The sequence below is a fragment of the Caretta caretta genome, chromosome 23, assembly GCF_965140235.1.
Source record: "Caretta caretta isolate rCarCar2 chromosome 23, rCarCar1.hap1, whole genome shotgun sequence".
Taxonomy (NCBI): Eukaryota; Metazoa; Chordata; order Testudines; family Cheloniidae; genus Caretta; species Caretta caretta.
This window is the reverse complement of record NC_134228.1, coordinates 4,637,512-4,843,980: the sequence shown is the minus strand read 5'-3', so window position 1 is coordinate 4,843,980 and position 206,469 is coordinate 4,637,512. Positions and strand designations below refer to the sequence as shown.

Here is a 206,469-nt window from a genome sequence, read left to right as displayed (position 1 = left end):
TACACCCCAGCACCTCGGAGGAAGTACTCCAATCACCTTGTTTATACGTACTGTCTGGTTCCCAGCCCTGTCTTCACCAGAGTGTCTGTCTGTCTCACACACACACACACACACCCCATTCCTATGCTGGAAACGGCCTTTGCCAGGATGTCACTTTGGCAGGACGTTCGAGAACTGCCAACCAGTCTCCACACCACGGGTTACCCCCACACCCTTGGCCAGTTTTCTCCCAAATGTGGCAGCATATTGCGTCGAACAAATGGGTCCTAGATATCCTGTCCACTGGTTACGTTTCTCTCTGCTTCTACCCTGAAAGCCCACTTCCCATCCCTCTTCACGGACCCCTCTCACAAGAGGAGGTGGATTCTCTGATCCAGCTTGGGACGATAGATCCAGTGCCACCTCAGTGCAGGCCTTCTATTCCAGATCTTTCCTTGTCCTCACCCAAAAAAAGAGGTGGGGGCTGGAGACCCATCCTGGACCTCAGACAACTGAATATCTTCATACACCAGTCATGATGACAACTTGGCCTCCACAAGTTCCTCCCTGGGGCCCAGAGAGCAACTGGTTTGCTTCTCTAAATCTGAAGGTTGCCTGTTTTCATACAGTCATTCGTCTAGTGCATGGGAATTCCTGCATTTTGCCATGGGCCTAGAGTACGTTCCATATGGACCGTTCCCCTTCAGCCCCTCAGCAGCCCCAAGAGTTTTCACGTGGTACCAGGGTACCCACGTTGCCATGGCAGCCCGGTTCGTCTTACCTCCACGACTGGCTCTCGAGAGATGATTGTATCAGGAGGTTCAAACAGTGGGGCCTCGACTTCTTTCACTCATCAGGATTGCAGGTAGATCTAGAAAAGTCCACTTTATAACCCCTCCGCAGGCTGTAGACTTTATCGGCACAAATCTGAACTGGGTTTCAGCAAAAGCACGATTATCGTAGGACAGATTCCTGGTGGCGAGAAACCTCATCGCCCACCTGAGCTCTCAGACAATGGTCCGACCATTCCTGGTCCTTCTAGGTCATATGGCCTCTTGGATTATCATGGTACCCTTTGTGAGACTCCACCTCCAGTGCCTCCAGGCACGGTTGTAGATGCTGTACTGAATTATTGGGGTTACTTTGTCCCCAAACCCCTAGGGTGCCAGTAGTGTACCAAGTGTACCATGTCATGGAGGAAAGCACCGTGTAGGTGGTTTTGCAGCCTAGCCTTGTAGTCACTAGCCCTGGCGGGTCCCAGTAATTACTCAGACACATGAACATAAGAACAGCCATACTAGGTCAGACCAAAGGGTTCGTTTGTATGTATATTTGGGATTGTTTTCCGTGGCTAAGGGAAACGTTTTTACGAGGGCTGGCAGGAAAGGGGGAAGGTTGTTGATACCCTCGATACAGAGGCTTAAACAGTTCCAGTTCCAAGTGAACAACAGCATTTCCTGTTTGGGTCCCGGAGACAGTACAATCAAGACCTAGTGCCTGAGCTGTTCCTGCCAGTCCTGACTCTCCCCCAGCCAAGAAGCATTTGCGGGTCTCCAAGCCAGGCTCAGTTAGTGTTTCCCCTGGGCATTGGCTCCCTGCCCAGCCCATGCTGACCTGCACCCAGCTGGCATGTCTGGCAGTCACAGCCTGTTCCACATGCAGCCCCGTGCACAGTTCCTGCAGCTTTCTCCAGCTCCCTGCTGCGATGGGGCTCCCAAACAAAGCCTGAGTTCAGGAGCGGACCTTTCCTCCACCCCCCACAGAGATGTCTCCCTTCCGGGCAGGGGAAACACACTTGGATGATCACACGGCTCAGGGCTCCAGACTGTACATCTGTCTCTTATGAAGTTTTGCAGGAGGTTTCTACCCTTCATCCGTACTGCACGTGTCTAAGTTATGTCCAACAACGGGGACCAGAGTATACAATACAAACAGACTAGGAAGAGCAGCATTTGTCCCAGTCAACGTGGAAGCGATCAAGCTTTGGAATTAGTGTATCTGACATCAGATCACCTTCTTGGGAATGCACTTACGGGGAGTAACAAACACCTGAGCGGACAGCCCCACAGCTCAGTGGTGGAGCACGTTTTCCAACCGTGGGCTTCCCATCCTGGGACCTCCTTGCAACCCAAGCAAACAAGAAGTATCCAGCCAACTGCTCCCAACCTGAGGGGCTCAATTCCAGAAGTGACACCTTTCAGGTACAACGGTCAGTGTCACTAATGTACACCTGCCCTCCCATTCCCCTGTTACCTCATGTCCTCAGGGAGTCAAGCGGGACAAGGCGACAGTAATCCTGGCAGCGCCTTGGTGCCTGACACAATTCTGCGTCATCACCATCCTCCTGCAGCTGCCTCTCACCTGTGCACATGCACTTAGAAGTGTTCCCAAACTACCTGTTTCAGAACAGGGTTAGGGCCAACCCTCCCAACCTGGTGTCCCTCTGCCAGCGTGACTTGCTTTTTTGGATGGACAATGAACGTAGGGTTTGTCTACACAGCAACTAGACAACCGTGGCTGGCCCGGGCTGTTTCGTTGCTCTGTAGACTTCTGGGCTTGGACTGGAGCCCAGGCTCTAGGACCCTGTGAGGTGGGAAGATCCCAGAGCGTGGCCTGTGCCTGGAAGTTTACACAATGAAGCTATGAAACAGCGGGGCAATCTGAGCCCCACGAGCCTGAGTCGGCTGGCATGGGCCAGCCAGGGGTTTTTCTTTGCTGTGTCGACATACCCTCTGTCCCCAGAACTGCCCGGCTTGCCCGAGCATGAGCGTTCGTAGATTCCAAAGCCAGAAGGGACCACTGTGACCATCTAGTCTGGCCTCCTGACCTCCAGGTCAGAGGACTGCCCCCAAAATAATTCCTAGCACAGATCTGTTAGAAAAACATCCCATCTTGATTTTAAAATTGTCAGAATCCTCCACAACCCTTAGTCATTTGTCCCAATGACTCTTGCTGTTATAATTTGCACCTTATTTCCCGTCTGAATTTGTCTAGCTTCAGCTTCCAGACATTGGATAGACCTTTCTCTGCTAGATTAAAGAGCCACTGATTAAATATTTGGTCCCCATAGAGGTGCTTGCTAACTGTAATCAAGGGACCCCTTAACCTTTAAGCTGAATACATTGAGGTTTTGGGGTCTATCGCTATGAGGCAGGTTTTCTAATCCTTTAACCATTCTCGTGGCTCTTCTCTGACCTCTCTCCAATTTATCCACGTCCTTCTCGAATTGTGGGCACCAGAACTGGACACAGGATTCCAGCAGCGGTCGCACCAGTGCCAAACACAGAGGGGAAAATAACATCTCTCCTTTACTCAAGATTCCCCTGTTCATACATCCCAGGATCGCATGAGCCCTTTCGGCCCGGGCATCGCATCGGGAGCTCCTGTTCCGCTGATTATCCACCACGACGCCCAAATCTTTTTCAGACTCCCTGCTTCCCAGGAGACAGTCCCCCATCATGTAAGTATGGCCTGCATTCTTTGTTCCTAGATGCATCCATTTACATTCAGCTGTACTAAATAGCATATTGTTTGCTTGCGCCCAGTTTACCAAGTGACCCAGATTGCTCTGGATCAGTGACCTGTCCTCTTCATTATTTACCACTCCTCCAACCGTTGTGTCGTTTGCAAACTTTATCAGTGATGATTTTGTGTTTTCTTCCAGGTCATTGCTAACAATGTTAAATAGCGTAGGGCCAAGAACCAATCCCTGCGAGACCCCACTGGAAACAGATCCCCTCAATGTGTACAATTACAGTTCAGGCTCAGTCTAGACTGAACACATCCCTGGAGGACATGCTGTAGAGAGCAACACTGGGTAAGATGCCCTGATGAGTATCCTCTCTTAACAACTTCTCCAAGTCTCTCCTTGGCTAGAGGGATGGGGAAAGCCATGGCTGCACGCAGTTCCAGATGTGTCCACTAGGTGATGCCCGCAGGTTGGAACAACTTGTCTTTGTAGCCAGTCCGTGTATCAGTTTATTTCTCCAGGTACAGTCCACCTGGATTCTATCCCAGAGCTGCATGCTAGGAGATAGGAGTGCTTGAGAATGAGGCATCTGGATTCCATAGTCTATCAGGGTGAAGAGATCTGACAGCGGGGAGGGCTGTTTAGCAGTAAAGGCAGTGTGGGAGTCCAAATCTTCAAAATTCCAAGTGAAAATAAGGTGCAAATTTTTAACAGGGACAGGAATTAAGCATTGGAATAACTGACCTAGGGCCATGGTGGATTTACTTGGAGTGTTCAAACTGGATGATTTAATTGGGGTTGGTCCTCCCAAGGTCTCTTCCAACCCTAATCTTCTATGATTCTATGAGCCTGGGTGTCTCCTGCTAATAGGTCCGATCTAGTACAGGTTATAGGGCTGGATGCAGAGATCACTGGACAGGATTTTCCTGCTTCTGCTATAACAGGAGGCCAGATGGGATGGTCATAACTGTCCCTCTGGCCTTAGACTCAATGACCCTATCTCTCCTAAGGGGAGGATCAAGGTGTTGCTCTAAATCCAGGACATTTCTTGGAATTAAATACATACAGCATATGGGGGGACCATGGTAAATTTAAAATATCGTGCAGGAGCAGACACTACTGCTGGAAGAAGATTAAATACATTGATCGACCACCCTGGGTAGCGTATTACTTGTATTTCAGGAGCAGATAGAGACAGCAACCAAGAGCAGGGCACCTAGTGAGAGACAGGCCCTGCCTTTAAGAGCCAGTCTAAGTGTTCTCAAGATTGGACCACCTAGCCAGGCCTGACTACCTGGATAGCACAGGCCATGGGGATCCATCCAGTTCCTCCTGTATTCAGTCCAGTGACTTGTGTTAGACTAAAATAGCTTTCCCAGAAAGGCAGCTGGTCTGGATCTAAGACATCAGGTGGTGGAGAATCCATCACTCCCCCGGGCAGTTCCTTCCAGTGCTTAATCACCTGCACTGTTAAACATTTGTGCCTTATTTCCTATTTAGATTTGTCTGGCTTCAAGTTCCAGCTATTGGTTCTTGTCCTGCCTTTTTCTCTGCTAGATTAAAGAGTTCTTTAGTACCCAGTGTTTTTCTCCCCACAAAGGTATTAATCTCGGAGATGGGGAATATAATTATCCCCACTTAATGGATGTGGGAAACTGAGGCACAGCTAGCTAAGTAATTTGCACACAGTCTCACATATGGTGTCTGTGTCCGGGGCAGGAATTGAACCCAGGTATGCTGAGTCCCAGTCCAGTGTGGTCCCCACAAGGCCATGCTTCCTCTTGGGGAAACTACCCCTTGATCTTAAAGGAGCCAGTACAAAAAATTGGGAGTTTACATTTTTAATGGCAGCTTCCAGATGTTTATTATGAGCTTTAATAATTCACTGTTTCCTTTTAGTATTTGTGGCTGTAGCTTTAACTAGGATTTGGTGCCTGCATGTTTTGTTTTACAGGGGAGGCAGATTTTAAGGTTAGTTAATGTTTTTAATCTGTTTTAAAATCAATATTGCTAGTAAATTTTTACCCACAGGGCTGGGAGGCTTATGGGCTGCTTTCTCTGTACAAAAACATTGTAGAAGTGGTTCTAAAGGGTCTTTTATTCCTGTCTTTATAAAGAGTGTGGGTTTAATGCTTAGAAGTTTTGTCACCTGTTTTTTAAACAGGGAGGGTATATAGAACAATCTATGGGGGCCTGAATTGTCCAGCTGAGGATGATAACAATGTATAGGCCCTAGAGAAAGTTTGAATTCTTTCTGAGAGTGGCATTTGTGTTTAAACTCTCCTTGGAGGTGGGAGATTAAGGGCTAGAAGCCACAGCTGAGATCGTTGTATGGTGCACTGGGCAACCACAGAGTGAGAAGCCTTCCCTGCCCCAACTGCTCACAGCCTAACAGAGGAAGGGAAACTGAGGCAGAGAAAAGGGACGTGACTTGCCCAAGCTCCCTCAGCAAATCAATGGCAGTCCTGGGAATGGAGCCCAGGTCTTCTGCATCCCAGTGGAGTTCCTAGCCACCAAACCACAGTACCCCTTTCTGTCTCAGGATTCTCTATCCCCTGTGAAATGACGCTCGTCCAGTGTATTGGGGATAGAGTGCTATCGCCAGTGGACATGAAGAGGCAGTGTGGTCTAGTGGTTAGACCCCTGGATTGGCACTCAGGAGGTCTTGGTTCTGGTCCCAGCCTGCCAGGTGACCTTGGGCCAGCCCCGTTCCCACTCTGTGCCTCAACTTTCTCCTCCATCCTTTGTCCATCTGATCTATTCAGGCCAGGGACTTTCTGTCTGCAGACCCTGCCACAATGGGGACCTGATCTCAGTTTTGTAGAGCCCTCTCCGCACTACCATAAATACATTGAATAGCTTGGCTGGGAAGGTGCCCGAAATCGAATGATGTTCCCACACAGCCTCCACCAGGGGGCAGAACAGCCCTTCCTGTCCTCTGTATTGTAAAGCAGGGTGATGGTGAACACCGTGACCAGGAAAGCTAATAACCCTGCACTGGGGTTCACAGGAGTATGCTGAAACAAATCAGCAGCACCATCCACCGTGATCCAAAGGTACCACCCCTTCTTCGCCCACCCTGGCAGCCGCCTGTAGGATCTCAAAGCACTGTAAGAAACTCCCTCGCCATGGCAGGATATTACCCAAGGCCCACAGAGGGGTAGTGACTGGCTCCAGTGCTGCACAGCCGAGCTGGACCAGCACCCCTCCACTCCAGGCTCAGCCCACTGGGTGCAATAACCCCCAGGGGGGCCATGGTGGGATGGGGCAGCGGCCGATGGGAGAGTTTGGCTGGGAAGAGAGGGAACCTTGTAACTAGCAGACCTAGGGTGCACTGCTTTACTGGGTGGCTGCACATCCTGGGGCCCAATGGGGAGATCGGGGGGGCTGGAGATGATGAAGGGGAGTGGGGGGGGGAGGCTGGGTGCGTGGGGGGGGAGTTGCATTCTGCTCTCAATCGGCATCTCTCTGGCCATGCCCGGTGTTGAGATCCTGGACCCATGCTGGGGGGTTTAACAGCCCCTTTGGATACAGGGGGCAAGAGCGTTCAGAAGTGACGGGGATTTTTGGGGCACGCAATCTCAGACTCCAAAAGGGGCCTGTGCAGAGCCCCCACTTCTTTAAGTGGTCTCCATTTGGGCCTCTTCCCCAGTGTTTTGGTGCAGACCCAGCCCAAAAAAGACCCTTATAAATTGTGCCAGGTCGCCGAGGGGGGCACTTCAAGCTCTGTCTTGCCTTCTTCCAGATTATGCAAGACACCCCCTCCCTCCCCGTTTCTCAGGCCACTTTAAGCACCTTCCTTTTGAAGATCTTGGCCACGCTTCTCCTTAGCATCTCCTGTGGCAGGTGCTGTCTCCCCCACCATGCTTTCCTTGGGCTCTTCCTTATCTATCCCTGTATCCCGGTAGCTGCAGACAGATGATGGGTGCATCCTTAAGATGACACCTGACTTGGAAGCCCTAGTTACTCACACTCCTGTCACAATCTCCTGGCACTCCCCCCCCTCCCCACCACCTCCCCCAAAACAGGCCCATTAACTGCGGTGTCCCCACCCAGATAGCTGCATTCTGCCTCCCCAGCCTGGCTGCAGTTTCACAGGGTTACGGGACGGCCACCTCTTGCGCAGAGTGCTGGTCTCAAAGCCTAAAGGCCAAGACTTGCAATCAGCTGGTTCTGGGATTGGGGAGACCTGAGTTCTGTTTCGGGCTCTGCCACTAACCCTGGACAAATTCTTTCCCTTTTCTGTGCCTCAGTTTCCCCTTCCCCCTTTGTCTGTCTAGATTGCAAACTCTTTAGCAAAAGGATTGTCTGTCACTGTGTGTGGGCAGCGCCCAGCATGATGGGGCCTGATCTTGGTCACTGTGTGTCTGGGCAGCACCTGGCACGACAGGGCCCTGATCTCTGTCACTGTGTTGTCTGTGCAGCGCCCAGCCTGACGGGGCCCCGATCTCAGTAACTGTGTGTCTGGGCAGTGCCCAGCATGATGGCGCCCTGATCTCAAATGGGGCCTCCCAGTGGCTACTGTAATATACATGCTGCCCATGGAGAATGTTGGCTGTGAGGTTGGGAGTGGGGAGTTGTGGACCACGGCAGTGAGACGGTTAAAGAGTGGCAAGTGACTTTGTGTCAGTATTGGGTCCTGGCGGCGCAGGGGTTAATGCCAGGTGGATGGTTATGGGATGGGCATGGGGCGGTAGGGCGCTGGTGACGTGGAGGTTAATGGTGGGGGGGTGGATGGGCACGGGGCGGCAGGGCCCTGGTGGCGTGGGGGTTAATGGTGGGTGGATGGATGGATGGGCACGGGGCAGCAGGGCCCTGGCGGCGCGGGGGTTAATGGTGGGTGGATGGATGGGCACGGGGCGGCAGGGCCCTGGTTGCGCGGGGGTTAATGGTGGGTGGGTGGATGGATGGTCACGGGGCGGCAGGGCCCTGGCGGCGTGGGGGTTAATGGTGGGTGGGTGGATGGTCACGGGGCGGCAGGGCCCTGGCGGCATAAGGGTTAATGGTGGATGAATGGGCACGGGGTGGCAGGGCCCTGGCGGCATAGGGCTTAATGGTGGGTGGGTGGATGGATGGGCACGGGGCGGCAGGGCCCTGGCGGTGTGGGGGTTAATGGTGGGTGGGTGGATGGATGGATGGGCACGGGGCGGCAGGGCCCTGGCGGTGTGGGGGTTAATGGTGGGTGGGTGGATGGATGGGCATGGGGCGGCAGGGCCCTGGCGGTGTGGGGGTTAACGGTGGGTGGATGGGCACGGGGTGGCAGGGCCCTAGCGGCATAGGGGTTAATGGTGGGTGGATGGGCACGGGGTGGCAGGGCCCTGGCGGCATAGGGGTTAATGGTGGGTGGGTGGATGGGCACGGGGTGGCAGGGCCCTGGCGGCATAGGGGTTAATGGTGGGTGGGTGGGTGGATGGATGGGCACGGGGTGGCAGGGCCCTGGTGGTGTGGGAGTTAATGGTGGGTGGGTGGATGGATGGGCACGGGGCGGCAGGGCCCTGGCCGTGTGGGGGTTAATGGTGGGTGGGTGGATGGATGGGCACGGGGTGGCAGGGCCCTGGCCGTGTGGGGGTTAATGGTGGGTGGGTGGATGGATGGGCACGGGGCGGCAGGGCCCTGGCGGTGTGGGGGTTAATGGTGGGTGGGTGGATGGATGGGCACGGGGCGGCAGGGCCCTGGCGGCGTGGGGGTTAACGGTGGGTGGATGGGGACGGGGCGGCAGGGCCCTGGCGGCATGGGGGTTAATGGTGGGTGGATGGGCACGGGGCGGCAGGGCCCTGGCGGCATGGGGGTTAATGGTGGGTGGATGGGCAAGGGGCGGCAGGGCCCTGGCGGCATGGGGGTTAATGGTGGGTGGATGGGCACGGGGCGGCAGGGCCCTGGCGGCATGGGGGTTAATGGTGGGTGGATGGGCACGGGGCGGCAGGGCCCTGGCGGCATGGGGGTTAATGGTGGGTGGATGGGCACGGGGCGGCAGGGCCCTGGCGGCATAGGGGTTAATGGTGGGTGGATGGGCACGGGGCGGCAGGGCCCTGGCGGCATAGGGGTTAATGGTGGGTGGATGGGCACGGGGCGGCAGGGCCCTGGCGGCGCGGGGGTTAACGGTGGGTGGGTGGGTGGATGGGTACGGGGTGGCAGGGCCCTGGCGGCGCGGGGGTTAATGGTGGGTGGGTGGGTGGATGGGTACGGGGTGGCAGGGCCCTGGCGGCGCGGGGGTTAATGGTGGGTGGATGGGCACGGGGCGGCAGGGCCCTGGCGGCATGGGGGTTAATGGTGGGTGGATGGGCAAGGGGCGGCAGGGCCCTGGCGGCATGGGGGTTAATGGTGGGTGGATGGGCACGGGGCGGCAGGGCCCTGGCGGCATGGGGGTTAATGGTGGGTGGATGGGCACGGGGCGGCAGGGCCCTGGCGGCATAGGGGTTAATGGTGGGTGGATGGGCACGGGGCGGCAGGGCCCTGGCGGCATAGGGGTTAATGGTGGGTGGATGGGCACGGGGCGGCAGGGCCCTGGCGGCGCGGGGGTTAACGGTGGGTGGGTGGGTGGATGGGTACGGGGTGGCAGGGCCCTGGCGGCGCGGGGGTTAATGGTGGGTGGGTGGGTGGATGGGTACGGGGTGGCAGGGCCCTGGCGGCGCGGGGGTTAATGGTGGGTGGGTGGGTGGATGGGCATGGGGCGGCAGGGCCCTGGTGGCGCGGGGGTTAACGGTGGGTGGATGGGCACGTGGCGGCAGGGCCCTGGCGGCGCGGGGGTTAATGGTGGGTGGGTGGGTGGATGGGCACGTGGCGGCAGGGCCCTGGCGGCGCGGGGGTTAATGGTGGGTGGGTGGGTGGATGGGCACGGGGCGGCAGGGCCCTGGCGGCGCGGGGGTTAATGGTGGGTGGGTGGGTGGATGGGTACGGGGTGGCAGGGCCCTGGCGGCGTAGTGGTTAATGGTGGGTGGGTGGGTGGATGGGTACGGGGTGGCAGGGCCCTGGCGGCGCGGGGGTTAATGGTGGGTGGGTGGGTGGATGGGCACGGGGCGGCAGGGCCCTGGTGGCGCGGGGGTTAACGGTGGGTGGATGGGCACGTGGCGGCAGGGCTCTGGCGGCGCGGGGGTTAATGGTGGGTGGGTGGGTGGATGGGCACGGGGCGGCAGGGCCCTGGTGGCCTGGGGGTTAATGGTGGGTGGATCGGTGCAGGGGTTAACGGGGTCAGGCATGTGTCAGCAGCTGGCAGCTGGCTTGTCAGGCATGTCGCAGCCCGCGGGGAGCCCCGGACAAGGACTGGAGGCTGCGTGACTGACAGCCACCGCCCCGCGGAGTCACCGGGCTGCCTGCCTGAGTCAGAGGTCAAGGTTAGGCCTGGTCCCTGCAGGTGGCGTGGGCAGGGGAGCTCCCCCACACCCTGCCCCCTCCAGATGCTCCATTTCCATGTGAGCCCCACGCCCCTGCTGACACCGGGGTGGGGGTGGGGGTGGCAACACCCCAGGACTTTCCTCCCACCACTGCCAGGCTCTGCAGCCTGTCCCAGTTTCGGCCTGTGGCTCTCCCCGTGTCACTGCAAGAGCTGGGCTGGATTCAGTGGGGGCAGGCGGTTGGTATCGGAGAGTTCTCATAGATCCAGCCCTATGCCGGTGGCGGAGCAGGAAAGAGGGAAATGGTGCAGTGGTGGGGCTATTAGCCACTTCTGTCCCTGCTTGCCCCCCCTCTAGCCTTGTATGTGCTGAAATGCAGCCACCTCTGGGGAGGAGGAGAGGGGGCAGGCAGGACATAAAGCAGGGGGAGGGGAAACCGTTAGGGAAAGCACCATGTGGATGGTTAAGGGGCACACAGGGGGGGTGCTGGGGAGCCCTGACCTTTTGTCCCAGCAAAACAAGGGTTAAATGCCATGCCCGTAAGCGCCCAGGTGTGTTGCTGGGGGATAGGACCTACAAATAGGCCCCTGTATGGCAGGTGGGACGCGCACATGCCTTCCTCCCCCACCAAACCCCTGCAGCCGCTGTGATGCCCCCTGTGGCTCTGGGGTCTGAACTCGGAGCCACTGGGCCCTGGATCAGCCAGCCCCTAGCACCTAATAAGCTGTGTACCTGATCAGTGCTATGCAGACCTGTAGCCTCTGCCCCCATTGGGCAGGTGGGGAAACTGAGGCACAAAGTGAGTCAAGGTCCCTGAGTGAGTCACGGGCAGAGCTGGGACAGGGCTCCCAGGCTTGTCTTAGCTGCTGTGGTCTCGGTGGGCCAACTGCATGACCTCGCTAACGCTGCCCCCGAGCCTCCTGCTCGCCTGTTGGCGGCTCCTGCCCACGTCCCCGTGTACGTCTGCGCGGCGCCGTGTGTCAATCACTGTGTGCGGTGACACGCCGGGCCCACCTTGGTCATTACAGCTGACAGATGTCCATTATGTGCTAATCTCTCTGCATTAATAATGTGTTTGCTGTCAATCAGGCGCGCGGGAAAGATGTGTTTGCCGTCAATTTTTATTTGCATCTGTCAGGCCCAATTACTGCCGCACAGACAAAGGCAACGCTGCGTGTTTGCTGTCTCTCTTTTTTCTTTCTTTCTTTCGGTCATTCCTTCTTGTCTTTCTCCCTCCTAATTTCTGAGCAAGGGAGGCAGATTATGCCAAGGGCGGAGGGGTGGGTGCGCTGGCCAGCTGGGCTCAGATCTGACCCAGCATCCCAGAACCGGCTCCTGTCCTGATCCCCGCCCTGGGCTGAGACTTAGAGCAGGAGCTGCCCACCGGGCAGCTGCCTCCAGATTACAGGCCAGTGTGGCGTGGGCGGGGTGTGCTCGGGGTCAGAATCTGGGCCTGGTGGTTTTCCAGTGCCGGCTAAGCAGCGGGAAGGTTGCAGTGAGCTGGAGGTGGGTGGGAGAGTGGGATCTATTTACCCACAGCGGCTCTGTTGTTGGAGAGGAAGAATGGCCCAGTGGTTAGGGGTGCTAACCTGGTCCTCAGGAGACATGGGCTCTTCCACCAACTCGCTCTGTGACCTTGGGTGAGTTACTGCCTCTCTCTGTGACTCAGTGCCCCATCTGTAAAATGGGGGCGTTCTGATGTGAGGATAAAGGCATCAAAGTGGCTTGGATGTGGTGGGAATATGGGGCATGCAGTACCATAGATCCAGTACCATAGATAGATTCTTCTTCCAAAACAGGCAGCCTCTGCGTCGAGCAGTTTGGTATTATAAATAAATAGTCGGGGAGGAGTGAATAGCTAACGAGGGCCCATGAGTGCTTTATGGGGCATCACAAGGGTGACGAGTGGCTCTGTATTCTAGCCCCAGAGGTGGGGCTGTGGGGCCCACCCATAGAAGGGAGACGACTGAGCATATCTTTTCCCCCTCCCTTGTAGGTTAGGGTGGGTGAAGTAGGCTTGGTACATGAGGATGGAAGGAAAAGGCGCTCCAGGATCTTGCAGGGCAACAGCAATAGTAGGCTATTCTCCTGTGAGCCAGCCACTGGAGGGAGACAGAGGCATGGTGTGCTTGTATTGGGCGCACATTGACCCCCATGCTGGTGGGCTTTGCCCAGGTCCCTGGGGGGAATCCTTCCCCAGGCATGCCTTGGCATTCAGGTCTCTGTCCTACATATGCTGATGGCTCCGTCAGGCTCCCGGCTGGGCTGATGCTGGCAGACGTTTAGTGGGGGGAGCCAGAGGTGGGAAAAGGCCCAGCAGGTCCATGGCTTGGAGTGAGATCATACCAGTCTGCCACTGGACACGACCCCGTTAGCTTAAGCAGTAGGGGCTTGGGTCATGGGAGGGAGGTTGCGTGTTGGATCCCTGATGCTGCAATGTATCCATAACCTCAGTGAGCCGAACTTGTTCTAAGATATGTCCCTTGGGTGCCAAGTTATCTGCACATGGGAGGACACCTTGATGCTCACACAGCCTAATTCTGCTGGTTCCCCCTCGTCTGTAACCTTAACATGAGCAGGTGGCTCCCCCTCCAGAACTTGTCTGCTCCTAGGATTCCTCCCTTCGGGTTGCTCAGCTCACACCCTAGGTCTTTCCTCACCTAGTGAGCCCCTCCCTCATAGCTGAGCACAGCCCACTTCACCATTTCTTGGCAGGATAGGCCCGCTAGCAGACTTGTGTCATTAATTCCTCCTTGACACCTGCTTTGGCACTTTTGCTGCCCACCAAATACATCCTAAAGGTGGGAAATTGCTCCTGCTCCCCCGGCCCCCAGGATTCTCCAATTGGCTCAGTGCTTCCTGACAGTGAGAGAAGTGAATGGACCTGTCTGATGCGCGCGCGGGGGGGAAGGGGAAGAGGATTTCTCCAGTGAAACTAATTGGTCACTGGGAAGCTGCTTACAATTAGTTACAAGACCGAGCCTGGGCTATTAGGGGCCACAGAGGAAATTACCATGCTAATTAATTTTCAATCTGCAACTGCTCAGCTAAGCAATCCACATCCAGATGCTTTATACTGCTGCAAAGGCTCTTTCAGTTTGAGCTTCTCCCTGGACTGATTGGGCTTTGCCCATCCACACACCCCCACGCACACGCCTTCTAGGGACCTGTCTTCTCCTGAGGAGAGGGGTTGGGAGTATTATGGGTTGGGTTAAACCTTGCTGAAGACAGTAGGTGTAACCACTGCCTTTCATTTGGGATAAATGTTAGAAACAATTAAGCTCCTTTGTGGAAACAGTAGCAGCTTCCACCCAAAAAAAAGGCACTTGTGGATGGAAGGGGTGTTGCTTGCTATTGTTTTGTGGAGGGTGTGTGTGTGTGAGTGAAAGAAGCAGAGAGAGAAGGAAGCACCAGACCCCGCTATGGAAGCACTGATAATGTGGCCCTGAGAAAAAACTGAGTTGGAGAGTTTCTGGGCTGAGCGCTGGCTAGAATGAGGCTTGGAACTGCGAGCCAAGAAATTGGCTCTTGCCGTTTGATTCCTGCTGTGTTCAGGGAAACAAGACTTTGTAAATAGGCAGGATTGCATCAAAGATAGCTGGCTCCACCCTCAATTTCTCCTTCTGATGGAAACAGGGCCTGAATATTGGCACACTGCTCAGATCCAAATGGGGTAACACGAGAGAAGCGAGTGATTTCCCAGATCTATGCCTCAATGCAAGGGGGTGCCAGAATGAGCCTGGCTCATGGCAGCACTTTGGGTGAGGGGGACACAGCAAATCAGTCTCCTGTCCTGGAGCAGAAAGGGGAGAGTTTCTGGGTCTAAGTGTGCTGGGTCTAGGTGTGCCTTGGATCAGCGCCAGGAATGTCCCCGGAGTGACTGCACTTCTTGGACTGCCTGACTTAAGGTGGCTTTTTAAAGGGGGCTGATTATCAGGTTTTTTTGGGGGGGGAGGGAGGGCTGCCAAACTTTCTCCAGCCACCCATTGATGCCAGTTCCAGCCTTGTAGTACTGGTGTGAATGCATTCCACCACCAAGGTAACTGAACGGGTGCAACGTCGGCCTGCTGCTACCCCACAGTGCACCAGTTACCGGCATGTCTGGTTATCAGCTAGTGGCGGAGAACTAATGGAAGTGATTGGGCTCTGTGAAATGGATCAGGCCATCCTCTGTCGGCTCTTTATAAGGGAGGTGGTGTAACCTAGTGGTTAGAGCACTGGAGTGAGACTTGGGAGACTGGGGTTCCAGTCTCTGCTGGGTGACTTTGGGTAGCCCCTCTGTGTGATTTCCCATTTGGACAATGGGAAAATGACTCTGACCTCCTTTGTAAAGCGCTTTGAGCTCTACAGCTGAGTAAGATCTCTGCATTAGCTGTGCAATTGCTGGTGAGACCTTTTTCCGTTGGAAAAGAGCGTTCAGTCAACCCACACTTTTCAAGGAAACTTTTTATATTTTTTCCTGGAATTTTTAGTTTAGAGAAATATTTGACGATTGTTTTCTTTTAAATGCTTCCTTTTGGAAAATTGCAGGAGGGAAAAAAAAAAAGTAAAACTTATTTGCTTCAGAATATTGGGGTTTTCTCCCCACTTCTTGCACTTTGTTGCTGTTTTTTACAACTGGCAAAAGTTGGGGGAACAGTAAAAATGGGGGAAGAGATCGTATTTTTTTTTTACTGCTTAAAACAGATCCATATCTCTTACCTTTCCCTGCCCCCCCAAAGGCCAAAAAAGGAGGTGGAGGGAAATACGACAAAATCTTTTTAAAAATGAAATGTTTTGATTTAAAAAAAAAACCCTGAAATGACACTTGGATGGTGAAATAAAATGTTTCCATTTTGTTTCCAAATGTTGATTAGAAACTAAACGAAACTATTTGTTTTGTTCAGAAAATTCCCAGGGAGAATATCTAAATTTATCATTGAAAAATGTCTGGAGGATTATTTTGTCACTAGAAATTTACGCTGGAGGGTAAGTGGGAATCTCATGTTCCAAACACTCTAGTTGTTGTTTTCCATAGGGGACACTCGCCTCCCATTTATTTCTATTAGGTGTATTATAGTAGTGCGTAGGAGCCCCCGTCACGGACCAGGACCCTGTGGTGCCAGGCGCTGTACGTTTTGGTTGCTATTAGGCATATTACAGTAGCACCTAGGCGCCTGGTCATGGACCAGGACCCCATGGCACTAGGTGCTGTACAAACACAGAACAAAAGGATGCTCCCTGCAATAAGGAGCTGACAATTGAAGTATGTCAGGCCACGCCCCGTTCGGAGAAGACCGTCCAGTCGCCTGGCTGGCCTGGGCTGCCGAGTCGCCTGGCTGGTGTGCTCTGATGTGGCGGTGTAACGGTGTTAAATGGAGACTGATACAAGGCAGTGAGGGCTGCTCTGCGTACCCCTCCCGACCCTCCTCCTGCCCAGCTTTCCCTGTGCCAAGCCTCAGAGAGCAGAGGATGAGCCAAACCCAATTTTTCCTATGACCGAAGAGAGAAGCATGATCCCAGCCTCTGGCAATCAGCCCTGCCTCTGATATCCCCTTCTCCTGAGTGCCCTGGAACTAGTCACACAGGGCCACACCCAGTGCTAGGGAGAACCTCCCGCACCTCTCTTTGGGGCACCCCCAGTCTCTCCTCCTTCGCTCCTGCCCGCTTTCAGGGATACGGTGGATGAGGACATATGCGTGGTGACGCAGGAGTGTGGCACTCCTCAGGGATTCCCATTTACAGCGGGCAACCCATGCTTGCTAGCCCCAAGCATTCAAAAAACTTGAGCAAAGCTAGTCAGAACTCGGAATTTCTGGTGCCCCAACATCTCGACACTACCTTTCACCCCTAACTGAATGGAAAGTCAACTTCCCGTAAGAGGAAATTCCTGGAAAACTCTCGTGTGGGAAACTACAGCTGGTTGGGAATGTTTCAACAAAAGCTTTTTTTTTTTTTTTTTATACCCCTCCCTTCTCTCCCCACAATGCTGATGCATCATGCTGATCAGTTGTATAGTCAATTGCTTGACCACACTTTGGTCTGTAATGAAATTGAAATGAAATTGGTCAGGAGACCGACCGACCAACTGTTGTCAGTCAGGTTTATTGCTAGAAGCCAATAACGAAGTACAGGGAAAAGGTTCTAGGTGATACCAGTCTCCAAGAAGTTAGAACATAAGAGCGGCCAGACTGGGTCAGACCAAAGGTCCGTCTAGCTCAGTGTCCTGTCTTCTGACAGCGACCAATGCCAGGTGCCCCAGAGGGAATGAACAGACCAGGGAATCATCAAGTGATCCATCCCGTCGCCCATTCCCAGCTTCTGGCAAACAGAGGCCAGGGACACTTATAAAGTTTGCGGACGATACCAAGCTGGGAGGGGTTGCGAGCGCTTTGGAGGGCTGGATTAGAATTCAAAATGATCAACTGGAGAAATGGTCTGAAATAAAGAGGCTGAAATTCAGTAAGGACAAATGCAAAGTACGCCATGCAGGAAGGATCTGGGAGTTAGAGTGGTTGTGCGTTGTGTGAAGAAATACTTCCTTTTATTTGTTTTAAACCTGCTGCCTATTAATTTCATGTGGAGACCCTTAGTTCTTGTGTTACTAGAAGGAGTAAAATGCACTTCCTTATTTACTTTCTCCACACCAGTCACGATTCTATAGACCTCTGTCATATCCCCCCTTAGTCGTCTCTTTTCCAAGCTGAAAAGTCGCCAGCCTTATTAATCTCTCCTCATACGGAAGCCGTTCCATCCCCCTAATCATTTTTCTTGCCCTTTTCTGAACCTTTTCCAATTCCAATATATCTCCTTGGAGATGGGGCAACCACCTCTGCACGCAGTATTCAAGATGTGGGCGTACCATGGATTTATATAGAGGCAACATGATATTTTCTGTCTTCTTATCTCTCCCTTTCTTTGATTCCCAACATTCTCTTCCCTTTTTTGATGGCCGCTGCACATTGAGTGGATGTTTTCAGGGAACTATCCACAAGATCTTTCTGGAGTGCCTGGTAACAGCTAATTTAGACCCCATCGTTTTATGTGTGCAGTTGGGATTCTATTATCATTTTATATGTATTGTTGTCTCGTGCAGCGTTCTTATGTTCACCTTATGCAGAAGGTGTGCTCCAAATTTACACCTCTAGAAGCTATCTTCTTATACCCTGCCTGTGTAGAAATAAAAGGTACAGTGTACATCATCTGAAACTAGATTTTTCCAATCTGCTTTTTACCTTGATTTTCTGGTACCATGCTGTGCCCCTTCTCTCTTCGTTCTGAACACATGCGTTCCAGGAACCCAGAAGTGTGAAGGCATCTCCTAGGTTTCAGAGTAGCAGCCGTGTTAGTCTGTATCTGCAAAAAGAAAAGGAGGACTTGTGGCACCTTCGAGACTAACAAATTTATTTGAGCATAAGCTTTCGTGAGCTACAGCTCACTTCATCGGATGCATTCAGTGGAAAATTCAGTGGGGAGATTTATATACATAGAGAACATGAAACAATGGGTGTTACCATACACACTGTAACGAGAGTGATCACTTAAGGTGAGCTATTACCAGCAGGAGAGTGGTCGGGGTGGGGGGGGAGGGAACCTTTTGTAGTGATAATCAAGGTGGGCCATTTCCAGCAGTTGACAAGAATGTCTCCTGTTTGTGACAGGGTAGAACACTTATATCTTGTCCTTTTCCTGTTGGACATTCCAGTACTAGCCTGTGAGAGTAACTCCCTGCCTTCTATTGTTCTGGTAAAACACTCCGATGTCCTGATCCTGATGGTTTTCCTATCTATTTAAGCCCAACGCTTGCTTCGGTAAAATGCAAGGTGTTCTGGGATACTTAGCATAAGTGAACAGGATTATAGTAAAGATATAGGTCAGTTTAGGCTCTATGACTGCTATAATGGTTGGGCTTAATGCTATTTGTGCATAATGCACACTAATATACAGATGGTGAGGATAATAGATATTATTAATATGATTATATATACATATGATAGTCAGCATTTGTGCCCACAAGGGCTGGGGGGGAGATACCGGTGAAAGGAGGACACTTGGGCCTAAGAATAGTAAACTATGCTTTATTGAAGAAAGGAAGGAAGAACTTACGCTCCAATCTGCGTGGGGAGCCCCTAGGACGCACGGCGGGGCTGCAAGGGACTCTGGCCGTTTGGGACAGCTGACCAGGCAGGATTCTGCCGGGGGGTGAGTCCTCTGCAGTGCTATATTCTCCGCACTTATCTCGGGGTTACATGGGGTCAACAGCTGGCTACATTCTTATATGTACGATTTATGCTTATTACATAAACTGACTCGTTTACAGGCAAAAATATGCTGAGCTAGGCTACAATGTCTTTTGGCAGGGTCTGTTGGACAAAGTTCGTTGAAACTGCCTGCATCCGCCGCTTACCTCCAGTTACGTACTCAGTCCACCACTTAGCTCCTCGACAATCTTCCACAACCTTGCCCCTACACTCCACCCCTTGGCGGACTGAGGTGTATTAGTTACTGCCACCAGCGAACTTCGAGCGTGCGCACTGGTTTGGGGATTGCCAGTCGGGCCAGGAGGGCGGAGGAGCAATTCACGCAGCATTGAAGAATGACAAACACACATACAAAGCCCAGTAGTCCAATCAATAGCAGGAGCCCGATGCGTCTCCCCCAAGCGCTGAGATCCGGAAGCCAGGAGGTTAGCCACCGCCAAGGGTCATCCCATACAGAAGCCTCAGAGCCCACATCAAGTGGTCCATCATATTATGAACATCAGTCTCGATGCTCTTATCCTGATTTGAGTAAAATCAACAACTTTCATTAATCAAGGCACAAATGCCGCCTTGAGCGGCTAATAAGTAGTCCAACGCCATACGATTCTGTAATACAACTTGCGACAAAGAAGCTACTTCTAATTGCAGGGCTTGGATTGCATCCGTGGTGGTATTCTCTATAATCTCTAATGTGACTGAAATATTTACAATAGCCTGCTCCAGTTCGGCCACCCCAGCCAGGGGAGGAAAGCGCGGACAAACTGAGGGAAGCCCGTGGGTCTCTGCACAATGGGATTTGGGCTCCGTCGTGGACATGCCACCAATATGTAATTATGCACTGCATGAGCAGGCATGGTTTGCATTCCATACGTATGGGGGGGAGCCGTCCCAATGTGCACCGTCCGCACCATTGGTTGGGTAGGGTTTTATATGCCCAACGGCCACATAGCCAGTACAGCCCTGGCAATCCTGCCGTGGGGAGCCATGTGCTATCTGAGGCATTGCGACACCAACTATCAGAGCTTTGGTCACACTGAGTCCAGTAATGTGCACGCGGGGTTTGCCCGCGCCTAACTGTGCTGAGGGGCTCAATTGTAGGAATACAGAAAACCACGGGTATGTAGTCCCCACTCACCCCACCACCGATGGCAGAGGGTGGTGCCGTTGGTATAAGTCAAATCGGTTTCAGAGGAACCGGAGCAATTGTCACTCGAGACCCACGCCTCTCCGGCCATTCACTCACCGTGCATTTCCGGTGGGCCAGCAGTAAGGTTAAACTGCCCGGTGTCTGGCAGGTATTCTCTATCACTGCGCACGAGGAAAGGGGAAGTTTTCCGGCGGGATGAGCGGCATCCATCGCCGAAGGCCACTGAACACACCAATACGCATCCCCCAGTATCACTACCGGTGTCCCTTGGCGCCGGGAAGGGGGCGTTTCATTATACTTAGTGAGAAAAGTGGTGTCGGTAAGGGTCCAGGGTTCATTCCACGGCACTGCGGCCCATGGAACGCCGGCGCTTGCCAATTGGGGGGCACGTGTGCAGTACCAACAGTCCGACTTGTTACCTGCTGGTGCCACCGATTGCATCCACTGGACGGCCAAGTTGTGGTGCCATGTGGCTTGGGCACCTATTGCAGCTAAAATCAGTTCGAGGATTATTCCATAGAGAACATGCCATAGCTCCATCACCAGTGTCAGCCTTCGGGTGGCGCGACCAGGACGCTCCACGGACCCGCCCAAACTGCAGTGCAGCGGTTATGGTTGCCTGGAAGAAAGACGCTTAGAGCGCACATAAATTGGGGCGTCTTCCCCTTTTAGCAGTACGAGGTGAGTGTGCCCGGGACCCTCAGCTAGCATTTCCCCTTCGAGCGGGTTATGTTTGGTGGGGTCGTGGACCCAAACTGCACGTCCAGTCGAGCCGAACCCTCTCGCTCGAGTGGTGGATGCAAGTGCATCCACCTCCTGGACATCAGACAACCCAATGCGCTCGCAAATCAACTGCGCAATATGTTCGCCTTGGGGGAGGGTTACTGCCTGCGGGCCATTGTGAACCAACAGCAACCTTAACCTCCCCGGTATAGTCAGCGTCGATTACTCCCGCTGCAACATCTATGCCCTTAAGGCCAGACTGCTGCATGGGGCCATGCGCCCATAATAGCCTTGTGGGAGCCCTATGGCTAAGCCAGTACTTACAAGATTCCGGCTATTGGGCTGTAGAGTGAGGCCCTCTTGAGGGACCTGCAGATTGAGACCAGCGCTTCCCGGGGTGGCCCAAATGGAGAGGCCGCTCGATGACCTCCCCCTTGAATCTAGCATACGGGGTGGAGCCGTACAGAGGGCGGTCATTAAACGCAGCCATGGCCTGGCGGAGATTACGGCTCCACCCGGCCAGGGACTCAGTGGGAGATAGTTTGCGTAACTGGTCTTTAGCAAGCCGTTCATGCGTTCGATGAGCCCGGCGCCCTGCTGGTGGTATGCGATGTGGAACACCCACGCAATCCCCCGTCCCCTAGCCCATTCTCTTACTTCCATTCCCGTAAAATTGTTCCCTGGTCACTGTGCACGGCGAGGGGGGATCCATAGTAGTGGGTGAGTTCTTCCAACCCCTTTATAGTCTGCTCCCGTGTGATGCTTGCGTACGGCTATGCAAAGAGCAGACCTGAATATGTGTCTACTGCAGTTAGCGCGTATTTATGTCGCTGACTTTTGGGCAGCGGGCCGATGTAGTCCACCTGCCATACTTCCCCAGGTTTCTGACCTCGCTTCAGGTACCCCTTTTCTGCTTTTAAGTGCTGGGGGAAGAGCCTGGTGCACTGTGGGCGGTGCTGATGGGCATCCCGCTGCGCTCCGATCATGGTCTGCAAGCCACGATTGGTGGCCCATTGCATTGCTTTTTCCCCTCCTAGATGACCACTCTTTTGATGTATCCATTCGGCCAGGCCGGGGGCAGCTACTACATATACTGTGACTATGTCATCTACCTCTCTCTTAAACCAGGCCTCCTCTGATTCCCCGTCAGGTGGGCGTCTACATGACGAACAGCAACGGGCCTCTGTCTGGCTACAGGCATCCCAAATGGCAGGCCACATGTCGTAACCCCAAAGGGGTTTGTCATGCACCTTCCAGCCAGCCGCATGCTGGACGGCCATCCGCTGCATCATGCCCAGCTATCCGTATACAGATAAAGGGGCCCTGGATTCTCTGAGATGGTCATGAAGGCTGCCCGTAGCTCAGCCCACTGGCAGGACAGGCCAGGACCGGTTTCGAACAGTATTTCCTCAAGGCAGGGATTATATGCGGCCCCTCGCCACCACCGTTCTGCCCCCCGTACGAGGCCGATCCATCAGTAAACCACGCGACCTCTCATTGTTCGGTTAAGGAAGCATAGGGAGGGGCCTCCATACAGGGGGGTTGAGGCACTTCGACCGGGGGGGCATAAGTGCGCTGGCCCCCGGAGGGCAGTTCCTCGAAGGTGACAGCACTCAAAAGGCGCCCGTGCGCGTCGGTAATGCTTGCCTGGGTCATTTGCATACGCAGCTGCAGGTAGTGTGTCCGCTTCCATAGGGTCTGAGTCTGGGCTACCCCAGTCCGTGTGAGCGGGCTTTCGTCCCGGACCCAACCCATAATCGGAAGCGGGGTACACACCTTTACAGGCTCCGCCTGTTATGGGCTCGGTTTGCTGCAGGTTCCACACTACTGCAAGCAGCTGCTGTTCAAGGGGTGTGTAACGCTCAGCCTCGCCTCACAGGGATCGCGACCGATACCCTACGGGCTGCTTTCGAGACAAAGCTTGCTGCCACAGCCCCCACGAGGTCACGTGGTCAACCACCGGTACCTCGAGTTCGAAGGGGGTGCCTCGTCTGTCTGGGCTCAGCACTGCACGCTGGCTGAGCGCCTCTTTAGCCTGCTGCTTGGCCCCCCAACTAAATGTGGCTTTCTTCCGGACTACTGCTTGTATGGGCTGCAAGATGTACCCTAGATGGGGAATAAATGTGTGCCAATACCCAAGGAGGCCCAGGAAAGTTTGGGCTTGGCTTACGCTAGTGGGCTCTGGGAAGTGGGTAATTGTTTCGATGGCTTTTTGTGGGATCTTGCGTTGAGGCCCCGACCAAAGTATTCCCAAGAAGATCACCTCCTGGCTGGGCCCCTGGATTTTACCAGGGTTGACAGCCCATCCGCTGGCTGCCAGAGCCTGCAACACATTGTTCTTGGCCTCGGAGAGTGCCGCCTCCTGGGGCCCGCTCAGCAGGACATCATCAAGATAGTGCCAAGTCCACCACGACATGCCACTGCCCTACCAGCGTTGCGAGGCGCTCCATGGAGACCATGTCGGGAACTGCCGCTGTCAGGATTGGGGTGACCCTATTCAGGTTGTGGTCGTCTGTCATGCGCCAGGTTCCGTCCTTTTTATGGACTGGCTAGATAGGGCTGTTGAATGCGCTCATGGTGGGGCGAATGACGTCCACCTGGAGCAGACCTTTAACGGTAGCGGTTATTTCCTCATGCCCACCAGGTATCCGATACTGTTTGGTGTTGACCACCGTGGTGGGGGTTGGAAGCACCACGGGGTCCCACCGCGGATGCCCCCGCAGCATGGTTACAACCGCTCGGACGTACAGCGGGTGCCCAAAGGAAAAGGATCCCCATTGGGTATCTATGGTCTGCCCTCGGAGGAGGTCTATACCCAATATATATTCATGAAGGGGGGCAATTAAAACGGTGACTCGTATGGGGGGGGCCTTCCCGATGGCCGGCCGTAACTGCATCGGTGCGGCCTGAACATCCACCCCTGCGAGGCCGCTCACCGTTACCGGCCTGCCCCAACGGGGCGGGGTGCTATGCAATATAGTCACATCTGCTCCTGTGACCACAAGGGCCATTACTCGTTGTCGCCCCCCATTAGGCCAGTAGATCTCTACTGGGACATAAGAGCGGTGGTCCCCCACTACATAGCACCTTACCTCCAGGGTTGGGGGCGAGGGGGACCCACCCCGTCAATACTGGGCGGGCAGCTTCCATTCGACATAGTCTGCCGGTGGGGTAGACGGTTGGGGCCACTGGGGGGTGCCATCTACCTTGTTTTCGGGGCTCCTACCCTCTCCTTGGTACGCTGTTCCGGCTTAAGCTGTAACCAGTGTTTTAACAGCTCAGCATTGGTTTTCCCATCCACTTCCCCCAGGGGAATCCCTGCTCTCAGTAGGTCTTTAAACATAATATTGCGGCTAACCCTCTCCTTTTGCTTCACATTCACCTGCCGCCGCTTTGTGGTTTTCGTCATACTGTCAATTTCCGTTAATTGCATCATGAGCTGCCTCACATCTCCCACCGACCCTACGGCCCCCCAACCATCGGCGGGATCATCACCTTGAGGTGTGTGTGTGGGGGGGAGGTTCTGCAGAAGCTGGGTGCGGATGGTACGGGTCAGCTCCACGACATCAGGCCCTTCGAAATGCTCAGCAAAGATGCCGGTGAGCATGCCCAGCTGTCGGAGCTGGCTAACCCCCTCTGGGATGGAGGCCCACTGTTCCAACCCATCATCCATGTCTGTGGGCGAACTGCAGATGGTTTTGACAGCCATGGTCAACCATGCTATGAGGGAGGGATACGGATAATTCGCCTCCGAGTTGGCCCCTATCTTGAGATTCCTACGAAGGAGGGGGTCTGTGGTGTGCGAGCCTATCCTGCCTCGCTCAGTGCGGGTAAGGGTAATCACATCCGCTCCATTGTCCCACAACCGTAGCAGCCAGGCCAGCAGCGACTCCTTGGGACGCTGCTTGAAATGCTGCACAAAATCCTGTATCTCGGAGGATTTATATTCCTGGATAAAATCCCTTCCTACCATTTGATCGTTCTCCCTGTGCGGTCCCTCGTACCATGTCTCAACAATGGGCCGCAGTTGTGGGTACAGTCCCGCCTTCCCGCCGTCCCCCTCCCCGGGGACTCGTCCTCGCTCGTCTCCCAAATGTCTGGATCCCAGTCGCTTTTGCTTACCAGTGCGCGTACGGCAAGGGGACGCACGTCTTGCTATCTTCCCTTTCGCCGCTGGTGGTTCGCAATGCGAGTCGCCCTAACCGCGCAGCGGTGCTGTAACCAATCGGCCCGTTCAGCTGTACTAGTGATGACTTCTTGGGTTAGTGAGTGGGCCTCGTTTGCTTGCTGCAAATCAGCCTCTAATCTTCCTATCCTCTGGTGCTGAACCAGCAGTGCCTTCTTCACCACACGGAGCGCGGTCAGGAAGACCCATCCCAGGTCCCCCGCCGCTTTTCGCTCCGCGGGTCCTACTTTGTCCAGCGGCAGCTCGGATATCAGTTCCTCCAGCCGAACTGGGGTAAACCCCGGCTCCTGCTCTAGCTCCAGCCATGCGGCGGGGGCAACCAACCCCGCCAGCTTGCGAGTCACCGGTGTCCACCGTCCCGTGGAGGGCCACCCGGGGGGGGCGGCTCTCTCCCTCCCCCTTATTCTTCCTTCCCCAAAGAGGCATCCCTCCGCTAGTATCCTGTTCGTGACGCCAATTGTACCCGCAAGGGCTGGGGGGGAGATACCAGCGAGAGGAGGACACTCAGGCCTAAGAATAGTAAACTATGCTTTACTGAAGGAAGGAAGAACTTGTGCTGCAATCTGCATGGGGAGCCCCTAGGACGCGCGGAGGGGCTGCAGGGGACTCTGGCCGTTTGGGACAGCTGACCAGGCAGGACTTCGCCGGGGGGGAGTCCTCTGCGGTGCTATATTCTCCGCGCTTATCTCGGGGTTACATGGGGTCAACAGCTGGCTACATTCTTAAATGTACAATTTATGCTTATTACATAAATTGACTCGTTTACAGGCAAAAATATGCTGAGCTAGGCTACAATGTCTTTTGGCAGGGTCTGTCGGACAAAGTTCATTGAAACTGCCTGCATCCGCCGCTTACCTCCAGTTACGTACTCAGTCCACCACTTAGCTCCTCGCCAATCTTCCGCAGCCTTGCCCCTACAGCATTTATTGGTCAACAGTTAAAATACAAACTATTTGAGGGAAAGGGTCTGTTCTGACCAATTTTCCACCTTGAAAATGTTTGAAAAAAGTTTTGTCACTTTCAACATTTTCGGCTCAAAATGGATTTTTGTTTTGAAATCAAACTACAAAGGGTTACAAAAGAAAAGGTTGAAATCGAAACAGAACTTGTTGAAATGATCCAAACGTTTTATTTTGAGAGACCTGAACTGACATCTTGTTCAGTTTGTCAGTTCACGGAAACAGTGGAAGTGCTGTATTTTGCCTTGTTTAGATTATGTAATATAGAAGTTGAAGTGATAACCAAGCGTTTGATAATTTTTCATCAGATTTTGGTGAAATCAATACATTCCCACAAAACATTTTGGTTTCATTGAATCAGCATTTTGGATGGAAAACTGTTCTCCTGGAACACCTTGGCCCAGCTCTAAGTATAAATCAGGTCCCAAAAACTCATGAGTGGCTTAAAACTTGTGAAATCTTAAAAGAAAATCCATGATGGGGTCTCTTTATTCCCCTTCTGATGTCGAAGCCATTAGGGGTCATGTTTTCCAATGTTCCTCTGTAACTTGCTATTTAAAAAAAGAGAGAGATCTGAGATTTTCAGCTAATCACATGACTCCAGGAGCTCAGGTCTTCAAAAAAAAAAAGTCAAGTATCATGAGAGCATTCAGTCCTTTTGGTGCGTCTCCAGCAAGAGCAACAATTATTCTAGATGCTCTGACCTAAGACCCATCCCTGGGGAAAAGTAAAAGCCTATGTCCCACCTCTCAGGAAAGTTCTTGAATCACTGAGCTCTGAGAGATTCTGATCTGAGTGTAGGGCTCCCTTAGTCTCTCCTGTTGAAGCTATCCAACTGTGGATATCTAATGAAAGAGTGATGGGAGCAGGGGGACTGGACCCTAGGTCTCTGACCCACCAGAGCTACAGCGTCATTCATTCATTCTCTTCTCTTTGCCTCTGGCCGAAATGTATTCACCCACAGTGGAGCAGTCATTGCGCCAGAGAGAGAGAAGAATCATAGAAAGGTAGGAATGGAAGGGACCTTAATAGGTCATCTAGTCCAGTCCCATACACTGAGGCAGGACTAAGTATTATCTAAACCATCCCTGACAGGTGTTTGTTTCACCTGTTCTTAAAACTTCCAGTGATGGAGATTCCACAACCTCCCTAGGTAATTTGTTCCAGTGCTTACCTACCCTTACACATGATGCTCACCCCCTAAGAATGGGACTGCATGTGATCAAAGAAACTGCGGAATCACCTGATCAACATCCTCTACGGCAAACAGGGAAAGATAAAGAATGAGCTCTCAAAAATGGATACTCTCATAAAAAACCAACCTTCCACACAAACTTCCTCGTGGCTGGACTTTACTAAAACTAGACAAGCCATTTACAACACACACTTTGCTTCTCTACAAAAGAAAAAGGACACTAAACTTTCTAAACTACTACATGCCACAAGGGGCCACAGCAATGGTTCCCTCAACCCACCCAGCAATATTGTTAACCTATCCAACTATACTCTCATCCCAGCAGAAGCAGCTGTCCTATCTCGGGGCCTCTCCTTCTGCCCCTCTACTCCCACGAACATGATACATTTCTGTGGTGACCTAGAATCCTATTTTTGACGTCTCCGACTCAAGGAATATTTCCAACATACCTCTGAACAACATACTAATCCACAGAGACCTCCCTACCAACACTACAAAAAGAAGGATTCTAGGTGGACTCCTCCTGAAGGTCGAAATAGCAGACTGGATTTCTACATAGAGTGCTTCCGCCGACATGCACGGGCTGAAATTGTGGAAAAGCAGCATCACTTGCCCCATAACCTCAGCCGTGCGGAACACAATGCCATCCACAGCCTCAGAAACAACTCTGACATCATAATCAAAAAGGCTGACAAAGAAGGTGCTGTTGTCATCATGAATAGGTCGGAATATGAACAAGAGACTGCTCGGCAGCTCTCCAACACCACTTTCTACAAGCGATTACCCTCTGATCCCACTGAGAGTTACCAAAAGAAACTATAGCAGTTGCTCAAGAAACTCCCTGAAAAAGCATAAGGTCAAATCCGCACAGACACACCCCTGGAACCCCGACCTGGGATATTCTATCTACTATCCAAGATCCATAAACCTGGAAATCCTGGGTGCCCCATCATCTCAGGCATTGCCACCCTGACAGCAGGATTGTCTGGCTATGTAGACTCCCTCCTCAGGCCCTACGCTACCAGCACTCCCAGCTACCTTCGAGACACCACTGACTTCCTGAGGAAACGACAATTCATCGGTGATCTTCCTGGTAACACCATCCTGGCCACTATGGATGTAGAAGCCCTCTACACCAACATTCCACACAAAGATGGACTACAAGCCATCAGGAACAGTATCCCCGATAATGTCACGGCTAACCTGGTGGCTGAACTTTGTGACTTTGTCCTTACCCATAACTATTTCACATTTGGGGACAATGTATACCTTCAGATCAGCGGCACTGCTATGGGTACCTGCATGGCCCCACAGTATCCAACATTTTTATGGCTGATTTAGAACAATGCTTCCTCACCTCTCGTCCCCTAACGCCCCTACTCTACTTGCGCTATATTGATGACATCTTCATCAACTGGACCCATGGAAAAGAAGCACTTGAGGAATTCCACCATGATTTCAACAATTTCCATCCCACCATCAACCTCAGCCTGGTCCAGTCCACACAAGAGATCCACTTCCTGGACACTACAGTGCTAATAAACGATGGTCACATAAACACCACCCTATACCGGAAACCTACTGACCACTATTCCTACCTACATGCCTCCAGCTTTCACCCTGACCACACCACACGATCCATCGTCTACAGCCAAGCTCTGCGATACAACCGCATTTGCTCCAACCCCTCAGACAGAGACAAACACCTACAAGATCTCTGTCAAGCATTCTTACAACTACAATACCCACCTGCGGAAGTGAAGAAACAGATTGATAGAGCCAGAAGAGTTCCCAGAAGTCACCTACTACAGGACAGGCCTAACAAAGAAAATAACAGAACGCCACTAGCCGTCACCTTCAGCCCCCAACTAAAACCTCTCCAACGCATTATTAAGGATCTACAACCTATCCTGAAGGATGACCTAACACTCTCACAAATCTTGGGAGACAGGCCAGTCCTTGCCTACAGACAGCCCCCCAACCTGAAGCAAATACTCACCAGCAACCACATACCACACAACAGAACCACTAACCCAGGAACCTATCCTTGCAACAAAGCCCGTTGCCAACTGTGCCCACATATTTATTCAGGGGACACCATCACAGGGCCTAATAACATCAGCCACACTATCAGAGGCTCGTTCACCTGCACATCCACCAATGTGATATATGCCATCATGTGCCAGCAATGCCCCTCTGCCATGTACATTGGTCAAACTGGACAGTCTCTACGTAAAAGAATAAATGGACACAAATCAGATGTCAAGAATTATAACATTCATAAACCAGTCGGAGAACACTTCAATCTCTCTGATCACGTGCTTACAGACATGAAAGTTGTGATATTACAACAAAAAAACTTCAAATCCAGACTCCAGCGAGAAACTGTTGAATTGGAATTCTTTTGCAAATTTGATACAATTAACTTAGGCTTGAATGGAGACTGGGAGTGGCTAGGTCATTATGCAAGGTAACCTATTTCCCCTTGTTTTTTCCTACCCCCCCCACCCCAGACGTTCTTGTTAAACCCTGGATTTGTGCTGGAAATGGCCCACCTTGATTATCATACACATTGTAAGGAGAGTGATCACTTTAGATAAGCTATTACCAGCAGGAGAGTGGGGTGGGAGGAGGTATTTTTTCATGCTTTGTGTGTATATAAAAAGATCTTCTACACTTTCCACAGTATGCATCGGATGAAGTGAGCTGTAGCTCACGAAAGCTCATGCTCAGATAAATGGGTTAGTCTCTAAGGTGCCACAAGTCCTCCTGTTCTTTTTGCGAGTAGCTGTGACACTCATCAGTGAACAAAATAAACATGGGAAACAAATTTCAACTTTCTACCATCATTCACCTGCCCAATCTGCACAATCCAGAGGCTCATACTTATTAATTTCACCCCTCAAAGTGAGAGAGTTCCTTGGAAAAGGGGGTCTGAAGACAATGTCAAACACTAGGAAATGTTAGTTCCAGACAACAGTGTGCCCTTGTTGCCAAGAAGGCCAATGGCATTTTGGGATGTATAAGTAGGGGCATTGCCAGCAGATCGAGGGACGTGATCGTTTCCCTCTATTCAGCATTGGTGAGGCCTCATCTGGAGATGTGGATAAATTGGAAAACGTCCAGCGGAGGGCAACACAAATGATTAGGGGACTGGAACACATGACTTATGAGGAGAGGCTGAGGGAACTGTGATTGTTTAGTCTGCGGAAGAGAAGAATGAGGGGGGATTTGATAGCTGCTTTCAACTATCTGAAAGGGGGTTCCAAAGAGGATGGCTCTAGACTGTTCTCAATGGTAGCAGATGACAGAACAAGGAGTAATGGTCTCAAGTTGCAGTGGGGGAGGTTTAGGTTGGATATTAGGAAAAACTTTTTCACTAGGAGGGTGGTGAAACACTGGAATGCGTTACCTAGGGAGGTGGTGGAATCTCCTTCCTTAGAGGTTTTTAGGGTCAGGCTTGACAAAGCCCTGGCTGGGATGATTTAGTTGGGGATTGGTCCTGCTTCGAGCAGGGGGTTGGACTAGATACCTCCTGAGGTCCCTTCCAACCCTGATCTTCTATGACAGTCATAACAAATCTCAAGTGATATTTCCCTCCACACACCATTTCAGAAAAATCACGCAGTGCACAAACTACAAATAAATTGGTTAGTCTCTAAGGTGCCACAAGTACTCCTTTTCTTTTTGAGCATTTAAAAGTGATGCTTCTAACCTGAAGGACAGAATATTTTCAGACCTTTCACTTGTTAAAATGGAAATCCTGCCATGCTATCATGAATTGGTGTGTTAAGGGGTCGCAAGTGATACAACTTGGGGTCATTTGGTCAAGGGATCCTCTGATATAGCCCTCCACCCCAATAAAGAGCTAATTTTAATAATCAAAGGGTGCTAAAATACACATACATATGGAGATTGTCTTGAAACTTGATGTGTCATGAGAGGGGCTGAGCTAGAAATTAGTGGTGCAAATTGGGGATCATTTAATTAAATGGTTCCCAATATATACCCCACCCCACATATATGAGCTTCTTTTAATTTTTAAAGTGCTCTAAAATCCCATGTGCATCTTGAGATTACTTTGAATGTTGGTAAAACAGAACAGGGGTTGGAGGGAAGCTTGAGGGGGCAATTACGGGGTCCTGTGATCAAGGAATTCCCAGTGTGAGCTATTCTTAATTTTCGACATGCTCCAAAATTCAGGTGCATATTGAGGTTATTGTTAAAACTGGTATGTTGCAACAGGGGCAGGGGTAGACTTGGGGACAAATTTGGTGTCATTTAGTCAAGGGGTTTCTCAGATACAGCCTGCTCATAAATTGGGAGCTGATTTTCATAGATTCCAAGGCCAGAAGGGACCATTGTGATAGTCTGACCCCCTGTATAACACAAGCCATCAAACTGGAGCAGATCTTTTAGAAAAACATTCCATCTTGATTTAAAAATGGTCAGGGATGGAGAACCCACCATGACCCTGTGTAATTTTAATATTCATGTTGCTCTTGAAAACCTCAGACTTTATCTAAGAGCTTGTTTACATGGGAAGATTAATCAGACTAGCTATTCTGGAATAATATAACTGGAAAACCAGGTAAACAGTGAGGTGGCAAAATTTGCAGATACAAAACTACTCAAGATTAAGTCAAAAGTAGACTGCAAAGAGTTACAAAGGGACCTCACAAAACTGGGTGACTGGGCAGCAGAATGGGAGATGAAATTCAGTGTTGAGAAATGCAAAGTAATGCACATTGGACTCCCAGGATGGGCAGGGATGCAAACCCATGTAATGAAGTGTCCCTCGCCTCTGTTTGCCGGAAGCTGGGAATGGGCGACAGGGGGTGGATCGCTTGATGATGACCTGTTCTGTTTATTCCCTCTGGGGCACCTGGCACTGGCCACTGTCGGAAGACAGGACGCTGGGCTGGATGGACCATTGCCCTCACCCAGTCTGGCTGTTCTTATGTTCTTAACTATTTTTCAAGAGCTATTTCAGGACAGCTGCAGCCCTTCCACTTCAAACCCCTCTTGATTTAAAAACAGTGATGCAGAATCCACCACGACCCCTGGTGAATAGTTCCAGCGCTTAATTACGCTCCTTGTTAAAAATTTCTGCCTTATTTCCTGTCTGATGGGTCAAATTCGCACCTCTGCAAGCATGCCTTGCTGCTGTGCAGAGCCCCTGCCCTCGTACCTGAGCTCCAGCTGGAAGATGCGCTCCTTCGCCCATCTCCAGGGCTCCTCCAGCCAGATTCTGCTGCAGATGGAGAGGGAAGAGAGGTGGTTGTGGCTATCCAGTGCTTTGCTGGGAGACTGGGCTATGTTGGGGTGGGGGTGTAATTTGTGGGGCGTGCGGCTAGTGGTGGTGCAAGTGGGCCGCCTTGCTGCAGGGTTGGGAGTGGAAGGGAGGGAGCGTTGGACCGGAGGCTTCTGGCTGCAGCAGGGTGTGGGTGTCTTGTGTTTTGGAGCGTGTGTGTGGAGGGGAGGGGGTTGTTAGTGTTGCAGTGGAGGTGGGGAGAGCAGAGTGGGGTGCTGCTAAGGTGGGGGTGCCCCAGGGGAGCATCCTTGCTGGGGGTGATGTTCTGGGAGGGGTCTTTGAGGGGTGCTGCTCTGGATCCTTGGGGTGCATCCTTGCTGGGGGTGATGTTCTGGGAGGGGTCTTTGAAGGGTGCTGCTCTGGATCCTTGGGGTGCATCCTTGCTGGGGTGATGTTCTGGGAGGGGTCTTTGAAGGGTGCTGCTCTGGATCCTTGGGGTGCATCCTTGCTGGGGGTGATGTTCTGGGAGGGGTCTTTGAGGGGTGCTGCTCTGGATCCTTGGGGTGCATCCTTGCTGGGGGTGACGGAGGGCGCTGCTGGGGTGTGTTGCTATGGGAGGGGGCCCAGTGTGAGCTGGGGGTGGTGCTGTGAGGAATTCCCTGGGGTGTATCCCTGCTGAGGGTGATGGGGTGATCCCAGCGTGGTCTGAGAGTGGTTCTTTGGGGAAGGTCCCTGCTCTGCATCTTTGCTGGGGGTGGGGGTTGCTGTGCTGGGACAGGGGTGTCTTTGGTGAGAGGTGATGCTGGGGTGCCCGTGTGTGTCCTGGCTGGGGATGATGGGGGTGCTGCTCAGGGCGGGGGGATCCCAGTGTGAGTCCTTGCTGGGGGTGGCGATTGGGGTTGGGAGGGGGATCCTTGGTGTACATCCTTGAGAGGGGGGTGCTGCTCTGGGGAGAGGTCCCAGTGTGAGTCCTTGCTGGGGAGGATGATGGGTGGGGGTGCTGCTCCCCGGGAGGAGGTCCCTGTTGTGTGTCCTTCCTGGGGGGTGGCAGTTCGGGGCTGGGGGTGCAGCTCAGGGATCGTTGAGGGGTGCTGTTCTGGGCAGGGAACCCTTGGTGTACGTCCTTGCTGAGGCAGAGGGGTGCTGCTTGGGGTGGGTGGGGGTGTATCCTAGTGTGAGTCCTTACTGGGGGTGGCTTTTGGGGTTGGGGGCTTTTGCTGGCTGGTGTGGGGGGGTGCTGCTCTGGGAGGGGAATCTTTGCTGTGGGGGAGCTTGCTGGGGGTGGCGATCAGGGCTGGGGGGAGCGTGGCTCCGGGGTCTTTGAGGGGTGCTGCTCTGGGCGGGGGACCCTGGGTGTGGACTCTTGCTGGGAAGGGGGAGTCCCATCGTGGCTGGGGGTGTTTTGGGGGGTGCTGCTGCGGGATTGAGGGATCCTGCCTCTGCATCGGTGCTGGGGGGGGGTTCCCAGTGTGAACCCTCGTTGGGGGTGCTGCTCAGGGTGGGTTTTTTTGGGGGGGGCGCCGTTCGGGGGGGGGGCACCCCTCTCTCCAGTCCCAGCCACTCAGCCCGCCCGGCGCTGGCAGCATCAGTATGCAGTGGGGTGTGCCGGCGGCTCCAGCGGAATCCCCGCCCCCGGCCCCCCGCCCCGCCGCTCACAATGTCCGCTAATCACCATCGGAAAGGCGGGGCGGCCGGGCTGGGGAGAGCGGGGTGCGCGGAGCCCGCCGGAGAGGAGCCGGGACCCGCCGGGCGCCCTCCGTGCAGCCGGGGCAGCCCCAGGGAGCGCGGCGCCGGGGGCGGGCGGCCGTGGCGGGGCGGGGGGGGGGGTCTATGGAGGCGCCTGCCGGCTGCTGCCCCCAGCGCCCCGAGGCCACGGCGGATGGTCACCCCCCCGCGGGAAGGAAAGGAGCCGCCCGCAGCAGCAGCTACAGCGGCTCGGGCACCTGCCCCTTTGCCCTGGGATCCTGCCATGCCAGCCGGGTAACTCCCCGCCTTCTGCCCCTCGGGGGGGGGGCGCTGAGTGAGTGGGGGGCTGGAGAGAAGGGGTGCAGGGGGGTGAGTATGTGGGGCAGGTTGCAAGGGGTTGGGGGGCTGGAGAGAAGGGGTGCAGGGGGCTGAGTATGTGGGGCAGGTTGCAAGGGGTTGGGGGGCTGGAGAGAAGGGGTGCAGGGGGTGAGTATGTGGGGCAGGTTGCATGGGGTTGGGGGGCTGGAGAGAAGGGGTGCAGGGGGCTGAGTATGTGGGGCAGGTTGCATGGGGTTGGGGGGCTGGAGAGAAGGGGTGCAGGGGGCTGAGTGTGGGGCAGGTTGCATGGGGTTGGGGGGCTGGAGAGAAGGGGTGCAGGGGGTGAGTATGTGGGGCAGGTTGCATGGGGTTGGGGGGCTGGAGAGAAGGGGTGCAGGGGGCTGAGTATGTGGGGCAGGTTGCATGGGGTTGGGGGGCTGGAGAGAAGGGGTGCAGGGGGTGAGTATGTGGGGCAGGTTGCATGGGGTTGGGGGGCTGGAGAGAAGGGGTGCAGGGGGCTGAGTATGTGGGGCAAGTTGCATGGGGTTGGGGGGCTGGATAGAAGGAGTGCACGGGCTCTGTGTGGTGGGCATGGGGCTGAGGGTGCCCGGGACTCAGGGTCTGGAGAGAAGGGATGCAGGACGCTGTTGGGGGCAGGGGCTTGGCTGGGGGTTGCATGGCTGGAATGTTGTTATCTGGGGGTATGGGAATGAGTGGGGTCTGGATAGAAGGGGGTGCAGGGAGCTGAATGGGGGCCAGGGGTGCATAGCTGGGGTTGTGGGGTGTCGCATGGGTGATGGGGTATTGGGTGTATGAGAGTTGAGGGGGTCTGCATAGAGGGCTGGGGGCTGAGTGTGTGGGGCAGTGGGTGTGTGGATGAGGGGGTCTAGGGAGTGCATGAGTGGGGGGATCTGGGGGCTGAATATGTAGGCGGAGGGTGCTATGGGGTTCATATCTGCTGGGGGAGCCAGGTAGGGATGCACCTATGTTGGGGTGCATGGGGGCCATGGAGGGAGTATATGTGTAGGTGCAGGGGGGTCTATCAAGGGCTGGTGAGGGGCTGCTCCTCCCTGGTTCTAGAGAACATGGGATTGACAGCAACGGGGTGGGGGGATGCCCTAACCTGTGGGTCCCCTAACTTTAGCTGCGGGGGAGGGGGCTCTGGGTCAGGATATTTGCATGAAATGGACTTGGCCTCGCCCTAGCCTATCTAAACCTCCCTTTGCTCCCATCCGTGCACCCACGTCTGTCTCCATCCCATGCAGCCTCATACCATAAAACCCTCCACCCCAGCTGCCCTGGGAGGGAGGGGGCAACAGAGCACCAGTCCCTGCAAAGAAATCTGCTCAGGCACATCCTGTGGGGTGTAAAAAGTACCCCCCCAGTAAAAAGTGCTGGGTTGGCATCTTCTCCTCCCCACCTGGCAATGGATGTGGGGGGGCAGGGGGAGCAGGACTGTTTTGGGCTTTGCATGTGAATCCCCCATTCTCCCTCTGTGCTAGGCTGGATCCACTGTGGGAGCAAAGATCCAGGGCAAGGGGTCTAGTGAGTGAGCATTGTGCTTGGGGTGTGTGTGTGTGGGGTGGGGCTCAGAGACAGCGAGGGTCTGAGCCCAGAGCCCCACCCCTGCTCTGAGCTCCGGGCCCCTTTACCTCACCGGGAGTGCAGAGCCGGCCAGAAAGCAGCTAAGCTCAGCCATTATAGCCACAAACCTCATCCCCCACTGCATCCATCCCATTCCCCGGACTCGCACCCTCCTTCCCTAGCCCATCTGGGGCGGATGGTGGAGAGAGACTGAGCCAGAACTCCTGGGTTCTCTGCCGCTGATCCCTCCCAGTCTGTCTAAGGAGTGGGACTGTCGGGCTGTGGAGGGAGGGCGGCCCCCCATGGCTGGGAGCGAGTGAGGCTGTGATGTAGTCCCATTGGAGTGCAGGGGGTGAGAAGAGATGTAGGGTGAATGGGGGGTGAGGGGAGCTGTCCTAGGTGGATCCCAGAACTCATGCCCTGGGGGGCAGTTCAGGATCATCTCCCCTGTTTCCAGGGCTTTGCTAGAGTTTGACACTCTGGGGTTGGCGGAGCATCAGCGCTTGCTCCCGGAATCTGGAGTCTCCCCAGCCTCAGAGGGACCTGTGGTGGGTTAACCGTGGGGTGCCTTCGTCTGCTTTCCGGACAGCACGTGGGTTGCTGGGTTTCTCAGCTTTGGCTCTTCCTGCTTCTGGAAAGGAAGGGTCGAGATCTGACTGTTCTGTGCTGGAAGGGACTGTTCTGATCTGACCTCCTGCATCGCGCAGGCCAGGGAATCTCGCCCGGCGATCCCTGCCTCCAGCCCAGATCCTGGGGGGTAGCTCGAGCAGAGCATTTAGAAAGAGACGTCCCATCTCAGTGTAGACTCGGAGCAGCAGAGAATCCACCCTGTCTCGAGGGGGGCTGTTCCTTGCGTTAATCACCCTTCCCTGTTACAAACGTGCACCTTGGTTCCTGTCTGAATTTGTCCAGCTGCCGCTCCCAGCCGTGGTAAAAGGACAGAGAGCTGTGGACCCCTCCCTTATTACCCAAAAGAGGTGAGAGGCCCAGGAGGACAGCTAGAGCTGAGAGGAATAGAGAAGGAGGCTTTGGGAAAGGAGTGGGGTCTAGTGGTTAGAATAGTGGGGTCTGGGAATCAGGACTCTTGGGTTCTGTTTCCAGCTCTGGGAGGGGTGTGGGGGCTTACAGCAGTGGGGGGCTGGGAGTCAGGACTCCTGGGTTCTGTTCTAGATTCTGTCACTGGAATCGCTGTGGCACCTTGGGCCAGTCAGTTGGTCTGTTCCTACTGTTTCCTGAGTTGTGAAGCATGGTTACCTAGCCCCGTAGGGTGGCTGTGCGGCTTTGCTGCTGTGTGTCAAGAGCTTGGAGATTCTCAGTGGGGGAGTTGCTATGGATGTGACCTGCACGTTTGTGGCAATGACTCAGCTAGCATGCGTATATAACACAGCTTGGCCATGGGTCATAGCCCCCATACTGCTGAAAGCTTGGGGAGATTCTCCTTGAGCTCAAGTGTCAATGGGGGTGGTTGGGGGAGTGGATCTGAGGGTATAAGATAATGCAGCAATGTGGGAGCCGGCCGGGGTCTATTCAGTTTCATGCAACAGCCCTAGAAAGATCAGCTGTGAGTCTGTGGGCAACATCTTTGCTCCCGGTGATGCTGCAGGAGGCAGAGTGGGGCTGGAAATGGAGGATGGAGCACAGGGATGTGTGTACGTAGTTTTGCTGCTGGCTGCTAGAAAAATCCCCAGGGCCTGGGAGGAAGGATTCCAAGGGGACCCAGGAGCCCTGCTGTCTGTGGAAGGCAGATCCAGCCAAGTTGGTGTACCAGATTGGAGTGGTCTGGTGTAGATCCCCAAGGAGACATCTCAGCCTGACCGTCCTGGGGAATCTTTATTAAAGGTCTTTGAGTTTCGCTTTAATAGTTGGGACCTAATTGCATCAGAGGGGCCCCTTCTCTGCTGCCCAGTTTGTGTCAAGGGAGTACATTTTTTGATCCCGCACGTGGGCCTCTGCCACCCTCCCTTACTCCCTCCCGGTCCCAAGTTCTCCCATGAGGTCTCATCTATGGGGCTGCGAACTCCCAGGGTGGAACGCGGCTCGTGGCGATGGCTCCGTGGTCTCAGATTTTGCACCTAGTTTTTCCTAATGCTCATCCATAGCCCTGCGCCTTCTGCAAACCCTCCAGCCACCAAACAACAAGCTGACGGGCAAATATCAACCCCTGCTCCCCGCCGGGGGAAAAAACCCCGAGTCCGAGAGTTTAAAAGATGGAACTGATCGCCCCAAGCCCCCCTCCAGCGTCCGCCTGTGGCCTGTGTTGCTAGTGGCAGGCTGGCATTGGTATGCACAAAGCAGCCTTCCTATTGATGAGCTCAATTTGATATGCGTGAGAGGTGTGGGCTTGGATTGGTATGTGCGAGAGGGTGCGAGTGCGGTGGGGCGTGCGTTCGGATCGGTATGCATGTGTGCGTGTGGCGGGGACGTGGGCCAGAGCAGGTCTGTGGCTGCGGGCGGGTGGAGGCTGGTGTTATGCTGGGGGAAAGCAAAGCACCTCTCCCAAACCTTGCTGTCTTCTGCATCCAAGCACCCAGGCCTGGAGGGAGGCGTGCTTCGTGCTGGAGAGAGATCCGCAGGCTGGTGGCAAGGGCACCAGGAGACGAGCCCCAAACGCAGAGGCAGATGTGGCGGCCGGGTCTGACTCGCACCAGGGTGGCAGAGGGGCGTATGCAGGCCTGGCAGGCGCGATTGGCAGCAGCAGATGCTGTCTGGGAATGAATCTGCTGTGGACACGTGAGGCCAGATTTTTCCAAGGTGCAGTTTGGACATTTTATCTTTACATGAGTTTGTGGCAGTGGAAGCAAATCGGTCAATTTTCCATTCTGCAACCGGTGCTCAGATGCCCAGAAGCTGTTTGTTATGTTTGTGTTACCTGCAAGATAAAAAACAAACGAACAAATTTGTGTTTAATTTAAATGAGGAACAATCTCAAAGCCATTTAAATGTTCTAGTTCACCCACTTTTTAATCCCAACACTTCAGCATATTTTTAAAAGTCCTTCCTGACCTAAGCTTCCACTTATTGTGATTGGGGGTCTATAGATACCACCCTAATATTAATTAGTTAATCAGATGGGTGGTCCCTAGGCATTGTTTCAAACAGATTGAAGAGAGTCTTGGTAACCCAGAACTAGCTTTGGTTTAACTTCGTAGCAGATGATGATAAAAAAAAAAGGGAAAAATATTGTCTCTCTTCCCTGCTGTTTGGGGAAAGTACTCCTGAAAATAATTTGTGCAAAAGATCTATTGCTTTACCAAATGGAAACATCCTGTGGTATTTCTGATGGGCAAATAGAGATTTTGAGTTCCCCTGACTTGGAAAAGAACTCTTCTTAACCTCTGCAGGTTTGTACTGAATGCTGTGGATTTTAATTATAACTCCCGCTCGGGAGCCTGCAGTAATTGAGCTAAATTCATGTCATAGTTTATGCTAATATTTTTGCAATTAGGGGCTTTTAGAAAGATCTCTCTCCAACGCTTCTAGCTTCTTGTCTTGTTGTTATCAGAGTCTTTTTTGTTGTTTTTTTAAAAAAAAATTTTCTCCTTGCAACAAACTTGGGGCTGAGGGAGACACGTTGGATGGGAAAGGTTTGTGTGTGAAGATAACAGGCTGTTTCATTCATGCATCTGAGGAGTGATTTTTTTATTGAAGTGCCCACACCGTGGTGATAGAGAATAACCTCTGCCAGGTGCTGTTCAAGCTTCACTCTGCATCCTAGGGCATCTGATGGTTTGCACAGTCCCTATCTGTCCATCGCTCTGCCCCGTGCTTATGCAAAGTGCGTACAAAATGCCCTCGCTTTGCACTGGTGTAAATGCACGAAGGCGTAGGCTGATGGGAGAATCGGAGCCCTCTGTATCAAGGCAAAGTAGTAATGAAAAAATAAACAACCTGGGGAAAGGTGCTGCATTGGGGGCTCGAAGTGTAGATTCTCTTTCCTGATTCTCAGAGCAGGTACAGGCTGGGAAAACCTCACATACCCCTCTTCCCTTGACTCTGCCCCATAAAGGAAGCTCCATCTCCTCTTTGGTCTCTCCGCTGAGCCTGCCTGTAAAGGTGATGACGGGGAGTTGGTGGCTTATAAGACGTGGGCATTTCACAGGGGGCGGCACCTTTCAGAGTGACTTCTGGCCCTCAGCTTTCAGGATCCACGGCTGCAAAACTCTTAGCCAAATATCCTGTTTCTGAGCAGTCCCGTTTCATGGTGTCTGTTTTTTTAACTCTGGGGGCCTGTAGCAAAAAGTGGCCAAGGGTTCACACAGCTCCTTTGAGTATTAGCAGCACCGGCACCATGGATTTCCGATTGCAGCTTGCAGCAGGGTCCTTCTGGCGATCATCGGCAGTGCTTTCCAGGTAACAGGAAGTGAACCTCTTGTAATTGGCAGCTCATCTATAAGTCCCAGTTCTGCCCAGATGCAGGATGTCTCCTGTAGATTCATAGAGTTTAAGGCCAGAAGACCATCTACTGTGACTTCCTAGGGGTTTTTTGCCTTCTTCTGCTGCGTGGGGTACGGATCACTTGCTGGAGGATTCTCTGCACCTTGAAGTCTTTAACCCACGATTTGAGGACTTCAGTAGCTCAGACATAAGTTAGGGGTTTGTTACAGGAGTTGGTGGGTGAGATTCCATGGCTTGTGTTGTGCAGGAGGTCAGACTAGACTATCATAATGGTCCCTTCTGACCTTAAAGTCTATGATTCTAAATACCCCAGGCCAGAGAAGTCATAGCTACAAAGGACTGGAAGAGACCTCCTGGGTCATCAAGTACAGTCACGGGCAACCCCATCGTATAATCCTGTTCATGAATTTATCAAGCCCTGTCTTCAAACTAGTTAGGTTCTTTCTCCCCCGCCCCCCGTCCAGTTACCCATGTTTTGAGCCCAGTCACTTGTGTCAGACTAATGTTTCTCTTCCAGAAACACACCCTGTCTTCATCTGAAGCCAGCAAAAGATGGAAAATCCACCTCTTCTCTTGGGAGTTGGTTCCACCTGCCCTCCTTGTTAAATGCATGAGCCTTATTTCTAACCTGAATTTGTCTGGCTTCAGCTTCCAGGCACTAGTTCTTGTTCTGCCTTCCTCCGCTAGATTGTAGAGCCCTTTAGTACCTGGGATTGTCTCCCCATGAAGGTGCTGATACGCTATAATCAAGCCACCTCTCAATCTTCCCTTTGATAAATTAAAGAGATTGAGTTCTGTCAGACTCTTGCGATCAGACCTTTTCTCCATCCCTCGGATCGGTCACCAGAGCTAACTGCAGTATCCAGTATCGGTCTCATCCAGCCTGTACGCAGAGGGAAAATCACGTCCCCGCTTCTACTCACTATTTCCCTGTTTAAACATCCAAAGATCGCATTGGCCCTTTTCGCCCCAGCATCGCACTGGGGGCTCTTGTTGAGTTGTGTCCACCACTCTGACCTCTCAATCCCTTCCAGAACGGGCGTTGAAGGTGCTCGGTCCCTGGCAGAACTGGGTTCTCAGTTCTTAAAGGTACAGCCCCAACACCTGGTCAGTTACGCTGCCAAGGAAGTTTGTACGACAACGGTATCTTTCTTGCTGATGAATCTGATATTTTGCTGCTGCTCTCTCCCTCTTAAAATCCCAGCTCCTGAAATCACGCCATTATGTGAGAATCTCTTCTTTCATTTAGAAAAAGAAGCACGTTTCTAGCCCTTAGGGCATCAGAGAAGATTTTGAAAACATAATTCCTAAAGGCTCAAAACCCAGAAGGAAAATAAAAAGAACCCTGTATTTATTCAAAAAAGAACTGGATAATTTCATGGAGTGATAGATCCACCAGGGGCTATTAGCCAGGATAGGCAGGGATGGTGTCCCTGGCCTCTGTTTGCCAGAAGCTGGGAATGACAACAGGGGATGGATCACTTGATGATTCCCTGTCCTGTTCATTCCCTCTGGGGCACCTAGCACGGGCCGCTGTCGGGAGACAGGACACTGGGCTAGATGGACCTTTGGTCTGACCCAGTCTGGCCGTTTTTATGTTCTTATTTCTTTATTTATTTTAAATCTCAGGATTGTTTAAGCTGGTTTCAGCATTTTATCTGGGCAGGCTCATGCCCTTTAACCGTTTGGGTCAAAGCTAATTGAGGCTAGGTGGGAAACGGTTTTCCCGTCTCCTGAGAATTTTCTAGATTTCAAAAGAAAAATAAAAAAATAAAAATAAAAAATTAATCCTCAATTGGGACAAAAAGTCAAAATCTCAAAAATTTCCACAACACAAACCAAAAAAAATTTCAGTTTGGGTTACTGAAATATTTTGTTCCAATTTTTGCCTTTTTTGTGTGTGTCTCTCTCTCTCCTTTGTCTTTGAGTCCCATCCATCAGTTTAACAGTGACAATGGGGCCGAATAAAGTCTTTCAATCACTTTCTGTCTTGTACATAAGAACGATCAGGCTGGGTCAGACCAAAGGTCCATGTAGCCCAGTAACCTGTCTTCTGACCATGGCCAATGCCAGGTGCTTCAGAGGGAATGACCAGAACAAGTGATCCATCCCCCGTCGGCCCATTCCCAGCTTCTGGCAAACAGAGGCTCGGACACTAGCCCTGCCCACCCTGGCTAATAGCCATTGATGGACCTATCCTCCATGAATGTATCTAGTTCTTTCTTGAATGCTGTTATAGTCTTGGCCTTCACAACATCCTCTGGCAAGGAGTTCCACAGGTTGACCGTTGTGTGAAAAAATACTTCCTTTTGTTTGTTTTAAACCTTCTGCCTATTAATTTCATTTGGTGACCCATAGTTCTTGTGTCATGAGAAGGAGTAAATAACACTTCCTTATTTACTTTCTTCACACCAGTCATGATTTTATAGACCTCTATCATATCACCCCTTAGTCATCTCTTTTCCAAGCTGAAAAGTCGCCAGCCTTATTAATCTCTCCTCATAGTACCAGCTTTACAGCTTTGTTTATCTTTAAACCTCTTTGTTTTGTGTCATTCTTCACCATCTCTATCCAATGCTGTGACGAAGTGGGAATGTTCTTAATGTTTTCTCTGAATACTGTGTGGGCGCCTCAATTTCCCCTGTGCATTTCTTAAGTATCTAGGTGATTGGATAAGGGTGTGTGATTGTTGCAGAGCCCTAGAGGGCAGGGGTGTGCAGAACAGAATGGCCAACACCCTGTCTCCTGGCAACTGATGGCCTGGGCCCCTCCCCTGCAAGGTGCCAACTGAAGGTGTTAGAGAACAAAGAGATCAGGTGGCCTCCTTACCTGGAAAGAGCCAAAGGCCAGAGGAGGGGCTGGAGGGAGTTTTCAGTTTGGAGCTCGCTGGGGAGATGCGGGGAGGCCCAGAACCTCCAAGATGGACCTGACTGAGGGGTCCTGTTTTCTGTACCTACAAGTTCTGTTTTAGACCATGTTCCTGTCGTCTAATAAACCTTCTGTTTTATTGGCTGGCTGAGAGTCATGGTGAATCTCAGGAAGTGCGGGGTGCAGGGCCCTGACTCCCTCTCACTCCATGATGATGCATCCTTGGTCTTCCTCTATTTCTGGTTCCTTACACTCTGATTAGTATCACCATGTGTGGTATCCCATCTGTGTCCACTCCTGACGCGTATCCAGACCATCACAACCGTCCTTCTTGAATGTTCTGGAACAGTGTCAATGAAGTTACATTTCAAAATGAAAACCTGAAACTTTTTGTTCAGAAAATGTCAAAATGTCATGCTTGGACAATTTTGGAACTTTTTTCAACTTTTTTTCAAGATGGGAAATTCATCAAAACTGACCCTTTCCCGCATTTTCGGTTTGCAGCACTTAAATCTACATTTTTCAGGGGGGAAAGGGTTCATCAAAATTCCAGCATCATCAGCTGCTAATGAAAGGGTGAGCTGGGGTGTGTATGTATGTATGTATGTATGTATGAGACAAACTCTTAAGAAAGAAGAGTCCCGAGTTTCAGTCTCCAACCAGTCTGTAACTTCCGCACTTGCTAACGCTGAACTGTGTAAAAATGCAAATTTGGGTAGGATTGAGCATAGTAGCCATCACATCAAATTGCTTCAGTGTCAAGCAGAAAGTTCTTTATACTTTTGCCCATTGTAACATCCCATGGCAATGAGTTCCACAGGTTAATTGTGCAGTGTGTGAAAAAAATATGTCCTCTTATTTGTATGAAACCTGCTGCCTATTAATTTCCTTGGGTGCCCCCGGTTTTTTGTATTCTGGGAAAGGGTAAATAACACTTCTATAGTCATTTTTTCCACACCATTTATGATTTTATAGACCTCTATCATATCCCCCCCCTTAGTTGTCTCTTTCGTGCCTTGAACAGATGTTTTCAGAGAACTAGCCACAATGACTCCAAGATCTCTCTTGAGTGGTAACAGCTGATTTAGACCCCATCATTACATATGTATAGTTGGGATTATTTTTTCCCAAAGTGCATTACTTTGCACTTATCAATGTTGAATTTCATCTGCCATTTTGTTACCCTGTCACCCAGTTATGTGAGATCCATTTTTAACTCTTTGCAGTCAGCTTTGGATTTAACTATCTTGAATAATTTTGTGTCCTCTGCAAACTTTGCCACCTCACTGTTCACCCCCTTTTCCAGATCATTAATGAATATGTTAAACAGTACGAGGCCCAGAACAGATTCTGGGGGGGACCCCACTGTTAACTCTCCATTGTGAAAACTGACCATTTATTGCTACCCTTTGTTTTGTGTCTTTTAACTGGTTACTGATTCATGAGAGGACCTTCCCTTCTTATCCCATGACTGCTTACTTTGCTTAAGAGCATTTGGTGAGGGGCCTTGTCAAAGGCTTTCTGAAAGTACAAGTACATTATGTGGACTGGATTACCCTTGTCCACATGTTTGTTGACCCCCCTCAAAGAATTCTAGTACATTGGTGAGACATGATTTCCCTTTACAAAAGCCGTGTTGATTCTTCCCCAACAAATCGTGTTTGTCTATGTGTCTGAGAATTCTGTTCTTTAGTATAGCTTCTACCAGTTTGCCCAGTACTGAAGTTAGGATCACCTCTGGTGCCTTTTTTTAAAAAAATCAGCATTACATTAGCTCTCCACCAGTCATCTGATTTCAGTGATAGGTTACGTACTACAGATAGGAGTTCTGCAGTTTCGTAGTTGAGTTTCTTCAGAACTCTTGGGTGAATCCCATCTGGTCCTGGTGACTTATTGCTGTTTAATTTGTGAATTTGTTTTAAAACCTCTTCGACTGACATATCAGTATGTGATGGTATCCCATACAGTCGGTCCCTAGACCTCTGACTGCCATAAGCCGGGACAGGATGGATCACTTGATAATTCCCCTGTTCTGTTCATTCCCACTGAAGCATCTGTCACTGGCCACTGTTGGAAGACAGGATCCTGGACTGTTGGGCTGACCCAGTATGGCCATTCTTTATGTTCTTATTTGTCATCCAAAAAGAATAGCTCTGATATGGGTCTCTCCCCCACATGCTCTGCAGTGAAGACAGATGCAAAGAATTCATTTAGCTTCTCTGCAATGGCCTTGTCTTCTCTGAGTGCTCCTTTAGCACCTCCGTTGTCCAGTGGCCCCTCTTGATTGTTGGGCAGGCTTCCTGCTTCTGATGTACTTTAAAAAAAAAAAAAATTCAGACAGTTTTTGTGTCTTTAGCAAGTTTCTTCTCAAATTCTTTCTTGGCCTGCTTTATTATCCTTTAACACTTACCCTGCTGGAGTTTGTGTTCCTTCCTATTATCCTTGGTAGGATTTGAATTCCAGATTTTAAAGGATGCTTTTGCCTCTAACAGCCTTGATTACTCAGCTGGTTTGCATGGTGGTATTCTTCTGGTCCTCTTATTGTCCAGACGGGGCCGTTAAGGTGGGACCACCTTTCTGCATGGACAAAGCCTGACTGGAAGGAAGTCTTTTGGGCAGGGACTGCCTTTGTGTTCTGTGTTTGTACAGCCCCTGGCATGATGGTTTGGTCCATCACACGGGTGCCTAGGTGCTACCATAATACACCTAACGGTGTTAAAATGTACACAGTGGGGTCCTGCTCCAAGGCAAGGGCTCTCAGGTGTTACCATAATACACCTAACAGCAATTAGTATGCATGGCACAATGGAGTTCTGCTCCATGACTGGGGGCACCAAAGGGCTACCGTAATACACCTAATAGCAATTAGTGTGTATAGTGCATGGTGCAATAGGATCCTGATCTCTGATTAAGGCTCCTAGATGCTGTGATTATACAAATAATTATTATTAATAATAGGGGCTGCTCTGGGTATAAATTGGGACCAACTTTATCGCCCTGAGTCCTGTCTGGAACCTGAGTGCACTGAGATGGCCAGAAATCTCGCTCTGTTTCTCTAGTCCTAACTCTCAGTCCCCACTTGCTGTAACAGACACTGCATCGTAGCCAAGTGGCTCGGCAGCAGTTCTGTGGAAAAGGACCTAGGGGTGACGGTGGACGAGAAGCTGGATATGAGTCAGCAGTGTGCCCTTGTTGCCAAGAAGGCCAATGGCATTTTGGGCTGTATAAGTAGGGGCATTGCCAGCAGATCGAGGGACGTGATCGTTCCCCTCTATTCGACATTGGTAAGGCCTCATCTGGAGTACTGTGTCCAGTTTTGGGCCCCACACTACAAGAAGGATGTGGAAAAATTGGAAAGAGTCCAGCGGAGGGCAACAGAAATGATTAGGGGTCTGGACCACATGACTTATGAGGAGAGGCTGAGGGAACTGGGATTGTTTAGTCTGCGGAAGAGAAGAATGAGGGGGGATTTGATAGCTGCTTTCAACTACCTGAAAGGGGGTTCCAAAGATGGATCTAGACAGTTCTCAGTGGTGGCAGATGACAGAACGAGGAGCAATGGTTTCAAGTTGCAGAGGGGGAGGTTTAGGTTGGATATTAGGAAAAACTTTTTCACTAGGAGGGTGGTGAAGCACTGGAATGGGTTCCCTAGGGAGGTGGTGGAATCTCCTTCCTTAGAGGTTTTTAAGGTCAGGCTTGACAAAGCCCTGGCTGGGAAGATTTAGTCGGGGATCGGTCCTGCTTTGAGCAGGGGGTTGGACAAGATACCTCCTGAGGTCCCTTCCAACCCTGATATTCTATGATTCTCTGAACGTCCCCCAAGGGCGCTGGAGCTTATCTCAGCTCTGTCTGTTTCCTGCTGTCAGCTTGGATGTGTTCCGTGGTGTTGGTGTGGCTGGCTGGGACTCTGAAGGCTGAATCGGGGGTTGGGGTTCCAGCCGCACCTTGACCTTTGCCAAAAGGGCCCGCCTCGCTGCTAGAGATATTGCTGTCTCGGGGGGGTCGGTACGGACTGGAGCTGGTCGCACAGCATTCTGCTACTGGGAAGTGCTGATTCGACTGGAACCTTTTGACAGAATGTGTCGATTGTTGTCAAAAAAAATTTTTGCAGGGAATTATCAAAACAAAACCTACCGTCTCTTTTGTTCAGTGTTTGTACAGTGCCTGGCACAACGGGCTCTTGGTCCAGGACTGGGGCTTCTAGGTACAGTTGTAATACACCTAGTAACAATAAAATAATAATTACTCCACTTTGGAAGTGCGCTATTCTGGTCAATTTGCCTGTGTAGACAATCCCTTAGTCTGTCTGGATATGTGTACGCGGGAGCTGGAGGTGTAGACGTACCCGAGCTAGCTTTGATCGAGTTAGCGCGCTAAGTATAGCCGTGAGCCCCAAGTACAATCCTTTCTGAAACCCAGGGTAGATGCTCAGGGCAGCTAGTCTCCCCTGCCAGCCACGCCACCGCAGCGACCGTGCTATTTTTAGCACACTAGCTCAATCAGAGCTGGCACGGGTATGTCTGCTTGACCTGGGAATTACACTGCTGACGTACTGCTCGCTTCCCCATCTGCACTTCCCTGTCTCACAGAGGGGCTGCGAGGGCACCTCCGTGAAAGATGGCGAGGCACTCGGGTATCACAGTAAAGATGCGGGGGCGTCGTTAGGAGCCATACTATGGAGAGGAGGAACGAGCAATTTGTGATGACGAGGATCTTGCATGTACGATACACCAGTGCAAAGTGGGTGGGAGAAACGCCACCTCCCCAGTTTGCACGGGTGCCCGTGGCGGCACAAGGTTCAGGGGGATGGAGAACTGGGCTGATACTATTCAGGAGTGTGTGGAACCTGCGTTCTGGATCAGCCTGGGAGGTGAAGGGCCAGTGACAGCATCTGGATCCTGACCCAATGTTCCTGCCAGTTTGGGGGTGTGCTGATCGGGAGTTCCTGCCTGTGGTGGAAGGAAACCAGCTCAGACCCACTCAGGCTCTGAAATGTTCCTTTTTTAAAGTGTAATTTTGTAATTTCTCATAAATGATCAAAATCCAGATGGGCCCTGCGTGTGCCTAGAGTGTAAAATGTGAAATTAACATACCAAGTTAATTTCATGCACCCCCCCCCCCCATCTCAGGTTATCTAAAGAAGGAACATGAGCTCAGGGTTAGAGAGAGAGGGACTCTGTGGTGTGTGCATGTGGGCAGGGAGGGGGGGTGCGGGGGAGGAGGGAAGAGCTGGGAGTCAGGACTCCTGGGTTCTGTCCCTGATTCTGGGAGGGGAGTGGGGACTAGTAGATTAAATCAATGGGCTTGCAAGTCAGGAGGACTGCTGCCGGGTTGTTTTGAGCACTGCACTGATTCGCTATCAAGAGGGCGATTCATGTCCCACAGCGCCTCAGTTTCCCTGCCTGTAAAACAAGCGCAGTAATCCTGGACCCATCTTTATGAAGTGCTTTGAGATCCCAGGATACACCCGAAACAGTTGGACACTTGCGGGTGCGTGTGGCATTCAAGCCGCCAGGACCAGCAGCCTGGCAGGAGGGGTCGGGTGCGACCTGGATTCTTGGTGAGCATCAGGGGCTGGGAGGGTGGCCCGAAGCCAAGAGCAGGGGGAGCTGAGAAGCGGGAGGGGGGTGAATGTCTCTTCATGGGAGCCCCTGGCCAAGCTGGGATGTGCCCGGGCGGGGGAGGGCAGTGAGTCAACTCAGACCTTTCCATCTGGGGCATCTGGTTTAAGGGGAGGAGACAAAGAAAAGGCCCTGAGCTGCTTATGGCAGTCCTTGCCCCCTTCTGCCAGCCCTGCGGGGATGGGGCAGCTTCCTCTCAGCTGCTGCCCTAGAGGGGGTGGCTGGGAGGAGGCAGGGGGAGCTGCTGCCGCAGCATTTGCATCTGTGCGGGGATGGTGGGGCCGGCCTGGAGCGATACCGCGGGGCTGCCCTGGCTCTGCGTTGGACGGCCCTGTCCCCCGCTCCAGGGCTCACGCAGCGGGTTGGATGTAGAAAATGGTGAGGTGCCCACAGGGAATTCGCACCTCGGCAAGGTGGCTGGGAGGGGCAGAAAAAGAGGGGAGACAGCTCACTACAGCCCTCTGTATCCTGAGTGCCCCCTTCCTAGCTCTGGGAGGGGAGTGGGGTCTGGTGGTTAGAGCAGGGGGGACTGGGAGTCAGTCTATCCTGGGTTCTATCCCCAGCTCTGGGAGGAGAGTGGGGTCTAGTGGTTAGAGTTGGGGGGGGGCAGGACTGCTGGATTCTGCCACTGGCTCACCGTTCAACCTCGAACCCCGGGGCACTCCCAGCAGCAGCGGATAGTGCTTGCGGCCACGCAGCCTTGTTCTGACTCTGTGGATTGTGTGCATGGGGGAGGTGGGCTGTTCAGGCTCTCGTCCCCCTCTTGATCCCTCCCATCCGGCTCATGTGCCTCTCCCCAGCAGGAGCTGTGGTGTTTGCTGGTGTCCATGCTAGTCACTGTGCATTTGATGTATTACGGTAGCGCTGAGGAGCCCGAGTCACGGACCAGGCCCCCATTTTGCCAGGTGCTGCACATTTGTATTGCTATTAGGTGTATTACAGTAGTGCCTAGGTGGTCCCATTGTGCAAGGGGCTGTATCTTTTTATTGCCATTAGATGTATTAGGGTAGTGCCTAGGCGCTCCCATTGTGCAAGGGGCTGTATCTTTTTATTGCTATTAGGTGTATTAGGGTAGCGCCTAGGCAGTCCCCTTGTGCAAGGGGCTGTATGTTTTTATTGCTATTAGATGTATTAGGGTAGCGCCTAGGCGGTCCCCTTGTGCAAGGGGCTGTATGTTTTTATTGCTATTAGGTGTATTAGGGTAGCGCCTAGGCAGAGAGGCCATACAGACACAGAACAGAAAGACGGTCCCGGCCCGAATCCGATCCCTCAGCTCAGGGTTCATTCCCTTGCTGGACCCCCCCTTGGTCTCGCCACTGGCAGCCTTTGGGTTGAGGCTGCAGCAGCTGAGCTCATGTCTCCCTGGGCATCATGGTGCCTTTTTAACCCTTTACCCTCCCTGCTGGCCAGTGGCTCTGAAAGCCCTTTGCAGACACAGAATCGGGCTGAGCTAGAGCAGGGACCCCTTGTGCGAACTGATGTCAGCGGTTCTCTTCGCCGGTGGGGAGGCCTATGCCCCAGCTCCTGAGGTGCAGTTGAGGCCATTAATTATGCACCCACCCACTCTGAGAGGAGGTGAGCGTTTTTCTCATGGGGGAGAAACTGAGGCACAGAGAGGGCAAGGGTCCTGTCCAGGGCTGGGGTTAGAAACCAGGAGCCCGCATGTGCAGCTCTGGGCTTTAACCACCAGCCCACGTTCCCGCAAAGGGTGGGGAGGCAGAAAGTCAGCTCCATGATTGTCGAAAGGCTTGGCTACAAGCGGGCAGGTTGGCCCAGTGGTTAGGACTCGAGTCTAGGCGTTGGGAGACTTGCATTCCATTCTCTGCTCTGCCACTGACTTCCTGTGTGACCTTGAGCAAGTCATTTAGGCTTTCCGTGCCTCAGTTTCCCCATCTTTAAAATGGGGATAACAGCCCTGCCATGCCCTGCAGGGCTGTTATGAGGATAAATCCGTTAAAGATTATGAGGTGCTCAGATACTGTAGTGATGGGCACCATAGAAGTTTCTAGGATATATGGGTAATTTACCAGACACTACAGCTATACTGGTATGACTCCCTGGCACGCCCAGTGCCAGGGCGTGTGTATACATCTATACAGGATCTGAGTCTCAGTTATACCAAGTAAGTGGCAGCTGATCAGGTTTTTGTTTTTTAAATTAAGCCTTAATGACACCCTTAATGAGTCAGATTCCGTTCGTTTTTTCTGTCCCTGGTACCCTTCCTCTTCTGTCCGTTTGCTCAGGCTGCTTGTCAGCTCTCTGGGAGCAAGGCCTGTAACTTCCCCCACACCCAGGTTATTCCCGGGGGGTGTCTGGCCTTAGCCCCTCTGTATCCCTTATTGTTGTTATGGTGGAGGCCCCAGTGAAAACTGGGAGCCCCTCAGGCCAGATGCAGAGTGAAAAACAGCCCCTGCCCCGAAGGGCTCACTGTTTACATTGCCAAAAGGTGGGAGGGGAAACTGAGGCAGGGAGCAGGGCTGTGATACTCAACGCCACATAGGGCTAGAACCCAGGTCTCCGGAGTCCCAGCGGAGTGCTCTACCCACTGGGCCATGTTACCTCTCCCCTAGGTATTAAATTGCCCTTTTTCGCTGGGCCCCCCTTTCTGATCCCATACAGAGAGAGCAGCAGGTGGCTGTTGCTACCCAGACCCCTGACCTTTCCTGGGGCTGCCATGGCAACATCACCCTGTAATGCCCCCCTTGCCCCCAGGTTACTCCTGGGTGGGGGCCCGAGGAGGAGGGCAGTGGTGACAAGCACCCACGTTGGGAGTTCCCGTCCGCGGCCCCAGGCCGAGGGATCCCTGGTGTCTGTTGGAAGACTATGACAGCCAAACATAATCCATCCCGCAAATTCTTAGCGCGGGTAGGGGACGGATTCAGAAGGTCGAGAAAACAACTCGGGGGTCATCCATTTTGGATCTGGTCTTGACCAACCGGGATGAATTCGTTGGGAAGGCAAAGGTGGTCGGGAACTTGGGAGGAAGTGCTCAGGATCTGATCGAATTCAAGCTCCTACGGCAGGGGTGGCCAACCTGAGCCTGAGAAGGAGCCAGAATTTACCCATGTACATTGCCAAAGAGCCACAGTAATATGTCAGTAGCCCCCATCAGCTTCCCCCTCCCTCCCCGCACCTCCTGATCAGCTGTTTCGTGGCGTCCAGGAGGCTCTGGGGGGGAGGAGCGAGGGCACGGCAGGCTCAGGGGAGGGGGCGGAAAGGGGTGGAGTGTGGGCAGGGCCTGTGGCAGAGCCGGGGGTTGAGCAGTGAGCACCCCCTGGCACACTGGAAATTTGGCGACAGTAGCTCCAGCCCCGGAGTCGGGGCCTGTACGAGGAGCTGCATCTTATCGTCTGAAGAGCCGCATGGGGGCCGGAGCCACAGGTTGGCCACCCCTGGCCTACAGGAAGGAGGACACGAGAACTGCAAAACAAGGACCCTGGACTTGAGAAAGGTGGATTGCAACTGACTCCGAGAAAAAGCAGGCGAGGTCCCATGGACAGACCAGTTGGGAAGAAAAGGAGTCGAAGGGGGCTGGGAGCTCCTCAAAGGTGTAATGCCAGGTGCTCAACATCAAGCTATTCTGACGCAGAGGAAAGATTTAAAAAAAGCCCCAGGAGGCCAATGTGGCTGCACAAGGCACGTTTTAGCGATCTAAAAACCCAATGGGATACGTTCAGGGAATGGAAGGAGGGGCCCGGCACCGAGGAAGCATACTGGGAATAGTGCGAGCGTGTCGGGGCAAAATCAGGAAAGCCCAGGCAAGGAATGAGTTATGGCTGGCAAGGAAGGTTAGAGATGACAGGATGGGGTTCTTCAAATAAGTCAGATGAAAAAGAAAGATCACGGACAGTGTGGGCTCGCTGGAGAAGGTGAGCTGGGAACGGAAGATGGTAGGAACGCAGAGCTGCTCAATGCCTACCTCGCCTCAGTCTGTAACATGTGACCGGACGACTAGCAAAATTACCGCAGACAATGAAGGGGACGGGAGGCAGGTCGGGATAAGTAAAGAACAGATCTTCTGACCAATCTGAATGAAGTCAAATCAGCAGGGCCGGATGCTCTTCACCCAGGCTACTGCAGGAATTAGCTGAAGAAATCTCGGAGCCACTGGCGATAATACTTACAAACACCTGGGTGACAGGTCCCGGAAGACTGGAGAAGGGCCAGCGTGGAGCCCATCTTTTCAAAGGGGGAGCCGGGGAGCTGTAGACCAGTCAGCCTGGCTTTGATACCTGGAAGCTACTGGAGCCAGGTATAAACCATTCCACTGGCGAATGCCGGGAGGCTGAAGGGGTGATCACTAGCAGCCAGCATGGGTTTGCCAAGAACAAATCCTGCCAAACCAGCGTGATTCCCTTCTTTGACAGCGTAACTGGTCTGGTGGATGGGGGAATGCAGTGGACATCCTACACCTGGACTTCAGCAAGGCTTTTGACACAGTCCCACGTGACATTCTGATAACTAAGCTGGAGAGATGCGGCTCGGCAGAACTACCATTAAGTGGATACGTAACTGGTTAAACAGCTGCAAACAAAGAGTAACTATTAATGGAACGATGTCGGATTGGAGAGAGGTCTCGAGTGGGGCTCCCCAGGGATCTGTTCTGGGTTCGGTGTTGTTTAACATCTTTATTAATGGCCTGGATGTAGGAAGAGAGAGGAGACTGATCATATTTGCAGGTGACACAAAGCTGGCGGGGGGGTGGGGTTGCCAACGCTTTGGAGGACAGAGCGAAGATTCAGAGGGATCTTGATAAATTGGAGAACTGGGCTTGAAATTTAACACAGACAAATGGAAGGTGCTTCAGTTAGGGAAGAAAAACCAGATGCACAAATGCGGAATGGGGGGTAACCGGCTTGGCAGCAGCACGGCTGAGAAGGAGCTGGGTGTGGTGGATCCCAGCCCCAACGTGAGTCAGCAATGCGATGCTGTGGCCAAAAAAGCAAAAGCAATTTTGGGTTGCATTAATACCTCCTGCAAGTCCTGGGAGGTGACAGTACCGCTCTGCTCGGCGCCGGCTGGGCCTCACCTGGAGACCTGTGTCCGTTGTATAGGAAAGACGTAGAGAAACTGGAAAGGGTCCAGAGGCGAGCGACAAAGATGATCAGAGGGTGGAACACAAGCCGTATGAGCAAAGGCTGAAGGAGCTGGGTTTGGTTAGCTGGGAAAAGAGGAGAGGAAAGGGGGACACGGTAGTGGTCTTCAGATACTTGGAAAGCTGCCGTAAGAAAACTGGAGAAAAGTCATTCTCCCCTGCCACAGAGGGCAGGACAAGGGGCAGTGGGTTCAAACGACAGCCCAGCAGATGTAGATTAAATCTCAGGAAAAACTCCCTCGCTGTACGAGCAGTAGGACAATGGAACGGAGGCCTCGGGGGGTCGTGGAAACTCCTTCACTGGCGGTTTTCGAAAGGAGGCTGGAGCCGTCTGTCTTGGGTGGTTTAGACCCAGCAAATCCTGCACCTTGGCAGGGGGTTAGACTAGATGTCCCTTGTGGTCCCTTCTGACCCTGTGGTTGTGAGATTCTATCCTGTTGAGCGCAATTAAAAAAGCGGAGTGGGCAGCATGCATGGGGCAACGCCACCAGCAGGGGGCATGCTGCCGGGCACTCCCATGGGAGCAAAGAACTGGAGAACATAACACCCCCCCCACATACACACATACACATACTGTTCCCCCCTACTGCAGTAGAGGAAGAACTAGGGAAGAGCTGAGTGATGGTCTAGGATCGCGCACTGGAGTGAGAATTTGGACACCTGGGTTCTCATCCCAGCTCGGCCGCTGATCTTGTCCCTTTCCCCCTCTGTGCCCTTTGTGTATTTAGACTTTGTGTATGTGAGCCCTTCGGGGCAGGGTCTGTGTCTGGGCGGCGCCCGGCCAGACGGGGGCCCCGATCTCGGTCACTGCGTGTCTGGGTGGCGCCCGGCGCGACGGGGGCCCCAATCTCGGTCACTGCGTGTCTGGGCGGCGCCCGGCCTGACGGGGCTCTGATTTCAGGTGTTACTGTAATATTAGTAATCTAAGATTATTAACCTCTCTGGCAGCTGTTCCCTGCACGATGCAGACAAATAAGTGAATGTGCTGGTCTGTACCAGCATTGAGGGGTCCCCAGAGTCAAAGATGGGGGTGTTGCTCTGAGAAGGCGAGAGGTCCAGCGAGCCTGGTGGTTTCTCCCATTTATCCTAAGGAGAGATTGTGCCTGTCTCCATCGCTTATCCTTGATATCCCTGCAATCTTAGCTTATCCCCTACGCCCTCCCAGCAAGTGATCCACCGTTATCTAGGCCATGTGCCCGTGGGCAGCTCCTGCTCTGGGGACCCAGCCGCTGCTTGAGCGAAGACCATGTCTGCATAGCAGACATCTGTCAGCATGATGACCTGGGATCTGTGACCCACAGTAATGCCGGTGTCCCTAGCGTAGATGCAGCTGTCCTGGCAAAGTAGGAGCACTCTGCAGTGCTAATGTAGCTATAGCTGGGTTACATGTCTCTGGTGTGTGTTACTAAGTGAGAGACAGTCCCTGCCCCATAAACTTCACAATCTAACCAGACAAGGGGTGGCTTATTCTCCCGATACAGGCCTGGGAAACTGAGGCACAGAAAGGGACTTCCCCAGGGTCACTCTGCAGAGCTGGGACTAGAACCCTGGTCCCCCATGTCCCAGGTCTATGCTCTATCCGCTAGGCCATCCTGTCTCCCACAGAGATAACCCTAGTCTCTCCTCTTCTTCATCATCCCCTAGCCCTTGGCAACAGCAGATGGGTCTTCAGCAACAGGAGCTTCCTCTGTCTGTACGTTGGCTCCCTGGTGGGGGGAAGAAAACTGACCCTCTCTCGCCTCTTGTTCTTGTAGGAGGCCTGGCCCTTCTCCAGAGGCAGCTGCTCAGAGACTGCCTGAAGTCAGCCGATCTGGAGCACAGCGCCCCGAGTAAAGATGGCAGCCCCGTTCGGCAATGAGGTGAAGTGCGTTAGCGTAGAGTGGGACTTCTTGCAAGGACTGTTGGTTAAGAATCAGCCAGTGCCCTGGTAAGATGCTGAAGAGGATGGATTCTTTGCACATATATAGCTCCTTCCACCTGCGTGTCTGGAAACACTGTACAGGCATGGTTAATAAAGCCAGACAACCCTTCCCCTCCCCCCCCCCCCCGGAGATGTTGGTGTCCTTGAGGGAAACTGAGGCCCAATGAGACGTAACTGGCCCAATGTCACTCAGCAAGTTAGTGCAGAGCCTGGGACAAGAACCCAGAAGTCCTGGCTCCCAGTCCACCCCGCTCCCATTAGATTCCACTCCCCTCCCAGAGCTGGGACTAGAACCCAGGAGTTCTGGCTCTCAGTCCTGCCTACTCTAACCACTAGATCCCACTCCCTTCCCAGAGCTGGGGCTAGAACCCAGGAGTCCCTGCTTTCACCATGAAACACCACTTCCCCCGAACTGGGAATAGAACCCAGGAGTCCTGGCTCCCAGCCCCCACCCCCTGGAGTAACCACTAGATCCCACTCTCCTCCCAGATCTGGAAATAGAACCCAGGAGTCCTGGCCCTCAGTCCCGCCTACTCTAACCACTAGACCCCACTCTCCTTCCAGAGCTGGAAATAGACCCCAGGGGTCCTGACCTCAAACCCTTCTTGCTCAACTCACTAAACGCTTTCCCCCCGAGTTGGCAATGGAACCCTGGAGTCCTGCCTTCTAGCCCCCTGCTGTACCCCTCCTGCCGAACCCTTTGCTCTTCCAGCCACTCCCGATGGTGAGGATTTCCCCAGGCCCGCTTGCTGACAGTCTCTCATCCTGGGGTAACAGGGACCAACCTCCAAACGTCTGGCACCGAACCGAACTGTTGCTCTGCCGGTTTTAAGGGTCTTCTCCCCCACCCCCCAAATCTCTGAAGGGGGAAACCCTGGGGCTGAAACATCCCACACAAATGCCGACCCCTCCATTTGGCCACCGGCAGGGCTCCCAGCTGAAGGCTGAACTGGCCAGCAGCCAAGTGCGTAGAGAGTTTTCCAGGGTGTCCGTGGGGAGCCATCACTGAGGGTTGTGTCCTCATGGGGAGAGGACCCAGAGCTTTCCGTGGTTATTAGCCGTTCCGTGAGTCTAGACTTGACGTTAGACAAACAAGTCCCGGCAGCTCCCGGGGCGACTCACGGCCATAATTGCCTCATGGGACACACTGGAAATGTGCCAGCAAGTTCCCCACCCGCTCCTGGGATCCCTCGTCTGATGCCACCAGCTCCACAGCGGGAGCCCCTTCCATTTAGGGATCCCCCCCCCCCCCCCCCCGCCAGGCCTGCCAGCTACAGCAGTAGTTGTGTCTAGAGCAGAGGGAACATTTTTCAACAGACTTTTCCTGGAGAAACGTAGCTCTCTGTGCTCCGAAACGATCCATTAATTCGGGGCGCACTCGGCAAATAGCTTCAGCGGAGGAAAAAAGGCGATTTTATTGCAAAAAAAATCTTTTGTTTTGACCAAAAAGTTTTAATTGTTTTGAAATTAATTTAACACCTCCCCCTCCCCCCAATTTTTTTGTTTTGGATTAACCTGAAATGTTTTGATTGATTTGGAATGAATTTTTAAATAAGTTTTTGATTCAACACAAATTTTAAAAAAAAAAAAATTTGTTTCAGTGGAATCAAACCAGATTTTTAAAAATTTTATTCAATTTTTCGGTTCGGTGCCTGAACTGCAAAACCCATAATTTGCTCAGCTCTGCAGTGGGCTGTGTGGTGGCAGAGATACCCCTATGGTGACGGTCAGCTAGCTTGTGCTCACGCTACGGGGCTTAAAACAGCAGTGTAGACATTCCCACTCGGCTTGAGTCCAGATTCTGAGACCCACCCCGTTTTCTGGGTTTCAGAGCCCAGGCTCTGGCTCATGCAGGAACATCTACACTGCTGTTTGAAGCCCTGAAGCTTGAACCTGAGTCAGTTGTGGGCTTGGAGGCTCAGTGCCATGGGGTTGGTTTTTTTGCAGTATAGATGCACCCTTGGTGCTTCAGAGAATACGTTCCCTCTTTGGCTGTGGATGGAAGGGGGGCCTAATGAGGAGGGCTCCAGATGACCAAAGTTCAATTCGCTGCCCCTTGGGAGGGTTGCTTAGGCTGCTCCAGCCTCAGTTTCCCCATCTGTAAAAGGGGGATGTCTTTAAAGGGAGGTTGGGAAATCCATGAATCTGGAGGAGTTCAGTGCTGGAGGTACCAGATGCACTATTTTAAAAATTGGGATTTAAAGAAAAAAAAGCGAGGGATATTTTTTTTTATTTGTTAGGCCGGGGGTCTGGAGTCCATAGAGCAGACGCAGTCTGGGAAGCAGCAGGACCAGCCCACTCTCAGACCCCCTTGCCATGATGTCCTGTCCAGAGCCAGATGTAAAGGTGGATTTCTGCTCCAGTGCCTGGGTGCTAGCAAATGAGAACGAGGGGACTGAGCCTTCGGGGTGCTGGGTCTCTGTTCTCCCCTCCAGTGTCAGACCCTCTGAGCATCCCATGGGCCAATAAATTCCTCATGTATCCCTTCTGCATTCCTCAGAGGCCCTGCCGATTTAGCTCCTCTACCCCTCCGCACACATCCTGGAAGGCACAGCCCCTTTCCCATGTTCTGGCTACTGAGCACCAAGCAGTCTGGGCCCTTCCGAAAAATCGGGGGGAAAAAATTCATTGTGTCTGCACCCACAATGGAAAATGTTCCGAAGCAGCATTGCATTGTGGGGGCAGGCTGGGTGGCTGCACGTGAGGTGGGCCGGGGCTTGGGAGGCGGGGGCCCTGTCTGGTGGCTGCGGGGGGACCAGTGTTGCCTGGTTGAGTTGGGAAGATGGTGGGTGGGGAGCAGCCCCCCACCCACAAACCCTCGTGCTCTCTAACCCCGCTGTGTGTGCTCCCCCTCCCCGCAGTCTGCAGGCCCTGCGGAAGGAGAAGTCCCGCAATGCCGCCCGCTCCCGGCGCGGCAAGGAGAACTTCGAGTTCTACGAGCTGGCCAAGATGCTGCCCCTGCCCGGCGCCATCACCAGCCAGCTGGACAAAGCCTCCATCGTCCGCCTCACCATCAGTTACCTCAAGATGCGCGACTTCGCCAGCCACGGTGAGCCCCCGTGGGGGCTGCGGGCCGAAGGGAGCCCCCCGCCCGGCCCTGCCGGCAAAGGTAAGAGCCAAAAGCCGGGGGGGAAGCAGAAGGAATCAGGGCTCCCCTCATTGCATCCACCTGCAAGAACCCCCCCTTAGTGGTCAATGCTGGAAAAAAAAAAAAAACCCATGGGTCATGAAGCAAAGAGGGATTATACTCCATTTACTGTCTCGTCTATCTAGGGAGGTATTTACACTGACCCCACCCATCACCATGGTATCTGACGCCCACACAACCCCCCGTGGGGCAAGGCAGGGCTGTTGACCTAGCATGACCAACCCTAAAGGTGTGAAAATCACAGCTCGGACCTCAAAACATCATGAGATTAGCCAGCTCCGAGCCCATGAGATTATTAATATTATCTTTCAAAATAATAATGGGGGGTTTCTTGTCTGTCTTTTGTTTAACACCCCCTGCCCATCCCCTGGTGCACTGGTGACCATTACTGGTGCCAGGGCTCACTCTTTTATTAAGCTGATTCTCAGGCCCTGCTGCAGAAGTTCTCCCCCGCACATCTGCCCCTCAATCAGTTGGGCCTCTCCCCGCCCCATCGGCTCTGCCCCATATTTGTAATCAGGGAAGTGAGGTGATTAAGGATCTGGGCCTACGTCGACTCATCCGAGGCCGTACAAGAAGGAGGAATTGAATCCAGGGCTTGGCTAGCGCCCCAGCTGTGGCCATTCTTCCCCTCGGCTTTCTGCCCCAGAGAGCTTATAAACTAAATAGACAAGACCGGCCACGGCCAGGAGGGGAAACCAGAGGCCCAGGTTTGCCCATAGTCAGACAGCAAGTCCACTGTCGAGCCAGCAATAGAATCCAGATCTCAGTCTGGTGCCCTAGTCGCTGGCTCTGAAATATTACCCTTGAAGAGTCCCTTCATTAGCTGCTAGCAGTAGTAGACTCTTATCCTGCGTGTGGACCAGCCACAGCAAATTTGGCCAGCTCCTGGGGGTTCCTGATGTGTGCCCAGTGAGGGCATTGTGACTCCTCCATCCCCCCCCTACTCTCCCAGCTCTCCCTGCCCTTGTCCTTTCGAAGGGGCATCGGCTGCTCCATTCCGACACATGTGTGCACTCCCTCACACCCAGAGCGCACAGAAAATAGCATTGATTAGCCACGCAATAAATCACCATTTAAATAATGCAGCTTCCAAGTGTGTAATTAAGCAAATTAACTGCCTTGGAAGAATACAGGCTTCCAGCGATTTCTGATTACTGTCATTACCCGCGGGGTAGTTATCAGGCAAATAACATGTGTTCCCTGAAATAGGGATAAACATCTGCCTATTGTTCCAGGGGAGCTGGGGAGACCAGCCCCGTGCTGTCCGTCCCCCCCGCACCACCACCCCCGGGACATTCACGCGTAGACGGATTCCGACACACAGCCGGCTTAGTTTGCGTCTCCTTTGGCGCGCGGAGCCAAAATCTGTTGGCAGAGGAATTATGATAATGACGAGCTTGGCAAGAGGATGCCTGAGAACTCGATCTGCTTTTGATATCATTGCAGCTGGATCTTAGGCAGGGGGGGAAAGGAGGTGCCGTGATGGGGAGCGGGGCCTAGGGGTTGTGAGTGGGGAGATCAGGATTCCTGGCTTCTGTTTCTGGGAGTTTAGGGGCTAGAGCCAGGGGATGGGGAGGACTAGGATGCCTGGGTTCTTTTGCTGTATTTGGGAGGGAAGTATGATGGAGGAGTGTAGCAGGGTGGTCACCCGCTCCTGCCCTGAAGGGCTTGAAATCAGCCCTGGGGTGGGGCTGTGGCTGGGAGCAAGCAGTTCCTGGGCTGATTGGGGGAAGCAGGCTCAGCGGGGGCCACGCCCCAATCAGGGCCCAGCTGGCCCTTATCAGAGAGCCGTGGGCCAGGAACACAGAGTCTCCTCTAGCCGTGGAGGGAGATGGGCCTGGCTGCTGGGGAGCGTACCAGGGTACCTGAGGTGGCGCTGGGCTGGGGGAAGGCCAAGGGAGCTGGGGAGCTCTGGCCTGGAAACCCCCCAGGCTGCAGGCCTAGTGGAAAGCCAAAAAGGGTCTTAGGGTTGCAGGGGGCAGCCCACGGGTAGGCAGAGGCAGCAGGTCCAAACCCCCCTTGCCGGTGATGATTGGCTTATACGCTGCAGTCCGCCCCAGTGTGCGGGGGCTCAGTGGTGACTGGCAGTAGCCAAAGACTGAGGCGAGGTGGGGATGGTGGGTGGGGGTTCCCCGGGGAGGGGAGACCCAGAGACTTGGGGGGTACTTGCCAGGGGGCAGCACCCTGGGTAAAAGGGGCACCGGTGTCTGGGAGGGACGCAGGGGCCAGCGGCAAGCAGGACACCGGCCTGTAGAGGGCGCTCCGGAGGCTGGAAAAGCTAATTCCCTGAGAGATCAGCAGGAGGCGCCGCAGGGGTGAGTCCCGCCCCGTGACAAGGGGTTAGAGTGTGGGGAGGAGGAGTCAGGACTCCTGGGTTCTGTTTCTGGGAGGGCAGTATGGTTTAGGGGTTAGAGCCAGGGGGTAGGGAGGAGTATGAGTCAGGATCGCTGGGAGAGGGGGTGTGAGCAAGGGTTTAGAGAAGGGTGGGGGCCTGGGAACCAGGACTCCTGGGTTCTAGTCTCAATTCTGACACTGCATGACCTTGGACAAGGTTACACTAGCTCTAAAGTGAGGATCCTAACCTGTCTCTTGGCTTCCACCTGCAAAGCACGCCAGGTGCCAAGCGATAACTGCAAAGCTTTTCCTGCAGGCTATTATTTAGGGGGTAAGCCTATATTTGAGCCCTTTCTTGCCTCAAAAGTGCCCTGCGTGTTATGACTGGACCCCCACCTTTGCAGTAGGAAATACCCTCGCATATTCAAATATCCTGGTGAACGTTACTTTGAAAACAACAAACAAAATAATCCCAATTTCCTGACACCGTGTGAGCTGGGGAGCAGATCGGAGCGCTGTCGTTATTCCTGATAGATAATCCTGAGGCACGGGGTCACACAATGAGTCGGGGTTAGAACCCAGGAGTCCTGACTCTGAGCAGCGCTTGTTCCATTAGAATACAGGTGACCTAGGGGTCGAGTCATGCTGATACACCGTTCTGGTACCCAAACTTCCTTTTGTTGGACTGGCACACTGGTGTGGCTCTGTACAGTTATAATCCTTATACAGCACCTTTCATCCGTGGATTTCAAAGCCTTCTTTGAAGGCAGTGTTTTGGCTCTAATGTTTGGGGAAACTGAGGCACACAGGATGCGACCACAGCCAGCTGGGAATCTTTCAGCTAAAACACATTTTTGTTGGAAAATACTGGTTGGTCAAAAGGGAACATTTCCTCAGGAAATTTTAGACAGACTTTTCTACTTGAAAAATGTTTGGGGCCGGGGGGGGGGATTTCCAAATCGTCCGTGTTTTGTTTTGACATATTTTCGGAATGATTTTCTGATTTTTCTGCTTTTCTAGTTCATAACTACTTTTTGTTTAGACAGTTCAGCAAAATCAGAATAATTTTTATTTTTTTAATGCCTGAAATCAAAAGGAAACATTTCAATTGACCCCAACTCAAATATTTTTTTTTATTTTATTTTTCGGTTCGTGAAAATTTTTGAGGTTTCGACTTTTCTTCCTGATGTGGGACGGGAAAACCTTTTGATATCTCACCACCAGCTCTAGGAGAGATTTTAGCCTGGCAGAGATGGGAATAGGACCCCATCCTGACTCTCAGGCCAGCAACCCGCCCACTAGGCAACACTGCCTTAAAATGCTCCTTTACTGCTCTCAGTCCATCTCTGAGCCTGAGCAGAGAGGGCAGGCAGTTGCTGCTGCTTCCCACATTCCACCGGCTGGGGTAGGGGAGTTATTCCTGATCCCTTTTGGGGTTGCCGTAACAGCATCACCTGGGTTCTTGACACTTATATCCTCAAAGGTTAGGAGGAAAACTCAGCTGCCCTTAGTGGGACTAGGGGAGACGGCTGATAGAAATCATGGTTCTAGGTCATCAAAGGTGTTTAGCTACTGAAGGGAGTCAGGCAAGTAAATACCATGCAGGATCTGGGCCCTTGTCACCCCTCCCGGATGTAGCGATATCTCTGTGTTTGAGTGAGATCCACAAGGGTTATAACATAACTCCGCATCTCTCCTGCTTCCCACACCTGCCTGGGCTCAATTTCCTTCCTCCTACAGGCACCGAATCATCTCACAGGACCCTGGATTTGGCAATTGCTCTGGTCCTAAAGTAATGCATCCCCCTCCCCATTCTCAAATAAAGCTGTTGACCCGAACCATTTCTAGTGCTAATTAGCATCTTTGACCCGGGGCCAATTTCCTAATCAATTGCATTAGTGAAATTAGCAGCATTTATGCTGACAGCAAAAGTCTTCCAGGCTTAACCAGGGAAAATATTAAGGTCACATTGATTAATAATCAGCAGTTTATTAAACATCTGCAGAGAGCCCAATTGCTCAAATTGCTCTTAATTTGACAGCAAAGGCAGTCTGATTTCCCTGAGTCATCCAGCCACCCAAAGCTGAGCTGAATTCTGGAAAGAAAAATCCAGCAAGATGCTGCCAGTTTTGGGGATGGATCTCTGAGGTTTGAAAAGGGGCCTGCTGGCTCCAAGACCAACTTCTGTTGTTTTGGTGGGTGCTGGGAGTCAGGGCTCTGGGGCTCTGCTCTGACATCTGGGAGGGGAGTAGGGTCTAGTGGGTTTAGAGCAGTGGGGGCCTTGGTGTTGGGATTGCAGGGTTCTGGTCTCAGATCTGGGAGAGGGTGGAGAGGTGTCCTTTGCTTTAACCACTAGATGAGGAGTCAGATTTCACGGGCCAAGATTTTCAGACCTGGCTAGAGATTTTGAGAAGATGCTTTTAAAAGTGTGTGTGTGGGGGGGGGGGGCTGATTTTCAGAAAATGCTAATCACTCGCCCTCTGAAAATCAGCTCCTTCTAGGTACACAGCTTGAGACCCCTTAAAAGCAAGGCCCCCAAAATGATTAGTCACTTTGGAAAGCATTGGCCTGTGGGTAAAACATGACTGGCTCTTGTCTGTGCATGCACCGATGCCCTCTGCTGCATGGGATCAGAACTGCTCACCTGTGTGTCATAGACCCCCTATACTCCTAACAGCTAATGGTAATTCTCCTTTAGTTGAAGTGGCAGGGTCTGGGCTTCTGAAGCAGTGAGGTCTGAGTGCTAGTCCAGCCTTGACATTCTGAGTGGTCACGGTGTACTTAGCATGATGACTTGCATGTACTTGTAAAACACCAATGGTCTGCTGAAATGCAGCGATGCGGAGAGGTCTGTGTTGTACTGTTTAGCAGAAGAGTGTGAATAATTTATTTATTGAAAGTGGCTGAGGGAGGTGGTAGGAAAACAGCCCCCATCACCTCACCACAGCATCTGAGCACCTCTCATTCTTCAACCTCACAGCGCCTCTGGGAGGCAGGGCAGAGCTATTATCCCAATGTACAGATGGGGAAACTGAGGCACGGAGCGGCAAAGTGACTTATCCAAGGTCACACGAGCAATCTGTGGTGGAGCAGGAGATTGAATGCATTTTATTTGTGCTGAGTTAGGAACATGTGAACTACCGGGCTGGATCAGAGCTGCAGCCCATCTAGCCTGGTTTCTCGTCTCGGACAGTGATCTGTGCCAGATGCTTCAGAGGAAGGGGTATGAACCCCAGAATTGCAGATTTTGGATAAAGCTGCCCCCACGTTTCTAGATCCAAGGCCGGAAGGGACTGCTGTGATCATCTGGTCTGACCCCTGCATAACCCAGGCCAGAGAACTTCCACACAATAATTCCTAAAGCTGATCCTTTAGAAACACATCCCACCTTGAATTAAAAATTGCTAGTGATGGAGAATCCTGGGTAAATGTTTCCAGTGATTAATTACTCTTACTGTTAAAAATTTACTCCTTCCCAAAGATCGTGGTGGATTCTCCATCCCTGGCGGTTTTAAAATCAAGATGGGATATGTTTATAGAAGAACGTGTTTAGTTCAACCAAGAATTAATTTCTGGGACGGATGACAGTAGCTAGAGCAATGAGGCACTGGGAGTCAGGACTGCTGAGTCCTATGCAATCTCTGGGGGAGATTAGAGTTGGGTGGCATGGTTCTATCCCTGGCTCTGGGAGGGGAGTGTAGTCTAATGGTTAGAGCAGACTGGGACTGGGAACCAGGTTCCAGAAGGGCAGGGAGAGATCAAATCTAAGCATCCCCCTGTTTGTGGTCTGACTTGGAGCCCACCATCAGCTGTGCTAAATTTCCTCCAGCCTTGTAGCGGAACGAATGAGCGTTGGGCTGCGAAGGGTTAATGCAGGCATATGGAATTTGTCGAGGAGTGATGGCGAGTCGGGGGGAGGCCACAGTGACCGAATTCTTCACTTTATGATGTTATGGTGCATGAGAAGGAAGCCGGGGGGACAGTGGAGTGGCGTATGGGCTACACATCTGTGAATCTTCTTTTCAATCAGAGCAATGGGATAATTGGCCAGGCAGGGTTTGCACGGTGGGATTCCTGTGCAGCCAAGGAGCAGAGAGCTGGGTGCGGATTCACCAGTGCGTCCCCTGGCGGGTGGGGAGCAGCTGGATTGGCTTTCAGGCTGGGATTCTCCCAAAGCAGCCCTTCTTCTAGACGGAGGTCTCGCTGCTCCCTGCTGGAAGGCATTTGCCGCTGGGGTAGAGCGTGGAAGGCAAGGAGCTGTTTTTAACAGCTGGGCACGTGGCAATTTAGGACAAGGAGGACTGTCTGGGAGAGAAACAGGGAGGCAGAACTGCCCTTTGGGCATGATCCTGGGGCTCTTGCAAATGGACTCTGGGCCTTGGTTTTATACCTGATCCCAAAGACAGCATCTTTGGCTACCCAGACCCATGCTGCAGCATTGGAGTCAGTGCTGGCTGCCAGGGGAGAGCGCTCCCTCCTGAGCCCCCATCTGGCAGTACAGTGTCCCCTAGGGCTGCACTGGGACATTGGGGTCAGCTCTGACTGCAACGGGGGAGCACCCCCTGCTGCGCCCACTCCCTCCAGCACAGTGCCCCCTAGGGCTGCAACGGAGAATTGAGTCTGCTGCGAGGGGAGAGCGCCCCCTGCTGAGCCCTCACCCCTCTGCTGATAGCACAGCGCCCCTAGCTCCATACTGGGGATCTGGGGTCAGCGCTGGCTTGGAAAAGAAAGTGGATTCTATTGGATCACTTGCCCTGCTCCCTGTGTTTTAACTTGGATGTCTCCCCACTAAGAACTTGCCAACTTCATAGCGTGACGGGTGTATGCGAGATAAGATGGTTGGCGGAGGGTGGGCACTGGCGTGAGTTGGCTACAGCAGCTCACAAGAGCTGGTGTCACGCTACAGAAAGTCGATCCGCACCCCATGGTGGGGGGAAAGATAGCTGGATCTTCAACCCGGGGAAGGGGGGTTGCGTGCAGGAGACCTACAAAGGGCTCACGGGCTTGGTGACTGGAAGGGCCTGTGCATTCAGTGACCTCAACGCTTTGAGCAGAGCTGGGCAAATAACGACAGAAGAGAGTTTGGAATCAAAGCCCCGAGTTTGGCTTGCCATGAATCTTGGGGGTTCAGCCAGAACCCCCTCCCCCCCGCCCCACACACACACTCCCAGAGCTTAGAGCAGAGAAGTGGTCACAGCTGGTGAGCCTGGACAGCAATCTAAACTTGCCCCCAAGAGTTTCATTTGGGTGGACCAGTCCTTGAGGAAGGGAAGGGAGCGTGAAGACAGTCGGACGATGCCTTGGCAAAGCAGGAGAGGATGCTAAGGCATGAAGGTTCAATTCATCTCTCCAGAGCCTGATTCAAAGGCCCCTTTCAGCACTCTGGCTGTGTTACTGGGACCTTAAAGCGACCATAAATGACACTCACCCCACAGTGTAAACGATAATCAGCCCTGTAGAGGCTAAGGCAGAAGGGACCATTCTGATCACGTAGTCTGACCTGCGTAACCCAGTGATCCCTGCATCCAGCCCAGACCTTCTGCTCTCGCTGGAAAGACGCGGAGTGATGGACCAGCCACACCAACCCTGGGGCATTTGTTCCAATGATTACTCCCCTGCCCCATTAAAAATGTTCACCCCTGTTTCCAGTCTGCATTTGGCCAGCTTCAACCCCCATTCATGAGTTCTTCTTCTGCCTTTGTCTGCTCAATTAAGAGCCCTCCGTTGTCAGAAATCTCCGGGCGTAGGTGCTTGTGACCCGCAGTCAAGTTGCCTTCTCTTGAATAAACTAACCAGGCCAAGTTTCCTGAGGCAGATTTTGTGGTCCTCTTGCCTATGGAGCCGGGAGGCGTGATCCTCGTGCTCTGAATGCACGGCTGGCTGAGTGGATCGAAGCATTCAATGGATAAAAATATCTCGTATTGTTCAGCAGACACCAGCTCTTCTTCAGCCAACAGCTGCACCCTGAATAGGGGGCTGGCTGGCTCAGGAGATTGGCGGCGACATGGGGAGGGGCCCAGCTAGTTTGCCACAGGGTCAGTCTGTTTTGGTGGCCTGAGTGAAGTGAATTTGAGGGGGTTCTCAGCAGGACAGTGAAGTCTGCCACCGTGGTTGGCATCAGCTGGCCCCCTTGTCCGGTAGAGTCAGCAGTGAAATTGTTAAGGACCAGGGCGTGGGCAGTCACACCTAGTGGATGGAGCCGGAGTCAGGCCTCATGGTGCCGGCAGGAGTCAGAGCCAGGGTTGCAGCTGGGAGTCAGGAACCAGGGGTCAGAGGCCTGGGTCAGAGCCAAAGTCAGGGATCAGAGCCGTGGGTCAGAACCGGGTTACCTGGAGTGAGCCATGATGGGCAAGGCTCAGTGAGGCGTGGGCGAATGCTTTGAGCAGCCTGCTGGTGCTGCTGATCTCAAGAGCGGGTCGGCTAGTCTCCTCAGCCAGTTGGGCTGCTGGGCCAGCCAGGCGGCTGAAATGGGCCCAGCCACGCTCATGAGACGACCAGGTAAGCAGGCCAGCTGCGGGTCCTTAGTCTGGACAGAAACCCGGGATTAAAAGGGTCACAGAGCCGGGCCTGCATTCTCGCCCCTGCGGCCCAGCGTGCCATCTCCAAATCCCAATGAAATCAAAAGATGCTGGAACGCTGCCGCCCATATGCTGGATCCGCTCTATGAATACGTCAATTTTAAGGCTATTGAAGGGATCATTAGATTGTCTCGTCTGACCTCCGGCATAACACAAGCCACAGAGTTTCACCCAGTGAACTTTGCAGTGAGCCCAGTAGCTTGGGTCGGACTAAAGCATATTCCAGAAAGGCAGCTGGTCTGGATCTGGAGCCATCAAGAGACAGAGAACCCCCCCACTTCCCTTGGGTGCTAGTTCCTATGGATAACCATCCTCACTGTTAAAATTAGGGGTCTTTTTTCTAGTTTGAATTTGCCTGGCTTTAGCTTCCATTGGTTCTTGCTCTGCCTTTCTCTGCTAGATTGTAGATCCCATGAGTACCTGGGATTCGTTCCCTGTGAAGCTACCGAGACACTATAATCAAGTTGCCTTTGGATCCTCTTGTTGTTTTGAGCTCTGTCCCTCCCTGGCATTTTTCCACAGCCTTTTAAAAACGTGGACACCAGAACTGGATTCCAGCATTGGTCTTACCCATGCCACAGACAGAGGGACTGTTGGATCTGGCGGCTTTTTACAAGCCCCGAACTCTGCTTTGAAGGAGAAGCGACCTGCTTCATCGGCAGCCCAAGACAGGGTCCAATCTGTGATACCCCAGGTGGGGAGTTCAGGCTTGTGAGACCTGGGGTTTATTTCCAGCTCTGCCACTGAGATGCTGACCTTTGGCAAGTCACTTCACTGCCCCAGGCTTCAGTTTCCCTGTCTATAAAATGGGGATAATGTTGCTGGCCTCCTTTGTAAAGTGCTTTGAGATCTGCTAGTGAAAAGAGCACTATAAGAGCTTGGGGTTATCCTCTGTGTTTAGGGGGCTCAGGTACTGTACTGATCCGTAGGACAGACCCTGCATAGAAGGGCTTTCAGTGGAAACAGACAGACAGGAGCAGGGGTAGGGAATGGGATTCAGCGTACAAGGAAAGTGATCAGGGTTTGCATTTGCCATATCTTCATACCAACATGTACACACACCTCCCCAGCAATCCCTTGGTTAATTTGAAGGTAGAAGTGGCATTATTATTATGTATTTGTATTATGGTTGCATTTAGGAGCCCCGCTCATGAACCCCACTGTGTCAGGTGCTATACATTTTTGTTGCTATTAGGTATATTATGGTAGCACCTAGGAGCCCAGTCATGGACCAAGCCCCCATTATGCTAGATGCTGTGCATTTTTATTGCTATTAGGTGTATTATGGCAGCACTTAGGAACCCCAGTTATGGCCCAGGACCCATTCTGCTGGAAGGCACTGGATATTTTTTATTGCTATTAGATGTATTACGGTAGCACCTAGACATTGCAGTCATCATGGCCCAGGGCCCCATTGTGCTAGGTGCTGTACATTTTATTTCTATTAGGTGTATTATAGTAGCACCTATGTGCTGCATCATGGAGCAGGACCCCCCCGTGCTGGGCTTTGGACAGACACATAATTTGTAACGAAAAGCCTAGTCCCAAGCCACCCTGAGGCTCTTGAAGCAGAAGCTGTGATTTTTAGGGAATCACCAACTCCTGCAGCTGGGGGCTGAAAAACAAAAAAACAACCCCCCCCCCCACCAAATACCATGGTTCAAATCAGGCGAGTTGCGGAGTTGATGACCTGTCCTGGTGTATGATTAATTTTCTATGTACGAGGTTTGGTCCGTCTGTCTGTTTCACTGGACCACCAGCCCGTTCAGAGACCATCAGAACTCACGGTGTGATGGTAAAGCTGCAGGCTCTGAGTATCTGGGGCTGGCGTCCCGTGCCCAAGATTCAGAAATTTCCACTTCCCACTTCAAAGTGGGGTCAAAGGCGGGGAGAGGTGTGTTGGTGGCTTGGTGCCCCCGGAGGGGTCCAGAGAGCTTGTTGGAACACGGGCAGCGAGAACTGAGCCCTGCCTCTTTCATGCCGAGTAGAATATCCTGCTCAATTATTCAGCAGTGCTGGCTTGAAAAGGAAGGAGTCTTTTTGTGAAGGTGGCGGGGGGAGGGAGGAAGTGAGGTGCCTTTTAAAGAGAAGTCTCAGCTCAGGAGAGAGCGTGTTGGGCATGCACATATGCTTGGGCTTTTCTAGTTTCCTAGAGATTGGGGCTGGGGTGAAACCAACAAAGCAAACCAACTTTAAAGCCCAAACCCCAAATTCTATGTCAGGGGAGGGCAAGCTCAAAAAGGGAAGCTGAGAGCCTCCCCTTAGGGAAAATCTGTCTCAGTCTTGGTATCTTTTTATTTTCAAAAGCTATGCTCTTCTAGCTCCACCACCAGATATGGGCTGGATGCAGGACCACCTGTGGAGGAGGGAGGCTCTCTGGCATGGGTTATGTAGGTCAGACTTTGGGTTTGTCTAGATGAAGAGTTGGTGCCCGGCAAGCTGGGGCGTGACTCTACAGCTAACTAGTCTGCTGCACGCTCCGTCTGGGTGGACCCCGCTACGGCACACTAAAATTTCTGTAGTGTGCAATGCCGTACTCCTGTGTCAAAGCAGAATAGATCAAAGCACACCAGACGACTTTTTGGGCGCAGCGGAGTCACATCCAAGTTTGGCACGCGCTAACTCCTCGTCTTGACAAGCCCTAAGGGCTGGTTGCATTCTTTTAGTGAAAACCCCAGATTTGGGGCACCGAAACGTTTTGTCAATGCGTGTTGGTTTCGCTGAATGTGGCGTGTTGAAAAGTATTCCGAAACAGGGCAAATGTTTTGGGTTTTCGGTTCAAAATGACTTTTTGTTTGGAAATTTCCTTCCAATTTTCTTTTTTTTAAACTGAGTGTTTTGTTTCGGGTTGAAGAGAATGTTTCTTTCAGTCAGAAATGATTTTTTTTGGAATGGCCAAGGAACTGAAAAATTCACGATGAGCCCAGCACTGTCTGGCTGGGTGACCAGCCTGGGGCCTTCTTCTAAGCATCCCTTCTGGCGAGGGGAATCTCCTTGTGATCTGTGTTATGGTAGTACCCAGAGGGCACTGCTCCCTGCCCCTGGCTATGTGGACGGAGTAAGGTTTAGTATCATTTTGGTAGTGACCGAAACATAGCTCTTTGCCTTCCCTTGGTTGAGTTGCTCCACTGATTTGGTTTTACAGCCCAGTCTTTCCTGCCTGTGACCTCTGCTTCCCCTCCTCACTGCAGTAGCATTTAGAGGGGGAAACCGAGGCATGGAACGGTGGTGCTGTGATTTCACTGTTTTGTGTTTTGCCCAAGGTCACACTAAGTTAGCAGAAGAGTTGGGGATAGAACCCATGATGTCTTGAGTCCCAGCCACCCCTGTGCTAACCACTAGACACTGCTCCTCTCCCAGAGCTGGGATAGAACCCAGGAGTCCTGACCCCAGTTTGCACTGCTTATATTATTAGGCATCACTCCCTTCCAAGATCCAGGAGCCTGACTCTGAGCCCCCCATCTCCAACCACTAGACACCACTCCCTTCTTAGAACTGGGAATAGAACCCAGGAGTCCTAGCTGGCAAATCCCCTGCTCTAACCACCCCTCCGCTCCCAGAGCTGGTTAGAGAACCCAGAAGTCCGAACACCCCTTCGCCTGCTCTAACTGGGGTCTGAGACTGGGGCAGTGACTGGTCAGACGAGGACAGGACCAGCCCCAGCTCAGACCTGGCAGCGGCTCCCTTCTGGCTCTCTTCCCCTGCCACAGCACAGAACTTCACCAAGGAATTAATTCTAATCTCAGCGATTAAACCCCTCGTTAGCCAGAGGGCCAGACATTCAGATCCTTGCACAGCCAAGGGCAGAGATCGCTGTTGGAACTCGGCCTCGTTAGCTTGATCTCCCCACCCCACCCTGTCCCCTCGTTGGTCCAGTTTCTCTGGGCGCTGTAAATCCAGCTGACAGAATTAACCCTAGGGCTGCTGGCTGTGATGCACAAGGCGGGTTCGGAGCTGGGGTGACACTAGCCCTTTCCTTGGCCACTGTAGAGCAGGGACCAAAGCCAGACTGGGCCATGGAGACTGAGCGCCTTCCCTTGGCAGGGGGAGGTGTCGGGGGAAGGTGGCCCTGCCTTAACTTCCCATGGGGCAGCCCAGAGTGCAGGGGGCTGCTGTGGGGGGCGGGGACGGTGTCCAGCCCACACTGCCAGAGGAACGGTCACGGATTTACAGGCTCTGTGCTATACCCCACCTTCAAACAGCCACTGGGGGGAAACCCTAAGGACCCACACAAGGGCAGGCCACGTGCTCTCGGTGACTCTGAGCCTTCGGGCTCCAATGCGCCCTTTTCTCACAGGGACCCGACTCCATCTTAGTTCAGCCTCCTATGGTGACTTCACCATCCCAGGACCCCCCTCAGAATTCCCAGCTAGGGGGAGCTGCCTGCTTTCCAGCCCCATGACATAAAAGGGGCCAGAGCCCAGGGCTGAATCCGGGCCCAGGATCGGAGGATGTACGTTCCAAGCCCTTACCTTCCAGCGGGGTAGGGCGGGGAGCCAGCAGTGCTGTCGGGTGAGTCCCCACGGCAGGGAAGGGGAAGCTGGGTATATTTATCCCCTCAAAGACCTGAATCCAGCGGGCAGACTGGATTGCAAGTGCAGGGGGGCATGCTCCCCAAACCTCCCCACTCTCCCCCTCTCCCCGCAATGGCTTGTGCTGAAGGCTGCTCCCCTCTGACGCCCAGGGCCTGATTCTCCTGCTTCACCAGCGCCAAGCGGTCGTGCAAGGCGACTGCACCGATCCGCTCCTCCCTTTGTGTTTCGGCAGTGTGAGGTCCTGACCCCAGGCCTCATGCATTTCACGCTAACTTTGCACGCCGGTGCAAGGGATCGCACTAGGGGCTTGGGCGGCAGTGAAGGATCATGCCCTAATGGTGGCTAGAAATCGAGGCCATGGCTAAATCAGTGGGGTGGCAACTGGGCTAAAGCAGTGACACCCTCCTGCTCGGGAGGAGAGAGGGCTGCAGGGTCTGGCATAGGCGCTGCCCAAAATTAAAGGGCTGGCACTTGGCAACACGGGGCCCTGGGGCTGGAACCTGGCGGGTGAACGTCAGCCAGGATGTTCTGATGCAAACAGCTGCTGGCTGAACTCCTCCTACCTGGGGTCCGCTACCTCCAGAAACCACCAGCCCGGAGGCCATGGGCTGGGTGAGCCATGGAATGGGAATGCCCCCATCAGACCTGGAAGCGTGGGGGGGGAGCTCGCCCTCTTGCTATGCTGGTTGTGCCCAGTCTTCCGGGCCACCCACCGCTCCCTCCTGCTGGCGTCTCTACTCTGGTGCTCAATAGGAGGGGTACTTGCCAGCGCTCCGTGATCCAGTGACAGACAAGCCCCCCAGGTCCTGGCAGGCACCGGGCTGTTTGGGGCAACCCACGGGCCGTGTTTCTGTGTCAGGGCAGGAACTGGCCTCTCGCTCACCTGCCGTCCCGCCCTCCACCTTGGAACTGGCAATGACACACCTGTGGGAAAATCGCCCGGGGCAGGTTAGAGGGGAGTGTTGGTTGGTGACTAGAGGCCTGGGAGTCAGGACTCCTGGGTTCTCCTCCCAGCTGTGGGAGGGGAGTATGACTGAGTGGTGAGAGCAGTGTGGGCTGGGAAGGGACAGGAAAGGAAGTGGGTGAAGAGAATGAGGCAGCGGGGGTTTGGGAAGGAAGGATGGGCTAGTATTTAAGGTGCTGGGCCGGCACTGGGGTTCAGTTCTTGTCTCTGCTACAGACTCCCTCTGTGACCTTTGGGCTCGTCACGTCACCAAGATTTTCTCAGGTGCCCAGTGCCTACCATCAGGGCCAGACTATCAACAGGGCTCTGCACCCAGTATGCCAAGTGCTTCCAAACATCTGTCCCGTGAGCGCTCTCTGCCTCAGTTTCCCCCTTGGTATGACAGGGCTTATGCCCCTACCGTTGCTTCCGGGGGGCTGTGATGAAGGGCTCGTTAATGACTGGGCAGTGTGCAGATATTAGAGGGGCAGGGAGCATATACAGGCACCTGGATAGAGAAAGAGGGGCTACCCTGCCAAGCGAGAGGCAGTGTGGGCTAGTGGTGAGGGGCCTGGCCTAGCCTAAAAGCCACCAGACCTGGGTTCTCTTCCCAGCTGTGCCAACTGGGCAAGTCACTTCCCCTCGTTGTGCCTCAGTTGTCTGCCCCTTTGTCTTTTGTGCCTTTTAGACTATAATGTACACTCTTTGGGGCAGAGACTGTCTGTCTATGAAGTTTGGGCCTCTAGGTGCTACTGTAATACACATAATAAGGGAGGACCTGCTGGCTGATGTGATCACATGGAGGCATTCCTGCCAGGCTGATGTCTTGCAGCATCTCCTGGGGCTGGGGCAGGTTATTTCTCCATTCAGGAGACGCTTAGTTCCTTAATGCTGTCAGAGTCTCCAAGGCCAAAGGGACCACTGTAATAATCTGTCTGACTGGCAAAGCAGGGAGCTCTCTCCTGGCAGGAGGCTGCCACAGAAGGGCTTGTTATTATGAGGCAGCTTCTAAAGATGCGTTGCAAACATTCTCTCATTCTCGCAGCCCCTGTTGCCCCAGGGGAAACTGAGGCACAAAGCCGTGACTTGGCAAAGGTCACAGAGCAAGTCAGGGACAGAGCTGCACACAGAACTTGGGAATCCAGACTCCCAGCCACCCACTGGACCACACTCTCTCTGAGAGCCGGAGGACTGAACCCAGGAATCCTGTCTCCCATCTCCATCCCAGGGATAGAACCCAGGAGTCCTGACTCCCAGTCCCCTCTCCTGTCCTAAGATCCCTTTTGCTCCCAGAACCACAGAATAAGCCCTAAGGAGTTCTGACTGCACCCCCCGGCTCTAACCTCTCGACCCCACTTCCCTCCCAGAGCCATAGGACAAAACCCAGCATGAACTCCCAGCTCCATCCTAGCACCAGGAATAGAACCCAGGAGTCCTGACTCCCAGTCTCCTTGCTCTAACCACCATCCTCCCAGAGCCACAGCATAGAACCCAGGAGTCCGGATACCCTGAGATCAGTGACCCAGAGGCCCTGCTCTAACCACTACCTAGCACTCTCCTCTGCAACTTAAAGTTTCTGCTGAACGGAAATGGATGCTACAAACGTAGTATAAGACCTTGGCTCCCCTTTCCTCCCTCTGAACCTGTCCTAACAGACCAAGGAGCCGTTGAATCTGAGACGAACAGCAGGGGTTGTTATTAGGTGCTTTGTTACTTTAAGAGTTGGCAACTTTCAAAGTATTAGAAAAAGAAGAAGGTATTTTTCATATATATATGTCTCCCCCTCCTTCCCCCCCTCCCAGCCTAGCAGCTTTCTAATTCCTACATTAAATGCTTTTAATTATAGGAGCATTCGGTCTGACCTGCGGGGTTATTTCAAGAGAGGCGAAATGAAGGAATTAAAGAAAATGACAGAGAAAATTGCGGCAATTAGTGGAGTTTGCATTGTTCGGCGTGTCTGTCAAGGGAGCTCTGTGTTTGTTAGTTACAAGTAAATTCATACAGATAACAGAGGGAGCGATTATAAATGCCATCTTAGCTGCTGCATGGTGCCGCAGCTATTTTATTATTATTATATATTTTTTTGTTTAATTCTTTGTAAAATAATATTTCTCTTCCAAAGTAGGGTCCTGGGAAGAAAAGACTTACTCTCTCTGCCCCCACCCTCTTCTCTCCTCCAGCCCTGCAGGGCATCTGTTAAGTGCTGGTCCTAGAGGTTAATTCCATGTCTGCTTCGAAACGGGAGCATTTTGCATGCGTGTAAATGACTGCGCAGTTAATAAAGGAGATCAGCTGCTTCCTGAGATGGTCTGGGCTAGTGGTTAGCGCTCTGGGTTCCTGGGTCCATCCCCATGTCTGCCACTGTCTTAGGGTGGGCGTTTCGGTAGGAGAAAGTTGTGCTGCTTAAACGGTTACGGGTTTAGTCCTCCTTAGGACTGAACCCTTTGGGGTGGCTGTATCAGAGTGGCTATTTCTGTTCGGGTGGAGAATAGCTAGAGCAGGATAAGGCCATGTCTACACTACACTGCAATGTAGCTGGGTTGGCCAGGGGGTCTGATGAGAAGAGATTTCTGAGCATCATAGCTGGGCTGGCAGAAGCCCCTAGTATGCTGACAAAGCTGAGCTTTTACTGGTATAGAGCAGGGGGGCTGGGAGTCTGGACTCCTGGGTTCTATTCCCAGCTCTGGGAGGGGAGTGGTGTTTAGTGGATAGAGCGGCAGGAGGGGCTGGAAGTCGGAACTCTTGGGTTCTTGTCATGGCTCTGGGAGGGGAGTGGGGTCTAGTACAGCTTGTCTAACTCTAGGAGGATGGAATAAGTTTTACCAGTAAAAGCTCAGTGTTGCTGGTGTAAACTGCATTCACACTAGGAGTCCTTTGCGGCTATAGTTTGACTGGGATGCTACACCAGTACAGCCTCCCAACAGGAGTTTTGGGGCAAGCAATTTAATTAGTTTTAAGGGAGCTGGACAAATTTCTGAGTGGGACGGTATGGTGGGGCTCTTGTGATTGTAGGGGGCAGGGCTCACTTCTACTTTATCTCTTATGTTCCTAAAGCGCATGCTTCAGGGCTCCAGCTGGCCACATGCAGGGGTCAGGAAGGGTTTTCCCCCCTTGCAATGCATTCTGGGAAACTTTCTTTTTATTGCCTTCCACTGAAGCGCTGGAGATGGGATACTGGACGGGGTGGGCCAGGGCTCTGTGGTGGCACCAAGCGTTCTCTCTCTCTTGAGTGCTTGGCTGGCTGGTTCTTGCTCATTTGCTCCGGGTTGAACTGATCACCATGTGTGGGGTCGGGAAGGAATCCACCCGCCAGGTCAGATAGGCAGGGACCCTGAGGGGTTTTGCGCCTTCCTCTGCAGTATGGGGTGCAGGTCTCTTCCCCCGATTACCTGGGTAGATCTCAGTTAACCATTTCCATGCCATGGCAGGGGGCCCTCGGTCCCTCCTGTTCTCTGCCTGTAACATGCAACAGTCTCGTCTCCTGTGGGCTGTGGTGGATTTTCGGTTGTTGGGGTTAGCATGTGGCTGCTGGGAGGGGTTGGCGGCCTGCGATGTACCGGTGGTCACACACACTAGGAGAGCTCTTGGTCTCTTCTGGCCTTGAACTCTATGAACAGAAGCCAGGTTTTCTGAATCCCAGTTTAGTGCACTGCAAATTTTATGGAACCCTCCACACGCCTCGCCCCTTTAGGGCTAACAAGGTGTGGGGAGAAGAGCCTTTCAGCCTGCCTCCAGCCATGCCCATTTGGGCCTTGAGATCCATGGGGCTGATTTTCCTGGGCCCCGGTCCTTTTCAAACTCACTGTCAGTCCCTTGCTGACTGCCCATGGCCGGTGTCTGCGCATGGTGAGACTTGGCTCTGGACAAGTGTCAGTTGCAAACTCCTGCGGCTAGATATTAGGCACCTTATTTCGACTGTCAGCTCCTTGGGGAAGGGCCTGGCTTTTTGTTCTGTGTCTGTACAGCGCCTAGCGCATTAGGGGCCTGGTACAGGACTGGGGCTCCTCGGTGCTACCGTAATACTTCTAATAGCAATAAAAATGTACAACACCTGGCCCAATTGGGTCCTCCTCCATAACTGGGGATGCTACTATAATACATCTAATAGCAATGAAAATGTACAGCACCTGGCGCAATGGGGTACTGGTCAGTAACAGGTTCCCAGGCAATACTGTAATACTCCTAATATCATAAAAATGTACAGCTGCTAGCACAATAAGGTCCTGGTCATTGACAGGTTCCTAGGTTCCACCGTAACACACCTAATAACAATAGAAATGTACAGCCCTGAGCACATAGGGTCCTGGTCCATGAGGGCCAGCATAATGGAGTCCTGGAGCTCCTAGGTGGTACCATAATACAACTAATAGCAAAAAATATTTACCGTAGCTGGCACAATGAGGTCCAGGCCTAGGGTGACCAGATGTCCTGATTTTATAGGGACAGTCCCGATTTTGGGGGCTTTTTCTTATATAGGCACGTATTGCCCCCCGTCCCGATGTTTTACCCTTGCTGTCTGGTCACCCTGTCCAAGCCCATGATGGGCTCCTAGGCACTACCGCAATACATATAATAAACCGTCACACTATTTAATCTGCTGGTTTTGCAATGGCATAGGGAGGCAGTGAGGAGGAGCAGATAGAGCGCTGATGTGGGAGAGTTAGGTACTATTCCCAGCTCTGTCAGGGGCTGCTGGGTGACCTTGGGCGAGTTATTTCCTCGCTCTGTGTCTCACATTTCCCTGCTGTAAAATGAGGAGAACAATACAGACGACAGCTGGGTGACGTTTTTCAGGTGAAAGGTTCATGGCCCAAAAATGCCGATTCAGCGACAACAAAATGTTCTGTGACTTTGTTCTGATTTCGATAAATTGTTGATTTAGGAAAAACAAAAAACTCCAAAAGACTCAAACTGGTTCATTTCACTGTGATTTTTTCCCCCCCCAGTTTGCAAAAATTTCATATTTCAAAGTTTCCTTTGATTTGATTTGATTTTTTTTAACTAAAAAATAGTCAAATCAAAACAAGACAGTTTGATTTTGTCAGAACCAAATCTCTGATTTGACCCCAAAGAGGAGGGGTATTTTTTCAACTTTTCCATTTGCCAGACGTGTCTAGAAGTTTTGGTTTTGGTCCAACCCAAAACCATTTTTTTAGACTTTTCGGAATTGCCAATCAATCAAAAAAATCTGTTATTCACCCAGCTCTGATATTGACCACCTTTGTAAAGTGCTTTCAGATCAAGCATCCACGTAGGAGAGGAAAGTGTTACTATTAAGTGATCATTTTGCATTTGTCTGGCACCTGTGGAGGATCTCAAAGCAATTTACAAACCGGAACTACCTTCCTGATCCCTGTAGGAAGTAGGGGAATTATTATTACAGATGGGGAAACTGAGGCACAAGGCAGGGGAGTGACTTGCTTCAGCGTCTCACAGCTGTTCCCTTGTGTTTTATAAAGCAGCACTGTTGTTCTGTGCTTAATTCTTTGAGGAGAGGAAAGATCCTCGTATTAGCGAGAGTTTTACGGTAACAGAGGACAATGGGGAAATGAAAGTGTATGGGAAAGGGGTTTGGGGGTGAGGGTGGAGGTGATGCTTCCAGGTTTGGACAAAGGGGGCAGACAATGAGGCAGAAGGATACATGAAAGTTGGAGCAGCAGAGGAGAAGGTTCTTACACCCACACCACATGGCTTATGGGACAGAGCCGGGGAGGGCAGGGAATAGAGCAGGTTGAAAAAAGAAAGCCAATTCCCCTTGAAATGTCAAAACTCTTTTCTTTTCAGACAGTTCAGAACAGACTCAATTTTGATTAGTTTTTAAAAATTTAGTGATTTCCGCCCCCTATAAATGCACAGATTTTTAAGACCAGAAAAGGACCACTGTGACCATTATCTAGTCTGACCTCCTGAATAACCCGGGCCAGAGACTCCTGCCCAGCTACTCCTGAGTTTGATTTCAGCCAATTTAGAAAGAGAAAGAAGGAGAGAGAGTGTGCGTGCCCCAGAGAGAAAGAGAGTGGAGGGGTGAGGGGAGATGGAGGAAAGGAAAAAAGAAAAGAAAGAAAATATATAAACAGGAAAGTGAACACACATCCAATTTTACTCTCAATGTTTTGGTTCCAGTTTCATTGAAAAAAATTGGGTTTTTTTTCCATGAAAAGGTCCAGTCCATCAGCGGGGCATAACGGGGTCAAGAGACATGTTTGTCCCATGTGGGGAGACAGCTGAGAAACGTGGTGAAGCAGGGAGCTGATCAGAAAATGGAATTTGCCTCCTGTGGGGAAATCTGACACTGGGAAACTCATTTTCGTCCTGAATTGGAACGAAGCGTTGAAATTTTGAGAATGGCACGTGGATTGAAAATTCCCAAAGAATTCATTCTTGGAAGCCTGCGAACGTTTCCTTTTCACAACCTCGAAGCGTTATTTTATAAATGTAAGGATAAGCTCTATTAAATATCATGTATCAATATAACAAAATGAAGATTTCCACGGGCCATAGAAGTCGAAACCAAATGAATCAAAGCAAGAAAGTTGAACTGATTTATTTTAACGTTTTTTTCCCAGCAAAAATTTCATCAAAATCGACCCTTTTCAGATTCAACAAAACTGCGTTTTCTGATGGAAAACAGTTCTGGCAAAAAAAAATTTCGGCCAGCTCTTGGGGCAAACCCATGGGGAACCACTGCCTTCAACCTGGAGGCGGCCACCTTCCCTGCACCCGCAGCCGCCTCGCTCTGTGTTGCCTTGAACAGTTCTGTTCCTGCCCCCGCCCCCTTCCAGCTCCTCCGTGGACCCCAGGAGCCAGGGATCTTTGCCTTCAGCTGCTGTGAGCCAGGGCTCTGTGTAGCAATGAGAAAAGCCTGAAAGAAAGGTTAAGCTCAGGTCCTGTGAACCTTTCAGGCTTTTGGGGGAGCTGTGAATGCAGAGCTGATAAGTATTCCACTGCCATCCGCCTGGAATGTTCAAAGGACAATGGCAAATTCTCTCCCTCTCCCCAGTCAGTGAGGTCTCTCTGGCTTGTGTGATGTGCAAATCCTCCTTCACCAAACCGTGTGTGTGTGTGTGTGTGTGTGTGTGTGTGTGTGTGGTTTAAGATGCAGGATGAGACCCTGGCTCTATAAGATCCCCCCGCCCCCCAAACCTCTAGGAAACAGACACTGCCTTATACATTTCACTGGACTTCAGGGAAACTTGTTCTCTGATCCCTGGTAGATACAATCCCTCCCTTCTTGCCCACCCCTTTATAAATCAGAATAACTCCATTGGAGTCAAGGGAGCTGATTCCCTCGCCCTGATCCAGGTGTAAATCAGGAGTAACCGTGTTGGGGCTGACCCCGTAACACGGGTGAGAGTTGTTAGGCAACGACTTTGCTGCAGAGTTAACTCGAGTTATCTACAGAGTTGAGCCTAGCTCAGGTGAGAGCAGCCACCTGGCCAAAAAAACACAGCACAGAGGGGTCGTGTTAGCAGCTGGTGCGCTGAGCTAAGTGGAGATGTCACTTCTGACCCCCCCGCCCTCCCCCGGCAGGGCAGCCAGCTTTAAAAACAGCACTGCCCGTGAGTGACCAGTGTCTTGTGTGTGGATGGCACTTGAGTTATAACTCGCATTAACTCTGCCTGGGGGAGATTGACGTTCACGGCGTGGACAATGCTTATTTCAGGCTATGTGCTCAGAGCCGTTACCCCGGCTGGGGAAGAACCCTCCCGCCCCCTTCGTTCATCTCATTTCTCCTTGCTTGAAGGGCTACAGCTTCCACGCTCCCAAGTGTTTTGGGCCTCCAGGTGGGCGGCGGAGGCGGAACATAAGTAACTCACCGTGACCCTGCCTTGGTTTCAGCAAGTTGCCTGGCCCCGAAGTGAGAACAGCTGAGACTCTGGGGGGCCCAGGAGACCCTGATTCTCCCCCCTGTCTCCAGCTGCAGCAGGGATGTCAGGCCGGAGGGTGGCTCAGGGGCTGTACTGCTGTCTACTTCCTCCCTGTCCTCATCCCAGCTCCTCGCCCTCCTCAGCTCATTGATCAGTCCCGCACCAGAGATTCCTGCTGTGCCCCCCCCCAATCCCCATCACAGTCTAGTCTCAGTCTGCATCCCCCCACCCCATCCTGCTCTACGCCCCCATGGCAGATCAGATCTAATGCAGCACTATCAGCCACTGGGGTATCGCTCAAAGCCAAGGATGGTTTGGAAAATTCCCACCGGGTGGCAGGTGGGGTCTAGTGGTTAGAGCATGGGGGGGCTGAGAATCAGGACTCCTGGGTTTTATCCCCAGCTCTGGGAGGGAAGTGGTGTCGGGTGGTTAGAGCAAGGGGCCTGGGAGGCAGGACTCCTGGGTTCTATCCCTGGCTCTGGGAGGGGAGCGGGACCTAATGGTTGGAAGGGTGCTGGGAGTCAGCTCCTCGGGTTTATTCCCAGCACTGGGAGGGAGGCATGGGGCTTAATGGTTAAAGCAGGGAATTGGGAGCCAGAGCTCCTGGGTTCTGTTCCAGCTTCTTCCCTTGACTCACTCGGTGCCTTAAGCAACTTCTGTACCATGGTTTCCTCCATCCTTCACATGGGGGTTTACCTGCCAGCCCCCCGGCATGCATGTGTCTGAGGCCTAAATCAGTCACGTTTACAAAATGCTTTGAGCTCCTCTGATTGCAGCTGCTAAAGACAGGCAAAGTTTTGTCACTGACTCACGAAGTCCCTGCGCTCCTGGGGAGTAAGGGACGTATTCTCTACCATCCCCATTTTACTGGGAAACTGAGGCACAGGGTGGGGTGGGGAGAGTGACTCAGCCAAGAGGAGGGAGCTGGAGGCTACTGGTTCCATCAGGCATGGAACTGGTGTGGTCCAGTCCCTCACGATCACACCCATAATGCCAGAGTACCCCCTGCAGCCTGCACCCACGGGCTAGGAGGAGAAGGCACCATACAGCAGGGGGCTGGCTCTGACCGCTTGCATTCCTCTCTGCAGGTCCCGGCAGGAGGAACATGGCAGCTCTGCTGACCAAGCTCTTTGAACAGCATCTGGGAGGACACATTTTGCAGGTGAGTCCTGGCTTCCCTGGTTAAAGGGGATGCAGAGCCCAACCTGGGGAGAGAGATGAATTGAGCATTGCCTGGCTAATAGGGAATGCGGCGGGGGGGGGATGGGACAATGGTGTGTGTCTATCAGAAAGGGGGGCAAACCCCATGGCGGTTGGGGTGGTGCATAGTTGGGGTGGGGGGTCTAGGAGCTCGGGAAAACTCCCTGTCTCGCCAGAAGGGGTTAAAGCATCGGGGGGAGAACAGGGCCCCTCTTCTGTTAAAAGCAGAGTGAGCATCCCATCCCATTCTCTCCCCTCCCAGTTCCCTCTCCTCCTTGGCTGGCGAGAGACCCGATCCCCGTATGGGCCGTGGGGGGCAGAGAATAGCCACAGCTCAGTGTGCTCCAGCCATGCCCCCGATCCGCCCCGTGGGCTCTGGGGGGGCAGAGAACAGCCACAGCACAGTGCACCCTGGTCACACCCCCGATCCGCCCCCATGGGCACTGGATGTAACACAGAACCTGGTCCAGTTGCTCCCAATTTCCCCAGGCTATGGGCCTGAACCGATGCCCACTGAAGCCAATGGGAGGCTTTCCATTCACTAGTTTGGGCCAGCCTGGCCTCTCTGTCTCCCCTGCCCACCCCAGGCCTAGGGAAGTGTGGCTTGTTTTGGCAGTAGGCTCTACAGATCACCCAGAGGAGGCAGGGGGGAGGTGGCGGGTTCACGGTCTCTGCTCCCGGTGCTGCCCTGCGGCTGCCCAGCCCCTTCCCTTGCAGCTCGGAGCCCTGACATTTCAGGGCAAGCGTGGCTGAGCTCGATGGATCAGGCTAATTATCGCTGGAGAGCTCTCATGACAGCGGCCTCCTGGCTGCTGCCTAATTGTCGGAAGTGGCATAAGGTAATATTTTAACCAGCCCTCTCCCCTTCCCCTCCGCCACCCACCCAGGTCAGTGACGGACACAGGGCAGAGGGGTGCCTGGAGCCCTGGCAAAGCAATTTTCCTGGGGTGGCTCTGTTGGGTCCTGATTCCCCGTCGCTTTGCTCCCCGGGGGGGCCCCATTCTGGGTGGCCTGCTTTGTGTCGTGAATCATAGAATATCGGGTTTGAAAGGGACCTTAGGCAGCCATCTAGTCCAACCCCCTGCTCAAAGCAGGACCAATCCCTAAATGACCCCCTCAAGGATTGAACTCACAACCCTGGGTTTAGCAGGCCAATGCTCAAACCACTGAGCTATCCCTCCCCCCGGCATTCCCATCGGGTGGCCTTCAGCTCTCTCCGTGCACCAGTGTGGAATCAAGCCCAGCCTGCGCTGTGGCCCCCTCCAAATCCAAAGGGAAGGGCCCATGCCTTTAACGTGTCAGCCCCCATCGCCCCTTGCCCGGTGTCGGCTTTGAACTCCCAAGGTGTGCAGGATCAGGCTGGCCCAGTACTTGGGTTGGTGACAAGTCAGACAACCCCAAGGTACTGCGAACGGGGAGATGGTGCTTTTCCGTCAGAGGCAGGGCTGACACTAATGGGGCCATAGGGGGTGCTGTACTGCAGGGAGTGGGTTGGGGGGGGGCTCTGTAGGAGTCTTGCTCTCCCATTCTCAGTTTGCACCGCCCCACTAGGGGGCGCTGTGCTGCAGGGAGTGGGGTAGGAGGCGCTCTTCCCCTCTGAGTTAGCGATGACGCCAGGCGGTGCGAGGGGGTGCTGTGCTGCTGAAGATGCCCAGGAGATGCAAAACTGAAGGCCTGGCTGCTTGTAGTGTTGTCAGAGATCCCCGTGGCACTTTCCATGGGATTTGGGATATTGATCCCGTCCCGGGTAATGGCACTTTTCCTCCTTAAATACTCCCGCAGTTTCAAACAGAAGCAGGATACTTTCTCCCCTAAAACTGCTGCATCATTTTACTGGGCAGCTGTCCAACAATAGCTATGTTCCACCCCAGAAACGGCTGCCTTTCAGTGCTGGGTGAGCAATCCCTGTATAAACAGCCCCTGAGCCCCACCCCAGAGGTGGCTGCATTTCAGCACTGCATGAGCAATCCCTGTATAAACAGCCCCTGAATCCCATCCCCGAGGCAGCTGCATCTTGGCACTGGGTGAGCAATCCCTCTTGTGGTGCTCCACCCCAGAGGTGGCTGCATCTCAGTGCTGGGTGAGCAATCACTGTATAAACAGCTGCGTGCCATACGCCAGAGGTGGCTGCATTTTGACACTGGGTGAGCAATCCCTCTTGCGGTGCCCCACCCCAGAGGTGGCTGCATCTCAGCGCTGGGTGAGCAATCCCTGGCTGTCTGCACCTTTCGTCCCATCGGCAGGATCCCATTCTAAGTGTCTGTTGCATGACATGGCCATGGGGGCTAGAGAGTGGGAGCAGTTTTAATTTGGTTTTATGTGTTCAAATGAGAGCTGTGCCCGAATCAAACTGGGCGGGATCTACAAACCAACCTAAATGGTCCTGTACAAATCACCCAAGCCAAGGAGTTTGGGAGAGTTCACAGTCGGATACAAATATTAGAGATGCCGTCACAGCCATCCATGGGCCTAGCAGTTCGGGCATTTTGCTGCCAGCTTTGGGCACTGGGGATTCTCCCCCTGCCCAGGCCAGCAGGAATTATATTGCCCCTGGGGCGAAGGTGAGCTTCTTGAGTACTTACATTAGGCAGCAAATTGCTCTGAACGTCTGGAGGAGCTGGGAGGTCACCACTAACACATACAAGTGCATAAAGAGGAGATGCCACTTAGTCTGGAGAACAGGACACCAGACTGCGAGCCCGCAGACCTGCGTGCTGATCCTGGTCCATGGCTATGCTCTTTCCTGTCCCTGTGTGTACAGCAAGATCTTGTGGGTCTGTGCAGCCCGCAGCACGTTGCTGCCACCCTCGCCCGCTGTTTTAGTTGCAGTGACGCCAGGTGAGTCCCCAGACAGGGCGCTGTCCTGCTGGGGCAAGGGATTCCCAAGCCCCCAAAGATGGAAAAGGCAGGAACGGTGAAGTAGAATTTCTGAGGCAGCCACCATCAAACTTTCCCTGGGTGCAGGCAGGAGGCATCACGCAGCAAACCTGCCTCGGACCCCAGAATAACGCGGAATGTTGCCGTTACGTAGCACGAGCAGTGACTCTGAAAAAGGGTTTTTCTGAGGGGCGGGGGCAGCTGAACATGAGCTCCCAATGCAGCGCTGGGGCCAAAAGGGCTCATGCAGAAGCAGGGAAATCTCAAGCAGGAGCAGAGAGGTGCTTTTCCCTCCGTATTTGGCACTGGTGCGACCGCTGCTGGGATCCTGTGTCCAGCTCTGGGGCCCACAATTCAAGAAGGGCACTGATAGATTGGAGAGGGTGCAGAGAAGAGCCATGAGAATGATTAAAGGATTAGAAAAGATCCCTTATAGTGAGAGACTCAAGGAGCTCGATCTACTTCGCTTAACAAAGAGAAGGTTAAGGGGGGACTTGATCCCAGTCTATCAGTACCTACGTGGGGAACAAATATTGAATAATGGGCTCATCAGCCTAGCAGAGGCAGGTCTAACATCAGTGGCTGGACGCTGAAGCTAGACAAATTCAGACTGGAAATAAGGCGTGCATTTTTAACAGTGAGAGTCATTAACCACTGGAACAACCTACACAGGGTTGTGGTGGACTCTCCATCGCTGACGATTCGTAAATCAGGATGGGATGTTTTTCTAACAGAGCTGCTCTGGAATGATTTCGGGGCAGTTGTCTGGACCGGGCTATACAGGCAGCTAGTCTAGACGATCACAGTGGTCCCATCTGCCCTTGGAATCAATGAGCTCACAGTCCAAATAAACAAAGAGAGGATCATTACCTCCAGTTTACTGAGAGGGAAACTGAGGCCCAGAGTGATTAAGCGATGTACCCAAGGTCAGCCAGAGCCAGGGTAGAAACCCAGTGTCTCTTGAGTCCTAATCTCTTAAGCACAAGATCTTCTGAGAACCTTACTCTCGAGATCTGCCATCCCTGAAATATCCAAGCACCCTGATCGCTCACCCCTCAAAGCACCGTCCCACATCCAGCACTACGTCTCCTCGCAGACCTTGCCCTGTTGCACATGATCTGAAGGGAAAAAAAACCTGCCTAGTTAAGGTTAAGCTTGGAAGGATTTGACTTTTATCAGTAAATGTCGGGAACCGTTCATTTCACAGCACGCGTGCATGCAGGCAAACAAACCAAAGCAAGGAAACGTCATTTCCATCAATGACAACTGGAATGTACAGATAGGCGGCGTAAGGAAAATACTACTTGAGAACTCATGAGAGCTGGAGTTAAGGGTATTAACTTTGTCTATTTTGACACGTGACGTGGACAGTTTGTGTTTTAACCGTTCTAAAGCTTTAACTTTTGAATCTCAGCCTCTACTGTCATTCAGTAATTATTGTCTGACCCCCCCCACCCCCGTTGTCTGTCGCACAATTTCCTGGGACTGTGAAAGTTTAAAAGGATAAAAATCTTGAAAGAGAGGCTTCAAACCCGTAATTTTGCACAACCGTGAGCCTTTAAATCGATAAATATCCAAAAACATGCTTCAAAATAAACATCGATATGACCCATCAAAATTACAGAAAAAGAAAAATCCAATTCTGCCAAGCCTAGTTACGGGGCTGATGCTGTTTTTCAAATTTCTGAAGAGCCACAACTAAGTATTGCCTGTTACGGAGAAGGAAGCAACTATGCACATAAGTAGGGCCCTGCCAAATTCATGGCCATGAAAAACGCATGTCAGACTGTGAAATTTGGTCTCCTCCCGTGAAATCTGATCTTTACCCTATACTCTACAGATTTCACGGGGGAGACCAGTGTTTCTCAAATTGGGGGTCCTGACCCAGGGAGTTGCAGGGGCGGTCACAAGCTTATTTTAGGGGGGTCACGGAATGGCCACCCTTACTTCTGCGCTGCCGTCAGAGCTGGGCAACTGGAGCGGGGTGGCTGCTGGCCGGGAGCCCAGTTCTGAAGGCAGCGCCCCGCAAACAGCAGCGCAGAAGTAAGGGTGGCCATACCGTGACCCCCCTAAAATAACCTTGTGACCCCCCCCAACTCCCTTTTGGGTCAGGACCCCTACAATTACAACATCGTGAAATTTCAGATTTAAAGAGCTGAAATCATGAAATTTACTATTTTTTTCCTATGACTGTGAAATTGACCCCGATGGATGGTGGATTTGGTCGGGCCCTACATATAAGAGACTGGGGCCCTGGGATGCTGTGGGACGCCTTAGATTCTGATCTTGTAGGCAGGCTCATTTGCATTTTGTGGCTGCAGAATTGTGTGCTGCAGTCTAAGCTTCCATTTAATTAAAAATAAATAAATCCATCTCTCTAGATAATGAAGAAAACTCCATGGTCCTGAGCTTACCACAGTTGGGTGAAAAATTTCACCCGAAACTTTTTTCCAGCAAAAAATGCAGTCTAGGTGACCCCAGCACCAAAATTTTGCGCATTTGGGTTGTTTTGTTTTGGCTGCAAAACTTAAAAAAAAAAAAAAAACATAAAAAGAAATCAGAAAAAATGGAAATGCTTCGTTTCAACATGTAAAAAAAACCAAAATGGTTTGATTTTTTTTGCTTTGAAATGACTTTTTATTCAAAATTGCCTTCCAAGCCGCCTGAAAATGTTTAAGAGTGGTCAAAGTCGATAGATACGATAGGTAGAGAGGGAAGGAAAAGAAAACAGAGACCTGGCATTTCAGGGACCCAGGCCGGGGTGGGAGGGAATTAAAATGGAGCTAATCCTGAAAAGACCACGACAGGCAGCATGGAAATCTGGGCCGAACTGCAGATCAGGCAGGGTATCCCTTCCTGGCCCCAGCTATGTGCAGTCTGCCTTGGGTATTGTTCTCTCTGGCAAAGGATTATAAGCTGAAACTGGAGATGCCCTGAGCTCCTTGCCTACCTGCTTTCTAAAGCAGCTGGTCCTTCTCCACAAACAGGGGCAGGAAAGTTTTACAGCCAGTTACTTTTATTCAAAAGTTTCATTTGACCCCAAAACCATTCCCCTCCTCCCACCCCCCTGACTTTTCTAGTTGCTGAAGGTTTTTGAAAATTTAGTTTTCAGTCCCACCCAGAATGATTCCCCCCCCCCCCAAACTCCCAGTTTTCAGACTTGCCCGTGAACCAAAATATCCATTCTTTGCCAAGCTCCAGGATGGGCCATACGGCTGGCATGCCACAGCCAGCTGCTCGAGACATCCCCAAGTGAATCTGATCCTTTAAGGAATCTGATCTTGCACATCCCAATTCTTAGTATCCAAAGGCCATTGTGGGGCATTTCACGGGGGGCAGAGGGGGGCACTAAAATGGGGCTGATCCTGAAAATGGTGCAAAAGGCAGCAATGAAATTTGGGGCCGAGCTTTGAAATTGGAGAGGGCGTCCCTTCCTGGCCACGGGTTTGATCAGCTTGCTCCAGATCCCATCTTCCTGGTGAAAGAGGAAATCCCTCCATCGATGTGGATCATTCCCATCCCTAGTCCGTATCCTGCTGTGTGTCACTGCTGTGCAGCAGTTAAACAGCGGCTGGGTTCCACCCCAGAGGTGGCTGCATTTCGGCACTGTCTGATCGATCCCTGTATACACTGCAGCTGTGCCTCACCCTAGAGGTAGCTGCATTGCAGTGCTGGCCTGACAAAACCCTAGCAGCCCACCCTGTTAGCTGCCAATCCGATGCAGGCGAAATGAAAGGCACCGCCGGCATTTATCCACAGCCTGCAGAGGCTCCTAGTCTTTGCTACCTGAGCCGCTCCTCTCCAGCAATTACTGCCTGTCACCCAGGCGATGCCATTGAGCCTCTGGATTTGATCTCCAGCTGTCACGAGGAGAGCGGTTGTGGCTCGACAGACTCTGACCCCGGGGCTGACTCTGAGAAGGACGCTGCCATCTCTGCTCTGCAGGTGCCTTATTGATTTGGACAGGCCCTCGCAGGTTCTTAGCATGCAGATTTCCCAGGAAGAAATGAGCGTGATCGTCCGATCTCTGAAGGAAACCCACCCGCACTCCCGCTGGGATTTATCCCCCCAGTCCCGCTTCCTTCCCATTTAAAGCCAGCGCCTGGGGACTGAGCCACGTTGACACGAGCGTGTTTGCACGGAAGGGCCGATCCTCCCTCACCCTGCACGTCGCGCAGCCCCCGTGAACCTCACCCCCATTCTGAGCTGGTAACATTTAGCCCGGGCGCAAATGACTGCGTGAGGCGTAGCTCAGTGGAGAATCAGGCCTCGACTGATCATGCATCGGGGCACGGGTGGCTTTGTCTTGCCTAGGACAAGCAGCTGAGTTTAGATTGGGCTGCTGTGCTCTGTGCTTTCTCAGCCTGATCTAAGTGCAGCCAGGTTTCCTCGCCAAGACGAAGCCTTAAAGGCTCAATCCGTGCACAACCCTCTGGCCGCATCTGTGCTCATCTAACCCACCGGCTCCAATTCCATCTCTCTTCCATCCCTAGTCAGTATCCCGCTGCCATCTGCAGAGGGCCTGAGTCTGTTGCAGACCCCAGTGAGGTGTTCCTGATTTTAGCTCAAGTTGTAGCAACTTCTGCTTTAGTTCAGGGACCCAGGGGGGTCCCTGGTTCGATTGCCGGGGTGTCGGCTGCCCCATTCGGACCCACCGAGCGAGCTAAAGAGAACATGAACTGCAGAGGAGAGTCAATACACCATGGGTCTGCATCTTTCAAAAGCCCCCCCCCCCCCCCCCCCAAACCACCCTTGAGAACGACGGAGAATTTCTCCCCTGAGCTCCGGAGCAATCGGATGGGGTGGGGGATGGGAACCTTTCCTGCCGGAGGATGCTCTGCCCTGGGTCCCAGGCCTGCAGTTTGCTCGCATTCCCGCTCAGGCCAACGGACACTCAAAGCCCATTTGGACTGAGAATTTAAGAGCAAAATGAAGAACACCCCCACCACCTATCAGGTTAATTCGGACTCAGGCGGGTTCCTTAGCTCCCCACCAACGGCTTCCAAGGAGGGCCCCAGGCAGCAGAAAGGAAGGGATAAAAAAGAGCAAGGACGCTCCATTCCTGGTGTAAGATCCATCAAGTCAGGGGCGCCCCAAGGGCCGCTCTGACCCTGCTGTCGCAAGGGTTAGACTCGTTCCTGCTAACGGAAATGGTGGAAAAGAGATTAACAATAAGACAGCCCTAGCTGTTCTCACGTGTGGATCGCAAAGCATTTTAGGAAAGGCCATCAGTATTCTGATCTCCATTTTATGATGGGGAAACTGGGGCACAGAGAGGGGAAGTGACTTTCCAGCAGGCTAGCGGCTGAGCTGGGACTAGATCCTAGATCACCCGAGCCTCAGCCTGTCACGTTTTGGGGGCCAACCCAGACCAGCGAGAAGTTTGTGTCACTACCCGTCCAGTCGCCCCGAGTGCCTTGGGACGTTCAGCTGCTCTAGCTCCCAGCTTGACTGCAACCATGGGCTGAGGGTTGGGCAGCCCTGGCTCCCGCAGCCTGCTTGTCACCCCCCAGCCACAGCCTGGGCTCCACCAGCCTTGGTGACCTCCCCAGTCCTGACTTCCCAACCCCAAACCCAGCACGGGGTTGATTCAAAATAAAAGGTTGATTTTAGAATAAATCAGATAATAAATTAGAATAAACAGCCAAGTTTCTGTAATGGAAAAGAGAGAGGTTTTAAGTGAGTTCAGGTGTAAGGGATACCGTCGGAAACGGGCACAAAAGCAAATAAAAGTGACTTGAAAGGGCTTTGTTGGTAGATGCAACAAATCCTGCGTCTTGGCAGGGGGTTAGACTAGCTCAGTGGTTCTCAACGAGGGGCCCACGTACTACTGGGGTCTTCCAGGGGGTACATCAACTCCGAGAGATTTGCCTTGTTTTACAAACAGGCTACATAAAAAGCACCAGCAAAGTCAGTACAAGCTAAAATTCCAAAGAGACGCTGACTCGTTTACACCACTCCGTAGACTATCCACTGAAATGTAAGGACAATATTAATATTCCAATCGATTTATTTCATAATTAGATGGAAAAAATGAGAAAGTCGGCCATTTGTCAGTAACAGTGGGGCTGGGACACTTTTGCCTTTTGAGGTCTGATTTTGTCAGCAAGTCGTTTTTAAGGGAGGTGAAGCTTGGGGATACGCAAGACAAATCAGACTCCTGAAAGGGGGGCAGTAGGCTGGAAAGGTTGAGAGCCACTGGACTAGATGACCCTTATAGTCCCTTCTAACCCTATGGGTCTGGGGTGGTTCAAGGTAAGATTCTTACCACACCTCCTACAGCAAGGTGACTCCTCTGCTCCCAACCCCCTGCCTAGGGTCTCCACCAAGTCCTACCTAGGGGTTCTTTGCCCCTCTCTTTTATAGTCCGGAGACTTCTCCCAGACCAGGGTCCCAGCCGTGGGGAAAAGTGCCATGGCTCTCATGGGGAAGGTTCCAGGCTCTTTTTTCCCCCGCTGATGCTTTCTGCAATGCAAAGCGATCTGTCCCTGCAGCCTCCGATATGCCCATGCATGGCCCCTGAGCTGTGATGGCATCTGGATGGAGGTGTGGGCCTTTCCTCGTTCCCCACTCCCCAGGCTTGTCCGGGCCAAACATATTTTAGCCGAATATTTCCTTCACATTTGTATAGGGCTTTGGGTGTTTCCCATACGTACCCCGTGCAGGAATATTAATGGTAAGTGTGTCCCTGGTTTTCCAGGGATACCTTACACAACCCCTGTAGATACAGATCATGACATACGTGAGCAGGGGTACTCTGAATTTGGTCGGCCCAGCTGACCTCACTGCCTGATTCCAGTGCGCCCACTGGCATTGGGAAGCAGTTAGGGTTACGCTTCAGGGTGTGGGGAAAGTTTATCCCACATCTGTCCCTGGCAGGCTTCTTACACCTTCCTCTGCAGCATCTGGTTCCGGGTGCTGTCCAAGACAGGATACCGGGCTTGATGGGTCTCGACTCTGATCCAAACCGGGCGAGTCCCGTGTTTCTGGCATAGAGATGGAGCCGGTTCCTTCCCCGTGGAACCCTCCAGCCTGTGAATCTCCCCCTCGAAAATCATCCTGTTTGAAGTAGAAATAATCACAGCACCTTTCGGCAGCCACAGGGGTGTTTGGCAGATGACGCATAGGATGGACATAGGGTCATGGATCCAGTCCTCCCTCGTCAGATCATCTTTGGTTGTTTGGCCCCCGCTGCTCCTGTTGGGAGGCTGTTCCAGACTCTCCTTTCTCTGACGTTTAGAAACTTTCTCCTAATCTCCAGCCGCAACTGATTCCTGGTCATTTCTTCTTGGGCCAACGTTGTCCGTTAGCTTCACTAGCTCATCTCCCTCCCTGGGGTTTCCATCCGCCCCCAGCGTGTGTCTAGCGAGTGCTCAGCTGTTCTCGCAGCCAGCGTCTAGCCCTGCTCCCCTGGTCTCCTCCCTTGAGATCAGTTCTCTAGCATGCTGCTCATGGCCCTAGCGGGGCTCCGGCCCATGCCTGTGGCAGTTCCTCTTTTGGGACCATCTTTCCTGCCATATTGCTCAGCTTCAGTTCCTCTCTGGGTTGGCAAAGGAAGGGACGGCTCAAGGGGAAGCTGTCTCCTGCAGCCCTTCACCGGGGCAAAGGTATGAAGTTATTTTTCCTCAGCACATCAGTGGCAAAGCTGAGAATAGAACCCAGGAGCTCTGACTCCCACCCAACCACCCTGCCAACCATTAGGCCCTAGTCCCCTCCCAGAGCTGAGAATAGAATCCCAGAATCCTGACCCCCCCCCCCCACCACTCCCCTCCCTGAGCTGGGAATAGAACCCCGGCGTCCTGACCCATCCCTGTCCCAGAGCTGGGAATAGATCCCCAGAGTCCTGCACACCTCCCCCTCCCAGAGGTGGGAATAGAACCCAGGAGTCCTGACCCCCCCTGCTCCCCTCCCCAAGCTGGGAATAGAACCAGGAGTCCTGACTCCTGCTCACCCCCGAAGCCCCACTCCTCTCCCAGAGCTGGGAATAGAACCCAGGAGTCCTGACTCCCAGCCTCCCCCCAATAGCCACATGGAGCAGACAGAGCAAAAGCCGCTTCTGTTGCTCAGCTCAGCCCCTGGTGTCCGCGTCCCCCCCGAATCAGGGAGGTCCGCCAGGGGCTCGGGACAGGTGTTAAGCACCCAGCGCCGAGGTGAGCAGCCGCGTTATTGAGTTACCGGCTTGTGAGCCGGTGCCGCGCCAAGGGGCAGGGTTGTAATGTGATTGCGCGGCTCGGCCAGGCCCCCGCAAACTGCATTTGCTCCCCAGCAGCCCCCGCCACGTCCCGGGCACCTGCTGCCTTCCTGGTACCCAGCGCTCACCCTGGGACTAATGCAGCTTCATTCCAAGTAATTGCATTAAGGGCTGGGGGGGGGCGAGGGGGCTGTAAGGAAAGGGGTGGGTTTAGCTTGGCAGCTGCTTTGCAGGGAATCAGGTGGACTTGTCTGAGGCTGGGGGGGGACCCCAGATCTCAGGGTGACCTGCAGTGGAATAGCCTGGTGCTGCCTGGTTCATCTGTTGTTATAATTCCTCCCTCTGCCCCCACCCCCACCCCCTTTAATTTAACCCCGTGGTTCCCAATCTGCTCCTAAGGGTTGTCCCGTCCAGTGTTACAACGGGGAAATCGTACCGGGATCCTCCCCACCAGGATATTCAGGAGCCCCTTGTGTCTCCCCATTCAGAAAGCGAGGGGATGGGTGTGACCCCTGGAAACCTGCTTGTGACCTCCACCCGACCCACACTGTGGGGTGCACGACCCCAGGTGGGGAGTCTCTGATTTAAGCCATTAACTTTCAAAGGGCATTCAGTAAGAATTCATTATAATGCCCTATACAGTAGTTATATAGGAGCTATACTTCCTCCATGAAATAGATCCCAGCTCATGGAGGAGGGAAGTGGGGTCTAGTGGTTAGAGCAGGAGGGGCCAGGAGTCAGGACGCTTGGGTTCTATCCCCAGAGCTGGGCGGAAATATAATTTATAACTCTTATATAGTGTTTTTTAATCAGTGGATCTCAAAGCTTTACAAAGCAGGGCAGTAGCCCCATTTACAGTTGGGGAAACTGAGGCACAGAGCTGGGAAAAGACAAGCCCTCCCACTGGGCCAGTGGCAGCACCAGGAATAGTATCCAGCTCCCCCCATCTCAGCCCAGTGCTGTAGCCATCAGCCCATAGCGCTCCCAGGGTATTTGTAACGGGGGAGCATGCCACTGTGAGGAATAAAGAGATCCCTGCCCAGATGTTTAGGATGAGCAATGTGGGGTCAAACTGGGAGGGGAGTGAGTCATTCTCACAAGCCACACCCACAAAGCAAGCCCTGCCCACTCAAGACAACAAATGCAGGTGCCATTTACAGTAGATTGTCCTGGTGAGGGAGGAGGAGGAGTTAAATGTGAAAGTTACTATCCCCTCCCAGCACTGAAAAGGTTTTAAACACAATGGAATAGAATCCACAATCTGTTCTGGGATGGCCCAGAGAGGGTTCTGTGCCCAGCTCTGGGAGGGGCATGGGTTAGAGCAGCGGCACGGGCAGTCAGGACGCCTGGGTTCCCTTCCTAGCTCTGCAATAGCGCATCTGGCTTTGAGCAGCAATTAAAGAGTTAACATTGAGACGTGATGTGCCATTGCTAGGTTTCAGAGTTAACATGCCAGGGAGTTACAGGAGGTCAGTTTGCCTTTCTCTCAGAGCCCGTTGGCGGCAGACGTGGCACCCTCGGTTCATGATGCTCAAGGTTTTCTCTGCGTAAGACCTAGAGACTTAACAAGTCTTTTAAATGGAAGCTGAGATTCCACAGCCCCCCAAAACAGCCTCGCTTCTGTGAGGTGGCCCAATTAGACCAACCAACCAAACTGAGAACCCTGCTGCTGCCCAGAGATCACGCGTAGCCGGGGCCAAGTGCAACCTCCAGTTGGCAAAGTTCTAGAAAATCTGGAGCCGGAGGCAGACTCTGCGAATCTCTCCCCCCACCCCACCCCCCTTGAACAAAGCCTGAGGTGCCCCAAATCCACTCCAGCTCAGACCCATCTCTCTCTGCAGCGCAGGGTCTCCACCCCAGAGCTGGCTCGAGAGAGACGGGCTCTGCTGGACTGGGAAAGGGGGCACTGGGTAGGTTCTTCTCCTTTCCCTTCCATACTCCTTCCCTGCCTGCCAATATCCCCTCTTCCAACCCTCCTCGCCCTCTACCTGAGGGCTGCCCATGGGGAAGCACGCTCACAGGCTAACAAAGTAAGGAACAGCCTGGCCCCCACCACTCTGTTTCCCCCCCACCACCACCACCTGTGGAAGAGACAGGGCACCAACCTCGGCAGGCACGGATCTCTCTCCCCAAGGCCACCAGGGAATCCCAGTTGCAGCGGCTCCTTGGGCTGACTCCCAGAACATCCGACATATGCGGCCGTGTCGACTGGTCACTACTGCCTTCCTCTCCCGAGGAGTCCTGACTCCCAGCCCCACTTCCTCCCCTGCTCTAATCACTAGACTGACCTCCCCTCCCAGAGCTGGCCATAGACCCCAGAAGTCACAGAAAGCATTAGAAATGTAGGACTGGAAGGGACCTCAATAGTCCAGTCCCCTACACTGAGGCAGGACTAAGTATTGTCTAGACCATCCCTGACAGGGGTTTGTCTCACCTGTTCTTAAAAGCCTCCAATGGTGGAGATTCCACAATACCTTTGGGTGATTTGTTCCCGAGCTTAACTAGCTTGACAGTTAGGAAGTTTTTCCTAATGTCCAACCTAAATCTCCCTGGCCGCAATTTAAGCCCATCGCTTCTTGTCCTGTCCTCAGAGGTTAAGAACAATTTTTCTCCCTCCTCCTTGTAACAACCTTTTATGTACTTGAAAACTGTTATCGTGTCCCCTCTCAGTTTTCTCTTCTCCAACAAACTCAATTTTTTCAATCTTCCCTCATAGCTCATGTTTTCTAGGCCTTTAGTCATTTTTGTTGCTCTCTCTGGACTTTCTCCGATTGGTCCACATCTTTCCCAAAGTGTGGCGCCCACAACTGGACACAAGACACCAGCGGAGGCCTTATCAGCGTGGAGTAGAGCGGAAGAATCACTTCTCGTGTCTTGCTTACAACACGCCTGCTAATACAGCCCAGAATGAGATTCTTTTTTCTTTGCAACAGCGTTACACCGTTGACTCATATTTTGTTTGTGATCCACTCTAACTCCCAGATCCTTCCTATGTGGCGTACTTTGCATTTGTTCTTATTGAAATTCAGCCTCTTTATTTCAGTCCATTTCTCCAGTTGATCGTTTTGAATTCTAATCCAGCCCGCCAAAACGCTCGCAACCCCTCCCAGCTTGGCATCATCCGCAAACTTTATAAGTGTCCCTGGCCTCTGTTTGCCAGAAGCTGGGAATGGGCGACAGGGGATGGATCACTTGATGATTCCCTGATCTGTTCATTCCCTCTGGGGCATCTGGCATTGGTTGCTGTCGGAAGACAGGAGACTGGGCTAGATGGGCCATTGTTCTGACCCAGTACGGCTGTTCTTATGTTCTTAAGTGTACTTTCTATGCTGTTATCCAAATCACTGATGAAGATATTAACTAGAACCAGACCCAGGACAGATCCTTACGGGACCCCACTCGACTTGCCCTTCCAGCTTGATTGTGAACCATTTATAATTACTCTTAGTTTTCCAACCAGTTGTGTGTCCACCTTATAGTAGGAGACTGATTTCCAGCCCCCCTGTGCTAACCCGTTCCCCTCCCGGAGCCAGGCACAGAACTCTCTCTGGGCCATCCCAGAACAGGCTGGATTCTAGTCCATCATGTTGAAAACTTTGTCGGTGTCAGGAGGGGCTGGTAGTTTTCATGTTTAACTCCTTCCCCTCCCTCACCTGTAATAAACTTGACATAAGAATAATCTGTTGGGGGGGGTTGTTCCCCCCCCCACACACACACATCAATTCCCCATCACATGAAAGCCACCCCAATCCCCCCAAAAAGGGTGTCAAGTGTTTAATTACTGTTGACCTGCGAGTGGCTCATCGCAACCACTTGATAAAAAAGCAATTTTGTCTGGCAGTGGTAATTAACGCGGCTGAATGTTAACGTGACTGTCAGTGGCATTCATCTCCCATTATTATCATGTCTCTCCATAACAGGGTGGGTGGGGGGATTGTACTAGCATAAATGTATTCAGGCGGCATTCAGAACAATTGTTCCCGTTCCTTGGATCTACACGCACGCACTGCCTATATCAGAGACCGTAGCTCGCCTTGCGTCCCCGCCACCCTCTGGTTGGTCTGCGGGGCCCTCCGAGCGGTGCTGAGTCTGGCTCCTCCGAAGGCTTTGCAGCTCTGGCTCTGGAAGAGCTTTGCAAAGAGGCAGGGCCAGTGTCCTTATCCCTGCTTGCAAGGTGGTGGAGTGACTCACCTCAAGATCCCATGCAAGGGCAGTGGCAGGGTTTGGAATTGACCCCAAGCGTCCTGGCTCCCAGCCTATCCTGCTCTAAAGGCTCACGACAGCATCCTTCTCAACAGCTGGGACCAGGACCCAGGAGTCCTAACTCCTAGCCCACCCTGCTGTAATCACAAGACCCCATTCCACTCCCTGAGCCTGAAATAGAACCCAGGAGTCCTGACTCCCAGCCCACCCCTCCACCCTCTCAGCCATTAGACCCCACTCCCCTCCCAACAGCTCGGAATAAAACCCAGGAGTCCTAACTCCTATCCTGCCCTTCTCTAACCCACCAGCCCCCAACTCCCTTCCCAGAGCTGGCAAGAGAACCCAGGAGTCCTGGCTCCCAATCCTGTGCTCAGTTCACTAGACCAGGAAATCAAGGCCAGCTGCAGCTTGGGGTTGCGGGTGGGAGGTAAAGAAATCTGCCACCCAGAAATCACCCAAGTTTGAAGCCAACTGTACAACTGCACGAAATACAGCCAGGCAAGCCTGTCTGGGCTGTCCAGTGCCCCCTGGTGGCCCGGCTGGGAATCATGCACTCACAATGTGCTCATCAGAGTATTGTGCACTCTAGCTATGTGGGTCTTCTTAATCTACGGGGTGCCCACCCCTTCCCTCCGGGGGAAGGGGGGGGGAATTCCTCAGCGTGATGGCTGTTCCTCCTCAGGCATCCAGCACTGAAAGGGTTAACAATGTTGGGGGGAACGTCATTGGGCAGCAGGGTTAACACTCCATTCAGCTGACTGGGGGCAGTGCTGCACTGTGCAATCCAGCCATGGCATAAGCAGGTGTAATGCCATTGAGTTACACCAGGGTGGAGTTTGGCCCTTAGAGTCATCTTGACTCCTTTTGCAGACGCAATTCAGGAGTGCTGCAGGGTATCATGTTCAGCGGGGTAAATCCTGGCTCAGGCCATCACAAATGGGCCCAGTAGTCAGTCTAATAAACCCAGGTCGGGGAGGGTGGTTTAAGGACCCCAAGCCCCTTAACAGACTGGATAACCTCACCCTACACTGAAATGCAGCTGTCTCTGGGGTGGGGTACGGCAGCTGTTTATAAAGGGTACTATCATCTGGTGCCGAAATGCCAGGCTTTGCTTTCCTGAGTGTGACTCCCTGCAGTGCACCTTAACTTAGCTGCCTCTGGGGTAGAATGTGGCAAATGTTTATACAGGGCCCCCTCACCTGATATTGAGCTAGGGCTGCCTCTGACGTGGGGCAGTGGGGGCTATTGGTACAAAGATGTCTCATCCAGTGCTGAGATGCAACCACCTCTGGGGTGCATCATGGCAGACATTTATACAGGGATCACTCACACAGTGTTGAGATGGGGCCACCTCTGGGGTGGAGCGTAGCAGCTGTTTAAACAGGAATCCCTTGCCCAGAAGCAGCCGCTTGTGGGGAGGGGCGCAGGGGCTGTGGCTGCATGCCAGTCTAGGGCAGGCCATGAAGAGCAATCCTGCACCCACTGAGAGGGGAATTTAAAGTGGTGAGCTACAATCAACCGGGCTGGAATTTGGCCAGGGCACTGACAATAACCTTCCTGTCTCTTGCATAAATTGCAGTGGGATATAAATTTGCATCTCATCTGAAAGCCAGCCCATTATTCCTCTTTCCCCTGAGCAGCTGGGCGTGGAAGGGGGGAGGGGCATGCCACCAGGTCACGGCTCAGCATCTTAGACACCTTCGGGGCTGAGGCTGAAGACCCCGGGGGCCTGCCCGCACAGTTGACCCTCACTCCTGAAACCAGCCAGTGGGCTCAGCACCTGGGATGCTGGCAGGCAGCTGCTGGGGGAGGTTCGTCTCGTGGACCCCTCCCTACTCACACATCCGGCCAGACGTGGCCTTATTTAAATAGCTGCTTCTGAAGGCTCAGGGGGGCTGGCTAAGGGGCTGTGCAGCCTTGGACCGGGTGGTTAAAGCTAAGCCAAGGCAATGGGAACCCAAAGCTGTGGCCACTAATGGATTGTGTGAAATGAGCAACAGCTGGCCAGGTCAGAAGGGAGGCCGGAGCTCGGCTCAGCTGTGCTGATTGTAGTGAGGCATATGGGGTAGCAAGCAGGGTGTGTTCGGGTCCTGCCCTGCAGCCAGCCAGTGGGCTCATAGCTGCTGTCAGCCTCTGGGGCTGGCAGTGCAGGACATTTCATCGCCCCTGCACAATGGTCTGATGATGGTCTGTGGTAGGTAGGCCGAGATCCCCTTTTGGGCCCGGGCCCCGGTGGGCGCTTGGAGATGGGACAGGGCACCTGGGTCCTCCCATAGCACTGTGAAAGGATCAAACCATTGGGATGATTATTGATTAGGTGTATTACAGTAGCATGTAGGTGCTCCAGTCACAGACCAGCCCCTCCCCCCCCACACCCCCACCCTATGGTGCTAGACATTGTACACTTTTCTTCCTATTAGGTGTATTACGGTAGCATCTAGGCCACCCAGTCAGAGTCCAGGACCCCATTGTGCCAAGCGCTGTACATTTGTATTGCTATTAGGTGTATTACGGTAGCACCTAGGCACCCCAGTCAGAGTCCAGGACCCCATTGTGCCAAGTGCTGTACATTTGTATTGCTATTAGGTGTATTACGGTAGCACCTAGGCACCCCAGTCAGAGTCCAGGACCCCATTGTGCCAAGCGCTGTACATTTGTATTGCTATTAGGTGTATTACGGTAGCACCTAGGAGCCCCAATTATGGGCCAGGATCCCATTGTGCCGGGCGCTGTACAAATACGGAACAAAAAGTCGGTTCTAAGTGTAAGACGGGTGACACCAGGTGGACACAGACAGACAGGAGATCGCCGTTAGATTTCCCAAGCTGCAGCTTTCAGCGGCGGCTTTGGTCCCAGCTTGGCTTTCCCACCCACTGTCCCCGCTTCCCCCCCCTCCGGAATTGAGTTGTCGTCTTTGCAAAGCCAGGCAGGCGATGGCCAGCTCTGGCAATCGAGTCACTTCGCTGGGGCACAGAGCGTGTAGAAGAAAGCCTATTGCGATGGCGAGCTAATCCCATCGGCACTGATAGCTTGGTCCTGCCGGTGCCCGGCCCGAGTGAGCTGCATAGTAAATGTGTTCTCTCTCTGTCTCTCTCTTCTCTTCTCAGTCTCTGGACGGGTTTGTGTTTGCACTAAACCAAGAGGGGAAGTTTCTTTACATCTCCGAGACGGTGTCTATTTACCTCGGGCTCTCGCAGGTAGGAGCGATGCGAGCTGTGTACTAACATGAATAATGGATACGCGCTGGAAATAAATTCCAATCAGGTGGCCAGACCGTGCGTCGGCTTAAAATGCATGAGCAACGTGACCCGGTGGGCTGCAGTGAGAATCACAAGGTGACGATCTGCCGGGCCCGGTGCATCAGTGGCTGGAAAGGTGCCTCCCGTTTCACCGCTGAGCAACAGTGTTACGCCCAGCAACCCGACTCCCGTTGAGGCCAATGGCAGATCTCTCGTTGACTTCAGTGAGAGCAAGATCCAGATTGTGACTGTCTAATGGAAACAGACAGGATCGAGGTGGTCTAGTGGTTAGAGCACAGGGCTGGGAGTCAGGACTCCTGGGTTCTATTCCTGGGGCTAGTGGTTAGAGCACAGGGCTGGGAGTCAGGACTCCTGGGTTCTATTCCTGCAGCTGGGGTTAGAGCACAGGATTAGTGGCCAGGACTCCTGGGTTCTATTCCTGGGGCTGATAGCCCGGACTTCTGGGTTCTATTCCTGGGGCTGAGAAGGGAGTGGAGTCTAGTGGTGGGGCAGGTGGTAGTGGAGACAGAACTCTTCTGCTGACTTTCTCGGTGACTGTGGACTGCTCTATGCCTCAGTTTCCCCATCTGTGAAATGGGGATAATGATACCAACCTCCTTTGAAACATAGTTGAGATCTGCAGCTGGAAAGTGCTGAGTAGTCAGACTAGCGTAAGGTCTGAATTGTCTTGTATTGGGGGCTGGATGTGCTAATGGGCTCCCACTGGTCAGAGCCAGGGGAGGCCTAGATGTAGAGGGGTTTGCTCCAGGGCAATCAGACGTCTCCTGTTCCCCCACCCTGCAGAGGGATCCTTGGGGCACGTCACCAGTCTGAGTATCTGATGGGAACTACAGCAGGTCGGAAAATTGATTTTCTGCACTGGGAGAAATGTTGAGATTTCTGTTTATTTTTTTCCCATCCCTCATCGGGAGGAAAAGCCAAAATTTCAAAATTTTTCGTGAAATGAAATTCCTCCTCCCCACCCAACTTTCACATTGGGCCAATCAAAGCATTTCATTTTGATTTATATATATAAAAGCAATTTTTGAAATGACAAGTCAGTTTCTATAGGAAAAATCAAAACTTTTTATGGGCGTTTTTTTATATGATTTTGCAAAATATTTCTGTTTTGTCAAAACAGCCCCCCCATGGGGCAGATCGGGGGCGTGGCTGGAGTGCATTGCCCTGTGGCTCTTCTCTGCCCCCCCAGGTCCCATAGGGGGTGGATCAGGGGTGTGGCTGGAGTGCACTGCGCTTTGACTATTCTCTGTCCCCCAGGGTCCATGGGGAGCAGAACATGAGTTAGAGCAGCCCTGAAGCTGCTCTAGGTGACACTGGGAGCCAGGCACAGAATATGGGGAGCACAAAGGGGGCTTAAAGCCACCTCCCCCTACCCTTGTCCCCAAGTGCAGAGGTGGAATAACTCAGCATCAGGCCCAAAGCCTTTTGGGCAGGGATGGGCACAACCTACACTGTTTAGACCCGGCACATGTTCAGGTCCAGATGTCCCAGCTCCATGGTGGTTCAGCCCCATCTCTGCATTCAGGGGTAAGGATCTTCCCCAAGCTCTGACCCTGGCCTAGCAGCCAGAAGCAGAACCCCCTTCTATCCCTGGCCAAACCTGATAATACTCACCCCGCCCTGGCACCTTGATCTGCCCCCTCTATGAAGCCAGTGGAGACAGACCACACGATGCAAATCAGCTCTTGGAGGGCTTAGGGCTCATCCAGGACACCCCCCCCCGACCCACCCGGGCCCTCCGCCACGCAGATGCCATTTTAGCACCAAGTCTCTTTGCACAAAAGAGGCAGGAGTTCCCCCCACCACGTCCCCAGCAAAGCCAGGACACGCATGGTAACAGCCTTGCCGCGGATCCTTAGCAAACACCGGGGCTTTGTCTTAGCTGAGTTTCACTTGCACCTCCCCTTCTCCTCGTCTGTCGCTGCGTCTCTTGGCCCTCGCCGCATGAATAGTGAATAGCAGTAATTATCTCGGCAACAAATGAGGGCTCTCTTACACGTGTTGCCTTATGACTGGTGATTGCGTTAAAGGCTGGAGTGACTACGGCTGGTGTGCGTCGGGGGGTGGGGGGGAGCACCCGGGCAGAGGGACACTGAACTGAGCCACCTTTGTCTAAATGCCCTGGTGAATTCTCAGTGATGGACTTCAGGTACACACACACACACACACACACACACAGAGCAGGGCTCAGCCCTTCCAGCAAAGGGCAGAAGAGCCACACACACAGAGAGCAGGGCCCACCCCCTCCAGCAGGGACACACACACATATGCGCGTCGAAAATGCTTCAGATCGGTCGGTTACTTTGATCTCTCAGGTTGCCCGGCAGGGGAAGGGGCAGGGATCAGATCTGGGTTCAGTTCCCTGCGCTGCCCCAGATGAGCTGCGTGAATTCAGGCTGCTCGGTCAGCGTCAAGGGGCCTTAATGTGGTGGAATTCCACGTGGTGCGGGGGGGGCTGCACCAGTTGGTGGAAGGACCCTGCGCCCAGCCCCCTGGTGTAGGGCGTGGATTGGGGGCATGGCCAGAGTGCACTGAACTGTACCTATTTTCTGCCCCCCAGGGCCCATGGGGGGTGGATCAGGAGCATGACTGGGGTGGACTGTGCTGTGACTATTCTCTGTCGACCCTGAGCCATCAGGGCAGCTCAGCAAATGAGCCAAGACTCCTGGGTTCTCATCCCAGCTCTAGGAGGGGAAGTGGGGATCTAATGGTTTGAATGGGGAAGTGGGGGAACTGAGAGTCAAAACTCCTGGATTCTATCCCCAGTGCTGACACCTCGGACACCCCTTCTGCGTGCCTCAGTTTCCTCTCCTATAAAATGGGATAACTGGGCAGGTTGGCTGTGTGGTTAAATACCCGTGATGCGCTTTGAGACCTTAACGGTGACGTCTGACCATTAACCCCAACTGGAGCCGAGTATCTGGAAAGCCGACCCCCACCCCCAGTCCCCCAACCCACGCGCAGCCCAAACACCTCAGCCCTGGTCCCACGCTGTCTCACCCTCCCTTCCATAATGCAGCACGGTGTTCTGTACCTCCATTTTTCTTTCCCTTTCCGTTCTAATCGCTGTAGGGGAAACGTGGAGTTGAAAGGCACAGCCTGGGCTCAGAGCCCTGTGCTGAGCAAAGGAAAGGATCAATCCATCGATCGGGCGGGCTGCAGGCTCCCACCGCTGCCCCCTGGCACCTCCCCACCAGCTCTCTGCCTTTCCCATTGTTCTCTTGTTGTCAAGATGAAGAACAGAGAAACTTCAAAGATGTTCTTCAGCTCTTTTCTTGTGCTTTGGAACAATAGCTCCTGTCAGACAGAGCCCGTCAGACCGGTGTCCGGCCCGACTTCCTGCATTCTGCTGGTCTCCGGAGAGTACATCCCTCCCGGCCTTAGTATGCGGGGAGCGCTCAGTCCCCAGCCCGGATGCAGCAAACCTAACTTGGTTCAGTGTCAGGGGGAGGAAGGGATTGCAGCTGTTGAAACAGCCCCTGATGGAGAAACTGAGGCACAGGGTGGGGCGATCACCCAAGGTCGTCCAGTGAACAAGAGATGAGGATAGGACCCAGGCACCTTGCCTTGAGTTCTCTCTCGTCCCTCACCATTACAGGTGCTGTGAGTCCTGGCTGCCAGTCCCTCCTGTTCTACCAACTAGACAACTGTCCTCGCTGTGACTTGGAAATAAAACCAGGAAGCCTTACGCCCAGCCCCCTTTGCTCTCCCCACTAGACACTCCCCCCCAACCCTCTGGAGTTGGGCACAGAACCCAGCTCTCTCTGCTCTAACCACGAGACTCCACTCCTGCCCCAGAGTTGGGCACAGAACCCGGGCGGTCCTGACTCTCAGCCACCCCCCGCCCCACTCTAACCACCTCTAACCACTAGATTTCACTTCCATCCCGGAGCAGGCAAGAGAAGCCAGCTTCATCACTGGGTTCTGCTGGTGGCTCATTGCAGGAAAAGGACGGTGGGGGCCATGGCGAGCTGACCGGTTGCATGGTGCAAGCTCTGCCTCGTTAGTAGCTACTAAAATTGCATTTGCTGCTCTCCCAGGATCGCTTCACCACAGGAGGGGCCACGCGCAAGGGGACCGGGGGCTGTTCCCATCCGTGCTGGGGTCCAGTGCATGGGGCATGGGAGAAACGAACCCCAAAGATCCCCAAGTATGTTCCCCCTCTGCTCCCTCTCCCGCACCTGGGCCCCTACTCAGCCACCGATGATCCAGGAGCTTTGCCCTGTCCATGACAGTGGGCCTCCTCCGGGTCTCCCTTGGAACGCTCCCTCTCCATGGGGGTGGGGGAAACAGGGGAGACCCACTTACCCATTGTAGCTCCTGGCCAGGGTACAGGAGACAGCATCTTGCAGCAGTGCCCTGTGCAGGGATAGCGCCTCCTCTCCCGGGTGAGGAGCTCCGGCCACGTCCCTGGCAGCTCCCGCTGGAGGTGAGTTTAGCACAGCTGGGCACCTGTGTGCGGGGGAAAGCCCCTGTGGAGCAACCACCACCTGGACACTGGGCTCTTCGTCTCGTCTTGGCTGTCATGCAGTTATTGCTGTTGCAGTTGCCACGTGGCTGCATGTCAGTGCTGGGTGAGCGATGCCTGTATAAACAGCTGCCACGCCCCACCCCAGAGGTGGCTGCATGTCAGTGCTGGGTGAGCGATGCCTGTATAAACAGCTGCCACACCCCACCCCAGAGGTGGCTGCATGTCAGTGCTGGGTGAGCGATGCCTGTATAAACAGCTGCCACGCCCCACCCCAGAGGTGGCTGCATGTCAGTGCTGGGTGAGCAATGCCTATATAAACAGCTGCCACACCCCACCCCAGAGGTGGCTGCATGTCAGTGCTGGGTGAGCGATGCCTGTATAACAGCTGCCATACTCCACCCCCGTGGTGGGTGATTTGATTCCCATCCCAGTCTGTCAGATGTTTTGGGATCTTTGAATACAGTATGCATTAGAAATAGACGAGATGACAAGGGAATTATGCATGATGCTCTGTACCTGGCCTAATGGTTAGAGCAGGCATGAGGGAGACTGGGAGTCAGGACTCCTGGGTTCTATTCCCATTGCAAGAAGGGGAGTGTTGTCCACTGGTTAGGGCAGCAGGACTCCTGGGCTCTCCTGTCTCTAAGAGGGAGTGTGGTGCAAAGCCTTGTTTAGGGGACTGACAGTGAGGACACATAATTAGTTGTAGTAAGATAGTGCCCAGAGGCCCCTGACTGAGCTCAGGGCTCCGTTGTGATGGTGCTGCACAGACCCCAGCTGAGATCAGGACCCCATTGTGCCGGGTGCTGCATAGACACAGCGTGAGACAGTCCCTGCCCTGAAGAGGTCACAGCCCAAAGGGTAGGAGGAGAAACTGAGGCATGGAGCAGGGAAGGGACTTTCCCCAGGTCATACAACAGGACTCTTGCATTCTGCCCCTGGTTCTGGGAAGGAAGTGGGGTCTGGTGGTTAAAGTAGGGGGCAGGGAGTCAGGACTCCAGGGATTTTCCATGCCTGATTCTGCCACTGACTCACTGCATAGCCTTAGGTGCCTTCCCCGCTCAGTGAAAGAGGGTTAAGTACTTTGAGAGTCTCTGGCCCATGCATGGAGGGCACCAAGGAACCTGGCTGGGGCATAGTTTAAGCTCCTTAGGGCCTCCGTGCCTGAGTCAGATCGCAGGCGCTTTTAATGCATCCCCAGCGAGCACTGCAGACCCGGAGCCAACCCCAGGCAAGGAGAAGGCAGCCTTTGATACCACAGTCAGTGCTGATGGAGAGGACCTTGCCGCAGGCTTTCGGGGCCGGGGAGGGGGGTGCCTTATGGCTCTGAGGCAAGGAATTGGATTGGGGCTGCTGGGACTTCATCCCAGTGCTGTATTATCCAGCCTCATTCATGGAGGGGAATCTCTCATCCCTCCCCCCGACACACACACTGTCCAGCTCCCCTTCTTCTCCCCCCCCCCCATCTCCCTCCTGGAAAGATCTCTTTGTCTTCAGCCCTTTTTCTTTCTTTCTTTCTTTCTTTCTTTCTTTCTTTCTTTCTTTCTTTCTTTCCCCTCCACGCTCTCCCCGGGCCCCCAGCTGGAAAGATAAACCCCTCCTCATCTGCCCTGTGCCCAATCCCCTTTAGCTGGCAGAAGCCTCTGGGTTTGCAGTAGTCAGGCCTTGTGCTGCCAGCTGGGGAGACAGCGTGGGCTAGTGGCTAACACACAGGCCTGGGAGCCCTTGGCTGAGTCCCTGCGCCTCACCTCCCCTGAGTGTGAAAACGAGAGCAGGCTGCTGCCCCTAGGCGTGCCGCTCTCTAGGCTCTTCTGTGGCTCCCATTTCGGTGGCTTCTGGGCGCCTCCGATGAGGAACCGTGACCACGGCAATCTCTCTCCTGCCCTTCCCTGCAGGCACGAAGGCGGCATGAGACTGAATTCCTCAAGTGCTTTGAGATCTTGGTGGCAAAACGGCAAAGGGGCCAGCTGCAGCCATGGTCACTGGCTCAGGATGCCTAGCCTTTGCCCTTCATAGATGTTAATTAATCCTTGTGACCCTCCCCCCCCCGGGCAAGTTATTATCCTTCCCTATTTCAGGGTAAACTGAGGCACGCAGCGACAACGCGACATGCACCGGCTTCCCTTCTCCAAATCTGTGGCAGAACCCAGGAATCCCAGCTCACTGTGACCTCCTGTAGCCACTAGAGCACACTCCCCTCCCAGAGCTGGGGACGGAACCCAGGTGTCCGGCGTCCCTGCTGTAACCACTAGACCCACTCTCCTCCCAGCGTGGAGAATATTATGAGATTTTAGAAGCCATGGTTGTGGACTAAGATGAGATTGTGCTAGGTGCAATATGTGTTTTTTTGCTATTAGATATATTACGGTAGTGGCTAGGCACCCCACTCATGGACTAAGACCCCCATTGTGCTGGGCACCATATGTTTTTATTGCTATTAGGTGTATTATGGTCGTGCCCAGCAGCCCCAGTCATAGACTAAGACCCCCCCCCCCATTGTGCTAGGCGTTGTACATTTTAGTGGGATTAGGTGTACTGCGGTAGCACTTGGGAGCCCCAGTGACAGGCTAAGACCCCATTGCGCTAGGTGCGGTACGAACACAAAGGCAGCCCCTAGACGAGCCCATGAGTCCTGTTTCCCCCCCGCCCCGTTCTATCCTACTAGGCCATGATGCCTGTGGGCTCGCCCCCCTCCCCATGTGTAGCACACCGTTCCCGAGGGTGGTGGTGGTCTCCTACGCAGCGTTGCTCCTTAGCCCATCTCCAGCCGCCGCCTTGGCCGCCCAGGCTTGCTCCTTTCCGCTTTTGATGAGGCTCAGCCCTTCGGAAAGCCCCTGAACCCTGGAGGCGAAGAAAATAGCCTGGCATGATTATTTATTGATCCTCCCTCTTCATTATGTGGTGGGAAACGTTAACCCGAAGCGCTGACCTTAAGTATTCCAACGGGACGCCGCTGCCCTCGGGCAGGCTGGCACGGTGATGAGGACGCTGCCCCTTCCTTTGCAGGCGGCTCGGAGGTCACGCCGGCTGACCTCGCTCTGGCTGGGGCAGTGGGCGCGTGTCTGGGGGCGGCGGGGAGGGGGGCTTTTAGAACAGGCTCTCCGTCCAGAGGTTTATTGCATTAGCCGAGGCTCAGCCCTGTGTGATTGGTGAGAGCGAGGGCTGGTTGACAGGAGAGGGGGCAGGCAGCTGTGTCTCTCTGGGACCACTGAGGCATTCCTGCTTGGTATTCTCGCCTCACAAGGGGGCACCTGGTCCATGCCCTGCTGGGCTTGTGCCCTCGCCAACACCCCCGTGGGTGTTGAGCAATCCACGCCTAGGTAACACAGGATCTCCTGAAGCATCGGGTCCCATCCCTGCCATCGCAGGCCAGCCCATCTGATCAGCCCAGGCAGAAATGTATCACGCTCCATCAGCTACCTAGCAGACGTGCCAAATCCGCGGGAAAAACGCCGAAATCGGGCTTGTTTTTGGCTTAATTGGCTTGTGAGTTGCTAGTTGGCTAGTTTTTGGCTTGTAGCTTGTGGCTTCTTCTTTTTTTGGATCGGCTACCAGCAAGCAGGGGCAAGGAGGGGAGCGAGTCAGGGGGTGCACAGCGGGCCCACCACAGTCCCAGGCTGCACGCTGCGGGGGGGGGGGGACTAGTCACATAGAGTGTTGGGGTGTTTAGGGAGTGGCTTGTTTTGAAATAGGATGAGCTTGATTTTTGGCTTATTGTGGAAGTCGGGGGTGCTTATTCACCATGTGAAAGGTGGCAACTGTGCTAACTAGTTAGGTTATTTGCCCCCTCTCGGGGGGGTGGAGGGGGGGGCTGTCTCCCAGTCAGCTAGCTGGGGCTTTTAATTACATCCCTGGCAAGCCTTCCAGCGCTCAGCCCAGGGGAGGAGAAGCCTGCCTGTGATACAACAGCATGTTCCGATCGAGGGGACCTTGCCGGGGTTCACCCTCCTCCCTCGCCCCTGTGGCTGGATCCCATTATTAGTTATTCAGACAGTGGTAGTGCCTAGGAGCCGCGGTCATGACCAGACCACCATTGTGCTAGGGGCTGTACAGACACAGAACAAAGAGACAATCTGATCTCTCTCCTCTCTGATGGCTGTCTGGAAGGGCAGCACCAGGGCCTGGCTTAGAAAGGTGGGGAGGGGAGGCGCCAGGTGACAGCCAAGGGCTGGTTGGGTCTGTCAGCTGGCTTGGTGTTAGGCGCATCGGGCATGAGTCCTGCAAGGGGGTGGTCCCAGGTGCTGGGATCCCGGAGGGGAATGGCCCCAGCTAGCTTCTCTCTCTCCCCAAACAGGGGAGCCCAGCTCTGACACCCCCCACCCGTCTCTGTTGCCTTTTAGGTGGAGCTGACGGGCAGCAGCGTCTTTGACTACATCCATCCTGGAGATCACCCTGAGGTCGCCGAGCAACTGGGGCTCAAGCTGCCTTTCGATGCTGTCGGCTCCCCGCCGGAGAGCCAGAAACCTCCAGGCCTCACTGGGGCCAGCTCTTCCTCCTCCTGCTCCTCCTCCCTGAACGAGGCCTCTGAGCCAGGTAAAGCAGCTTCTCTTGCTTGGCCGGAAACAGCTTGTGGACCCATCCCCTACCCCCAACCCTCTGCCTCTGCCCCAGAGCTGCGACAAGAACCTGGCAGTCCCAAATGCCTAGTCCCCCCTGCTCTAACCACTACACCACACTCCCATCCCACCAGGAATAGAACCCAGGAGTCCTGATTCTCAGTCCACCCTGCTCTAACCACTAGACCCCGCTCCTGTCCCAGAGCATGGGGTGGAACCCGGGAGTCCTGACACCCTGCTCTCTCTGCTCTAACCACTGGAATCCCCAGCCTCTCTCCCTTTGCCTCCCCCCTCTTCCTTTCTCCTTTCCCCAGTCCCTCTCTCCCCTTTCCTCTCTCTTCCTCCTTTCTTTTCCTCTTCTCTCTCTCTCTCTTCCCAACCCCTTTCCCCTCCTTTTGTCCCCCCCACACTCCACTCCCTGAGCCTTGGATTTCCCAGCCCTTTGTCACCTTCATGTGTGAGCTGCTTCCCCGGGGAGGGTAGGAGACCAGACTCTGTTTTGGCTGCTTATTCCCTCAGTCTCACCTGGCCCCCGCCAGCCGCCTTCACCCAGGCGTTGTCAGTGTCCGTCCCCCCAGTCCCTTCCCTGCACACCCACAACCACCAGGGTCTTGCGGGGGAGCCGGCATCCAGGAGACTGGTGGGTGGCGAGAAATGAAAGGCAATCTTCAGTCGCCTTCCATCTCATTTGATATCCGTCTGCTTGGCTTTTATCTGGGGAACCTTTAAAAGATTTATACGAAGCAGGAGCGTAAAAGAGAATGAGATATAAAGCTCAGCCTGGAGCGCGCTCTGCCTCCCTAGATGGAAAGCAGACAGCGGCCCGTCCTCTGCATTGCTGGGGGAGTGCAGATTGGTGCAGGTGTTGGGGGGGAGAGACGTGTGTTCCTGCGGGGGAGGGAGTTCTGCTGGGCATGGGTGCCATTCTTAAGGGGGGTGGGGAATTGCAAGCCACAGAGCTGAGGGGCACACGGTCTTAGCAAAACTGCTGCTCCAAAATTGCAATAGATTGGCAGGTGTTTGCATACAGGGGTCCTGGCGGGGAATGGCGGAATTGGGTTTCGAAGGGATCTGTTCCCACAGGGTTGGGCATGTGGGGGTTTGGGGGCTTGGTGGATTATTTCGAGATCAGGGAGATGATCCGATAGGGCCAGTTAAACCAAAGAGTCCCCAGCATAAGAGCCAGGAGGTGACCAAGGCTGGGGGCTGGGCGAGAGATGTAGCAGCGGAGTGGTTTACGCTGGGGCCTCTCCCCTTGTGGGGTGGATGACAGTCATCGGGATGGGGGCCAGGGGCAAGTGCCACACCGAAGTGGGGCACAAGGGAGCGCGGGATAAGCGGGTTGCAGGAGTGACGCCTGAGAGGCTGTACAAGATGACCCAGCCCCTGCCCCAGCAGGAAAACAGGTTCCTCCCTGATCCTCGCAGGAAGCCACCTGCTTTTTGATTCAGGCCTCATGCCTCCAGGGCCAGCCTCCCTCAGTTATTTGAGGGCCAGCCTCGCTCTGACAAAGGCCACGCCCCTCATGGTAATTCGCCGGAGCCCCAGGTGGATGGCCATGCCCCCCTCGCACTGTGTGGGGGGCTGGGTGTCTGAACCATGACACTGATCGCCCTGTGTCTGTCTCAGATCCTGCCAGCTCCCACGCGCCCCCCAAGCATGACGCCCTGGAACGATCCTTCTTCGTCCGTATGAAATCCACCTTGACCAAGAGAGGGCTGCACGTGAAGACTTCTGGCTACAAGGTAAAGGGGCCTGAGGGAGTGATCTGCTGCATGTAGTGGCCTTAAATGCCAAAACCCTTGTGTTGGGGGGGCACACACCTCGTCCTCAGTGTCTTCCTACTGAGGCTGATGGTGTGGGGGTGATCAGATCTGAGCTCCTTGCTCCCAAAGACCTGATTGATCAATTGCAATGCAAATGCCCAAAGCCTCCCTCCTTCCCTACTAGCTGATCACCTCTACTGAGCCTGGGTCATTTTCTCATGTTCAGACCTCCCTGCAGGCCCTGCCCCTGATGCTTCCTCCCAGCTGAGGCTGTGCTCTGCTGCCCAGGGTCCAAGCTGTGAATGGTTGGTGCCAGCCTTTCCTTCTCTCCCCTTCCCTCCCTGTGGCTGGCAGCTCTGCAATGGAGCAAAAGTTCAAAGGAATCCAGGAGTCCATGGCCGCTGGATCGGCGCGAGCAGGAGGCACCTTGTGTCAGGAATCAAGACCTGCAGCAGAGCCGGTCCTGAGGGCAGCTGGTCTGGAGTAGGTTGCCTGATTGGCTGACTCCTGCTCTAACCACTAGGCATGACTGCCCATATCCCGCTCTCTGACCCCTAGCTCCCTTTGACTCATTCCCAGCATGGCCTTGGCGTTAGGGGCCCAGACTCTCGGGCAGTGGTACAGCACGGGGATGCTGTCTCAGTGGATAAATGTTCCCCGCCCGTACACAACTCTCTCTCTTTCTCTCCGACCCCCCGCTCCCCACCACCACACACAGGTGATTCATGTCACTGGCCGTCTCCGCCCCCGCCTGCCGTCCTTCTCCCACGCCCATTCGGTCCTCAGCCGAGTCCTGGGGCTGGTGGCCCTGGCCCACACGTTGCCGCCTTCCACGCTCAGTGAGGTGCGCATCGAATGCCACATGTTTGTGTTCCGGGTCAACATGGACCTGCAGATCGTGTACTGTGAGAGCAGGTGGGTTCAGGGGCAGGGGGCTGGGTCTGGAGTGACTCGGTTGGTGCCAGATTCTGCGCACAGCCACCCGGGGGTAAATCTAGAGTCATTGCAGTGGGTGTCACAGATAAAGTTGGCCTGTGCCTTTTATTTTGGCCTCAGGTTAATACCTGATACAGCCTTGTATTCTGGGATTCTCTCTCGCCCCGCTACAAGGGATCTGTTCCGTTTCAGGCCCGAACTGGTGTGAAGCCACCATCGCCCCATTGGCGTTGATGGGGCCAGATCCCCAGCTGGCGTGGATCTTACAGTCAATAGGGCCAGACCCCCAGCTAGTGTCAACTGGAATCAGTGGAGCTGCGCCAATTTACCCACACTCGGGATCTGGCCCCTACCATCCAATAGCATCCTGGTGCATGCCAGGTCGCCACCCCTTCCTAGCCAGTCTCTATGCCGGGACGGGGGACAGTGGCGTTCAGCTGGTCCACCCTTTCCCATCTCGCTCTGCTTCTCCCTGCCTTTATAACTCCCTGCCTCTCCTCCGCCCACAGGATCAGCGATTATATGGACCTGTGCCCCTCGGAGCTGGTAGGGAAAAGCTGTTACCAGTTTATCCATGGTGAGGATGTGGAAGGAATCCGGCAGAGCCACCTGGACTGTAAGCATCCTAGTTACGGTCCCCTGCTCTGGTTTGCCCCAGCTCATCCTCTCTTTGGGGTGAAGGGTCCATGCCATGTCGGTGGGGATAGGCATATAAAGGGACGTTTCAGAACCCAGCGGGCAGGGCTCTCTGCTGGATTTCCTAGCTTGTAAAATTCATCAGCTGGAGGCAGGAAGTGCTGTGGGAATGAGGCAGTGGGCACCCAGGAGACCAGCTTCGTGTTCCAGATGTGCCACAGATCCCCTAGCATGCGTCACTTAAAAAAAAAATCTCAGTGCCTCAGTTTCCCCCATCTGTACAATGAGGTTACTCATCCTTCCTTGGTCTGTTTCGACTGTCAGCTTTTCTGGGTGGGGACTGTCTCTCCCTGGGTGTGTGGGTCCAGCCCCTAGCACACCATGGTGCCCTGCTCTCAGTTAGTGCTACCGTGACACACAGCAAGTTGTGCCGGCGTGCGGGATGCCGCCGGGTTCCTAGTGCAAAGGAAAGTTGTGTCCCCATCCTCTCCTGGGATACTTGCTGAATTGTCTCTGCCAATGGATTCTCCTCCCCCGTCACTGCCTCTGCAGGAGATGCCCCTGCCCTCTCCCTCTTTGTCATTTGCATATTTTTGTTCCGCTTGGGTAAAGCTGCCTGCCCCGATCTGGGTCTAAGCTGCTTCTCTCCAGTGTCGGGAGCAGCTCCAAAGACCAAGTTGTCTCTGTGGCTGCTTGTTGAAGTCTGGCTATGTCAGGTTTGCTTTGAGAAGGGTTCTGTTCCTGCCTCCCTGTTTGTCCCTCCTGCGTGGGGTGCTCTCCCTGGCGACGGGGCCAGCCGTGCTGCATGCACTCTGTCCATAGCTGGATTTCCTCCAGGCGGGCATGTGGCACTGTCTGTCCAGCAAGAGGTGCCATCAGACCTGTCCTTTCCCCAGCAGACCTGATGTGCTGAATCCCCGGAAAGTCTTGCTGAGCCTCAAGGGTCTTCGTAAACTGCAAACTGTCCCAATGGCTAAGTACTCATTTAAAACTTGACACCGTATTTCCAGTCTGAATGTGTCTAGCTTCAATTTCCAGCCATTGGATCATGTTAGACCTTCCTCTGCCAGACTGAAGAGCCCCCAGGTAGATACTGATAGGCTGGAATCAAGTCACCCCTTCACCTTCTCTTTGTTAAGTTAAATAGCTTGAGCTCCTTGAGTCTTATCACTATACGGCAGGTTTTCGGATCTTTTAATCATTTTCGTGGCTCTTCTTTGACCCCTCTCCAATTTATCAGCCTCCTTCTTGAACTGTGGGCCCCAGAACTGGACACAGGATTCCAGAAGCAGACGCACCGGTGCCAAACACAGACATAAGATAACCTCTCTGCTCCTATCTGAGATGCCCCTTTTTTATACATCCCAGGTTCGCATTAGATCTTTTGGCCCCAGTGTCGCACTGCGACTGCATGTTCAGCCGATTATCCAAATGTTTTTCGGAGCCACTGCTTCCAAAGGCTAGACTCCCCTATCCTGTAAGGACGGCCAACAGTCTTTGTTCCCAGGTGTATCCATTGACATTTAGCCATGTTAAAACACATGGTGTTTGCTGGTGCCCCGTTTACCAAGTGATCCAGATCGCTCTGTATCAGCGACTTGGCCTCTTCGTTATTTACCACTCCACCAATTTTTGTGTCATTTCAGTGGTGATTTTCATGTTTTCTTCCAGGTCAGTGATAAAAATGTGAAATAGTGTAGGGCCAAGAACTGATCCCTGTGGGACCTCACTGGAAAGACATCTGTTGGATGTGGGTTTCCTGTTTACAGTGACATTTTGAGATCTATCAATTAGCCAGATTTAATCCATGTAACGTGTGCCATGTTAAACTAGGGGTTGATAGTTCCTTACCCAGTGCTGATCTGGCTTTGGAGAAGTCCAAGCAGGCACCCAGGAATGGGCTGTGGATCAGCAAGGGGGTGCAAGAGACCTAGGGGAATATTGCAACCCCTTGTCTCCAGGGATGGATTTGGTCCGTGTGGTGTGTCTGAACGATGCACTAGCAGGCAATGGTTATGCCCCTGGGCAGGTGGGCTGATAGCAATGCTACTAAGCTAAGGAGTGTTGGGTTTGCTCAGTTCTTGGATGGGTGCCCTCTCAGGATCACTCAGGACGCCACAGGGAATAGTGCTCATGGCAAGTTAGGGAGCATGCTGCTCTCACTTGATGCTGACCTCAATGCCCCAGTGCGGTGCTGTAGGAAAGTGTTGTAGGAAGCGGCTGATAACTTTAAGGAGCGCTGACCCCGTTGCCCCAGTGCGGTGCTAGGGGGCGCTGTGCTGCTGGGGCTGCCATGAGTGACACAGCAGGGGGCACTCTCTCCTCTGAGTCAGTGCTGACCCCAACATGGTACTAGGGGGGCTCTCCCTTTGCAGTCAGGGCTGGCCTTGCTGGTGGCGTTGCCACCTTTCAAATTGGATCCTGACCCCTTGTGATCATTAAAGATTCTCCGAACATCCCTGTCAGAATCCGAGCATTTAACCCCTGCTTGTCCAGGCGAGATCCCAACCCTGGAGATTAAATCCCTGCTCCCTAAACCACTCCCCTCCTGCTCCAGTTTCAACTGGACGCAGGATTCTTTCTACACTTCCTGGCCTAAACTGCAGGGCAGATGTTCAAACAGCTGCTGCATCCCACCTTAGAGAGGGAGCAGCTGGACTCGGGCCTTTATATGCAGCATGAAAGCTGCTTTGGATGAAAGGTGCAATCCGTTATTAATCATAACTAGCCCTTAACCTGTCAAACCTTTGAGCCGGGCCCCGGCGTGTATTATGGAGTCAGATAGCTTCAAAAGCCAGAAGGGACCACTGTGAGCATAGAAATGTCGGGCTGGAAGGGACCTCAAGAGGTCATCACGTCCAGCCCCCTGCACTGAGGCAGGATCAAGTAAACTTAGACCAGCCCTGACAGTCTGGTCTTAAAAACCTCCAACGACGGGGAGTCCACAACCTCCCTTGGACGCCTGTTCCAGAGCTTAACTCCCCCGAGAGTTCAAACGTTGGTCCTGATATCTCACCTAAATCTCCCTCGCTGCAGATTAAGCCCATTATGTCTTGTCCTATCTCCAGTGCACATGGAGAGCAAGTGATCATCATCCTCTTTATAACAGCCCTTAACATATTTGGTCGTCTACTCTGACCTCCTGTCTAACACGGGCCATAGGAATGCCCTGAATTAATTCCGGTTTGAACTAGCGCAGATCTCTTATATAAAAAACGTCCAATCTTCACTGAACACTTGCCAGTGATGGGGAATCCACCGTGGCCCTTGGTCAATTGCACCAATGGTTAATTACTCTCACTGTTAAAAACTGACACCTTATTTCCAGTCTGAATTTGTCTAGCTTCCACTTCCAGCCATTGGATTGTGTTAGTCATTCCTCTGCTAGACTGAAGAGCCCATGATCACATATTTTTCCCCGTATGGTTACTGATAGGCTGGGATCAAGTAACCCTTTGACCTTCTCTTTGTTAACCTACACAGATTGAGCTCTTGGAGAATCTCACTATCAGGCAGGTTTTCCAATCTTTTTTATCATTCTCGTGACTCTTCTCTGACCCCTCTCCAGTTGATCAACCTCCAGCTTGAACTGGGGACATCAGCACTGGAGAGAGATGAAAGGGGCCACAGAGACATCCGAGATGATGACAAGCTGGATAAACCATTAAGAAGCCCTGGCTGTGATAAGTGGGACTATACCTTTCCTGGGATCGTGGGGAGGGTAAAAGCCCCTTTCTTGGCTCGCTGTGCTCATGATAGAGGGGAAGGGGTGGGGCCTGGCAGCCTTCAGCTGACAAACTTCTTTTTCAATTAGTGTTGAAAAAAGGCCAGGTCGTGACCCGATATTACCGCTGGCTGCAGAAGAATGGGGGCTTTGTGTGGATTCAGTCGTGTGCCACCATCTCGGTCAATATCAAGAACCCCAGCGAGAGGAATATGGTCTGGGTCAATTACATCCTCAGGTGAGAGCACATGGTTGTGTTGTAACAAATCAGCAAGCCACCGAAGAGGGGCGTTGCTGGATAAGACGCTCCTGCTCCAAAAGCTCGGGCAGCTGCTGCCTGCTGAGCTCCGGGGCAATCCCCATTCACTGCTGACTTCGTAGGGTCTAGGACACCCAGGTGAGCTGTTCTGAGTTCATCCAGGAGAGGGCAATGCTGTGTGCGCAGGCTGTCGGAGGATCCCAAAGCACTGTATGATGAACTAATGTTTGGATTATGGGAGCAGCCAATCAGGATCAGTGCGGGGCTGTGTTCCCTGTAAACTGCGCTGGGCAGGAGAGATTAAATGCCGCACAGCCGGGTGCCCCTCCTTCCACGTGCTGCTCTGTCCTGCAGCTGCTCCCGGGACCATCCTGCTGGCTGTGCGGGGGGGTGCTGATGTCAGGGTGTCCCCCTCCACCCAGCCCCTGTACCCCATCTCCGGAGAGCAGGGCGGAGGGGACACAGCTGGACTCAGAACTCGGAGCTACTGTGGAGAAGGGTGAGTGGCTGAGTGCCTTTCTTAGAGACAGTGCACTGTTTCTGAGATTTCTCCAGCAGCAGCTCACACAGTATCTGTCTGTCTGTTACACACACACGCACTCTCTCTCTCTCTCTCTCCCCCTCCCCCTGCCCATGTACCCCCATCTCCGCAGAGCGGAGGAGGGGAGACACCAGGGCTCAGGACAGAGCAGGAGAGCTTTCAATGAGTGTCTTAAAGAGACAGCGCAGGGCATCTCAGAAACTTTCCCAGCAGCCAGCACACATGCTGTCTCTGTGTCTCTCTCACACACACACACACACACACAGAGTCTCTGTGACACACACACACACTGTCTGTGTCACACACTGTCTCACACATATTGTGTCTGTGTCACACACACACTGTCTCTGTGTCACAATCTGTGTCTCACACACACTGTCATGCACGCACACGCAAACATAGTCTCCGTGTCACACACACACACACACTGTGTCACACACACACTGTCTCTGTGTCACACTCACCTCCCAACCCATACTTGTATTATTGTTGTTGTTGGTACTTCTTGGTACTTCCTGCAATGCACATATATTCTCTGTAATTTTATTCTTTCAAAGTGTGTTATTTTAGTGTTTTGACTGATCTATGCCTGTCATCATTTGTATTTCTCTTACACTTACATTTAATTCTTTGAGTAGTGAGTTCTAAAATGCCTAACCTGTCCTGGCTGGAGTAATTATCCCTATTTAACTTTTTAAAAATATATATTGTCGCTAGGTTTTTTTTGTTTCTCCTGGTGGTGCACATCCACACATACCTCAGTGCACGTAACATTTATTCCCCACATGGATGGAAAAAATTAGAGGGAACATTGCTGGGTGCTCTGTAAACACATAGGAGGAGATGGTCCCTATAGGCAGTAAATGACCTATCCTCCCAATCCCCATGGAAGTGGGGGCAGTATTTACTAGCCTCATTGTAAACTGAGGCACAGAGTCTTGTGGTGACTTGCCCACAGTCATACTGTGGCAGAGTTGGGAATAGAACCCAGGAGTTCTGCCCCACAGGCCCCCCTCGCTGCTCTAACCACACTCCCCTCACCCTTGCTCTAATCTCTAGACTATGCTCCCGCCTCAAGCTGGGAACGGAACCCAGGAGTCCTGCCTCCTAGTCTAGTGCTTTGCCCATCAGATCCAGCCAGGCTGGCTGATCGCTTTGTAAGTGTTTTAGTGATTAATACTCTTCATCGCAGCAGTTCCTGGTAGACAAGGATCCAGCTCCAGCCTGTTTTAGCTTGCACAGACTATTAAATGTTGAGAGAAGCAGCAAACCTGATTGAAAACCTCCTTTGCCCCCCATCCCATTCCAGCAGGGCTGTAATTTGTTGAGAAAATATTTCTCTATAGCTGCAGAGTGTGGAAGACACCCTGGGAAATGTGATCTGAGACCAGCAGGTAGCTGCCATTTCCATCTCTATTGTCCACCTCCCTGCTAGGGCTGCAGGGGGAAATCTGCATCGCCCACAGTCCTGCTCTGATAGACGCACACAGAGCTGTGCGTCTCTGCTGGGCCCCATGCTCATGTATTCCAGGCAACGGTTTGCCCAGGTATAGGAACAGAAGCCCTCAAAGGTGTTTCGGAGTCTAACTCGCATTGAAATCAAAGGAGTCGGGTGCCTAAATACAGTCATCTATAGTAGCACTTAGAATCCCTGGTTGAGGTCACACGGGGAAATGGAGGCACAGGGAGAGGAAATGACATGCGCCATGCCACAACAGAGAAGGACATGGAACCTTGGAGGCCTGATTCCCAGACCCCTCTGCTCTAACCACTAGATATCACTCCCCTCCCTGACCTGGGACTAGAACCCAAGAGTCCTGACTCCCAACTCCCTTCTGTTCTAACCACTAGACACCACTCCTCTCCCTGAGTTGGGAACAGAACCCAGGAGTCCTGGCGCCCAGCCTCCCTGCTCTAACCACTAGATACCACTCCCCTCCCTGCATTGGGACTAGAATCCAGGAGTCCTGACTCCCAGCCCCCTCTGCTCTAAACACTAGACCCCATTCCCCACCCAGAGCCCCTAACCTGTGCTGAGAGCTTCACAAACCACAGTAAAAGATAGTGGGGGGAGGGGGGGGAAACAGAGGCAAGCCCCAGATCCTCAAAGGCATTTAGGGGACCTAATTTCCACTGATTTCTGTGGGAGGATCCAGGATACGAAGTGACTTGTCCAGGCTCACCCTGCAGACCTAGGACTAGAACCTAGGTCTCCTGACACAGTATGTCTACAGAGCAGCTGGAAGAAGGCCAATGGCATTTTGGGCTGTATAAGTAGGAGCATTGCCAGCAGATCGAGGGACGTGATCGTTCCCCTCTATTCAGCATTGGTGAGGCCTCATCTGCAGTACTGTGTCCAGTTTGGGCCCCCACACTACAAGAAGGATGTGGAAAAATTGGAACGAGTCCAGCGGAGGGCAACAGAAATGATATGGGGACTGGAACACATGACTTATGAGGAGAGGCTGAGGGAACTGGGATTATTTAGTCTGCGGAAGAGAAGAATGAGGGGGGATTTGATAGCTGCTTTCAACTACCTACAGGGGGTACAGTGGATACAGGGGGTTCCAAAGAGGATGGATCTAGACAGTTCTCAGTAGTGGCAGACGACAGAACGAGGAGTAATGGTCTAAAGTTGCAGTGGGGGAGGTTGGATATTAGGAAAAACTTTTTTCACTAGGAGGGTGGTGAAGCACTGGAATGGGTTCCCTAGGGAGGTGGTGGAATCTCCTTCCTTAGAGGTTTTTAAGGTCAGGCTTGACAAAGCCCTGGCTGCGATGACTTAGTTGGGGACTAGGTCCTGCTTTGAGCAGAGGGTTGGACTAGATGACCTCCTGAGGTCCCTTCCAACCCTGGTATTCTATGATTCTGTGATTCCCCACATGGGTGGGCAGACACGAGCCAGCTCAGTCCAAACAGCAGCAGAGCCAGAGTGGCTCAGGCAGTGGGGTGGGCCAGCCACCCTCGTACAAGCCTGCTCGACTGCCCAAACTGCTCCAACCACGCTGCTATTTTTAGTGTGCGACCTTGATCAGCACTCCCCGCTGGCGTGTGGATACAGCCATAGTCTAGTGCCCTGGCTGCTGTGACACCTGGGCCTTTGCACCAGGCCCAAGCAATGGATCTGGCCGTAAATATCCCTTCATCGGGGGCCGCCCCTCAGCTTAGCTTGGCGTGCCATTTCGCTGCACAAGGCGGCTGTCCCTTCAGCGCCGAGAGGCACCCGGATGTGGCCCCTGACCTTGACGCTAGACCACTTCAGGCGCAAAAGAAGATGTACATTTTTAACAGCGAAAGCAATTAACCCGCGGAACAACTCACCCCGGGTCGGGGTGGATTCTCCATCACGGACCATTTTTAAATCAAGACGGGATGTTTTTTAAAAAGCACTGCCCTAGGAATGATTTGGGGGCTGTTCTCTGGCCTGGGTTATGCAACAGGGGTCAGACTAGATCAGTGGTTCTCAAACTTTTGTACTGGTGACCCCTTTCACATAGCAAGCCTCTGAGTGCGACCCCCCCCCCCCTTATCAATTAAACACTAGTTTATATATTTAACACCATTCTAAATGCTGGAGGCAAAGCGGGGTTTGGGGTGGAGGCTGATCGCTCGCAACCCCCCATGTAATAACCTCATGACCCCCTGAGGGGGGGGGTCCCGACCCCCAGTTTGAGAACCCCTGGACTAGATGATCACAATGGTCCCTTCTGGCTTTGGAGAATTTTGATCACTGGCCTCCGTAGCGTCAGAAAACGGCTCTGAGCAAACATCGCAGGATGGGTGTCGCACTGCAAAAAATCGCCACTAGTCTGGAGTGTCTCCCCCACCTGCACCATTAAAGCGACTCCAGCATGACACACTTTCTCTGGCGAGGAGAGGGTTTTTTTTTTTTATATCTAAAATAAATTAATATATGAATGACTACAACAGATGGTTATTAATGGCTGGTTTTTTCCCCCCGCTAAAGCAAAAGGAGCTATTATTATGCTAATCCTGTAAGTAATTACAGATACCAGTGTATGATTTGTCAGGGTGATTAGTATTTTAGTTAATTAGTGCTGTAATTACAGAGACTAATTAACTTTCTCTCAGCCTTGCCGGAATGGAAACTTATTTACTTTCTTTTCTCTGGGAAGCAGCACGTGATGAATGATGAGGGGCGGCAAGGGGGACCCTCCCCATCCCAACCCAGACCGAGCCCACTGTCAGCAGGTCGCTCTCAGGGGCGCTGCCCTGTCGCTAGCCTCTGCCAGCCTCCCCAGTCATGCGCCCTGGCTGGGCTAGATTGGAAGGGAGACCAGCTAGTGGTTACTCTCTATATTGTTATATGGGATGGGACTGTGATTTACAGAGAGGGTCTGGGGGACTCAGGAGTCCTGGGTTCTATGGCTAACCCTGGGAGGACAGTGCAACCCAGTGATTAGTTCTCTATAGCAGGAAGTGGCTAGAGAAGGGGACCAGGACTCCTGGGTTCGCCTCTCAGCTTAGAGCGAGGGGAAGCCTAATGCTTAGAATAGTGTATGTCCTGTTTCACCTTCTGTAAGATGATGGGGGGTTGTCATGGCTACCTTGTAGGGCTTCTGGCGTAATTATTGTTAATAAAGTGCTTTGGGATCCTTGGAGTCAAGCTGATAGAAACATGGAGGAGGGTGGGCCAATTTCACTCCTGGTGTAGCACAATCTACCTCAAGGGAGTTACACTGCTGCACCGTGACGCTGTGGGTGTTACACCAGGGGAGAACTTGGCCCTGTGCTTTTCCCCTTCCTCCCACTCCGAGCTCTGGCAGAGCCGTTTGCAGGGGACGGCTCATTTGAATCGGAGCCAACTCTGCCCGTCCATAAACAATGAAACCCCAAAGCTGGCTGTTTTCTAAAAGAGAGAGCTTGCGATTTCCAATCTGTCCTTGTTTGTTCTTGGACAATAAGGCGATAGCCCTAGTGGAGTTGTTTTGCAGAGACCAGCCTGCAGGTGGCTGGCTGTGTCAGCTTGAAATCAAGTTTTCCTTCTTCGGTTCTTTTGTTAGGGCTCAGTTGGTTTAATTTCATGGCCTCCCAGCAGGCTTAGCAGTCTACCAAGGATCAGCACACACTGCTCTGTCTCCTTTGGGAGGCCCTTTCTAGGATGGCTTGGGGGATATCCAATATAGATAACAACAGTTATCAACAATTGGATTCCCATCCAATATAGAGTGGGGGAGGTTTAGATTGGATATTAGGAAAAACTTTTTCACTGAAACACTGGAATGCGTTACCTAGGGAGGTGGTAGAATCTCCTTCCTTAGAGGTTTTTAAGGTCAGGCTTGACAAAGCCCTGGCTGGGATGATTTAACTGGGAATTGGTCCTGCTTCGAGCGGGGGGTTGGACTAGATGACCTTCTGGGGTCCCTTCCAACCCTGATATTCTATGATTCTATGATAGGAGTACTAGACTGGGCCACAGGAGACCTAGGTTAAATTCTCAGCTCCCTCACAAACTGCCTGTGACCCTGGCAAGTTACTTAGACACCTAAGTCCACCTTTTAGATGCCGCTGACATTTTCAAAGGTGGCGCCTAAGCCCATGGGCACCTAAATCTCCTAGGTGCCTACGGGCTTGTCTGTACAGAGACACTCAGAGCTGGTCTACACTAGACGGTTAGATCGACTCAGCTACATCACTCAGGAATGTGAAAAATTCACACCCCGAGAGACACAGTTAAGTTGACCCAAACCCACTTCTTCTTCTTCCAGCTACCGCCTCTTGGCAAGGAGGATTTACTACAGGTGTACCGCTGTGTAGTTTCTAGTGTAGACCTAGTTTCAGGAAAGTTTAGTCTGAATTCACTTTTAAAATGGATTAGTTGAACTGAACTAAACCCCTCCGTGGGTGCTCTTATCCAGAATTAAAATGGACTTAATTCGATTTAGCTGAATTCACTTCCGAAGTGCAATAGAACCCAGGAGTCCTGACTCCCAGCCCCTCTCTGCTCTAAACACTAGACCACACTCTGCTCCCAGAGCTGGGGATAGAACCCAGGTGTCCTGAATCCCAATCATCCCACTGTGCTCTAACCACTGCCCTTCCAGACCTTGAATTCAAACCCAGGAGTCTTGGCTCTTAGTTCCCTGCTCTAATCACTAGCCCATACTGCCTCCCACGGCACCTAAGCTTGTGCTACAGAAATCCCATCCATGGAGGGAACAACCTGATCTGTTGTTTCTCTGATTTACTTTTGCCAAACCCTTTTAGCAAACCCGAGTGTAAGAACATGGCCCTGGACATCTTCCAGCTGCCTGGGATTCCAGCCCGACAGACCGATGCCTCCGACGTGTCCGACTTGGAACCCGACTTCAAAGGTAAAGCTCACTGCTGCGCTCTGATGGGTATTTTAGCTTTGGCTTTGCCAATATACCCACCATGAAGGAATTAACTCAGGGGAGTTCTCTGGCCTGTGTCACACAGGGAGGTCACACTAGATGATCAGTGGTCCCTTCAGGCCTTACAATCTATGAATGCCCCAGACTGGCAGTCCCAGCCCCATCTCTCTAGGTGAGCCGGGGGGGGGGGGGGGGAGGCTCTTTTTTCTAAGCCATTTCTAGCCCCATTGCGGCTCTGGGAGGTACAGTCATGCAGGGGGTGGGGAGCTATTCAAAAAGGAATGCTCTCCCTTCTTCTAAGTCATGACCCCAGAGGGCATTTCACTGTGGTTGTGGGAGATTTGGGCTTGCAGATAAGGGGCAAAAAGTAAGCCCTGACTTCATGATCATTAAGGATCATTTTCATCAGCAACCTGAGGGCATCTCCTCAGCTGGCATAAATCAGCCAAGCTCTGACTGCGCAGAGCTCCAGTGATTCACACACGTTAACCCCCTGTGTCCTGGCCAAATTCCAGTTTGGGCAAGAACTATCAGCTTCCCCTAATCCTTCTGCAATTTCAAATACACGGAGGGTTCATGTTCACTTCCTTGCCTGTTCTATGGCTTTTAACAGGCCGCTGCACCCCACCCCAGAGGTAGCTGCATTTCAGGGAGGGTTGAAATACATCATCTCTCCTACCCATTACAGGGGCAAGTATCATGGGGCTTTTTGACTGAATGCTTGTAAGGTGCTTTAAGATCCTCCGGGGAAGGATGCCACAGCAGGGCAAAGCATCGTTAATTTCACTCCAGACACAGCCTCATCTTAATTAACCTCTCTTGGCATATGATAAATTATATCATAGGGTCATGCTCTGAGATAGCATAGTGTGGCAGTCCTTTGCTAGAGGGTCAGATCGTGTGTGTGCCGGGGAGGCGGATTTCCAGGGACGGTAGAAACTTTGGATCTACAGGTAAATTCCTGCCCCTCACAAACACTCAGTACTTGTGTTCGTCTCTTGCCCGGCTCCCTTTGACAACCTCCCAGGTAGCAGCATGCACAACAGAGGAGCATACTTCACCCCTCTCAACTGCTTTTCATTTGAGGATCTCAAAGCACTTTACAGGCATTAATTAATGCAACCTCCTGGGACATAAGGATCTATTGTCCCCACAGGAGAGACCAGAACCCAGGAGACCTGGCTCCCACTATCCCTTTCTAACTACCTCTTCTCAGCCCCCACTTCTAGCTTTCAAATCTGACAGCGCCATGGTAGGCTCTCTGGAGTCCCAAAGGATCACAGGGCTAAAGCTGCGGGAAACATCAGGTTTGCCCTAGTCATAATGAATTCCACGCACCCTCCTCCTCATGGTGCACTGGAAGCCAGGTCAGTGTATCAGACCCCTACACCTGTGCCAATGTATGGTCTGCCAGGGTCCTACTCGGTCATCACCACTCTCCCAGCAACCAGCAAGGACCCCCTTCCGGCTGGCCTACTTGAAAGATACCCAACTCTTGCCTTTCACGCTCACCAGTTGCTAAAATCCTCCAGTATTATTCTTAGGTGTATTACGGTAGCGCCTAGGAGCCTGAACCCCATTGTGCTAGTTGATTGCGATTAGGTGTATTATGGTAGCCCCAGTCACATGCCAGGGCCCCACCGTGGTAGGTGCTGTACAAAGACAGCCCCAAAGAGCTGACGGTCCCACTATAAGACAGGAGACATCAGATGGGGACAGATGAATGGGGGAGCCTGGGGAACCAGTTGAGACCGTGTTAGTCAGCACCTACCGTTGCTTCCTTAAAAGCTGACCATAGACACACCCCACCCTAAACATCTCTCCAATCCAGCCCAGCCTCTCTCCCTCCCCATGTGTTACTGTAGTTACGTGAGTACGGAACCCTGTGCATCTTACTTCAGACAGCAACCTGCAAAGCCTGGTTACGTATGCGAAATCCAGAGCAGGCAGAGCTACAATGACCGAGTAGAGGGTTGGCCCACGGCCTAGTGGCAGGGTGTGACTACACCAGAAGATAGTATTAAATTGGTCGAAAGTTTCCCATCAAAACAGTTTTCAGATGAAAAATTGGGTTTTTGTGGAAACCAGATTTTTCGCGCTGAGTGCCTGTGTCCTGTGGAAAACGTACATTTTGCATGGGAAAAACAAACTAGTTCATCCAAAACCGGAAGTATTTTGATTTGGATATGCTACCACAGAGCCTCATAGGAGTTGTAGTGTGGTTGTCTTGTGTCCCCATTCTCCTGTATGGGCTGGGATCCCTGGCCAGACCACATCTCCCATGATGCCCCACAGCTAAGGACTCCCATGGTGCACGATCTCCCTTCTGCAAGAGGCAAGACCCAGAGGCATCGTGGGAAATGTCATCCCACAGAGAGCCTGGCCAATAGAGCGTAGAAGCAGGAGGCACTCAAAGTACAATTTCCATGATGCACAGTGGCAGCATTTCCAAATAGATTTTTTTGTCCAGATGAAATTTTTTTGGTATTCAAATCTGATGGGAAAAAAAATGAAATGTGCTGTAGAAAACTTAGACAAAATAATGTACTGTGTTGTTTTTAGGCTTGGCAGAATTCAAGTTTTATAATTTCAACCCCTATTAATGTTTATTTTAAGCATTTTTAAAATTTATCAATTTAAATTTTCAACATTGCGAGAAACTACGGGGTGTCAGACAACTATTTATTGACAGGACCCATTGAAATTCAAAACATTAAAGCGTTATGTCTGTTAAACCCCATGTCAAAATATGCTAAGGAGCCTTAAATCAAACTGTAATAAGTTCCCTGGTAGCATTTTTCTTACTTTGCCTATCTGTACATTTCTATTATTATCAATGGAAATATTATTTCATCGGTTTGCATGTGAAAATGGTGAAATAAGCATTTACCGACAAAAAACAAATCCTTCCAAATCTAGTTGTTTTTAATTTTAAAAAAATCCATGGAAAATATCCATTTTCTGACCAGCTCTACATGTAGAGAAGAAACCAGCACTGGCCCTTGGTGACGAATGAAATAGATGGGACCCAAACAGCATTTCCCCATCTCCAATGTATTGCCCTATAGAGAGGATCCAAGTTTGGGCCCTTAACCAGCCCAGAGCATGAAGGAATCCTATTGCACTGAAGCTATAGACAACCCTGGAGACAGGCAGGTTGGGCTAGTGATTAGCACACAGCCCTGTGCATTGTGTCGCCCGGGTTCTATTCCTGGTTCTGGTACAGTGTGACCTCGGGCGCTGCTCAGCATCTTGGTTTCTCCGTCGGTATAGCAGAGGTGGTCAGCACTGTGGCGCTGAACCGGAGTTGTAATATTCAGATGGAAGAAAAGCACAAACTTATTAAGGGAGCTAATCTTTGTCCTCTCCTCTTTGGCCATAAGGCTGAGAATCAGATCCGACCTGGCAGGAGGGGGACAGTCTAAGAGGAAACATGCCGTGTTGACTTTGCATCGCTGGTTTGTGCATGCCATGAGGTTGTGATCATTAGCTGCTCTGCAGGTAGGAAGCAGCTATAAAATGGGATGTAACCTCCCATTAGGTGTCTCGCTGGAAAAATATTTTGTTAGATAAAATAAACCCATCGCCTGCTGGCAGAAAGCAGCTAGGTGGAGTTTAACAACCTCCGTCCAGATCCCTTGCTGAGTAGGCTGCTCCTGAATCACCCTCTCTTCTTCCCTTCCAGAGAGCGACCATGGGCCGGAACACAAGCAGGGGAACCAGTTTCTGCCCAAAGCGGCTGGGGCCTTGGCCAAAGGTTACTCCCGGAGCACCCCGGACGATGGGGCCCGTTGCTCCATGGCGGAGAACGACGCCAGCAGCCCGGAAATGAGCTACAAGGATGAGGACGTGTCGGAAGGCGCTGGGGCGAGCGACGCCGAGAGCAGGCGCAGGGGGCCCCAGAGCAAACGGATCAAGCTGGAGTTCCAGCCGGAGAGCCCCCCCCGGGAGGCCTCGCTCGTCAGCACTGAGGAGTCGGACAGCGGCAGCGAGGAGGAACCTGATCTCCCGCCCCAGCCGGTGGCGCTGGAGAGGAGGGTGAACGGGTACAATATGGTGGCAGGGAGGAACGCGGGGCCGAGCCAGCCTTGCACATCGGAGTTCGCCTCCGTCATCCAGACCCAGAGGAGCTACCCACCGAAAACCAGCGCAGCGCTTAGCATTAAGACAGAGCAGAGCCAGGCTCCCAAGTACGACAAGGCCGCCCTGTGGACCTACCCCTCTGCCCGGGATGCCCTCCACGAGGGACCCCCCTACACTGTGAGCAAAGCACTTAGCCTGGAGAAGCCCATTCTGAGGCAAGCCACTTCCCACTTGTACGTCTCCATCCCGGACTCAGTCCTCACCCCTCCCGAGATGGACAGCAGCGGAGGCCTGGCCAAGGCCCCCTTCAGCACATCTCCCCGGGCTATGCTGCCGGCCCCCTCAGCTGAAACGCTCTCCCCCCCGCTCTCGGGCTCACCGTGCGAGGAAAGGGCCACGTCGACGCCCTTCGCCCCCCTGGTCTATCCTGGCGAGATGGAGGCGCTCCAGCGGTTCCACGCGGGGAACGTGGTCCTCCCGCTGGTGCACCAGCTTGGCGGGCACCACGGCATCGCCAGCACCACCGGCTCCCAGAGCCTCTACACCACCAGCACTATCCGATACGCCCCAGCTGACGTGACCCTGGCTGTGCCAGGCAATGTGCTGCCTGCCTCCCATGCAATCAACCTCATGGACATTGGCAGCGTGGAGTCCAAGGCCTCCATGGAACTCATGTACCACCACATCCAGCGGCTCAACATGGTGGCGCCGTTCGGGAACTCAGCCAGTGCCACCGGTTTGGCGCAGATTTCGGGCGCCGCGGGGGGCGTTTTCACAGCTGCCGAATCCTTGTTCTCTACGCTGCCCTTCTCCATGGCCAGCGGCGGCATCCACAGCCTGTCAGCCACAGAGCGCAAAGAGGACTAAGCCAAGCAGCTGCCCTGAAGGCGTCTCGTTAGATACGCCACCCCGAACTGACTCTGCACTGAGCTCTGCGCTGAAGTCCGTGCTCCTTTGAAACTCATCTCGGGGGCTCGCGACCACAGGAGCTGCTGGATGTTTCAGCAGGGAAAAATCTTTATTCTGGAATCAATCCTCATGTCTCATTCCCCCGCCCCACAACTAAATCACAGCACAAATCAGTATTCTGCTCCCTGATTCATAGCTTTATCCTTCTGGGCTAGATGCTCCTGTTACGCTGGTGTAAATCCAAAGCAGGTCCATGAGTTACTCCAGATTTACACCAGAAAACAGAATCTGCACTTTTTAAAAATCAGCTACCCTTTGTGGAAGAGCCAGAATCACAGCAAGCATCAGCTCACCCCTCCCCCCCTTCCTGATTTATATCTTTAAAAGCAGGATGAGCTTCCTTCCCCTCTTTGCCTTTTCTCCCATTATTGCATAATGGTGCATGGGAAGAAAGGACGCTTTGCACTCATGACGTGACCCGATTTCCATCAAAAAATGGAGCAAGGCTGATTTACAGCAGTAGAGGATCTGGCCCCTCGTACTTTTCCAGCTTCAAAATGCTGTATAAACGTTAATCAATCCTTACTGCCAGACACTTATTATGGAGCTGAATATCATCCCCATTGTTGAAACTGGGGGCCAGATTCTGTTCCTCTTCTGTTACACGGGGGTAAAATCTGGAGTGATTCCATGGTAACCAAGAGCAGAACAGGGTTTGGGGAAGCCAAGACACCGAGAGAGCAATGTAAATTGGAGCAAATGGATGCAGCTTCCGTAGAAATCTGTGGGGTAAATGCAGCAGGGAGGGCATGAGTAGCAAAGTGAGTTGCTTATTCTGATCAGTGGGGAAGGCAAAATGAGGTGACTTACACCCTCTCCATAGCTGCTTCAATGTGTAAGACAATGCGCCCATCCCTCATCACCTCCTCTTTATCTTACCAGCTCCAGGTGGCTGCTTCTCTTACCCCTCCCAGCCCTGTTGGCCTCTTCAGCTTGTAAGTTTCAGTCGTGTCCCAGCCGCATATAACTGCAGGTCAGACTAATTGGCCACTTATGCCTGTTTTCTGACCCACCGAGCAGTTTGGCCCAGCGCTCTGTAAGGGCTAACTATGCTTAAGTGCTTTTCCTTGCAGATTAACAACAAAATAAAGAGAGTGCTTTGATCTTTCAGAGTGGGCGACAGGGGATGGATCAGTTGGTGATTGCCTCTTCTGTTCCTTCCCTCTGGGACACCTGGCACTGGCTGCTGTCGGAAGACAGGACACTGGGCTAGATGGACCTTTGGTCTGACCCAGTATGGCCGTTCTTATGTTCTTCAGCCAGGCCTTCTGCTACCCTGCTCTGTGCCAGCAGCAAACTTCCTTTTATTCCTCCCTAGAAGGAGGGGGAATTGGTTAAAAAAAAAAAAAAAAAAGAGGCTTCTCCCCCAACTCCACTGAGTGTTTTTCTCCTGTTCAAGGAAGGATGAATGGAAGCTGGATGCAAAAAAAAGGGTTTCCAGGTTGCTCTAGCGGCTTGGCTGGAGAGTTCCTGTTCTTCTCATTACCATCATTTTCATGGCAGGGCCTTTTTCCTAAGAGGGAGTGAGCCCTCTCCCCAGCTTCCAGTGGCTTCAAACACTAGCTATGCTCAGCTGAAATCCAGCCCACACAGCCACAAATTGCATTTGCTTTTAAGCTACAGCAAGAGCATTTGCACTCACCTCCCTGTCAAATGTTGCTTAAGATACTCGATAAACGCTTAAATGGTCATTCGACCAGAGTGTGTAAGAACGATGGTCATCTGTGGTTAGGGCTTCCATCCACAGTTCAGTCCCCCTGATTCCTCTATTTCTTTATCCAAAGGGGAACAACTTCAACAGGAGAATCTGAGAGCCTGACATCAGAATATCCCATTGGTTAGGGCACACCTGAAAGGTGGGAGACCCCCGTTCAAATCCTCTCTCATCATCTGGGAGAGAGGGGAATTGAACCCTGGTCTCCCACACCTCCGGTGAGTGCTCCAACCACCGAGTTAAAAGTTATAAAGTGGGCAGCATCTCCTTCTTCTCTGGCCAGATTTGAATAGGACCCAAGTATATAGGTGTGCTCGGAGCATGGCCACCGCCTCAAGACTCGCAAGCAAACGCCTATCTTCCTCAGGTGTGTAGATCATGCTAGGGCCTAGGCATGAGATAGACACCCAGATGCCTTGAATGAGGCATTGTGCATATGCCCAGAGGCAGAAACTTGGGTACCCAGGGAAGATTTAGGCACCAGGTTTAGGCAACTAACCAGTTATGCCGAGCAGGGGTGGGGGGGTTGTGGATTGGGATGGTGCCCGAATCAGAGATTTAGGTGCCTAAATGCCTTTATAGATCTGGGCTGTCATTCAGCAAAGTCATTGGAAGCGACGCTGATTTACTGTAGTCCCTTATTCCTTGATGTGTAATGACACCCCTGCCATGGTAAGCCCCCCACTAGGGATGAGAAGTTCCATTTCTGTGGTCTGTTCAATCCATGGCTTTTGCGCTGAGATTGCCAAGAGAGGGAACTGCTGTGGGGCCAACTAGGAACTAAATTAAGATCAACTAATTTCCCAGATCACCGCACACCAGCGAGCAGTGTTCACGGTCACGCTGGGCTGGATTTGAACCAGTGACTAGTTTGAAAGGCTGGCATTGTACGACAGAGCCTCTTCCAAGCAATCCAACCGCTCCCCCTGCAAACACAGCCCTTCAACTGAATGATCCAACAAAAATAAGCCCTCAGGGGGGTGCCAGAGCCACCTCTGAACCCCTTCCTTCCCGCAAGCTAGGAGAACAAAAGGAGGCAAAGAGAACTCCATTGGCTGCACTTAAAAAGGTAAACCGATGTCATGACTTTTAGCACTTATTTAAAAAAAAAAAAAAAGAGATTTGTATAATTCTGTTAAACAAAACCCAACCCCAACCAGTAGTGCTTATATGCCATGTTCTTTTTCTGTAACTTTTGCTAAAGGATCTCTGTGTGTTTTTTTAATTTTTCCATTCCCATTCGTCCGATGAAGGTAGCTTCCATCGTTGACTGGGTGTTGTCATTGTGGCTGCTTTCTGCGGTCCAGGATTTCAATGAAAATAAAATTAAAAAAAAAAAAAAGGAATCAACTTGTTTCTCCCCTTTTGGTTTCATGAGAAGAAACCATGAAATGAATGAAATGCCATGGAACAGCAGCAGAACATGTCAGGTGAGCAGTATGAAGAGCTCCCAGCAAGACACAGGGCTTCGGGCAGGGATGGAAACCCACTGTGAACAGCCAAGGATTTGATTGTCAAAGGTGCTGGCAGCCACAACTGTTGCCAGTCTTAATGGGAGTTGTGGGTGCATGGCACCTCTGAAAATCAGGCCATTTGCTTGCAAACATGCCTTAAATTGGGGAGTAGGTTTCAGTTTGGTACCAGGGAATTCATACACACATCTATCCCTGCCTCTCTAGCAGAGGCCCAGAAGCTGTCAGTCAACAGCACATGATCTGTGAAGAAGCACCCAGTGTATTTTCAATGATGACTGGATCTGATGGCTATTTGCTAGCAGATTTAAAGAAGTGAAGTGATTTTCACGACAGCAAAACTCACTCTGTCAGACTTTTCAAAGCTGTGCTTAAGAATACCTGGAAAGGTTTCAGACTGACAGGAATTGGGCAGATGGATGGTCCCTACTTTAATCCCTCTCACAGGAAATGCAGCTGGACAATGCATTAAAACAAGACATTCAGAGCCATAGCCCTGGACTCAGCAGCTCTTCTGAGGTAAGTTACATGAGGGGGCTTTTATTTTTGGGTCCAGAGAAGAGAGCAGGAGACCCTTCCACTGCTCTTTGCATTTTCTGTTCCGTTCTTGCTCCATCTCTTACTGCTTACACCCTCCTTTGTCATTAGCTTTCATGCATACATGGCATTTAAAAGAAATAAAATTATTTGTCAGTAATGTTTCACATTCAATCATATGCTTAGAAGCTTCAATATTTGACTGCAGTTTTCTTCTTTAGATCTGGGTAAATATTCTCCCTTTCAGATGAGGAAACTGACTTGGCCACAGACCCAGCCAGTGTCAGAGCAGGGGATAAAACCCAGGAACACCAAAGCAAACCCATCCCTTACACTTAGCACTAGGCCACACTCCTTCCCAGAGCTGAAAACATAACCGAGGATTCTTGACTTAATCCCTTGCTCCAGGCACTAGACCATGCTTCATGAATAACCATCCGACATTGCTTCATCTTGCTCAAGTACATCAGTAAAAAGAAAAGGAGTACTCGTGGCACCTTAGAGACTAACAAATTAGAGACTAACCAATTTGTTAGTCTCTAAGGTGCCACAAGTACTCCTTTTCTTTTTGCGAATACAGACTAACACGGCTGTTACTCTGAAAAAAGTACATCAGTGTTTCACTCAAACTCAAAGGGAAAAGAAGAGATTTTACGTGATAAGTTAATGTAAACTTCTACAAACTTTACTGGGCCAGCTGCTGCATCCATCATGGAAAGCAGCTATCAGAAGGTTATCAGAAAGATTCTCGTAGAAATTGCTTCAAAATAATGAGGACTGGCAGCGTTTGCAAAGCCCAGGGTAGTTATAGGGCTCATCTAGTCTCTTGGGCATTGTACCTCTTGGGTATTTCAAAAGGTGCTCGCCAAATGAGCCAAGCAGCAGATACCATAGGGAAATAGGACAGAGTTTATAAACTGGAGAAAAAAGTTTTCACAACAGCTATTAGTGAAATGTGCCAAACTGACAGTCCTATATGTTTTATTCACAACACATACAACATGACTGCATGGTGCTTTAACAGACAAGTCCCTGCCCCAAAAAATTTACAGTATAATTTAAATAGGTGGACAACTAATAAGGAAAAAAGGCAGATGCCTCAGAAAGGGAAGAGAGCTAATCGTCATTAGAAAGGCCAGGCAAAAGCAGCAGGTCAGATGGAGATATCAGCAAGACACTGAAACCCTCAGGAGAGATGCTACAGCAGTGCAAAGCAGATTAAGTACACCACAGAGGCTGCAGCAGGGGAAAATGGTCCAGGTATGTTTTGCATTAGTTAAGAAAACTGCGATTAACACATTCCATCTGCTCAACTCCTCACCTTCCAGAAGCCCGTAATGCCAAATGCTCTGAAGGTCATTTACATCAATTACTAATGCATGGAGCGGAGTCATTTCCAGTGCACAACCCCTGGGGACGTTGCCTCTGCGAACTATGCATTGCCCAGAGAGCTTTAAATCAATGGGGTTGCCACCTCTGGTTTGAAAAATAGCCAACGTGTCTTTATCACCCGGCTTTCATGAGCATCATTTCCTGGAGGCCGAGAGACGGGACCAAATTCTGCTCTATCAAATAGTGTAAAGCTGGAATAATTCCATAAGATCCTCTTAGTATTTACTCCCCACACAGGAGGTGCTAGGATACCAACTGCAAGACTTCCTAATTCACAGACTAATATTGTCCTCTGGTATTCCTACAAAGTAAGAGGATTTTGTTGGAGGGATGTCAGAACACTACAAAAAGCCTCACACCTAATTATTTGCACATCCTTTGCATTTTTTGGCTGGGGGTTTTAGAGCACTTTGTAAAAGCTGCTATCCCTAGTGCTGTGTTGGAAAAATGCTTGCAAAAGCTGCTATCCCTAGTGTTGTGTTGGAAAAATGCTTGCATCGCAGTTCCCGGAGATTCTGACCCTAAAGCCAACATAACCAGCCCCCTTGGAGAGCCTCCCAGCAGAGACACATCCAACAGGGCATAACTGGCACAGAGGTTCCTACACCACACCCCACCCCGTTGGTGCAGAAGGCATGACCAGGATTTCCCAATCTGATGTTTTGCTAGCACATCAGCACTTGGGAGTTGCGGACAGCCAGCATAACTCTGAATGCTGGTATAAGTTACATCTGACACAAAGGCAGCCCATGGGGCAAGGAAGTACAAAGTGTATTCTCCACTGTCAAGGATCCAGGCCCTTGATTTTGTTTCCTGCCTTGCAGGATGGATCAAGCCTCCAGGTCACAACATCCTGATGTTTCAAATGAACAACATGGCAAACGATTATTCAGACCAGTGAAAACAAACTATTAGAAGAAATGAAAGTAACAATGTCTGGGGGAGGGGAACAGATGCAACCAATTAGAAACCCGATTGTGGCTGCATCCTATTTCCCTCCCTTTACTCACACTGATAGGTGGCCTTACTTCTAGCTATCCACAGAGTCATTTCCACCCACATGTACCCATTGTTGTGTGGAGGGCTGCAAACAGGGCCTTCTCCAGGGCCCTGCCAAACTTTCAAACACCATGAGTCACCATGACAACTTGCCAGACGTCAAAAGGGCAGCATCTAAACTGTACTAAGTAAACCGTTTTACAGATCAAAAATAAACACTTTGCCGATCCTTAACTCCTCCCACTGGAGGATCTCAAATATGCTCTACAAACCTTATACCCAAGAAGTAGGCAATTATATTCCATTTTAGAGATAACTAAACTGAGGCAAAGAGCAGTAAGTGATCTGAGCAAAGCAGTAGCAAGGGTAGGAGCGGAACTGTACACTCCTAACTCCCAGTCTTATGCTTCCCAGGTAGGTGCTTGTGGAGTGCAACAGAAAAAAAACAAAACAAAACAAAAAAAACCCCTACAACTGTTCATCTCTGGAGGCAACAGCAGAGAAAGGGCAACACATGAGGGCCTGATCCTGAAGCCTTTATGGAAACAAAACTCCTGGAAATGAATGGAAATTTAACCAGCATAACAACGTAACCAGGCCCTTTCTGCAAGTGGATATGGGGAGAGTGAGAAAGCAGAGTAATCCCAGAGTGTACATTTCATTCAGACACAGGAAGAGAGCAGTTTTGTTTTGATGTTTTTAATACAAACATTAACTGATCTGGATGTAAAATGGGCTCAAGAGGCACAGTGAGTAACCTCAATGTGATATGCTAACTTCACAATGTAAGCTGGGGCAGCAGGATCGAGCTGCTCAAGAGGTGCAATGAATAACCTCAGTGTGATATGCTAACTTTACAACATAAGACGGGGCAGCAGGATCGAGCTCCATGGGATACTGTTGCGATTCAATATTTCTAGGAAACATCAGCTGAATTTGGCTTAAAATTTCCAGCTTCTGCATACCTGGCAGAACAGGCATGGGATGTCTGTGGGAGACGGGAGCACAGGATCTCAGTGGACAGCCAGCTCTTTAAAAGCATCAGAGATCCATTTTGACAGCAACGCAAGCTCCCAGCTGGGAAGCCGTCCCACCAATTCTTTTACTACCACAGCAGGGTCTCCTGCAGCCATATTTCCGTTCGATGATCCAATTTTTCTAATGCTAATTCCCACTGCCAATCTGGAAAATGTTAAATAAATATAAAGCAGCCAACGCAGCGTCTTATTTAAAATAAAGCTGCCCTTCCTTCGTGCCCTTGGAAACAGTGAGCAGGACAGCCTGTGGGCGCTGTATCTATTGCATTAAAACTCGGTCCACTGAGCGTGCTGGAGAACATTCTAAATGACCATCATGAAAGCAGCAAAATTCCCCAGGACCTTGGTCTTCACTCATCTGACTTCCCATCATCCTTTTTTGTGTTCTGGCATTCATCACTACTGTCCTCCTGTATGATCTCAACCTCAAGGCGACCAATGTAGAGGGAGATGGCACACAGCCAGAACAGCGCCACCGTTGTGACCACTGTGCCGTTCAGCAGGGCCGTGGAGAAAGCAAGCATCATGGTGCGGCGGAGGAGGAAGAGGCTGACAAGGTAGGAGGCGCTGCCATAAGAGACGCAAATCCCGCCGAGAATGAAGAAACCTAGAGTAGAAACAGAGAATGAAATCCATCTATGCATCTGGAGCAGAGCTTGGTAAACCAGCCATCTATGGGAAATATCTGAGCAGCTCACAGTCTTTAATGTATTTATTCTCCTAACACCCCTGGAAAGTAGGGAAGTGCTAAGATCCCCACCTGTACGATGGGGTAAGGAAAACAGAGAATAAGTGACTTGGCCAAGGTCATATAGGAAGTCTGTGGCAGAACAGGGAATTTAACTCAGGTCTCCCAAGTCCTAGCCTAGTGCCCTAACTTCTAGGCCAGTCTCCCTCTTTATAACGGAATCAGGGCCATGCTAGTTACGACAGGCATTGTGCCTGACCGTTGCTGGAAACCGTTGGTTTCCCTGACTAGCGTAGACATAGATTGACTGTGTTATAAAATTGTTCCAGACTCCCTAGGGGGTTGTCTTAATAAATCCGCATCCACACAAGTCAAGCAAGATGTGCTAGAACACTGCAGGCAACAATTCTGCCAGGGCAGGTGATGCCAAAAAGTCTTCCCTATGATTTCTCCACTTTGAGTTAGGGTTTAAGGAAAACAACTTTGTACACGTTGTTCTTAAGAGTTGTTTCTTGGGAGGTAGGAAGGATGGTTAAAGCACATGACTGGGCCCCAGGATTCATGGATTTTCTTCCCAACTCTGCCACAGAGTTCCTCTGTGTTAGCCCCAGGCTGCAATTGAGTTGCAAACACTGCAAGAAATCAAAATCCCAAATGGCTTTCATTGTAATCAAACAGACCAAGACAATTTTTAAAAACAGAACAAGAGATAAAAGTTGGCCTGAACTTCCTGTCTTAAAGGTCAAGAACTCTTCAGCTGGACACAGCTCAACCATAAACCCACAACTCGTCATAACATGTGCGTCAACTTACAAAGACAATTCTTCTCTCTTCAGGTTTTGAAGATCCACTGCACCACACTGTGGTGAGCTTTAAAATAACCATACTCAACCAAAATTCTTTATGACTGTCATGTATTTCTCTTGCATTTCCTCTCCCTCCCCTGTAGTCTGTGTGCAGAAGAAAGCAGCGAGAGTCCTCCTCCTAGCTGATTCATCTATGTCCCAGTCAGCTATTTAAGTCATCACATTACTTTCTTCATAGGGAATTAGGAGGCTAAATACTAGCATGTGGCATCAATGAACAAATGAAGCAAGATGAGATTAGAGGACCAGCACAAATACTTTGAAGTTGTATAGCACCTTTAAAAAGGATCTCAAGTGCTTTATGAAAACACACATTAGGTCTCTCAATCCTCAGGGGAGGAGACTTTATTATTCCCATTTTGAAGATGGGCAAGCAGCCAAAGAGAGGGGAAGTGACCTACCCAAGATCTCATTCAGCAAGTCTACAGCAGAACCAAGAAGGGATCTCAAGAGGCCTGACAGAGATAACACCTGCCATACAGAGTAGGTAGTTCTGAGCTTGTACCATGCTTTGGGATCCTCGAATCACAGTGCTAGGTAAGGTCACCATGTCACTGACAAAGGGCTTTGAGTCAAAAGGTCATCACTAGTTTTTGTTGTAATCCTAATGTGTATGTTTTACAAAGACAACAGCCCCACCCTTCTAGCACACATGGCTATCAACACTGCATCTTGTCACGCAGTCACATGCCTCTGACAAATCTGTGGTAGAAGTCCCATAAAAACTAGTGACTTTAATTTCTCCAAATGGTAGGCCTTGTGTGCAATATAACTGCCTCACAAGAGAAACACCATTTCTGTAAATGGGTAGATTGATGACCTCTGATATAAAGATCAAATCTGGTATTTTTTCCTCCAATGAGTGCACCAGACTTCAAGATTCTAGCCCAACAAGAACAATGAAGTTACTTTCACACAGTCACCCTATTACAGACATCTGTATTACACATTCATCTTCCCCCACCCCCCATATTTTACATCACCCTCTAAAGCTCATCTGGGGGCAGCTACATCTCCTTTTCTAAGGTCTAAGGTCCAGCACATTTATACACATTACAGTTCACTTCTTTCTAGGAAATAAAGGTCAGTTTGCTGCCATTTTAGCATATCTGCTAGTGCCTTCCTCATTTCATAACAGCTTTCCTGGAGCACAGAGTTAAACACACACAGAAATTCAATAACCCAAGAGTTCAATCTCAGTAACTCACAGCAGTTGCAGCCTGTATGTATGATCCATACCTACCACATCTTTTCAATGGCTCTCTCAAAATGCATTACAATGGGTGTATTCTCACCATTGTACAGACTCAGAAATTAAGTGATATCGGGGTTAAGTAAATTGTTCAAAGTCATTCCTCAGGGATTCATGGGCTAAGCTGGACATTGGATCCATGCATGACTCTGAGGCCATGTCTATACTACCCGCTGGATCGGAGGGTAATGATCGATCTATCGCATCTAGTGTAGACGTGATAGATCGATCCCTGATCGCTCTGCCATCAACTCTGGAACTTCACCATGGCGAGAGGCGGAAGCAGAGTCAACGGGGGAGCGGCGGCCGTCGATCCCACGCCGCAAGGACGCAAAGTAAGTGATTCTAAGTTGATTTAAGATATGTCAACTTCAGCTACACTATTCTCGTAGCTGAAGTTGCGTATCTTAGATCGATGCCCCCCTTCCGCCCCCCCCCAGCGTAGACCTGTATGCATTCTATCATCACTATTCAGAGGCCTTTTACAGACCATTACTACAGTGCTGGAGCCATCATGATCTAGAATGTAAATTGCACTAAGGCAATTTCAAGATGCCTATTAACTTCTTTGTATAGACTATTATAATCATATAAGCCATTATAGTCTATTGGCTAAAGATCTATACAGACAATACATTTGTAGGAGCTTTATAAAAAATGATTAATAGATTCTAAGGCCAGAAGGGACCACTGGTCGTCTAACCTCCTGCACACCACAGGTCATAAACCTTCCCTGATCTTACAGGTATAGAAAACAGCTGCTATAGCCATGTGGTTCAAAGTGTCTTATGAAATCTACTAATTCTGTACACACTGGACTGGATTGCTTCACCCATAATTGACATGTGGCCACCTCTGGGCTTAGCAATTGTTTGATGGGGCATAAGTGAACTGACCTTAGTTACAAAAATCAACATTTCAGTGGTGGGTTAACTCACCTGGTGACAATAATACTTTTCATTGGTGCAGCGTCCAGTTCAAATCTCCCCTTTGCTCATCTATAGCGTGTGTTACTTACCATAAGCTGCCTCTCGTCCCATGTCGCTCTGGACATAAGAAATTACTCCAACGCCGGTCGCCAGCAAGCCATTGCGAAACCAGGACAGGAAACCTGAGTAGAGAACAGGAGAAAGGGAGTGTTTCCTCCTCTTCAGCCATTTGTTATTTTGTTTTTACTGCTACCTGTTGTGGTAGAGAGGATATGAGGCACCATTATGTCTGGGAAGCAGATTCTTTAAAAGATTAACTCTCACAGCCTTGGGATTTTGTCTATAGCATGTTCATCCCTTTTATATTGGAACATGGGAACACAAGCAACTGCAGGACTCCACAGCATCCAAGCTCCACATGATCCTGTAGTGTCTCAAACCTCTGTCACACCCGTAGGAAACTCCAGAGAGAGATCTTTCAAAGACAATCTACCAGACCTAGGTGAGAAGGGCAACCGTGATTACTGCTCATCTTTAACACAGGTTAAAATCTTCCTTGGGTCTCTAGTTCTGGCTTCATCCCATCAAAACCCACTTTCCCTTTTCAGTCTATCACCCTATCAAGTTAACAGGTAGCTGCATCATCTTGGGTTGCAATGTTTAAGCAGGGTTTAGTATGGACAGCACTCAGGTGTGAAGTTTCCAAGCCCATGCGCTGTGGGACGCACCAATGATTCAGTGAGGGGGTGGCTCTTCCTTTCAAATCAGTACTGATCAAAATGCCACAGCATGATTAAGGGGAAACTGTACACTAGAATAATGGTGACAGAATGATGAGTGCCCTCCTCTTTGTCTCATTACTGAGGTAGATGGCTCAACATGGTGCGATGGGATGTGCTATTTTTTAGATAAAACATAGAACCAGCGTCCTGGCTACCTGTACCAATCAGGCTACCTGCAACTCTGTGCTTTCCCATCCTCACCACCCCACACGTTACACCATCCCCAACTGAACCCCAATACACCACACCAAGCCTTAAGCCTCAATGTTCCCTGTGTCACCCACCCCACTTCACTTCGTGTCTCAGGTGGCAGCAGCCCGGCCCCCACAATGCCTCAGGGCACATCATACCCAACAATGGACCAGCTACCACCCCATGCCATCCCCTCCACCACCCTGCCCTCACAGTACACGGACCCTCCCGTGCCCCCATCTCCACATGCTGTGCTGCCCCAAAGCCCCTTATGCCCAGTCCCCATTATCTCCCACCCTGGCCCCACTCCCCTACAGCCCCCCACAACCTCCCTAAAGGCTCCCTCCCTTCCTCCCCCACACACTCCACTTCCAACCCAACAGCCCCACCACCACAGACCTCCTCCTGCGACCAGAGCACACCTCCCCTATAGCACCCCCACCATGGGCCCCCACCCCCAACCATAGCCACTCCTCCCCTCCAGCTCCCCTCCTCACAGCCCCCGCACCATGGGTCCCTTCCCCCTCCCCCCCACCCTGCCCCCCTTCCTCCACAGGCCCCTTCCCGCTCCCCACCATAGGTCCCTTCCACACAGCTCCCCTTCCTCCTCCTCATCCTGGGCCCGCTTCCCCCTCCCCACCACGGGCCCCTCTCCCCACAGCCCCCCTTCCTCCCCACCCTGCCCCCCCCACCACGGACCCCTTCCCGCTCCCCACCATTCCACACAGCTCCCCTCCCCCCACCATGAGGCACCCTCCCCTTCCTCCCCACCCTGCCCCCCCCCACCATGGGCCCCTCCCCACAGCCCCCCTTCCTCCCCACCCTGCCCCCCCCACCATGGGCCCCTCCCCACAGCCCCCCTTCCTCCCCACCCTGCCCCCCCGCCATGGGCCCCTCCCCACAGCCCCCCTTCCTCCCCACCCTGCCCCCCCGCCATGGGCCCCTCCCCACAGCTCCCCTTCCTCCCCACCCTGCCCCCCCCACCATGGGCCCCTCCCCACAGCCCCCCTTCCTCCCCACCCTGCCCCCCCCACCATGGGCCCCTCCCCACAGCTCCCCTTCCTCCCCACCCTGCCCCCCCCCACCATGGGCCCCTCCCCACAGCCCCCCTTCCTCCCCACCCTGCCCCCCCCACCATGGGCCCCTCCCCACAGCCCCCCTTCCTCCCCACCCTGCCCCCCCCACCATGGGCCCCTCCCCACAGCCCCCCTTCCTCCCCACCCTGCCCCCCCCACCATGGGCCCCTTCCTCCCCACCCTGCCCCCCCCACAGCCCCCCTTCCTCCCCACCCTGCCCCCCCCCACCCTGCGCCCCTCCCCACAGCCCCCCTTCCTCCCCACCCTGGGCCCCTCCCCACAGCCCCCCTTCCTCCCCACCCTGGGCCCCGCCCCCTCCCTACAGGCCCCTCAGCCGCTCCCGGCCGGGCCTCCCCGCACGGACCCGTCTCATGCGCCTTCCTGAGCAGCCAGGCGTCCGCCTTGTCCAGCTCCGAGACGGGGGGCGGCGGAGGTGGGGGGGTGGCAGAGGCCCGGCTCGAGCGGCACCGGAGGGGCCTGCGCCCGGCCGCGCCCCGCAGGAAGCGCCCGGCCGCCCGCATCCACCAGCCCATGGCGGAGTCTACCCGGTACCCGCCGCCCAACCAAGGCCGCCGAGGCCCGACGGGAAGGGGGTGCCGACGGGGATAGGCTGTCCGGGGTGTCACTCACAGAAGCACCGCCCCTCAGGGGGCGGGAGCCCAGGGGATAGGTCAGCGAGCCTGCCACTCGTAATAACCGCGCCCTCTTCCGACGGGAGCCCAATAGGATAGGTTGCCCAGCCCGTCCGTCGTGGGATTCGCAGCCCCACCCTCAGGAGGGAGGAATCGACGACTCCGGCTTTCCTGGGGGAGAATTGCATGCTGGGATTTGTAGTCTCCGCACCTGGCAGCGCCGCGGGTGGCGCGTTGCATGCCGGGAATGGGAGGTAGCTGTGTTGGGCCCCGAAGGTTCCGCGGCAGTTGGAAGGAGCTGGGGTGGAATGTTGGGCCCCGAAGGTTCCGCGGCAGTTGGCGGGAACCAGGGATAGCGCACAGTTGGGAGGCGAGGCGTTTCCAGGAGGATCTCAGTCTTAAGAAGTGATTCCCAGGATGAAAAAGCATGAAAACATTTCAGGGGCCAAAAGATCAGTTCACCCCCCCCCCTGTCTACTTAACACAAATAAACAAGATTACCCTGAGAACGTACCTGTAATTGATTTCTCATCCTAAGGGAAACAACCCCGCAAGGTTCTGAATATTGTGTAACTGACCAGGCCAAAAGAGACAACCTTGCCTTAATGCATGTGAAAGGCCCCATTTCCGCTATCCTTCACCAAGCACAGAATCTCTGCCTTGAGGCTGTAAGATAACTGGAGTATGTTTACTAAACTAAGCAACAACAACAAAAAAAGAGAGCCAGAGAGAGAGAGACTAAAAGGACCAAACACAAATATTCAACAGCAGCCATACAATTTCTTTCTACAGCATCCAGCACAGGACATGTCGCAGCATTTTAAAAACAAGAGCAGTCCGTGTTTGTTTAGTTTATATTACCCCCTGCAACCCCGGGGGCCATACGAACAGATGGGCAGTAAGTTCTAAATTTGTGGTGTATAGAGAGTAACCAGAGGTCCCAGATTGTCTCAGACACCGCAAGATGTAACATGGACAAAGTCCTACCGTTTTGCACTTCAAGGATATAGGGTGTTAAAAATTCAATCCAATATAAATTTATTTTGTCCTTCTCTAGTGCCTTTCATCAGAGATACTCAAGGCGTTTTGCAAACATTTACTTAAGCCTCGCACCCCATGATGAAGTAAATAAGGGCCTTAATTAATAAAATTTCAAAATTAATACAGAATTGGATGAGGAGCCAGTGTAGGGCACTTAAAAGGGAAGTAATTTGACTAGTTACCTGCATAAATTCAGGCTGCATTCTGGAAAAATGCAAAGTGAGAGGTATAAAGTGTTTTCAACACCCATTAAAGTAAATGAGAGTTGAGGCTGTTCAGTACCGGCCTACAGATTTTCAGTACCTGTCATGAACACCCACAAAAAACTCTTGTAGTCAAGATTTGTAAAACCCCACAGCCTTTGTCAATGTTTGTGTGTCATTCTTGTTTTAGTGAAGGTCTTAGTTTGTCTCTAACTAAAGAGATCAGCATGAGATACTAGATTTGCAAAAAAACCATTTCTACATTGTGTCTCCAGCACTAAATCACGTTCAAAACAGTAAAATGATATAGTATGTTATAGGCAATTAGTGAAATGGTACTAACTATATGAACCATTTATGCTTTGCCAGTATTTTAATAAGGGATTTCTACAAACAAGGGAGGTCCTCCTTATCCTGTGCTAAACTTAGTATCCCTGTGGTGCACATGATTTGGGGAGATAGTGAGGGTCTGGGAAACCTATTCATCTGTTTTCACTTCTAATGTTTTCTCAGAACTATAATCAAGGCAGCAGTATTTGGCAACGAAACTTGCCTCAAATTACACTTTTCTGGAAATGTTGAGTTTAGTGAGAGAATAGCACAGCATTTAATGCAGTGGTCCCCAAACTGTGGGGTGAGACCCCCTAGTGGGCTGCAGCAAGGCCCAGGCCAGCCCCCACAGGCCATGGGGAGGGAGTGCCACTCAGCCATGCTCTGCCCCCAACTCTGCTCCTGGCCCCGACCGCGACTGCAGCCCCACTCCAGTCTGTAGCTCCAGCTGCAGCTTTGGCCCAAACACGTCACAGCTGGAAACTAAGATTTGAGATAAACTATAACCTATGAGATGGTGAAGTCTGAGTCAGCCAGTCAAAGTGCACATAAACTTAAAAAGAACCTCTCAAATCCAGTCCAGTCAGGAATGTCTTCTCCGTTTTGGAAAACAAGGTCTTTTTAGCACATGTTCATTTTGCTATAGGTTTAGTTTCAAACATCTGCCATTTGGGTAGACCCAGAGAGGTCCAATCTATACTGTAGCTCTACACCCACTATGCCAGCATGTTTTAAGTTTTTTTTTTTAAACCCAGTTTATAGCTAAGCTTTGGTTTCAGTTCTGCATTTTGGTACCCTTTAGCTTTAACAGGAATTGTGTCCATTTAACTGAGGGAAGAATTAATGTCCATGCTATTAGGATCTCTGAGAGAGCAGCTCTGGGCAGAGATGAATGGGGAAAAACCAGTTTCCAGGCGAACTCCGAGGAATAGGACAGTTGAAGTTGGCCCAGTGTGCCAGATTCATGCCTGTGATTTTTCGGAGTTCCTCCTTTTTGCTGAATATTAGAGCCTTTCCATTCAGATTGTACTTCTCTATGTTCTCTTTATATATTTCAATATTTCCAGTACTATTATTTCCTTTAAGCACCTTCTTTATCTGTAAAAAGAAAAAAAACCACATTGCTTTACCCAGTGAAAAACTAACAACTAAGTTCTTCGGAGTCATGCCCACCAACAATTAACCAAAAGTTAAGATTAACCATTAAGCACTTAGCATCCGATGAAGTGAGCTGTAGCTCACGAAAGCTCATGCTCAAATAAATTGGTTAGTCTCTAAGGCGCCACAAGTACTCCTTTTCTCATTAAGCACTTGTTAGGATTAAGAAATAACAGAAAAAATCTAATGATTTCCTTATCCTTTGTTTGACTTCGTTTCTTATTTATTCCCCTTCTCTCCTCGATGACATGGTAACTATTACTGTTTACACATACAGTATATAAATGTATGCCCAATAAATTAGAAGTCTTGCCCAGGCATTAGGCCTGTAAAGCTTTATTGTATCTTGAATTACGTGAACTATACTTATCTGCCAAGATCCTCTAACAAACGGTAAATTGCAAATTTGTATACATTTTCACATTACAAGCATCAATTCAGATGAAGTATTAAAAGCTTATGACTTCCCATTTTTAATTTTTTTAAATATTAATTTAAATTTAAATAATTTTTAAATTATAAAATGTTTTGAAATTATCCAGGTCCTGGAGAGGCATCCAGAACCTTTGGATATAACTGAAATTTTGGATAATTAAATTTCAGCTCATAATCAAATCTATACAAATTTTAGATGTGGAAATTGATTTTTACTAATCATGGTTCAAATAAATGTGGTATTATAAATGCATTAAATAATTTTCTAGGCCTTCTTTCCAATATTATTTGAATTATTTCATGGTGAAAAGTCCCTTTCCTCACACAGGATCAGATCTTTGTGCTGAGCAGAAGAGATCAACCCACGGCTCTACAGTTGTAGCACCTACACTCCGATCTCCAGGTTTTTTATGCATTTTTCACATAACTTGGACCATTTTATATTTATTATATGGACAAAAGAAGAAAAGAGGATAATTATAAATATTGCCTAGCTTTGCATACACCTTTTTCACCACAGAGTTCATGGGGAATTGTTTGGTTGAGTTTATCTGATATCATGCCATTTATGTTCTGTATGAGTTCCAGATGCCTTTTCAGGGAACTATCCAAGTTGATAGTGAGCATGAGCTTTCGTGAGCTACAGCTCACTTCATCAGATGTGTACCGTGGAAACTGCAGCAGACTTTATATACACACAGAGAATATGAAACAATACCTCCTCCCACCCCACTGTCCTGCTGGTAATAGCTTATCTAAAGTGATCAACAGGTGGGCCATTTCCAGCACAAATCCAGGTTTTCTCACCCTCCACCCCCCCACACAAATTCACTCTCCTGCTGGTGCTAGCCCATCCAAAGTGACAACTCTTTACATAATCAAGTCGGGCTATTTCCTGCATAGATCCAGGTTTTCTCACATCCCCCCCACCCCCATACACACACAAACTCACTCTCCTGCTGGTAATAGCTCATCTAAACTGACCACTCTCCAAGTTTAAATCCAAGTTAAACCAGAACGTCTGGGGGGGGGGGGTAGGAAAAAACAAGAGGAAACAGGCTATCTTGCATAATGACTTAGACACTCCCAGTCTCTATTTAAGCCTAAATTAATAGTATCCAATTTGCAAATGAATTCCAATTCAGCAGTTTCTCGCTGGAGTCTGGATTTGAAGTTTTTTTGTTTTAAGATAGCGACCTTCATGTCTGTGATTGCGTGACCAGAGAGATTGAAGTGTTCTCCGACTGGTTTATGAATGTTAGAATTCTTGACATCTGATTTGTGTCCATTTATTCTTTTACGTAGAGACTGTCCAGTTTGACCAATGTACATGGCAGAGGGGCATTGCTGGCACATGATGGCATATATCACATTGGTGGATGTGCAGGTGAACGAGCCTCTGATAGTGTGGCTGATGTTATTAGGCCCTGTGATGGTGTCCCCTGAATAGATATGTGGGCACAATTGGCAACGGGCTTTGTTGCAAGGATAAGTTCCTGGGTTAGTGGTTCTGTTGTGTGGTATGTGGTTGTTGGTGAGTATTTGCTTCAGGTTGCGGGGCTGTCTGTAGGCAAGGACTGGCCTGTCTCCCAAGACTTGTGAGAGTGTTGGGTCATCCTTTAGGATAGGTTGTAGATCCTTAATAATGCGTTGGAGGGGTTTTAGTTGGGGGCTGAAGGTGACCGCTAGTGGCGTTCTGTTATTTTCTTTGTTAGGCCTGTCCTGTAGTAGGTAACTTCTGGGAACTCTTCTGGCTCTATCAATCTGTTTCTTTACTTCTGCAGGTGGGTATTGTAGTTGTAAGAAAGCTTGACAGAGATCTTGTAGGTGTTTGTCTCTGTCTGAGGGGTTGGAGCAAATGCGGTTGTATCGCAGAGCTTGGCTGTAGACGATGGATCGTGTGGTGTGGTCAGGGTGAAAGCTGGAGGCATGCAGGTAGGAATAGCAGTCAGTAAGTTTCCGGTATAGGGTGGTGTTTATGTGGCCATTGTTTATTAGCACTGTAGTGTCCAGGAAGTGGATCTCTTGTGTGGACTGGACCAGGCTGAGGTTGGTGGTGGGATGGAAATTGTTGAAATCATGGTGGAATTCCTCAAGGGCTTCTTTTCCATGGGTCCAGATGATGAAGATGTCATCAATATAGCGCAAGTAGAGTAGGGGCTTTAGGGGACGAGAGCTGAGGAAGCGTTGTTCTAAATCAGCCATAAAAATGTTGGCATACTGTGGGGCCATGCGGGTACCCATAGCAGTGCCGCTGATCTGAAGGTATACATTGTCCCCAAATGTGAAATAGTTATGGGTAAGGACAAAGTCACAAAGTTCAGCCACCAGGTTAGCCGTGACATTATCGGGGATAGTGTTCTTGACGGCTTGTAGTCCATCTTTGTGTGGAATGTTGGTGTAGAGGGCTTCTACATCCATAGTAGCCAGGATGGTGTTATCAGGAAGATCACCGATGGATTGAAGTTTCCTCAGGAAGTCAGTGGTGTCTCGAAGGTAGCTGGGAGTGCTGGTAGCGTAGGGCCTGAGGAGGGAGTCTACATAGCCAGACAATCCTGCTGTCAGGGTGCCAATGCCTGAGATGATGGGGCGCCCAGGATTTCCAGGTTTATGGATCTTGGGTAGTAGATAGAATATCCCAGGTCGGGGTTCCAGGGGTGTGTCTGTGCGGATTTGATCTTGTGCTTTTTCAGGAAGTTTCTTGAGCAAATGCTGTAGTTGCTTTTGGTAACTCTCAGTGGGATCAGAGGGTAATGGCTTGTAGAAAGTGGTGTTGGAGAGCTGCCGAGCAGCCTCTTGTTCATATTCCGACCTATTCATGATGACAACAGCACCTCCTTTGTCAGCCTTTTTGATTATGATGTCAGAGTTGTTTCTGAGGCTGTGGATGGCATTGCGTTCCGCATGGCTGAGGTTATGGGGCAAGTGATGCTGCTTTTCCACAATTTCAGCCCGTGCACGTCGGCGGAAGCACTCTATGTAGAAGTCCAGTCTGCTGTTTCGACCTTCAGGAGGAGTCCATCTAGAATCCCTCTTTCTGTAGTGTTGGCAGGGAGACCTCTGTGGACCATCACAGGGCCTAATAACATCAGCCACACTATCAGAGGCTCGTTCACCTGCACATCCACCAATGTGATATATGCCATCATGTGCCAGCAATGCCCCTCTGCCATGTACATTGGTCAAACTGGACAGTCTCTACGTAAAAGAATAAATGGACACAAATCAGATGTCAAGAATTATAACATTCATAAACCAGTCGGAGAACACTTCAATCTCTCTGGTCACGCAATCACAGACATGAAGGTCGCTATCTTAAAACAAAAAAACTTCAAATCCAGACTCCAGTGAGAAACTGCTGAATTGGAATTCATTTGCAAATTGGATACTATTAATTTAGGCTTAAATAGAGACTGGGAGTGGCTAAGTCATTATGCAAGGTAGCCTGTTTCCTCTTGTTTTTTCCTACCCCCCCCCCCAGATGTTCTGGTTTAACTTGGATTTAAACTTGGAGAGTGGTCAGTTTAGATGAGCTATTACCAGCAGGAGAGTGAGTTTGTGTGTGTATGGGGGTGGGGGGGATGTGAGAAAACCTGGATCTATGCAGGAAATAGCCCGACTTGATTATGTAAAGAGTTGTCACTTTGGATGGGCTAGCACCAGCAGGAGAGTGAATTTGTGTGGGGGGGTGGAGGGTGAGAAAACCTGGATTTGTGCTGGAAATGGCCCACCTGTTGATCACTTTAGATAAGCTATTACCAGCAGGACAGTGGGGTGGGAGGAGGTATTGTTTCATATTCTCTGTGTGTATATAAAGTCTGCTGCAGTTTCCACGGTATACATCTGATGAAGTGAGCTGTAGCTCACGAAAGCTCATGCTCAAATAAATTGGTTAGTCTCTAAGGTGCCACAAGTACTCCTTTTCTTTTTGCGAATACAGACTAACACGGCTGTTCCTCTGAAACAAGTTGATAGTGAGATTGGAAAACTGTTTAACATTTTTAACTGTGAATTTCTCTGTCTTCATGATCTTTTCAGAAATTTCCTGATCACCATCAAGTTCTAGAAGCTTTTCAATCTTTGTTTTAATCGTATTCAGCTCAAAAGAGTTCTCATCATAAATGTCCAATAAGAGATTAGCATCTTTTTGGCTTCCAACATTGGTTTCACTAAGCAGATTCCTTTGCCGATTATCTTCCACACATTGCAAAATCCAGCTCAGACGGCAAGGCCAGTTGTTAGCAAGAATGACCCAATTAACCAACAACACCTCAAAAAATTTTTCTACCTCCACCTCAGTCTGGAGTCCCATTTTGATCATTAGCATAACGTTTGTCACAGTATTGACTATCCTTTTCATCTGGATATTATTTCCTGGCATGTATTCATTCCCTATTTCTTTCAGATACTGAAAAGCTTCTGAGAGGATTTCTTGTTCATTGCAAGTGCCAGATCTTTCAGAGTTTTCTGCTGGGTTCTTTTCCTGGTGATTCACACTGTTATTATGCTCAAATAAATGTGTTAGTCTCTAAGGTGCCACAAGTCCTCCTTTTCTTTTTACTGTTATTATGCGCTCTCTCTGATTCCCCTTTGCTCCTTGTAATTTTTTGGAGTAAATGTCACATGTTTTGTGACTTTTCTATACATTCTGTGATGATACTTGGATCAACAGCCAAGATGGAGATGAATGGGGCATCCTTGTCTGAGAGGAGGACGTTCATTGCATCGAGAACACCGACCACTTTGTCTGGGGTGCATATATCCAAGTTAGTGACCTTTAGCACCACACAGATCTCTTTTGGCTTATAGATGGCCATAAACTGAAGGAACTTGGTAATTACCTCAACCTCTATTTTAACTTTGTGCATGAAGCCCAGCTGAGAACTGAAATCTTCCCTGCTCATTTCTTTCTCCAGCTTGCCTTTTAGGGTGAAGATTAAATTTTTCAGAACAGGGAAGGCATATATGGTAGTAATTGCACTCCCAGTTGGTATTAAGATATTAACTATTGTGTCCCTGCTGGAGATCTCAAGACATTAGAAGGAGAATAAAATGTGCACTTCATATAGGTTTTCATAACCCATTTACATGATCCTTTAGTCTCAACTTTGACTTCACTCCCAAACACCCTAAACGCACTCATGAGTATCCTATCTCTCTTTTCAATTACATCACACAGTGCGATGACCAGTCCTGCCCAAGTATGGTCACTACCAACATACTCCCAGGCACTGAAGTTTATAAAGATGTAGCCAGTATCGTCGGCCTGTGGTGTTTTTCGAACTGGTATAAAGAAAACCATGCAGAAGAGGATACAAAATAGATGAATTAATAACCTGAGGCAGCACAAGAAATGCTTAAACAGAAACAGTTGAAGGAATTGCTAGTGTGTTGGGATCGGGATAATTGGGAAGAGATCTGCACAACCCCAATGCAGCTGCAAAGGGGCCCAGAAAAACAGTAGATCGCCTCCAGTTCCCCTGTGGGACACAAGGTAGAGGGACCGATTTGCAAATGCTTTGAGGGGGTATCCATTGTCTGAACTAGGGTGCCTAGCTACATTAGGATTTTGTGCACAGTAGGAGAGGAAGGATGGCCCAAGGGTTAGGGGACTAGTCTAGGACTTGGGAGACCTGGCTTCAGGTCCCTGCTCTTCCACAGACTACCTGTGTGATGAGGCAAGTCACTGCTTCAGTTTACCATCTATAAACTGGGGTAAATAGCACATCCCTACCTCACAGGAGTGTTGTGAGGTGCTCAGATATGACAGTAAGGGGCATCATTTAAATACCTATAATATCTATATAGATGGAGACTTAAAGGGTCAAAGTAAGTAGAAGCCACTGAATCCACCCTACTTGGATTGAAGTGTGAATCATTGTTCCATCACCCTTCCTGATACTTACCTTGGATTCTGTCCAAGAGCATTTTTTTGCGATATCCCCAGGGGGTATACAACCCAATTGTCACTGGAGGGGTAACATAACAGAGCCATAGCTAACGCTTTACAGCAAATATCTTCATTTGTCTTTTTTGCCTCATTTGTCACTAAGAGGAAAGAAAAAGCAAAGTCAGACTATAGGAAAATATCTTTTATACAGTAAAATACAAAGTTTAATTCAGAGGTGTTTGGACAATAGATGCAAATACTAGTTGTCAGTCATTTAGCTCCCTAATTTGTTAATGCCCAGAGGAAGTTGGAAGCTGTAACATATAGAGAGACTCTCTCTTGTGGCCCTTCTGGGCCCAACTCACGCAGCTGCTAGTCTCCACGGGTATGTCTCTGTCCTAACTGAGGTCCAGTAAAGTGGTATTTTGGCCCAACAGCCAAAGCACCCTCCAATCCTACTTCTTTTCTTGCATCTGAGGTTCAGAGGTAATCTGGAACAAAACCAAACCCAACTCAAAATCTGCATCAGCCTAGAAACCTTCAGTGGGGCCCCAGCCTTGTATTCAGGGCTAGTCTCCCAGTCTGTGCTTCTGGTGGTTGCCTTCTCAGAAGGGCTGATCTAGCAGGCAAACTAGCTGGCTCAGGGCTGCAATCGGGCTACTTTCCCAGCAAGAGAAACGGAGCTCTGTCCTGGTTAGCCCTAAGCTGATCTAGGTCCACCATCCTCTCCTTTTATCTTCTCTCTCCATGCCTGAAATTGGCTGCAGGTGTAGTGCGGCAGAGCCAACAGGATCCACCAGCTTTCTCTAATGGTTCATTGCCAGTGTGGAGCCTGTCAATCTTGTTAACTCCTTCACTCCCAATGTAACAGATGTCTAAATAATAGAGCTGGACAAAATATTTTACTGACATTTTCCAGCTTTCGGTTCCCCCAGACACACACACACTTTTCCCCCTGCTCTTTTGCCATGCTGTCGTTTTAGCCATGGATTCTGCAATTTTTGCAATTAAAAAAATGACCTGGGTGATCACTAGTCCTCTACTCAGTTCCTGCTTTCATATTTTAAAAAATTACATTTCTAGCCCTATTCATTGCAGAGATAATTTTCCCAATGAGACTAATGCAGCCCTCTCTTCCTAAATGCCCCAAAGTAGAGCTTCTGTGGACCATTCCAGTCCTCTATATAAAGATTACATATAAAAGCTGCATTAAAATAAGGTTGTGAAGTCAAGCACTCAAAAGTTAGCAAACATCAGACTGAAAGTTGTCTAGACTTAAACTTTCATTCAGGCTTCTTTTGCATATGGGTTACGATAGTGTTGCTCTCAACATCACTCATGGAAGTCACCACTCAGGAATAGGAAACATAGGTCAGGTGGGCCAGATTCCATCCACTGGCTGTGTGGATAACACTCCTCAATTAGTAACATAATTAGGCGGTTTGCCTCTGTAGACCATCCACTACAGGGCACATAGCATACACTTCAGCAGTGGCTTACATGACTATTTCCCAGAGTGAAGAGACAGGTTAGGAATCAGGAATCCTGGGCTTACAATGTAATCTCATGGTTACAGCCTGCAGAGCCAAGCACATAGATTTGGCGCACTCATTCAGATCAGAATTCCCTTCCTGGAAGAGGAGCAGCCTATGGGGGCTGGAGCCAAGTAGCCACAAGAGGGGAGGGGGCCTCGGGCGGAGTGTGGGCAGGGCCACATGGGGCTGTTTGGGCACGCTTAGTCTTCCCCTGCCTATTAAAGGTGCTGCCGCCCATGCAAAAGCCACTCAGAATGGACGTAAGCAAACATTCAAATAACAGTGTGTTGTCTGAAGTGTAGCGGGAACATGGGCTGGTGCATTGTCCTCTCCACATTGAGGGAGGGGCAGACTGGGTAATAAACATATAGTGGTCAGGCTTCTGACCAGGGCAAGATGGTACAGTTCTGGGATCCTAGGCTGGCGAGCTGGCTGGAGCCTCTCTGTTGTTGGTTCATGAATGACTAGTGAAAGCATTGATGTATCTGCGGCTGGGTGTGTCCCTGTCTGTGAATGTTTGTGTGAGTGCAGGATCTGGAGGGGTCTACAGCTTACCACAGCATCACAGTGTGAGAAGGAGCCCAGGTTGTTAAGCCAGAGGGCCCAGCATTACCCCAGTTCCAAACTGCACCCCCCAGTAGGGGCATCCTTAGGATTTATGGGGCCCTATGCGGTATTATTAAACTGGTGTCCCTATGCCTGACGGCAGCCCGGGCTCGCAGCCCAGTGGGGGAGGGGGAGGAGGGACGAGGCAGCAAAGGATAGCGAGACGGCTGGCCCGTCTCACGGTGCCGGAGAGTCACAGTTCCCCACAGAGGCCCCTGTGCCCTCTCCCTCACACAGAATCGACATGCAGAAGGTACCTAATTAAAAGCACTAAACTTGGAAATAAAAATGTCAGGTTTTTTGATATGCCCTGAAGTTTGTCAGACACTTATTTGCAAAAACTTTGTAGTAAGGGCGAGTCAGCTGTCTTGCTGAAAACAACATTAAATATTATGGACTATATGATGCAGCTCTTCTCTGTTTTACATTTTCTTAATCAGTATTTCTAAGCTGATTTTATATTTTAAATGTACTCTTAAGCCTTCATAAAGTAATCATTCCAGATTACTACATATTTAACTCACTGAAACAAAGACATTATTTAAAATTAATCAGTCACAGAGGTTTAGCATGTTCATAACAATGTTCATTGCTTTTAGAAAAAGGGAACACTAATTTACTTTGTGTGATCTCCATAACAATAGACATGTTTATGAAATTTCACCAACTTTAATAAATATATTTCCAAAAAAATTTAGGCATAAAAAAGGATTTTATATCTTACTAACATACTGATTTTGCTGGAGGGTTCTCTTAAAACTAGTTCATCAGATAGTCAGAAGTAAAAGAATCCCAGGCACTGCTACAGGCTGGGGACCGACTGGCTAAGCAGCAGTTCTGCTGAAAAGGACCTGGGGATTACAGTGGATGAGAAGCTGGATACGAGTCAGCAGTGTGCCCTTGTAGCCAAGGCCAACGGCATATTGGGCTGCATTAGTAGGAGCGTTGCCAGCAGCTCGAGGGAAGTGATTATTCCCCTCTATTCGGCACTGGTGTGGCCACACCTGGAGTATTGCGTCCAGTTTTGGGCCCCCGCTACAGAAGGGAAGTGGACAAATTGGAGAGAGTCCAGCGGAGGGCAATGAAAATTATTAGGGGGCTGGGGCACATGATTTATGAGGAGAGCCTGAGGGAACTGGAGTTATTTAGTCTGCAGAAGAGAAGAGTGAGGGGGGATTTGATAGCAGCCTTCAACTACCTGAAGGGGGGCTCCAAAGGGGATGGAGCTCAGCCGTGGCAGATGGCAGAACAAGGAGCAATGGTCTCAAGTTGCAGTGGGGGAGGTCTAGCTTGGCTATTAGGAAACACTGTTTCACTAGGAGGGTGGTGACGCACTGGAATGGGTTACCTAGGGAGATGGGGGAATCTCCATCCTTAGAGGTTTTTAAGGCCCAGCTTGACAAAGCCCTGGCTGGGATGATTTAGTTGGGGATTAGTCCTGCTTTGATCAGGGGATTGGACTAGATGACCTCCTGAGGTCTCTTCCAACCCTAATAATCTATGATTCTAAAGAAAGGGGAAACTCTTTGTCCAACTATCTGGAAGGAAAGGGGCGTTGTCCCTTTAAGGGCTCTCTTCAACTGGGGGTGGGGGTGTGTGAAGGGAGAAAGGGATGGACAGAAAGGACAGGAAGACTTTGGAAGCAAGTTTTTTTTACTATAGTAATTAAAATTAAAATGTGTATTTTAGATAAAGGTGGTCTTTTGAAGGATTTATTTAAAAAACTATATGTCTGAAGATCCAAGCATTTAAGGCTAAAGATGATTGTGCATCTAAAAATCTATGCAAGGATTTTTTTGCGATGTGATTTTATAATCTTCATCAACTCACTAATGAAATATTTTTAAAGCATATTTTAAACTAAGGTCCTGTAGACTAACATGTTCTGAGTAAATATTACAATCATGCACAGCTGTTTTTGTCAGTAAATTCAGAAACTGACAGTAGATACCTGGGGGTTGGCTTCGTTACCCCTTGAATGGCTCTTTAACAGTTTCAGTGTTGTGCGAATAGGTCTGGCAGGCTGGAGGCCTTTTCACTTTTAACTTACTAGGTGGAGTAACAGTCACCAGGCTCCAGCAGGCAGCTGTGGGAGCCTGCAGGAAGGGTCCGAACAGGGATAGGAAAGCCGGGAGGGTAGACACTAAGACCCAGTGTTGCCCCAAATTTTCAGGTGCCCTAAGCAGCTGTGAATTCTGCCAGGTTTCAGAGTAACAGCAGTGTTAGTCTGTATTCGCAAAAAGAAAAGGAGGACTTGTGGCACCTTAGAGACTAACCAATTTATTTGAGCATGAGCTTTCGTGAGCTACAGCTCACTTCATCGGATGCATACCGTGGAAACTGCAGCAGACTTTATATACACACAGAGATCATGAAACAATACCTCCTCCCACCCCACTGTCCTGCTGGTAATAGCTTATCTAAAGTGATCATCAAGTTGGGCCATTTCCAGCACAAATCCAGGTTTTCTCACCCTCCGCCCCCCCCCCCCACACAGACTCACTCTCCTGCTGGTAATAGCCCATCCAAAGTGATTATCATACACATTGTGAAGAGAGTTGTCACTTTGGATGGGCTATTACCAGCAGGAGAGTGAGTCTGTGTGTGGGGGGGGCGGAGGGTGAGAAAACCTGGATTTGTGTTGGAAATGGCCCAACTTGATGATCACTTTAGATAAGCTATTACCAGCAGGACAGTGGGGTGGGAGGAGGTATTGTTTCATGATCTCTGTGTGTATATAATGTCTGCTGCAGTTTCCACAGTATGCATCCGATGAAGTGAGCTGTAGCTCACGAAAGCTCATGCTCAAATAAATTGGTTAGTCTCTGAGGTGCCACAAGTCCTCCTTTTCTTTTTGTGAATTCTGCATATGCCTAAGGACGGCCCTGACCCCAGGGAAGTATGTCACAGGGGTTACTTGGCAACCTACTTAAGCTTGTAGGAGGGGAGGAGCGAGGAAGGTCTACTGCATGTCAGCCAGCCTCACCGTCATGGCTGCCACCCCCTCCACCAACTGCTGGGACCCCAGGATTTCCATCTTAGCATTCCCCTGATCCTAACAGATGTCCTGACCAGACGAGGCAAGAAGGGACCAGTGACATCACCGCCGCCCACCCTCGGGTCAGCTGAACCCTGGACAACAATGTGACCTGTAATGTGAACATGAGGCTCTTGCTAACACTTTACCATATTGTTTTCTGTTCTTGCCTTTCTCTTTTTTCCTTCTAACTAATCAGCGTCTGACTTAGCCAGCCGGGACAAATCTACCCTTGCACCACAGCAGTAGTTAGAAAAAGGCTCTAAATAATGCTTTCATCTGATTGCTTCTGATGGAGTTTAGGGTGCAAGCCAGACTAATGAGGGGCCATGTCGCCACTTGCCCTGCAATCTGGGGTGCCTCACAATGCTCTGCTGCTGTAGCTCCCAGCCTGGGGTTCTCACAAGCATCCTGCCTGCATGCAGGTCACCCCCTGAGTGTGTGTGCGCTAGACATCCCTGGGTCAGCAGCTCTGACCCAGCAGCCTGTTTACAGCCCCATTCTGGCTTCTACCAGCCATGGCTACAACCAGCAAGGTGACCCCACACACACCCCCGTCCTGAATTTTCCCGAAACCACAGGCTTTGCAGCGTCCAGCCCTCTCCTGGACTGTTCAAAGCAAATCCTCAGGTTCATTTGTCCCCCTAAAGACACAAACCCACCAGCTTCCCACACTAAGTGGAGTTTACATTCACTTTAATTCAAACACAGCACTGTTTTTGAAGCATAGTTATGGGGCTGCAGCTATGCTGGCATAGCCCCATTGTTTAGACACAGACGACACTGATGCAAAGGTGTAGGAGCTCCACCTTCCCAAGCAACAGTAGTTAGGGTGACAGAAGCATTCCTCTGTCTACCCAGGTCTGTGTACACTGGGGTCAGGTCAGCAAGACTGTGGTGCTCAGGGGTGTGGATTGGTCATGCCCCAGACTGATGTAGCTCTGTCAACCTAAATTTTAACTGTAGCTCGGCTTTAGGCTCCTCAGACTGTTAGGCCCTTTTGAAGGTTCTCCCTACTCTTTCTCTGCACTTGCAGACCCTTGCATGGCACAGAGCAATAACAGAGTCACAGGTCGATGCCCTTGGAAAACATGAAAGTCGATATGGCTTTCTGGCTTCCCATAATGTACTTGCCCTGGGTTTACACAGACGGGGCATCGAGCCTGCCCCTGAACAAGGGGCAAGTTCTGAGGAACTGAACTTTGGTTCCATGATAGAGGTAGCTAAAATGCAGATGAAAGAGTGCTATTTACAGAGAGATTTAATGAGGCTGGCAGGGCCTATTCATTCACCTCCGAATTATGAGTTTTCCCTAGCACTCACTGTGCATGTTAATAATTCGCTATACTTGCCCCGAGCATCTCTAATCTCGGGCCCGATGCCAGAAATTACTGAATTCTCCCAGAAACAAGGAGAAGGGATGCCTTCTGTTGGGGATCCCTGAGATACAAGATTGGAGTTCCCTGAAGGCAGTGGGCCTTGGGGCCATGTGCATGCCCCCTTATTACACTGAATGTTTGGACTCCGCACAGTACAGGGAGCCCCAGCCCCTCTCCCAGTCCAGTTCATTTGGCCTTACTGGCAAGAAGACTCAGAACTAGGGAGCTGTTCCTTCTCTTCCTTCCCTGGTGGCCATTTCTCCATTACTAGTTGACTCTGGGGTGGATAGAGTTACTGCTGTTCAGTGTTAGGATCCCCACAAGCCCAGTGGGTGTGACGGTCACACGCTCTGGGCTGTCGCACAGTCTGATCAATGCCCCATTCCAATGGCTGGTTTTGCAGTTAACCGTGGTATTTACCCAGCGCCCATCACTGCAGTGTCGGAATGCTTCACAATCTTTAATGCATTTCACCTCGCAGCCCCCTGGCAGGCAGGGCAGTGCTAATATCCCCATTGTACAGAGAGGAACGGATGCAACAAAAGACTCAGTAAAGTGACTTGTTCATGGTCATGCAGGCTGCCTTTTCCAGTGCTTAACTATTCTTAGAGTTCAAAAACAGTTCCAAATATCCAACCAAAACTCACCTTCCTGCAAACTAAGCAGGTGTCCCAACAGTCCTTGTTTGACTCAAGTCAATGTCTCGCTCCAATCTGGAGTATGGGGTGTATTTCCGGGAAGTGGCCAGACATAGTAACTCTGCATGTTTCAAAGGTTAACGGGACATCTTACTGTGAGTGTGTTCCTGTTGTGGACTGTGTGTGGGACCACGGGTGCATAAACGTGTCTATAGAGAAGGGCTCGGATCGTGACAGTTGATCCAATAACCTTGAATTTTGATGGTGAAATATTGAAATCTATATCCACTTTGGCAGCTCAGGCCCAGCTCTCTCCTGTTACCTTGGAGCGCTTACCTGCGTTAGAGGAAAATCCTGCCCTCTCTGCATGGCTATAAAGGGCCCAGATGCAGAGCAGTTGGTTTGGTTCCTCTATGCAAGGGATACTCAAAGATTTCTGGAGCCTCTGCTGGGGAAAAAATCCACACCCCTAAGTGACTCAGTTAAACTGATCTAACCCCCAGAAGTTAGGGTTTGTCAACAGGAGAATTCTCCCGTCGACCTAGCTACCGCCTCTCAGGGAGGTGAGTTACTTATGCCAATGGGAGAACCTTGCAATAAGCTTGATGGGTTTGCTCTCCATTGCAAACCCAGGAGGCTCTCTGATAGTGTGCATGCAGATCGGTGATCAGAAGAGAATGGGCTACCGCTGACCTGAGCTGCTGATGTTCTCAAAGAATAGGTGGCTTCTGTTTTCTGTAGAATGGGTTACAGATTTTTGGGATAGAGAGGACTAAGGAAGTTGTCCCATGGAATTGTGAGGTAATTCCAGCTGACTCCCAGGACCTGAGTCAAGTGGGGTACATCTACACTGCAAAGTAATTGGGCTTGGACCCTGGATCCAGGCTTAATTGGAGCTTGGAGCCTTCAGCCCTGCAGGGTCCTGGGACCCTGGGTCCAAGCCCTGGGTTAGCACAATTGCAGGTTACATGCAAGGGGGGTTAGGTTTTAGCCCAGGCTCAAACATAGGCTTACATTGCTGTGTAGACATATTCTTAGGAGCCTAAATCACATTGACTGTCAACTGAAAATGAGACTCAAGGAAGATCTACACTTAAAATGCAGCAGCAATGACGATGCTTCACTGAAGAAGCTACCTACGCCGATGGGAGGGCTTCTCCTGTCATCGTAGTTAATCCGCCTCCCTGAGAGGCCGTAGTTATTTCAAAGGGAGAAGCCCTCCCATTGACATAGTACTGTCTACAGTGGGGGTTAGGACAGATTTTTCACACCCGCAAGCGACATAGTTACACAGACTTAATTTCTTCGTGCAGACCTGGTCTCAGGCTTCTAAATGATTTAAGTGTTGCAAAGCTGAGTGCAGTAATGCTTAGCTACTTTTACAAATCTGAGCCATAGATGCTTTTGAAAATTCCACCCTACACTCAGACTGCACCTGCTGGCCCCTTCACATCACGCAGTCATGAGTCAACGCTCTTTGCGAGACTGAAAATGAATACAACTCTCTGGCTCCCTCCAGAATGAATTCAAGCCAACCTTGGTTTTCACTCAGAAAGGGACATTGAGTTCAACCACCAACAGCGGGCTAGTTCTGAGGAAGTGAACTTCAGTTCCAGCAAAGAGAAAAATATAATGGCATCAGAACCGTGCTATCTACAGAGATCTAAAGTGGGGCCTGTCACCTTATTCTGAGATTTCACCTCTGAGCTGTGAGCCTTCCATGGAATTGTCAGTGCCTGTTAATGATTCACCCATCCACACCCCGAGCATCTTTCACCCCAGGGCCCTGGTGCCAAATGTTAACTCAACAGCAGAGACACTGCAGCTGGAAGCTTCTGAGATGCAAGGCTGGAGCTCCCTGAAAGCAGTGGCCACTGGGGTTCCCTTCGTGGCACCGAACCATCAGACTCCACACTGCATAGGGAGCCACAGCCCCACTCCTGCTGCAGCTCCTCTTGGACCAATTGGCCAGAAGACTCAGAACCAGGCAACTCCTTCTCCTACTGCCCTGGCAGCCCTGTCTCCTCCAGCTAGTTGGCGCTGAGATGGGTGGAGTTACTATTCAGTGTTGGAATCCCCACAAACTCTCTGGGTTTGACAGTCGTCTACATGGCAAAGTTCCAAGTGCTACTCCGGGATGTGCGCATGAGGTCACGCGTGAGGGCTGGGAGAGAGCGCTCCTGGTAATCCACCCAGCGCCCACAGCCTGTCCATACTAGCCCTTTAAAGAGCTCAAACTTGCTGCACTCGGGGGGGTGGTTTTTCAGCAAGTTAGAGCGCATTAACTTGCCTGTGTAGACAAGGCCAAAAGCTCCCCTAGACTATTGCACAGTCTGATCAATGCCTCATATAAACGCCTGGGTCTGCAGAGCTCTCTATGGGACTTACCTGGCACCCATCACCCTAGCATCTGAGCCCCTTGCAATACTTCATGTCTTTTTCCTTACAACTCCTCCGGAAGGCAGCACAGGCTAACATCCCTATTGTACTGAGGCATAGAGAGGTTAAGGGACTTGACCAAGGACATACAGGAGTCTGTGGCAGAGTTGGGAATTGAACCCAGGTTCCTGGCTAATGCCCTAATTGCTGGCCCACCAGGGATCTATGATGTCACATGCCCCGCTGGGCCCCAGGCTCTCTGCCCCTGGAATGGTAACATTTCAGAGCAGGAGAGGGGAGGTTTTTGCTCCATGTGGATTAAGGGTGATTGAAGGGGGAAGCCAACAAGTCTCAAGTCTTCAGTTCCTCAGTGGAATGAGCAGCCAAGAGCACATCCCTCCTGCGCTCTGCACTGGCTCCAAGTTCTGATCTGATCCCTGTGCAAAGCCTTGGTCCTGAATTCCAGGGCCATTAACAATTCAGGACTCAGCTATACTAGGGACTGGCTCTCCAGCCACAACCCAGAGACAACAGCGCTCCTCGGGGACAGTGGCCAGGACAAAGCTTGCAAGAGTCATATTCACCAGGAGATGTCTGGGGAATAGTCTCATGGAGGAGAACCTACAGAGCCAAAAACACAATACAAGGCCTATCTCCTTAGCAAAGCTTTTCTGCCAGATCTGAAGTCATGCCTAGGTGGAATAAGGATAAGAATTGAGATCCTCAGGGATAGGTGAGGCTCCTCCAGCTGTCTGCATGTAGGCAATGGCCAATCCCCTTCGTAACCTGAGAACCAGGAGGGAGATGCAACCAAGTGACACTTTGTCCAGGAAGCAAGACAAAGAACTGAGATGGGGCAACAAGCGAGGCTGCTGGAAGCAGGGCAGTCTTCTGTTTTGGGCTCAAGGGGGAGGGTCAGGACCTCAAGGGTCTGGGGTTCCCTCCCCGCAAGATGGACTTTACTGAACGGTCCTGCTTTCTGTGTTAACAAGCTCTATTCTACTCTTTGTTCCTGTTGACTAATACACCTTCTGTTTTATATGCTGGCTGAGAGTCATGGCTGACTGTGGAGTTGGGGTGCAGGGTCCCCCTGGCTTCCCTCAGGGTACCAGCCAAGTGGACCCCACTACTGGAAGTGCATGGGGGTGCTGAATGCCCTGAGGCCAAACCCAGGATGGCTTTAGCCTAAAAGACTTCATGGCACACTACACCAGAGTCTTGTCTGGTTTCATACAGAGCAATTCCAGAGCACCGGGCCTGTGACTCTGTGACAATATTATCCATCAACACTGTAAAACAAAAAAACCTGAATTCTGCCAAGCCTGGTGCTCAGATGCTTTTGGGGTGGGTGCCCTAAATTCCTAAAGCCTCTAAAGGAAAGAGATCGGGAAAGGACCATTTGTTAACATAATTTTATTAAACACAAAAATATTCACTGGTTACCTTCCTGCACAGACAGCCAGGCCCACCATGGAACCAATTTCTGGGGGCGTGGGGGGGTGGGGGGGAATGTCACAGGTAATGTGGATGATTCTTCTACAGAAGCAGCACAACCATGGTTCGAAGGCTTTTTAGCAAGAATTCTTCTCCCCACCAGTCAGCCCAAGAGGAGTTCTCCAGGGCAGGTTTAGCTGCTTGTGCTATGCATTGGGAGCGGGATTGAAAAGGGACTCTATAAAAGCTTCTCCTGGCCAGAGTCATGAGTCCAAAATACAGGGCCAGGATTCATGGGTTCTATTCCCAGATCCAGCACTGGCTTGCTATGTAACCTTGGACCCGTCCTTGCTCCATGCCCCTCTTAAGTAAAGAAAGGGTTAAAAACAGTGACCCATCTCCGATGTTATGCATGAGGATTAACTGGTTAATATTGGCCTAGTGCTTTGTAGACAGAAGGGTGGATGACCCTCTTCTGTCACTTCTGACTTAACAATAGTGTGAGATTGGAATCCTGCCCAGTTGATCTGTGGAAACATGAATCCACAGGCCTCTACCCCCAGCCTCTGCCCATGCCTCACTCCCCATGCCCTGCTGCAAGGGATAGCACATGAGAGAGCTCCCTGGACTGTGCTACCTTCATGGGGCCATCATCCTGGTTCCACTGTGGCTGGGGACACAGCAGATGGGGCAAGTTTTGCTCTTAATGCTCCAGTACAGGTAGGAAAGTCACAGAGCATGTGCTCCATGCGCTAACATGTGCCCTAAACCCATTTTGCAGATGAGGCAATGGAGATCCAGAAAGAAGGAGCAAGTTGCTCAAAACCACAACAAGTCAGGGACAGCGCTAGGAATAGATCCCAGACATTCTGATTCCCGGTCTCCTGCTGTACTAACCAGACAAAACTACTGTGACATCCAGTGTCTAAAGATCCACTGTGTTGACATGCATGAGCCCCAAATCCCTGAGACACACTATAGTGCCTCATTCACATTGCTAATTGTTCCATAGCCAGCATATTGCTTTGTCCGTGACATGTCATTGACAGTGCAGAGAGGTAGAAAGATGGGGAAAGTTCAGATCTTGCTTCCAGTCTTGTACAGGACTCAGATTTCTCTCTTCTCCCGAAGCTCTTCCCTGGAGATGTTCAAAGACAGCCTGCTCCCTCTAGCCACGTTCTCTCTTAAGCCAGACACATTCTTCTGAGCCTCCTGCCTGACATATAATGGGACCGAGGATGCAACAGAAGGGGATGAACTTGGCTGGGGAAGAACTCCAAGGAAATATATGCTAAAGAGCGTCCACTCGCCAAGGCTCATGCTGAGGGCTTCTTTGATTTCATTGTTGTCACTGTAAACCAGGGCACGGCCATTTAGATTATGGTCCCTCAGTCTCTGTTGGTACTGCAGGACGTTTTCTTCCTTAAAGCCAACTGTTTCCATCTGGAAGAGAAGAGGAAGCTTCCATTAGCGCCATACATATATTTGAAATGTTCACAACACATTCTTAGGAAGATTCCGTGACGGCTCCAGAGAGGAACCTGTGTCAGCTCGTTCAGATTCTAGCAAACAAGATGTGCCAGCCAGCAGGTTGTGGGACTATCAATAGTATCTGGAAAATCCCTCTTGTGTATGCTGGAATACTACTGGAGGTACCACCGATCAAGTCGGTATGACAAGTACAGTCGATCAGGCAACTAAGGGGGAAGGTCACAGTGTGGTGTACTGAGGAGTGTGTTGGAATTGCAAGCTATCACTTTAAGAGCGAGGGGGTTTCCTGGTCCTGCTTGCAGACTAGAGGGCTCTGTAGGGAAGCATGCAGAATCAACCTGCAGTGGGGTGAGTTGGGCCTTGCTACCTTAGGGAGCAGCCTGCTTTGTCTCCTCTGTTTATTGGTTCTTGTGTGTTATTCTGGATTCTAAGAAATAAAGTGGTGTTACGTTACAACCTTCCAGCAAGAGTATTTATGTTTTTATCTCATATCTCTGTGTGCATGCTGTGAACATAAGAGATAGCTAAGAATCTTCCATAGTCCTAAAACAGACATAAGTCATTTCAGAGAGTAAAGGAGGAACCCCTTGGAGATCCAGCCAAGGGCTTTGGGGTCACAGGAAAGAGCTCCAAGGATCAGAGTTGTTGTTCCAACAAGAAATTTCCTGGCCCATTTCAAGCATGTACCAAGTCAGGAGCGTCTAGAGTTCCCTAAAAGTACGGGGGGGGCCCTCACCATTCCTTCCCCCGAGGCCCTGCCTCCGTGCCACCCCTTCTCCCCTTGCCCTCACACCACCCATTCCCCTGTGGCCCCATCCCCACACCACCTCTTCCCGTTGATACCCTGTTCTCCACTCACTCATCCCTGCCCCCTCCTCCTGCTGCTCACCCCTTAAAAGTGATGGGGCTCTGGCCCCTTGCCCCCCCAGAGGATAACAGTCAATCCTAAACCCTGAGTCCAGCCCTGCGTCAACAAAAATGTTCTGTAGCACACATATGGTTTGCTTTTGCAAATGCACCGGTTAGATGGGATAGTTTTCTCCCAGCTCCGGTGCCCGTCGCCCTCATCTCCCTCTCAGCATGAGGAGCAGCTGTCACGCGGCTTGCTATTTAGTAGCATGGGGACAGTCTACCTCCTGCTGACTCTGCGGGGTGGCAGGAAGCATGAGAGTCACCTACCTCTCTGCAGATATCATCCACCGTCATACCCAGCAGGGTGCATGTCGTGAGCCTGTTGAACTTCTTTGTCCGCTTCAGGCTGTGACTGCCACGTTGCAGCTCCATCTGCCTTTTCAAGGACAGGTCTAAGTTGACCGTGTAGGGCAAGTAGAAGATGGCCTCCTCCACCCGAAACCTGCTGCTCAAGAAGTTGTGGAAGAGCTCAGGATCCTGGTCCAGTTCCAGAAGCTTTTCCATCTGGCCTTTAAGCATGTCCAGCTCCTCCATGTACTTCTCGTAGACCTCCCACAGAAACATGTCAGGGGGGAGTGGGCTTCCTTGGCAGCAGGCCAGGCTGCTTCTCTGCTCCTCATCCTCGATGCACTGCAAGACCCAGCTCAGACGGCATGGCCACTGGTTGGCAAGGAGCACCCAGTCCACCACCTTCTTTGGACACACCTTGTCCTTGGGGACGTTATTTGCCATGATCCTGATGGTGATGGTGATGGTGTTCACGATCCGCCGCATTTGCACCACATTGTCTGTCATGTATTCCTTCAAGGAGTCATCCAGGAGGTAGTCAAATGCTTCTTGAATGAGGTCTTTGGCTCTGATGCCCTTCCCATAGCCGCCAGTTCCTGGTTCCTGGGTTCTGAGGTCTCTGACAATGAGAGGTATCTGTCTGTCATCTGCACCTGGATTCTCTGCTTCATGGTTGGCAGAATCGTAGCAAGGGACTGAGAGAAATTTGGAGTTAGCTTCCATCTTGGGATCCTGCTGGAAGCCTACCTCCTCCTCTAGGTCTCTCTCTTGCCACTTCCGGCGCTCGGTGATGTCCCTGATCAGCCTCATCTTGGTGACACAGTCCATCCGAGGGACAGAGAAGGGCAGGGTGACAGTGCGATTTAAGAACTCGTAGCCATTGTTGGCCATGCCCTTCATGTACAAGGAGCTTTCCACGCAGTCGACAATGATGCTCGGGTCAACAGCCAGGATGGAGATGAATGGGGCATTGTAATCCGAGAGGAGGATGTTCATGGCATCCAGGACGCCGACCACCTTGTCAGGGCTGCACCTGTCCAAGTGGGTGATCTCTAGCACCACCTGCAGCTTCCGCCGCTGGAAAATTTCCATGAAGTGAAGGAACCTGGTGACTGTCCTCACTTCGCTTTTCACACAGCTCATGAAGCCCAGCTGAGCGCTGAGATCCGTCCGATTCATCTGTCTCTCCAGCTGGGTCTTCTGGGTGATGATGACGTTTCGTACCACCATGATGGCGACCCGAATGGCAGCGGCCGCAGAGACGCCAACAGCCGTCACCCCGATGCCCTCCACGACAGCTATTGCGTCTCCCGAGGCATCCCCAATGGGGATCCCAACCACTAGGAGGAGAACGCCCACCCCAATAGCTACCACGGTCACAAGGATCACAGCAGCCCACAGGGGGAGGCAGAGGTACTTCTTGCTAACCCATTCCTGATCCCCTGGTCTCTCGATGATGCCACATTTCCTGCCTACGGCCCTGTAAATGCTCACAGGTAGGAGACCAAAGTGGCTTTCAATGCCATCACACAGTGTGGTGATGAGGCCTGCCCACAGATGGTCGCTGCCCGCATACTCCCAGGCACTGAAATGGATGAAGACATGCTGGACATTCTTTCTCTGCTTCTGCTGCTCTGTCAGGACCGGCCGGTAGAAGATCATGAGAAACAGGAGCTTGAGCAGATCCCAGCCAGAGCTTCCACGCTGCTTTTTCCCGTTCCGCCGAAATTCCTGCTGGTCTTTCTTTGTTGATTCGCTAACCATGTACTCTGCCGTAAGAGAGGAAGGCATACATTAGACACCGGGCAGCACCTTAAATCTTTCCTCCTCGAGGATCTTCCAGATTGACAATCCATCCCTCCCAGGGAGCGTTCAAGAATGGGATAAGGTTGTAATCCCCATCCTCTCCCATCCCTTCCCCTCCTTATGTTCCCCAGGGCAGCACTCACGCTGGATTTTCTGTAAGAGCAGGTTTTTGCAGTGTCCCCATGGTGCATAAAACCCGACAGTCACTGGTGTGGGCACACTGTAAAGGGCCTTTGTTAAGGCGAAGCAGTAGACGTCCTCCTTGGTCTGGAACTCTGCAACAGAGACAAGGGAAAACACGAAGATCAGCCTCACCGAGAGCATCAGTGGTGGATGCTGGATTACTCCCGTTCTTTTCCTTGTGAATTTTTAATACCTGGCAAAGGTCCAAGACCCACCATGATCCTGGCCTCTGCACTGAGATTCCCATTAATTGGGCCACTTAGGGTATGTCTATGCTGGAACTGGAGGTGGGATTTCCAACTCTGGTAGACATACTCACGCTAGTTCTGAGCGAGCCAGCGTGCTAAAAATAGCAGTGTCTAGCTGCCACATGTGTGATCCCATCTGAAACCCTCTTAGATAGGTTTCAGAGTAGCAGCCGTGTTATTCTGTATCTGCAAAAAGAAAAGGAGTACTTGTGGCACCTTAGAGACTAACCAATTTATTTGAGCATGAGCATCCGATGAAGTGAGCTGTAGCTCTCAAAAGCTTATGCTCAAATAAATTGGTTAGTCTCTAAGGTGCCACTAGTACTCCTTTCCTCTTAGATATGTTCTTGGGGCAGCTAGCCCTCCTGCCTCCCACACTAATGTAGCTGCAGTGGAGGAAACCACAGAAAACCCTGGAAATGAGGAGTAAATTTTTAACTGGGAGAATAATTAGCCACTGGAACAATTGACTAAGGGTTGTGGTGGATTTTCCATCCCAGACAATTTTTAAACCAAGACTGGATGTTTGTCTAAAAGATCTGCTCTGGGAATTATATTGGAGAAGTTGTCCAGCCTGTTCTATGCAGAAGGTCAGACTAGGTGATCACAACGGTCCCTTCTGGCCTGGGAATCTATGAAATCCCTGGTGTGGGGGGGAAATGGGGGACAATGGTATGGGGGTGGGGGACATGGGAAACGCACAGAGCCCCTGGCATTGGGGGATTGATAGGGGGAGTTTCAGGAAGTCCCAAAATAGTGGGGGATGGGAGGATGGCAGGGTGGGGGGAAGGGAGAAATGGAGGGATATGCAAAGAGACCCTGGCGTGGCCAATAGAAGCAACAAAGTGTTATTTAAGTTGTTATTTTATTAATAAACTTGCACCTTGCTATGTCAGGAAGAAAGACAACTTTACTCCAAAGGGATTTATGCAAATAGCGGAAAGAGACCTGATGAGAAAATAACACTCATCGAAGCATCTGTTGCAGAACACTTGGCATCTTGAGGGCACCATTTTCCTATTAAAGTTTTAGGAGGAGATTAGCGCCCATCTCTGCCTTGGAAAATTTCCCCAGCAGCAGTCCTTGGATGCAATTTGGATGTTGCATGCTGTCTTCTTGTGGGACAGCAGGTGATGCTGTTGCCAGTGCATGCTGCACGGCCACTAGATCTGGCGGCCAGTGCTTTCAGATTGAGTGTAGCTGCTGAGCTGTAGCTGCTAAGGATGCAGCTGGTTAAAAGACGAATTGACCGAACATAGAATCATAGAATATCAGGGATGGAAGGGACCTCAGGAGGTATCTAGTCCAACCCCCTGCTCAAAGCAGGACCCATCCCCAGTTTCCCCCCAGATCCCTAAATGGCCCCCTCAAGGATTGAACTCAAAACCCTGGGTTTAGCAGGCCAATGCTCAAACCACTGAGCTATCCCTCCCCGTCCCCCCACTGTCACAATCAGGTCCGGCCGGTCTTGTCCAGCTGAAGCTCCAGCAAGGGACTCATCCAAAACGGGTGGTTTCCACTCAAGGACAAGGTGACACTGCTGTCCTGGGAGCGAAGGCCGGGGTTGTCAGGCCCTAAATCCCACATCCCGGCCATCGCCGCCCTGTGTCCCTCGGTGGCATCCGTGGAGCAGAGGGACTCCTGGGCATGAGGACAGATACGGCCCGCCAGCCCTTGGCATCTCTGCGATGCCGTCACCATGGCCTGCTGGTGTAGGATTGGGCCTGGTACAAGGTTTGAGGCCTGAGCCAGAGGCTGTGAACCAAAGTCAGGCCACATAGTACAGCAGATGCTTACGAGTTCTCTGTCCAGGACATGAACTTGGCAAAGTTGTTGCTAGAGCACTAGGCTCTAGGTATTTACGGAAATATAGGCCAGCTAATACAAATACATCCCAATCGAGTACAAGATAAGATGGTTTGACAAAATAATGCATAGAAATTACGGTGGGTCATCAGCTGAACGTGAGCTTCCAGTGCAGCACCGAGGCTAAAAAAGCTAATGGGATCCTAGGACGTATCAGGAGAATCTTGAGCAGGAGTAAAGGCAGAGGTGGAAGTGGGCCAGTGCGGGCTGGTACAGCGTACCGGTAAGAACCAGCCACCAGTACTGGCCCACACGTGGCCAACGCTAAAGCACCGCTTCACGTCGTTGCCCCTTTTGCTCCCCCGGGTCCAGCAGCGCTACTGGACCCGACCATTGGGGCCGCCAGTGGGGGGCGGGGAGCAAAAGGGGCAGCTGCCCTGGGCGGGCCTGGCAAGTTAAAAGGGTCCCGGAGCTCCTGGCTGCTGCCACAGCAGCCAGGAGCCCTGGGCCCTTCAAATCCCCACCAGAGCCCTGGGGCTCCCGGCTGCCGCTGCCACAAATGGGGCCCCTGAATGGCCGGCTGAGGGAGTCTGGTTCCCAGCCCTGCCCCTTCCGCCCAAGGTCCCAACCCTTCTGGGGGCCAGAGCCGCCCCCACACCTTGCCCAGGGGGGACCCAGCATACCAGTAAGTCCCTCTACTTACTTTCAGCCTGAGTAAAGAGGTCATTTTACCTCTATATTTGGCACTATTCCACCACTGCTGGAAACCTGTGTCCAGGTCTGGTGCACACAATTCAAGAAGGACGCTGATAAATTGGAGAGGGGTCAGAGAAGCACCATGAGAATGTAGTGTGACAAAGTTCCTTCTCTGCTTTGGTGGGTCCTGCGCTTTCTGGCAGATTTGCTCACCTCAGAGGTCCATGGCAGCCCTCAATTTGGCCACTTTTGCTAGTGGGCTCAAACCTGCCATTCACTCAGCTAACCTCATCACTGGCCAGCATGGGGGAAAGGGAGAACAATCTCTGCTGTCCCACCTAGTGGGTCGGGGACAGGCCAGATCCCTTTCCAAATTAGACCTTCCCTTCTGGTGTTGCTCACAGACCAGGTCAACGCCTTCTGTGTCAGATAGGGAGTTGGGAGGATGAGTTGGGGGGGGAATCTGAGCCCGCCCTCTACTCCGGGTTCCAGCCCAGGGCCCCGTGGAATGCAGCTGTCTACACCGTCTCCTGTAACAGCTGTGTGACAGCTACAACTCCCTGGGCCACTTCCCCATGGCCTCCCCCTAGCACCTTCTTTATCCTCACTGCAGGACCTTCCTCCTGAAGCCTGATCACACTTGTACTCCTCAGTCCTCCAGCAGCACGCCTTCTCACTCCCAGCTCCTTGCGCGCCCCCTCACTAACTGAAGTGAGGTCCTTTTTAAACCAGGTGCCCTGATTAGCCAGCCTGCCTTAATTGGTTCTAGTAGCTTCCTAATTGACTCCAGGTGTCCTAATTAGCCTGCCTGCCTTAATTGGATCTAGTAAGTTCCTGATTGTTCTGGAACAGCTCCTGTTATCTTACCCAGGGAAAAGGGATCTGCTTATTCTGGGGCTAATGTATCTACCATCTATCACTCTCCTGTAGCCATCTGGCCCGACCCTGTCATAGTAGGGTTAGAAAACCTGCCCGATAGATTGAGCTCCTTGAGTCACTCACTATTACCTTAACAAAGAGAAGGTGAAGGGGTGACATGATCCCAGGCTATCAGTACCTCCCTGGACAAGAAATATTTAATTTAATAATGGGCTCTTCAATCTTACAAAGAAAGGTCTAACATGATCCAATGGCTGGAAGTTGAGGCTAGACAAATTCAGACTGAAAATAAGGCATACATTTTTAACGGTGAGAGTAATTAACCATTAGCACAATTTACTAAGGGTCATGGTGGATTCTCCGACAACCACTGACCATTTTAAAATCAAGATGGGATGTTTTTCTGGAGAAATCTGCTCTAGGAACGGTTTTGAGGCAGGTTTCTGGCCTGTGCTGCACAGGTGGTCGGACTAGATGATCAGAGTGGTCCCTTCTGGCCTTAGGATCTATGAATCTATGCGGTGGCTTCACTTCGATAGTTACACTAGCTTTGATATGGGGCAGCTACATCTACCCGGGCTGCAATCACACCTCCTGACTGCAGTGTAGACAGATGCTGAGAGGCAGCTGAGCTTCATGAGACGTCTCGGAAGCCCATAGTTTTCAGAATATCTTAAAACGCAATCATCTACCCAGTGAAAACCGGCGTAAGGAGGTTTAAAACAAACATAAGGAATTACATATTCACTCAACCCACTCATGAACCTGTGGAACTCATTGCCAGGGGATGTTGTGAAGGCCAAACATGTAACTGCGTTCAAAAAGAATGAGGTAAATCCATGGAGGATAGGTCCATCAATGGCTATTAGTCAAGATGGTCAGGAACATAACCCCATGTTCCGGGTGTCCCTAAGCCTCCAACTGTCAGAGGGATCACTCAGTAATTGCCCTGGTCTGTCATTCCCTCTGAAGCATCTGGCACCAGTTGCTGTTGGAAGACAGGATATGGGGCTAGATGGATCATCGATCTGACCCAGTATGGCTGTTCTTATGTTCTTAATCTGCCCCTGCCCCCCCCCCCCCCACACGTCTCATGCTGGTCTCTAACAAACACTGAGCTTGGTCTCAGGAGAGCTGGGTTCTATTCCTGCCTCTCCCACAGGGTGACCTTTGATGAGTCTCTTTATCTCAGTTTCCCCATCTGTAAAATGGGAACAATGATACTGATTCTCCTTTTTAAAGTGCTTTGAGATCTACAAATAATAGCAAGGGATTATTATTAACTATTCAAACACTGGCTAGCCAGATAAACCAGCCCGTTCCTCTTTGAATCGTATACAATTCTTGATCTCAGCGACAAAAGTCAGACACCTGGGGAAGTGACATGGGGAATAAAGGCCACTATTTGTGGTCATCTTCCTGGCAGAAATCCCACTGAATGGGAGCCATCTACCCACATTACCAGGAATAACAAGGCTCCAAAACTCCAGCTGCCAAGCTGTTTAGCCATCTCGTTCAGGCCAGCCGCCCAGTGATTCTCCCAGATTTTCAGGGCATCTTTGGGCATGTATTTAAATAGAGGCAGCCCCACACTCAGCCCTTCTTTATCCATCCCCTTTCCCTCCATTTGCACGCAACCTTCAAATAGCCAAAGGTTCCCCTTTTCCCTCCCTCCTTGGTTAAACAAGCTGATTAAACAGCAAGAGGCGAGGGAGTGATAAGTGCCAGCAGGCGGAGTCACTCGGCTTTCAGGATTACAGGGCCAAGTAACTCCGCTTTTGAAACTGTGCCAGCCACAATCGCACCTAAGGGAAGGGCTAGAACAAGAAACCAGGCCCCATTCCTGCAGGATATTGGGGCTCCCCCCCAGGCAGATGGTCTCTCCTAGCTGCTGCTCTCCCAGGATAGAATCCTGTCTCTCCCCTCCCCAAGGCAGGCACAGAGCCTTCACCCGCTTGCTGCCCCGTAGCCTGCTGTCTGACGGCAAAGCAAGGCCCATAATAACCCAACAACGCAGTCCCTGGCATCTGACCCTTTGAAGGCAGATCAGTAGCCCTCTATGGAGGGCTATCTCCAGGCCTTGCCTCCTTACTGGAAACACCCATTTCTACAGATGCTAACCTTTGCTTTAAATATATATTTATCCATATTAAAGCACCCAGATCTCATGACTAAAAAGGAGACTTCCCAATGGGGCCCTATGCAGTGCTGTCTGCCTGCGACACGTAGCTCCAAGAGGAGCGAGCAGCCCTCGTTCGGGGTAGCGATATTAGCTCTGATGATGATGTTATTGTTAACAGCATTGCCAGTGATTACTTGTATTATTTGTAGCATCTTAAGGCACCCAATGAAGGATCGGGGGGGGGGGGGCGGGCGCTGTGCTGGGTGCTTACATACACGAAGAGCTTAACGTCTAGGTAAATACCTATCCCACCACCAACCGTATCAGGAGAAATAGCCAGATATTCTGGGATCAAGGGCAGGACTGGAAATGTCGCAGGTCTCAAGTCCTTTCACTTCCCCACCCCAGATCACAATGAGTCATGGTGGCTTCCAGCCATTCTCAGATCAATACAGCTGCCTCCCTGATAACCAGGGCTGGTTATCAGGTCACATGGACCTGGCTTCGGCAGACCAACTCTCCATGCCTGATGTGGAGCTGAGACCCAAGGACTCTGTCCATAACTAGCCAGCTGATTACCTTGGGCATGGGAGACCATCGCACTGGGAATTCCTGGGGGCATTCAAGGGCTGAAGATGCTTGACTAGATCAGCCAGCTAGGGAGGAAAAAAAAATAAACAGAATGCAGAGGAATTACCAAGAGATCTGAAGATCAGCAAGATGCCTTCATAGGCCGTTCTCCTGTAAAGCTTCTCTAAGACAGAGCAGGTGAAGCTAACCTGAGCTATTCCAGCAGCAGCAGCTAGGATGGGCTGTGAGAGGAGAGACAGCCAGTGTATCTGCAGCCTAGCAGGTATCAGATCTTAAGGAGGACACAGAGGTTTCAAAACCTGGCTCCACCAGCTCATAGAATCATAGCAAAGTAGGACTGGAAGGGACCTCAAGAGGTCATCTAGTCCATGCCCTGCACCGAGGCAGGACTAAGTATTATCTGGACCATCCCGGAGAGGTGTTTGTCAAACCTGCTCTTAAAAACGTCCAGTGATGGGGATTCCACAACCTCCCTAGGCAATTTATTCCAGTGCTTAACCACCCTGAGAGTTAGGAAGTTTTTCCTAATGTCCAACCTAACTCAGAACAACTCTGCCTCCACAATCTCAGGGCTGTCCTCAAAGCTGAGCTATTCCTGGCCTTTGTCACCCTTCTCTGCTGCCCACCTCGGTCACAGCTGCATCTGCCCTAGAGCTGGTCATACCTCGGAATTTCCACCCCGTTTCCTTTCATCCCAAATCGGAAGAAAAAAGATGAAATTGTGAAGATTTCCTGCAGAATGAAATTTGCGAAGAATGGTTTTGGAACCACTTGATCAAAGCGGTTCTCTTTGAATATCACATTTCATAACGCTCCATACATATATGGTGAAATGCAATGCTTCAACTTCTTATCATGTATAAGCCCAAAGGGCTTTGATTATTTTTCATTTCAAATAGAATATATTCTGTAATGTTTAATAATGTTTCGTTTAGAGTATACGCTGAGATGAAGCCCTTCGGCTTATAATACATATGCCCAAAGTGCTTCATCCCAATGTGTTATAATAAAGTCGAAATGATCAAAGCGCTTTCATAACTTTGCATCAAAATTGGTTGAAACTAACATGAGCCCCACAAACACCTTGACTGGTGGAATCTGCATCCAGCTGACTGGCCACTACTAACATCACCTGCATTTTCAGCTCATCTTGCTTGAGCTATTGCATGTCCCTCCTCAGTGGCTATCCTGAGTCCCCGCTGCCACTCTCTGACCACATCAGCCCCAATCCAGACACACCTCCCCGGCTCCCGATTGCCTTCAGGATCCAGTCGGCAAACTTGGCCTCGGCTCCAGCATCTCCTACTGTCTGGAATGGCTTCCTTGGGTCTCATCAACTCTCCTTTCCGTTTCTTTCAGCTCTCAGATGCAGACACCACAAAATCTCCTTTGCGTCTTAATTTCTCTGTCGCTTGGCTATTCGCTGCCTCACGCATGCTATGAATCAATATTTATTGAGCACGAGCAGTGCGTTCACGCTTCTACACAATCCATGTCCCTACACACTTGTGACCTAAACAAACGCTGCAGCACTTTCCAGCTGCAGATCTCAAAGCACCTGCCCCAGGTGGTTAAATCTTGCTTGCCTGCCTTTTGCAGACAGGGAAAGGGAGACCCAAAAAGACCTCCCCAAGGTCACACGGTTTGCGAGTGCAGGACTGGGAAGACCTGACATGCAACCCTGTGCCTTATTCACCAGGTCACAGGAGACCTTATACCCAATCCCATACCTGATCCACTAGACCGTACTGCTGGCCTCTAAGTTAGCCACAGAGCTTGGAAACAGATGATTTAGAGGTTGGGGCTAGCTACAGAGAAGAGGATATAAAGTTTATGGCACATTAATCCTCTCCCCCCCCACCCCCCGCGCGCACACACACACAATCCCTCTCAAATCAGGACACAAAACCCATGAGAAATACTCCCAGAGCAGAGATGAAAACAGCACTCACCTGTAGCACAGCCTTCAAGGAAGGACAAAGCAAAATCTGAGCTCAAAGACTCCAGCCCAGCTTGGCACCCTCTCTGAACTTTGTCCCTTACTTCCGAGATAACAGAACAAAGGCTGCTTGGGGCCTTTTATGCTCCTGATCAGGTTTCGAGCAGTGAACTCAGATCTCCAAAGCGGTCTGTGCTTAGAGCCTGGCAGAGCCCTGGCAGGTTGTGGCAGGCAGGAGTATAGGTCATCCCTCCCACCCAGAATCACATCCCCCCAAAACACTTGGATTTGCTTCCTACACCATCCCCATGTCTCTGTTAGAGCCTAGTTTCTCAGCCAGCAATTCCAAGCCATTGCCAGGACAGGCTGATCCACGCCACGGGGACAAACCCGCCACCGTTACCATGGGCTTAGTCTACTTGGCAAAGTTTTACTGGCATAGCTTTGTTGGCTAGGGAGTGTGAAAAACCCCACACACCCAGCCAACATAGCGAGGCCGGCAAGACCTCCAGGGTAGCCACGACTCTGCAAACAGAGGAAAGCGTCTGTCGGCTTAGCTCAGGTCGTCCGTTAACGCTGGCAGAGCACCTTCCGGCAGCAGTCTCCAGTAGGGGGCGCTGCTGGTAGAATTATATCGGCCAAGGCTCTGTAGTGTAGACGAGCCCATAGCTAGGCCCCAGGTCTCAACACAGAATGATTCTGCTCTCTTCTATTCTTCAGGGCTTTGTCCAGCCTAGTGTAAACATCCCAAGCAACCACATTCCCTCCCCTTTCCCTTGGGAAGACCATTCCTCAGCTACAGCTATGCTATAAACCCTCTATGGCAGGGCATTAACTGGCCCCCAGCTGTGGGGGTTGGCAAGGTCCTTTCCCTAGAGGCAGGTTATTCCTTAGTAGAGGCTCCTCGCACCTTCTTCTGAAGCTCTGCCAGAGAGAGGCTGCTAGACTGGCCATAGGAATTGCGCTCGCACACTGGACCAATGGTTCCCTTGGGTCTGTTTGCAGAAGTACATTTAAATAACGTCCCTCACGTGTTGTGAGTTAATGCCCAAGGCTCACAACTCCCTAGTAGGAGAAGTTTTACAGATTGGGAAACTGAGGCAGGGAGCGCCGTGTCTTCCCCAGACTCAGGCAGCGAGCCAGAAATGGAAACCCAGAGTGGTAGGGTTTCCCCACACCACCCCAATCAAACCCCAGCCCTGCTTGAGCTGGATAAATGCAGGCACCTGATCTAAACTGGCCATCGGGTTTATTTACCTGTTCCGTGCACTCAGCTAGCCCACAGGCAGCTAAACCTGCCAAGCAATCAGTTTCAAGCCAGGGAAGCATGGCTGCTCAGCTGCAGTTGAGGAGCCTGGAAAAGCAGGTGAATGAACCCTCCCTGCCTGTAGCCCTGAGCTCAGAAATTTCCCCTACCTTTATAAGCAGAAGCTGCACATACCGGTCCCCCCGCCCCCAACCACCACACACACACTTTGGGACTGGTGAAGGGCATGAGAGCTGTCTGTGATACTTAATCTGACCCATCTGTCTGTCTGATTCTTCCTGGGTTGCTTGCTATAGGATTGCAAAGGATTCATTCAAACAGGGGCCAGATTGCACATCAGCAAGAAAGGGGAGCGTCGTTTCAGTTACCCCCATTTTCCAGTATTTAAAGGACAGTGCAGAAAAGCAACTGCTTTGAAATCTATCTCCGACCCCCCTGGAGAGCCGGACAAACCCGGCTCCAGGGGACGACAAAGGACTTGGCAGGTTTTATAAAAAGAGGCAAAGTTGGTGCAACAGTGGTCCCAGACCCCAGAGATGGGAAGGCTCTGGGATGAGACTGACCCATGTGAAGACCTTTGATGGGGTGAAAAACCCTTTTCTCTGGCTATGCCTTATTCCCACCGATAAGCACAAAGGAAACTTTGTTTTGAAAAGGCCGTTCGTTCGGGGCACTGCATCCACCCAAGGGAAGTCTTGGAGGGAGGGCCTGCTGAGCAATCAGAGGTGGGCAAGACACTGTAGCCCTGACCCCCATCTGAGAGTAGTGGAACGACATGATTCCACCCAGGGGAGGTGAAAGCAGGAGGCCTGACAACTGGGAGGTTGCGCTCGGAAATCAGGCCAGGGTCCAACGTGCAGGCAGGGCGGTGAACCGTGGCATGCACATTCAAGTCATAACAAGATCGGCGAGACGGTTCAGGTGGAGAAACACAATCGCAGCACCTTAGAGAGAAGCTGCTTCAGACACAAACCCCTTCAATAAGGTGACATCGTCCTGGGGTGTATTAAGAGAAGTGGCAGATGTCAGACATGGGAGGTAATTGTCCTGCTCAGCTGGAGCACAGTGTCCAGTTCTGGGTGTCACACTTTAGGAAAGACGTGGACAAATTGGAGATATCCCAGAGGAGAGCAACAAAAAGGATCCAAGTTTCAAAGACCTGATCTAAGAGAGTCGTCAAATATGTTCATGGCTGTTATAAAGAGGCTGGTGACCAACCGTTCTCCATGTCCACTGAAGGCAGGACAAGACGTAATGGGCTTTATCTGCAGCAAGGGAGACTTAGGTGAGATGTTAGGGAAAACTTTCTAACTCTCAGAGGAGTGAAGCTCTGGAACAGGCTCCCAAGGGAGGTTTTGGGATCCCCGTCATTGGAGGTTTTTAAGACCAGGCTGGACAAACACCTTTCAGGGCTGGCCTGGGTTTACTTGGCCTTGCCTCAGCGCAGGGGGCTTGACGTGATGATTTCTCCAGGTCCCTTCCAGCCCGACATTGCTATGATTTTTAGGGGCTGCAGCGGAGTCTAGCCATAGCATGGACTGTAAATGCCAAAGGACTCGGAGGATCGGCACATTTGAGAACCAAAGCGATTTGCTCTTTCAGAGAATCAAGCCACCAGCGGCAGCAATATCATCTTCAAGGCACCAGGCAGTCACGGCACCTGCCAAGCTGAGGATACACACATCACCAGCTCCATGACACCGGGGGCCTGGGTTCAGCTCCCTTGAATGTTTCCACACTGCGGGATGGTGCGTCCTTTGGATAAGGAGCAGATCTATAAATAAGGCCAGCCCTACGCTACTAACTGTTGCCACTCTCAGCATGGCAATTGGGGAGTGGGGTTTTTGGTTTTTTGCAAGAACCCCAGTGTAGACGCAGTTATACCGGCAGAAAAGTGACACTGCAAAATTGGAGTGGGTGCAGCGAAGAGCCATCAAAGTAATTCAAGGGCCGGAGAAAACCCCTGATGATGAGAGCATGGATCGCAGTGTCGCAGTACCTCCGTGAGGAGAAAAGAGCACGTCCTAGAGCAGGGGTGGGCAAACGTTTTGGCCCGAGGGCCACATCAGGGTTGCAAAACTGTATGGAGGGCCGGGTAGGGAAGGCTGTGCCTTGCAAACAGCTCCCTATCTGCCCCCTCCCACTTCCCGCCCCCCCTTAGAACTCCCGACCCATCCAACCTCCCCTGCTCCTTGTTCCCTGACTGCCCCTTCCCAGGACCCCCTGCCCCTAACCACGCCTCCCAGGACCCCACTCCCTATCCAACCTCCCCTGCTCCCTATCCCCTGACTGCCCCAACCCCTATCCACACCCCCACCCCCTGACAGCCCCCCCAGGACTCCTACACCTATCCAACCCCCTGTTTCCCATCCCCTGTCTGCCCCCCCCAGAACCTCCACCCCATCCAACCACCCTGCTTCCTGTCCCCTGACTGTCCCCCGGGACCCCCTGCCCCTTATCCACTCCCCCCCCCCCACCATACCGCTCAAAGCACCAGGACTGGCAGCCGCGCCGTGCCACAGTCTAGAGCACCAGGGCAGGCCGGCGGCTCTCGCAGACGCACCTCCCGGCAGGAGCTCGCAGCCCCACTGCCCAGAGTGCTGGCGGCCTGAGGCTGTGGGGGACGGGGGACAGCAGGGGAGCAGCCGGGGGCTCAAGGGCCAGGCAGGACGGTCCCGCAGGCCGTAGTTTGCCCACCTCTGTCCTAAAGGGTTCTTTCAGCTAGAGAAAGACAGAACAAGACCCGATGGCTGGACACTGAAACCGGACAAATCCAAGTTAGGAATAAGGTGCAATTTCTTATCACTGGAACCATCCTCCAAGGGAAATGCTGGATTCTCCATCCAAGGACCAGGGGCCCTTTTAGAAGATGGTTTAGTCCAACACAAGTTATTGGGCTCAGCACAGGGGTAATTAGGTGACATCTTATGGCTTGTGATCTAAGGGACAAAGGGATAGAAACTGGCCAGGAATAAGTTCAGGCTGGAAATGTTTATAACCATCAGAGGAGATAGAACAACCTCCCAGTAGGAGCTGAGGGCAAACAATTGAACTGATCTGAAGATGGAGCTCAATACATTTTTGACCGGGGTTATATGACGGGGTTCGGGACTATACTTGCTGTCCCAGAAAGTCCCTTCCAGTTCTATGATCCACTGGTTCCTTCCAGCCTTAAACTCTGTGACTCTAGAGCTTGCTTCACTCGCTGCATTGGAATAAACTCTCACCGGCAAAGGCACTTTGGTGGGATAAGCTGCGTCTACGCTAGGAAGATTCGGCCAGGGTAGCTACAGCCGTAAAACTATTAAGTTTAAACCAGGGCTAAGCAAGCCAGCCACCACGCGCTAATAGCCTCTCAGGCCTAGACATGGTCCCTCCATGGCAGAGCCAAGGTACACTGAGGGAGGGGGACACATGGGGGAAGCTCACATGGCAACACACACACACGCTGGTACACCCTGGAGAACGCCTTGGCCCAAAGCCTTTATTTTCAGAAGTGGGTTGGGGAGAGGGAGCTGCCCGTCTTGAGACACCTAAAGGGAACCCCGTTTTCAGAAGGCAGGCGCTCAGCTCTTTCTGGTCCTTCTAAGGCACTTTGGTGGGGCCCTCAAGAATTGTAGCACCCAAATCCACTGTTTGTACAGCACCTAGCACAGTGGGGGCCTGGCCCATGACTGGGGCTTTTAGGAGCTACAGATAATTAAAAAAATGACAGAAATAGGATTTCAACCCACCACTGTCCCTTTCTTTTACTTTTCTGGGTAATCTGCCTGTTTGACTTTAGCTACAGGATGGAAAAGAGGAGACAACAGGGGTAGGAACGGATTATGTCCCAAGAACGCCACCTCCAGATCACCCATCCACCCCTGAATGATTAAAACGCTTGGAATGGTAGAGATTGGCTTCTCAAATTCATCCTCTAGCGGCTCCTCGTGTAAAGACACCTAAACCAGGCTTTATTTATCCCACTGAACTCCAATCCAGGCAGCACAACTGCACTGACTGGACAGTTTTCCTTCGCTGTGATCAGACCCATGTGCAAACAGAACGGGGTGTGAGAATCTAGCAGGCACGTCTCCGAATTCACACGCTAACTGTCCCAGTACAAGAAAGCCGCCGGCGCCAGCCAGCAGGGGTCACCGCTGTTCCGGCTTGGTTTTGACAAAAGTTCCCATTTGTTTGGTGTTACCGTCTCTGACCTGCTCCAGCTGCCTCTGGCCACGGCGGAGGAGATACTCAATGTGCATAACATCCATCCGGGGGATGCTGGCGTTCTTCCGGAACTCGGCCTGTATGCAAGGTAAGAATCCCGGCTTCTCTTTGCCGGCTCGTAGGAACTGTCTGTACAAGCTCAAGACTTGCTTCTGGAGCTTGCTATGCCGTGCCATGGTGTACCGGGAAGATCCGCTCAGATCATGTGGGAGAGCCGCAACAGCAAAACAGGGGCTGGAAGTGAACAGGTGGAGGTATTAGATCAGCTGTGACGGCTTTGTAGCCTGCTGAGTTTCATCTCACCCTTGTGAAATCATTTCAATGCACTCTTCAGCCCAGCATGCAAGTATTTACCTCAGTTTCACTAATGGCCTGGCAGCGCTGCAGGGAGACGTGCTCTAGCCAGGGCTGGATTAATCTTTGGCGGGCCCCAGGGCCTGGACCGTGGCGCTGCCATCCACTCGGCCCCTTCCCCCGAGGCCTTGGCCCTGAGGTCTCACCCCCACTCGGCCTCTTCCCCTGAGGCCTTGGGCCCAGGGCCCCGCCCCTTCTTGGCCCCACTCCCGCTCAGGCCCTTCCCAAGGCCCCGCCCCTTCTTGGCCCCGCTCCCGCTCAGGCCCTTCCCCTGAGGCCCCGCCCCTTCTTGGCCCCGCTCCCGCTCAGGCCCTTCCCCTGAGGCCCCGCCCCTTCTTGGCCCCGCTCCCGCTCAGGCCCTTCCCCTGAGGCCCCGCCCCCTCTTCGCTTCTTCCCCTGAGGCCTTGGCACTGAGGCTCTGCCCCCGCTCGGTCTCTTCCCCTGAAGCCTTGGCCACAAGGCCTCACCCCTTCTTGGCCTCTTCTCCCCCCCCTTGAGGCTCTGCCCGCACTCGGTCCAGGCACCAGGGACCCTTCTGAGTGTGGGCCCAGCACCACCACGCCATTGTAAACCGGTACTGGCTCTAGCCACAAAACAATAATCTGAAGAAGCTCCAAGCACTTTAAAAAAAGTACATGTCCTCACTTCTACACATCACTGAAATGCAGCCAGCTCTAGGGTGGAGCACAGAGACTATCTGCACAGCAAGAGCACCCCAGAGATTAGAACAGAAAGTGAAAAATAAATAATAATGCTATGGTCAACTGAAACTGGAGGATAAAGGGTCAGGGGATATTTAAGGAATTTGGCTAGGACATCAAGGCAAATAAACTTTTCTCTTTAACAACTACGAAAGGATGGGATTTGCCTTGTGCCCCATCCAAGAACTATGAGTTACCAAACCACATGACACTCCTCACTAAAAACCCCGCCAGGACCTACCCGACTTCTATATGCGAAGGTCCCACTCCAGCAGTGGTCTGCAATAGACAGGAAACCATCCGCATAGCACGTGCTGGAAATCACATGAAACCAGACTGGGATGGTCTGAGGCCACCAGCCCTGACAGGAGAAAATGAACGTGCATTTGAAATGGATAGCCCCTTAAGTTCACTGATGTCCGGTGGATAATCATTCCTCACTCTTCTAGCACTTTTCATCAGCAACTCTCAAAGGGGGATCAATATGATCCTCATGGGAACAGGAAAATGTAAAATAGGGAATGGTTCAGGGCAGGTCAGTAAGGAGCTTTTGTTTACCCTCTCCTAATATTAGCCGTGGGGGCATCTGGTAGTTAAAAGTAGGACTGGATTTTCCATTTAGGCTGGAAATTTAAGGATTTTAATTTTTTTTCTGGTTGCACACAGTTCTGCAAATAAATTCACTGCGGGTTGATCTAAATGTTTCGTTTAGATTTTGACTTTTTAAATGCATTACACTGGATTACAGAATATAAAATTTAAAGATACCGAAGAGTCATTTCATGAATGGAAAACTGAAATTTTATGTGGATTTTCCCTCCATTTTTTCCCCTCCAAACAACATTTCATCAAAATCGACTTGTTTCCACAAGTGGTCGATGAATCGGCATTTTCCAACGGAAAAAACATTCCCTTGGAAAACTTTCTTCCAGCTCTAATTAAAAAAAGCAACATGTTTAAAGTGTATGACCTGTGGAACTCAGTGCCAAAGGATATTACTGATGGCAAAGGGGGTGGTGGACAAGAGACACCCTCTTGCATTCAGCCTGTCTGATCCCTTCTGGGGAAGCATCGGAGGGAAAAAAAGAATTAGACAAATACCTAGGTCTAGGTGGACTTCTCGAGCCACCCTGACGTTTCAATGACTCTGGTCACTAAACAGAAAAAAACAGGGTGGTGGTGGGGGGGGGGAACATCCTCTGGTTGGTAAATATAGACACAGAGAACAGATCCTGCGTTGGGAGAGAGGGAAGATAAAGAAAAGAATTTCCCTCCCCCCAGCCCCTTTCCTATTTGGTCCCTTCAGGGATTCAAGATTCTCAGGCTGGGGGGCAGGGAAGGGAGAGACACTCAGGGCATTGGGGAGAAGGGGATCACCGCATGCTTACAATCCAGGAGCAACCCCGGGCCTCAGGGCTAGGCCAGGAAAAAAGAGTGATTTCTGGGGGGGAGACAAGCAGCGACTCAGTCTCCTGGGGTTTGTTATTGTAGGGTCGCATTGAAGCAGCCGCTAGAACCAGCACCACCTCCAAGAGCAGGGCAAACGCGGGGGCTGATAACCCTGTGCGTGGCCGGCCCCCCGCAACGCCGCTGGGCCAGCACCCCCGTCCCCGCGCCCCCCCAGGCCCGCAGCGGCGGCCACCCCAGCACCTGTTCCCCAGCCGGCTCCGAACGCTGAGACACCGGCAACCTTAGCCCTCGCTTCCCATTGGCTGCAGGGCGCTGGGGGGCGGGCACAGAGAAGAGGAAGGGAGGAGCTAAGGACCATGTGCTTCCCACCACGTGGTGGCGGGGGGGGAGGGAGAGATTGCAAGTTGCTCATCGGAGGGGAGGGAAGTGGGTGTCAATCCATGTCCGTCAAAGCAAAGTCGTTGAGATAGAGCAGGCATGCATCGATGTACATACTGTTAACACACGGCTTACTAACTAAACCACCGCATGACACCCCCTTCATTACCTTTCCTCTCTTTGTTGCTTGGTTCTGTCCTCCCATCTCCCACAACTAAATCCAATATCGAGCCAGGAATCCGTGCCCTTCATTTTTTGCCCGGATTTTCAAACCTCCCCCCCCCCCCCTTTTTTTTTTTAATAAACCCAGATAAATTCCTGGCGAATATTAAACAAAAACTGAAAGAGCAGGGCCTTGCATGTGCTATACAGGTCAGATTAGATGATCCCAGTGGTCCCATCTAGCCTTAAAATCTATGGATAGTTGCATCTGTTCAAACTGTGTTGGTTGACACTGGCATTAGCTCAACGCATTATTTGCATCTGTTGTATTTAGTCGATGTGCGTATAAGCTTTTGCCACAGCAGGCATGCTGGAGGAGCAAGGGAAAGTCTGTTGGCTGTGTTTTAAGCACTGTAGTTCGGCCGAGATTCATAAAGCAGCTTGCAGGTGGGTTTTACGTGGACTGAGCTGTCCCACAATTGCCAAAGGTACAAAGTTAGGTGCCTAATTCCCATGGAACGTCAATGGGAGTTAAGTAGGTAGCCACCACCGTGCCTCTGACAATCTCCCATAACCGTTCTCACCCTGAGCAGGCCCTCCTGTTGATGCAATGAGTCGAGTCTCCACAGTGTCCTCAGATCAGGGCTAACGATGAAGCAGGCAGTTGTGCAGAACTGCATCAGTCCTTTGATGTTTTAGCCTTGAGGCACCTGTACATACGAGAGCATGGTTTGTCCATTACACCTCGGTATTGCCGTTCGCAGCAGGGGAGGTAGAGGGAGCATGCTCTGCTGTTAGCCTATGTTGGGTAGCACCTAGGAACTCCAGTCATGGAACAGGCATGTCAGGCACTGTACATTTTTTATTGCTATTAGGTATATTATGGTAGCACCTAGGCACCTCAGGCATTGAACAAGACTCCATTGTGACAGGCGCCGTACATTTTTTATTTCTATTAGGTATATTACGGTGGCACCTGGGAAACTGAGTCAACCAGGACCCATGTGCCAGGCCCTGTACAGACAAAGAACAAAACTAGCAATCTGGCAGAGCTCTGGAATGCCTGGGGCTGGAGGGCTCTCTAGAAATGTACCCATTTACAACAGGCTGGGTAAAGCAGAAGGATGGCCCACAGGTTAGAGCATCAGCCTGGGATGCGTGAGAGTTGGGTTTAAGTCCCTCCTTTACCCTGGGCTCCCTGTGTGGTGCCAGGGAAGTCACTTAGCTGCTGTGTGCCTCAGTTTCCCCATCTGTACAAGGGAGATAACCCCTCCCTACCTCCATGAAAGATTTTGAGGTGCTCAAATACTAGGTGAAAGGGGCCAGATAAGTACCTTAAGGGAGAACTTGCCCCCTTCTTCATTTGCAACATAAAGGCCCTATAGAACAAACCTAATAGACTTGTCCAGGAGCATCGCTTTGGCCTGGTGTTTTGCTGATCCCTGTTCCACAGGGCAAGTCCTGGCCTGGGTTGTGCAACTGCAATACTCAAGGGGCAGAGAAGAGGCTGCAAGCCCGGGCAACCACTCCAGAAACCACCCACTGGATTTTTATCCGTGTCAGAGACCCACTGCCCCACCTCTCGCTACAGAGCCTCCGCAGAAAGACACAGGCTGGTTCCAAGGCTTAGAGTTACAGCCAATGGAAGGTTGGGGACAGAAAAATACAGTAGAGCTCACTGCGTAAGCTGCTAAGGAAACAGAGAGTTGCCTGGCCAGCATTGGTGGGTGAGGCTAAGCAGCATTTATATGCAGCATTATAACTGGTTAACAACGTCTGGAAGGGATTTTAAACTTCCTGCTTCAGGGCTTAGACACATCTCTATTAGCAACCAGGATGAAACCCAAGGTCGGGCAGATGATGGCACAGCTGCGGGGTTCTTCCACCGTCCTCTGCAGTATCTAACGCTGGGTGCGGTCAGGCAGGCGTGTGGGCTAGACAAGGTCCAATGCGATAATTCCTATGATTAACAGGATGATAGATGGCTTAACACGATGGCCGAGGATGGACCAGAACAAGTTTCTTTTGTTCTCCCCAGCTCTGGACACTGTGGTTGAGACCGAGTCTGGGACAGATAAGGCGAGTCCCAGTAATATCCTTGAAAAGCTGAGGCCAGGTCTATGCTAGAGACCTATGTTGATATAACTACATTGCTCAGGGGTGTGAAAATCCACACCTGAGTGGTGTAGCTATGCCCACCTTAACCCGCCACGTAGAGAGCGCTAGATCAGCGGGAGAGCCTCTCGCGGAGATGGAGTAACTACGCCAACTGGAGAGCTCTCTCCCAGCAGCGTGGGAGCATCTTCACTTAAGTGCTGCATCGATGCGGCGTTTTAAGTGTAGACCGGCCACGTTGTACTAAATGCAACATTTATGCATTATTATGGGCCGGACTGCAGGGACGGTGGGGTGGGGTGATGTGAGGCCAGGGGGCAGTGGCAGAGGGCTATATTAAAATTGCACCAGGCAGGAGTGGAGTTATGAAACAATAAGCATGAAGTAGATTTCCCGGGGAAGCCGGAGGGGAGAGTGAATGAAAATTACCCACTTCCAGTTACGCAAAAACCCAGCCTTTTGCAGCTGCGCCCTGAGAAGGGGGCCATTGTCTGCTGAGCACCTGTCCGAGAAGAGATCAAAGGGCCCACCTGTATAAACCAACAGTTCAACTGCCCAGCTTGGGTTCTATTTCTGAATCTGAGTTACGAATTTGTAACCATAGAAAAAGCCAGTTGCGGGTTTTTGAGGACTGACACCTACCCGAGACTGAGGCTTATCTCTGGTAAGCTTTTAAGCATGGGTTTAGGTTCTTGTAGTGTTTTTAATGTGTTTTCTCTGTAATGCTTTCACCTTAAGAATAAACATGCTTGCCTAGAAAGAGCTGTGTGATAACTTGGAACTGCTGGTAATTATACTGTTCATAACACCTGGAGAGAAAGCTGCCCTGCCTGGGCAGTCTGGCTTGCTGGGGATATCACAGCATAGGCAGGGAACTGTGCAGCCTGGAAAAAAGCCTGTCAGAAGGGAGAGACCCAAGGAAGGTGAAAGGTGGGAGCCTGGAAGCTGTAAGTGGGTGCCCTTGGTGGGTCACAGAGAGGGAACGCAGGTGCTGTTGGCCTGAAACTGTAAGAGTCCACCAGCTTGTGGGGCAGTTGGCAGCAGAATCATGGATTGAGTTGAACCAAGTGCTGCTCTGTAGATCCCATGGTCAGACATTGGGCCTCTCTCCTTACCTGTAGCTCCTCCTAAGCAAGCACAAAAGCTGGGCCACTCTTGGTTTGGATTTTTTTATTCTAGTCATTATGATCGCATAGCATCAGCTACCACTACATAATTCTCCACACAGAGGAAACAGGCAGGGCCCAGACAAAAAGAATCTGTGGAAGTTTTGTTTGCTAAACAAAAGGAGCTAGGTCAGCAAATCCAGTTACCACATTTTAAAAGGAAATGTACGCATTAGGAAGATCCTAACCAATGTTAACAATATGTCATTGGTACAAAGAGACGTTTCCCCCGCCACACACACACCCATTTATAGTCCTAGAAGTCCTAACCAGCAGTCAAACATTACCATGGGACAGGTTGTAATTGCCCTGGGACACTTTTAAGGGACTGATTAATCCAGGTTTCAATGTCCTAGTGAAATAAAAGCCACTGGCCGAGCTGGATTTAAAGCCACGAAGCTGTGACAGACAGCAGGAATGGCCTAGCATTAGCTGAGAGAAAAAGGGAATTGCTAGATTTGAGTAGTAGGGTAAAGAAGTTATTTACCAAGGACCAACCCAGCCTCCTCCCTCCGGCATCAATGTGAGTTCCAACCCTGATTTTGATGGGAGAAAGGGCAAGGGGGGTGTCAGTAAACAGATTTACTCCCACTTCCTGCCCAGTTGTAGGTCGGCATCACAGACAGTGTTGTGCATTTAGTGCCGCTGGATCATTTTACAACCTCCCACGGAAAGTTAACGCACAAGTTTAACCAAGCGGTTAGTCTGGTTTCAGGCGATTGTCTGTGTAAGCTCAGATAATCCTCACACTGATCCAGTTGGAGAAAGCATTTTACTCTGTTCAATATCCATACAAGCGTACCAAATTACTGCATCAGACCAGATACGACTTTTCTCCACCAGGATCCAAAGTCACATGGGGAAACCCACGAAGAGCTGACCAGAATTACTCACATACGTTTCTTAGTGCAGCAATAGCCCAGACCCACAATAGCTGTGATGTAGCGGCTAGTGACTCCAGTGTCAGTCACACAAGACCCGTGGGGAGTTTGTTTACAAGAGATGCAGAAGGAGTCATCAGCACAGCAGCTGGAGACATCAGTTCAGCCAGGCCCCGAGGCTGAACTGGCTGCCGGGGTCTGTTTCATTGGCAGAAGCAGTATTAACAAGAGCATAGCAAGGTTACAGCTATGCCCTTCCGGGAGCAATTGGGCGGGGGAGGATGTAGAGCAGAGGTCATGTCCGTCCTGCAGCCCCCATCCTGTTCTGGAAATAGCAGGAGTGTGGTTTGCAAAGGACACAAACAATGCGCTGGTTTTGACTGGCTGAACAACTGTGAACTGGATGCCCACAAGAGTTCCTTCGTTCCCCATTGTTGCTACTGACAGTAGCACATCATTGGCTCCATGTCTCAGGTTACCATTTTTCAGGAGTGACAAGCGATTGGGGGCACCTGAACTGAGACCCTTAAAAGAGGGTGATTTTTCAGGCAGTTGATGCTCTGCACTTCCCGAAGATCAGACCCCTTTAACAGGCTCAGTTTGTGCATCTGAAAAATTGATGCATCCAGTAAAAAAATCCCAGTCTTCTGGAAGTCTTGCTGCGTGTACGGTTTAACGCTGCTCAGAGGGTGGTTAAAATACACTAGCAATCCCTCCGGTGGAAAGGTCTTGGAAGAGGCTGCTAGCGTGGAGAAGAAATATGATGAACCCACTTGGGTTCGAAGAGCAAGACCATGATTTTACATCGCAGTTTTTACAAATTTACATCTCAGCCAGAGTTCGGCAACAGGCGATTTTAAAAAAAATCAAGACAGAATGATCCTAATCCTGTGAAACACACACATTTGAAGACTCCGATTCTGACCAGGCGACCTGCCATCAAATCAAAGTTCTCACCACCACTAGCTTTCCACACACACCCCCATGCTGCCCGACTGTGAAACTGACCAAAGGCTGCATTGCTGCAAGCAACATTTGTAGGGCATCCTGAGACCACCGTACTACAGCCCAGGAAGTCCTGTTCCCTTCGTACCCTAAAGGTAGATGTGGTGGAGTAGAAGCTTTTTGTAAAGTAGCCTCAGAACCACACATCCCAAGGGACTTCACACAAGACCTTAGAGCCCCAGGATGGCACAATCACGTCCTCAAAAGAGAACAAACAAACAAAATCTAGTGATCACACCATACGCAGAGTGAATGTTTGCTTGTTATCATGTCGCACAAGCCAGAGGCAGTGAGGCCAAGTGACTCGCCCACGGATCACACCACAAGTCAGCGTCAGAGCCACTGTTAAAACAATGGAAGGTGCAAGATTCTTGGGCTTGGCTCGCTAGAAGCATTCACGTAGCCCATACCAACTCAGTGGGGAGCTCTGTTTAAAACAAACAAAAGGAAGTACATCTCCACAACATCCCCTGGAAAGGAGTTCCACAAGTGAAGGACAACACTATAACTGGGTTCAAAAACGAATTAGCCAAGTTCATAGAGGATAGGTCCATCGATGGCTATTAGCCAAGATATTTAGGGATGCAACCCCATGCTCTGGGTGTCCCAAGCCTCTGACTGCCAGAAGCTGGGAGTGGATGACAGGGGATGGATCACTTGATAACTGCCCTGTTCAGTTCACTTTGCAATATCTGGCACTGGCCACTGTCAGAAGATAGGATACTGAACTAGGACCACTGGCCTGACCTGATATGGCTGTTCATATGTCCCCCTCTAGTGGTGCCTGGGCAATATAGCAGTCGATGAGCCTGCAGCAGTTGATGCAGTGGAGGCTCCTGGATTTAGAAACCACCATCCCAGGTTCGAGCCCCCCTGCCCCAAGCTGAGTGCAGTAACCGAGACCGGGGGAAGATCTCTTCAGGTGTTCGAGGAGCTTGCATAGGAAGTGACCTACAGCCATTTCTAACACCACAGTGGGGTTCTCCATTAGTGAAAAGCATTGTGGGAAACTCTAATATGGTCATCTGGGGACTTGCCTTTCAAATCTGCTAGAGAGGAGAGCGCTCACTGGAATCCAAACCCATCAAGCTTGCACCGTAAATTGTCACAAGATCAACCAGCACGTCACAGCGTGTTACTTGGGAAGTCTTGATGCTATTCGCACTTACGCCCCTCACGGCGCGACTGGTGCGTTTCTGAAAGCAGCCTGCCAGCTGAGCGCTCAGGATCTTCTCTTCCTCGGGACACAGTGCCTCTGCCAGAACAGACCCGGCACAATGGGCATTGGGCAGCCCAACGGCAGCGACTGGAGGCTAAGCTACAGGAGAGTCTTGAAACAGCCTCATTGTGGGAAGAGAAATACAAGCTGTAGGCGGTCAGAAAAGGGAGGATTCCCTCATGGTGCTGTGAGAGCTCTGCAGAGAGGGGGTTAGAGAATGTTTCCTGCTGGACGTTATATAGTCACCCACACAAGAGGCAGGGAAGGGTTAAGCAGCACATCCACACACAGACGGCCAGCTGCAAAGGATCTCCGCGCTATCAACCACAACAGTTAGAGAGAGGGGGCTGTACCGTCACCTGCCACTAGACTAATATTTTGGGGAACACATCTGTTTCCTTAATTACCGCTGTCTAAAATTAAACTCAAGGCACCAGGAAATTGAGAGCTACGCACAGACAAACACTTAACACTTCAGGGGCACAAGCGAGGAGGTGCTAAAGATTTAATAATACACCTTATGCCTTCTCTAGTCACTGCAGCAGCTAGGCAGCACAGGGGAAAGGTAATAGACAAGAATTCAGGGTTGTCTCATCTGTCCAAGACACACCCTGGAAGGGGAATACTGCAGCTTTCAACTGAGTCAATCAGTAGCTAACTGTAAACTGCACTGCAGCAGGTATTTATACTTTTGTCATTCTAAGAATTAAGACCTATGCATGTTTATTCTACTGCCCATCACCTTAGCATCTGGGCACCTTGCGCGTAAAATCAACAGCAAAGGACTTCAGGGGGTCTCTGGCACGTCTCCCTTTACAGGGCCAGAATTCTACTTGGGGTAGGGGTTTTTGAGGGGGAGGGGGGGATTTGAGAATAAAGGGGAGTTCAAATTGAGTGTCTCACAGTGGGGTAACCTCCTTCAATTAAGCAAAGTTTAAGGACAAAGGGATGTGAACTAAGCCAAACCCTGGCTCCAAACATCTCAGGATGCTGGAGGGGTTTGCAACCTTGATACCGATTTTGTGGTTTAGGATCCTAATCCTTGGTTCGAGCGTGAGGACGTTCGAATCCATGCGCAGTCGATCACGATAGTCACACGGACAATGCTCTATTTCTCAATGCATTGCGTTTTTAAACCCTTTGCCCAACCCAAATCTTCCCATGGGTTTAAATCTGAGCTTTGTGGGTTCCTTGTGCCCTCAATCCAACCACTGATCAATGGCTTCTGGAGCCACCGGGCCGGATCTCGGCACACGAGACACACTCCAGATACAAGGATCACTGCTAAGCTGCACAGCCAGTTCCTCCCAGGCAGCTTTATTAGTGTCACTGCATTAAGCTGGTGCGTATGGAGGGGAGGGAGAAAAAACAAAGGGATATGGCATCTTTCACTGAACAAACAGATACAATCAGAAGAAATAAAAAAACCAAAACAGCTGCTTGTCACATCTTCTCCCTCACCTAGGTGCCCTCTAGCAGGATCCAAATGCAGCAGCCCACTGAGACGCCGCAGCGTGTCGACAGCCATGTGAAGAAGGCGGCGGGTCACCGTGGACTCCTTTCTCCTGTCTCCCGGTCACATTTCATCATCCAGTCCGTAATCCTCTTCTGGGAAGTCCCCCAAGGTGACGTACTGAGGCTTCACGAACGCGCCGTACTTGGGCTGGCATTCAAAGTACTGCTTTCCATTGACGCTGGGAAGAGGAAGAGTCGGGGATGAGCTCGGCAGCAGCTTGACACAGCCCTCCCTTCCCCTGCACAGCTGTCTCGGCAACGCACCACCAGACGCTGAGCCGTGACTGCCGTCTTCCTCATAGGTCCCTTCCCCCGGCCTAACGGAAGGGTAGAGCCATCCCTGTGTCACTCCATACAGGCCAGAGCAGTTAACACCCGGGCGTGCGTTTGGCCCACAATAAACCAGATTATTGCTCAGCACTGTTGTTAGGGTGACATTCAATACAAGCTACAGGCACAGACATGGAGCGAGGTCCCAGGGCAAGTCCAGGGATGAGGCGTTGGGTGCTCAAACCACACCCCTCGCTTCCTTTGAGAGAACCTGGCTTGGCATGGGCCCCTATTGGGAACAGAGCAGGGCTACTCGTTTGCACCAAGACAGAACTTGGACAGAGGAAGGGTTTTTACCTGCCATCGTTTTTCCCTAAGGGTTCGTCATATTTGATGCCAATCCAGTAGCCCGGTTTGAACTCTGCTAGCCCTACGGAGAGAAGGAGAGTCAAAACCGAGTCACAGACACTCTTTGTATGCTTGATCTTCACTAAGAGAATTGTCCTTTCAGACAGACAGGGTGGAAAGGAACTGAGAGCCGGGGACCAGCGGCACTTACCCACGAACATGACTGTCCCCCGTTTGTTGGGCTGGCCTGAGACCTGTACCTCACACCGAGCACCCACTGAAATGGTCTCCGCCAGAGCCTTCTCTTCTGCTAGTTTCTGCTCCTGCTCAGCCTCTTTCTTCAACATCTCCTCCTCGTTAAACTTCCCCACCTTACTGCGCTTCAGGAAGGAGCGCACAGAGTCTGGAAGCCAGAGAGGGAAAAGGGTTGGTCTTAAAAGGACACAGTCAGGTTTGGACATTTTAACATCTACTCCCACCTATCATGGGACACAAGATTAGAACTGAGTTTTTTTTTTTAAATCTATTTTTCCCTTTTTTTTTTGTTTTCCATTGTTTTTTTTTTTTCCACTCAACACAGACAAAATCAACAGCCCTGGTCGGTCTCATGTTTCCTTCGTCAATTTTCTCCACTTCAAACACCTACCTTTGGGGCCCAGATCAACCTAGCAGCAGTAAAACATCTCACTGCCGCCATCCATCTTTCGTTAGCGATACGCAACACAGGAGGCAGAGGCTGTGCTGGAAAGATCTTTACCGGGCATGCAGAGAGAGAGGCCAAGATTACATGCTGAGAGGCCTGTATCTGGTAGTAGCATGGCCCATTATACAATGAACCCCCTCGGTGTCACACGCAATCAGGTCCCTCTTGAAACCAGACCCTCTTTTTTCAGTTCCCACTCATCATACTACATCTGTAATCATACAAGCCTCCCAAACCTAAAATAAGATCACTGGGGCGTTCATGGTTGTCTTCACCTGTGTAAGAGTAAACTGATTGTGAAATAATCCCAGTCGGTATTTTGGCCCTAGAGGAAGGAAAGCATTTCTTCCTGCAAAAGGGAGTAGAAGATTTCCCTTTTATTATCGGAGATTTACAGTAAGTCGGATTGTAACAATCTCATTTTTCCCCATCTCTCGCCTCGGAGGAACTCCTTGCCCAAGCACGCGTAAGAGGGAAGGTACCAATGCCAAGGAGAGTGAAGTGTCCTTCAGGGCAACACAGGGGAGGAGAGCAATGAGGGGAACAAGGAGTGGGTGGAAATTATGCAAGGCAAGGTTGCTGCCAGTGAGATCTGTTTAACCTTCCATTGATTCCACAGTTTGAGTTAAACTGGACAGCACTGAGGGAAACAGAAAGCAACAATGCACAAACCCTCACCTCATGGTGGAGGATGCCGGTGGGTTGCTGCCCGCATGGTGCATTTCTAGTACAGATAAGCCAGGCACCCTGAGAAGCTGAGCCACCGCACCCAGGACACATGCTGCGGTTCTCACTATGCACCCACCTGGCATTGGTGTATGGGGCGTTATCCTCACGGCCCTCTTCTCTCATGGGGAGGGATGTGAGTTCAGCCATTTGGGGACAGCAGCACCAGAACACCCCACCACCCTCCTGCCCCCCAGCCAAAGCCAGCCGAGGGGGTATTTTCAGGTGCTTTGCTGTTTACGTGTGCGCCACTCTGGAACACGTATGTGACCAAGACAAACGGGTGAGCTCCATTTGATATCAAACCCACCAGGCTTTGAATGTCAATCCTGGAATGGAAGTTTTAATCCTGCAAAAATGGGTCTTTTGGCAACGCTGTCACCCTTACCTGGCCTCTTCTCGTAATCAGTGGCAGACATTTCGTATTTCTCTACCCGCGACACATCCTCGTACTCGCCGACCCTGGCTCCGCTCCTGTCAATAACCTAGAGAACAGAATGGAAATTACCAGAGTCCGCTCTTGTTCACACCAGTTTCTTTAGCCCTAGTCTTGGTTAACTGAGCCCCGGTACCTGATGTTTAAAGCTGCGTAATTCAGGGTAGTGGCATCCCAAGGGGTCCCTGGAACGCGTGCCATACGTTACATCTATGCAGCACAGAAACCCACAGCAGTGAGTCTCAGAGCCTGGGTCTACAGACTCATGCTATGGTGCTAAAACATTCACGCTGGGACTCTGAAACCCCCCATCCCAGCTTCAAACCCCAAGTGGGAACGTCACCATGGTTAGTTTTAGCACCATAGCACGAGCCCGTGTCTGGAGACCTAGGCTCTGAGACTCGCTGCCAAGTGGGGGGAAGGTCTGCTGGGTGTACACACCCTCAGGCTGTACTGAAGACAAGGCTGCTCAATAGAGGGGTCATTTGGATGACGCCTGACGGCCTGTGTCACACCAGAGGTCTGACTAGATGATCTAATGGTTCTGTCTGGCGTTATAATTTATGAACCCAAGTGCTGCTAATTTAGTCAGTTCTGACAGAAAAAAAGTCTCCAAAGAAACAAGCCAAAGCAGAACTTTACACACAAACTTCAAGTTTTGCAGGGTGGGGGTTTAGATCATGGGTGTGGGTTTTTCAAAGCACCTGCATGATTCAGTAACCCACAGCCCGCTGCCTTTCAGCGAGACTCGAGTTGCTAAGTCATTTGGTGACTGAAAACCCCTTCACAGACCTAAAATCTCTGCTCTTTTATGAGGAAACAAACGTCATTTCTTGACTTGAGGAAAAGTCGAGTCCTGCGGGCTCTTTAGTGCTACAGGGATAGAATACGCTGCAGTTCACATCACTGTCTACGCTGGGGATCTGCAACCCCGATACCTACGTGTATCCTACAGCCGTCATCGATGGGGTAGGATCCCAGTAAGGCCTCATCGCTGTCCAGTTTCATTACAAATTTGTCATCGGACGTGTAGAGCTCCAAGTCCATACATGATGCTGGGCTTCCCACCACCAGCTCTAGTTTGCACTGGGAAAGGAGAGACACAACAGAGATCAGCACTTCCACATCCTCAACTCCATTGCCACATACAAGCCAGAGTCCGCAAAGCCACCCACAGAGGACAACTGGACCAAGCAGGCATCATGGAGCTTACAGAAGAAAATAAGACCCAGGAACATTACAAAATGCAAGAGATAGAAGCAATCTGGGCTAGACAGTCTCGTAGATTCTCAGATGGAGCTTTGGTTGCAATGGTGACGCATTCAGCAGCGATGCCCGAGGCTAGGTAGCTCCCGGTCCAATGCTTTGCCAGGAGCTGCTCTGGCATTAATTCAGCAGTGATCGCAATTGCAGAAGAGAACAGAGGGGAAGCAGCAACCCACCCAGGAAGGCAGATTCAGACGTGGAGAGATCAGAGCACAGGGGATTGATAAGAGACATGGTCCTACAGAGCGCAGAAGGTAGCAAACCAATCAGTGCTCAGCACAACCCTAGCAGCATGGGGAGCTGGACACAGCTCCTGCAGGGTCAGATTTTGCTTTATAGATCAGTTTTCCCTTCCGAGAGAATAAATACATGTTGATGGAAAGCAACAAACAGCAGCCAGCAGCTGGCAAAGAGCCAACTGCTGCAGGGGAGGAAGTGGTGGCTCATCAGTTAGACAGCTGGGCACAAGCCCCCAGCTGCTGAGCTGCAGTTAATCCACTTTTTGGCTGCCTGGCATGGCTGGATTTTCTGCTGATGGAGCCCTTCTCAGGGACCCACAATGCACCCCAGAGCTGCTGTGGGGAGAGTTATTCAGACAGGATCTGGGTCACTGCAAATACCAGAGAGGCCAGAGAAATAAGCAAAAGCGGCTGGAGGGGCAGGTGCTTCAGGATGGAGAATTGCAGCTCGCCTGTCTGGTAGGGGAGAAGAGGGGGTGAGGGGGAAAAAAGCAGTCAAGTTTAGTGAGAGAAAGAAGCATGGGAAACGGTGGGGGAACAGACAGGAAGACAGGCCAATAGGCTGTAGGCTGCAGATGTATTTTTGTCTCCCTGCTCTGGGATACAGCTAGAAAGCAATCAAACCCAAAACAATACAATCAGTACTGGGCACCTCAGTGCCAGGTAACTACCATGCGCTCCACAGGGAGGCAGTGTTACCTAGTGGACAGAGCACTAGACTAGGATTCAGAGGTTCTGTTCCTGGCTTGGCCATTAGCCCGCTGGGCAACCCTGGTCCAAATATTCCCCGTGCCTCAGTTTCCCCATCTGTCAAATGGGGTAACGATATTGCCCTCCTTTGTGAAGCACTTTGAGCATGACTGATCAAAAGCCCTCCACACAGGCAAGGTATTATTACTAAGAAGCTGCCATCTTGCCACAGGTATATTACACCTGCGCTCTGGAATCTCAGTGCCTGCCAGTGGGCCCCAAGGGGGAGTTGAAGATGCTGGTTTTGATCCCATTACACACTTCCCAGTAGGTCCACCCTCCCATCCCTGCCATCCTGATCTCCGCTGAGATCAGGAGATCTCCGCTGAGATCAGGAGATCTCCGCTGAGATCAGGAGATCTCCGCTGAGATCAGGAGATCTCCGCTGAGATCAGGAGATCTCCGCTGAGATCAGGAGATCTCCGCTGAGATCAGGAGATCTCCGCTGAGATCAGGAGATCTCCGCTGAGATCAGGAGATCTCCGCTGAGATCAGGAGATCTCCGCTGAGATCAGGAGATCTCCGCTGAGATCAGGAGATCTCCGCTGAGATCAGGAGATCTCCGCTGAGATCAGGAGATCTCCGCTGAGATCAGGAGATCTCCGCTGAGATCAGGAGATCTCCGCTGAGATCAGGAGATCTCCGCTGAGATCAGGAGATCTCCGGATTTGCTTGCCTTCAGAGTAAACTGCACGGATGGGTCTCTCTATGGGAGCTTAGGGGGAAGAGAGGGGGTTATCTGAGGGGTGATTTTGGGGGAGTATATTTCCCCCGTTACTATAGGGTCTCATTGGTCACTGGCAAAAGCTGACAAATACGGATGCACGCACCAGGAACAGAGACTCCTTAGGCCAGGACAAGGAGCCATTTAGGATGGGGTCTGCCTACTGCAGGGTTCTCCCATCTTTTTCTGGAACACTGGCAACTGCCGGAGACAGGACGCTGCTCCAGGCTGACAGGAATCCCTCGTTCCTTGAATAGGAGAGGTAAGGTACAGCGTACTCCCAGCTCTCCGAATAGCACGGGGGGACACGCCGGCATTTTGTTCAGATAATCGAGGGGGCAGAAGCCACTCAGCAGCAGGGTGGCCTCTCCCACAGAGTCCTGGTTGGGGTCTCTGCTCTCCCCACACACACTCATCCCACCGCTGAACAGCTCCTGCTGTCACAGAGTGAGTGGGGCATGGCAGCAGAGCTACCGATTCCTGCAGATGCAAGGAGCCTGTGGTCCTGAACGGGCAGAGCACAGACCCCAGCCAGGACTCTCGGCTGAGCAGAGGCAGGAAATTCAGTCAGGCAGGGACTCATTACTGTTGCTTACGAGCACCTGAACTGAGTTCTGGCTCAACTGCACTGTTTTAAGCTTCTTCTTCTTAACGTTTATCTATTTAAATGTTCACAATTGCAGGAACTCATGGAGAGAACAGACTAATTGTTTAATGACAGCAGACCCTGAAGTTCAAAAAGTTAGAGCTCGATAACCATTAGAACACAACTGGCCACCACCACCTGTCAAAACAGCCCTAAATCAAAGTAAGAAAAACGCCGCTTGAGAAATGTACTTTGCTTCTCTGTAAATTTCAATTATTATTGAGGGAGGTCTTTTTGGAGGGGGGCTATCTGGTGAAATTGATGATTACTGACTTTTACTGATAAACGTCTAATCCTTCCCAGTCTAGCTGTAGGGAATAACCCGTGTTGCCTCAAGGACCTGGGCTTGATGGGATCTACTAAATCTATTAAGCTTCCCCGAGTTTGTATTAAAATCTCACCCCAGGTTCCTTAAAACCAATTAAAACACAAAAGAAAGGAGCACTCCAAGCTGGGGTAGGTCATATAGAACAGGGCCACATGGATCAAGCATGTTTTAAGGAGAAAATGGGGGTGGCGTCTGAGGGATCCAAGCAAAGAGTTCAGTGCAAAGACCCGAGGAAAAGGCAACAAAGGAAGCATGGAAGGAGGATGCTGTTCATCGGCATATGTTGGGGGAGCAAGAAGGGGTCACTGAAGGGTCCTGGAAGAAGGGGAACAATAGAGGCCCCATCAGCTGGACAATTTCAGAATCAGCAGAGCAGGGGCCGGCTTTGGATAGGGTGAGGGATCAAGTAAGTAGCAACAGGAGTCGGGGAGGGCCTAGCAGGGAGAGGAAGAGTTCAGATGAGAGGCTAGCTCCTCCTGCCACCTCGCCTGGGCCCCTGGGGAGGGCAGCAGATGGGAGCTCAGCCCTGGTGCCTTGCCCTCACCAATGGCAACACGTGGGAAGATCCCATAGAGATTTGGGGAAGGTCTAGTACTAGGTAGATTAGTCCCAGAGAGAAGTCCCCAGCTCAGGAAGAGCCAGGGAGGATCAGGTCCTAAAAAGGAGTCAGTGTGGTCCTTGCAGGAGCCATGGGGGGTCAGGTGTCGGTGGTGTCAGCATCCATCCCAAGCAGTAGGGTGGGGTGGGGTGTTGGTCTGGGAATGGGTCAGGCCCTGGTAGGTTCTCGGGGGGGGGGGGGGGGGATCCCAGTCCAGGGTCCAAGGGCGGGTCAAGCCCTAGCAGGTGTCAGTGGGCTCCCAGGAGTGGGGTTAGTCCCAAGGAGATCAGGCTGTGAAGGCCCTGGCAGATGTTAGTGGGGTCAGTGTTGATCCATCTGGTCCAGCGTCGGGAGTGTGGGGATCAGGCCAGTGTCGAGGGCATGGGGGGGTCCCATAGGGCTTGGCCCGGGCCAGGGTAATAACGGTTCGTGTTGGTTCTGGTCCAGTGACGGGTTCGGTCAGTCCCTGGTTGGGAGGGAGTCAGGGGACCCACAGGGCTTGGTCCTGGTCAGTCAGCCCTAGGGACATCTCAATCCCACCCCAGCGCCGGAGGGTTCAGCATCGGGTCCGGCGTGTCCTGATTTGCTGTCAGGGGCGACTGCACTGCGGGGAAGGTGTGGGTCAGGAGGTCCCAGTTTGGACAGGGGTGTGGGGGAGCGAAAGTCCCAGTGGGCTGGTCCTGGGGGGGTGTCAGTCAGCCCCGGTTCGGTGTCCGGGGGAGGGGCCGGTCCGGTGCCCGGAGGGTGTGGGTCAGGCCAGGGCAGGGGCCGGTCCCGCTCCGGTGCCCAGGGGAGGGGCCGGTCCCGGTCCGGTGCCCGGTCCGGTGGGTGTGGGTCAGGCCGTGGTAGGGACCGGTCCCGGTTCGGTCCAGTGTCCGGTCCGGGGGAGGGGCCGGTCCTGTGTCCGGTTCGGTGCCCAGGGAGGGGCCGGTCCGGTGGGTGTGGGTCAGGCCGGGGGAGGGGCCGGTCCCGGTTCGGTCCAGTGTCCGGTCCGGGGGAGGGGCCGGTCCTGTGTCCGGTTCGGTGCCCAGGGGAGGGGCCGGTCCCGGTCCGGTCCGGTGGGTGTGGGTCAGGCCGTGGTAGGGACCGGTCCCGGTTCGGTCCAGTGTCCGGTCCGGGGTCCGGTGTCCGGTCCGGGGGAGGGGCCGGTCCAGTGTCCGGTCCGGTGTCCGGTCCGGGGGAGGGGCCGGTCCTGTGTCCGGTTCGGTGCCCAGGGGAGGGGCCGGGGCCGGTCCGGTGGCTGTGGGTCAGGCCGGGGGAGGGGCCGGTCCCGGTCCGGTCCGGTGCCCGGTCCCCGGGGGAGGGGCCGGTCCCGGGTACCTTGAACTCGGCGATGGTGAGGCCCCGCCCGTAGCGCTTCTGCGCGCGGAAGGAGTTGAGGCTGCTGCTGATGGAGACGGACACGGTGGCCGGGGAGGCCGCGCCCAGCGCCCCCGACAGGATCATGGTGCCGCCGCCGCACCCGCCGAGCGACCGCCCGCCGTCGGGAGCCCGCTCGCTTCTGGAAGATTCGGCCCGCCCCCCGGGCGCGCCCGGCCAATCGCCGCCCGCCCCGCCCAGGCCGGCCAATCGCACCGCGGTCGGCCCCAGGCGCGGCCCGCCCCCGCCGCCCGGACCAACCAATCCAAGCGCGTTGAGCCCCCTTCTCCCCGCCTCCAGATGGAACTCACAAGCGGCCCGGCTTTGACCTCAGCCAATGGAAGGCGGCGTTACGTGCGGCGGAGGCCCATTCAGCCAATGGCAGTGCGGAATATAGAGGCAGGTTGAAGGCTGAGGCCGCAGAACGGTGAGGGCAGCTGGGCGGAGAGGGCAGGGCAGGGCGGGTTCTGTTATGTCGGTGCATGCCCAGGTAGCTGCATGCGAGGATGGGAGGGTGCGTGTGGATGCATGTGCAGACAGGTGCATGGATGCATGGCTCCATGTGCGGGTGCCTGCATCCATGTGGAAGTAGGTGCTTCCCTACCATGCACCCATCCCAGCCATGCACCCACCCGTTCTTGCATACATCGACTTGTGCACCCAGTCACGGCGTGCCTGGCAGGGCGACCAGATGTCCCGATTTTATAGGGACAGTCCCGATATTTGAGGCTTTTTCTTATACAGAAGCCTATTACCCTCCACCCCCTGTCCCGATTTTTCACAGATGCTGTCTGGTCACCCTGGTGCCTGGGTGGGTGTGCGGGTATATGCATCAGGGAGGTTTCAGAGTAGCAGCCGTGTTAGACTGTATTCGCAAAAAGAAAAGGAGTCCTTGTGGCACCTTAGAGACTAACCAATTTATTTGAGCATAAGCTTTCGTGAGCTACAGCTCACTTCATCGGATGCATACTGTGGAAACTGTTTTCATGAGCTGTAGCTCACGAAAGCTTATGCTCAAATAAATTGGTTAGTCTCTAAGGTGCCACAAGTCCTCCTTTTCTTTTTGCGAATACAGACTAACACGGCTGTTACTCTGAAACCAGCTAAGGTGAGCTATTACCAGCAGCGGAGGGGGGCGGGGGGGGACCTTTTGTAGTGATAATCAAGGTGGGCCATTTCCAGCAGTTGACAAGAACGTGTGAGGAACAGCAGGGGTGGGGGAAATAAACATGGGGAAATAGCTTTAATTTGTGTAATGACCCATCCACTCCCAGCCTTTATTCAAGCCTAAGTTAATTGTATCCAGTTTGCAAATTAATTCCAATTCAAATCTCCCCACTGTATTTTCCACAGTATGCATCCGATGATGTGAGCTGTAGTTCACAAAAGCTTATGCTCAAATAAATGGGTTAGTCTCTAAGGTGCCACAAGGACTCCTTTTCTTTTTGCATTGGGGAGGGTGGCTGTGAGGCAGAGTGCATGGATATGGGCAGATGCACAGCATCTGTGTTATAGCTGCACATTACTTCCAGCACCTTTTGAAGTATCCTACACTAGTGACAATTTTATATTTCTGTAGGGCCTCCCTTCGGGCATCTGCTCATCCTGAAGGCCCCGTGGATAGACAGCTGGCCTAAGACTCTGGGTTTTGTTCCCAGCTCTTCCACAGACCTCTTGGGTGAGTTATTTAGGTCCAGAGCCTCAAAGGTATTTAGGTGCCCAATGGATGGGAGGGTGTAGAGCTGGGTGAATGGGTGGCTGTCTGTGTTGGGGTGAAACCAGTGGGAGTTAGGTGCCTAAATACCTCTGGGGCTCTGAGCTCCCCGTCAGCTAACGCGTGCTATAACATATGGGCCATTAGTCTGATGCAGGGCACAAGAGATCACACGCTAGTGTTTACCCAGCAGGACAGGGGATGCAAACAGAAGACTACACAACTCTCTGTGTGATCTGTTATGGCAGGGTAGTGAGTGCTAGTGATGGTAATATAGTATTTAGGCCTATTTATTTGCCTGAGATAGAATTTTGGGTTTTGTTTGCCAGGTGAAGTTTGGGGGTTTTAAAATATAATTGTTTGTGTCTTATTGACATATGTGAACAAGGAACAAAGACACTGAGTGTTGCTTCTGCCACAGCCAGATCGGGGGTTTAGTGCCATGAGAAAAGATAAGAAATACAGTTAAAGTGTTGCTGGATATGATGGGAGTTTAATATACAAATGTACAATTGAAGGACAGTTCTGCCCCGACTCCTCTCCCAAGACAAAGTCAAGCAACCAGATGAGAGGGTCAAAGGGGATCGGGGTAGGGGGGAAGGTATAAGAAATACTAAAAGCCAAAGAAACGTTGACCCTGGCTGGAACACAACCTCACTCCTTCCCCTTCCCGTGGGGTACAAAAGAGGTGATACTGAACTCCCCGGACTCAAGAACCTCCAAAATGGAGTAGGACCATACATGGTAAGGGGCGGTACCAGGAGCGAGGGGGAAAAGGAAGCTCTGCTGGTGTAAAGAGCTGTGGTTATGCTTGTTAACCCCAATACACATCGCATTGCCTGCACTTTGAACTCTGACCTTCTGCTTTCTGTCTGCGTGACAAGAACCAAGAGAGCCCTAACTGTAAACTAGGCAGACCAGTGCTCTGGTCCAGCAGAGAAGGGGGATAAGGGGCCAGAAAGGTCCACTAATCTCATCCACTGTAGCAGGGAGAGATAGAGCTATCCCTTGGACTGATCTGGTGCAGCAGGGATGTCAGGGGAGTGGGGGGAGGTGTAACCCAGGGATCTTTTGATGCCAGCTGGGCTGGCAGAGGGCATAAAGGTTACTGGAATCCTCTGGTTCTGGTATTTACATCCTAGTTTCCCCAAAGGGTGACAGGTTAAGATCTCTAATGAAAGTCATTACCATTGTGAAACGTATGTACGGGAGTTATGGATCTGTACTGAAAATTATGTTCTGAAGAAAGAAAAGGAGGACTTGTGGCACCTTAGAGACTAACCAATTTATTTGAGCATGAGCTTTCGTGAGCTACAGCTCATTTCCTCAGATGCATACTGTGGAAAGTGTAGAAGATCTTTTTATACACACAAAGCATGAAAAAATACCTCCCCCCACCCCACTCTCCTGCTGGTAATAGCTTATCTAAAGTGATCACTCTCCTTACAATGTGTATGATAATCAAGGTGGGCCATTTCCAGCACAAATCCAGGGTTTAACAAGAACATCTGGGGGGGGGGTAGGAAAAAACAAGGGGAAATAGGTTACCTTGCATAATGACCTAGCCACTCCCAGTCTCCATTCAAGCCTAAGTTAATTGTATCCAATTTGCAAATGAATTCCAATTCAGCAGTCTCTCACTGGAGTCTGGATTTGAAGTTTTTTTGTTGTAATATCACAACTTTCATGTCTGTAATCGCGTGACCAGAGAGATTGAAGTGTTCCCCGCCCCCCTCCTCAGACGTTCTTGTTAAACCCTGGATTTGTGCTGGAAATGGCCCACCTTGATTATCATACACATTGTAAGGAGAAAGAAAAGGAGTACTTGTGGCACCTTAGAGACTAACCAATTTATTTGAGCATGAGCTTTCATGAGCTACACCTTTTCTTTTTGCGAATACAGACTAACACGGCTGTTCCTCTGAAACCTGTCATTGTAAGGAGAGTGGTCACTTTAGATAAGCTAAAAGAAAAGGAGTACTTGTGGCACCTTAGAGACTAACCAATTTATTTGAGCATGAGCTTTCGTGAGCCACAGCTCACTTCATCAGATGTGTACCGTGGAAACTGCAGCAGACTTTATATACACACAGAGAATATGAAACAATACCTCCTCCCACCCCACTGTCCTGCTGGTAATAGCTTATCTAAAGTGATCAACAGGTGGGCCATTTCCAGCACAAATCCAGGTTTTCTCACCCTCCACCCCCCCACACAAATTCACTCTCCTGCTGGTGCTAGCCCATCCAAAGTGACAACTCTTTACATAATCAAGTCGGGCTATTTCCTGCATAGATCCAGGTTTTCTCACATCCCCCCCACCCCCATACACACACAAACTCACTCTCCTGCTGGTAATAGCTCATCTAAACTGACCACTCTCCAAGTTTAAATCCAAGTTAAACCAGAATATCCGGGGGGGGGGGGGGGTAGGAAAAAACAAGAGGAAACAGGCTACCTTGCATAATGACTTAGCCACTCCCAGTCTCTATTTAAGCCTAAATTAATAGTATCCAATTTGCAAATGAATTCCAATTCAGCAGTTTCTCGCTGGAGTCTGGATTTGAAGTTTTTTTGTTTTAAGATAGCGACCTTACTCTACTTGCGCTATATTGATGACATCTTCATCATCTGGACCCATGGAAAAGAAGCCCTTGAGGAATTCCACCATGATTTCAACAATTTCCATTCCACCACCAACCTCAGCCTGGTCCAGTCCACACAAGAGATCCACTTCCTGGACACTACAGTGCTAATAAACAATGGCCACATAAACACCACCCTATACCGGAAACCTACTGACCGCTATTCCTACCTGCATGCCTCCAGCTTTCACCCTGACCACACCACACGATCCATCGTCTACAGCCAAGCTCTGCGATACAACCGCATTTGCTCCAACCCCTCAGACAGAGACAAACACCTACAAGATCTCTGTCAAGCTTTCTTACAACTACAATACCCACCTGCAGAAGTAAAGAAACAGATTGATAGAGCCAGAAGAGTTCCCAGAAGTTACCTACTACAGGACAGGCCTAACAAAGAAAATAACAGAACGCCACTGGCGGTCACCTTCAGCCCCCAACTAAAACCTCTCCAACGCATTATTAAGGATCTACAACCTATCCTAAAGGATGACCCAACACTCTCACAAGTCTTGGGAGACAGGCCAGTCCTTGCCTACAGACAGCCCCGCAACCTGAAGCAAATACTCACCAACAACCACATACCACACAACAGAACCACTAACCCAGGAACTTATCCTTGCAACAAAGCCCGTTGCCAATTGTGCCCACATATCTATTCAGGGGACACCATCACAGGGCCTAATAACATCAGCCACACTATCAGAGGCTCGTTCACCTGCACATCCACCAATGTGATATATGCCATCATGTGCCAGCAATGCCCCTCTGCCATGTACATTGGTCAAACTGGACAGTCTCTACGTAAAAGAATAAATGGACACAAATCAGATGTCAAGAATTCTAACATTCATAAACCAGTCGGAGAACACTTCAATCTCTCTGGTCACGCAATCACAGACATGAAGGTCGCTATCTTAAAACAAAAAAACTTCAAATCCAGACTCCAGCGAGAAACTGCTGAATTGGAATTCATTTGCAAATTGGATACTATTAATTTAGGCTTAAATAGAGACTGGGAGTGTCTAAGTCATTATGCAAGGTAGCCTGTTTCCTCTTGTTTTTTCCTACCCCCCCCTCCCCCCGGATATTCTGGTTTAACTTGGATTTAAACTTGGAGAGTGGTCAGTTTAGATGAGCTATTACCAGCAGGAGAGTGAGTTTGTGTGTGTATGGGGGTGGGGGGGAAGTGAGAAAACCTGGATCTATGCAGGAAATAGCCCGACTTGATTATGTAAAGAGTTGTCACTTTGGATGGGCTAGCACCAGCAGGAGAGTGAATTTGTGTGGGGGGGTGGAGGGTGAGAAAACCTGGATTTGTGCTGGAAAT

General features: G+C 51.6%; 5 protein-coding genes and 1 long non-coding RNA gene across 14 annotated transcripts; 1 reads left to right on the top strand and 5 right to left on the bottom strand.

The window, feature by feature from the left end:
• Positions 1–16,836: 16,836 nt before the first annotated feature.
• LOC142069847 (uncharacterized) lies at positions 16,837–18,323 on the bottom strand. The gene is made up of 2 exons (XR_012665813.1): positions 17,994–18,323; positions 16,837–17,196 (listed from the first exon to the last, which is right to left on the bottom strand). It is a non-coding gene; the product is annotated as an uncharacterized LOC142069847 (long non-coding RNA).
• A 15,962-nt stretch (positions 18,324–34,285) lies between these two features.
• On the top strand, positions 34,286–132,468 carry NPAS1 (neuronal PAS domain protein 1). 4 transcript variants are annotated; one of them, XM_075122384.1, is made up of 13 exons: positions 34,287–34,463; positions 38,596–38,822; positions 55,805–55,977; positions 58,833–59,080; positions 82,469–82,542; positions 100,959–101,048; positions 109,923–110,115; positions 111,768–111,883; positions 112,623–112,819; positions 113,350–113,456; positions 117,291–117,438; positions 124,229–124,335; positions 128,042–132,468. In XM_075122384.1, the coding sequence occupies exons 3-13, from the start codon at positions 55,886–55,888 to the stop codon at positions 129,304–129,306; spliced, it is 2,637 nt and encodes an 878-aa protein (XP_074978485.1). In that variant the 5' UTR covers positions 34,287–34,463; positions 38,596–38,822; positions 55,805–55,885; the 3' UTR covers positions 129,307–132,468. The 4 variants fall into 4 exon arrangements, with proteins under 4 accessions (XP_048689124.2, XP_074978485.1, XP_048689120.2 ...); XM_048833163.2 differs by lacking the exon at positions 38,596–38,822; XM_048833167.2 differs by lacking the exons at positions 38,596–38,822; positions 100,959–101,048 and having other exon boundaries at positions 34,286–34,463.
• A 3,737-nt stretch (positions 132,469–136,205) lies between these two features.
• On the bottom strand, positions 136,206–142,911 carry TMEM160 (transmembrane protein 160). Its single transcript, XM_048833223.2, has 3 exons — positions 142,709–142,911; positions 140,384–140,476; positions 136,206–137,166 (listed from the first exon to the last, which is right to left on the bottom strand). The coding sequence occupies exons 1-3, from the start codon at positions 142,875–142,877 to the stop codon at positions 136,910–136,912; spliced, it is 519 nt and encodes a 172-aa protein (XP_048689180.2). The 5' UTR covers positions 142,878–142,911; the 3' UTR covers positions 136,206–136,909.
• Positions 142,912–163,005: 20,094 nt separating this feature from the next.
• LOC125628369 (NTPase KAP family P-loop domain-containing protein 1-like) lies at positions 163,006–176,115 on the bottom strand. 2 transcript variants are annotated; one of them, XM_048833355.2, is made up of 5 exons: positions 176,016–176,086; positions 174,052–174,128; positions 167,682–167,813; positions 165,712–167,501; positions 163,006–164,484 (listed from the first exon to the last, which is right to left on the bottom strand). In XM_048833355.2, exons 2-5 carry the CDS (start codon positions 174,092–174,094, stop codon positions 164,149–164,151), a joined length of 2,301 nt encoding a protein of 766 aa, XP_048689312.1. In that variant the 5' UTR covers positions 174,095–174,128; positions 176,016–176,086; the 3' UTR covers positions 163,006–164,148. The 2 variants fall into 2 exon arrangements, with proteins under 2 accessions (XP_048689312.1, XP_048689313.1); XM_048833356.2 differs by lacking the exon at positions 174,052–174,128 and having other exon boundaries at positions 176,016–176,115.
• A 4,608-nt stretch (positions 176,116–180,723) lies between these two features.
• Positions 180,724–184,287, bottom strand: SDHAF1 (succinate dehydrogenase complex assembly factor 1). Of its 5 annotated transcripts, XM_048832972.2 has the most exons (4): positions 183,925–184,141; positions 183,638–183,768; positions 182,778–182,897; positions 180,724–181,715 (listed from the first exon to the last, which is right to left on the bottom strand). In XM_048832972.2, exons 3-4 carry the CDS (start codon positions 182,840–182,842, stop codon positions 181,406–181,408), a joined length of 375 nt encoding a protein of 124 aa, XP_048688929.2. In that variant the 5' UTR covers positions 182,843–182,897; positions 183,638–183,768; positions 183,925–184,141; the 3' UTR covers positions 180,724–181,405. The 5 variants fall into 5 exon arrangements, with proteins under 5 accessions (XP_048688929.2, XP_048688930.2, XP_074978700.1 ...); XM_048832973.2 differs by lacking the exons at positions 183,638–183,768; positions 183,925–184,141 and adding an exon at positions 184,187–184,287; XM_075122599.1 differs by having other exon boundaries at positions 183,638–184,141.
• Positions 184,288–192,173: 7,886 nt separating this feature from the next.
• On the bottom strand, positions 192,174–200,920 carry TBCB (tubulin folding cofactor B). The gene is made up of 6 exons (XM_048832970.2): positions 200,742–200,920; positions 195,813–195,956; positions 194,823–194,919; positions 193,217–193,408; positions 193,015–193,087; positions 192,174–192,566 (listed from the first exon to the last, which is right to left on the bottom strand). Exons 1-6 carry the CDS (start codon positions 200,865–200,867, stop codon positions 192,449–192,451), a joined length of 750 nt encoding a protein of 249 aa, XP_048688927.1. The 5' UTR covers positions 200,868–200,920; the 3' UTR covers positions 192,174–192,448.
• Positions 200,921–206,469: the final 5,549 nt, after the last annotated feature.

Excerpts from the sequence above, each read along its gene's own strand:
- SDHAF1 (XM_048832973.2), bottom strand. The coding sequence starts at position 182,842 with ATGCGGATGGTTTCCTGTCTATTGCAGACCACTGCTGGAGTGGGACCT. Across the intron at positions 181,716-182,777 it reads CCTTCGCATATAGAAGTCGG|CCCCTGTTTTGCTGTTGCGG; the intron begins GTAGGTCCTGGC and ends GTTCACTTCCAG.
- TBCB (XM_048832970.2), bottom strand. The coding sequence starts at position 200,867 with ATGATCCTGTCGGGGGCGCTGGGCGCGGCCTCCCCGGCCACCGTGTCC. Across the intron at positions 195,957-200,741 it reads TCACCATCGCCGAGTTCAAG|TGCAAACTAGAGCTGGTGGT; the intron begins GTACCCGGGACC and ends CTCCTTTCCCAG. Across the intron at positions 192,567-193,014 it reads TTAGGGAAAAACGATGGCAG|CGTCAATGGAAAGCAGTACT; the intron begins GTAAAAACCCTT and ends TCCTCTTCCCAG.
- TMEM160 (XM_048833223.2), bottom strand. The coding sequence starts at position 142,877 with ATGGGCTGGTGGATGCGGGCGGCCGGGCGCTTCCTGCGGGGCGCGGCC. Across the intron at positions 140,477-142,708 it reads CAGGAAGGCGCATGAGACGG|GTTTCCTGTCCTGGTTTCGC; the intron begins GTCCGTGCGGGG and ends TTCTCTACTCAG. Across the intron at positions 137,167-140,383 it reads GGGACGAGAGGCAGCTTATG|GTTTCTTCATTCTCGGCGGG; the intron begins GTAAGTAACACA and ends TTTCTACTCTAG.
- NPAS1 (XM_048833163.2), top strand. The coding sequence starts at position 55,886 with ATGGCAGCCCCGTTCGGCAATGAGGTGAAGTGCGTTAGCGTAGAGTGG. Across the intron at positions 101,049-109,922 it reads TTTACCTCGGGCTCTCGCAG|GTGGAGCTGACGGGCAGCAG; the intron begins GTAGGAGCGATG and ends GTTGCCTTTTAG. Across the intron at positions 110,116-111,767 it reads GAACGAGGCCTCTGAGCCAG|ATCCTGCCAGCTCCCACGCG; the intron begins GTAAAGCAGCTT and ends TGTCTGTCTCAG.
- LOC125628369 (XM_048833355.2), bottom strand. The coding sequence starts at position 174,094 with ATGCCCCCAGGAATTCCCAGTGCGATGGTCTCCCATGCCCAAG. Across the intron at positions 167,502-167,681 it reads GCTCTTACAGAAAATCCAGC|AGTACATGGTTAGCGAATCA; the intron begins GTGAGTGCTGCC and ends CTCTTACGGCAG. Across the intron at positions 164,485-165,711 it reads TGGATGATATCTGCAGAGAG|ATGGAAACAGTTGGCTTTAA; the intron begins GTAGGTGACTCT and ends CTTCTCTTCCAG.